The sequence below is a fragment of the Numida meleagris genome, chromosome 3 (genome assembly GCF_002078875.1).
Source record: "Numida meleagris isolate 19003 breed g44 Domestic line chromosome 3, NumMel1.0, whole genome shotgun sequence".
In the NCBI taxonomy this organism is placed as follows: domain Eukaryota; kingdom Metazoa; phylum Chordata; class Aves; order Galliformes; family Numididae; genus Numida; species Numida meleagris.
In genome coordinates this window covers 42206095-42439267 of record NC_034411.1, presented here as the reverse complement: position 1 = coordinate 42439267, position 233173 = coordinate 42206095, and the positions used below count along the sequence as shown (strand labels likewise).

The following is a 233173-nucleotide window of genomic DNA, read 5'->3' as shown; positions in this document are numbered from 1 at the left end:
TCCTGTCACTACTGAAATATTTTGTAGTGATGTGTGGTATCTGGGAACTGACACTGAAATGCCATTGGTGTGCTCCGCCTCTGCTCAGTCTGAGGGATTTGTGTGTATCCAGACCAGAGTCTCGCTATGGTCTAGAAACGCTGACTAGCTGCGGTTAAAATAGAAATAAATAATTCACAGCTGATTACGTACATCACGTGGGCATAGCACAGTGATAAGTTTATTCCTGGTGCTTCTCAGCATTTGAAAACTCAGGCATGCCAGCGCTGCTAATCGTACTACTCCAAGCAGCCAGTTTTCCCAGTGCAACCACCTCTTTTCCCCAGGAAAAACAATTTTACCTGTTGTAGCCAGTAATAGCAAAATGGTGATCTACACACAGCCCATACCCAAAAGTCTCCTTCCTAATCCTGAAGTAATGCACCCACCGTAGCTCATCCTGTGTCACCAGCACCAGGACACAGCCAAGCATCCACATCTACGTACTACTCTGCAAACGTCATCTGCCAAGGGAGCACGCAGCACTCCGCCTGGGCTGCGGACTGTTGCATCACAGATTTTATTCTGTTCCTTAATCTTCATGTGCATTGCCAGAACACTCAAAGTTAACTGGATACGGAGAAAAAAACATTCAGTGCAATTTCTTTCCTTTGTTATAAAGAATCATGGCTTTTTGTTCCTGCTAAAAGAAATAAAGGCTATTTTTAGGATTATGACATTACAAGGAGTTGAACTGCCCTCCCCACCACCCCCAATTCTCCCAGGGCTCCCAGAGGGCCTTTGAACACCTCCCAGAGTTCAGGACCTGAGGAACAGCATCCCCAGCGTCCTCGGAGCTCTGACACGGCACAGTTACGGATGTGGGGCAGAAGTATAACTGACCTTCACCGTAAAACCAGAGCTGTACTGCTGGATAGAAACAATAATGTAATTGCTTAATGGAGACAAGGCCTCTGAGGAATCCCTTCTGCAAATAACCCAGCCTATCGCAACTCCAGCAAAACCCACTCCACTGAATTCTCTCAGCAAAGAGGAGCTTGAAATACCGTGCTGGGAACACCGAAAAGAAACAGCGCATCCCCCTTTTTTTTTTTTTAACCACCTGAAGAAACCACACCAAACAAAGGCGCACACCCGGGAAGCCCAGCCCAGAGCTGTTCAAGGACCACTCCTCACGCCCAGAGGACACCCGGCGCACACCAACCACAGCTGACGATGGACTGGGGCGCATCACTTACGTCGGCAGGGCAGAAAACAAAGCCAAGCCCCCACGGCCACGCTGCCCTCTGGAATCCCGTACAGCAAGCGATGCCCCTGACACCTCTTGCGAGAAACCGCAAGGAAATTATCTACCTACAAAGCACTAAAACCCGTCTGATGCTTTAGCTCCATCCCAGGCTTATCTCACGCTGCGGAGATTTATGTCAGTACATTCTTTCCAGACAGCTCCTTCCCCGCAGCGCCCCGAAGGCCCCGCACGGCCGCGCGGGGCGGCAGCGTGCTCAGGGCAGAGCTCCGCGCCCCGCTCCGGGCCGCGTGGCGAGCCAGGGCCGCCGCTGACCGGGCGGGAGGGCGGCTTCGCCAAAGCAGTGCAAAACAGGAAAATACACCGCGCCCCGGCGGATCTTTGTTCCCGCGGGCCAGCTGGCCGGGGCCCGTCGTTGCCGCCCTGCACAGCTCCTGGGGGCCTCGGCCTGCCCCGCCGCCACCGCACCTGGCCGCGCCCCCGCTCCCACCCCGCGCCCCGGGGACGGCGGCGGAGGGGAGCGAAGGAGAGGGAAGGGGAGGGGACGCGCCGCCATCCGCCGGGCGCGGGGAGGTGACGGCCGCAGGAGCGCGCGTGCACCGCGGGAGGGCGGGCGGGAGTGCGGCCGGGCGGGGGCGCGCACGGGACGGTGTGCGAGGCGGCGAGCGAGGGGAGGGCGATAGTGGGGCGGAGAGAGGCGGCGGCGGCTTCGCTGGGCTCAGGGCAGGCAGAAGGGACAGGCGCCGCCGAGCCAGGAGACATCGCGGCGGCTGCCGGCGCGGGGCATCCTTCCTCCTCCCCGCCCCCCGCCCTTCCCTCTTCTTCTTTCTCTCCTCCGTCGCCGTCCGCCGGGGCCGACCGCGAGCGGAGCGGCGATCCCGGGGCGTTTCCGCGGCGCCCGTGCCGGCCGCCACCGAGAGGAGCGCCGGCCCCTCCCCAGCGGGCTGCCTCCCCGCCGCGCGCCCGCTCTCCGCCCCGCGCCCGGGGCTCGGCGGAGAGGGCCCGGCCGCGGCCCCGGCTCGGCTCCCGGCGGCGGCGGCGGGCTCGGCGAGGATGTCGGGCGGCGGCAGCCGGGAGGAGGAGCGGCGCAAACTCGCCGACATCATCAACCACTGGAACGCGAACCGGCTGGACCTGTTCGAGATCAGCGCCCCCACCGAGGTGAGCGACCCCGGCGCGGCCCCACGGCCCGGGCCGCCCGGAGGTGAGGCACCGCGCCCGGCGCAGGCCGCGGTCCCCGCTCCGCCACCGCGCGGCCGCCGGGCAGGGAGCCGGTGCGCGGCCCGTGCCCGGGGGCAGGTTGCGGCGGTGAGAGGGGGAGAGAGAGAGGGAAAGAGAGAGGGAGGGGGGGCCGGGGCCAGGCGGTGGGCTTCGCTTTGTGTGTGCGCCTGGCAGCGCCCGGCTTTGTGCGGCACAAAGCAACCTGCCGGCTGCGGGCGGGAGCCGGGGCTGCGCTGCCGGGGCGTGACGGGCGGCGCTCGGCCGGGAGTGCGCAGCAGGAGCAGGTTCCTGGTGCCGAGTTCACATGTTGTACCGGAAAAACACAGCGGGCAGTTTCTTCCTAACGAAATGGGTGTTGCTCATGGCTGAGAGGCTGCGTTTACTTTTCAAAAAAAAAGAGGCCACACCCTGCCCCTGCCCCTGCCCCTGGTCGCGCTGCCCGGGGCCGTGCCTACTTCCAGGGCCCTCCCCGCCCGTGGGCCCGGGGGGAGCGGGAGGAAATTCACACTTGCTCTTGGCCTGGCTCTGCTCCTGGTTGATCATTAACTGAGGGCTCGGGGAGCCGCGCTGGCCTGCTCTGGGGCTGACCTGGCTGTACCGCCGGGCGCTGGCTGCTGCCGTGGCCGCCAGAAGTCCTGAGTACCATTCTCAGGTTTTTCCATTGTGCTTTGGGTATTTTCGGTGCTGCTTGTTGCAGGCTGCCGAGCAGGGGGCTCTGTGCTATTTGGTACGCCTTGTGGTATCTATCATAATGCTAGCTCCTTGCGTTGCGTAGGTCTCACCCGTATCCCCACCAGCTGACGGTCACTGGCTTCAAAACTGGGCTGATGATGATCAAGGATCTCTTGTGACCGTGTTTGAGAACACAGCACCCTAGGACTGCAGGGTGACTGCTGTCTCATGAGTGCATCTGTCCATTCCCCATAGGTTCCAACCTCAGCCCTTTTTGTATGCGTTTGGGGGACGTTGGACTCCTGCTGTGTTGCAATAACTGGTTTAACAACTCTTACTGTTTTTTGGGTCCGCCTTACGTGTTTGTCATACTGAGCTAGGCTTTGCACAAAGCTTCCTTACAGCCGCTATAGAAAGAAACATCGATTTCACTTGCATTAGCTCCACGCTTCTGTCGTTCTGTAGTCTTTGAGCCAGTGTCGGAACATGCTCAGCACTGTCAGCAAGGAGATTTATTCCACTTGAACTGCTGATGGTAAAAATGAAGTGTATGGATATCTCTGAACATCTAAGCTTCTTAAAGTACTGGTTCTAATGATGTTTGGTAAGACTGCAGCTGTGTCTGCAGCAAACTGGTGGTAGGTGAAGCGCATTTTCCTTCCAGATAATTGCAAACACAAAAGCTCACATTCTTCCTAGGGCAGTGGGTATGGCCCCAAGCTGCCGGAGTTCAAGAAGTGTTTGGGCAGTGCGCTCAGACTCAGGGTTCGGATATGCGTGGTGCTGTGGGGAGCCAGGGGCTGGTCTCAGTAGTGATCCTTGGGGGTCCCTTCCACCTTGGGATACTCTATGGTTACCCTGAGCTGATCCAAATGTGGCAGTATTTTCAACTCCAGTGGCGATGTGATTGTTGTTTATGCTATTTATCAGCACAAACGAAGGGCCTTTGCCAGACTTTGAGCCCTAGCAGTCCCCCATTGTTTCCACGCCGTTCCTAGGTCAGCGGGAACATCAGGAACACTACACTCACGGTAGATGCTGCAGCGATCGCAGCACCTGTGCAGGTGCAGTAAGGTGGATATGTGGCTTTTGCTAGGGGGTCGGATGGGATTGCTGTAAGCGGTTGAGATGTGGCGGTTGGCTGGCTGCGTTAGTGTTGCAGCAAGCACGTGCCAGCGCTGTGAGCTGTCACCCAAAGCTCCTGTTGTGTGTATCGTGTTTGGGGTTTTGAGAGCTGCTACCTTGCAGTGATTCTCCAGGCATTGCTTCCGTGTAAACAGTCTGCTTAAGTGACTCATCTTCTCATCTTCTGTGTGTCCTATGTAGCAAGAGTAGGCATTTCCAGAGGAACGAAACCCTCGCTTAATAGTAGGGTTTAATTTATGTATTTGAAGAAGGAGGGGAAAAAAAAAAAGAAATTAGTGGAAAATGACAAAAGCTGTGGTAGTATGGTACCTTTCACTGTCAGCACCTAAACCCAAAGCGGCCCACTGATGCACCTCAGCATTAGCTTGGAAAGTCCCATTCCCTGATGAACAGTTGCTCCCAGTCCACTGGATCCTTAACCACTTCAGTGTGAAGTGTCCCATGTGCTTTGGCTTTGAATGTACGGAGTGGAATTTTGAAACAAGTTTAAATGCGTGGTTATTTTTCAGGGAAGTGCTTCATGAAATGAATCAGTTTGAGTTCCTGTTAATATTTCAGTGTCCTCAGGGATTAGGTATCCACTTCTCAGTGTGCCTCTCTTGAGCGCTAGGCGCAAGTTGTTTCTTAAAGCGCATTGCCTGTGAGATGGAGAAAAGCAGCAGCCTTGGGTAGGGCACAGCATTGAATCCTATTCCTAATTTTCTCCTGTTAAGTGATGTGAATAGCTACGTCATTCAGTGCTGCTTTTCCTTAGCAGGACAGGGAGTGGGGCAGTTTCTGTTCTGTGCTCACGATGAAGTATTTCTCTGTGTGTTCCATGTGAGGAAGACTGGGGACTTCTTGGCAGTAAGGATTTCCCATCTTTGCCTGCTGATGCTGTCACCGAAGTCATGTGTGGGGAGCAAGATGATCATTTTAACATTGTGAATTTTTTACCTGTTTTAACACTTGCTGCTGTTTTGAGAAACCTGACAGCAGTTTGCATTCTGTTTGCTCTGAAGAAATTGGTTAAGAGCAGTTCTGTGGCTTCAGGGGCTTGTAATGAGCAAAATCAAAGTTCTGTTTTCCAACTTTTAGCAGCTAATGCTAGTGAACCTCCCGTGCCATCAGGAGCGGTGCTGGGTACAGATCCTTCCTTGAGAGCTCTGTAGTGCTGAGGTGAATCCAAACTTGATTCACATGAGCGTCGCTGTGTCTGCCTTAAGTGATGAGACCGCTACGCGCTTTAGGAAGTCCAAGAAAGATAGAGCAGGTTTTTGGGAAACGTGGGCTGAATCATGGTTTGGTTTGTAGATAAATCAACAAACAAATTGAAAATGAAAGAGAATGTTTATATTTTCTCTTAAATGTTTTTCTCTTTTCTGTTCCACTTTCCGTTTTCCCCCAGTATTACCAAGGTTTCGAATGCTTGTAATATCTGGCTTACTTATCCCCCACCCCTTTTTTCCTCTAATTTTTTTTTTCTTTAGCAGTGAATGGAAACCCAGTAAGAAGCATTCACACCTTTTACAGTAGGAAATAAATTGAGGTTTTGACCTCGTTTAAAGTCTTAGGTGATTATGGTTACCAGTTTTCAAATGGGAGAGACTTTGCTAATAACTTGATAACAAGTGCATTGTCTTGGAGCTTGTAGAGTGGAAAAAACAAACAAACAGAAAAACAGAAATAGAAGTGCATAAGTGCAAATCATCTCTTTTCTTTTTAGCTTTTTTTTTCCCCCTTTATTCTATAAACTAACTGCCTATGGAGCCTTTGGAAAAGAGCAAGAAAATCAAAAGCATTTCGGACTGATGCATTTATCGCTGCCAGAAAAAATAAATATCAATCCTCCTGAAAGCATTTAACGTGTGATTTAAGACACCATAGGTGAACTAGGCGTAATAACTATTGTTCGTCTGGATGGTAACGTACAGTTTCATCTTTAATGTATGCTTTGATAACTGTACGTGGGAGGAATGGAAGAGCTTTGTTGCTCTGAGCAGGATTTATGGATTACGAATGAGAGTAGCATTTAAATTTTACTTTTTTTGAGAAAGGCCCCACCTGTTCTAAAAAGTGGATTTTTTTTGTGAATGTCCAAGGCCTTGGAGGTTGTTAACAGAAATATTGTTCTGTTGTAGTTTTGCTTTTTGATGGAGATAGCTTTACTGAACTAGCAAACAAAAGTAAAAGGTTGATTTTAAGAAGAAGCTCAGAGAAATAAAATGCTTTGTACTGAGAATATCTGCTGAGAGAGTATTTAACTTCTAGATGGCCATGGCTTAAAACAAAACAAGCCTTGAAACCCTGAATGAAGAATGGGGTTGGTTTTTTTGGTCTGAAAGCATCTTGTGTAGGCTTAGCAGCAAGGTGCAGGACTAACTACAGCCCTTCTGCGTGAGCATGTTTCTGAAGTGCTCAGTGAGCTCGTGTGTGTTTGTTTTGCCATTTCTGATACTGACTTCTTTCATATTCTGGTACTCTCTGTATATTTGGCTGAGTCAGTATATTTTAAATCATTTTTGCAGGCTTTAAATACAAATAATCTATTTAGAGGATGTGTTGCACAGTGCGCTAGATAACAGGACGTTTTAAAGTTAATTCAATTCTTGTGTTTATTCTTTGGGTTTGGATCGGATTCTGGTTCATGAAGTGCTGCAAATAATTGTCGCGGGGATGCCTGGTATATGCCATGAGTTTGTGGTCTTTTCAAAATAATTGTACAAGCTGGTTATTTAAATCCAATGAAAACTACAAGATTAGGAATCTTTTAAGTTTTAAAATCACTGCATGGCTGCTCACCCATTTGCTTTGAAAAAATTCCCTCTGTGACTCTGAAAAGACTCGTCTTTTAAGATTGGGACTACCAATGGCCGCCTGTTGCATTATGGGCAATATTGTCCATAATAGTGGAAGTGCAAGTCTGAAGCCAGGCAGTCGTTGTATAAACGGTGAAAGTGCTTGTGCTTTCTCCATGCTTTGGTCTCCACAACTTTTAACGCAACTCTGCAGAGTATATGGATATCTAGAAGCTAATGAATAGATCTGAAAATACTGTTTTTGAAGTGTGTCAAACCCGTGATAAGGAGAATAAATTCATTGTTACAAATTGCTAATACCTAGGCAGTCCCTCAAGGCATATTGGAAACCTTGAGGACTGGTGCCTGCACTTTTCGGTGAGTAGCTATCACTAAACAGGCACGCTTAAAGAGGAGATTAAAACTCGGAAGCATTGGTTATAGGTTAGCAATTTCTAATTGCAGCTTTCTGTGTGCTAACTTCTACTTCTGCCTCGAAACGTCCGGAGAAAAGAAATCATGAGCAGAGGTCTGCTCATTTGCATTAAAAGGGCTATTTGGAGACCAGTTCTGCTTTAACTGAGTAGAAGTGAATAGTCTGCCTTTACAAATGAAATATAATTGCTGCTATCTGGAGAGTGATAACAAGTTTGGATTAAGATCTTGATCACAATCTACGGGCAACATAATAGCACAAAGATATTTCTTTTCTAGGAGGAAGCTTTGTGCTATGCCTTTGGTATTCCTTACCTTGTTTCTTGACTTAGTGGCTAATTAGGTTTGTGCACCTGAGACATACTGGCTTTTAAAATTCCCTCCCAGTGTGTGAATCTGTTGCCTGACTAAAATGCCATTGACAAGCATTATTTTTCAGTTGAAAAAAGCCTAGACCTCTGGAAATGTTACGGATTTACTCTGTTAGCATAAATGTGCCCTTTCTGATTTTTTTTTTTTTTTCAGAAATGTTAGAACAGAGTAAATGGAACACACTTTAATGATGTTCATAGATAAACTTGCTTTATAATTGATAAACTGTCACCTTTGTCCATAAGAAATATTCGCCTAAATAGGATAAGGAGAACTAAAATTAAGCTGGAAGGTGTTATAAGTTGAAACGAGCTGGTGTTTGTGATAAGGTTGTCGATCATGAGAAAGCACTCTGAATTTATCTTTGTGTCAATATTTGAAAAGCTGCTTTGTTACAAATACAGGGAAATAGATGGTGGCTATCCATAATTGAGAGCATTGCATTAAAGAATAACTTCTGGCTTTGGCCAGTGCTTCTGATGAAGGTGGAACTGAAAATCGCAGTGTGAAGCAATACACTGATAAACTTAAGTTATGATAAACTTAAGTGAAGTCAAATACAGCAGATGTTCCAGATAAGTAACTGGAGTACTTGATCTCTCAGAATGTAGGACTTCATGCTAACAGAAGCCTCTTTCTGAGGTATGTTTGAGTAAAGTACTGCTTGCGTAATTTTGGATTTTTGGTGATTTTTGGCTAGGAAAAAATATTTTTGTGTAAAATGCATTTTGAGCGATGCTTATCTCAGTGACTAGAGATTTATGAGATTTTTACTTGACTCTGTTTATTTCTGCTGTAAACATCGTTGCATTGATTTTGGAGATATTTGCCTCTTGCAAAACAGTTCTTAAATCAGTTGCTAGTATCCAAATATCCTAACATTTTAGGAGGATACATTTTTAACTGGCTATAAAATACCAGCATATGAATGATTTCAGTAACTGATAAATACTATATTCTCATAGTATATGTTTTTAAGTAGTCGAGATGAAGACAAGTGGGCAGCGCATCTTGTTAATTATAACTCATAGTCGAGTTAAGAACAGCAAAATAACCAACCAGTGTCTGGTTTCTGCTTTGTAGTTTTGTACACCAAGGCTTGAAATAATGTTGAATGTGCATTTTGCTGGAAATTTCTCGAGGTGTCTGTAAAGTAAAGCACCACATGTTTAACTATTTTTCTTGCTGAATTAAATGAAAGTTCATTAAAAGTGGAAATGCTCAAAGACCGTTGCTTTTTTTTTGAATTGTCAGTTTTCCTTTGTCTCTTATCTCTTTCCATGTTCATTTTCTTTTCTCCTTCAGTGTAAACTTTCCTGATTTGCATCAAGACACTCCTTTTATTATATGCTGAACAAACCAGTGTGCAGTAATTAAAGCTGAAATTTACAATACCAACACTAATTTTTAGTATTTTTATGTAGTTCAGGGGCGTCTGTGAAGGAGGAGTTTGTATCTTATCCAAGTTGTTCCTCATCTGGTTGTTTTTTTTTTTTTTTTGTAGACTGCAGAGATTTTTGTCCCTTAATCTTTAACTGTGGATAAAAAACAGAGCTTTTTTTGTGACTGTACCTGTCCAGAAACTCAGAAATCCAAGATGAAAGCAGAAGGCAATTGAGATGAAACTCTTACTAATGAAAAAATAGTTCAGATTTAGCAGAAGCACTCAAGCTGTCTTTGTGGAACATATTGTGCCTTGTGAAATTCTGCATAATGAACAAATTTATGTGTTCATAACATAATTTTTTGCAGTGGGAGGGTAATTTTTCCTTGTGATTGTTTGCCCTCAGTCATCAGATTGCAACTGCTTTTTGTTGCTGTCTGCTTTGTTTCTCTAGACAAGCTAAAAGATCTTCTTTGACACCAACTACAGTGTCATTTGCTTCTTTCAGTACTCACCTGGACTGCTGACACCTCATGATGTTAGGTGATTTCTACTCTTTCTCTGTTAGGGGTACATAACTTGGTAAAACCATTTCATGTGGTACTTAGGGGATTATGGTCGTCTGTGTCTGTTACAGGTTTTAGCCTCAAGGTTCTCAAATTTGAAATGCTTGATCAGTACGGTCATGTGATATTTCTTTAAATTCTGTAGAGCTCCTTTCTTTCCTTGTGTGCTCACCTGTAAGCTAGGCCATCAGCTCAACTCCTCTTCGGATCATCTTCTAGCCTAGATATTCTTACCGGGGAACCGTACCTCTGAGATTTCCTCCATCCCTATCCCCTTACAAAGATGCCATTCTGTCTAGATCCTGCTTTCTTCTTTTCTCTCCACACTGACAGGGACAGAATTCCTCACTGTTGTGGTCTGTCTGGATCAGCATCTCAAAATGCATTCAGAGTTGGTTCTGAGAGGCCTGGAAAAGAATCCTAGGACCAGAGATGTCATATAGAAAACCAGTCTACTAGTTGTAAATGTACGTGTGACCTTAGGAAATGTAAATAATACTCCAGGACATGTTTTTCTTACTGGGTTTTGAATCTCTACATATAAATGAGTAAAATCCAGTGATAGAGTATATGATTGTCCTGAGGAAGGTTGCATGTAGTCATAGAATCATAGAGCGGCTTGGGTTTGAGTGGACCCCAAGGATCATCAAGCATGAACCCCCCTGCCACAGGCATAACCACCAACCTCCAGATCTGGTACTAGATCAGGCTGCCCAGGGCCCCATCCAACCTGGTCTTGAACACCTCAAGGGATGGGGCATGCACAGCCTCTCTGGGCAGCCTGTGCCAGTGCCTCACCACTCTGTCTTCCCCGTAACATCCAGTCTAAATCTTCCCTCCTTGAGCTTAAAACCATTCCCCTGTGTCCTATCAGTGTCTACCCTTGTAAAAAGTTGATTCCCCTCATTTTTATAATCCCCTTTTAAATACTGGAAGGCTGCAATGAGGTCACCCCGCAGCCTTCTCTTCTCCAGGCTGCACAAGCCCAGCTCCCTCAGCCTGTCTTTGTAGGGGGGATGCTCCAGCCCTCTTGAAACTTTTTTATCTTGTGTTAAGTTTGCTCTCACCTGTTTCAGTCATACATTTGAGAACAGAAATTACAGATCAGCTCTGCAAGTGTTGTTGTTGTTGTTTTTTTTTTTTTTTTTTTTTAAATTGTATGTCTAGAGTAGTCATCAGTGGATTTCTGATTTTACTCTTACTTCAAGGGTAGAAGACACACGAGACTTCAAGAATAGCGAAGAGTTACTGTAGTAATTCTTTTCAGGGATGTTAGAAAACAATTTGTTTTGGAATGTAGTTGGAAATTGAGTGCATGTTTGAATGCGTGATTCTTATTCATGTACTGGGTAAATATTTTATAATAGGTTTTGTGAAATGCAGCTTTGGTTGCTATACAGTGCTGTCAGACTCAAACAAAAATGATGGTGTATGTTAATGGCTTCAAGGTTGGATTGTTTTAATTGTTCATTGTTTTTATTGCTAATTTGGTAGATTACAGCCTTTTGTAACTAGAACTGAGGAATATGGAAGGTCTGGCAATACCTTAGTGCCGAGTACAAAATGTACAGTTTCGTGGTGAGCTCTCCTGAGAGGGCACAGCTGAATTTCTGGGCTACTCTGTTTTGAAAGCGCCTTTATAACAGAGAAAAAGTGAAGGAATAAGTTGTATGTTGGACAAATAAATACTGTTGTCAAAGTATGCTGCCCTTAGCAGTAACTAGAAACTACAGTTTCCATGCCTATGTTTTTCAAGCACCCCAGGAGTTGTTTAGCAATGGCTCTTTCTTTGTCTGACTTGTCTGTCAGTCCACCTTACAGGCAGAGACGCAACTTAATTGGAGTGTCATGCTTTTCCATATATATAGTCATTGTATCCCTCACAAAAGCCGGTGGAAGATTGTATCTCCCGTCTCAATGCATATTAGTGGCTGCTGCATGGCCTATGGTTGGGCAGAAGAGTTCTAACAACAAAGAAACCCTCTCCTCTGCCAGTGCCTGCAGCAACGAAAAGTCGCCTTTTCTTTCTGCCCTCCTAGAAGTTGATCTCCTTTGAACAGTACAGCAGCCTGAAATTTAAAAAAAAAAAAAAAAAAAAAAAGGAGCCTTTGACCATCTTGTTGTGATTCTCGATTTTAGTGAGGACTGTTATTATAGGGTCTTCACTTGAAAAGCATCAACACAATGCCGTCTCTGACGCAACATCCTCATGGACAGGAAGCTGTTTATGTGGAAGGATGCCCAGTCCGACCAGGTTTTGTTCTGGAAAGCTTTGTATTGATAAAATGTTCTTTATAAAACAACTTCTTTTATGTGGAGAGATCTGGAGAAATCTGGCTTACATCTACCTTTCATATATGGATTTTGGTAATATTTACCACATTCGGATTATATCCAGATATTGCGTACTACTCGTAGAATGCTGGGAGTTTTATTAGGAAACATGTGAATTGTTTCCATTTAAAGTGATAGTCTTTCTGAACACGAATACGATTTATTTCCAGTGTGGACAGATGGAAATTTATTTAAGAGTTCTTTAACACCTGCCGTATGTTTTCTGGCAATTCAAAGACCAAGATAGATTTTCACATCTGGAGAAAGAAAAGAATTTTGAATTTTTAATGGAAAGACAACGCTAATAAAAGCATTGCTCAAATTTGCTAGTTAAGTTTGTTGGATTGCGTATTGTATCTAGTGTTTGCTGTCCAATGAGAAAACTCAAATGCAGTTACTTAAGGTCGTTGCATTTTTTTAATGTAATTTTGCTTTGTTGAAGTCTTTAATTTAAAAACAAACACCTGTTTCCTTTTTGACATTTTTTAAAAATGTTATAACAAAGCCTTTCCCTATTTTATAAGAGTTACAGGAATTCTTTTGATAAAGTGTCAAGAAATACTGAAATTTAATCTAATATTAAAGAGTGTTTTTGTTGTTATCGTAGCCCAGCAAGGGCTGTTCCAATAAATTCAGCTACAGCGCCTGTAAGAAGCTGTTTTCAAGCAGATAGGAATTGATGTGTAGGCTATCTTTATTAAAGTTGGCCTGTACAGTAGGATCTGTGATGACTTCAGTGTTCACGTTTTATAGCGTTCAAAACTCTAGTAGAACTTAGTGACTACTTCTTGATTACTTTAGTTTGCATGTTTTGCATTCTCACCTGCGTTAAGGTTAAGTGTCAGCTCAGAAAATCAGTGCAGCAAATGTATGAGGTTAGCCAAACTTGCAAACTTTGGCTGCCTCCTCAAAGGAGTACTCCTTTATCTTGAGTGATGAATGTCAGGTGGGAGTACAAAAGTTGAGCAGCGTTACACCAACATGGAACAGTTGAGTGCAGAAATAAAGTATTGTACAAGCACTCTGATAATGGAGACTGAAAAAACCTTCTGAAACTCAGCACTTAGCTGAGTTAACTTAACTCCTGTGTTCCAGCTTTTGTCTCCAGCTGTTTGAGCATTCCTGTGTGCTTGGCTACTTGTAGCTATCTGTTCATGTTGCTGTCAGTGGACCGATCAGCTCTCAGTGACCAGTCCTCTTAGAACCCCTCTCTTCCACATCAGCCCTCCTTAAAAAATCTACAACCCCAACCCAGACACCACAGTCTTTTGCTTAGGGTGGGAAATACCAATTCCAGCAGCCCTCAGATTTGTGCCTCCTGCAGTGTAGGAGCCTCGCCAGGAGCGTGACCTAGAATTGTGGAGCTCTGGCGGGGTGAGCTGCACCTTCAGCACATGCTGACTGTACTTTGGAATCTGGAATGGCTGGGCTGATGCAACCGGGCCTCGCACAGCCAGCCGGTCCCAGTGCTGCTGGTTACACCGTGACAACACAGTTTTCTTCTAATGGAGTGGGAGAAGGGGTGCTTTTTTCTTGCTTGTGCTTTGATTAAAAAAGCGTAGACATGTTCTAGTGTTTCAAAGGGTTCCTCCTCCTCATTTACTTAGAGACCAGTGTGTGTTCTCTGTCCTAGGTACCTGCTGAGTTGTGACAGAATTAGTTTTTGGGTTAACTTCAGGTTACTGACATGTCTATCTTCAGCAGCTGTAAAAAAAGATGACTAGTTTCTTATGTACATACATATTCTGTCTGCAGTCCCTTTCTCACTCACCTCGTACCTTCTGAGGCACAGGAAGAAGCTGGTAGCATTGGCCTTTTTCTTACCGTTGCTGCTGTCTGGTTGCCATCATGCAGATTGTTTTCTGCAGCTCAGAACTGCCCATCCTTCCAGGTTGTGTTGGTGATTTTGGCATCCAGCAGTGGCTTTGAACTGATTCTTACTGCTTTTACAACAGTCAGAGTTACTGTACAGTAGCAGTTGATATTTGCTGTGGCTTTTGGAAACTTTGGTGAGACCTTTCTCTTTCTCATCTTCTACCTCTGATGTCCTGCTGGTGTTAAACGATGGCATTTTAATTTTTGTTTAGTTTGTTTCAAAAGCTTCTTTTTGTGTTTGCCTATGTGAGATCTGAGTGAAATAAATAAAAAAAAATACAAAAACATTTGACATCTTGCTGAAGCTTACTCTTTTTGTTGGGAAAAGATGCCTGCTTGATATACACAAGTGAAGGTTTTTGTTTTTTTTTTTGCAATTACGAACTTCCCCATTCATGCAGCAAAAAATAGCACATTGATCTGCTTTTTTTCTGTATGTTGACTAATGACTTAAAGTATTGCTGTTTTGCTTAGAATGCTTTTGAAAGATGCTATTAAACAAGATGAGATTGTTTAGATCATCCTTGACTTCTTTTTGTGAGTAGTTGTGGTCTTCTCTTAATCAGTCGTGTGTTCATTTAAAAGTCATCTGGTATTCTCACTTTGTTTTAATGGCTGCATGACAGTGGGATGGGAAAACAGCAATGTATGTACATGATGTAACATGTTGAAAATTGCGTAGTAAATTTGGTTACTGCAGAGACAGAAATAGAAGCCAGATTTTATGCATGTATGCAGTTTGCTGTTCACTAGATTGTGCTAATTTTAGTTTTCACTTTATAAAATATGACCAAAAAAATCAGCATCATCATTTGCCCCACCACATTCCAATTAAACGTTATGTTGGCTTGTATGGTATCGTTGAGAATGTTCCTCTTCTCTGTTTGATTCCTGCGAACAATGCAAAGTGGATTAAGTCTCTTCATAGAAAACATGAATCATCTCAATCTTTGTTTTTATTTCTTTGTTTCGTAAGTACTTAAACAGCAAATTTCCGTGAGACTGTCTTATTTGTTAAGTAGGTGACTGTTAATTTCTGAACTTGACAGGTAACTTATTTTCTTCAGATATGCAACTATTATTCAAATTGGTAGGAAGCCTATGAACTGTTGGTTATGCCTATCATGTTCTTAAAGAGATACCAAATACAGAAGAAATTCAAAATCCCTGAATGCTTTGTAATTGAAAAGCAAACCAAGAAGGCAAAAGAAACCAACCATCACGCACCTTGCTGAACTAGTTACTCAAAGTACCAAATGTAAAGAGAACACGCTTCTCACTGTGAATAATAGTTAAATAAAACATAACAGCTTGTATATTCTTAGTTAACACCATATTATATGAAAAGTCATATGCATTTTTATTATTTTTTGGCTCTGTATTGTGCAGTATTTGTGCGGAATACAATATTCATACAACACAGCCTGAAAAAGTTTACAGTCTACAGAAGCAAGGAAAGAAAAGAGTAGCTGCCACGCACACCATACCGGGAGCGATTATTTATTGCTAATTGAATAAGACAAAAAGAGCTTGGAGATGCCTCCCATTTTAAATACCTTTCCTCTTCTGTATGCTGCAGTCTTTGCTTCTTGGCAGATTCTTTTTTACAGGTCAGCTTTTCATATTTTCATGACACACTCCATCACTAATGAGAGGCAAGACCTGTCTTTTGCACAACTTTACAGCTGTATTAATTCTGATTTGCTGCTAGGATTCTTTGGGTAATATCTTCAGTTAAAGCCTGAATTGTTTCATGGTGAGTCAGAAGATACTTGAAATCTTACAAGGTAGTATCGCCTACAGTAACTGTGTTTTATTATCTGAGTAAGCTGAAGCAAGTTACTAAATGCTTTTGTAATCTGAGCCTGTTTAAACTCGAAGTACTCCTGTTCGCAGTTAATCATCTGCGTTAATGTTTGTATTGTAACTTGTCCTTGGTTCTTGTGCCACTGAAATGACAGCCCTTCGATAAGAACAAAATTAAGGTTATTTAATAGAACTGTACTTTAGAGCAAGAAAATGCTTGAAAGTAAGCAACCAATTTGTTTTCTACTTTTCAGTGCAGGTGGACTTCATTCTTAGATGGAGTTAACTTCTCGAAAGCCTACACTTGTAACGTGTAAATTACATCTAACTGACTGCAAAAATAACTGGGCAGGATTGCAGCGCTTGCTGAGAACAGAAATTCATGCATCGTGACATTCGCAAACGCTTTCTCCTGGTGACTCTTGTTTAACATGGCTGCATAGACTGGTTTTAGCTAACCCTGTGCTACATGGTAAAAAGTCACTTTCGTCTTTGAGAAGAAATCCTTAAGATAGAACTGGTAGTGCTTTTTTAACATGGCTCCTTTGGTAATCAGATGTGCCATATGAAGGGTGAAATGCAAAGTATGAACTCCCAGTAGAAAGTTACTTTCCTAACTGGGAAAGTGTTTTGTGCTTTGTTGCACTTGTTTTTTAATGTAGATGATCTTTTCAGTGTATTTGGGACAGATTATAGCAAACTTAAATAGTGCATGTTACAAAACAAAATTTAATACAATGTGTTGAAAGATACAGATTTTATTTTCAAACTTCTATTTTTCTAAAACTGAAGTGTATTCTAGAGCGTTTGAATTCTTAGTGGTTTTTTTTTTTCAAAAAAATATTTTGCCTTGTTTTAATTTGATTTGATCTGGACTCTGTTATTGTCAAAATCTACTCCTTTGAGATCACTTTGTTCTCAAAGGAACTGTGAAAATGTGCCTTGCTTTGTCATGTAAACCTTACTGATGATGTAGGATGGGCCCTCCAATGGCACAGGTAGGAGTTGTGTGTATAAGCTCACTATTTCTTGATCACAGCTTAAAAAAAGAATAGACATTGGAATTACTATTTCTGACTCTGATGCTGCAAATTAATCTGACTTCTCACTATGGCACAATCCAAATGGTAGAGCTTGCAGAATTGACAACTGTACCCTTACAGGGAAATTGAACTTGATCTTCTGCTTTTCAAGAGAATATCTGGGGGGGAAAAAACATCTGGACCATAACTTTTGGCAGCTGAAACATACGTTGACTCTTTGATATGAATTTGAAAGATATGAATCAAAAAGACAAGCGGAACAACTGCTCTCTTTTCTTGACATCAAAAACAATCCAAGCTAGTCTTCCTAGTTTTTCAGTGCTCTGTTAGCGTAATTACTTCACCTCAAGAAAAACCTTCATTTTTACATTAAAAAACACTTTCAAAGAAACTGACACAAGTTTCTTTATTTCTCTGGTTACCCACCTGCCTTCTATGTTGAGAGTTTCCGTACTTGTGACAATCAAGACTGCATTTTTGTATTACTTGTGTACATTAGCTGTCTTTCAAACATACAGTGATTACACAATGATGACTACTAGGTGTCAGAGTTGCTCTTAAAAGACATCAAGGTGATCCCAATGTGAAAAGTACAGTCAGTGATGTGATTTACCCTTGTCCTCTGTGGGTGAGCTGTCTTGTGGATTGCTCTCGTATCCCCATTACTGTTTGAAAACAATTCATTGGCAGATGGAGAAATACTGTATAGGCTTTACAATGAATTACTGTTGGTCTAGTTCTAAGTGCAGGGATAAGAATTTATTTGAGAGTTTTTAATCATGAAATTGTTTACAATGACTGGAAAAATCTCCATTTTTAGTGCAGTTGTTTTCTAGAACCAGTACTGTGGCAGATTCACATGGTGCAGAACCTAGACCTGGATCTTTTGGATGCTATCCACATTGTCATACAGTTGTAATTTTACAGTGGCGTGTAGAAAGTAAGAGCATGACATTTTTGATTGTTATACACAACTTATTAGCTATGTACTGATGTGCCAGCTAACTTCGTTTTGTAGAAGAGTAATGAATATAATTTAAGGAGAAATTTAAAGCTGAATTGGGTGCCTAGTATTTTCAGATCAGTACGGTCAACCACAACAGTACTGTGTATTTTTCTCCATGAAGTAAAGCTGTTATCTTCTTTCCTAATTATTTTTGCCTTTCTTCAATGTTTTCTTTTTTAAGAGTATGCAGTAGGAAGCTCCTCTAGCCCTTGTGGATTTGGTTTTTTTTTTGTTTCACTTTGTTTTTTCGTTTGTGGGAATCTTGAAATAAATATGCATCTTTCAGTGTCTAAAGTTCAGATACATTTTGGGCCTTTTTCCCTCCTCCCATCCCTAACGTGTACTTGTGTGAATGACTGAGAAGCCTGCAACTGGACTGCTAGCATAAGCAGATTTGTGTTTCTTCTCAGTCTCTTTTGCATTGCTCTTCTCCACTTTTTTGTTTCCTCTTTATTAGTTTTTCTTGTGAAGATCTGTTGCTTTCTGTGATTCCTCCCCAGAAGTTGTATGACTGTGTTTAGCATGTGATTTTTTAAAATTTTTTCATATTTAAAAAAATTTTTATTCTTGCTGTACCACTGGTAGCCCACTTACCCTGTAGTAACTAGAGGAAAAAAACAGACTGGTAGTAGTGGTGGTAAATCACTTTCTCAGATGCACTTGGGCATCTGTCTGGAATTCTCTGGTAAACAACCATCAGAAGTAACATATGCAACATAAGGAAATCTCACCACTTGGAGGATGTGGAGCAAAATACTTCTTCCTTTTTTGTTTGTTTTTGAGCCTCTGATTCTGAGTCTTTGCATTAAATTTCTGGGTGTGTCTTGTTTTTTTTCTAGTCTTTCATTGTTTTTGGCTGTATAATCTTTTTTGAAGAATGAACCAAACTGGCATGTGAAAAGAATCATCCTGACATCTGACAAGCTACTTACAATATGAAGTATGGCTTTGTATTCTTAAAGGAATAATGAATTTAAGGCAAGTCTTAGTAGGTTGCACTGTTGAATAGAGTAAGCAAGCTTATTTTAGTCTCATCATGCAATGGTTCACCCAATGATATTTGAGAAATGTTTTAAGGCATATATATATATATTTCCCTTTATTTATATTAAAACTGAAATTGTTACACAATTCATTAACTATAAATGTGTTCTGCAAAACTTCTCAGATTTTAGTAAACAGTCAACCAGTGAAACAGGCTGCGCAGGGAGGTTGCATAGCTTTTGTCATGGAGGTTTTTGAGACCAGGCTGGATAAAGCTGCAAACAACCTGGTCTGACCTCAGAGGTGACCTTTCTTTCGGCAGGAGATTGAATTGGAAACCTCCTGAGGTCCTTTCCTCCTGGAATTATCCTGTGATCTTAGCCGCATGCCTGCCCACTCCAGTTCACTTCCATCTGGGATGGACTGCATTGCATTAGTTGGATAAATGACTTGAAGTGTGCAGTAGAACCACTTATGTAGGTTTTAGTGTCTCTATCAGTTGGACTCATACCAGAAGAGAAATTGAAAAACATTATGCTGCTTCTTAAACTACTGCATTTAGCTTTTTTCATCTCTTTTTATTTTATAGCCCTTCCTGGGACTTATGCGTTGGCATATCTCAGTATCAGCACTATCCAGTTGGTCTTGTCCTCTATTATTTTGGGCTTTTAGCTCAGCTTGCAAAACAAACTATACCTGCCTCTCTGGTGTAACGATCACTGTTTTCTGTAAAATAGTAGCTTTGGAAAATCAATTAACCTGTCCTCGGTGGATGTTTAAATAAAATCATAAAATAGTTTGGGTTGGAAGAGAACTCAGGAGGTCTATTGTCCAGTCCCCTGAGGCTTCATAGGGCTTTTTTCAGTAAGGACTTGAAAGTCCCTGAAGACCATACACTGTATGACTTCTCTGGGCAACCTTCTCTGCTTCTTAACTGACTTCATCATCAAAAAACTTCCTTGTATTCAGTTTAGAATCTTCTTGTTTCAACTTAATGCCCATTGTGTCTTGTGCTTCCAACATACGCTACTGTGAAGATCCCTGCTGCATCTTTGAGATGGCTTCCCTGTAGACAGTGGCATCTCTTTTGTGGATTTCCCTAAAGCCATCTCTTTACCAGGTGAGACAAACCCTGTTCCATCCATCTCTGCTCATACAATAGTTTTCCAACCTTCTGACCATCTTGTGGCCCTCTGAACTTGCTCCAGTTTCTCTTTTTCCTGTATCAGATGGCCTAAAACTGGATTCATGAGTAGAGGAAGATAATCATTTTACTTGATCTACTGCCTGTACTCCTCTTAATACAGCTCAGAATGTTGTTGGCCAACTTTGCTAGAGGGCACTTGTGACTCATGTTCAGCTTGATGGCCTCTAGGATTGCCAGGTCCTTTTTAGCAGAGCTGTTCTCCAGCCAGTCATTCCTGAGCCTATATTCTTGCAAGGTATTGTTCTTTTGAGTGGCAGGACTTTGCATTTGTCCTTGTTGAATTTCATGGAATTCAAAAACAAACATTCAAAAGCCCAAACCCAAACAAATAAAACAAAACAAACAAAACATATTAAAAACACCCTCCCAGAACATCTTTTTGTGAACCATTTGGGTATGTTGGGGGCAGAGATTGAACAAGATGCTAACGTAGCAGAAAATACATGGTTACAAGTTATCTAAATTCCACTCTGTCCTGTTTCCATTTCCTACTCCTGTACATTTCCTCCTGCTCAGGATTGCAAGCCTACATCAGTTGATGGAATAAATAGTTGTAGTGAATGAGTTACAACCTACTGTAGGGAACCTGCATTTGCGGAGGGCTGGACTTGATGCAAGTCCCTTCCAACCCCTGCAAGTCTGTGATCCTGAGAATTAGGTTAGATTTTTAATTTTTGAAGATGTTGACATATCCTTACTGTAATATTTACTTCTGTTTGCTTCTGGATTTATAATACTGTATTCTGTGCAGTACAGTGTTAACAAATTTTTCATACCGAATCTCCTATTTTGTTGTATTCTGAATTATGCTGTTGTCATATAGATCTCTGCATGATGTCTAGAAGAATCTTTACAAAATGGTGCGTACTGCTTGAGGCAAGCCATAGCTGCTGAACGTATCTTGCGTTTGTGATCTTTAAAACCAGAAAGCTCTATCTATGAAATGTTAATTTTAACCACAGACAGATACTTTTTCATGGTATCAGAACTTCAAAACATCTGGTGTAGTTGGTTAGACAGGGAAATTAGGTTAATTGCATGGAAATAGAGCCATGCTGATAGTGTTACATTTTCTCACTGAAACCAGTACTTTAGCATTTTTTCTAAGTAGACTGTAATATCAACTGGGTACGAATGTTTAATATTGCTATTTTTTTCCTTCAATGGAGTATTTTTTCCATTTAAAATTTAAAATACTACTTTGAAACTTGGATAGTGTGAATCTGTTAATTCTGTAAATGTTCCGAGGCCAGAATTAGTGTATGAGGAACATAAAATAAGCCAAGCATGCAAAATCCTCAACTCAATATTAAATTTTGTATTTTGATATTGAATTTAAATGAAGTTTTAAATTACCTTTTCCTGCATGTTATATTGGAACCCAAGTTAATACAAACTTGCTACCCATTCTGTAAGTAGCTAAGTTACCACTTCAGCTGATACTCCCCTTGTCTGGATGCCTATTTTTAGATTTCTACCCGTAAATGTGGTTAAAAAGTGTTGTGGGTTGTTTTTCTTTGTTTGAGCACTTTAACCACTAAATCTATTGCATATTGATCCTTCAAATCTTCATCAAGACTAACAGTAGAGCCAGACTCTTACCTTACCTGCTATCACAATGAAGTGATGATTCAAGATGCTTTGTGTATTTTTGAAGTAGTATCAGTGTTTATAAGGGGGAAAGGCACTGCCTTGCTGTTGAGAAATTGAAATTTTTCATAAAGAATAATCTTGCACAGAACACTTAATGTAGTTAGAAGCTTCCCCTCCCAAATATGTTGGAGTTAAGATCAACGGTTCTAAAACAGTAACTGAAAAATTTATTTTGAACTTGAACATACATATTTCAGCTATGCTGTTCAAAAAGTTAAAATTGATTTGTGACCAAACTTCTTTTTACAAGATTTCGCTAAAATCAGTCTTTTTCACAGAATCATAGAATCACCAAAGTTGGAAAAGACCTACAAGATCATCCAGTCCAACCATCTGCCTATGACCAATAGTTCTCAATAAACCATGTCCCTCAACACAACATCTAAATGTTTCATGAGCACCTCCAGGGTCGGTGACTCCACCACCTCCCTGGGCAGCCCATTCCAGTGCCTGACCACTCTTTCAGAAAAGCAGTATTTCCTAATGTCCAGCCTGAATCTCCCCTGGTGCAACTTGAGGCCATTCCCCCTCATGCTGTCACTAGTTGCAAGAGAGAAGAGGCTGACCCCCAGCTCACTACAACCTCCCTTCAGGTAGTTATAGAGAGCGATAAGGTCTCCCCTGATCCTCCTCTTCTCCAGACTGAACAATCCCAGCTCCCTCAGCCGCTCCTCATAAGGCCTGTGCTCCAGACCCCTCACGAGCTTCGTTGCCCTCCTCTAAACACGCTCCAGGGCCTCAGTGTCTTTCTTGCAGTGAGGGTCCCAAAACTGAACACAGTACTCGAGGTGCGGCCTCACCAGTGCTGAGTACAGAGGGACCATATGATATCATTTTCTAGGTTATTTATGCTATTATGAAGAGAGCTGCACAGGAAGTGAGGAGCTTCCTATGTAATCAAGTGGTCAACTGTTGTTTCCTCTATCGGGAATAGAGCTGGCTATTACTCACAGTGACCAAACTTTCATTGTTGTCCTGAGCTTGGAGTAGAGACTCTAAAGCAATAGGAGTGAGAGAGGAAAATGCAGTGGCCGTGATTGAATTACTGCAATTCTGGAAGGAACACTTTTTCACTCTTATAGCTATAAGATGCTTTCAAGTGGTTCTTCATTTTAATGTCTTACTTTATGGCACAACTAAGGGTTACTTTCAGCAGCTTTAATTGATTTTGTATTTTTGGGATTTTTAAATATGTTCAGTCTACCGTATCTCTGCACTGTCTTTCTTAATTATGTCAGCTTCCTCAATTCTCGTTTTCTTCTAATAGTTTTGATTACTTTCCAATTCTGGCCTGTTTTGTTGTAAAGATGCTGCCGTCATATTTGCAGGAAGTCAGAGACTTGGGACTGTAAAGTCAGTGTTTGTGTAAGGACAGTATCTGATGCAGTGTTTTGTAGAAGGTCACTTGGTATCACATAATTCCTCCACCACTTGTGATGTTTCTGCATTAACTGAGTTCATATCAGTATTGTCTTTTTATGTCCAGGACTTGAAAAATATTTCCGAAGCTAGTATTAGCAGCCAGTGATTGTAGCTCTAATGAATTCTGCACTTGGAGGTTTGTAAGATTTTTGGGAAAAAGTTATTTCCAGTAGAAAATATCACCTTGATATTTGATAACTTTAGTTGAACTTGGAAATAATAGAAAGCTATGTTTATTTTATACAACATACTCTTAGACATTAGATGCTATGTCTTTCAGTATTACAATAAAAAATGTTTCTATTCTCTTCAGCGAAATGATTTACTAATTGAAGTATAGTCAGATTATACTTCAGTAGCTTTTGTCAGGCCTATTATATTGAGTTTCAAAAACAGTGTTATTTTCATAATGTTGTGTTTGTTGAGGCTTAGACTGATGAAATGGATGTTTCAGTAAGAGGGATGAAATACCTTGAATTCCCATACGTATTCAAGTTATTACCACTAGATACTGCTAGCTAGCTTTTGATATACTTCGCAGTTGATGGGGATCTGAATCTGCAGAGATGTTCCTTGCTTCTGTAAAATACAATTGACTTTATTCTGAATACCAGCTGCTGCACAAGGGAAAAGTACAAGCATGTGATTTCATATTCATTTCTTCAGCTAGTGATACGGCTTTCTAGCAGCCAAAGATTTCTCCACTCACTCCTCGTTCAGTCGGGCGTTTTGTAATCCCTCCTTTATGCTGGCCTTGCATCTTAGATGGCTTCATGAGGGAGGTTCTTGAGGAAGCTGGGGGACAGATGTTGGTTGTTTCAGAGCTAGTCCAGAGAGAAACACCCATCAGAGTGCACAGAAGTGCTTGTGTTGGAAAAAATAGTGATGACAAACATGGAGCTGGAGTCAGGTAGGTGGGGAAGGGGAAGCAAAATCAAAACCAAAAGACCTATTTTTGTTGGATAAGTATGTAGGTTTCTCCAAAAGTAATGCCTCCTATTTATTTCCATGGAAAATACAGCAGATTCAAAGAGCACAATAATGCTGTTTATTGATAGAGGAAATTCACAGCCACCAAACACTATTCTTCAGCATACTCACCACCGTTAGCTATGCATTTTTACCAGTGATGAACAAGAGTCTGCATGCCACACTCATAAAAATCTACACCAGCAGAAGTGATCCACTGACACTGTCACCACTGCTGAAATGCACCACCCATCACTTCACTGTCATAACATCCACTGTTTGGTCTCCGTGAATGTTCAGCAAGCATCAATGAATGTCATTGGGGGCCATTTTTTATACATGGAGGGTATCAGTGACACAGCTTTGCTTCAAATGCATACCCGTGTCAGATGCCATTCTGTCAGACTGCCCCTCTGCTGCCATCTGTCACATGGCAACAAGATGTAGTGGAATGTTGGTGGGAAGGTTCAACCCCTATTGCCGTACCACCACCATACATCTCTAATGCTGTGGGCCTGCATAATAAAATAGGAGGCATTACTTTTGGAACAATCTTCACATGTAAGTATGAAATCTATTTAAATGTTTAGGACTATTTTGAACTAACTAGCTTTTGTGTCAGAATGGAGGAATTTATTTATAGCATGAAAAGTTAAAGAGAAACTTAACAAAAGAGTGAATGCAGGATCAGTATCAGTCTGAAGATATTGTAGATGGCATTACTGCAGAGAAAGCCCCTTTCTAACTTGTCAGCAAGTGGCATTGTTTTTAAATGCAACTGACTGAAACTGAATGTCATTCACTAAGCTCTGTGTTTGGTAAAACTGTTGCCAAAGATTATACAACAGGATTGAGTAGGATTTGCAGCGGAAAAGCTATCAACAGCTAAACTTTACCAAACTGTTACAGCTATAGTAAAGATTTTTCTAAGCAGTCTGTGTCCTTAGGTAGTCTCCTCATTCTGCATTAAGATAACCAATGACAGTAATGAGCTGTTTCCTAAGTTTTCAGAAATGGCATGATTCCTGTAATTAAAAAAAGAAGGAAACCTAATTCAAAATGATGATACCTGCAGGGTTTTCTGAGTAAAAGGATTAAAAAGAAAAGGAAACTTGTCTGGACTCTCTTCTCTTAAGTTTGGAAGTTTCAATACGGACCAAGTATTTCGTTTAGATGTTCAAAAACTGTACAGTTAATGCTTCTCATAATGTCTAAAACTGAGGTGTTTTCGTTTTCATTTGTACCTATTTGTATCTGTAGTGAATGAATATCTGTTATTTTGGATGTGTGGCAAAAGTGACTTCAGAAAACTGTCTTGAGCTACTGTGTGCTCAAACTGAAGCTGCTTGTAAGCACTGTGGTTGTGCATCAGAGTGAGATCCGTAAACGGTGTCATAGGCACTTTAATTCAACACTGTTGATCTTGGATTTTGTTTCCAGTTTCTTTGTGTGTGTGGGTTGCTTGGTTGTGGGTTTTTTTTTTTTTTTCAGAACTAATATTGTCAATGATTATCTAGCGCAAAGTTGCTTTTCTGAGAAAAAGGAGAAGTGGAGAAGTTAAATATTTTGGGTAGAAAGGAAGAACAGTGTGTGTTCAAGGAGATTCCTCCACCGATATCTATCCAGAGCGTTTCTTAGAACAAAGATTGTGTTTTAGGTTACATTTTGAAATGATATCATTCCTTCTGTCCTGCTTGACTGCACTAATATACTTGGAAAACAACTTTTTGAAATCCAGTCAAGTTTTGGATTTGACCCAATGATATCTGGAATGTATGAACTTAATGATTGCAAACCAAATTCCAGGACGGTGCAACAATAATTGTACAACTGGAACAAATTTAAATGTTGCACATTAATGTCTCTTGAGGTAGTTGAACTGGTAATAAGGTTAATGAAGCTGGCAACAGTCCTGTGCAGTTCTGTGCTATCGCATTGCTTTTTGGCAAGATCTTGACCTGCTATAAAACCTTTAGCAATGTCAATTTGGCAGTGAGCTCTTAACAGTGCTGTAAACAAGAGAATACAATTTTAGAGTTCTTTCTGTTTAGAACCCATTTCTGCCCAAATTTATGTACACAGTAGTCCCTTGTAGGTTTAGCACTTTGTCAGGTAGCATCCTCTTACATTTTGTTTGGTTGTTTGTTTCATCATGTTCATACGTGCACTGAGGTCCCTCGGAAAAAAAAAAGTAAATACTTTCCTCTTTTTACACTGCTTTTAAAATGGGCCTGCCCAGTCTTGGTAAGCTAGGAAATTTGGGTCTAGTCAAGTGCATTCTGTATTAAGGGCTTAAGTGCCTTTTTGAGTTGCATGGCATATCTTAGTTTTGTCTGTTTGGAAAGCCTTCCATTTTTTTCAAGTAGGTTCCCTGCTGCCGCTTTTGTCTACTCGGGGAGAATCAGGTGCTTGTTCCCTATTAAGCTTGTTAGCATTCCTACTATAAACTCCTGACCAATTAGCCTGGTTGCTAGAGCACTTGCATGCAGAGTGTCGGGTAGCATCTGCGTTTTTCTAGTTTAGTCAGTGTAGCTGGATGTCTTAACCCTCTGCTGTGCAGGTCCCAGCACATCTGATGGGAGTGAGGAACTAATGAAGCACGACCAAGTCTATCAGCTGGGAAGAAGTTGAGGCAATCAGTCTTCCCTGGCTCTGTCAGCAGAAGAGGAAAATATGATATGGCCCCTGGTTGTGTTATGCAAATGAGACCCAATTTTTATGTTTTCTCTTGATACTCTGTTGAAGTTTGATACTATTATAGTAAAAATGATACTAATCTAGTAAAAATGCACTGCTGATGAAAAGAAATTAATTGAGGTACCCATTTAAGTGATAGTGCATTTTGTGTAATGCAATGTATGTTTTTGCCATATATCCAGTAGCAAGTAAAAATGAATGCTACCACTGTGAGTGATCAGATAGAGACAAGATTTCATTTCCATGATGAAGAGAGAGGCTATAGTGTCTGTACTTCTGGAGAGAGACACTGGGAATAATTTGATTTATGCTGTCTCTAATAGAACAACACAATCAACTTGAGGGAGGATAGCCACAAGAAACAGAGCTGCGTGGCTGTGGTTACTGGTGGAAATGCTTATTTCAGGGATGCAGATTTCTGTTTTAGCTAACAGAAATGCTGATCTGCCTGTAGCTGTCGCTGCTTCTGTTGCTGGAACCTCAAGACCTCAAAACTTCACCTCAAAATTCTGTTTTCAGTTTTAACTAGTTTCACTTAATAACTTGAAAGCTAGCTTTACTGACATTTTGTTATGATTTTAAGATTATTCTTAATGATGTTTCTCTACCAAAATTTATGTAGGAAACAATTTTATTTTTTTAAATTATAGAGAAAATATGACATAACTCCAGTATCCAAGAGCTCCTTTCAGTGTTTCAGTTCTGGAAATACTGTTAATGCTCGACCATGCTAAATTTTAGTTTATGACTTTTTGGAAGTGGTTTATTTTCTTGAATGTTGTGCATTCGGAGAATGAGCCTGTATTGAGAGATTTGCCATTTCAGTAGCAGGCCACAGTTTCCACTCAGCTCATGAGGACTGTCAATCTCTTCTGGTACAGTTCTGCCATATCAGTGTCAGCATGCTCAGGGGAAGATTTTGTGCTGATGCCACTGTATATAAGCTAAGCCTCCTTTCTCTTTGAAAACCTCCATTCAAATTTTCTCTTATTACATACAACAAGTTCAAAAGATTCCTTTTGAAAACCTGTTTGCCTCTGCCTTTAGAAATAGCGCTTTGAAAGCTGAATTGCTACCGTCCACAGAAATACCTTATTGCTGTGTTGTTAGCTTCTTCACTGCTGTGTAAACGTGCATGAGAAAGCAGGAGGACAATGAAGGGTTGCCTGGCTGCTGTCAAGGTGAGCGGATGACTGTGAGGATGCTGCATTGTTGAGCAGGTGTGAAATGCAGAGCAGATCAGGCTGGATGGATCGTCTGCTGGCTGCTCGCTTCTCCTCCCTTCTTTGTTCTGGTGCTTATCTGACCTGCACATAGGCCTTACGGCACACTGAGCCAGTGCAGCCCAAAACAAAGAAGTCCCTATTGGCTTACGGGACCGTAAAGGCTCTGTGCGTGGTCAGGGGTGTGCTAATGCTAGTGGAAAAGTGGAAATGAATGTCTAGCTTGGCTGGGGTTGCTGCTCCATGGCTAGCAGAAGCAAATAGAACAGTCTTTAACAAAATAAATAGGTGAGATCCTTGCTTTATCTTTTTTTTTTTTTTTAACTTTTTTAACGTATAACTGAAAGGTGCTACAGTGGATAGTCTGTAATACTAATTTTTCTTCTCATTAGTGTTGGAGAGTTACTTACAAGTGTTCTGTTCCTAGATCTGCAGCAATGATGGGTTTCAGGCAGGGAGTGGAAAGGTAAGGGATATATCAAGACCTATCGCTATTTGTTGTTGGTTTTTTTTTTTTTTTGCTCCCACTCTTAAATACGTCATGATTAATTCAGCGTAGACTTTGCCCAGGTTTTGGCTTCTTAGCTGTTTTCAAATATGATGAGACTCTGCATGTATCTATGATCTTTGGTGGTGACTGGAGATTGTTTCATAGTATTTCGATAGACCAAACATGTACATCAGTTACTTTTTATTTTTTCACATCACCCTTTTCCAACAATTTTCCAAATAATGAGGGTGTTTTGGTTTGTTGTTTTTCTTTATTTTTTATTTTATTTACTTCATATTTTTGAAGTATTTGTTCACAGTGACTGCCAGATCCTCATTATTATGTTTTCAAGAGAGTCGCAGAATGGCCATCGCACCAGCATTAATATAGTTTATAAAAGTATATATGACTTAATCTGGGAGTGTGATTTAATCTCCTTTAGCTTTATTTGTTGTGGTTTTTTAATTTAAGTGGTCCAATTTAATGAATTATTGAAGTTTAATTACATAACAGCTAGTGCTCCCTGTTAAAAAATATTTTAGTGTTTTTCAGTAAGTTGTCCCAGATTTCATTTTGTAGGAAGAGAGATCTGTGTTTTCTTCTGCTTAATTGTGAAAAGTTAAGTGATGCCATACACGTAACAAAAAATATCCTGCAGGTGGCAGACAGTTGCTGTGTGTTGCATACGCTGGTAAGATTTTCTCAGTTGTTTTTTGTGGGTTTGAAAATTAGAGAACGGCTCCTGTAGTGCTTTTGGGGAGCACTCTTGGCATATTTTTGTTTTATTTCTCATGGTAACTGCTTCTGGAGCTGTAAGTCTTGCTTGAAAACATTTTGTGATGCATACACAACAAAGCGCTTTCAGAATGAAGTGTAGTTGGTTGCTGCCTGCCGTCTGGTGGCCTTGGCACCATTCTGACATTAACTCTTTGTTTTGAAGGAGGTAGGAGTTACCCTGTTTATTTAGTGTAGGTGGGTCAACTACAAAGTTTAATTTTGAAACGCGTGGTGATTATTTTCAGCATGAAAATAATGAAGATTACCACATGTTTTTCTTTTAAGTCCAGTAGTTATTGGATTGATCGTTCTTGTTGGCAGAAAGGCAGTTTGAGAAGGAGGTGTGAGATATGTTAGAATATTTGCATCAGTGGTAATTTAAGGTTCACTTGAACATTCAAGCTGCATTTATGGAAGTAAGTTCTATTTTAGAGTGCTTTTAGTTGTATTTATAGAAATGAGTTTTAATCTGACTTTAAGATTTTATTTCTATAGTGTTTGTCATAGACTGCAGCAATTTTTGCATTGACTTAATTGCATTACATTTATACTATAAAAACATTTGTAGTATCCACGTTTTTCGACTTTGAGTTTTCATTCTATTTTGTAGTGAGGCTGATTCCTAAGGTGTAGTTTCGTTTAGAAAAATAAATTGTTGATTTCTCCTAGTTATCCAACTTGTGCTACGTGTTATTGATAATTCTCTGGTAGAAGACTCTGTTGGCCCTGCTTCTGTGAACATCACAGTGTGCATAAGCGCAGTTGTGGCAGACTGAGTCAATCTGCAGTAGAATATATCTCTGACCCACATGTCAAAGGTTTGGAAGGGGAAATAAAGCTGATGAAATTGTTGTTGTTGTTTTGATGTGGGTTTTTTTTTTTTTTTAATGGGAGCTGTTTATTTGTCTGTGTTGTTGTTCTTCCTCTCCTCTTTTGAAACCATTTAAGGTGTTCTGTCATCAGTCATGAAACTGCACTTGTTGAGGTGTTCGAAAAGCTGTAGGTTAGCAAAAGCTTTGCTTTCTCCACCAGCTGGAAAACATTTTATGACATTTAATAGCAGTTGTGGCAGGTTCTGTTGGTGTTGGTAGAAGAATTTTCTTTTTGACAAATCCTTTTAAAAAGTCTGTTATAGACTTTGTATATGAAAATAACATCTATCCTTCAGTTCCTGTTTGATATAACTGGTAGGAATGCATACTGCAAAGCTTCAGGTAATTTTAATGCTTATTCCCTTAGTGATTCAATGTGGGTTTTTTGTTTGTTTTTAATCTCATAGGAATTCCTTTTTATTTATATATTTACTTAAAATATTTGTTGGTATTCCATAGATATGTTGCATGCTGAGGACATTTGAAGAAGCTAAAGGGGAAGCAATTCCATTTTTTACTCTGTAGATTGACTCAGGTACTAAGGGATTGCATGAATGTTTCAGAATATCGTGCAGTATGTGACCCTTTGGATCTGTATTGTGACCTGAATGCATTTAAAAGCAACCTGTATTTGCTTTAATTCTAATTGTTGCACTCTGCATTGATTTTATTGTGATTTATATTCTGTTAGCAAAACTCTTGAGCAACAAATATGTGCGTCTGAATAATAATTGAAGCTTAGTTAGAAGTTAGTCCTCTGCAGATAGTTGCCTGTAGAATTTGAATGGGGCACAAAGAAAGATGTGATGTTCTCAATGCCAGTTTTTGATACTTTCTAGAACCTGTCACGATGAATGCAGTTTGCAAGATAAAGAGTGGTATTAATGCAGCTAAAAAAAAAAAGAAAGAAAAAGAGCCCACCAAAAAATCCTTACTGAAAGATAGGCTCTTGGAGATGTTAAGGATAAGGATGGAAAAAACTCAGATCCCTCTTCCTACAAAATGAAATCTGAGACAATTTACTGGAAAATACCAGGTGAAGTATGCATATTCTCTACTGCTCAAGAGATTAGATAGTTTATCAAGTGCTTCCCATGTAATATACTCACTTATGCTTAAATATTGAAGTATGTATTGATTTGTGGTTGATTGTGGTGGGACGGTAGTTCAAAAGCCTGCCTGTATTCTTTGCCTGTGGGAATATCGTCCTGACCTTTGTTTGTTGCTGTGTCCCACGTAGTGGAATAATAATCTCTCAGTACCTCCTCTGACACTATAAAGGAGGGGTTTCCTTTCTCATGCAGGAGCATTGCTGCGGATTACTGTGGCTGGCTATTTACTGCTTTGTTTGCAGAAGCCTCGGTTTAATTCTTCAGGAAGTCCAGGTTTCCCTGCTACAAATCCCATTGTATCGCATTGGAGACTTTTCCTGAACTTCACTTACTGTGAATTCTTTTCCACTTTATCCACTTTTTTATTCATATTCCTTCTTACTGTGTTCTCCTTGTGTAAGGAGATTGGAATAGTTGGGGAGAAGAAAAACAGAGTTGGTTTTTATAGAGATTTTTAAAAAACGGAAGTATTTATATTTCAGTCTTCCATAGCTTAATACTCTCAGTGAGTTCTTTAACCAGTCTCAGTAATCGCAGACCAAACCTCTTATTTATTTGCACTTCTGTATAATTTAACATTGAATGAGTGATTGTCTTGATTATTCCTTGATATTGCTAAAAGCAGAAATGCTTATATGATAGTAAGTAACTGGGAGCTAGATCTAATGGGCAGAAGAGCATTTCAAGAAACAGAAGTCATTTTGCTGAAGCTGCCTGGAAAACTTAAATGATAGTGTTTGATTTAAAAACTTATATGCCATGCTTTCAGTTTCAAATTTTACTTAAGTGGTTCGTATAACTGGTATGTTTGTTTCCTGTGTTTTTCATTTGGTGATGGGCTGAGGTCAACGAGGACGTCGGAGGAGAGCCATAGCATTGGGAGTGCAGATGTTCTCAAATAACGATTTGTCAAAGATTTTCACAAGACTTTGAGGAATTCCAAAGTCTTCATATTGTGAAATCATTGTTTCAAGTCGTTTCTGATGCTTTTGTATGTTTAGCTTCTTTATCTGAAGACAGAATTTTGGAACACTTGGCCTCTTGGTTTTGAAGCTGTTCTTGCGTAAAGTCAATGACAGTCATAACAAACTAGTTGAAGCACTGTTAAGCTGTGGTGATGGGCATTTCGATTGGCTGTCATTGTGTAGATCCATCAAACAATTTATTTATTCTCATTTGCTGCATATTGTAGCTACATATCATCTGTTTTGTGACTAAGGTGCAAACTGTCATTTTTTTAAACAAAAAAATGACAGTTAACTGGTAGATTTTTTTTATTATCCAGGTTTTGAGCCTTCTTTTATTCTCTCTATATGATATACATATGGAAATTACTGCAAGTGCTGATAGTGATGGAAAAAATCATAAGTAGCCTCTATATTTAAGGGAAGTGTTCTTTATGATTTGAAAGGCTAAAAAGAAGCTGACTTTTCAGCTATATGCTTCAAAAATACATTTTGCAATCTAGATTATCAGAGTTCAACTCTTGTGAAAATTGACTCTGCTTGCATGGTAGAAGACTGTTCTGTATCCTTACATTCCTATGTAAGGGGAAGTGGACTTGAAGAGCACATACATAAAATATTTAAAACATGATTAGATAAGAAACAGAAATTGCATATGATGCGTGGAAATTCCTGAGAGAAACTTAGAGTTCTTATAGCTACTTTTGAAATCCCGAAAACGGTTTGATTTCTCTTTAGTAATTTATAATTGGCAGCTCCTTATCTGTAGAGAAAGATTAATTTGAGATATGCAAACATTTTGAGGAGATTCATCTACTTATAAGTATATGTTAGGTAGTAGTGCTTGGATATCTGTATATCTATTTAATTTTTGACAAGAGATCTTTATTCATTAGCCTCTCTTCTTGACACAAGTCCACATTATAAATCACAGTGAACCTAGCTTGCAGTCTTGCCAAAGAAATGCAGCAGTGATTGAGTTTGGAGGTGTAATACAGATTTTAGAGTGGAGAGCAGATACTTTGGAACTTTGTTGTCTTCTTTTGGGTGGTGGCACTTCGTGGGTCTTCATGCACGTTTGTTATGCATTACACAAAGCACCTGGCCAGTATGCTAAATGTGGCTTAAACTAGAAATAAATACATAAAGGGTATATAAATATATTAATGAAGACTGTTTTGTAGTCTCCTACCTCCCTAATTTTTCAAAATGTGAAACCAATGACTTCTGTACTACTGAACATTTGTATTTAAATTCTCTAGTACTCCTGTAAAGGAAGTTTGCAACTTACTGCAAATAAAGCGTTGAACTAACTGCAGTTTTATACTGGGAAAATATATTTAAATTGTGAAGTGTTGTAGTGTAGTTGTGCAGCTTATGTTTCTTTTAGAGGAAGACTTTGGAAAAGTGTGCTGAGGTGCACGCGCTGCAGGGGGACAGCACAACAAGCTGAGATGATGGAGGAGTATGGGGGAAGTGGACAGCCAGTGATCAGCGCGTTTGGTTGTTTTCATCCCCAGGTTGTCAAAGCAAGAAACTAAAACTCAGGTGACAGTCGCTCAGAGAAATGCACTGCTTTTCTGAACAGGAAGCAGAATTCCCTTAATGCCAGCATTGTATCTCAGGTGGTCGCAGTGCAGTTCTGTCACTTCTCTGTTAGTGCCTGGAAGTAGGAGCAAGGTTTAGCAACAAAATTTTAAAACATAATAATAGAGAAACTCATGAAAGATTGGAGAGCTTCCTGAACTATGTTCTAGATCCCTTCTGAACAGATCTGTGTTGCACTCTGCTAGTTATTGCTATGTTATTACTGAGAATGAATACAGTCTATGGGATTAAAACAGGACTAATGCACAATGGACATTCTCAGTAAAATAATCTTCTTTCCTTTGCAGGGAAGGGTGAGTCTGTGTACTCTTTATCTGTGTGTAGCAACTCACACAATACTACTTCTGGAAAAAAAAAGAGGCTTATAGTGTGCTTGTTTTCACTTAATCCTTACTGCAGCAGTAGCTTGGAAAGGTACTTGGAAAGGATGGGGAAAACTTTGTGTAAGTGGAAATAAATGTCAAAAATGGCATATGGCTATGTTTCATGATACTTCTGCAGAAAGCTCAGGTGTTATTATCTTTTGCAACCACCAAACAAGTTTCACAAAACATTAAGTTGGTTATAGAATGGTCGTGGCTGTTTTCTGAAGCACTGTGGTTAAGAAGTGTTTACAGGAGAGACAAACATGTAAATTGGTGCAAATGAGCAGGATGTGGCTCAAAATGTTTCTGTCATAATGGTCTATAATCCTTAATTTCAGTTTTCTTGAAGGAGTTGCTCTTTTCTAACTCAGTTGGAAGTACAACATAGCTGCAGTGGAGAAGCTTTTTAAATGTAAAAGAGGCAATGAGTAGTAAAAAATACTTGCCACCTGCAGAGAATTAAGGATGCCATGCTGGAGGTAAGGACCAAATACATGCCAGCTATCGAAAGAAGTGTGAAAGGAACCTGGCTTGGCTGAGCATCAGGCAAAACTAGATACTAGAAAGCTGAAGTAGTATCCACCTGAGGAAAATTTTAAGAATGTAAAGTCTGGGAAGTAAAATATGGAAAGGCTGTGATGCCAAAGGTGTTCTTATGGGTAACTCATCAGAGGAACTCTTCCAAATCAGCACTTGTTAGGAGTTAAGAGAACAAATGGACTACATGAAAGCAAGTTGCTAGAATCAGACAACATTCATCACATAACTATGAAAAATGAGAGATGAAGTAACTTTACTGCTGTGTAATGACTCTTCTCACCAGCCACCCCTAGGCCCTTGGGTATATATGCAGTGTGAAGCCTTAATTAAAAGGATGATTACTGAGAATGTCATCTGTACTGATTAGAATCTGTAGTAACATAAAATTTCATGGATGCATTATAATTTTAATAGCTCCATAATCTGTCTGAAAAGGTGTTTCTCAAACCATTTAGAGCTCATTGAAGGAATTTACAGGAATATTGGACAATGTGAAGAACTTATTTGCAGAGAAGGTAGTCAAGTAAGAAGTGTTGGAGCAGGCTGCTCAGGGAAGTGATGGAGTCCCCATCCGCAGAGGCATTTAAAAGATATGTGGATGTGGTACTAACGGGCATGGTTTAGTGATAGGACGTGGTAGGTCAGGCTGGACTTGATCTTGAAGATGTTATCCAATATAGATGACTCTATATGTAAAGGAGATCCAATTTGTTATGGTATGTTGGATTTCCAGAAGTCTTCTGCATGCGATCAAGGAGATTAAAAAAAAAAAAAAAAAGTGGATAGGATGTTTTTCAGAGGTGAGTGGCAGTAAAACTTCCATTATGAAAACGTGCACGGTAGAAAAGTCGAGACTCAACTTTAACTTATTGCAGAAGGACCTCTGTGTTCAAAGTGGGTGAGAAGAAAGTGGTGGGTAAGTTAGGGAGGCACGCAGAATTTGTAACTTCTTGCAGGAAGGAACAGTGGTTTGGGATTACAGTAGACAGTTCTGTGAGAAAGCCGGTTTAGGATCAGAAGGATTCATTCTATCAATTGTTAGGATAGCACAGAACAAAAGAAAATGGGCAATTGTCTAGGTCTGTAGTGCATTTGCATTCGACTGCCATGTGCAGATCTTCCATCTCTAAGATAGAACTTGGAAAGGTTCAGAAATAGGTTCAGTGGTTCAGATTGTCAAAGGTACAGAATTAATTCCTTGCATGTGGGAATTTTAAGATAGGATGGATCAGCCTGAAGAAAATGTGTTGGAAGATAAGTCCTGTGAAGTCATGAGTGATCTGAAGGAGGGAGGAGTAAGAAATGGTTCTTCATGGTCTTTATCAAAGCAAAAAAGTAGCATCAGTTGTGGGTTGTGGTTTCAATGCAAACAACAAAAAAAATGCTTTTTCACAACGTATAGGAAAGTAGTTGCAGAAATTCTTGTCATGGGACACTGTGGATGGTAAATGTTTGTGGGCTCATAAGAGAGAAAGAAATTAGTTGAAGAAAAATCCATTGAAGGCTGGCTCTGAAAGAGTATTTGAGAATACTTACTCATACATTTTTCTACTGACTTTGTTGTGGTTGTTTATATCTCAGCGTCTTGTCTTCACAAACTCAGAATACAGTACAAATAAAAAAAATAATAAGTGCCCTTTTGTTTCTTTGTTTTTAATTACACGTATTTACATTATGCGTTAGGACTATGCAGCGCCAGTGAGAAGTGAAGCGAGGGCCTTGTCTGATTTCTAGTTGTTTGGATGGGGATTGGTGCAGAGTGGGGAGCACAATGATAAGAACCGTGTTTACAGTTGTAAAATGTGTCTTCTATGAGTATCTAGGTGGGTAAGATGTTTATCTTACTGTGCAGCTTATAATACTTTTTTTCCTGGAGTGATAGAATAGCTTCAATAAATGTTTCTGGTTTTTGCTGCAAAAAGGTAACGTTGTGATATCTTTTCTGTGATCAGGTGCGCTACTGGAAAAGACTGTGCTTAGTATGGAACCTGCCATAGCATCCAACACCAGGGGATATATCTACTAGAAAACTTCTGGAAAATGAAGGCACAAGCAGTGATTATTAGGCAGTAAACTTGGCAACACTGGAGTGGTTAGGGAGCTGTACTGAAGATGAACCTTTCTGAAAATGTAAAATAAAACCCAATTCAGTTGATGTAGCTTCCTGATCAGGCTGTTTCTGGGACAAATGAATGTCAACCTAAGACAGGGGAGCATGTGGTGGGGTAAAGCAGAAAGAAAAGATGATGCGTGGGACTGCTGTGATAGAAAGCTGTTCTCTTTGACACACATTGCAGTTGCTCAATTATATTTAGCTTGTGTTATTACAGATGTAGGATATGAGGGCAAGCTGTGGGCAATGGAATAGGTTGGGTCTGATCTCTAGATATGCTTCTATGTGAGGGAAAAAGTGTGTATTAATTTTTCTTCAGGTAAACATGAAAGTAACTTGAAATTTGAATACTTGAAGATTGAAGTTTTAAATATTTGCAGTCATGTAGGGTACTTGATTTCTTTTTATGGAAAATCTTGTTTTTTCCAAGTTTTCACTGTCCGTGTCAGTAAACTGTAGTGTCCTCAGACTTTGGAAAACCAATTTGAATGTCTTATGACTTCATAAAATGTTTCTAACAAACGGAGTTCTGAACTGCTAACCATTACGCAAACTTGTATTTTTTTTTAATTATTATTATTTTTTATGTCTTTTACAGGATTTGGAATTTCATGGTGTAATGAGATTTTACTTTCAAGACAAAGCAGCTGGAAACTTTGCAACAAAATGTATCCGTGTCTCAAGTACTGCCACAACTCAAGATGTGATAGAGACTCTTGCAGAGAAGTTCCGGCCAGACATGCGCATGTTGTCATCCCCTAAATACTCGCTCTATGAGGTGCATGTCAGTGGAGGTTAGTACTTATTCACCCTTTTTCCTGCATCTCTTCTGCTTTCCTACCCTCCTGTAGCCAAAATATTTTTAAGTTGTGCTCCCAGCATCTGAGCTGTATAACAGACTAGGATTTTTGTTGTTGTTACGTATGTCTCTACTAATTGTTACACCAGGAAGTGGTATTTCGGAATGTAAGTATGTCTATTAGGCCTGCAGTTCGTGTAAGTTTTAATTATTATTAAATGCTTGCTTATTACTGTTAAATTACTTGACATCTTCTACCTTGGTGACATTTGTGAGAGAGTTGCTATTTTTAGGACAGGTCAATTAAGGCTGGATTTATAATGGGAGAATGGAAGTGTTAAATTGGAGCACTTGAGAGTGTGATGTTACGGGCCTTTGATAGGTAGCCTTATGTTGTAAGGTAGCCTTTACTACTAAACTGGAGGAAGTTCAACATCCTATTTATTGTCTGAAGCTGCTGTGTTTCTTGAGCAGAACCTTTAGTGTTATCCAGGAAGAGCATAGATGTCTAAACAGTCTTTTGATGTTGCTAGAATCTGTTTTCTCCCAATAATCCCTCACTTCAATAGAATGCTTCAAGTTGGAAGTTGGTAGGGTGCAGTGGTTCATTTCAAAACTATGAGAAACTAGTGTCTTAAAAACATTCAATTCTTCTTTTGAATGACTGAAACTAATATAATTTGAGATAAAGTACTGACGTTTATTGGAGTGTATGTCACTTTCCGTGGTCTATGAGTGATGACTAGATGCAAGTCATAAGGGATTATAAAAAAAAAAAGTGCACATTTCATCACTAATTAAAGCAATGAATACTATTTTCTCTGCTTTAAGTTGATTGTGTTTGTTTTAAATCCCTTAGCACTGTAGTTGTAGCCAAAATAGAATAGTTTCCTTTGCAGGGAAAGTTCCTGATGTTTGAAGTATGGCTCATAAGAGAAGCGCTTTACTCAGTATGGGTGTTTCACATTAAATAAAATGTAAATGCAAAGATGTCAGTGCCTTGCTGTGTGTATATACTGTCTCCTACTTCTGAGTGGATATAAAATAATAGAAGTTGCTTAATTTTTTTATCCACCCTCTCCATTTTTTTCATGTAAAATGGATAAAACACACTAAATAAAGTTTGTCTAGTACATGTACATAATGGATTTTTTCTTTTATAGCCTGATTTATTTTTTTATGGTCTTTAAAGAACAGTAGTAGTTCTTGGGCCAAAGTCAGACTAGTTAAATTTTAAATGAGGAAGATGCGTATTTCAGAGTCTCATTAAATTATGAAGTTTCAAGGATTTTAGCTGCAGAAACGACTTCTGATTGTTAATCTTAGATTCTTGAGCTTCAGTTCTGAGAAAGAAAGTGCACAAGTCTGCTTGTTGTGGACCTTTATCTTACATAGATAGAGGGAATTCACTTGGATTGGCTGTTGGAAAGGAGCCTTTTATTTCTGCCTCCTGAAACCACCAGGCTCTATGCCTTCAGGAAAACATCGACTGATTACTGAAACAAGCTGCCCAGAGAGGTTGTGAAGTCACCTTCTCTGGAGATATTCAAAACTCACCTGGATTCCTTCCAGTACAGCCTACTCTAGGGAACCTGCTTTGGCAGGGGCGTTGGACTGGGCCATCTCCAGAGGTGCCTTCCAAGCCCTACCATTTTGTGGTTGTGTTACTATGTGCTGTTCAGCGAAAGTGCAGCTTTCTTTCTAAATCTCTTTGCTCTTGAGGTACCAAGTAATTGTTAACACTTTTCATTTTTTTGAAGAAGAAAGAAGATTAGATGTGGATGAGAAGCCTCTTGTTGTACAATTAAACTGGAACAAAGATGATCGAGAGGGACGATTTGTTCTCAAGAATGAAAATGATACAATTCCTCCAAAGGTGAGGCTTTAAACAGTATGCTAGTGGTAACAGCAGTCTTGCAATTTATGGGACTTGGTCATATAACAAAACTTTTTTTCGAATTCTGTTTTTCTAATTCCTAATAACGACTGCTGCTGATGATCTTGGATGTCTACAGCAAGTCTTTTGAAGTACTCTAAATGCATCCTCACCGCCTTCACCATGCAGCATTTTTACAGTCTAATTACTTGTGATACTTTGATCCACATAACTGTCTGGTATTGTAGCATGTAATACCCGGAAAACTTTGTTCTAATAAGATGAAGTAAAAGTATCCTCTAATAGTTTATGATGGCAAACACGTAAGAGGTAATCCCACCTCTTGCGGAGCCTTTAAAGGTGGATGCCAGAGAATTATTTAACTAAAAATTGTTGCCTGCTTCATTAACATTTAATTTCTTAAAGAAACTAGTGGAAGATTATTTCTTTATGGGGAATTATTTTCCTTTCCACAGCAAAATGAAGAACATGAAGTTTTAGTATAGCTGACGTTCTTTTCTTTTTTTCTTCTCATTTCTTTTGTATTAATCATGAAACATTTCATTAGTAACATGAACTTAGATCAGGCTTTGGCTCCCGAAGTCAACTAATTGTATATATTACATCTAACTTCTGTTTTGGTCTTAAGTTTATAGTTATGGAAAATGTGCTGTTTAGAATGGGCTGTCTTCAGACAAACTCATCTTGAGCTGAGCACTAAATTTCATTTACTCTTGGATTTTGAGCTTTTTAGTTTTAAAGATGCTTTGGGTATAAGTACATGAGCTATTTTGGCATTTATGCTATGCTTTTGACTACAGGATGCATCTGTATTAGACAGGAGGAAAGAAAATTAATGATGTCTTGTTCTACTTTTCCCAGTCGTGCTATTCATTTTCATTGAATTAACAGAGAAGAAGGATTGAAGATTACTACTTTGCTTCCTGGTAGAAGCCAAAAACCATGCACAATCTTTCTCTCCTTTTGTTATTTTTTACACAGAAGGCAAATGACCAGAGGATTATAGGTATCTTGAGTATACAAGGAGCAGGAATTGGAGAAGAAGACAATGGAAGGGCATCTCAGAAAAATGCACTATAGGAGAAATGTCCTCTCTAATGTTTGTCCTTTTGCAGTTTGCTCTTATCTGATGTTCCAACAGGGTGGTCTTGAAAAAAGACTAAGTGTAACATTGTTTGGTGAAGTGGATTTTACTGGGAGGTGGAAGTCTGTTTCGGTTATCTTTGAGGCCAAGTAGACAGTAGATAGTATTCAAGTAAAATTCTGTTGTTTCTTATGTTGCTTGAGGATACTTCCTGCATACAGGGTATTTAATCAGTTCATACCTGCTTTGGAATATGAAATTATTATGGCCTTTTGTGTTATCCATTTGAGTATTAGTCCCACCTCTAGGGAATGTACTTGCCTGGAGTGTTTTTTTTTTTCATGTTAGTGATGCTATGTCTTAATCAGACTTACCTGGAAAGTTAAAACTAATAATAACATTTCATTAGACTAAAAATAACAGGAGTTGTTTTAAACTGGTTTATTTCAGAAGGCTCAAAGTAACGGCCCTGAAAAACAAGAAAAAGAAGGAGTAATACAGAATTTCAAACGAACTCTTTCAAAAAAAGAAAAAAAAGAAAAGAAGAGGCGTGAAAAAGAGGCATTGCGACAAGCATCAGATAAAGATGATCGACTTCTTCATGGGGATGATATGTAAGTGTCATAAACTTTGGTCAGTTCATGCAACACACATCATCTTTTAAAGGATTTATTCACTTTACCAAATAAGTCCATTTTATTATTTTAGCAGTAGTTGACATAAGTATTTTACTGTCATAAACCAAAATAAAGGTTGGCAAGTTTGGGTATGTTTCCTTCATTAGAGAAGGGAAAGTTTTGTTTTTTGACAGGAAAATAGTACTTGTAGGTGGCTGCATTTGACTTACCACCTGACTACAAGGTTGTTTGTTTTGTGGGTTGTTTTTTGAGATCAGGATTGGTTTTCATTTGTGTAGTACTGCCCTACTTGGACAGGTTTTGCAACTTCCTTCATGTGTCAGTACTGGGCTTTCCAATTCTGTACAGTTACTTAGCTTGATCTTATTTTAAAAAATTAAAGTAGAATTCTATTTAAGCATGAGCAGAAGAAAAGTCATGAGCTACAAGCACATACTAATTCCGCTTCCACATGACTTGCAATATTTGTAACTCACAACAAAGTTAGGGGTGTTATATAAAGTTCCTGTAATGCCTCATCTGTTTCTTTGTGAGAGGTGTAGAAGACCCCTTTTCTTCCTTGAAAGGTAGCAGTTGTCAGTACTTAAATTGGTTGCTGATTATCTCATGTTCATGAACAGTCCTAATACTAGTATAAGTGCTATTAGTATAGAAATGATCTAACAATAACTTAAATGATCTTCTAAATGTATGGATTCCACTTGACTTTTATGAAGTGATGGGGATATATAGAGAGAGTGAGAGAGATTGCTGTGAAAGTAATGCTTCCTATTTGTTTCCATGGAAACTACAATAGGTACAAAGAGTACAATAACACTATTTGATAGAACACGTTTTCAGCTACAAAACACTATTTTTTTAACATGACCCACCTTCGTTTCATATGCACTTCCATGTCAGATGCCATTTTGTCAGACAGCCCCTCTGCTGCCATATGTCACATAGCAACAAAATGTAACAGAATATTGGTGGGAAGGTTCAACCTCTACTGCCATACCAGCAACCATCTGCCTCTGATGTCATGGGCCAACAGAATGAAATAGGAGGCATTGCTTCATTTTCAGGTATTAATGGCAATTTTTCTCTCTTTATTTCAATTAATTTGGCAGTGAGAATTCTCGCCTTGCAGCTGAAGTTTACAAAGATATGCCTGAGACCAGCTTCACTCGCACAATATCTAATCCTGAGGTGGTTATGAAACGACGGCGGCAGCAAAAACTAGAGAAGAGAATGCAGGAATTTCGTAGTTCTGATGGCAGACCAGACTCAGGTATGTAGATTACTTTGGTTAAGTTGGTGTCAATCTGTTTACTGAATGAGTATTTTAAAGGCCAGCATTCCTGTGAATTTGACTTAAATTAACCTTAAAGTACAAAAAGATACTAGAGAAAGCAATAGTTAAATATGGTGTAATGGAACAGAGGATTCATAGAGGTAAGATTTCCACAGGAGTGTACTGTATGACTAGTGTGAGTTAGGGGCAGGTTGTTGGGAGGGAATATGCTTATTGATCTTACTAACAGAGCTGAGCAAGGACAGAATTAGATTTATGAAAGCAACAAATCAGAGAAGCCTTCTGAAATGAATGTGATTCATTTTATTACGAACAATTTCAGTGATCAGCAGTGCAATCAGTGGCACAAATGCAAGATGACAAGGAATATTTGTTCAGCACTGCCTGAAGGGTTCTCTGGTAGATCTTGTGGATTACAGTGATCAAATATTTCTTGTCGTTAATGTGAATATAAAAAACACTGTGGTTGTATAGGCACTGTCATTAGATGCAAGACAAATGGAGCAATTTTAGTAGTATTCTATCCACAGAAGAGTAGTGAAGAATGAGTAGAGGTATAGAAAACATCGCTCGCAAGTGGAGTCTGACATGGGCTTTTCAAAGAGAGGAGAGAGTCTCAGAGATCAGTACAAGCTGGCTGTTAAGATGGGAAAGATCAGTTCTTCATCCAGCTGTTTTCGCTGTTTCATTTTGACCTCTCTAAGAATGGTGAAGATGGTGAAGTGTAGGGTGAAAAGCTTGCTTAGAGAATACAGCATCACTGGAGGCTTTTACCCATGATCAAAATACATTTTGAGGATTTTATGTAAACTACCTTGTATTAATGGGCTGACTAAATGATTTCTAAAGACATTCTTTCTTAGGTTCTGTTAGAAATACAATCAATTACAGTCTTTTTTCTTTTTTTTATTTTTTTCTTTTTATTTTTCTATTCTGTGGTAGCAATGTTAATTGAATTTTGTTTCCAAGGTGGGACGCTGAGAATTTATGCGGACAGTTTAAAACCAAATATACCATACAAGACAATCCTGTTGTCAACTACGGATACTGCAGACTTTGCAGTTATTGAAGCACTGGAGAAATATGGCCTAGAGAAGGAGAACCCCAAGGATTACTGTATCGCTCGTGTAAGTAAAGTTATTATGTCATAATTCTTCCCATGCTTTGTATTTTACTTTGGTTCTTATCAGTGGTTTAAAAATTGAATGGAAAGACTTTGGTAGTTCAACAGCTGACTTCAAAAAAAAAAAAAAAAATTTAACAGCACTAAGAGTTCTTAGATGATTTTTCAGATAAAATCTCATTTTAAGTTGTTACTTGACACACAGGTAAACATGAATAATGAAAGTAATGTGTTTTTGGATTTCATACTGTGGCTTGATGCCACAAAGCGTACTTTTATTTTATACAACTGTGACATATTAGTTAACCCTGCAGAGACCAACATTTGTGCTCTTTGTGCATAAGCTATTATAGAATGGCTTAGGTTGGAAGGGAACTCAAGGATCATCAAGTTCCAACCCCCCTGCCACAGGCAGGGTTGCCAACCGCTAGATCAAGTGCTAGATCAGATTCCCCAGGGCCCCATCCAGCCTGGCCTTCAACACTTCCAGGGGCATCTACAGCATCTCTGGGCAGCGTGTTTCAGCACCTCACCACTCTCTCAGTAAATAACTTCCCCCAAACATCTAATCTAAATCTCCCCTCCTTTAGGTAAAAACCATTCCCCCTTGTCTTATCACTATCTACCCTTGTAAAAAGTTGATTTCCTTCGTGTTTATAAACTCCCTTTAAATACTGGAAGGCTGCAATGAGGTCTTCCCGCAGCCTTCTGTTTTCCAGGCTGAATAAGCCCTATTCACTTGAACTAAATGAGTCTGCTCAGAGTCAGAACTGCTTAGTCCAAACTCTATTAAAGGTGCTTTATGCCTTTCAGTGGTAGCTTACATTCATTAGACATCAGAAAAGATTAAACATTTAACTAAAATTTGCACTGACTTTCAGAATCTAATTATTTAAGGAGTTCTGAGTGGATTTTATAGAATCACTGTTTCTGATAGGTACAGCTGTGTAAAAAAGGCCCATGGACAGTACAGATTAAAAATGATAAACCTCTGTCCAATTCAACTTCTGAAAGAGAATGGTGAGATATGAAAATGTTCATTAACCTGTAACTGTGGTCTCAACTATTAAAGCTAATTTACATTAAGATTTTAAATACTCGTACTTTTTATTATCATAAGGAAGATTTTTTTTTAAGTAATAGTTACTGCACTCTTTCTTATGACAGATCGCTTTTTAAAAATGATTCTCAGTTTTGGCTGTGAAGATTTTCTATGTGTAGTCTTAAGTATGCTAATTATCTTAATACTGTCTATTCTATAAATAAAACTAATGATTCTCAGACGTCAGTATTGTTAAATATGTTTCTGATTTGATGTTGTAGTCTTTCTGATGTTTTGAGAGAATTGTAGCTTGCAGCAGAAACATTGTGACTTTCTTCAGAATTTGAAAGATATTTTGTATTGATCAACTGTTTTGTTTGGAATTAGAGGGTGTTATGATGTATTCCGAAATATCTATATATCAGGAAATTCGTTGAAGTGATTATGTGCTTATATCCCAGGGAAACAGTTGCAAGTACCTGCTGTAATGACCTTCTCCTCTTATACTTCCACTTGTTCTTCAGGCTAGCTTGTGGGTGTTTAATGTAGAAAATAGTCCAGGGAATGTTGCATTGATGTTGGGATTTGAAGGAAATTGCTTTAACTTCATTTTCAGGGAAGCACATTTGTAGAATACCTTGCTTTTTCTGGGGGATACCTCTTCTTCATACCATAAATTTCTATAATTAAGTTCTCTGTTCACATGTTAAATATGAGTGGTACTCATTGACTAATGGCCAATCTTTTAAAGTACCTTTCAAGTGCAGAAAACCTTGCTGTTTTGTTCATCAAAAGTCATTGGCTAAAACCTGTTTGGCCTTTCTGAGTGCCTCTGTTCATTAAGTCTTTGGGTTTTAAAACAGTTCTTGCTTTTTACTGAAGTTGAGTATTTTTAGATTAACCTGACTTTAAAATCTAATTTTTTTTTCCCACATACTTTATGAATTTGCTTTCTTTGCTGGAAATATTAAAACATCCTAGACTCAGCCTGATAATTCTTTCAACGTTGCTTCTTTTTTTGGAAACCTACAAATACGTCAGTAAATGGGTTTCATTGCAGCTTAGCATAACTTCACTGAAGAACCATAGGCGTTCTTTACCTCTGGCAGGGCTTCTTCCCTTACCTTGTTTTTCAAATACTTTATCGTATTCTGTTAGAAACAGATCTTGTACATATTACTATTTTCAACTTCATAAGTTTAAAGCAGTGCACAGTAGAACTGAATAACTTCATTTTCCTATTAGTCGGGATTTGCAAATGCTTTGTTTTCTTTGGGCGGCAGGTGACAAGTCTTAAAAGAAGACTGAAGCAGTTCACATTTATTTAACTATTAAAACAGATATAAAATTACATTACAAGACCTTTGTAAGGCTGCAAAATTACACGTAATCAAGTGCACTCACTTGCGAAGTTTTAGTTGAAACATGAAAATGGTAAGGTTTTTTCCTCAATGCTTACCATTGATAACTTTTATTATAATTATTTCCTATTAGTTGCTTTCTTTCATATTCCACTTTGTTGTATTTCTTGCTGGATCTCTATGCCCAATTCTGAGGTTTTTCCATGTAATCGAGTAAATGCAAGTCTGTTCCGGTGTATATTGCTGGTTTCAGTACACTTGGTTTGTGTTTCCCTGCATAATATGAGGTTCACCGCACATGTCTCAAGATGTCAAATTAATTAGACAGTCTTCCAAGCTACCTGTGTATATTCACTTAGGGCATAAGACATGAGGCATGCAGCAAGCCGGTTAACTCCTAGAATGGAATCTTGATTAGACCTTAGACTTAGCATGCTGCGATTCTTAATTACTTGAGGATAAGATGTAAACTTGTTGTAATGTCAAACAAAAACATGCAGTTTATGGTAAATAGGACTTTCTTTTGTTTGTTTTTTCTTTTTACAGAAACAGACATCAAATACATGAGTGTTTTGGTTTTGGTTTTTTTAACAAGCTCCAATGTGTTTTTTTCAGGGACGTGGGCGGAACCTGTGTTCCTAACTTGCAAGGAAAATTTAAAATGAATTAAAATTCACGTTAAGTAAACGAACCCCTTGTATCTATCTTTACTTACTATTTATTCATTTAAAACACAGTGAGAGATCTTATAGAAGAGCTGTTCTAGTACTGTTTTGTTGGTTTGTTTTATTTGAAACTTTTGATAAGGCTAGATCTGATAACTTTTTCTGTAGCTAAATTTGACCCTTACTTATCACAGGGTACTTAAGTGTTTAAGTATTACCTTCTGTTATTGGTTGGTCACAGAAAGTGTCTTGCAAGGATAAGTTTTAACTTGCTGCGGGTTTCTTTATTTAGGATTCTTAGCTTGTATTTTCTGCATGGTTCATTGGTTTTTGAATCAATAAATGTAGGTTGGAGTAAATTAATGATATGCATGCCTGTGAATACCACCATAAGGAAGCAGAGTATATTCTTCCTGATCTAGTACAGTTGTTTGTTTTTTTTTTTTTGGTAGGTTGCTAGTTGCTAAGACTTGTGACCGTAAGCTAGTTTTTATCCATCTCAAGTTCCTACTGCATTGCAGAAAGCAGAGGAATGTATATACCTGATTCATTAAAGGATATTTAACACCTTCTGTTTCTCACTATGAAAGCAAAGCTGTGTCTGTGAGGCAATAAATAAATAAATAAATCACAGTATAAACTATGTTTTTCCGTAATTCTAAAATGTGGGAAAATCAGCCTTATGCGAGATGGAGGCAGTATTCAAATAAAGCATGGGTGAGATGTTTTCTAAAATTGCTTTGTGATTAGGAGCTTCCTGGCCCGTTAAGCTCAGTTGTGGTGTTCTGTGTCTTTGCTGTAGGTTAGGTCACACGCCTTTTTTTAAGCAAGGTACGTCTGAGTTTATCAGCTCACGCTTCTTGTGAGATGGAAGTAATAGTAACTGACTGGAAGGTCGAGGAGATTACTGCTGTTGTGACCATTTCTCTTCAACTTCTCCATTTTACTATCACTGCTGCTCTTAGTTAAGCGGAATGCCAGTGTAGATGTTAATCCAAGTTCCAAGGCAGAAATTAACATCAGGGTCATGTTGTAGCCCTTGTGTTTTTATTTCTCATCTTTCCTCTAATTTCAGTGCATTTGTATTTTCTTTGGTTTGCTCTCCAATCTAGTATTGTTCAGCCCTTGAGTAAGCAGAATTCTAGTGTGTGGTTTCTGTGTTTTATGCTTGATCTTGAGGGGTTTGCGATTTTTAAAATAGTTGTTTCTTGCGCAAACCTTGAAATATGGTGTTACTTGAGTACCTAATTCAAATTATCCTGTAAGTATAATCAGTTTTAAAATCTGAGATGTGAAGAGGAAAAGAGTGGTTTGGCAAGATAAGGTTTGAGTTTAGATGTATTTCTGTTTCCCTTTGGTTTATAAATTATAATATTTTCCTGAATTCACAGTATCTTGTCTATTTGAAAATCTAATTAAAGATAATGTAATTAGACCTATGTTTAGCCAGGTTTTGCATAGAAAAAGTTTTAGGGAAAGACCAATGACTCAATTAAATACTTGTGATCTTAAATGTACTTATTTCCTGCTTGGAGGAAGATGAAAGGAAGTTTGAGGTGTGTCTGTGGGAACTTAGTTAACACTGCAGTGGGTGTGGAGGGGAGGTGACAAATAAGAGTTAGAAGCCTCTGGAGGGCTGCAGCATGGTTGTGTGCAGCAGCCGATACCTACCTTAACTTTGGAAGGCGTTACCTGGGTCATAGCTCAGAGATAGGAATAATGTGGAGTAGTTCATTTGAAATAGAGCTTCCTGTGGATTTAAATAGCACTGTTAGGATCACAAATGAGGTAGTAAAAGGTTTGTGGGTTTTAAAATGTTATCTACTTATTTATTATTTAAATTCAGACATGAGAAATTTATCTTTAATTTAGAAGCTAGTCACAAACTGTAATCCTGGCTATCGCTGTTTTTATGCTTTATTACTTTGGGGAGCAGTAATGCTAATGTGTGTGAAATAACAGGTCATGTCTCCTTTTGAGTCAAAACAAATGAATCAAGGTTTTCCCTTTCCTCAGCCTCATAAGAGTGTAGCTATAAAAAGTGTGAACACTTTGAGGTTAGTTCCCAAAGTATGCATATTTTTGGTTCCTCCTCAAAGCTAGACAGCATGAAGCATTTGTCAGATGCTCTAGTTTTTACACTTACTCTCTGTATAGACCAGGTGAAGGTTAAGCACAACAGGGATGCAAGTGGTATCACAGTGTTCTCTTTGCCAGCTTGTCTTGCTGCTTCTAAAGATACTTACAAGTTGCTTTAACAGAATGGCTTTAGCAAAGTGAAAGTGTGTAAGATGGTGAAGGAAACTTCAGTTCTGTTTTTCAGCTATCACTTCCACTGATGTTTCACTTCTGTTTTCTTGATTGTTGAGAAATTGAAATAATTTTGTTTGCTGAAGGTTGACCTTGTCTAGTTTAAGTCTAACTAGCTTTCCTTTGTTTTTAAATTTGCCTGATATTCTGGGAAATGTGGTTAACCACAAGTTAGAAGAAGCCTTGGAAAGCAAAATGTATTTCAAGTTACTTAATTCGTTTTATCTGCTGTTATCTAAAAAAAATATGCATATACATATACATACATATATATGTATCTTAAAAATAAATTAGAAGATATACCCCTGAATACTCTGAGTGTCTAGTAACACCTCTGAAAGCTTGCAATTGTTCTTTTCTAGGTCATTCTGCCTCCTGGTGCTCAGCACTCTGATGATAAAGGTGCTAAAGAAACTATTCTAGATGATGATGAGTGTCCACTTCAGATATTCAGGGAATGGCCCAGTGATAAAGGTATGCTGGAAAAGCTTTAAGTGATTTTTGTGCATTGAGTACTGTAAGCTATGTCTGTGGATGCCTGTAAAGCAGGAAATTGGAACATCTGTTTTTGGAGGCACTTTTAAGTCTAGGTGCCTTTAGTTATTTACCATTTCATTCAGCACCGGTTATAGTAATACATCCTTAGGCAGTGGAAGGGTTATACATTTCATCCTGAAGTTTTTGAATGATCCATCATGGAGAGGTATTAATCTTTCAAACAGTCCTAACTTACAAGTAACTACATAAATGCCAGGAACTTAGTAAGCTGAAAGTAATCCTGTAGAAAACTTATAAAACAATAGATATTGGATGTGTGCTTATTCACTGATAGTGTGACTCAAAGGATATATAATACTGTGTTTTAGGAATACTAGTCTTTCAGTTGAAAAGGCGGCCTCCTGATTATGTCCCAAAGAAATCCAAGAAAATAGCTGACGGAAAGCCATTAAAGGGGAAGGAAAGAGTTGACGGGTCTGGCTACGGCTCTTGCCTTCCTCCTGAGAAACTACCATACCTGGTAGAACTAAGCCCAGGTAAGAATTCTGCTTATCTAGTAAACTAAATTACCGTATTATGTAGCCGTGTCAGTTTTTTTTCTACAAATAAGAGTTCCATTGAAAACAGAAGTCTGATGTTGACGGTATAAGTGAACATCACTTCAGTGCTTGTCTCCTCCTGTCAGATTCTGAATTTGGAATATCTAGATGCAGTTGTTTCATGTTGCTATCATATTGGAATAAATATTGTCATTTTATTGGAATAAAAAATGCAAAAAGGGAGAAATGTTTGACTAAGACTTTATTAGCCTGGTTTCAAATGCGTATGATGTTTTACATGTGTCAAAAAAAAAACAAACCCAAACATTCCTTCAGTTCTCACCTTCCTTTGGATTTGAAGGTTTAAAACTTGGTAATTAGTAGAACAGTTTAATACAACATCCTTTGATTTTAAAATGAGTAGGACTCTTTACCTCATTGCTGTCCTATATCCACTGATTTTTCTGGAGGACTAAGTACACTGAGGCCTCTCTTCTTGAACTAAGTGCGGATATTCTTGGTAGTTTAAAAATATACATATGTATGCCATTTTCAAAACACTTAAAATCTACCTAAATCCTATTTTTGTTGCAAATATGGCTGTTTGGGGGAAGGAGAAAAAAAAAAAAAAAAAACAACCAGAAAAGCATTTCTTAACTCTGTTATCTTATGTTTAGAAGTATACTGCAACATACCTTACAAGTTGCATTTGGCAGTGCCGTGCATTAAAAATAAATTTTTAGAAGGACAAGAACATGAATTTTTAAATCAAACTCATTCACTGAACATTTTTCAGCCTGTGCATAAACTTCAGATCGCTAGCAAGGCTGTGCTTTAGTTTAGACTTCTTTGCAACCCTTTGGACTTCTTCATCATGGACAGTTTTATGATATAGGGACATCTAAGGGAGCTTGTTTGTTTATAACATGCCAAATTTTAAAACACATAAACTTCTCATTTGTGTTGTTTTCATGTTTAGAGATTGGGATGTAGACTTTTAACATCTATATGGTTTAGTTATCTGCTGCTCCTTTTATTAACAGCTCTAACTAGGATGTATTCAGATATCCAAACAAGTGATTTACAAATTGAAGTCTGGTTGCTTACCTTTCACGTAGCAAGGTTGAAATCCGTTCTGTAAAAAGAGTTACTCTAACACTTTGCGTGCAGTTCTGATTATAGTCAAATAGCGTTGGGTTTTTTGTTTGTTATATAGACAGGTGAAATTAACAGTATATAGTGTTAAATATATTTTGTCTTGTGTTCTACAGGTTGAAGTTAGATTAACCAAAGAATATTCTGTGGGTTTTTTTTTAATAGTACTTTCTATTGTTATTGTTCTCTAAACTGTTACTCTTCATAGAGCCTAGTTGCTTTAGTATTAAAATGCTGCCTTGGCAGTGGAGTGAAACATCTGGTTACTGAGAAATGAAAAACAGTCTGAAATGACACAGGTGGCAAGGCTGTGCACTGAGCCTTCACACATTGCCTGTGGGACTGACCTATTGTTCACATTTTTCTTCTAACAGCTTGTTGTTGCTTTCCTAAACAATAATAGGAGTTGTTTTATTCAGTAGCTTTGTAGAACTGATGTCTTTATATACTGTGCAGTTTCTAAAGTTGAATGAGTTAAATGCACTTCATCCTTATAAATTGGGTAAGTGTTGTCTGGCTACAGTTTTCACCCTTTCCTGTCTTTTCTTTTCCTGCCCTCTTCCGCATGTTCTGCATGGTATCTCTCTGCTGCTGCTGCCTTCACCTGGGTCCTCTGCATGTGTTTCTAACCCCAGGGAGAAGGAATCACTTTGCCTACTACAACTATCACGCTTATGAAGGTAACGCTATATTTAATACTGTTCTCTCATTAGCCACTAAAAACATCGCTGGCTGTGAATCTTTTGTTTCTTTTGAGCAAATGAAAGGCTGTCTTGATTATCTTACTGTTTTTTTTCCAAGGGACCGCTCTGTGAAGTAGTTGTCTCGCTTGTCAGCTACAATTTAATTGTTCTTGGTGAATAGATATCAAATAGGTCATGAATGTGCTACTAACCAAAGAGCTCAACCTTCCAGCTAAGATTAACAGTTAAGTTTTGAGGGATGATCTACAAATAGTATTGTGGTAGGAAGAAATCGTTCTTTGATTCATCTACTTGCAGAATTCATAGTTAAGTGAGTTTGGTAAATGGCATGAAACTTAACTGTGTTCCTCAATGTTTGATGCATTGAAGATGTCATCACAAATGATTTTTGTTACAGGAAATAGTGTTTGGACCACTAGAAAATGAGCTCAATTTCTGCTTTGTAGTGTTCCATAACATCCTTTTGTATTTCTAATTGCAATTTTACATTGTTGTCTAACAGTAACAGCATACATCAAAGAGATATGGGTATACTTAGCAGAAGTCTTATCGGTAGTGTTTGAAATTGATAATCTAATCTACACATCATTATGGATCTTTGATTCTCCTTTGATTCTGTCTCCACATTAAGTGTAACGTGCAGATGTATTCTTGTCCATTTGGCGAAAAAGGGACATTATGCCACTTTCTTCTGACATTAGGAGTCAAGATACCGGCATTTCTACCAAAGTGTAATTTCCTTTAATATCATTTTTTAATATCCTTTTCCTCATTTTATATTGTAGACTGCTATAAAAGTAGCATATGGGTTGTGAGTTAGTATTCTAGAATCTCTTCAGAACAACGTATTTCTCAAGATATATACAGTGTACTTGGATATATCACAGAAGCAACTCAATGATGAAGCTAAGATGGAAACGTACTTCCATCAAAGCACTGGCTCTGTTCTTGCAGAAGAATCTGGCAGTCTTGAATAGCACACTCTGTGCAATTACACTAATTCGGTATGTGTGCTACTAGAAGCATATCCTGTTTTTCCACTCCTGCACAGCTGCTTGTGTCGCAGATTGGTTTGTATGACTTTTATAGGCTGAAGATTAAATTCCGCGCCATGTAATAGAGGATGCAACTCAGTAGCTTGTGGCTGTAAATACAGCAGTGAGCAATTGTCTCTGTATTCTGAATCTTGCAAGTGAATCAATAAGATGAGATTAGTCTGATAGTAACAGAAATGAAGTGAGATATGACAGTACTGCAGATAGATGATACTCTGTAGGTTATCATATAATCGTGGAATGATTTTAGTTGGAAAGGCCATTAAGATCACTTGTGATTGTGATGGCTGATGAATTCAAAAGTATTATTAACTTCAGTTGTTCAGTCATAATCTTTGAAGGATGAGAAAAATGACAAAAACACATCTTCATGATGTGAGCCTGTAGCATTTATCCTCCTAGTCTAAAAAATAATAAAGGGTTAAAAATAAAAATAAAAAACCTTTCTTCCTGCCTCACTTCATAAAAGCAACCATGAATTGTAGAATTGTCAGCAATGGGAAAGGCTGAGAACATACAGATATAACAACTAAGAAAGAAGATTTACTAGAAGTTGGCTAAGATTAAAAACCTTGGCCAGAGCGATTTCCCCAGCCAACCTTCTTTCTGAGAACAGAACTGCAGTATCGTGGTAACACTTTTCCGCGTTAGATTGAAAAAGCTTAGTTGTCTGTCACATTCCTCGCTGAATCTTCCTTTACCACAGATGTTTGCTGTTGGCTCTTTCTGTTAGCAGTGCATATCTTGTCTGAAATTCAATAGCAGACTTCATCTTTTGACTTTGATAAGATATTTCAAATCTGTCAATCCCATTTTTTTTTTTTAAACCTCTTAAGCGCTAAGAGTTTAGATGGGAGGAAATTTCCTGCGTGAGTTACTATAGCAATGCAAGCTTAAACTAAGTTTTAAGTAAATAGGCACAATGCCTGTAGAGATGGGAGTCATTTATTTCCTATTTTCTGATTTACATCATTTTGTTTAGTCTGGTTTCAAGTAGATGCTTTTTATTTCACTGAGTAATTTCAAGCACTGGATTCGCAAAATCAATTTGAAACCCTCTCCAGAGTTGTGTAGGGTTCACCTTGTAGTGGTGAATTACTGCAGTAAAAAGCAACATCTGTGAAAGGAGGCCTGTATTGTCTTTTTCTGTTGTATAAAACTGTATGTTTATGTTATGAATCACTGAGTTTATGTACTTAACAGTGATTATTCACTTTTGCTCACAACTCATTTTTATATGCAGTATTTAGTGCAGTATTGAATCTTAACTGCATAAGGCAAACCATGAAAACTGTATTAGAGTGATAGCACAGAGAGCAATAGAACACCACAGTTTTAACAGGTTTTGTATAAACAGTTTCACTAGTGAGTATAGTTGAAGAGTAATTTATGATGCATCTTATTGTACCGTGTGTTTTATAGTGTTTTTTAAAAGCCCTTTTCTGTAAGTCACTGTTTCCTGCATTGTCTTAGGTACTGAGATCTCTTTTTTGATGGAGGATTATTTTCTGAAATAGAAGTTTTCAACCTGTGATAGGCAGTGTACACAGATGCGTATGTTTCTTTGCATGTGTACTTCCATCATGGGGGAGAAAACAACTTGTGAAACTTAACTTCAAATGCCAACTGTACCAAATGTATCTGAAACCTTGTAGCGTTACTGGGGAAAACTTTGTCAGGCAGATAAGTTTATGTATGGTTAACTCAGTTTCTTCATTAATTGTCCTCAGTTCTTCAGCTTGTGTCTGGGAGACTGATGTTCCTATTTAATTTTTTAAACTTAAAACCAAAATAACAAAACCCAACCACCTAACACCACTAGATATTTCCTGCACCTGTTTAGCTCTGCTTATGTTGTTTAGCCATGAATGTCATAAGTAGAATACAGGCCATCCTGGCCAAATATTTACTTATGCATTCATATTAAGTGAACAAGTTTTGAGTAGGATTCATACTTTTTCTTTATACCTTTTTCTTTTTTTCCAGTATTTTTTGTTAATGTCCATCTTTCTGAGTACTTTGACCTTTCAAATTTCTGAATTAAAAGAAAATAATTACTATGTTAGATATAAAATCTCGATGTATGATTTTTTTTACTGCACAACTTCTGGATCTTAAGACATATGACTTAAATCATATACATCTCCTTTCCAAACAAGCAGAAGTGCTGAAGTTCAACCCTTAAAGGCTAAGAACAGCCTTCTTGGACTTTGGTCGTCTGGGCTTTGCCACAGATAGGGCAGAAATGCAGCCTGCTGTAATGCCTTCTGAGGAATGCATTCTAAACAACATTTAGATGAGCATCTAGCTGTCAAAAATCAGGAAATACAGGACTTTGCATGACTATGTAAAGCAATTTTCCTTCCTTCTACACGCCTCCCCTGCTGTAGAGCAAAATGGTCTTTTTTAGAGACATTTGTTCCTTTGTAGAACTTAGGATAATTCTCTCCAAAATTTACTCTCAGTCTCCTAGTGTCAGTTCTGTAAAACTGGAATCTGAGTAAAGGGAGAAAATGTGATGTTTGGATTATGTAATAAATCAATGAAAGAGCCACTCTAGGTTTTGATGTGTGGGTTTTGGGGAGACACGGTGACAAGAATTGGGGTTAAGCAGCCAAATGAATTCAGTTGTGTATTATATGTCTGCATTTGATGATGCTGAAGGGGCAGGTGTGTAATCTCTGAATAGGATTGTTAAGTATTTTAAAAGTGCCCACTGTTTAAATTGCTGAAGATAGTGTTAGTATTACCATGTTTAGTATATAGTCTTATTGGGTGCATGTCTGTATATTCAAATATTGGGTTTAAAAAGAGTTTTATCCCTGTACCTTTAAAAAAAAAAAAAAAAAGTTTGGAGGGCTGACTGCTCTCACTGTTTAATATTATTTTTTTCCTGATGGATTATGACACGCTACTATTTTATGGCAGTGATTCTAAATTTGTTCAGTAATGGGAGGTCACTATTGTGTCAGCATGTAATTTTGATATTTAGAATGCTACTCTGTGAACTGCCTCTGCCTGTTGTCTTGATGTCCCACTAACATCACAGCACCCCCAGAAGAAGCATATTCCTAGGAGCACCTGTTACACTTTTACCCATATCAATACAGTTTAAATCCTATTGATGATTCATCCTTTTCCCATTCACTTCGTGTGTTCTGTTTCTGTTTTGTATTTTCATCTTGTTGCTTCACTTCCTTTGTATCTTCAGCTTTTGATCAATGTTCTTAACTGTTACGTTTTAACTGTGTTGTTGACTGTAGTTCATTTAATACTTTTCATTGAAGGATGATTCAAGTGCTTCATAGATTAAGTGAAATTTTATGGTTAAATTGAATGTGTTCTGTCTTTAATAAACAATGCTGGGAGTTAATAATCAGATTTATGGAGGTTCTGTTTATATTGATTTTCATTTAAAATTTGAAAATGGCTGGAATTCTTCTGAAAACAATATCACTGGGTGGGCCATAGCTTTAATAATATTCTCTAGTATTTTGCAGGGGTTACTTTAAACCATTCTTTATGTCCACAGTTAAGAAAGTCTCTTCTGCAGCTTCCCTCCCTTTTTTTTGCATGCTCCCTTTGGCGGAAAAAAATAGGATTGAAGTCAGAAGTAAAAGTATTGGTTTAGTGTCTTAAGTATTTTCTGAGAAGTGGGAAGGATTTATTTATATGCCAAAACCCATTATGGTAGCCTGTGAAGACAACAACTAAATTTTATGCTGCATCTTGTGTATCTCGCTACATTTTGATTTATTTGGAGAATATGTACTTGGGGGGATGTGAGGAAGAAGATAAAGTTAATCTTTGACCACATTTTCTTGTGAGATGAAAATATGAATCAATGGAACTGTAAAGATAAGGCTCAGGAGTGCTACAGTCCTGTCTATCAAGACTAAAGCCATCATAGATTTAAAAACAAACAAAAAAAATTTAAGATTCTCATTTAATGTCATCCTATTTCAGTATTTTGTGAATAGAAAACAGTTTAGCATGTCAGCCACTCACTTGATTGTAGATGTTGCTGATAATCTGTGCTTTTACTGAAAACTATAAATATTATGATTACAGTAATATACAGATTTTTCCAATTATTTTCAAAATAATTTTAGACCATATTTGCATACATGAAATCTTAAGAGGTTAACAAAAATTGTGTTACTTAAACTCTCAAGGAAATAGACAAAGTTTTCGAAAGTATGTTCAGAACAGTAGTTCCTGATTACTTTGCTCTTTGTACTTTCAGATAACAGCACTCTGTTGCCAGGGCCCTGTTTACTTTCCATGGTTTTAGACTCTGATGAACAACTTAAAAGTATACAACAAGTCTTGAATGATAGTCACTCAAATTTTTGTTGTTGCTTTTTCATTTTTGTTTTAATTTTCTTCATGAATATTGTTGCTCTAAATTAAGTTTCTGGAAGACAATTATTGTACATTTGAGCTTTAATAACTTGTGAATTAATATTTGTCATTTGTTCCACAGATGGTTCTGACTCCAGAGATAAACCAAAGCTTTATCGTCTACAATTAAGTGTCACTGAAGTTGGAACTGAAAAATTTGACGACAATTCCATTCAGGTATGGAGAAAGAGCAGACCCAGATGACAGAACTGAGGGCTGGAGCACCTCTCCTATGAAGGAAAGCTGAGGGTGTTGGGTTTGTTTAGCCTGGAGAAGAGAAGTCTGCAGGGACACCTCCACTGAAGCCTTCCAGTACTTAAATGGACCTTATAAACAGGAGAGAGACTGACTGTTTACATGGACGGATAGAGACAGGACAAGGGGGAACAATTTTAAACTAAAACGGGAAATTTAGATTAGATATGAGAAGGAAATTCTTTACTCAAAGGGTGGTGATTCCCCATCCCTGGAGGCATTCGAGACCAGGTTGGACGAGGCCCTGCGCAGCCTGATCTAGTACATGATTTCATGGTTGGCAACCCTGCCCATGGAAGGGAGTTGCAGCTGGATGGGCTTTTAGATCTCTTCCAACCCAGCCCATTCTATGATTATTTAAAAAGGTATATTCTTTTTTTACTTATTTTTTTTAATTTCCAATAGTATGTATTAGTATTATCCTAATTGCTTCGTGACTTTCAAGTCCTAATGTCTTAACCCCTTTGAGTGACATAGGATTTTTAAGGTGCGTAAACAGTTATATGGGGTTCATGCTGCATGCTGGGAGATCTCTTCTAGCACCCTGCATCTATGTCTGTGTGGCAAGCTGGCCTATAAATACTTTCACTGTGATATTTTATGTTGAAACAACCAATGGAGAAAAACATAGTTCTAAACAGCATGTGGACAAAGAATTTAATACCTTTTCATTAAAGGATTCTTGTTGCATGTTTTAGTTAAATGTGTAGTTTATTACTCCTGGAAGGAAGATTGAAGTGAAGCTCACATGACTTTAGTACCACACATTTGTGTTGAATTCATAAGCAAGCAGAGTTATGCTACTAGTCAGTAAATAGGGTAAGCTGCAGCTCCATCTTACCATTTTAATTTCTGCTGCTGTATAATGTAATTTATTTCATGTTAATAATTTCTTTTTGCAGTTATTTGGTCCAGGAATTCAGCCTCATCATTGTGACCTCACTAATATGGATGGAGTTGTTACTGTAACCCCAAGAAACATTGATGCGGAAACGTATGTAGAAGGTCAGCGTATTTCAGAAACCACTATGCTTCAAAGTGGAATGAAGGTTCAGTTTGGATCATCTCACGTGTTTAAGTTTGTGGATCCCACTCAGGACCATATTATTCCTAAAAGACCTATTGATGCAAGCCTTATGGTCAAAGGCCCAAGGCACAAAGCTGGGTGAGTACAATAAGAAGCCCTGGAAAAACAAAGAATGAGAATGTTATAAATGGCCAATGATTAGAGCATGATTTTAAATGAGTTCCAAGTAACTGCTTTTAAATATTAACCGTGTTATAGCTATTTTAATACTTGAGCTCCACCTTGTGATTTTTTTTAGGATTAGCAAGCATCTGTGTCAATATGAAATACTCAGATTAAGCAGGGAGCTAAATGTTTCAATATGCCAACCATTTTTACAGTGTGATTACTTGTCTCATAGTTTCTGTGTTGCAAGAACTAACAGTACAGAAGAGCATCTTACTGTTTCTCTACATTTATCTTTTTAATAAGTGCATAATGAAAATATTATGATTTTAGTGACTTGCATTCTCTTCAGTGGCTATAGAAATGGTTAGTAGAAACAATCTCAATATCAAACGGTATGGCATGAAATAAATGCATTGTATTCTCCATCCTGTCAGGGTCAAAATGAAACTGCTATGACAGTATGCAGTCGTTTAGGAAAGAAAGATGTGGCTTAGAGAACAATGAGTCTCTTTTGGCCAGTCTGCTGAGTGAACAGATGTCGATTTCAAATATTTTTCTTCACTTTATTGTAATGTGGAAGTATACTTTGTGCTTCTTGTTTGTTTGTTTGTTTGTTTGTTTTAAAAAAAAAGAAAGAAAAGCACTAGAAAATGAGAAAATATTGGAAGTGTCTTTCCTGTTCTTCATTATGAGTGAAACATAAGCCGTTCATCCAGTCTGAAGTCCAAGAAAATTATGGAGAGTTTTTGGAAGTTAATACATCAAACTGGTACTTACATAGAATGTACCAACCATGCAGAGACACTTACCATTTGGAAATAAATTCCATTTTCTTAAATCAAAGAGCCGGGATGTCCAGTGATTTGCTTCCTCCTAGCTAGGAGAAGGCAGCCCTTTGCCTTAGACATACTAAAATTTTACTGATCACAAATGGAAGAAGCCTATCTATATCTTCAGTCATGCCATTCATTAGAACGGATTGGACTGGAAGTGAACCTTAAGCCCACCCAGATCCAACCTCCTTGTGTGGGCAGGGTTACCCCCCGCATCAGCTCAGGCTGCCCAGGGTCCCATCCAACCTGGCCTCAAACACCTCCAGGGATGGTGTATCCACAGCTTCTCTGGGCAGCCTGTGTCAGCAAGTCTACTGCAGTGAATATAACATGCTGAAAATATTTCAGTGGCTTTTTTTTTTCTCAGTTTATCAGGAAGAAATGTAACTAAAAATCTGTTTTGTCAAAGAAAATGATTTGTGTAAATTCTTGTAGTGCTCTTACATGAAGAATTGATACAGTGTTTTTTAAAGTTATGCGAACAGGTATCATGGTATACCTCACTGAATTTTAATGTACTAAATCCCTTGCTAAGTGTTTACTCATATAAAGTTCTAAGTAGTGCTTCAAATGTTGTCTTTTAGAGCTGTTCAGGAAACCACGTTTGATCTGGAGGGAGATGTTCACAGTGGAACAGCATTACCAGCAAGCAAGGTATTGTATTATAAGTCAATAATAGATAATGAAACTTCATGCTAGATCAAAATTATATTATCAGTAGTATTTGTGCTGCCTGTCCTTCTCCCCCAGCCGTTTACTCTTTGGATTGGATTAATTATCATGCACACTTATTTATTTATTTACTTATTCCTCACAAGACCATTTTGTTTCTCAAATGGGCATTTGGCATGCATTCTTTGCCAAGAATAGTAACATTTTTTTCCTCTTAGAAAGGGAACTGCTCAAGCCTGGAATAATCTGATTAATCAGAGAGCACGTGGGTAGAGATAGATCCATGTTAGAAATGTTTTATTAACGTCTCATATATGTAGCCCATGACTGTAGCATCTGTTATAGGGCAAATAAGTGTTTTATATAAAATATGAAAGTGTTCGATGTCAAGTTTAACTGGGCTTTTAAAATTTAATGGATGTGACTGTTGATTTCAATAGAGCTCCTGTATACACTGATCAGAGAAACAGTCTCTGCAATCATAGTTATAAACATTTTATGAGGTGATAATCTCTTTTTGCTTTCTTTTTACATTGTCTTTATGTTAATATATTCTGTGCCAAAGTTGCGTTTTCCAAGAGTAAACAAACTGAGTAAAATGACACAATGGTGAATGCCTGTTCTAATCGCATGCCACAGATGAAAGGAAAGATTATTTCAGCAGTATGAAATATAGCAGTCCTCACAGAAAGGACTTTTTCTTTTCTTTTATTACTGCTATTATCAGATTGAAATACTTATAAAGAAACTTAATGGTATGACAGTGCAGATATTAGTAATACTCTGATAACTTTTAATTAAACTTTTCTTCTTTTTTTTTTTTTCCTCTTGTCATAGATCTCCGATTCAGTTTTTCTCCTCTGTAGCTTTGACTGTGGTAATAGTTTCTTGCATCTCAGATGCATTTTTTAACTGATAGGAATTTGCTCAGTGACATTTTGAAGAGAGAAGGAAAAACAACAACAACAAAAACCAAATGAGATACTAAAATGTCTCAAAATTGCTCTGAATTGGAGTTTCCGACATGCATGATACTATGTAGCGTGTCTCGTGTAGTTTTTAAATTCACTGGAGAAATACTTTAGTGGACCTATGAAGCTTGGGAAAATGTAACAGTTTCGAACTGTCAGGCAGATTCTCAAACTGCACTTGTTTGTGACTTGTTACTTAACTCTTGTTAGATCACTGGTGTTTCACTGGTTTTCTAACAGTTGCTCTTACAACTTTTTATTTGGAATATGATTGATTTCATTATAGTTCCCTAAGACCTAGTGATGAAAAGTGATTTACAGTTTGACATGTCAGTACTGAAAAAAAATAACATTTAAACTCTTGCTTAAATCCTCACGTTTTTTATTTTATTGTGTCGAAGCCAATTATTTAGTTGTGGGAATTTCTTAGAAAATGTGGAAGCCCTTTGTATTTTGTTGATGCTTGTTTCTAATTTTTTATACTGAAAAATAATTGCTGGAATTTTCACTGCTTCAAGCAGTGCTTTTGTTCCTCTTTGTAATAGGATTTGACATGTAATTGGAAAGCATAAATTAAAATCTTCCTCAGCACTGAGTAAAACCAACTTGTTTGTAAAAACTCGCATGATTTGAGTTGCCCCTTGTTATCCTGGAAAATTATATACTTTCTACAAGATCAGACTTTTCCTTAAGGAAAGGATAAACTGTGGCATGGATCAGTAGTGTAAGCACCTGGAGCTGTAGCCAAAACAGAGTTAGGGGAATATAACTAGTTTTAAATCTGTAAATACGTTTAACTTTGTTCATGAGAACTCTCTTTCTTTGTGTTGATATCTATGCTACTTTTAAATAAGATATTCTAAGTTTATGTATATTCTGGCAATATATTAACAAAAAGCTGCTTCTAGCTGGCCATCGGGATCTTTTGATTTGCAGGTGTGCTCGTCTGTGTTTTTGTGATGAAAATACTCACTGAGTTACTGTATCATGTGCTGAATTCTTCTTGTCTGTTTTGCCATCGCTTATCAAAGCCTCAGACTGGCACTTCCTTTTAATAGTGCCAAGCATGAGTACTGACTAATCCTTTGTCTGCATGCTAAACACCTGTCCCACTGTTCTGAATTAGAGCACCAGCAGGCTCGATGGTGACAGGACATCATCAGCATCCAGCACAGCCGAGCGAGGAATGGTGAAGCCCATGATTAGAATAGAACAGCAGCAAGATTATCGCCGACAGGAAAGCAGGTAGGAAATGGATAATCTGTTACTTCTCATAATGGAGAATACTGCATCAGCAGTGTTGAAGTGTAATATTACCTGATACCATGCTTACTGGAGGAAGCAGACCCTAAGTAATATTCTGTGCCATTCCTAGACATACCCTAACTAGACTTTCAGGCTGTTTTAGCTCAGTGAAATTAATTTCGTAGAGTCCATGGAGTTTTCTATAAAAGCAGTAGGTACCTAAAATGTATCTGGCAGCAAAGTAACAAAGCAAGTTGGTTAACATTGTATCATAGAGTTGTTTTAACTTAAATTTCCTTATTGCAAAACTTAGTGTTTCTTTTGTATGTGTCTAGGGAACACAGAAAATGATAGCTTAATTGAAGGAAAGCCTCGTTAGTGTAGCTAAAGTAAATAGCTTGCTGTATCTGTTTCTAGTAGAAAGCTGCTTACTGTGTTATATGTGGTTAAAGTGATGATTACATGCCAAAATTCTTAAGCTTCTGTATTTTTTCCTAAAAATATACTTAACTTCAGAGAACAGCCCAATTAATATTTTTTCTTAAGAGAGGAATGAAACGTGTGCTTAACCTTTGCAGACACCAGAAAGATTTTTTTGTTTTGTTTTGTTTTTGTTTATCCTCAGTGAATTCTTTAATGGATATTGGTTGGAAAGAACACTTCAGTTAGCTTAAGTGAGGAAGTAGTTTTGGGGCTGCTGGAAAGAATTCTGTGTCTTTGTTGCATAGCAACAGTTGTTTGCAGATAGAGGTTAGATTTTTACTTCTGTTTCCTTGCCACAAAAAGAGAACAAATAAGTTGACCGAGTTCACATCCATGTTGGACGATATTAAAAGTAGTGAAGTACATTATTTTTGTAACTGGTTCTTCAGGTGAAGCTTCATTCACTTTCTTTCATGTGTCAATGAATAATCCATTATTTGAATCCTGTCAACAGCAGATGGCAAACTGATCCTATCAGTCTGCCATATTGTGCAAAACAGGACATTCATCAATAATGCAGACTCCACAGTTCAGTTCTGTATTGTGATCTGTTGTGGGCAGAAATAGCTGCAATGATTCTAGAGGACAGGTAAAGAAAAGGAACGTTTTGGGGAAAGATGTTGTGTCAGCATCAGTACCAGTATTGGAGAAATCTATTACAGAGGATTTAATATCTCCCATGTGGATTGTTTGTATCAATTCTTGTCTTCCTTCTATAGACCTCAGGATACCCATGGACCAGAACTGATCCTACCTGCCAGTATTGAATTCAGGGAAAGCTGTGAGTAAACTGCAATATTACAAACACCTAATTATTGATATGTTTTTCTGTAGTGTAATATATCAGACAGTTTGAAAACTTAAATGTCATTTAAGTAAATGTTGAAAAGAAAAACTGTTGAACAGATGATAGTTTATCCACTAATTAAATTGATTTATCTGGGGAGGATGAGGAGGTACTGATATTGAGGTGAGTTCAATACAACATCTACTTTCTAGTTGCATTTGCTATCTTCATATATTCAGATTTCTTTGGGGAGGGTGGGGATAAATTCTACCTCCTAAAGAGTACACTGAGTTCATTCATTAATGTGGAGCCCTCTATGCCTTGGATACTGGATTACATCATGATCAAAATCCATGTTATATAAAATCTGGTGAAAGATCAAATTTTCCTTTAAGTACTTAAACTTTTGTCATCTTAGTCCCCCCCATTTCTGAAGTTCCAGATCTGGTAGAAAAACATCCTCTCAGAGATTGTCCAGACTTCACATATTTGAAACGAAGTAGTTCCGTAAACAAGAAAAGAGAGATTTTTAATAGTCTAAAGAATCAAATAATAAGGGAGCTTTATTGGAGTATGTAAGAGGAACCTTGAGTTTTCCTGCTCCCTTGAAGATACGCATTTTCAACAGAAGTAGGAAATAGTATAAAAATGTTTTCCAGTGATCAGGCTTTCTAGCTTTGTGTCTGTTATAGTGCTTAAGTAATTGTAATATGTAATAGATGGCTAATTTGAATGTCTATATATTGCTGCCCTCTCCCTACTTTCCTTCTCAAAAGCAAGAATCCCCTCCACCCCAGGTTATGAAATTGTTTAATTTTATTCCTGTCTTTTGGCTTTATGGCATATTGTTCTTCTCCTCTTTCTCCACAGCTGAAGATGCCTTCTTATCTGCCATTATAAATTATACAAATAGCTCGACAGTTCATTTTAAACTGTCACCCACATATGTTTTGTATATGACATGTCGGTATGTATTGTCAAGCCAGTACAGACCTGACATCACTCCTACTGAGCGTACTCATAAAGTTATTGCAATAGTCAACAAGATGGTGAATATGATGGAAGGAGTCATACAGGTGAGTTTCTTTGCAAAAATATGTCAAGGAATTTAAATATGCTGTAGATTATCTGGTAACCTTAGTCTTTTTCTTAGGGTTTAACCAATCAGTGCAGTCAGACTGTACTCATTTCCCATGTGAACACTTGTTTTGTGTCAATGACTAATGTGAGTTGTAAGAACCTCCTGGGCAGTGTGGGAGGCTAGGGGAGGGACTGTTGTTCTGAAGATATGTTCTGTGACAAGTTCTTCTGTTCTCTAGAAGATAAAAACTTTGCAAGCATTTCTTGCTGTGAGCTGTTCTGGAACAAGTTGGATATACTTACTACAGAATATCGGGGTGTTTGCAGTGGTTGATGTGTGAAATGAATGTATTAGAAAGAAGTGTGACTACTGAATTTTGATCTTCTTACAACTTCTGTAACCACAGAAATGGTAATAAAGCTGGACTTTTTGAACCAAGCTATCACAATTGCCCTGTAAAGAGAAATATAAGATCTCAAATTGTCCAGTATGTTATTCATGGTGTGCTGTTATTGCTATTCTATGGAAGAGTTCTATAGAGGCACAGAGAGAGTTCTATTTTGTATAGGAATACAGGATAAGATCCACTGGGTTGTAATGAAATTAGACAATACCCTGCATAATTGAAATGTTGATGAAGTGTAGTAGACATTTCCCAAGGCATCAGTGTTATTTCAGGTATCCTTTCTAATTAATTATTCTAACATGTTTGTCTACAGGCTTTCCCCAGAGGAAAAATTGAAATACATTTGTATATTATTAAAACACACATCCTTGTGGCAAAAAAAAAAAATACTGCCATAGTTGCCGATAGAAAACAAGGACTCTACTGTGCTAGCCTCTGTACAAGCATGACAAATGCATTAATTCTGCTGTAAGGAATTCACAAGGCAAATGTTAGACAGGAGGTTGATTTAATAGAGAAAAGGGAAGTAAACATCAAAATAGTGGCATGAAGGTCATAGCAAAGCAAAACTGTTCAGCTTTTGTTCAGATTTTGGAAAGACTTAGTGGAGTTCTCAGGAGGGAGGATGTTGTAATTAGATAGTTCTGTAAACAGTTGCAGCAGGCACTCACGTTTCACAAGTAAGAGTGGGAGAAAACGCCAGTGCTAAAGACAATTTATAGTAAGAAAAAAAAACAGTCTTTCATGTACATGTTGAAGTTGATAAGTGGTTGAAAGATGGTCAGAATATGAAATGAAGAAATAGTTAACTGCTTTGAGTTTTGATGCCATCATAAATTGATATTTTATACAATTGAGATGGTATTAAGAGCTAATATATTCACTTTCTGCTGTACAAATTATCTACACGTGGAAGACTGAATTTGTTATGTCAGAAGGTAGATTGTGGCAGTAGTTGAGAACATGAAATGCAGAGAGTTTGAATGTAAGCAGTTTACTTGGGAGGGTGGAAGGGGAACACTGAAAGGGTAGGCTTCAAATATAATCTGGAAGTTACAGGACTGAATCAAAGAAAATGACTTTTTATGCAACTGGTGTAAAGTAGTAGCAATGGCCCAAAAAACTTGGAGTGAAAGGGATTTGGGGACAGTGGTAAAATAAAGATAAAGCTCTGCATTTCCTTTTGTGTTCAACTAAAATGGATAACTACATAGTTGCTAGAAGATACTAGAGAGGCAAGCTTAAGCATCAGTTTTCACTAAAGAAAATAAAGCTAGAAAATGGAATAACTGTGAGAACAGTAATTTACAGTACTGAGAATGATTTCCCAAATCAAGTTGAGCCTTGTGGTTGTTGCAAGCAAGTGTTCTTTGTGTAATCCTGCTGACAGCATCATGAAATTATTAAATGCAAGTGCCTGTCTGGTCTGTCCATTGTGAAAAGCCATTTCTTCTGCCTTTCATCTCTGTAGCTGCAATCTCATCTCCAATATGAAGTTTAGGGGGGACATCAACAAGGAAGGTGGTAGCTGAATTTGTGTTTTGTGAAAGAGGTTATCCAGTTTCAAGAAATAAACTGAAGAGAGCTCTAGTTTGAAACTGAAGAAAATTGGGATAAGCTTCTTCAAATTCCATACTGAAGAAGCTGGTGACGGCGGGGGGAAATAGGAAATGACAAATGCAATGAAAGAGTAGAACATCAGTGGATATGAAGGCTAATGAACTGGAGACAGTAAAATAAAATAAGTTCTGAAGCTGGTTTAATTGATTCTGATGCTTGACTTGGTGATCTTTAAGATCTTTTCTGACCTAGATTATTTTATTCCATGATAGTAAAGATTGGCCAGGAAGAAGTAAGTATTGTGGACATATCTTGTAGGTTTATAACCAGTACTTGCTAAGTTCTGTCATATTACTTCATCTAGGCTGTATAATAAGTGTTTACATTGACTGGTTGTCACGGTCAAATAACTGTGATAACTTTATGTATCACAAATGATTTTTTTTTTTTTTGTATGTCTTTGCTGTAAAGCATGCCTACACTGAAAGAGATCTGAGGGTGTGAAAGCTGGAGAAGACAGATATTGGGCAAGGGTAGAGACTCCCAAAACAAAGCAGAAATAAAGGGAGAGTGCACAAAACCCTGTACTGTACTGGAAATATAAGTTTTGATCTTAGTTTTGTCTGCCTTAGATCATAAGGAGACTTGACAGCTTTCTGAAGTAACTCAAGAAATCGTCTGCTAACAAACTGATTTTGTGGCTTTCTGTAGACTTTGCATTAGCATATGTAAATAATATAACTACTTCACATAGTATAGGGTCAAAATTGGAGAGAGGTGTGAAAAAGCTCAGTACTTTCAGTAAAAACTATGGGATAGAAAATTCACAGAAGCAATCCAGTACTGTGTATTTTAATTTTCAAATCATTCTGTGGCATTTCTGATCCTCTGCAAGTTTTAACGTCAGTTTTCAGAAAGAGCACATCCTTTTTTTTTGTTCTGAACCAGCCCATCGTCAGTCAGTTGAGAGCTCCTTGGTCCTCTTATTGGAAAGAGGAAAGAAATAGAAAGGCAGTGGCTATTTATTTATCTATTTAACTCTTACTAAACTTGAAACAGTAACAGCAAATGGCACGTCAGATATTTTACATCTAAGTTTGCTGTAATGCAGGTGGAGGAAGAGTGATATAAGAAAGCCAAAAGAATGAAGAGCTTAGTTTTAAATAATCAGATGGACATATCTGATGTAGTTGTGTGGAGGTTTTTTTTTTAAAATTTGTTTTGTTTTGTTTACTCAAATGAATGTAGCTTTCATACAAGTATTTAAGAATAGTGTGGTATTTAGTGTGGTATTTCATTTGATTCTTTCTTTTGTTATTTAAAACACTGTTTTTGTTCTTTAATTGAAAAGCCATGTGTTAATCTGTGTTTAGATGTTTTATGTTAAATGTGTTTTGTGTTTTTGTTTTTTATTTGTTTGTAGGTTTTTTTTGTATTTTCTGTTGCATTTTTTCTTCTAGTGGGGATTTTCTGTCCCCATTTGTGTGTGTACATGGTCTTCATTGCAGCAGTGAGGGCAAGTAGCTCCCTGGCTCAGTTGCTTGTATAGCTAGTTACCCTGCTGCCTGTGGTGCACTGAGTGTGGAATAACCAACCAACTAGTCTGGGATGTCGACTAGTTCGGAATGTCAACAGGGCATTCCTTAAATTAATTATGATGTACAGGCACTTCAGCTCTTAGCTGTTGTGTTACTAGTCCTATGGAAGTAATTCCTTTTTTCAAAAAGGGCTCAGTTGCATCATAGCTACTGATTAATGCATCTGTGTGTAAGTGTGAACATAAGTGTTGTGCCTTCATATTTAGTGTTTGATTTCTAAAGCTATCATGATTGTTCACAAGTTTCTTTCTTCTATTCTGTTTGATTTCCTTCGTCCGTTTTTCTCCAGGAGGTAGACCAGGTTGATCAGGTAGGATATATTGCTGGGAACTGATCCTAGCTATGTTGGCTTAGCTCAGTTTCTCATGCTGCTTCCATATCAAAATACAATACTCAAACAGCTGGACTTGACCGGTTCATAACACTCATTCAGCAACTGGAACATGCAGTACTAAAATCCTTTTTTGACTTTGCAACTTTTACGGCATTCCATAATTTCTGCTTAATGCACTTCAATGTGGATATGAAATGACCAAAGTTCTTTTTCTTCCCTTTATTTTCCTTTTTTGTTGTTTGTGGTTCCTATTCTTTGGATTTCATCTGAGGTTGCCTGGCCTGGCATTTGTGGTCGGGAGATGGTGAGATAGATCAGTACTTGATACTGTACCACCTGGTATCAAAGCCAGTGAGTGCAGCATCAGGGTGGCAGGGGGCCATAGGGAATATGTGCTTCAAAGCACACAGATTACCAGATACTGCATTGACTTAAACTCTCAGAACGATGTAACTAGATGCTTGTGCCACGGCTTCATTGACACTGCTGTTGGCAATTTAACAGAATTCTGTGTGTTCAGAGAACATGCTAAAATTGAACTTACCAGTTACAACAATTGCAGTTCTGTATATAAACATTTTGCAAATATCTGGTATCTGAGGTATGTTTGGTGAAATGGGAAAAGGTACTGGTCTATCTTTTGGAGCCTTCTTAAATTGCAGCATTTCAGCAAAAAGCTATTTCTCTGTATTATTTCATGCTTCTTTCTACTTACAGAAACAGAAGAATATTGCTGGGGCACTTGCCTTTTGGATGGCAAATGCATCTGAATTACTGAACTTTATAAAGCAGGACCGTGATCTTAGCCGAATCACTGTGGATGCTCAAGATGTTTTGGCACACTTGGTTCAAATGGCATTCAAGTAAGGCTGTTGAACTTGTTTCACTTAACATTCTATACGTTAACATGACAGCTTTATTCCTTTATTTTTTTTAGAATAACGTCATGTTTTCCTCAAATTTTAGTTATAGTAATAGTGTATTTTATATATTAAATATCTGAGAATAGAACTTATAAGAGAGACCAGACTTTAGCGTACAGTTATTTTGCTTCATGAATGTAGATCGCTGGGCTATGCCAGGAGTTCCATCTGAATCGCTTTCATACGTTTCTTCATTAAAAGAATAAAGGTCTGTTTGGATTTCCCGTTTTGGCAGGGGAAGTTTGGTAGGTTTTGTTTCTCATGACTGACCAAATAAGGTGTTGGGAGGACATTCGTTTTTAGTACTACATTTCTATAGTTTTCTATAGTACATGCTTTACATTTTTTTTTGTTAACATAGCTTTAACCTCAGGGCATTTAGAGATCTGCTTAATAATTTATAGCTCTTTTTTTTTGTGCTAGTTAAAGAAATGTTGTTTAAATTTGTTCAGTTTCGCATAATCTAAGGTTTTTATAGAGGCATAGGGAAAGATTAGTTATGCTGCTGGTAGATAAAATATATAGGCGTAAATATTTGTGGGCCTGTAATATAATGAACCTTGTGCTCTTCAGGGCTTCTAATTATATTCAAAATCTACTCCTTTCATAATTTTCATAAATACCAATTTACACAATGTTTTTCTTAAAAACAGTGTAAAGAGAGGTGTAGGCTTGGGATAAAATCAACCTAGGCTAGTCAGCTCAAGTAATTACAGTGCTGAAATTAATGTTTGGAGAATCATAGAATCACAGCGTGGCTGAGTTTGACGGGGACCTCTGGAGGTGATCTGATCCAACTCCCTTCTCAAGTAGGGCCAACTGGAGCCGTGTGCCCAGGACCAGATCCAGAAGGCTCAGCATACCTTGAATGGCCCTAATCAGGGGATCCTTCCCCCCCTTGTAGGATGTCTGTTTTAGATGCAGTCTTTTAATGAAAGTGATGCAATCACTGCAAGTTCCAGATTATTGAGCAGTCTGTTTCATTCATGATGATGTGTGCTGTTTCTTAGTGCCTTTTGGAAGAACAAGTAGAAGTTGTCAGTGAGCCCTACAGATGGATTATGTTCTGTTAGTAGCATTAAAATTTCTTGGAAAAACATAATTCTTATTTATTTAGTAGCTTGTTTAATTCCTATTTTTTATTATCATTGTTACTCTTAGAAATGTCTACATAAAGAATACAGTTCTCTACTAAGCACTTCAGATGTTTTAACTGGTCTCTCTATGTCCTTTTATCAAAATATTGCTTGGATCACTATTGTCACATACATAAGATCGATTTTAGAAATCTTGTAATTTTTATGATCTCTCTTCAGAAACATTCATAATAGACATAAAGAAGATTTTAACTTTGTTTTTTCTTTTTTATTTCTGCCTCCCTTGCAGGTATCTAGTTCATTGTCTGCAGTCAGAGCTTAATAACTACATGCCAGCATTCCTTGATGATCCAGAGGAAAATAATCCTCAGAGGCCTAAAATAGGTTAGACCACTTGATCTCTTCTTGTATATTCTAAACCATACAATTATTGAGTAATAAATAGAATGCTTCTTACAGTGATAAGATATATACAAGTTGCCCTAACCCTTGAGAGTTATTTGAATCAATTTGTTATGGATGATAAGAAAGGACAGCTAGGACATATGAATGATCTGTATTGGTTTTTAAAATCAGAGAATAATATAGATTGAAGGGAACTTTCATCTAATCCAACCTCTCTTGCTCGAGGCAGATTCAACTGGATTGTGTTGTTTAGAGTATTGCACAGTTGAGTTTTTAATCTACACTGAAGGATAGAGATTCCACAAGATCTCCAAGTAACCTGTTTTGATATTTGTCCTCCCTTGTAGTGAAAATACTTTGCGTAGTTGGAATTTCCAGTGTTCCAGTTTTTGTTTGTCACCTGTCATTCTATGCTATCACTGTGCACCTTTGACAGGCATCTGTTTCTGAGCCCTCCCATTAGACAAGTGAAGACAGCAGTAAGCTCTGTTCTTTACTTGCTCTTTCCTCAGAATGAACCAAATCTAATTCTTTCTTTCTCCTTTATGCCCATTCCTCCAGCCCCATAATCATCTTGGTGTCTCTCTGCTGAATTTGCTCCATTAAATCAGTGTAGAGAGTCTTAAACTGGATGCTCTGCTCCAGGTGCAGTCTTGTAAATGCTGAATGGATAGAAAGGAAAAGTTCCTTCTGATGGCTACGCTGCTTACTTAACAGCTCAGTATGGAACTGGTCAACTTTCAGGTGGTTTTATGCAAGGCTGATTTCTGTATGGAGAACACCCAGCCTGTATGGTTGCACAGTTATAGTTTTGCAGAAGCAGCAGATGGAGTTGCCCTTGAACTTCATGAAGTTCCTGTCAGCCCATTACTCCAGCCTGGTGACATCCTTCTGAAAAATAACCTTCTGTGTATTAGACTCCCCAAGTCATTAGAAAAGTCATTAAGCAGTATGAGTCCCAGCATCAGTCCATGAAGGAAGTTACTTAATATTTGGCTACAAATTGTACTTTATATCCACAAATCCACCAAGTACAGTAGTATAGCCAGTTCTCTACCTGAGTTATCATCTGCTGTTTATCCAGTCTTATCTCAGTGTTTTTACTACTAGGATGATGTGGAAGAATCCGACAAATGCCTTGCTGAAGTGCAAGAGAATGCACACTGCTGTTACCTTTCTACTAAGCCAGTCATCTTATCGTAGAAGGCAGTTAGGCTGTTTACACACAAACTGCCTTTGGTAAATCAATGCTACCTCTTCCCAAACACCTGATATGTTTTGAAAATGGCTTGTGGAAAGATTTATCATAACCTTCCCAGGGACTGAAGTTAAGCTGGCTAGCTTGTAGGTCACTGAACTTATTCTTGCCCTTCTTGAAAATGGGTCGATGCCTCTTTCTGGTGATCAGAACCCTCTACCCTTGCAATAGTACTTCAAAAATTATAGGTTTGTGATAATATCAGCCAGATTCCCTACCCGTTGAAGGTGCATCTTGTAGACTACTGTAAGTCCAGCTAGGTAAAGAGGTCCCTTGTTCGATCATCCTCTACTGTTCTGCCCACAGCCTCTGCTGCTAAGCACAGGGACCTTACCAATGAAAACTAAACACCAACAGCAAAAAGAAATTGAGTACTCAGCCTTTTTTGTTGTTGTTGTTTTGTAGAATAAAAAAGAAGTCCTCTGTACTAGATACTTGGCTCCACTGAGCAGTGAACTCACATTTTCCTTAACTTTCAATATGCTGCTAGTGAACTAAATAGCATCCTTTGCTGCTAGTTTCAGTATTTGCAGGTATTTGGCTTTTTAAATGCCATACTTGCAGTGCCTCTATATTCCTGTCAGGCAGCCCATCCCCACTTCCACCTTTGTAAACCTTTCAGTTGGGAATTCCTTGTTTTCTGGTGTGTTCGCTTGACTTCACACTAGAACTGACTGTACTCGTGCTTTGGTTCTAAAAGGTCAGCCAGCTATCTTGGGTCCTTTTGCTCTCTAGGGCAGACTCTCATAACTGAACAAGCCACGATGAATAAGTGAATCAAAATGTGCCCTCCTGAAGTCCGGGAGTGTAATTCTACTATTTGTATTATTTCTCTCAAGCGATGTACATCTTAGGGACACTGCAGTCAAAGCTGCCTTCACCTTTCACATCTCCAGCCTCTCCCCAGTTTCTGAGTAATAGGTCCAGCAGAGCACTTGGTAGCTAGTGTGTTGTTCACTTGCCCTTACTTTTGTTCCAGAAGTTAATATATAATAGATACATTTCAACTTTCAATTGAATGTTGCTCAATCTTGAAAAACATTTAAGATACATTTGAAGCAATAAATTTATTTTTGAAACTGAGTATACCTTAAATTCATGCAGATTCTACCTAGCATTCTCTAACCTGAACTGAGTATCCATATGTATTAGTATTTACAGCCTAAACGAGTAGCATGTGCATTGCGGTATGTGAATGTGATTTGCTTTGTTCTATCTCCATAGATGATGTGCTGCACACATTGACTGGAGCTATGTCCCTTTTGCGACGATGTAGAGTGAATGCTGCACTGACTATACAGCTCTTCTCCCAGTTGTTTCATTTTATCAACATGTGGCTTTTTAACAGATTAGTTACGGCTCCAGATTCAGGGTTATGTTCCCATTATTGGGGAGCTATTGTTCGTCAGCAATTGGGTCATATTGAAGCCTGGGCAGAAAAACAGGGTTTAGAATTGGCTGCTGATTGCCACTTAAGCAGAATAGTGCAGGTGGGTGTATTTCTTATTAATACTTCCTACTTAATTCTACGCTTGAAGATCGATGTTTATATTCCTAGAGAACAGCACGTGGATGAACATAGTTTGTAGGAATTTACTCTGAACCATGGAGAAAACGTGTTTTCAATATCATTGATATTAAAATTTTGAGGTGATTTTTATATAAATTTTATTTAACTAAAATTTGTTATTTTAGCCAACATGCTGTTCAGTTTCTGTTTATAATATTGATCTTATAACTATGCTAAAAAGAGATGAGTACCAGAATAATCAATACACATCATTTGTGATGGGTTTAGTGTTCATATGTCTTACAGACACAGGTGCTTCAGGTTTTTTTATTTATTTAGTAGTTGATATGGGGATATTTATGTTGTTTTTGTGGCAAATCTGGCTTCTCACTTTGTCTTCTCTCTTTAAAGCTCACAAGCAAGACTTAAGGTTTCATTCTGATTTAAATTTGACTATTTTTTCCCCTCAGGCAACCACATTACTCACCATGGACAAGTACTCACATGCTGATGTTCCAAATATTAACAGTACTTGCTTTAAGTTGAATTCTCTACAGCTACAAGCTTTGTTGCAGAATTATCACTGTGCTCCAGATGAACCACTTATACCAACAGTAAGTCTCTCTGTCACTTGCTGTGCTGTTTGACGTACCTCAAGAATATAGACCTAAAGTAAAAACAACGTGGCTGAAAACAAGTATCTTGTAGATTGATTTGCAGTAGTTACCAGAAGAGCCAGAGTAGTTTTCTTTTCATACAATAAGCAGTATTGGTGGTAGCAGCTCCTTGTCCACCCCAATGTTGTACATACATCACTTTAACCTAAGCAGGATATTACCAAAATTTCTCATACACGAAATTGGAAAGTAAGGTAACACTGTACATCTTGAGCAAATTCAGAAAGGTGTTGCTGTACCTTACAGAAGGTAAGGTGGTAGAGGAGAGGCACACCGAAGCTGAGGCACTAAGCTCTCAGTTGAATTCATTCTCTGCAAAGGCTGATTTTCTCAAAGGTATGGATACATCTATTTATTAAATCAAAGGTACTAATACAATGTCTATAAAGGTCTTAAGTTTACTTACAGCTTGAATACAGTTGATTTTTTTTTTTTATTTATTGTCTATCAAACAAGAAAGTCTTTAGCTAAAGCGTATATCATATATTTCCTGTTTACAGATAGGTAGAATTCCACATTTTATTATTGTTCTCTAGGGACCTCCAATGAACTATAGTGCTAAACATGATAGATTTTCTTTGTGTCAGAAGGAGGATTTACAGTATGGCTAGTTTTTCCTGTTGTGGTCATGGAATCATAGAATGGCCTGGGTTGAAAAGGACCTCAAAGATCATCGAGCTTCAACCCCCCTGCTGAGTGCAGGGTCGCCAACCACTAGACCAGGCTGCCCAGAGCCACGTCCAGTCTGGCCTTGAATGCCTCCAGGGATGGGGCATCCACAACCTCCTTAGGCAACCTGTTCCAGTGCGTCACCACCCTCTGAGTGAAAAACTTCCTCCTAATATCTAACCTACATCTCCCCTGCCTCAGTTTAAAACCATTCCCCCTTGTCCTATCGTTATCCACTCTCATGAACAATTGTTTCCCCCCTTCTGTTTATATGCTCCTGGTCAAGTGCTGTGTACTCCTTGCTATGAAAGAGGCATGTACACTCTAACTTGCTGCTGTAAATCTGAAAAGTTTCAAGACTTAGAAGTTGTTCAAAGGAATACAAATGCATTTACATTTACATAGTTTAGTTTGATGTAATTCTTTTAGAAATTAGTACCTTTTATGATAAAAAGGCTCTTCTTAAAGAGCACTTCCTAAAGACATACTGGATTTATTTGACTTACTCCTTGAAACTTGCTGAAAATGAAGTTTTGAATGAGAACAATTGCATGAGTTTGTCGTGACTATGTGCCTCGTTGCACCCAAGTCATAAAATTGTTTTACTGGACTTAGAGGTTCAGAGAGGCACTTCAGTGTAACAGGGATGAGGTTAAGACCTCACACCTGAATCTTTGGTACAGTTTGGTAATTTATATGGATTATCTGTAGCAGCTTCAGATAAATGAATTGTATTAGTTACGGCTTGTTGCTAGGAAAATCACACATCCGTGGGAGTTCTGTTCCAGAAGGAATGCTGGTTAGCTAGGGGTAAAGATACTTTTAGGTAATGATTCTTCCTGCTCAGTCAGATACAGGGGTGATTTCTTGGTTCCTAAGGCAGATTGTGTAACTTTGAAGACACTGAGTACTTGAGAGTAATAAGTAAGATCTTTTCAAAAGTTTCCTGTAATTTTTTTTTATTTCAGTAATTCAAACTTAACAACTGAAAATTTTTGCATTAAAACTTTTCTTTACCAGCGCACAGTGGTTAAGGTAGCAGAAAAAATGGAGGAGCTGCTTAGAGAGAGAGATGAAAAGGCTTCTTGCTCTTTCTGTTGTGCACTCTTTTGGATGAATAGAAGAATATAGAAACGCAGCATGTTGCTTGGGCCTCTACTTTTTGGGAACTTGTTAGGAATTTGATTTTTGTTAACCCGTGAATTAATTTTATCCATCCATGCAACCTAGTAATAGATACCTTGTTGAAATCTTATAGATCTTTGAAAAATGTGGAAGGAAGCATACTGTGCACTATATGCTGCCACAGTAGCTACATTTTGAAAAGCATAGCAGTTGCCCAGACCTTTCTGCGATACTAAGCAGAATAGCTGAGCACCAAATGTAAAGCCTGCAGCTCTTTGCTGCACCTTGAGTGATTCTGCTCTTTGTGTCAGTTTAAAAATAGGTAACTATCTTACAGGGTCCTTTACATTGCACTGAGCTCACGGTAAATGTAGAATTAAAGACATTAAAGAACTATATATATATACGCCATTGGTCCCTGGAGCTGTAAATCTTGGTATACATGAGTTGTATATTTCTTTTTTATTTGTTTAGTTTTACAATGTATACTCAAAAAATTCTCAAAATTTTAAGGTTGCCTGTGATTCCATCTTACATCTGCACATGCGTGTTCTATACTGCATGCTTTTCAAATGCGTTTCTCATATCAAGTAAAAACATCTACCACAGGATTTGGAAGAGCTGGAGTAAAAAACAGATGACAAATAATGTAATGCAGCATCCATTGTTTACAAAATAAGCCAAAGAACTTTTATATCTGATAAGTTTCCCAAGATGTCTTCTTTAAATCTCAGTATTTTCTACCTGTTAATTTTTTTTTCCTTAATGAAAATTATCCTTTTATAGTAACAGCGTCTTTCTACCTTCTGTCTAGGAACTGATAGAGAATGTAGTAACTGTTGCAGAAAATACGGCTGATGAACTCGCTCGCAGTGATGGCAGAGAAGTCCAATTGGAAGAGGATCCTGACTTACAACTCCCTTTTCTTTTACCAGAAGATGGCTATTCCTGTGATGTTGTCAGAAATGTTCCAAGTGGTTTGCAAGAATTTTTGGATCCCCTCTGCCAGAGAGGTTAGTTCTGTTGCTTTACAGTAAGTTCTAAGTTCTAGAAATTGTTCAGTAAACAAAACCCTGCTTTTAATGGCAGAATTGCACTGCATATTAAAGGGTCTAGGCAAAGCTTCATCTTTGCCAAATGTATGCTGGCACTAATTAGCTAGACTCCGCAAAGCAGATTGCCATGGTGCTGTCTTATTCCGAGTGCTGGTTGCATATGTTCTGAAAGAGGACTTGATGTTTCACATCTCTTGAGTTTGGTTGGTACAAGTAATATTTTGCAGCTCTTTCTAGGAGCTCGTCGTGTTTTCAGATAAATACATTTTTCTAAGAAGCAGCAGCTGTGGAAGTATAGGATTTTGTAGGTATCGTAAAATTGCAGCAGAGCACATAATTGTATCTAAGAGGAAAGATTCAACATACTTATAAAAAGATAAATAATTCCATTAGTTATTTCGTGGTGGCAGGCTATTTGATTTTAATTAATCTCTTGACCAAATACCATGGCTGTGTTAACGTTACTTTCTCCTTCAGGTTTTTGTAGGTTAATACCTCATACACGGTCACCAGGCACATGGACAATATACTTTGAAGGTGCAGACTATGAAAGTCACCTGTCACATGAGAATGCTGAGCTTGTAAGTATTAATTGAGGGAATAATGGTGAAAACTGAATAGTGATTTCTCGGCAAGCCATTGTGCTATGTGTAAAGTGTTTTTAGGTCTTGTTAGGAGGAACGGGCTTCATTGTTAAACATATAGTTCATGAGTGATCTGGTGAATTTAAGGAACTGTTTGCAGCCATTTGTAGCTCACTGTTTTCCTAATTCTCATGTAAGAATCTGTTTGTTGTATTCCCCCACCCTTGGAGTAAACAATGAAGAAAATCCTTTTAAACAGTGGCAGAAGTGTATATAGACGTGTATCTGTAAATAATTGTTAACATAAATGAACTTGCAGGCTGCTTTATTTTGTGCAGGCAGTTACCAACTAAATACTTCATAGTAAGCTGCGATCTAACACTTTCTCCTCCTAGATTTTGAGTGAAAAAAAACTTTAGTTTTCCTTTTCATTATAGTTGCTAAAAAGGACTTCAAAGCTTCATTTCCTCTGTTCAGAACAGAACGTTTTTTAGATGACTTAATGCAGTATTGAGTTTTATTTGACTTTGAGCTTTCAGAAATGAAAATTTTTGAAACTTTCTTTCAAGTCTTTAACTCTCTACCTTTTAAATTAATTAGCCCCTTACTATATTTGTAAAATTATCTTCCAGATGCAGTATTAAAAACTGAACATCTTTCTCTGCTGAGTCTGAACTTCAGTTTTCATTAAAAGTTACTGTGGTTCTACGGATGTTACATTTTTATGCATTAACATTTAAAATTGTGAATCACTAATAATCTTTTCACTGAATTAGAGAAGGAGATACAATTGGTAGATTTCTTAACTGTGGCAGTATTCAGAACACAGGTCTAATATTTGATAAGAACACAGATGTAATGCTTGAATACTTTATGATGTGAATTCATATTAATCTAACATTAAGAGACTTTACCGTGAAAGTGGAATTCCAGGAATATTGTCTCAGGTGAGATTTAGAGATCTCCTGCTGTTCTAGCAACTTAGTTTTGATGGTAGATTAGCTGTTTTGTAAAATAATTTATTTAGCCTGTCGGGATATGTAAACTCTATTGTTTCATCTTTTCTTGTTCGATAGGCTCAGCCTTTGAGGAAAGAACCTGAGATTATAACTGTAACACTAAAAAAACAAAATGGAATGGGCCTCAGCATTGTTGCTGCCAAGGTACGGAAGTCAGTTTAAGTGTTATGGAAAAAATACTTTTTAATCAACCCACAGTGGAAAATATTAATGGAAAAATCTGTTTTCCTTGAGTTTTTCATGCACATCGTATTGATCATCATTTTATTCTGGCTGGGGAATGTTTCTGTAAGTTACACAGTCATAACGATGGAAGAGAGAACATTATATGGATGTAGTTGTTATGACGTTTCAAGCTCTACTACAGGTTTTATTCAGTGTTTTTCAGAGCCAAAAATTGGCAGAGATATTAAAGGGAACGAATGAGTAAGCTTATCAAGCACTTCTGCTGGAAATAGCAGAAGTAATCTGGGAAAGAAAAACAGTAAATAGAAGAAACTGTGTGCAGTAGTTTTTGTATTAGATGAATGGATAAAAATATTTGTATACATTAAAGTTCATGTACTTTCTGCTCATCTTTTGCACAGTATGCAGCTGCATGTATGACAGGAGTTTTGCTCTTTCATAGTAGAGATTATACTAGTGTCTGCTGCTTCTATTGTTGGTAATATATGGAATGTACATACAACTCCAGCCACCAGGTGGAGGACTCCCCTAGTTGGCTAATTTTTCTTTATTAACTGGGTCACACAGCAAACATAAAGTTTTGAATTTGTTGTGAATTATGTAACTGTGATACCTAAAAGCCCTTGTTGTAATTACGTGATGTATGACAGAACAAGTTATTCTTAACGTCTCTGCAATCTAGTACAAGAAACTTTTCAGAGTGATCTGTTCTTCCTTGTCATAGAGCATACGGGTTGAATACGTAATTGTTTACTGCTTTTAAGTTATTTCACATAGTTATTCACTTCTACGCAGAACGTTTTTTTTTTTTTTTTTTGCAATTTCACTCATTTCATAGTCTGTTCTTGAAACATCTATTCTTGTGTGGTATCAGCTTCTAAAGTTATTTCTGACGTGTAGAGAACTTCCACATGCTATAGCTATATTTGGCAAACTGCTGGCAGTTATTGAGAGAGCTACTCAGGACCTGACAAATGCAACTCACTGGTCTGCTCCTGCTTTTGTGGAGTGGGTTAATAATATGAGAAGAAGATACTGGATCTTAAAGATATACCAGCTTAAACCTCTGTCAGACTTCTGACTTGTATCTGCATTTCTGCTGAATGTTACAAAATATGCAGTGGAAATTATTTTCTTCACTTTAAACTGTGATACGAAGTTTCTGATACAGAGAGAGGCAGGGTGTTAAAAGTGTGGAAAAATTTCCATTTTCACTGGAGCTGTCTGTCTTCTTTGTTCCTAATCCTTCTTCCTTGTTTTAACAACTGACACTTCCATTAGCAGTACACAATGGTGCTACTTGTCAGCGTGTAAGCTGTTTTGAAATGTAGGTGGTGGACTTTTTGCTTGTTTGTTTTCTTTGGTTTTTTACAAGTTATTTAACAAATTTCATGTTAACTCCATGTCCTGATGAGTGATGGAAGCAGTACTTCCCATCTTCACCGCGTACAGCTGCAGAAACATCTGGTGGTTCAGGCAGTGATTGCATGTCATCTTGCTGCAGTATGCGTGCCACGCTATTGGAATTTTGTTTTTAGAAAGGTTGTCTTTAATCTCAATCTGAAATAAGCAAGAGACAGATCGTTAGTGTATGCAGAACAGAAATTCTCATTTAATTTTAAGACAGCGGGACATTGGGTAGAAAACATTGTTTTTGCACTGTGTTGAAATAAGTTGCACTGGTAATTAAATAAGTTTATTTTCAGGAGGGTGTACAGTACTTATAATAATAATAGAATGATTTTTTCTGTAATAGACTTAATAAATACAGCAGGCTAGGGAAGAATAAACAGGCATCGATTCTTTTCAAGCTGACCAGGGCAGGATAGATTAGAGAACTGAGTGAGTGATGCTGAGAAGATGGTAATAATGGGGGGATTTTTCTTCTTTCTATTGTTATCTTGTTGACATTTACTAATAATTATTCTGACACATGTCAGGTGATGTGTTTCTTTCCAGCATAAAAATGAAAATTTTCATTTTCTCCTTTGCTGAGGCAAGAAGCCTGATGTACTGTTTGTTAAAATGTTCTAAACTTTAAAAGTAAAGAGGTTTTTGTAATAGTAAATGGTTGGCTGTCAGGTGTTCATGTGAAGAAATGAAAACTCATACTCAATTTCAGAAATACTCAGTTACTGCTGCCATGCACAGGATCCCTGTTTGACTGTGGACCCAATTATGCTTGTTTAAATCCTGGTTTCCTGAGTGCTTCAGAACTGCTGTAATAAAAGTAAATGCAGTGACTGGTCAATAGGTGGCACTGCCCCAAACAGTGAAGCGCAACTCTGAAACTTGCTTAAGAAAACAGTTGTTTTTCTCCTGGGATGTGACAAAATAGTTGCTGTCAGTAGCATGCTGTGAGAATGCTTTGTGTGTCAGTGCTGACCTGCCTGTCGTGTCAAGTCTTAATGAACTCCCAGTACATGTTTCTGGCTTTGTATAGAGCTGGCTAAAATGTGGGTGGTTGGTATTATAGAAATGGACAAAAAATTCTCAGGCGTCTGTAAAGGAAAATAATTTCTACCAGCTGTTGTCCCTGTGTGGTAGTCTGCTCATCTTTGAGGAAATATCTTATTCATGATTTGATATTTCTTTCTAATTAGTTTGCAGAGGTTAGAAAGTCTGTACCAATTCAGAGATTTTAAAAGAGGAAGTTGCATACTATACTTTACATACCCCTCTCACGCTTGGTTTTTAATTACCAAGTGACCGTCACTCCTTTTCTGCAGCAATCTGAAAAGGCTATTTGCGTTTAAGCAGAGAAGTGACACAAAGTGCGCTGGTATGCTGAGCACCTGCGTATTCTTAGGATAGAAGGCTTCAATTTGTGATACTAGCAGATTGCAAACACATCGATGTTAATGTAAAAACAAGAACAAGGAAGGTGAGTCGAGGAATACAAAGTGTTTGGAACCCTGTTTTTGATCCTCTTTCTGCCTAGTGACAGGTAGAATGGTGAAGTGCTTTACTTCTCTTTCATGGCTACCCGCATTTTATTCAACGAGAAGTTTCACAGGCCTGCCAGGAATGCCAGAAAGAGCATGACTGCTGCACATCAGCTTGTTCTCTGTGCTTTAAGGGTGTTTTCTGAGGCAGGACAGCCCCTTTGAGCAACCACGAGCTAGCATGTATGCTGTATGCATACATACCAGATAAAACAAGTCTAGTTATGAAACAACTGTTAAGTGCCAGAGCACTGTAAACAGTGTTGTGTGTGGTTGCATTTTTGTTTAAGCTGGAAAAAAACCTTACAGCATTTCTTAAACTGGATGCTTTATACACCATTTTTCATTGTGCGTGTTAAATTGTATAACCTCACGTGTTAAGCGACCTGAAATGTTAACTTCTTTTTCTGCCCTTTGGTAGGTGTTGCATGTTTTCCTATAGTAATACTCCTGTAGGACTGTTAGCAGTAGCTTTCGTAATCAGTATATGGAAATCTAGTTGGTAGGAGTGGTCGGGCACGGGGAAAAGTAGTGCTTTCTGAGGTTGTGTGCAGAATTTGGTTGATCTAACCCTGAAAGATGTTTTGATGTTAAAAGCTGCCTGACTCCCGACCACACTGCGGTTAACCTTTTATGAAATCCAGATGATTTGGAAGCAGTGTGTGCATGCAGTTTACTTTAAAAATATATCGCTTTTTGGAGGCTTTTGCATGTGACTTCTTAGCCATCTGTGGGCCAGCACATTACTTCCTGTTTAATTTGGAGATTTTTTTTTGTCTTTTCTACGAAAGGGCTGCCTTTTTGTTTTTCTAGCAGTTTTCATAGTTTAATAAAGCTCCTAAAGTAAATGAAAGTCAGAACAGCATAACTGATTACGTAAGAGTCTGAATATTGTATTGGTTATAGCTGGTGTTGATAAATGCTGTACTGTGTCATAGCATCCAGCGTGGAGTTATCTTGATGGGTGTCTTGGAAAATCCAGCAGAGTAGAGCGGTGTTTGCTGTAGAGGGCTGAAAGAGAAGTGGAGAATTGTTGTTTTTTTTCTTTCAAGGATCTGTAGTCCCCGAGATCAAAATGTGGTTTTCTGTTGTTGGAAGAACAGAATCCGTGGTAAGTCTGTTCAGGTTTCTGTTGGGACTGTCTTTCTCTTAAGTTTTAAATGCTGTCCTTGTACTTCTTCCTGCTCTCTTGCTTGTTTAAACCTGCCAGTAGTTACTTGCTCGTGTAGCAACAATGTAATATAGCATGCAGTGAAATACAGTCAGATGTTAATACCTAACTTTCCAAAATGTAGAGAAAAAGCTTAACTAATCTTTAGCTAGTTCTTGATATGCACTTCTTGAATTTGTGGAAGTGACTATTAATATTTAAAGTTTCAGGTATGATAACTACTGTTTTACTGTGGAAGAGCATGAATAGCATGACCTGTGATATGTTTACTTGTCATATTAGTTGGCTTTAATCCAGATTGCTCTAAAAGCCTATTTTCCACTTAAAAGTCTTACTTGAAAAAACTGAAATTGACATCCCAAACAGTATATGTAGGATTTGAATACTTTGTAGACCCTTCGGAAAAGACCAGAACATGCAAAGACATTCACAGAGTAGAGGCATGTAAATTCTGTTCTGACTGGTACTATTTAAGAAAGAGGATTCCAGTGTTCTGCAAGTGATACAGCAGATTTGGTGATGAATCTTCTCGTGCTGGTTATATTCATTAATAGTTCTTAAAAATATATAGCACATTACTACTTCTTACTCTCTCGTAATTCATTAGTGTAGTAGAGGAAGTTACCTTAAAATACGTGTATGCACATTAAGGTATGTATGCATGTGTATGTCCCTAATAGGATATAGATCAGAGTATATTTTCTAGGTATTTTTGAAAGATAGATATTTTATTAGCGCTTACTGAAATAGGATAAGATAAAGCTTCTTTTTAATTGAAGCATTTTGAACATTGAATGGAGCAGTTCATAAATAAATAGACTGGGGAAGGAGTTTACTTCTTTTCAAAACAGTTGTGTGGCCTTTTAATTGTACATAACTTGTATTATTTGACAGTCTTATTTGTTCTTCGGAGTTAATAAAGTCGCTGTAAGTTGACATTTTTCTAAAGAGTTACACATCATTTTAGATATTATGATCTGAAGTGTTAATTTTAAGGAGAGTTTTAAACTACCAGGAATGTCAATTTCCATATGAAATTGTCCTGAAAGTTTGTTCTACAAATATTTGTGAGGTGATATACGTAAGAGTAACAGAAGTTTAAAATATTTTTTCAGAATTGAATTTTGTTTTATTTACATGTAATGCTGATAATATAACATACAGATTTGATTCCTTCACTCTGAGTTTGCAAGTACAGACAGTTGACTTTTTTTTTTCCAGCTGTTTGTTAGCTCTTTACTAGTGTTCCAGATCTTAAGACAGAATTTCAGATACTTCAGTATTTCCTCGTAACAGCCTTCTCACATCTGCACATTCTACGTACTTCAGGAAAATCTTCAACTTTGTCTTCCAACATAAATTAATTGAAATGCTTGAGTAGGAAGTTTTAGAATATTTTTTTTAATGTTAGATACTAATTCACACCAGCGGTCTGAACGATTGATGTTGCCTTAACAGACTTTTTAAGAGGATCTTAAAGTAAAAATGTATTATTTATTTGGCATTCCCACCACAGATTTCTTGGTCCCGTGGGAATAAGATAGTATATTACCTGCCAATTTAGTCTTTATAATGAATGAATAAGCAGATAGGTATTAGTAAGCTGCATCTTTCTTCTTGATTCATAACTTCCAGAGGGATTTTTGGTTAAATTTTGATGTATTGTAGGAGTCCCATAAAATGTTGCTAATGTTTTCATATGCTGTGTAAAAACCAAAGCTTGTGCCAGTGCTGTATGACTTTTTCTCACTAGTTGAGGCCACAGCTCTGCTCAAGTACTTTCTTCTTGTTTACTTGCGTATATTTAGATTGATATTGCAAACAGATCACCTAGACATTTGCACTTCATGTCTTCTGGAACAAGCTGTTGGTGTTTTTATTTTGTTCTTGTTGTTATCTTGTTCTGTTTTTAATTTAAATGGATGTGCCAGTTTCTCCTTGAACTAATACCTTCTATATGTGGACACTTGATGGCAAAACATGAAAATTACAGTGTACCTAGTCTTTAATCAGAATTGCTCTAGCAGACTTCATTCAATTCTGGCTTTCTAATAACTTACAAAATGTGTTTTAAATACATGTTAATACAGTATTTACCTTTTAATTTTTATATTCCTGTCAGTGAAAAAGACTCTAAGAAGCTAAATTCTATGCTGAGTTTTTCCCATGTGAACGATCCTCTAATTTGGGGTAGAAGTTTAGATTATTAAGCATATTTGACAGCATATCTACTGATAGTGGATTAAGCTGTATCCACATGAAAATGCAGTACAAATTTAAAGGAAAGACTGTACTGTATTTTTCCTGTTGTAAATTCTCCTTAGCTGTAGAGCTAAGAGCTATCACTTGGAAAAAGTGCACATATGCATACGTATCTGTGTGCACGTGAGTGTGTGTGTACATGTATACACCTTTATTTTTTTTCCTTCCCAAAAAATAGATCACTCATTATGTGTTGCCCTAATTTTATCCACAGACCTAATTAAGCTGAGATATTTGTTCAGAGTTGCCTCAACAGGGAAAAGAGGGTCACGGAATGTGCAGTACAACTTCTCAGTTGGCAGAAAACTCTAAATAGCCCTTAGTGTGTCACTGTTCAGTGTATTTAGAGCAAGCATGCTGTAAAAAGTTAACCCTTATTTTGGGCAAAATAAAAATGCCTTCATGAGTTTGTAGAATGCCATATGAATTTCAAGTAGCAGCATTTATTAAAGAACAAAAAGGTTTAGATGGTCTATTTTATAAAACTTTCATAGGCTGTTAGGAATGTAGCATATGAAGCATTTTCTGTTTACCTACTGCTTACTGTCTGTGTTTCATTTAGAGCTAAGAGAAACAAACGGTTAGGAGAAACTGTTGCATTTTCAGTCTCAGAACATGACTTTAGGCCAGTTGTTTTTGCTAGTTCTCTTAGTTGCTTTGGTTTTCATCAAGATATCTTTTGGAAGCCCTCAATTTCCAGAGAAACCATGTGTTAGAAATTCATTATCTTCTGTGCTAGACAGAAGCATATACAGCTATTTCTGCCTGCATGCCTTTATCTGTTTGCCTTATTAGGGATTCTGAATGCTGTAATTTGATTTAAAGAAAAAAAATAGCCTACATCTATACAAGACTACAATCATATATATTCTATTACTGCCATCTCAGGAAGTCCGTTACACAGCATCTGTGGTTCTTTGTTCTTTTGTCTCTCGGAAGAAGTGAGCTTTAGGAAGATAAAAGATGTATTCACTTACTTGCTTTGTACCCGAGTCAAACTTCATGGTAAATGTTCTTTCATTTTAACAGCAAAACAAAACAAAATGAAAAAAGGTGAGCACTTGACTGGAAACTCTTATTCCAGTAAAGAAAACAACAAAATTCTTGAGTCCTTTCTCTTTAATCCTTTTGAAGCTATTTGTAAATAGAGCATGTAGGTACATTGGATGTAAAGCTTCTAGGTTATGTTGGATGCCTCAGAGTCCAGTTTCTGTGACTTGCAATCTAGCTTTTCTCTGAATTCTAAGTCATTTCTTTTGTCTGTTTTCCTTCCTGGTGCTTCTTAAAGCTGCAACAGGCATGTTCTTAAATGTTAAATGCTTGATATTACTTTGCCTGCAAATCATGTTGATTGTCCCTGTCTGAATCTCTGCTGCCTGTTTGTTTAATTTGAAATATTTTCTCTGCTTGTGACTGAACTTTGTCAAATACTGAGAATGTTTGGTATTTTCCCCCCACCACAGTGGAGGATTTAAGAGGAGAAAGAGACATTTACATATGTAGAGCATGGGTCAATTCTAAGATTCTTTTTCTTGTATCAGCTGTGGCCACAACTAGCAGACCAGCTTTACATAGAGCAAGCTGCTTCACCTCATTTCTGTACAGCGCTCTATGGAATATTTTCTCTAATGATGACAGATATCCAAAGTCTCTAAATAGTTTTGGTGTTTCTTTTCCAATCTTTATGTCCAAAGAAGCTTGCCAACGCTGCAGGCAAGCCAGTAGCTACAGAGCTTGATCTCTGGACTGACAGCAAGTATTTCAGTGAATCGTAGGCATGCTGCAGATAAATATGTTTGTTCTCATCCAGATGCAAATTACAAAATGCATACAGCTTTAGGGAACGTGAGTGCTTGGGGTGGGGAGGCGTTCAGAAACTTTTGCTTTTTTCCTCCTAGAGAATACACTTGTGAACTCGCTGCCTAGTTTAGTAAATTGATATTCTTTAAAATGCTTCTAAACTTGGATTATTTCATTGCTTCTGGACTAATTACTTGCCAGGGAGGTTAGACTGAGTCTTGATTCTGTTGCATAAACTTAAATGCAAGTTTACATAGAAGATCTTCCTAAGTTTTTGTAAACATCTTTAGAGTCTGGAATCAGAAAATTAGCCCTGATAAAAATCAGTACAATCTGCTCTGGGTGTAGGCAGATGAAAGATTTTGGGGCTGATAGCAGTCCTGATAGCTAGATTATAGTCACAGAGCAGATCTTTATGGTTTTCTCTACAGATGCACGTTATCTACATTATTAAATAATTAAATTTGATGATCAGAGAGCTGGAGCACCTCTGCTATGGGGACAGGCTGAGAAAGGTGGGGCTCTTCAGCCTGCAGAAGAGAAGGCTCCAGGGAGACCTTATAGCTCCCTTCCAGTACCTGAAGGGGGCCTACAGGAAAGCTGGGGAGGAACTTTTTATAAGGGCAGGTAGTGACAGGACAAGGGGGAATGGCTTTAAACTGGAAGAGGGTAGATTTAGACTAGATATCAGGAATAAATTCTTTACTGTGAGGGTGATGAGTCACTGGATCAGGCTGTCCAGCGAGGTTGTGGATGCCCCCTCCCTGGAAGCATTCAAGGCCAGGCTGGATGGGGCTGTGAGCAACCTGGTCTAGAGAGAGGCATTGCTGCCTATAGCAGAGGGGTCGGAACTAGATGATCTTAAAGGTCCCTTCCAACCCAAACCATTCTGTGATTCTATGAAATAAAATCTTTTAATATCTGCATATTTATGCAAAATTCAACCAGGTCTCAGGAAGTATTATAAAAAAAGAAAAAATTTCCATGAACAGAATGAAATCTGGAGTGTTTTTATAGTCTTGATATTTGAAGCCACTCACTTTGAATATTCCTTTAAAAATGGTCAAACTTTGTTTTATTTTTTAATGGAGTCAGTCAAACTATAATTGGAGAATAAAGATTCCTCCACTTCAGGATTCCTTTTCATGTTACAAGCTATGTGAAGCTTGCAACCATTTAAATATTCAAGTATTTAAGACAAATCAGTATTGAAGGGTCATTAGGAAGGTTTCATTGCAATTCTTGTAAAGAAAAATATATTCTAATACACATAATGTTTAAAAAAAACCACAACACTTGTTACTGAAATGTATTTTTGTCTTTAATCAAGTGTGACTCTGCCAGATTTTATGGGAAAATGTTCATAATATCGAAGTGATAAACAAGGCACGTGAAGCTAAACAGGTTTGGGCAAACGGTAGTTTAGAACAAGTAATGACAAGACCTTACTGTCAACTGTTTGAAGAATTACCGGTTTGGTTAGGCATAGTACCTGCAGGTATGCTTTACAGATGCATAATTTTTCCTTAGTTATATAGTACTACTATTTTCCTGTCCTTCTAACAACTGGATAAGTATTTCTCTCATAGTTTTCATGTTTTAATTCTAACTGTGGGTATTAAAATAACTGAGTTGCCTACAAATCTGCAGCATGAACATTCCTAACCTAGTAGAACGTGCAGCTCATTGCGGTATTCCACAAAGCTTCCTTGTGAAGCACTGTAAGGATGGCAGCAGCTTAACTGTTGAGAGGTTATCACCTGTCAGCAGACAGGCCTTCATTTCCACTCCAATACCTTTAGCCTGGGGTACTAGTGGGACAGCTTAGTGACTATGGGCCCTAGGTACCTGCATGGTGTGGGTGCTTGGCTTTGGGCCTAGCTGCGTGTTGACACTCACTAGAAGGAGCTGTCTGTTGTTTCCACTATCCAATTGCAGCTGCTTATCCTGGCAAATGCAACATGAGGAGGAGGCGGGGGCGGAAAATTTTGTCTGCTTTTAATGCTTCCATGGTGACTGAATAACCAGTTTGAGGACTGGATATGATGTTGCCATTAGGAAGGCCCTATCTGATCTTAATATTCTTTCAGCTCCTACTTCATGTGCTAGTTGTGCTGTTTGGCATGTTCCAGTTGTATGGCTACTCAATGTGGGCCACATCTTCCTGTGACTGCTACTTACAAGGAGGCCTTATAAAACACTATGCTACACTAGCAGTGAAATGTATTCTCCTTAAACATTTTTTTTAATTCTGTATTTTAATTCATTAATCTACTATTATTGCCCATCTTTAATTTTGTACTGGTCTGTTGGTGGCAGGGTAGTAGTGCTTACTCAAATCACTGTGGTTTCTTGTTACTTTCATTACCATTCAGTCTGATTACTCCATAGAAGTGTGTTGTATTTTTTTTAAATTGTTTCTGTTTCTACAGTACTTGTAAGTTTTGGAGCAGGTGCAGTATTCTGAGCACAATCCTGTGAGAAGAAGTTGGATCTTACAAAATAATGCTGCAAAAGTCACTCTGAAAGTAATGCTTCTTATTTATTTCCATGGAAACTACAACAGATACGAAGAGCACAATGACATTTGATAGAGCACATTTTCAGCTAGGTTGCCCAGAGAGGTGGTGGAAGCCTCATCCCTGGAGACATTCAAGGTCAGGCTGGATGGGGCTCTGATCAACCTGATCGAGCTGTAGGTTTCCCTGTTCATTTCAGGGGAGTTGGCCTAGATGACCTTTTAGAGTCCCTTCCAACTCAAATGATGCTATGATTATAGAATAAGCTGATGTGATGAAGTAAAATGACTTGTTTATTGTTTATGCTTTCCTAAAATCTGGCATTAGATTGGTTGTGTTATTCAACTCAGACCTTGGGTTTCTTTAATATGATTTAAAAAAAAAAAAGTATTCAAGCACAGAATCATACCATATTTAGAAGGGACAAATGCCCATTTGGATAACATGTTTGAAATCTTTGCATAACCTTTTCTGCCATAGATTCAGTTAGCTGAGATTTGTATTTCTCTTATGCTGTGCGTAAGGCATGATTTGCCTTTCTCCGTGTCGGCCTGGTTTTCCTTCCATCTTCCTGCTCCCAGTGATTTTTTTTTTTATTGTTGTTTGTTTGCAGTCTGTCTGACTTGAAGAGTAAGAATCCCCTAAATAAACCTATTTGGGGTGTTTGATGTGCTTTCTTCACCTTCCACATTCATTTTTAATGAGGGAATCTAGCACTGGACACATTTTCTCTCCTTCCCACAATCTGTGCAGTGATTTTTAAGTGTATTTTATCAATGTTCTAGAGATTTAAGGTGCTAGAAATGCCAAAATTGCTTTTTAACTAATGAGAATTGCTAAAGTTGCAAGAGTTCTCTGTTCTTTTCTAATCTTTCAGGCTCTTCAGGGGATAGTCCTTCACTCAAATAATTTACTTCTTCATTTATTCAGTAAATTCTTTACTAAATTCCTTTATATCTGGTGATGTGTTCCGGAACACTGGCTTACATTTTCCAGTTGTTTTACTGCTTATTTAGGAGACATTTATAGGTGACAGTTTATAGTTTTTAGTTCCAAATGGAAGTATTTACCAAGGGTTTGCTTCCATACTTCTTGTGGTATCTTAATTAGGGGACTTCCTTATGGTTAGTATCTTAGAGAAGAAAAAATGCAAAGGTATACGAACAAAAGGTTTGAAAAATACTGTTTGCCATTGCAAATCTGTTATAATACAGATTGTCATTTTCTGAAACTAGCTTGAATAATACAGAAAATCATTTGTTTACGCTTTGTTGAATTTGAGTGACCAAGGTATAATACTCTCTGGTAAATTATTTTAATGGGTTTCATAATTACATTGATTTAATGGTAGGAAAAATATTCTGAAGTGGACTTTGGTATCTTCCTCCTTGCAAAATATTTATCTTTGCAGGGCATGTAAGTTTGCTGGATGCAAGTCTGCCCTAATAAAAGTCAGCTTAACGTTTGATATTTTAGCTTAGTAAATTCCTATTTGTTGTAGTTTATTGAGTTTAAACATCACAGAAATTGGTTAGGGATTACTTTTTTTCTGCATTAATAGATAAGAAGAAAGTCAACCACATAAACATACATCTGTCATATGTATCAACATACATATTACATATATATGTAATTAAACAAAAACAGATGTTTCTCAAGTCAGATTTTTATATTGACTGTTGTTTCCTGGTCCCAGAGAGCAGAAAATATCTGAATTCACAGGACTCAAACGCTGGAATGTCTCAATTTATTATTTGCTGAGATAGCTGAAGTTACAACTGGTTAACTCTGCTCTGGTTGTATGTTCAGAAGTTCTGTTTGTACTGTAAATGTTTTTTGGTCTGTTTGTTTTCTGTTCCATCATGATGGAAAAAAGACAAAAAACATCCTCTGAAATGAATGAAAGGATAGCTATTACTACTTTTTCTCTCGTACTAGTAACCAAAATAATCTATAGGTACTGGCTCATCACATTCTTTTCTGATCAAATTTAGTGTTTTGGTGTCGAATTATGGTATTTCTGTTTTTTATAGTGCTCAGGAATTCAATTACAGTATTTAAGTGTCTATTTCATATCTCAATTTGTATGTAGGATCTACCCAGTGATTTAAGAATGTCCTTTGTCAAGTCAACTAAAAGCCACTAGAAAGAAAAGTCTCTCTTGTTAGAATTAACTTTTCCTTATGTGCACTTGACACATCTGAACATGGTTGAGCATTTAGTGAGCATTAACCATGCTTCCAGTAAACTAAGTCTCATTATTACCACTTCCACGATTCAAAATTTTCTTTTGAAATTAAATGAAAAGAGCTAAACTATGCAACCTGTGACCAGTCCTGATGTGAAACTCCCAACAACCTGTTATCCAAATGAGTGCTACTTAAGATTTTATTTCCTTGCTCTTATTGAACTCTGTATCTTCGGGTTGTAATTTCTAACTCCATACTGTAGAATGTTTCCAAATGTGCTTTTGTTCTGTGATATGAACTCCTTGAAACTGGGCTGCTACAGCAAATTAGCCTCTTCCAGAAGCTTGCCTGTCTTTTTCTTCTGTCCCACTTAAGTATTGTTATACTGTATATGTGAGCCATACAGCTGCAATATGAACAGACGTTAGGGAAATAGAACCTTTGGTGACTTTTAATTGCAGTATTTGTTGATAGCATTTCATACCTCAGATTCTTTCTTATTCTCTTGATTTGTATTCCTTGTATTCTTGCTCTGTTTCTTGGAGGAGGATGCATCACTTATTTACTTTTACATTTTAGCCTGGTCACTTAAATATTTTCCCATACATTCTTTTCTTCATTTGTATTTAGGATAAAAACCTCAGTTACCATTCTGAGCAGACTTCTGTATGCAGAAGTATCCTGTGTTTGCCTTTACTTCCCAAGCAGGATTAGAAGATCTATTAAAATGCTTTCTAAATGCAAGAAGATATTCCTTATTGTTGTAGAATTCCCGCAGCAATATTCCTAGTAAATTTAAGCACATGCCAAACTTGCAAGTGCAATAAGTTAACATCTTTCAACTGATGCTGCTTTAAAGCATTAAACTGCTTCTTAAGATAATGTAAGATGATTAAAAAAAAAAAACAACAACACAAAAAGCACCAATATACAGGTGATAACTCTTTTGCAAACATGTGGCTTCTGGTTGCTGCACCTAATTGTTTTTCTGTTTCTTACCTGAGCTGGCTGAGCACACCTGGCTTCTCCACCCCAAGCGTGGAGAAGATTATCTTCAGGAGTCTTCTGATGGTTTTTGTCCAGAGCTAATTAAGCTTCCTGGGATAAATAAAATGGGGACATTTTTATCCGATTGTGTAATTACATCAGTGAATGTGTATTGATTTATTTTTTTAATGTGATATATTTTCTTGCATTCTAAATACTCTAGTCATCTCTATTACTTGCTAAAATTAGGATAGTTTGTTTGGGTTGTTTTTTGTTTGCTTTTAGTTGTTGTTGAGGAAGGGAATCTGTGCTGTAGCAAAGTTGGGAAGTGTCTTTTCTATGTACCTGTCACATGGGCTTTGAGAGCTTAACATTAGGATGAATTTCAAACATTTGTAACATGTTTTTTCTTCTGTTTAGTTTGCCTTCCCTCTGTGGGAATCTGTACATAACTACATGCATATGTGTCTTGGGTTTTTTTGTGGGTGTACCCCCCATTGTTTTGGAAATCCACTTTCACTAGAATATTGCTGTTCTGCAACCACTGCTCAGAGCTGCTTCACGGAGCAGTCAGTTGGGTTCCTTTCTGACACTCTGTATCAGCACACAGCTAACATCATTTTGATGAATTTTAACACAAAATGCTTAAAAATACTGAAACATGTAAGTAGTATTATACTACTGACATTAAATGTTTTCTCAGTACTTCATGCAATTTTTTTATTATTTAACTGTATTGTGAAAGCACAGAGTGGATTTTCTCATTTTGAAGCTTAGGTCTAATTTTCTTGAGGTATCCAAATTTATAAATATTGTGTGATTTCCTTTCTTCTGCCCACAATTTACTGTTCTTCTCATTCTCATAGGATAACACCTTCCATTTAAAACCCTTTTTGGGTTCTCTGCTATAGCTATGCATTGCAGCTACCATTTAGAGGTAAACAAAGGGAGTCTTTCAGAATACAGTATTGTGCTCTTGCAGTTCAGCTAAGGAATATTGTAACCTAGGTGAACTGAAGCCTTTATTGACTGCTCTGGTATAATTATCGTCCTCACTTTCAGTTAAGCCATTCATTTTTTATTAACACTTTATAAGTGGCTCTTTCAGCTGAAAATTGACTAAACAGTGTAGATGGTCATTTAGAAGAGTTAATTTTTTTTTTCAGTTGTTCGTGTTGAAAAATGCCATAAATTATATTTTAAATGGAAGAATTTCCCAATTTTTTCTTAGCTTTTACTTTCTGCAAGGATTGTAAAAACTGATTGGTACCACTAGAGCATTTACTACTATAGATAATGCTGTTTTGTTGCTTCTAGAATTTACTGAATTAGTAAAACCATGAGGAAAAATCTTTTTATGCTTACTACGTTCATACTTTCCGCAATCATTTAACTTCTTTAACATTGTGTTCTGTTGTTCAAGCTTAAAGTTTTATAGATACACATGAATTTGATATTCAGGGTAGGAGAAAATAAAGTGAACTGGAAAGGGTGTTATTGGTATCTGTCGTTGTTTTGTTTGTTGGGGAATAACTTTAATTGTGCTGACCTTCACATTCCTTTAAAAGAAAAACAGATTTATAAGCAGTCTACAAAGAAACCTGTTATGTTGTAATGTCAGTAAGTGATAGGAGAGAAATTCAATTGTGCAGATTAAAATTTCACTGGCTTTGGCCTTAAGGATTCATGTCTAACTACATATTAACATCTTTTTTGTGTCCTTAATAACTGTACGTTTCCTTCTAACAGAGTCTCCTGAAAGGTGGAACTGAAGCATAAATAAGTTTGTTTCAATAGAAATGACAAATGTTTACTTAAGTTACTTGAAAGCATAGGGTAAAAGTCGCAGGAAGATAGGTTAAATTTAATGATGCTCAGTGAGATATCTTTGCAAGTGTAGCAAAGATTACAAGCATTTTGTTAGAAACACGCAAAATTATGTATGAAATACACAGGAAAGAAAGTTGTCCTAATATCTGAGTAGATGTGGTAGTTGATAAAAGATGTTTTATATAATCTGAATTGAGATTTATTTTAAAATCATGTTGTATGCTCTTAAAATTAATTAGCCTTGTGTTAAGAAAAATAACTTGGAGCTAACTCATCTGTGCATAACTTCTCTTAGAAGAACAGGAAAAAGATTGACAAACTGTATAGGCCCCATAAAACTACTTTCAAAAAGAAGGAATATTGAGCAAAATGTCAGCTCCTCTGGATTGTTATGAAGAATCACTGCAAGGTTTAGAGTGCAAGAACAGTTAGAGCAAAACCCATCTGATCTGGTGTGTTCCAGCTGTGGCTAATGGGGATTTAGCCGAAATGCAAACAAACAAAACATGTAAGACAGTTCCTCCTGTTTTCTAGCTTTCTGTAATTTCAGAATTTCTTTAGTATATATTACATCTATATCACTTTTCTGAAAGCTCCTGGAAGACCTTACCCTGAATCCGTGGCGTCTACAGCAGTCTTTTTCTTTGCGGTTTCCTAACTGAATTATGAAATCCTCTGGAAAAAGGTTGATAGCATGAATAAGGAAGCTTTGTATTTTGTCTGATCAGGGAGACGATATCCCAGCTGTGCCATTCATAATTCCATAGACCTTCACTTCCTCCTATGATTGTTCCTTAAGAGGAGGAGACTGTGTCTATTGTTTGGTTCTCTCAAGGAAGTTGCTCCATGTTTCTGATCACCCTTGTTATCCTCTGAGCTTCAGCTTCTGCTGTTGCCTTTTTGTAAGGAATTATACGATCTTCCAAATGTGGGCCCTCTCGTTTTGAAGTGACCATGGTGTTTTCTGGTTTGTTTGTTCTGTCCTAATAGTTCTGTTGGCTCCCAGATGTTTGAACTGATAAATGGAGAATGCTGTGAAAACAATAATTAAGATTGATCTTGAGCAGCAGTTAAAGCCAGTTTAAAAACTACAATATGAGTATTTGTGTAATTGCAAGTATTTTTTATTACTGTTTGCAAACCAGTGTAGATATCATAGGCTTAAACAAGTTTCTACTTCATTTAAGGTGTGCAGTCATAATTAAGGATTAGAAAGTGGCATATACGGATACAGTATGTCTGATATAATTAATGATTAGTGAAGTCACAATCCCAACTTGTCTGGATTAACATGTATGCTGTTTCAAGTAGTAGTGCTCTTCCAAATGCTCACTGTTTTCACTTAATCTTTGACTGCATTATGCAGTTTTTTGTCTGACTCATTAAAGCTAATGGGGTGAGATTCTTGTTAACAGCTTTTGAAGTTAGAGCTGAATAAAGCAGCACCACTCCCAGGTCCCAAGACTTCTGGTTAGTCTTGGTTAGTCTGGCCTCCAAGGAAAGATGTTGCTTCATCTTTGAAATCACATACAATGCATGGGGTTGTAACTGTAAAGGAGAGTGGGTGGGTGACACTTGCTGATGAGTCCTTAACCCCTCTGGATCTAAAGGAGCTTGCCTTTAGACCTATTAGTGGTTGGTGGCAGAGGAAAGGTGCAATCATCTTCATCTGCAGTTCCCAACAAGGAGAAGTGGTAACTCATCTGGGCTGCTTCTGCCAAAAGTCACCAACAAGATCGGAGTATTACTTCACATTTGGACTAGTAAAAATATGTTTTTCCCTATTACTGCTCCAGTTCTCAGTATCACTTCACCCTTCTCCAACCTTTGGTTTTACTCACCTGGTTTCTGTTTCCATATGGCGAGTTTAGTTACATTATTGTTTGCCCTGGTGAGCAGCACATTCATTTAGGGCTTCTCTAATAACTTCATTCCTTGTGAAAAGCAAAAGCTTCCTATCCATTGATAGACTAGTTATTAATATACTGGGACAACCTCTTTCTTATCCCATGAAAATTTAAATTATTTAAGAATTCCTGGTAAGAGATCTAGGCTCCCAAAAGGTATGCAACAAGGTGTCTATTTTGTGGCTGCTGAATAAACGTTTGGAATTCACTCAAGGTTTAATAACAAATTAGATCCTTCGCTTCTCGGAAAACTTTTAACACTTGTTTCTGAAGAATCTGCACCTTCTTGTTCTACTTGATGATAATGATGGAAGTGATCAATCCTTTTGCTAGCAAAAGAAGAAAAGGAGTTGGAAAAGTAGGGGGGCGGGGAAGTTGCACATTCACTATGAAAGCAATTTGGGATGTTATTCCAGAAAACAATGTTATATTAAAAACTGTTCCACTGAAAACTTAATGATAGTTCTAGAGTGTTCTGAGTGATATGCAGATGATATTAATTGGCATGCATTGCTGTAGTATATAATTAAATGATTGTCATACATGGTAAGTGACAGTTTAAGGGTTTGTGATACTAACATAGACTTTTGTGTGGTGTCTCGTAAATTTGAGCACATGGATGATGCAACAGCATGGCTTGAATAGATGCTCGTGTTCTCATGCCTTACATCCGTTGGTCGTATAGCAATATGTTTAGTGTAAACAGTCCTTTAAAATTTAGTGGAATACTTCTAGGCAGCTGTTATATGAACAAAATTGCACTGTTTTGCAGTGGGCTTAAATATTGACTTTGATAGTTCTAAAATTCTTACTAGTTACAATGTCTACTTGTTTATCCTAAAAGCAAAAGCACTGTTTGCTTCTTTTTCCTAGTTCCTTAATAGTCCTAATAAATGTAAAAAAGATTCATGTTCCTTTTTGTCATTTATGCTCAAAGCAGAATAGATAATCTGTACTTTACCTTGTGATTTGGGCATTAGCAAGGGTAGCAGGGCAGTCTTCTGGAACATAATACCCAGGTATATTAAAAATATATATATGCATCAAAAAGAGCAAGTATGTCTCATTAGAAGAGGATTGAAACAAACTCATAAGATACAAGATTTAGTTGATATATTTTCTTTTTTATATTTCAAGCTTGTATTAAGACCAAATACTCTTCACTTCTTGCAGTGTTTGGAGGTTCAAGAGGCCTAATATTAAAACTTGCTTTTGATTTAAATGAGCTTAACTTGCTTTTGTATAATTGGTTTTTGTTTTTTTTCCAGGCTGTGGAAATAAAAAAAAAAGAGAGAATTCAGAGGTTTATCTAGACGTGTAAAATTTTTAATAAAATTCAGGAATGCTCAAGAGATTAAATATAAATGAAATAAATTGATGTTTCTTTCCTCTGTAGGGTGCTGGTCAAGACAAACTTGGAATATATGTCAAGTCTGTTGTGAAAGGAGGTGCTGCAGATGTGGTTAGTAATATTTTTAAACATAAGAGATTCAAAGATGGAGAAGTCCTTTGGAAATACTTTTAAACCCTTTGTTTACTAATTTGCATGAATAATTGTTGCACTGGTGAATAAATACATTTTTTTTCTGAATATGCAATTAGGATGGTCGTCTGGCCGCAGGGGATCAGCTGCTCAGTGTGGATGGTCGAAGCTTGGTGGGACTGTCCCAGGAAAGGTATGGAATGCTCTCTCTTGGTGTCTTTACATGGGGAAAAAAAATGCTAGAGTAATACAAGGGCTGCTCCAAAAGTAATGCTTCCTGTTTTATTATGTTGGCCCACAACATCAGAGGCAGATGTTGGTGGTGTGGCAGTAGAGGCTGAGCCTTCCCACCAGTATTCCATTACATTTTGTTGCTGTGTGACAGCTGGCAGCAGAGGGGCAGTCTGACCAAATGGGTGACATGGAAGTGCATATGAAGCAAAGGGGTGTCATTAAATTCCTCTGTGGAAAAAAAATTCTCCCATTGACGTTCATTGATGCTTGCTGAATGTTTCTGGAGACCAAACAGTGGATGTGACCACCGTGAAACAGCAGCTGTGAAACCATGGGTCATCTCTATTGGTGCAGATCTTTACAAGCACGCCATGCAGGCTCTTCATCGCAGACAAAAGCTCATAGTTAGTGATAGTGTCTATGTTGAGAAATAGCATTTTGTAGTTGGGAATTTGCTCTGTCTAATAGTGATGTTGTGCTCTTTGTATCTGTTGTAGTTTCCATGGAAATAAATAGGAGGCATTACTTTTAGAGCAATCTACTGAAGAAAGTCCTAGGCTCATTTTTTTGCATATTAGGTTTTTACTTTCTCTATAGGAGATATGATGTTGCACATTCAGGCTCCAGTTTCTAGCAAATTTTTCTTACTCTAACTCTTAAATATTTTGGCTTCCAACTTATACCTGCAGAAACCCTTGCATGCATGTGTTGTCTATTCAGTAAATTTATCTTCTAGCTTTTTAAATATTTTTTTCATAATGATTTTAAATGTTAGAAACAGAGTGTTTTGTCATCAAAAGGTTACTAGAAAAGATATAAGAAATCATGTCATACAAAATTACAATAAGGAGAACTAATAATCTGTTTTGATATCTGTTGCAGGGCAGCAGAACTTATGACGAGGACAGGTTCTGTAGTAACACTGGAAGTAGCAAAACAAGGAGCAATATACCATGGTCTGGCAACCCTGCTAAATCAGCCATCTCCAATGATGCAGAGAGGTAAAAAAATAAATAAATAAAAATAAAAAATAAAAAGCTAATATTGCTGTAACAGCTTTGTAAGATTTAGAATACAGAAAATTCAGTAATTCAGAGTAATTTGCCGAATTTTACCAAAACATTAAATCAGAAAATAAATTTAATTGCATAGAAGGGAAGCATTTCTTTTCATGTGAAAAGACAAACTGACTTTTAAATCGTGCATAAAATTCTATTTGTCTAATGTTAAATAAATGTTTTGCATTTGTGCTTTTAAAAAAAAAGTATTAAACTACAGTTGTGGTTTTGAAATAATTTTTATTTAATGAAATATAATGAAGACAAACGCCATTACAACTTTGATAGCATTTCCATCCCTTTCATAAAGGCTTCATGGGATATGACTTTTGTAAGCAGAGACTGTAATGTAGTTACTGAGGGAGAAATATAAAACCAGAAACCCCTGCAACATGTTTTGTGATAGGTTTTTATTTAGCTTTTAAGCTAGAAATAGCAAAACCTTTATCTTGTAAAGTTTCTATGTCAGATCTTAAAAAGTTCTCAGACATTTTTATCACTGAACTTCATAGAGCCAACATACAAGTCTTACACAAAATAATTTATAAAGGAAGACCTCTTCTATACATAGGATATAGAAAAGAATGGGTTAAAAGAATAAATCCCTATTATCACGAATTACAACACCATTCCAGATGCCATATGCCTCTGTGAGTCTCCAAGAGATTTTTTGCTAAGGCACACTTGGCTTTTCCAAACGTCGTATCTTTTCAAAAGCTCTTTTGAAGCAAAGATTCTTTTTTGAATCAAACAAATCCTGTACAGTTGATATGAGAGTGGAAGTGTGTATCTGAAGAAGTAACAGTTTTAAAATTTATCAGTCGCTATGCCAGAAACTCAGTTTTTGTTCTAAGTGCAAGGTAACTCTTGTTTGAAAAAGAATACGCTAGACAGCAGTTAATATAAGTGAAGGGGGAAAATATATATCAACTGTTACAGTTTCTGACCGCCGTGGCTCAGGTAAACCCCGACCAAAGAGTGAAGGCTTTGAGCTGTATAACAACTCCACGCAGAATGGATCACCTGAGAGCCCCCAGCTGCCATGGACGGAGTACAGTGAACCAAAGAAGCTGCCAGGAGATGACAGATTAATGAAGAACAGAGCCGATCATCGCTCCAGTCCCAATGTAGCAAGTAAGTCAGATTATTCTTATAGTAGAGGTAGCTGTCTCTTTCACTAACTTTAAGGGCTGTTCAATTCCAAAGGGGACGGGAGGGGGTTATTTGATTAAAAAGAAAACCTAATTAAAAGAAAAAAAGCAGGATTAAGTTTAAGTTTGAAATAATGATGTAGTTGTAATGTTTGGAGCAAGCCTCTTGTAAGAATTATTCAAAGGAAAAGTCATACTTATGTTGTGAATACTAATATTTTATTAAGTTATGTAAATTAATATTAACATGCATGTAAATGCTTTCTTTAACTTTCCAACAGATCAGCCTCCAAGCCCCGGGGGAAAGAATGCTTATGCATCTGGAACTACCACCAAAATAACCTCAGTCTCGACTGGAAATCTTTGTACAGAGGTCAGAAGTGGCAAGAAAATGCTGGCTATTAAATTTTCCTTAGCTATCAATGGATCAGTGTGCTTGAGTCAAACCAGTATCTCAAGTATTTGTACGTAATGTTGGTGCTAGTGACTGAGTGGTGTTTTTACTTACTGTGGCTTAATGAAAGATTGAGACAACTTTGTGTGATTTTATTACATTTTGTTCACGAAGCTGTCATTGCAGTTTCTTTGGCTTGTGCAATATTGCATACTTGTTTTCAGACCATAAAAATATTAGTCCTAACCACAGTTTAGATTTGAAAACCTCTATTCCAGACAAATAATATTCTCACAAGGCAAAACAAAATATTTAAGAAACACATGATTAGGAAAACATTATGTACAGATCTGTGTGATTAGAAAATTCTATCTTACGTTCATTGTGTCTTTTTCAGGAACAAACTCTGCCTCCACGACCTGAAGCTTACCCCATCCCAACACAGACCTATACCAGAGAATATTTCACATTCCCAGCTTCGAAATCCCAGGATCGAATGGGTCCAGCTCAGAGTCAGTGGCCAAATTATGAAGAGAAACCACAGGTCCAGGCAGAGAGTAATCACTCAATCAATTCTACAATGCAGGTCAGAAGCTTTTTTTTAAATAAGTACAAGAGGGATATGGGGGGAGGGGAAGAAACTGTTTCACTCCCAGTTTGCTGGAGACATTTTTGCAGAACAGTCAACTCTCTATGATCTCTGAACTGCTGAAGACTGGTTAAACCATAGCACGGATAAGGGAGATAACTGTACTTCTGCTGAGATTGGCTTGGGATCAGGAACCCTACCTTTTTTTTTTTTTTCTTTGTAGAATTTTTGTTAGCAAGTTATGCAGACCTGTTATCTGGGATGATTTAAGTCCTTGTTACTCAGAACAATGGGGAATAGATGGTAGTAGGGTTTATCTTGTAAAACGTTTTGTAGTTTTCTGTAAAGTAAACTAAATCCTTCACTCTTCTAAGAAGGTTTATGTGGAAAAAATCTCTTTGCCTGCGGGGTGCATCATTTAAGTGACAGTGAAGTATTAAAAATGAAATAACACAGCATTTTGAAAACTATCCAAGGTCTTTGCAGAAACACATTCCCGTCTCTCATTTAAAAAAAAAATGCCCTTAAAACTGCATTTTTTTCACTTCCACTGATAACTGCTCTGCTATCAAAATGCAAATGCTTCTTGACCTGAAATGAATTTACGTTTATAAAGTCAAAAGATAATGTTGTTCCACTCTTTGTAAATGAGGACCTTACTCAAATCCATATAGGAAATGAAATCGTGGTAGTCTGAATCCAGTCACTGGATCATCTTTTTTTTTTTTTTTTCCCTCTAATCCACCAAAGACAGTTTCATCACTCAAAAACAGAGGAAAAAAAACTTTTTTGTTGTTTGGTTGTTTTTGTTTGGTTGTGTTTTGCTATTCTTAATGTATAATTGAAGCTCAGTATGCTTTACTTTCTGAAAAGCAGTGTCATCCAAGTTACTTTGATATCATGTGATAGGAACTAACTAGGGATTGATACATCGAGTACTCCCACATATATTGGTGATTAGGGAGGAAAGTTGCTTGGATAAAAGCTTTGGTCACTGAAGGCATGTATTTCAGTACTAAAGATATCAGATCATAATTATTCTTCCAGTAAGGAAATTAGATTTTATACCCAAAGTAGGATGGTAATTTTGAAGGAGCGTGCTGCGAGTTAATGAATGTGTCATGTAACTGTGGAAATATTTTGCTGAATTCTTTTGCTTAACTCCTTCATATCTCATGATTTCATCTCACCTAATCTAAGCTGTCTGTGTAGATGCTGTGGCAGGGAGAGGCTAGTATTTCCGTTTCTCGTAATGGGATGAACTGCCATCTGGACATGCACCTCTCCCCTGCTTAAGGCAAGCTTAAGTGAGTAGCTTAGACAAGGCAGTTAAAACTGGTAAGATGAACCCCATCTGTTAAAGTTGTTGACAGATATAGAATTTGAGCTATGGTCTTAAGGATTAAAATGTTGAAGTGTTTTCATAAAATCAAGAACTGGAAGCTTTAGCTCCCTACAGGCATTGAAAGTGTAGACATACTTTCCTGCACCATGTAATGCTTCAGATTGAAAAGGGAAGAAAATAAACTTTAATAAATAAACAAATAAACAAATCTTTACAGCTTTTCACTGACGTGAAATGCCTGTTTTCTGCTTCGAATGTATTAGCAAACTGTTTGGTTAGGTGCATCTTTACAGCAAATCTAACACAAATAACTGTGTGTTCAGATCTGCTGGACTAATAGAGCATAAAAAATGCACTTGTTCATCTCAAAGAAGGCATTCTTTTGAGGTTACAGCTAAGGTCATTGATGGAGAAAGAAGAAAAGGAGTTTGCTTTGTTAATCTTCTCTCAGTTGTTGATAATTGGTACATTATGTGTTCAGTGCTTGGTATTTCCTAACATTCAAAGCATGAATATTTGCTGCAAGAAAATGATTAACAGATCTGATAACCCTAATTTAGGGCCTAGTATTTCTTTCCAGAAGATTGTATAGCACAATGTTACCTCAGCTTTGAATACAAGGAGACTTGGTGTTTGACACATTAAGTCCATGCCCAAAAACCAGGTAGAACTAGATAGGACTTTCCGTATTCCGTACCCATGAATGACTGTCATAACGAGAGCATCCAGCTGAGTCATCTCTCTTATTAATGGGGGAGGATGGGCAGAGGCTCCCTCATCTTTTCCTCAGCAGTCTTTCTGTTTGCCTTCCCAGTAGAAAAACCCTTCATCGAGCCAGCTGAAGCCTGAATGGCAGAGCTGGTGTGCTCGAGCTGCTGGTCCAAGCTGCTGGGGCTCTTGTGCTCCTGTGGTAGGGAGACTCCTGAAGAACTCTGTCAGCTGGGGAGGCTCAACTTAAGCTCTGTTTTGTTTTCCTCCTTTCTCCAAGTCCAGGTTTCCAGGCATTTCAGAGGGTGTAAAATCTTCTATCGCTTGAACGAATTAAAAGGACTGGGAAGAGTATTTTATTGTTGGTTTTAAGAAACTTACTGATCATGGAAATGCTGAACTTCTCTAAAAGTAATTACCTTCAGTAATAAGAATGTGGTTTGTGAGACATTTAGGCTTTTAGTATTTCAAATATGTTCTAATAGAGATGGACTATAAAATAGATGCTTTGTTTAATTTTTTCCAGCGCGTGGCTCGATCCCAGGAAGAACTCCGAGATAAAGTTTTCCAGCCAGAGAGGAATCGTTTGGAAGTTGTTATCCGGAAGGACATAGAGTACATTGATCGGAAGTCAGACAACGATCAGTGGATGAATTCATCTGTGGATTCTAGCACATCTAGCCAAGAGCACCTGAACCATACATCCAAACCAGTTTCACCTGGTTCTTGCTTAACTAAAAGTGGACCTGGCCGTTGGAAAACTCCAGCAGCAAGCCAGCCGACTCCGGTGGCCATTTCCCAGCCCATCAGAACAGATCTTCCTCCTCCACCGCCACCTCCTCCAGTGCATTATGCAGCGGAATTCGATGAACCACAAATGGATTTGCCTCTGCCTCCCCCTCCTCCACCAAACCAGGTAGGAGCGCAAGCGTCTTCTCAGGTGGCTGCTGCTGAGCGTAAAAAACGAGAAGAGCATCAGAGGTGGTATGAAAAGGAAAAGGCACGTTTGGAAGAAGAACGAGAAAGGAAACGCCGCGAGCAGGAGAGAAAACTGGGCCAAATGCGTTCGCAGCCACTAATTCCTCCCCAGCCTGTGGTTCCTCCTGTTCCCCTTCAACAAGTGAAATCGGAAAAAACTTCAACTTTCCAGAGGTCTCAAGAAACAGTCATTCGAGAGTTGCAGCCACAACAGCAGCCTCGGACTATTGAGCGGAGAGATCTGCAGTACATTACTATCAGCAAAGAAGAATTGTCCTCTAGTGACAGTCTCTCTCCAGATCCCTGGAAGCGAGATGCCAAGGAGAAACTGGAGAAGCAGCAACAGATGCACATTGTGGACATGCTGAGTAAAGAGATTCAGGATCTTCAGAACAAGCCTGACCGTACAGCTGAAGAGAACGACCGCCTGCGCAAACTCATGCTAGAGTGGCAGTTCCAAAAGCGACTTCAGGAATCAAAGCAAAAGGATGAAGATGATGATGAAGAAGAGGACGATGATGTGGATACTATGCTTATCATGCAGCGACTGGAGGCAGAAAGAAGAGCAAGGGTAAAACGGGATAATCCTTTCTAGACAAAAGTGTAGTAAATGCGTATCTTGGTGGGTTCTCTGGATTTGTCTGAGCATTTTGATCTCCTAATAGGGTAAAGGAGAACGGAGCTGTCTTGACTGTCTTTAATTTTTAAAATTGCTGTAGGAGCTTTCACTTGCTTACGATGGCTTCACAGTGAATTATGAAAATGTCATAGCTACCTATTACAGAATCTAAGTTGGCAGTCAAACTTACTTTTCTTGTTGCGGCTGCAGAAAATCCCTATATACAAAGGGATTTAGCCATGTAGCTGGAGCAGGAGTAGATAGTTAAACATTGGATAGAATTTGCTTACAGGAATTCAAGCAGAAACATTTGAAATTATTAAAATCTGTAGCAGAATCGGGAACAAAAAACAGCGTTTTTTTTTTTCTTCAAATATTTTTACCTATAAGAGTTTACTTACAGTCTCAGAACTGAAATGGACACTGAATACATGATATCACCAGGGAACCGAGTTTCCATCAAGTTGGTCCACTCCAATCAGAGGCTGAGGTGTGAGGCAGATGTTACCTTTGCATTTACCACCACCTCTGTGGTGACACTAACAGAGCTGGGTGAAAGCATTAAGCTAAGCCATGTCATTTCATGTGTTGTAGCAACTCATGTACCCTGCCTAGGAGTCCAGCTTGCAGATTTTGCATGGTGTACAGTTCAGTCAGCATCAGACAGGGTTTGCTTACCTTAGCTTCAGTACTGTAAAAGATCATCATATATACTAAGATAATGTAGCTGAATAGTATGATAAAGATCTTATCGCTCTGCTGCTAGTTGCTGTCTCTCAGAGTCTTGAATCTGTTGTTACTGGGAAACAACTTGTGTAGGGAATTTTTCTTCCATGAATAGCACTGATACCAAAGTTACATACCAATAACTATGCTTTCACAGGCTTAAAAACTATCCCTGTAATTTGCTGTCTTCTTTTTCTCTTGAAAAGTTGACTTAATTCTGTGATAAGCAGTTTCTACTTGTTGAGAAATGTTTGCACGTGTATTTTGCCATTCAGAAATTGCTATCGGCTTGAGTAGTATTTGAGTTCAGGATTGTTTTGGCAGCTTGATTCCCTAAACTTGCTCTTCTCATGTTTGCTGCAGTCTGCGTTGCTTTCCTTTTTTCTTGTGGCTAACTTTATTACTGTTTAAAACAATGGATACCTCAAGCTTGGAAACTGAAGAAAGGAAAAGATAAATATATCTTCGGTGGCATGGTTGTTTGAAAGCTCAGCATTGCTAACATGTAATTTGTAGCATGAAGGCAGTTACCTCTAGGCATAAAAATCCATATAAAACTGCCATTTTCACCCAAATCTTTAACATTTTACTGTAGCAAAGCTAAAAAAGCCATGTTTCATTAATGAAAAGCCAATTGCATTGCATAGCGTTTTATCAGTCGTCTTTGCGAGTGCTGGATTTCTAATATTATTTGTGCATGAAGTTCTTCCAGCATTTTGGAACATTTTGAAACTAAAAAATAACTGTCGTTTTGAGCAGAATTGATGTTTGCATTTGAGTTACATTTCCCTGTCTGTACTACTAGAGATGCAATAAACAGCATCTGTAGAGGAAAAACTGAGCTTTTGAATGAGTGTAAATAGTACTGATTAAAAAAAAAAAATCTGATTGTTTTCTTGTCTGTATGTCAGGAATTTGTCGAGTTCAGTTTGTCTTTCTAAAACATCTGACTTAACAAATAAAAGAAAATGCTTTTGAAATAGAACAAGTCTAACCTATCTTTGTTTTCACTGTGCATCTTTCTTTTTTTCCCCTTTCTTACTACCTGCAGCAGACTGCTGTGCCAGCAATCTCTGTTCTAGACTTGGTATGTTTGTTTCTTTCTCCTTAATATCTTTCACATTTCAATTTCTGATATTAATAATAATCGTCTTCTGTGCTTTGGATGATGATTTGCCATCTTTGGGTGTTCAAAAATCATTTTGATACAATAAACAGTAAGTTAACTATAAGCATGCATTTGAATGTTTCCAGATGTGGTGACTCCTTCCCCCGTGTTTCTCTCCTTTCAGATGTTGTGTTCTGCTTGCAGGCTTGATTTGTTTGTTGTAGCAGCAGTCTAATAGAAAGCAGTGTACTTGGTGTTTTGTATTTTTGTTTATGACATCTTACTAAGCAGTTTGAGTCTTCAAACTGTGAGGTAGGATTTCTTCCTTTCCCTCCCCTCCTGGTTTTAGAAAAGTTCTAGCACAGCCATTCCCTTCTGATTTGAAGAAAACTGTCCTGAGAGCACAGTAATACAGAATGTTTAAATTCTGTGGATAACAAACATACATAGCTTACTGTGACAGTATTTAGCCACATGCTGAAACCTGCTGTTTGACGTATTGCAGTTTTCCTATTGAAGTAAAAACGGACTGTAAACTCAGAAATAATTCCTGCACTAATATTTCCAAGTAGGTCACGTAAAAGTCTGATTACTAAGTTCTCATATTTTATTTTCCTAAATTTCAGTTTCAGATGGTTAATGCTATTGTCTGTCATCTAAAACATGGCAGGCTTTCAAACTGAGGCATTAACTGCTAAGACTTCAGTGAATTCTGTATTTTATTGCTCTCGTTGGAAATGGGTACATGAGGGGGGGAAAAGATTTTCTCTCTGGATATAGAACTATATCACCTTCACAGTGTATTCTGTATCATTAGTATGCTAGTTTGAAAGAAGGGTAATGCGTGCAGGTCCTGTGAGTATCATTAATTTGTGCTGCTGGAAAAGAACTGTAAGCTTCGCTGTTCAAAATACAGATTTGGATATTTCCACAGTGCTTTATTTAAAAAACAAAACACACGCTTTTAAAATTAATATTCAAGTAATGCATACTTGTAAGTGCATCTGAGATACTCGGTTCTGTGTTTGTATGGTCCATCAGTTCTGAGCAGTTGACAGCAGAGAAAGAAGTGAAGCGTGTAAGCTTGTTGAAGGAATGGACAAGTGGAGTTTTCAGATGCAGTATCTAGCAATATTTTTACTTAACTACTCCTGTTTATTTAGTTGTTTTGCCAGCACCTAGGTCTGTGGAGCTGTGAACAGGCAGATAAGGTTCTTTACCAGGTAGGCTGTAAGCTCCTGGACTTTTCTGCTGCAGAAGGCTGTGAATTCAGATAGTATCAGCAGCCTTAAAAATGGGTTAGGCAAATTCACAGGCCTTGCATCTGTGAGCAGCTAATGTAAGGATTACACAAGAGGGTGCATCCCTAGTGCAGCGCTGAATGCTGGAGAAATGCTGGGGAAAAACTGGAGGAATGGCCCACAGAAATGGCAACGTTCATGTGCAGTGCTCCTTGCCATTGTCAGGCACAGAACGCTGCACCAGATGGGTCGATGGCCTGAACCAGCAGAGGGTTTATTTGTCAGAAATAAATAGGTATAAATGTAAAGTTCATCTGAAACTTTATTTAAAGCATTCTAAGCAGTGCTTGGAGGAACGAGTTTTATCTGGAATCTGAGACTTCCTTCAAGCCTGCTAATCCCATACCTATCTTTGCATTTCTGATACTCCAGAATTCTCTCTACTTTTCTCTCCCTTTCCCCCTCTGACTGTTAGCTGAGGGCCATGTAAGGATCTTGAAAATCTCATAGTTCCATGTGAATTGCATAACGTTGTATGCAACCACAAATACACGTTTTTACCTACTCTGGCGTGCCTTGCCATCCCAGTGCTCCCTGCCATCCTCTCAAAGCTCCAAAGTAGAAACTAGTTTACTAATCATTAAAGAAATGAAGTACCCTCGATCATAGCTACTGTATTCCTGTTTGTGCCCCCTTTATAATTTCTGGCCTTTGTCCTAGGTATTATGTTAGAATAGGCTCTGCCTTCAATGGGTTGTCATCTACAGTTATTATGGTTTGTATGTTGACATAAGCCCCCATATGGAACCTGCCTAGTTTCCCTTCTTAGTTAAGTTCACAAGCAAATATAACAAAACAGTACTAGCACCCCTTTAATGTACTTAGAAATATTTTCTTAAGTAAGTTTAATAGCTGTATTTGCTACTAAGCACAAAGCTATCCATGTAGTAATCAGAGATCAGTAATTACCGTGTTTAGACCTTTACTCTAAATGTGACTGGGACAAAGTCAAAGAATTCTGTATTTTTTTCCTTCTGTGCAGTTTTTGCCTTTTTTTTTCTGAGAGGAAATTACTTCTCTTCCATTAACTCTTCCGAATTAGTAGCTGTCTTTCCTTTTGACAACACTATCCTCTGCTAAAACAGTGTCTTCTTAATAAGCAAGACAGGCAAGGTGTTAATGCAGGTAGGCGATAGATTAATTACTTTCTTCCCTACTCTACATTGTATACTGAGTTTCACCTTTTTGTAACTGTGAGTTAGGAATTACAGAGTTTACAAATAAGGTGAATTTACTCAGAGGTAGTGTTGCCCAGTACACATTTGCCAAACTCCTGTCCAAATGAAATTAATTCTTGTGCTCTTTAGCTTTCGTGCTCAAATATAGGGGTTCTTAACACTTCAGATTGGAGGTGTTTTTTCTGCAGTCATTTCTATAGCTGTTATAAGATGTAGAAGGCAAGTGTTCACAAAATGCTGTTGCATAAGGACATAAGAGAAAAGTGTTACATGAACCAGAGGGGGAAATAAATATTAGAAAATTTGTAAAAATAAAAAAGAACAGAATTTTGTAGAATTGCTCATCAAAAATTGATTAGAAGACCTTGGGCCAGTATCTGATACACAGTTTGTATACATTAAAGCCTATTTCCTCTTAAACAGCAGAGACTGCAGGATGCACATGACACAAATCAACGTGCAAGTTGTTCTTGAAAAACCTTATTAGAACTAAATTTCTCTTACTATCGTCATTGCTCTGTTCCTTAAGAGCTGTTCTATATAAGGGAAGCTGTGTTGAGAAACAAATCCAGAAGTAGAGAAACAGCAGTGTTAAGTACAGCACGTAGTAAAGTATGCCAGTCAGTAATAGGATCTTATGAAAAAGCATCACTTTGAAACATGCCACAGTAAAAAGCAAAGCGGGATGTAGTCTAGTTAGTTTCTGTTTATGAATGTTACAATGTCAATGAATACTTCTATCCAACAAGAGCAGATCCTGTTAGCTTCAGAGAACCAGGCAAAGTTTGGGTTTTTGCTCATTTTTCTTACCTGTGCAGTGTTTATCACAAGCATGTATGAAGCAGTGTTGTCTCTTGGACATTAGTTGTTCTTGTGAGCAAAGATTTCTTTGCCTCGCTCTGCTTTTTCCAAAACACATCTGTTGCAGATACAGTGGGAGATTTTATTTATCTCCTGAGACTATTTGCAGACTTGCTGAATGAGCCTGTTACTTTAAATGGATTGACCCTTTGACTAATGAGTCGTGATTTTCCGGTGCTTAAATACTAATCCCAAATGAAAAACCAACTGGCTGCTGGAGCTGTGGATTGTTGGTTCCAAGTGTTTAATTTCACTTTGCTGTGCCTACAAGACTGGTTGCTGAAGCATTCTGGAGCATGTGTCACCTCAGTCTTCTGCTAGGGGTTTGTTATGACTGCTAAAAATGTCTCTCTGCCTGTTTTTAAGCGTGTAGTTCTGTGCATCTCTCTTCTGTTTTCCCAGCCTTTATTCTTAACAAGAACTGTGGGGAAAACAGTGTCAGAGTGCGCTCTTAACAGCTGAAAACAATATTGTTTATCTGTAGTACAGCATTTTTTCTACTGAATGAATTATTTTTAGATACAAATACTCAGTTTATGGTGTTTTTTTTTTTTGAATCTCTACCTATGTGAGTGATGAAAAATTAAAGGTGTGTCTCTGTTAGTTACAGGATGAAGAACGCAGACGGCAGCAACAGTTGGAAGAAATGCGCAAACGAGAAGCAGAAGACAGGGCCAGGCAGGAAGAGGAACGCCGACAGCAAGAGGAGGAGCGAACCAGGAGAGAGGCAGAAGAAAAGGTTATGGTCTTCTGAGGGCAGCAGGAGTTCTTACAGGCCTCTCTGCTTTAGCCTGGCCAGTAACAGCTCAGTTTTGGGTCATCAAGGGTTAAATGCACAAAATTAGTGATAAGGGTCATGGCCTAAGGCTTAATTTTACCAATATTATTAAAAAAAAAAAAAGAGCAAATTTGCCATTTGTGATGGCTAGAGGTCAGTGGTATTGCAGAAATAACAGAGTAGGCGTTCCAGCTGAAGGTTTTTAGCAGTGACAAGGGCTTGTTTTCAGAGCCTTTTAGAAGGTTAAGAGCCTGCCATGTTTTAGAGTTAAGGCTAAAATCTATTGTGTTTCCTTGTTTTCTCAAAAATAGGCTATCTTGGTTTCTGACAGGGTTGCAGTGCTACCACATGACACCACAAGTGTGTATCACACACTTGAAAGGATTTTCACTGACAGATCTGGACTGAGGTGCTTGTGTGTCTACCAACTAAGAACTCAGTACCATCTGACTGCTCAGATGGCTTTAGAGACAAGTATAAGGAAATGAATTTCTTGTCTTTGCTCTAGATAAACAAGATCAGATTTATTTATTTTCGAGTAACAGGCTCAGGGTGCGGAGCGGCTAAAGTGGATGTTTTTAAACACATAAATGAAGAACAAAAAGGAATGTTCAAGATGCCATATATTCCCAGCAGAAGTTATAGTATGCTTAGACAAAGTATTTTTTGTGTACTGTGTGGTTTCCAAATACACATCTTCATGTGTTACCAAGCTACAGAATAAATTATGAAAAAAATAACTGTGTTAATTTACAATGTGGCTTAGACAAGAGCTGAGCAAAATTAAATGCTATGAAGTTTAAAAACAGTAAAAAAAAAAAATCTTTAAAACTGGAAAATGCAGACATTTCATGGCCTTTTCAATGGTTAATAGTCTTGTGTAGGTATCATTGCACATTTTTTTAGAAATGTGCTTTTTATAAATACTTTTACAAAAAGCATCATTTGATGTTTGTTTTTAAAAGGTTCTTTGTAATTGGATTTTTATGTGAAAGTAGTTTTCCTGCTATTCATACTGGAAGCTACGTTAGGAGTCATGTATTCCAAGGCTCTGTTGTTTAATTTACATTGCATAAGCCTGCAGTAGGATTATAAAGTTCCTTTTTTTAGACGGTAGTTATTTTAGTTATTTTCTCTCCCATAGATTCTTTTCAGCTTTAGTGAATATACCCATTATTAACTGTAGTTACATTTTCAGTAATAAATGCAGGAGTTGCCCTTAGTTCATGTAGGCAGTTGCCTTTAGATTTACGCTGCCTCTGGTAAACTTAGAAATAACAGCAACACTGTGTTACAGGGAGAACGCCTTTCTTCACTGTAGTAAATACTCTTTGTATGAGTTCATGTAGAAGCATTGCTCGTTGCCAAAAAAGGAGACAAAAAAAAGATGTTTGTAGCTCAGATGGAAACTCAAAGCTCCTAGATTGAAATGTCATACTGACCGCTGCGTTTTTGTTTCCTCTGGACTTACAGAGGCGACAGGAAGAGGAATATTACAATCGCTTAGAGGCCGAAAGGCGCAGGCAGCATGATGAAGCAGAACGAAGATTGCTGGAACCAGACGAGCCTGGTCTGTACAGACCTCCACTTCCACGGGAATATGAACTCCCATCCCCAACCCCTTCATCTAACGCTCCTCCTCCCCCACCTCAGCGAAACACCTCTTACCTCAAAACACAGGTCCTCTCCCCTGACACGATTTATACTGCCAAGTTTGTTGCATACAATGATGATGAGGAGGAGGAGGATTCCAATCTAGCAGGTCAGGATAAGTACTCCGGCACAAGAAAATCTTATGGTGACTTTCCTCCTGCCACCCTTAAACCACAGCAGCCCTCCCGCCAGCCTCGCCCAGTTTCAGATGGCCTTTTTCTTTCCAACTCATTCCAGTCATCTCCAGTCAATGCCAACAGTACTGCTGCCAAAAAAAGCCAGCCCCCACCCCCACCAAACAAACCGAGTTTCATCCATGCCAGCAGCTCTAAAGGTAGACACCATGAAATCGATCTTCTCCACGGAACTATCCTCGTGTTTTCAACTCTGATGCTGTAGATCAAATCACCTCCTTTGTGATTTTTTTTTTCACTTAATCACTATTTTCACTATGGTGATCCAACTTAAATCCTAATATTAATGTGAATCTTCCCATTTTTAATTGTTTTGATCTCTCAAATTTCCTTGTTCCTTACCCCGACTCTTCAAAAGTAAAAATTCATCTTTCACACAATGAATTAAAATTTATTTTAACTGTTACTCAACCAATTCAAAGTACTGTTGGTTTTGGCTCTCGCTCTGTATCTTTCAGTGATTTGTTTTGTGTGACCACTGGTTACTCAGGGCATCTGGAAGTGTGTCTTTCTTGAACACAAGAATCTTCTTCTATTGGGTTCGTGAACAGAGCTATCGTCTGCTTTTGGTTTTGGTACCAGGGTTCTCTCTCTTAATAACATGTGCAAATGGCTTTAAAATGACCTTTCTAGGTACAGCTCTTAAATTTAACAGCACCAAGAGATACACAGAATGTGCAGTAAGTCGAATTCATTCAGCACCATTTCTGTACTTCTGCTTTGTATGGTGCAGTTTTCTTGTAAACAGGGACAAAAATCTAAATTTCATCTGTGTGCCCTGTGCCTTGCTCTTCCCCTGCCCCTTTCCACACCCTTAATATTTTTGTGCTTCCTCATCTTGTTTCTCTTATAACTCCAAGTGGACAGCCATAATGGAGTTAAATTTCAAGTAGGGTTCTAGGTGCTAGAAACTTCAGAACCGTATTTTATCTGCAAAGTACCAGTTTAATTACACTCATGAATTTAACAATGGTTCAGTATAAAGTTCCATGCTATTTTTTTTGAACCTGCTTCAAAGGAAAAATCTTACATACTTCACTCTTTGAATATGCAGGTATGCGTGATTCCTACTTCATGTGCAGTTTATGAATATGGGAGTTTCATTTTTAAATAGCAGCATCTGCCAGCATTTGAACTGTTCTGTATCCTTCCGAAGGGAGGGATAGCCGTGACTTTCTCCTAGTTTGATCTTTTTGCTTCTGTTAGAATTCAATAGATGTCTTGACAACCAATTCAGCATGTGAAATCATCCTTCTAGAATGAAAAGTAGTAAGTCACCTGAGAAAGCAAGGGAAGGTGTCTATGCTGGCTTCTACCAGAACAGACAGCTTGTTGACTAGATTGAAGTCTCAGTGACAAGTGGGAAAACCTATATATGGCATATCCCTGTTCCCCTTTTTGGTCACCTAATCGCTATGGAAAAATACTACATTTCTTTAAACAGAGGTCTGATGTTCTCTGGTCATAGCGAGCTAGTAGCCACAGAACAGGTACCATTTATCAGAAACACTTCTAACACAGCTACAGTCATGCAATAATACAATCTAGAGAATGTATGAAACTGTACAAGTTTACAGTACTCAGTGCTTCTTGCCTGTATCTTTTTCAGCAGAGGCTCAAGTTGTTTTCCAGCAAGAAATCCTGTTCTTTGCAGGGCATACTTGCTTCTGATGCAGGCAGCTTCCAGGATCACAGAGAAGTTCTGCACAACATTGTGTAGTTTTGATATTCCTGAAGGGTCAGAGTTTAGCTCCGTTACAATTACTGCCCAACTGATAGTGTTGATGCTTAGCAGCTTCACTGTCGGGCAGGGTCACTACAGCATCCTAGTTGCATAAAGGGCGTCCGCACTATTACTCAAAGAGAGAAAAATAAGAAAAATAATTTAACCTAGTGCCTGTGAGATCTTTTGATGTAGCATCCCCTATGGATTCTACAAACTCATCAGTCACTCTCTTGCTCTATCATTGGTTCCAAATCTTAAAAGAAAGTGAGAAAAGGCTTTCACTTTTCAAAGTCCAGTCATTAGACAGGAGTGTGAATACACACACTTTGTGGTATCTATGTGCTACATTACAAATGCAGATATTTCAGTTACATGCCTATCATGCAAGCAAGTCCACTGATAAACCCTCAGAAAATGATCTCAAATCTTGCTTTTCTACCAGAAATAGTCTGGTTTTCAAACTCCTTATATTGCATAGAATTAAGGAGTGAAAGAATGACAAGAACTACACATAAAAGGTTCTCTTTAAACACTTAGACTACATTGCCATCTGCCCCTTAGAAATATTCTGAAACAGGCTTCTGATCTGGAACTTTTGTGCTGTACATATCTGCTGAATTTTTATTCTTTCAAAGTACTTTCTTTTTCTAGAAACTCTCATTTGACACTGACTCAAGTATAAATATGCCTTCCATCACAGCACATAAAATTCCAAAGGCCCTTTCTTCCTTTCCTTATTTGGCACTTCGAAAGCTGTACATGTAATAAATTAAGTAACTCTAGAACTATTCATCACTAGTTGTCACCACCACTCTTGCTGCCTCCCATCATCCAAAACCCAGAATGCCATTTCATATTTAATTGCATCTCCCAGTCCTCCTGCTTTCTGTTAATTTCTCTGGAAAGATGAATCTCAGGAAAGTTCAGTGATACTTTGTGTGTGTATGTGTTCATTTTCTGGAAAACATTCCGAAGGACAACCTACAAAGACTTGGTTAGGTTTTTGGTAACAGTTAAGGAATTTTGTAGTATGATGCTTCACCTTTAATAACCTAATTCATAAACCATACAACTAATTCTGAATACTCTTATTTCATAATTTTTAAATTAGCCATGAGAACAGGTTAACCTCACCTGATTGCTCAAGCTTCTATGAAGACTGCCTGCGTAACGTACAAAGCCGTTTGCACAAAATGCAGAATTCACTGTGCAGTTTACCATCTCCCATCTCGCTGACTCTTGTTACATTACTGTCCTTTACAATTCTTTTCTCTTCTGAATGCTAACTCTAGTAAACCACGCTTCTGCAAATTGTGCTCTCGTAACCTTCTTCCACTGGGTTGCTTAAGACCATTGGCTCCATCAATTAACCAAGAAAAAAGCCAACACCAATATCAAAACTGCTGCTGGAAAATAGGTGGAACGTGTGGAAACAGTATGTTCCAAGCAGGGAAAGATGGTTCTTAGTGCATGTAAGACTTATGTCTGAAAGGAAAAAAATTCTTCATTCAACTGGCATATCTAGTGTGACTTGATCCACTGCAAATATGGGATGAAAAATATTTAGCCAATAACGTGCTTGCTAAATTTGCCTGTGTGTTCCAGCCTCATACCATCTCTTTTTTTTATTGCCTACTTGTGAGAAGTTATGTATACCAGTGGAAGAAGCAAACATTTCCTTCTGTACAGAATAAGGTTCACAAGACATAACGTGCAATATTTGAGACCAGAACTGTCTGGAGACAAATCTGACACTTATTTTTTTACTCTTCCTGACAGTCATTAAGAAAATACGGTCTTGAATGCAGTATAAATTTAGTAAAGTTTTTGATTGGAAAGAAAAGGTTTTGTCTTGTGGCCTTTAGAAAGAATTAATGTAATGTGTAAAGCCTGTGTGTTGTATCAACTTAAACTAAAGGTGCAGTGCTGCATGATGCTTGCTTGAAATTTAAAACAAAAGCAGGGGAAGGGGAGAAGACGTCTTCTGATTTATACATTTTATGTGATCAGACTGAAATAGAGAAAAAAGCTCTGATTGCTGAATTACAAAGATGTTATATAGTAATCATAGAGTACTTCTAGCTTCCTAAAGAGAGCAGCTGCAGCTAACTTATTTCCTGTACAGTTTGTTACAGGATAGTGAAGCCTGTCGCTCTCTCCATCAGTCTTCTTGAACTTTTCATGTCTGTCTTGCAGTATACCATAATAGGATAAAGACCATGATTTACTGTGTGCTGAATAATCTAAACAAAATGTGTTCCAACTTAAAATTAGGAATAAAAAATTACAGCTGTTTTGAGAGGGGATGGAATTCAGCAGTATTGTTCTTAAATACCATACAAGTTAAATGACCCTCCACATTTAATTTGATTCTGGTTTGAGATGATTTCTTAAAAGAAGCACTGCACCTTTTTGAAGAAATACAATATAAAACTTCTGTGTTGCAACTGCTGTCCTTCAACTTACTTTTTCTTTTGCACAAGGAATAAATTCATACACCGGATCTTCAGGAGCAACAGTTGGGGCCCATGAAGTTTATCGGGATCCAAGAGACAAACGATCTAAAAGGTGACATGCAGGAGTCCATTCAGCGTTAACTTGGAGTCATGTGATGTAGCTAACTTCTGCAGTACTTTCTGCTGTCACATTTTTGGGGGCTATTGAAGAGTTCTGCAGTTGTCAGTGGCGTATCTTGGGTTATGATGAAATGCAAATTTCACACAAGTCTTTAGGTGATCTAAAGTACTACTTTACAGCAGCAAATTTCAGTGCTACAACAAAGCCAAACAGATCATTCTAAATGAAAAGATTCAACTGTTTTAGATGTATTTAAAAATCTGAACAGCACCTCCCAAGTGGGATTCTTTCCAAATTTATAGTAAGCATAAATAATATGGACTGTATCTTGTAAGGGAGTTGCAAGGCTTACTGCGTTGCCTACTGAAGACACAACTGGGCTTTGGATAGGGTTCTGTAAAAGCTGTTAGCCCTCTTTTCCTGCATTTTAAAACACTGTTAATGTTTCAGTGGAGCGTGCAGAGAAGAGAGCTCTTGGAGCTTTCAGATCATGAAACTGAAATACATGTTAGTTTTATTATATGAGAGGTAATCACATAAAGTATTGTTACAGCTATGGCTAAGAGTGATTTGAGATCTTCACTGTGGTGGCCAGGAACACTTAATAGAAAAATTAGTTTGCTTCAAGGGTAAAGAACTGTTCAATACCTTGGGCAACAACTGCCCTTAAATTTAGACAGCATAGAATAAAATACAGGGGTGTTGGGTTGCAGCCCCTACTGCGTACTTCAGTACTAGTATCTTTGTTTACCAAGACATACGTAAAAGCTTTGTATTCAGTGCTTTTTCCTAGGCACTTGCTGCTATAGGATTCCGTAACAGCAGTGCTGTGCTGTTATAGACAGAGCCTTAGTTACACCCGTGCTTCACTTTGAAAATTGACAAGTAATGTAATTTGTATTTACGTGCCAGAGATGGTCCTGAGCTGCTTCTGCTAAGCTAAATGACAGCACAATGTCAGAATTAAAGGTATGTGTGGGGAACAAAACCTTGCAGAAGACCTAACCAAGACTCTTCTGCTGTAGTAAAAACTCTGCCAGTTAATGCACGTCGCTAAGAATTATTATATTTAAGGGTATTGTAGATGAGAATTATAACAAAGACTTTCTTTTCCCTTTCCAGTCAAGATACAGATTTACCTGGAGCACCAGAAAACTTGACGTTCAGGGAACGCCAGCGACTTTTTTCACAGGGTCAAGATGTATCCAATAAAGTCAAAGCCTCTAGGAAGCTAATGGAACTGGAAAATGAGTTGAACACAAAATAAGATAAAAGCACCTTATCAGATGTAACTGAAGATCTCTGAATTGAGGGATTGAGATGAGGGGCACTACTAATGAACAGAAAATGAATATTTTCCAAAATGAGTGACTTTGATTCCTCTATATCTAAGACTGTTAATTAAGATTTAGAGATGTTGCAATAGCAAGAAAACTGATTACTTTGCCAGGAGCTTGTGGTTTATACGATGAAAGCACTGTAAAATTTTAAAGATATGAATCACGTGAAGGTAACTTTTCTTTCTGTTTTGGGGGTTAAGTTCTTGTGCACCAGACCAAGTAGCACTTGTCAAAGATAAGTTCTGTTTCCTGGTGTTTCACAGACACGCTTTTTTTTTTTTTTTTAGCTGCTGAGCAGAGAGAGTGAGAATAGCTTGAACTGCCTAAACTAAACTGTGCACTAGAAAGTAGTATTTTAGGTTGTTAGTTAAGAAGACGAAATCTGGGCCACTATCTTAAGTAAGACTTTATATGCAAGTTTGCCGTACTCTGTGGTGTTCATGCAACGATCAGCCTATCAATACCATGATTTAAAGCTGGAATAACACCCACTCTATAGGTAAAACTTCGGGATAAAACATTTCTATTCCTACATATTTGTTGGGTCTAAAATGGAATTTATCTGTAGTTATGGAAAAGTCTCTGTTGATGCACCACCACTATTTGTGCGTCAGAAATGTGAAGGTGAAAAGCCTAGGGCTATTTGTTTTATTAAAAAGTACATAAGCAATAGATAGGAGGCTACACTAGTTGCCATTCGTCAGCTAGGACCAAAATGTTTGTCATCTATTAAAGAGAAGGAATTCCATTTCCAAAGTTAGTAGAAAGGATGGGTAAGTTTTCCCAGAACAATAGATAAGAAATTACTAGGCAAACGGGCATGGAATGGTATTGATAAGTCTGCTATTAGCAGTTCAGCAATATCTTTGTTTTGGGGTTGTTTTTTTTGTTCTCCTATTTTGTTGTTGTTTTTTTTCCTATGGAGAAGTGAACTGGCATATTAAAGGGAAAATAAACCCTGCAGTGTGAAGTATTGAATACACTACTGCTGGCTGGGAGTGGGAATGTTGGTAAGACCTGGTCTACTGGCAGCGATCCATTTCTACTCATGCTGAAGAAGCAGTGCTAGTAAGCTCTTCTTTGGTCTAGCTAGCTTTACTAACATCCTGTTACTGTTGTACTGAAAATATTTTTGGCAGTTCAAGCTATTTTTTCACACTGTAATAGCCTTATTTAATTTTAAATTGTTAATCTTTTTCCTCCCACAGTTTCCTCAGCTACGCTTATGTGGCTGATGATGCTGGGAATAAGGACCTCATCAGAGTTTTTCTCATTGTGTGATGTTAAGACAATATATATTGTGATTCCAAACAAATTTTCTATTTGACAAAGCCCTTTACTGGCTTTAGATGATTTTTTTTCCTGTATCATATTGTTCTCTTATAAATATATATTTAGGGAATTGTGCACACTTCCAAATACAAAGGGGTAGACTTTCACTGCCTTAGGAAAGAAATCACTTTTAATAAGAGTTGTATGATAAATAAATGCAAGTTGATGAAAATTGGAGTGTAAATATTTTTTACGTACTTCAGGTTTCTTATTTTGAAAGTGTGCTTTTACCGTTTCACCTGTTAAATATGAAGTAGAAGATTAAACTGGTTCAAAGTGTTAATGAAGGATCTGCATGCTTGCTATGTCTGTTAATCAGGAAAAGCAAGCCTCTCCCAACTTATCTTGAGAACACTAGCAGCCTTACAGTGACACATTTTTCTTAAGGAAAAAAAAAATTATGCTGTGGCTGAATTACTGTTGCTGCTAGAATCTGAAAAAGGCTTAGCAAAAAAAAAAAAAAAAAAAAAAACCTATAACCTTCAGTTGAGTGGATTTGGCCGCTATTGGGCATTCGGGTCAAGTGTGAATATGTGTAAAAGTGCTTTTCATATTTGTCTGTGCATTATTATGAAAAACATCAAAACTGCTGTAGTTTCCCATTTCTACTGTATTTCACTTGCAACCTATTTTTAATAAAGTTTGTATTGTATTTAACTTTGCATTAAATGTTTTTTGTACTGTTTGTTATTTGACTCTGCATTCACAGCTGTTACCATAAACCAAAGTGGCTATTTTTAACGTTTCCCCTACCTTTTAAAATACAAGCCAAGTCATTGCATCTCATAATGATGAGAACCTCAACTGAATTTCACGTGGAGAATCAACCAGTGAGTCTCATCTTCACTGATCAGTGGGGAGAATGTAATGCTCAGTACCTGAACAAGTGATTTTTACAGCTTATCCGGCAGCTTACGACACAGTAAGTATTGGTGGGATCAAATATTCAGGCTAGCCCATGGATTCCGGTGGAGGTACTGGATTTGTATCCTCCTCCAGTGCAAAGTGTGTTTCTAAGAATGAAGATGAACCTGGAATGCACCTTCTTTTGGAAAAGGCGATTGTGAGTAACACTGGAACCGGAGGCTCTATTGTGATTGCTGTGGTTAAAAAGGCATTTGATCTCTATTTTGAGCACAGCATAACTCTTCTGTTGAAATCTCTTGGAAAAAAACAGTTTTGTCTGACACTGAAGTTTGCAGGATTGGACCCAAATTCACTCTGTGGTTTTGAATGAAGGTTGAGTTAAAGGACTTAAGAATGATGTTGCTCCTGTTGCTGCATTAATAACACCACATGACTTGCTTCTTGATGGGAGACAACAGTTGAAGTTCTGTTTGAGGAGGGCAGAGGTGGGAAGTTGACCGCAGTGAAGTGCTGCAAATTCCGGCTGCAGATGGGATCGAGAGCCATGTGCACCTCTTTCCAGGTTAGTACCATCATCTCTTGAGTTGTGAGGTCTGTTCTCCAGAATGTTCAAAATCACTAATGGGGATGTTCTGAATTCTAGAAGACTGCCAAGACCCCAAGGTGTGGCTGAATGGGATCTTGATCTTGTGTCAGTGTTTTGGGGTCTGTGGACTGTGACTATAAGAATGAAGCTAAAGGGGGAAAAAAATCTGCATATTGAATGTGTAGTCTAGAAGAAAAAGGAAACAACCCATTGTCAGCATTCCCTTTGCATTAGGAGTATGAACAGTCAGCGGCACTACTCTTGATGCTGCAACTTTGTAAAATGACAGTTGCATATGCAGCCAGGTCTGCTGCCTCCAAAAAGACTCTAATTATCTTGTTTCTGCCAGATTCTCCCCTTTGCACTTACTCATATACACCACTTTTCAACTGCTTTTACGTGCTGCTTGTGCTATAGCCTTGTTGGTAGTTGAGAAAAAAGGAAGGGAATTGAGAAACTGAGAAAGTCCGTAAGATAGATCCTGTTGACTGAAATAATAAACTATTTTCTTGATCATAACAACTGTTTGTAGATCAATCAATGAGTTCATCGGCAGAAGAAACAAATGAGACCTTTCTCCTTTACCTCCCAATTCAAAAAGTTAATCGAGTTACAAGAAATCACAACAAAAATAGCAATAACAATAACCTTCACTAAGAACAGTCCAAAAAAAACCATGCAGTAACCCACGAGAATTTGCTCATGAGAACAGGCAAACGTTTGTCTCTTCCTCCTGTTTTGTCAGATGATAGTTCTGTCACAGTCACCTGGGGGCTGTGTGGCTGAGAAGGCAAATCCTCACAGCTCAGGCAGTCTGTCAATTTCTAGCTGTAATGGCAGATAAACTGGTTAGGGAGAGCAGTGTGCAATCAACCTGCTTGGACAATGCCCGTTTATTCTTAGTAGCAGATGAATATTCAGGACTGCCCTACAGTTATTGAAGCAAATGTCTTGCTTAAATTAAGTAATTAAATATTTACAACTTCACTGAATATTGTGTTTGCATGGATGGATTAATTTCACTAATGTGCTTTGATTGTAAACATATTATTAATGTGTGGGGAACATTAAATCCTATAAAGGTACACTTTTTGCTGTGGCTGTGTGCTCGAGCTTTTTCTTTCAGAACAAAGCAAGCTCGTTCTCTTGCAAAACTCTCTTCTGTAGACAGACAGTATTGGTGGCTGTTCCTCTCATGAGGTCAGGCATCTTAATGCTTACTCCGCACTCCCTCTGTATAGTTGCAGGAGCTTTAAGCTGCATGTTGCATGTAATTATCTTCCAGTAGGCAAGATGATAGCAGGGCTTCCTACAGAAGAGCAAAAGAGGGGAGAAATGATAAAAACTGTAGCCATTTCTGCTTGTACAAAACAAAAACTGCGGGTATCAAAACAGAAATGTTGGGTTCTTTCAGTTAGGCTGTGGGATGAGTCAGATGGCACGCGCATGGCTTGAACAGCTGCTTACTGGTATACTTACTTGCTCTTAGAGACCCAAGGAATGGGTAATATGCAAGTGCTTCATTATTTTCATGTAAGGAAACAAGAAGTTAAAGCTATATAGGTAACAGTGTATATACCTGTAAAATCTCTTGGAAGGCTCTTGTTTCAGTGTGGTTGCTCAGAACCCTGTATCCATATTCTGTGTTTCAATGACTTTGAACAGTGTGTAGAAGTGAATGAGAGTGTGAGGAAAACAGACGTAGCGCAGCTCGCTTGTTCTTCATCTCTATCTCTAATGTTTTAGGGAGCTTGAAAGACCATGTGCAAAACATCAGTCTTAAGTTTCTGTCTGCTTAACATGATGAGTGTGCAGCCACCTGGGCAGCAGAAAATCTGAAGGCAAGCAGCAGTGAGTCCTTTGGTGTTTGGCACAAAAGGATTAGCAGCTTTCTCTCAGTGTTTTTCTAGGGAAATACGTAGCACTTGGAAATGTCATAATAGACAGTTCCTATCAGAATACTGAAGCTGGGACCTCAGTCTTTTGTTTCCACTATGAGGGTTAGCATGAAATGCATCAGGAGTAGCTGACGTAACATTTCCTTAGTAGTACCTCAAGCTTTCATAATTCACCATAGCATTTCACTGATGTTAACAGAGTAAAATGTGCAGTAGATTTAGTCAATGTCATGAAGTTTCCAGCCTTGTTCTCCGCAATTATCTGTTACAAGGCCGGATTCTTCTTTTGCAGGGGACAGACAGGATCAGGTTGGTAGACATTTGGGGGAAAAAAAGGAGATTATTCAAAGCAGAGGATCCCTTTAGAAAAGCGTGCTGGAATACAGCCTTGCAGCATTTCCAGAAGACAGCTAGATTTTTGGTTCCTCAGCCAAATCTCACCGATACTGCATACAAAAATCAGACCTCAGTGTCAAGGACTGTGAGCTACACCCCTGAGTAACTAAAATACTTCCCCAAACTGACTGACGGTGACACAATCCTGACTCAGTCAGTGCCAATATCATTTAAGGTCAGCAGTAGCACAGTGCTTTGGAACCTTTTTTGCATGAATCCATTCATCAGTATTCATTATCATCAATACAGAGCCAGGCACGAGGATGAAGCGGAGAGGCTTACAGTCAGCAGGATTTGCTGTTGTTTCTTTAAAAAATAAAAGCTGTGGCTGCAGGGCGTCGGCGATGGGGGAGGAGGCTGCAGTACCATAGGAGCCAGTGGGCTGATGGGGCTGCACAGAGATGTCTGGTGTGGTCTGAGTGAGACGGGCAGCAGCGCAAGTGGACTCCTCTGTAATTACGCTGGCTTTGTTTCTCAGAAAAAAAAAAAAAAAGAAACTGTAGTACAAACGTAGCGTTGTTTCTCACTTCCGTGAAGCCACCATGTCTGTGGCTCGCACCTCTGGAAGTGTGCTAGGTGCAATGTATTCAGACTGTTCGTGCTCATCTTTCAGTACAGTACAGTTGTGCACTAAGCTGTATTACAAACAGCACGAGCTGTCCAGCCCGAGCCGGAAGGAACAGCTGAGAAGAGGCGGCTGTCTGGGTCAGCCTCTTCACCCTCCCAGCAGCTGTTTCCACACGAGTATACGACCTCCCAGGCCCAGCAGCCGCCCCATGGGTGCCGTTCCCAACCCCTGCGAGCCCCAGCACCACCAGGCGGCAGCTGTGCTGAGGAGGCGGCCTGGTTGCCGCCCAGGCTGTCGGGAGGCGGTGGCGTCAGCCCCGCTGGGGCCGCGCCCTCCTTCCCGGCTGGCCCGTGTCAGTCCCCGGGGATTTAACCCCCGGGGCGGCGCCGGGTGGGGAGACAGGCGCCGCTCCAAGAGGCGCGATGCGGCCGCGGGGAGGGTTCGGCCCGGGCCCGGTGTGGGCACAGCGTGTGCGGCAGCTGGAGCAGAGAGCGCGAGTGAGCCATGCGAGAGGCGAGGCGAGGCGAAGGGGGACGGGCAGAGCGGCGGGCAGGGCTGCCCGGGGAGACCGGGGCTGACGGCAGGGCGGCTGCACCGCCCCGTTCTGCCGCTGTTGGCTACAAGTAGGTTCTAAGGGTTAATGCTGAGAATCCTAAATGCAGCAGATGCTGATGTAGTACGGCTCCTAAATGCAGTTCCTACCTGATGAACCTGATCTCTTTTATGACAAGGTTACCCACCTAGTCGACCATTTGATGAAATCTTTTTGGAGTTCAGCAAAGCTTTTGACGTTGTGTCAAGGCCAGGCTGGATAAGGCTCTGGGCCACCTGATCTAGCTGTGGTGTCCCTGTCCATTGCAGGGGAGTTGGACTAGATAGCCCTCAGAGATCCCTTATAACTGTAAGGATTCTATTTCTCACAGTATCCTTCTGAACAAAATGCCTAGCACAGAGCTAGACAAATGCAGTGCAATGGGTGAACGGTTGGCTGATGGGTCAGGCTCAAAGGGTGACACCAATGGGGTGACGCCAGGCTGGTGCCCAGTCACTGGTGGGGTGCTGCAAGGGCTCTGCTTTAGGGCCGGTTCTGTTCAGTGCTTCTATGGGACACCTTCCCTACCAGCACGGGCTGGGAGCTGGGGCTGTGCAGCCTGGGGCAGAGAAGGCTACAGGGAGATGTGAGAGCGGCCTGGCAGTATGTAAAGGGGGACCGTAAGAAAGAAGAGGACAGACTCTTGAGCAGCATCTGCTGTGACAGAACAAGGGGAAATGGTTTCAAAATGAAAGAGGGGAGGTCTGGATTTCAGGTTGGTAGACTTTTGATTTCAGGAGACTGAGAAACAATGGTGCACAGCAGTGAAAAGTATTACAATGAAGTGATGTCCATCAGAATTCATGTCCTTTTTACTTCTGTGGGTTTGCATGTATTTTATTGTTTTCTTTTTTCTTAGACCCAAGAAGAAAGAATAGTTGCCCTGGAAACTGAAAATGCTGCTCTCCATCTAAAACTTGCAGCGGTAATTATTGTTTGTTTTTCCAGTTAGGACTATTCATAGACTGCAGGAGCTGTATTACAAATACAAAGTAGACAAAGATGCCCTGTTACGTGTCTTAATAGCACGAGCTCTAAGCTTGTCCAGAAAAGGCAGCACTGTGGCAGAAGTTAGCTACAGAATGCACAGCAATGATGGATGCCCTCATTTCCTTACATCCTTTTCCAGAAGAATATATTGCTTCTGGAGCATTATTGAAACAAGCAGCAGCCTGCGATAACATTTGGTGCCTTCAAAAGTAAGGCTTCAAAGATTTAGAGAACTGTGAATATTTGTCTACGTCTCTAGACCAGAGCCAGCTGTAAGAACTAGTTGCAACAGAGTCTGTTGGCCAAGGGTTTCTAATCTGATCTGCAGCATTAAATGGTTGGGTGACCTCAGGAAAGCCACTTGCCCTCCCTGTGGATCTGTTAAACCCACTTTTATCCACAGGTATTAACATTTTCCAAAGCATGATTGGAAGCCAGATGGTGCATCTGAAGTGAGTTTTGCCAGGTATGCAGGAGAATACTGTAATTATTCTGAACAAAATATTTCTGTTGTTTTTTTCTGTTTCATTGTAATTACCAAAGATCTTAAGTATTTCAGTTTTTTTTCTCACTCTCTCAAACAAAAGAAAGATTATTCTAGCCACCACAGTGCATCAGATGTAGGACATAGTTATCTGAGCATTAGATAGTAAAACCTTGTTTTCCATGGTTTTGTGTACTGTGGATAGTTATCTTTTAACTGCGTTACCAGGACACCCTGTTATACACAAGGAAATGTGCACAAAGTACCTACTGTAAGAATGGGGAAAGGTTTTGTGCACGAATTAAAACGCATCTGGGATTTACCCTCTGGCCTACAAACAAGCTTTGAAAATCATTTAATCCACTTTACCCTGAAGAATTTCCTATTGGCTGTGTCCTGTCATAGCATCTGCAGAGTTTGCAGCTCCAGTTTGTGCCTATGCAAAGGACCCTTCAAGAGCTCAACATATGTACAGGAACACCTCTCCCTCTGCATCCTGCACCCCCCAGCCACCATCTGCACTTTCTGAGTTGATCCTGTCTCTCTCAGTAGTTCATATGTTCCCCACCTCAGTTCCATCTCTGTCACCTTCTTCTGTTCTGCCAGGCCAGAAGCAGTGGATGATGCCTCTCCCTAGGTCTGGAGCCACGTGTTTTGCTTGCCTGGTGAACCAGTTCCACTTAGTGGCCAGCTGGTGAAACACATGGCTTTGGGGGGACATGTTTTGTGGGGATGTGTTGCAGAAATGCAGCATTTTGTGACCTCTGTTTCTTCTGATGAATGCAAAAACTATTTTAATGGAGAAAACCTCAAAACTAGGTGCAAAACTGAATGCAATGGAGTCTACGTTGGCAGAAAGCTAAAGCAATGAACACAACTTTGTAGGCTGTGTATAACCACTCCTTCAGCACTTCACCAGTTAACTGGCTTGTCCTCTGGTCCTGCTAAGTCTTTTGAGAGAGCATCCTGATTAAATATAGTCACTAGGAGGCACTGGTCTGATGCCAGCTGTGTAACCGGCTCTTTTCCCTAAGCAAAGGCACAGTTTTAACTTAGATCTACCTTGAGCATAAGTACGGGTCTTTAGGCACCGCAGACACATTTTAGTGTTCTGATGTTGAGATTTGCCACCCTAAGGAAGTAGAATATTGCGATGTTAGTCAACTTAATTGGAAATGATCCTTCACATGACTCGGAAAAATGTAAAAAGCGAAGAAATTATATATTTGCAAGATCATGTATAACCAGATGATTCACTTCTGGATGTTTACAGGGACAGAGGAGATAAAACGCAACAAAAATCAGGAACACTTCAAAGTGAATTTTAGGTGGTCTTTTCTTTTTTCAAATAGTATCAAGGATGGGCTGGAAGAAGCGTTAATGAGATACTGCAGCTCTACTCCGCTCATGGGCAGCAGCAGAAGTTGCAGAGGAGTTCTGTTGTAAGTCACCTACATGAAGCAATAAAGGTAAGGACATTTAGTAGTGATGTTGGCATAATCTATGACATAGGCATATGCGTGCTTATGAAATACAGTAAAACCTAGAAATGGTCAGATTTGAACCTGATCTATAGCTTTTCTTTAATCACAGCAGTACTTGCAGCGAAGTGTAGCCATCTCTGAGTTAGTTTAAAGCCTGTAGTGGTTTTGTTTCAATTGGCTGCAAAGTTACATGGGAAGCTGGGAAAGTGGCTGCTTCTGAGCTCTGGGATCTCTTGTCTAGGCTGCTATCAGTGCCTGGAATAGGTACATTTGTAGACAAAACCTTGAATCCTTGACAGGACCAGGTAGACATCTACGATAGACATCTCCTAAGGCGCTATGTTTGTTACATGCCTTAACTGGATAGCCACATGCTAATAAGATCGCTGGTGAGCTCCATTGACTTCTCTGGGAGCTCTCTGTTCTGGAGGAACTCAGAAGCAGAAGTAGTAATCTGTATGCTCAGTCAGATTGTATTAATTTGTAACAAAGGTACTGGGACTGTTCTCTCGGTAGTAGTACTTCCCTTTTGTTTTCCCTTTGTTGACATACTTAAGTTACTCCACAGAATAATAAGTTCCTTTAAGGGACACCTACAAATGTCAGCTTTTCTCAGAGTAGCACTGAATAGCTCAGGGTAGCAAGAGTATCTCAGAAAATAAATCTTTCTTTCAGTCAAAAAGATGTAGCTTAATTACAATGATTCTTCTGGTAAATCTTGCAGTGCTATCTTACATTTTAGGTTAGCTAGAATGGTAGAACTGCTTATGATGAAATATCAGTGGACTGAGATGTTTTCCTATCGTAGATCAGTGAACGCTAGGAGAGAGTAAAGCTTTCCAAATGAAAGTCTAAATTAATGCTAATCCTATACCTGTAATTAAAAAAAAAAATCCTTCATAGTTACGTTCTGAGAGGGAGAGCTACAGTGATTTTCTCACTTTAGTTTATATTGTTGTATCATTGAAACAAGTTAATTAATTCAAGGTCACTATCACAACTGGAAAAATAAAATGTTGCAGAATAATCAGAGTGACTAATGAAGCATCACGGTGCTTCTGTGAGAAGTTTCATTAAGTTCATCTTGTAGTTGGCTTTACGTGTCCTTCTCAAGGTTTAGATGTCAAGAAGTCTCCTAATCCTAAAGTCAAGTGAATTTATTTTTAATTTATTTGGACTTCTAAGTGAATGTAAGCTGCTCTTGTAAACATTTAAAAGTCACATCATGTATGTTATGCTGTGTTACGTTAGTAATGGAAATATTTTTATGTGCTGTGAAGGTTTCTGACCTTTTCAAAATACATCATTCTCGTAGGAAGGCATAGAACTGGCTTACCTAAGCAATCACCTTAACAAATACCTCCTGATCAGAGTATAAATGGATACATGGATCACAGTTTATATTGCTAATTCTGGATATGTCTTATAAGTGGACAGAACACGCACACTTATTTTTGTTTAATAAAACAACCCAAGGCCATGTTGTGGTCTAAATCCATAGAGTAAGATGGTAAGGATTCTTAAAGTCTTGGTGAAATCTTTAATAAGTGTCATCGGTGAATATCTTGATAATCCTTCTCTAAACATGCTGAAAGATGCACTCCTGAAGTCTTCCTTTCATCAAGTAGAGGGTTCTTCCTGGCTTTGATATCTCACCATAATTATTTGCACTGTGGTTATATTGATTCTCTTCCTTGACTGCCGGTTTTGTGTTTTTATAACATATTTTTTCTTCTTGCTGACAAGAGGCTTAAGCAAGACATGAAGAGCCTCCATTCATTTGCTCTTGAGCTTTCAAAAGACATTCAGCGTCAGTACAAAGTTTGTCTTTACCAAGTTTTGACAGCAGTCCAAGGGATACAGCTGCAAAATGAAGCAATGCAAAGTAAGGCTCTTTACACTTACATTCCAGTCACATAATACCAACAACCTCATTGTTAAATATTAGTAGTGCTGATAGATTGAGTTCAGTTCCAAGATAGAAGCACTTTTTTCGGTTGGATATTAGATGGTCTAGGAGTCCTGAGGTGTCAGGAAGAGTACGAATAACCCTGGATTTTCTCGGGGCTGATAATTTGAGTTTAGCTTTTGTGTTGGTTGCAGCTGATACCAGACTACTGAGCTGGCTCAGCTGTTACATCTTTAATCTGTAGGTCTCAGGCTTGTTGACGTGCCAATTTTAGAACAGCCCAGTAAAGAATGTGTCACTTTAGCTGAAATTTGCCTAATTTGGGGTATATGAGAAGAGGACTTGAGTGATTTCAAAGATTCCTGAAAATACAAGGACTGCTGCTTCAGAATCCAGGTCCTCATTCATGTGTATGTATGAACAGACCCTGCAGTGCAGTGGTGCTCTCTGTTGTCATCACTGAGGACCAAGTGCACTGGTCCTGTACCTGGGTCTCTTGGCACGTACCTTTGCATCACCTTCCACTGTTATTGATTCTGGTGGTGCTCCTCCCAGGTCTGAGAAGAACATGACATGTACCAACCTGATTGCGAATTAGGGCTTAAATTGAAGTTCATGAGGCTGAAGAACTAAAAGCAAGTGTGCACATTTATCATCGGAGTCCTTGTGCGATTCTCTGACACCTTTGTACTGCCATGTAAAAGATAGATTTTACTGCTGCTGTTCTTTTTGTTTGAAATAATTTTGAGACAGGTTTGATTCTGTTGGGGCTACTTCTGTCACTAACGATAAGCAGCATGATCAATGACAGATGTTTGCAGAACTTGCCTCTGTATATTATGTATAAACTTACGATTAAAATGGTAATCTGTTACTGTGTTATCTGTGTAGAGAAAATGCTTTAGAAAGCTGTCTTTAAAATTGGAAAAAATAAAGTAGAAAATTAAATAAGGGTGATTGTTCCAATGCTCCCCTTATCAAAACAGGGGCCTAAAGGAGCAGATAGGAAGTTGGATTTGCCACGTGAGCTGATGTGGTATACAAAATTACTAAATATTCCTTATGAGGCCTTGCAAATTCCTGTTGGCTGGACTGACTTTGTAACTTGTGATGTATTTTTCTATGAATTCAGAACCAGGAGAAGCATCACTGTGTGTAACAAGAGTGTGTGTTGGTACTTAGGTGAGGGATGTTTTTAATTTGGCCGTTCTTCAGTTATTTCTCAGTTGTTTTAGATGAAGATTCTTTTGTTAAGGTTAAATACTATGGTCAGAATTGCCGATCTGAAATTACATATAATAATTTCTAAGCAGAAAGCCCAAAGTGTGTATTCCAGAGACAGCATTTGTTACCAGTTTAATCCTAAAATAGAGATCAAAAGTGAGAGAATTGTGGAAGAAACACTCAAGTAGGCTAATTTTGAAGCTGTAATGGACATACAGCAAAGTGTAAATCTTTTATGTAATAGCTGAGTAGTGCCCTGCTTAGAAATATTTAGTCACATCTGAAAGTAAGGCTATTGCCATCTTTCCCAGTGAAATATGAATAGCAGTAATTTTTTAAAAAGTGTCCTTTATTCTTTTATTATATGTAGCTTTTTTTCATGAGTTGCCGTTGTAAAGCTTATTTTGTAAAGTCACAGTTTTTAGTTAGTTCTTTAAAACTACTTTCTTCTTCCAGTGTTTCAGATGAAGGCTTTTGATCTTGAGCAGTCCCTGCAAGAGGTGACAGAGAGATACGAGAGAGAAAAGCAGAAGAGGAGGGCTCTACATAACAGCTTAGTTGTAAGTATCTTGAAAGACAAAACATTTTCTTATTTTGATTATATCCACAACTTCGTCACCGATGAAACTAATTAATGGACTTCTCCTGGATGTATCACTCCCAACCACCATCTTTCTAAATGTGATGGTGCATTTCTACATGTGGTGCATTACAATAAGCCCTAGTCCATTCTTTTTACACAAGCATCTTCCAAATGCATTCCTGGAGTATTTTGTCCTAAGGAATATCATCCATTTTGAATAGTGAGCAAAATTTGAGTTTCTTCATCCCCTCTCTAAACAGAAAATACCACTTCTCATCTGGCAATTCCTCTACAATATGAAATTCAAGGTAAATCCATTCAGGTTTGATTTAGTAGAAGTGTTCCTCTGAGACCATTTCAGAATTCTTAAAATGATCAGCTTGAAACTGCAGAATTATCTTCATTTTATTTTTCCAAACTTATCTAGCTGTACCACCTGCTCAGGCATTAGTGACAGTTCATCTGGGATTCATTTTTTCCTTTTTGTTCTTTAATTTTATGTCTCCCCATCTCCCCAAAGGACTACTTAGGGGTTCAGGACCTCACTTTTAGAAAGATAGGCAACATTCACACAAAGTTATTCTGAGGTTTTCTGCCTGGGAAGAGGAAACTCTTCATTGTAGAGGATTTACCTCCCAAAATCTTCCTTGTGTTGCAGTTTGCTGAGAGGATATTCCCCAGGGCAGTGTGGGGAGAGTTCACTGCTCATCACAGGCAAGCTGTTTTCAGTAATACAAAATGAGAAGAAATGATCACGAACCAAAAGGAAAGAAAAACACCAGGTTAGATAAGGAGAAGTCTGAAGCAGCCTGGAGAGGAAAATCGGTACTGGCTTTTCAGTCATATATGAAGATAGAGAGGAGGAGAAAAAAGAACAGGATTTTTTATATCCTACATCTCCCTTAGGGCTGCTGGAGGAGACATGCAGTGTTTAATCTTGGCTGCTGTGCTAATGTAAGTGAAGAAGCACAAGTGAAGAGGAAGGAGACTGTAGAGGAGCAAATGGCTCTAACTGAAAGCATCTTTTGTTTTTCATATAGACTGAAGAGGACTACACCATTTCCGAGCTCTGAAGAGATTATATTTTCTCAAATAAAGTTATGGGAAAGCAAACGATACTGAAACTATTTTTCTCTCCCCAGAGTCTAGGGCTGTGATGTTGCAAACAGTTGCCTGCTTTCTTAAGCATATTAATTTCTGCATGTGAGTGTGTTTGTCCTCTCCAGTATTTGATATTAAATCACGTTAATGTTCTAATTCTAGGAGCTGAGAGGGAATATCAGAGTCCATTGTAGGATCCGACCATCACTGCCTTTTGATCATGCTGCTGGACATTCAGTATCACAAGATAGGTAATTTATTAAGGCTGAGTTATATCTTATTTGACTCACAGTTAATGTAAAGAGCCACATATATATGAGAACAATGGTGTTCTATATTTTTTCTTTTCTCATATGTGTGGGGATACTGTGACTGAATCATAAAAAAAATACATATTCTTTCTTCTATTCTTTCTCCTGCTAATTTGGCATTAGCCAACCATATTCCTTCATCTAAAACTATGTCCACCTGAATAGGAAGACATAACGGTTTAACAATCCGAGATTATCTGCGGTTTGGCAGAAGTAACACAGCTGTAGTCAGTGTAGAGTATATTCACTGTGCTGTACAAAGACTGGGACACAGTGATGTAATAGCAACTGTCAGAAATCATAGGTAGAGAAATGCTCTCAGCATTACAGTTTTTTTTTATAATGCTCCAGAATGGATTTACTGTCAACAAGAACACTGGTGATTCTATTTCAGTATAATTTGGCTCTGCATCCCTAATTTATAATACACTTACTGTAACTGAAGTGTCAACACCACTCAAGATCCAAAGGGAAAAGAGGGATTAAGTGCAAGTATGTGTCATAACAAGCTGAATTCTCCATAGATGACTAACACGAAAGAAGGTAGGGACTGAAACATACACAAACAGAGAAAGAAAGGGAAAACTAGGTGGGTGGCTAGAAAACAGAAATACTATCATCTGACCTATCAGAACTTGGCTAATTAGGGAGTTTATTTTACTTTTTACTGACTACTTTTTCTAAAAGAGTACCTACAGTGTTTTAAAGTTTGTTCGTATTTGGCAAATTTGTAGAAAAAATATACAATTGTTTTAATTAAAATAATGTAGAAATACCAGAAAGAAATTTCAAGGACCCTAAAGGAGAAACCTACATTAACCTGTACTTAATATACATGGGGAAGAACCAACGCTCTGTTTTTGTTGATGTATGGAATAGAGGAGTTAGGTGCCAAATCACAGTGTAAAACAGGGACAAACACATGATTGTTAAGACAAACTTTTCTTAATGTTTAAAAAAGAAATTTAAATAACACTTGTTTGTAAAGCTACGGACTGATTCTGAAAACACCTACACACATGAATGCATCTATACACCTCAGCATTCCCAGTCATTTGTTTTTGACTAGTAACGGGTGCAGAATTACTTCTGACTGTACTTGCAGGATCAGAACCAAATAGCTACAAAGGGAGTGTTTTTCAATTTAAAAAAGGGAAAACCTCTTCTTACAATCTCATATTACCATCGCAAAACGATACAGTGGTTTGCATGTGAGTCATTCTTAACTACGTTTGTTCTGCATTTCTTTTATTAAGCAGATTATTTTGCTTGATTGAGCTTTCACGATTCACAAATAACTGTGGTGTCAACGGTTTACGGGCGTTCGGCCCGGTTCCGTGACGAAGGGGACGGGGGATCCATGGGTCCACGCCCCGGGAAAAGGGAAAAGGGGAAAAGGGTAAGGAGATGGCCCTGAGAGCAAAGAACAGCGGCAACAATCTGAGGAGAAACAAACTAATTTACTAAATAAAATATTGGAATGCAAAACAACACGCTATAATACAATATAATTACAATTTAAGCTGATAAATCCAATACAGAGAGAGAATGTCCCAAAATCAAGGTAGGCCTTACTCTACTATCGATGATAAGACGGCTGGAGAGCGAGGTGCTGCCAAGACGAGAGACGGCGGAAAAAGGGACGAGGTCTCGTGATCCGCAAGTTCTTATACTGTGAGCTTTTGTCTTTTCCCTCCGGCTGGAAATGGTAACAGAGGAGCAAAGTACCGTGGGGACTGTGGTAGTCCTTCTCTTCTGAGAACCAGGTATATCCACTACATGATGTTATGATGTGGAATACCAATAACCGAAAATCACAAAACCATGACACTGTGGTGCTAGCATGTTCATTGAGTACATTAGTAATGGAGATATGAAAGGTGCTCTTTGGATAACATGCAGTTCACAGACATTTTGAGCACTGACTTTCCTGAGCTAAATGGAATATTTTGGTTTGCAAGGTACTTTTTTTTTTTTTTTAACCTCTGGCTTTTCTTTTTTCTTTCAGGCAAAGAAACTCTCTAGAAAATGTGGCATACGCCATTGATGATGTGAGTATATTTGATGGTGAAATTCAAGAACACACTTACCGATACTTGTGAAGAGAAACAAAAGGGATATGTGAACCAGACGTATAAACATTAATTGCGTAGGTTTTTTTGTCAGTTGGTGCCCAGCGTAGCTCCTGTGGTGCAGTAGCAGGTGATTTGTGCTGTTTTCATCCTGACTCTTTGTAGTAATAATAGCTTGGAGTTGCTGCTGGAGCAAGAACTGGAGCGTGGGTGTTTGAGCAGTCAAACTGTTGCAGAATCCCCACAATCAGTCCCCTTGAGCCACTTGCATTTACTGTAACTATTTCTAAATTATGTTAGGCCTTTTTCATTTTATTGTTAGAGAACAACTAATGCATTAGCATGGAAGTACGATATCTCAGGAACCACAGCAGTCTACGTGGTACTGCAGTCAGGCATATTAAAGTCTTGGCTCGGATCCATCAGAGGAAGGATAATGAGCATTGAGGTTGCAAATCCAGATGGCATTACAGCATTAATTGTGGCCATTACCAAGATATAAAATCTGAGAAGACACAGTAGCACAAGTTAAGGTCAAAGTATTAAATTAGATTTTAATTTTCTTAGCCACCATAGTTCTTACACTGTTGCTCATACGGTGATTAGCCAAATTCTCTTAGTATAGTGCTTAAAATACTGCTGAGCTGACCTAAGGTATGTTATGCATTTAAATCTCCCAACTTACAGCTTCATTAAGCAGATCTCGGTTGTATAAAGTGAACAATTAGAGAGATATATATGCAATCAGGGACTAATGGAGCATATGAAGAGTCATCTAAGAATGAATAAATATGTCAGGAGATAATCAACGGGGATCTGCAATAGTAGATGTAGTATTTCTGCATGCATGATTCATCTGTTGTGCTATAAAATTACTCGCCCGTTTCCGAGCTGTTAAATTTTATTGTATGAAGATGAAATTAGGTAATATTTAGGTTTTGGATTATTTTATATAGATATATTTATTGTGTCTGTATTTTGACAGGCAAAGCAGTCTGCTTGCCTATGCCAATAGGCATAGAGTTTTAGTTTGTATTTAACAGTGACTGGGTACCCTTCAATATGCTAACCTGTTCTCATGTTTGAAAGATATTTGAGGAAAATAAGTGTATGCATGGACTTAAAAGTCTTAAGGGTGTTGAAAAACACCCTTAAGATTTTCAGGTGCAAAGATACCATCTTCCTGATTTTGGAAAACATAATGCTGACTTGCAGTGCTTTATTGGTCTGCCTTGACATTTATTTTTTTAAGATGCTTTCTAGTTCTGATTGAACACCTTACGTATTTTATTAGTTTCTTGATATAATTTTTTTTAGAAATTTTTTTTTGTAAACTTACATGGGAGAATAAAGTACATCTGAATTTTTACAAAAAAACAGTTGCTTTAGACTAATCTAACAGCAGTAAAGGAAAACAATATTTATTGCCTGTTTCATTTGCTTTTAACTGCCGTAGGTGTTATGCTTGTGACTAAGCTAAAAATGGAATTTTCAGATAAAATAATAGGTTTTCGTTCATTAGGAATCTTCTAGTTGCAATATAGTCAAAGCTCACATTTCTGGAGATGGGTTTGCCATTTTCCAGAAGAGTATTTATGATGTAGAGGATACTTTAGATGGACGTGAAGGAAGACCCTTTGTAAGAAAGGTGCTAAGTTTATTCATTTTTCTATTTAAATTATGGCTGTATTCCCCTGCGCCTTTTCTTGGGATAATTTTGCAATAGATCAGATAGATCTAGCAGTAATAGTTGGTTGCATTATCGCTCCCCAGGTGCTTATCACCATCCTCATCTACAGGTTTCTTCCCCAGTGCTTTCCCTGTAGAGGGAGCCCTTTAGGCTGTCCTTGTCTGCCTTTCAGTGGCTCTGCCGTAGAGTGGTGTCCTTGGGAAAGGGGGCAATAGCCTCCAGCAGACATGCAATAACAAGTGATGGGAAGTGATAATTATCACAGCTGGATTTTGTGATCATATGTCTATATCCACTATTTCAGATGCCTCATTTAAAATTATTTCTTTGCCTTACCGATTTTCACTCACTGAAGAGCTCCCCAGGCTTGGGTGTCAGCACAGCCTATGAATGTTAATGAAATATCCATTTGTCATGTCAGTGATTCATGTTGCCCTTCAAGAGCTCAGGGCAGGAGTATTCTGTGGCTCTGAGGTGGAAAAAAAATGTTCTTCAGTGTTTGTGTGATACAGCTGTGGATTTCATAGGCACTACTGGTAGGGAAACCTGATGAGATTCTGTATGCCAGCAGCTGCAGTGGATCTGTTAGCCCGCAGTGATCTCCCAAGAAAGCAAGAGAATTACAAATGCTTATATGAAACTTCTACCTGTTAACAATGCTTTCATTTCTATATTACACAAATGAAGTGGTTTTTTCCTATCCCATTTCTAACATTATGGAATGCTGGTCTGTAGGTAAATTTGATACTGGAAACAGAAAGGTGTTCCACAACTCTACATTATTTCCTTTTCTCTGTCTCTCTCTCTCTTTTTTTTTTTTTTTTTTTCCTGGAGGCTGTTGGTCGCTGCTGATATTAGAATGTCTGTGTCAGGTCATTTTGTAGCAAAGCCTTGTGCTCATATCTGCACTGCTGCTAAATTTGCCAGTACTGGAATGGGTACAGTAGTTCATGCTATAGCAAGTATTGCCATTGTTAGATTGATAATGATACACTTCTCCAAAGAGAAGGAAACACTTGTAAACTTAAGAGAAGAAAATTGATTTTTGTTAGCCATCTGCATGCAGGACATACTGTTATTCGGTCACTATTTGCTCAGCTCTTTACTACTTCATTCAGTGGCAATCCTATGTAGGTCACTCCAAAAGTAATGCCTCCTATTTATTTCCACGAAGACTACAACAGATACAAAGAGCACAATAACACTAGTCGATAGAGCAAATTCTCAGCTACAAACACTATTGTTCAGCATAGTCACCACTATTAACTGTGCCTTTTTTTTAGCGATGAACAAGAGCCTCCATGTTGTGCTCATAAAAATCTGCACCAGTGGAGATGACCCACTGTTGGCTGTGACCCACTGCTGCTATGATGGCATTATTGCTGAAATGCACCACCCTCCACCTCACTATCATAACATCCGCTGTTTGGTCTCCAGAAACATTCAGCAAGCATCAATGAATGTCAGTGGGTGCCGTTTTTTCTGCATGGAGGAATTTAATGTCACACATTTGCTTCATACGCACTTCCATGTCAGACACCATTCTGTCAGACTGCCCCTCTGCTGCCATCTGTCGCAGAGCAACAACATGTAATGGAATATTGGTGGGAAGGTTCAACCTCTACTGTCATACCACCAACATCTGCCTCTGATGTCATGGACCGACACAATAAAATAGGAGACACTACTTTTGGAGCAGCCATCCTGGTTTGAGAGATGTCAGTTTAGCAGCCTGCTGTGTTGGAAGAACAGTAAAAATTTCAGTACTTCCATTAAATGCTGTAATGTAAGCACGGGTTAGTAAGCTAGGAAACCTCCTTGAACTAGATGCGGTATTTTGTGTGCTGATGAGATTCCAACTGAATTGTTGTAAGCGCTCGCATTTAATTCTTTAGTTTTATCTACATTTAAGCAAGATATGCCACGAGGAGTGGAAGGTCACACAACTTACTACTTAAGGCATTCCAGACTGCTGTGATTTCTCTGGTAATCATTTAAAGAGCTGCTGACACATTTGTCCAGCTTACAAAACTGCTATATAATCCATCTGGAAAGTGGATTCTGCTAAAAAATAGTGGAAATCCAGCAACTGTGCAACTTCAGTTCTTTCTCACGGTTGTGGCGTAACATGATATGCCAAGAAATGTGCATCTTCAGTTCTAGGCACAAATATTTGTGAAAGAAATCTGAAAAGACAGCATGAAAACTGTCCTTATAATGGAAAAAAAAAAAAAGAAAGAAAAAGAAATCTTTTTGCTGTTTATCTACCTGAAGTGCCAATTAGGGAAGGTGGATTTCTAGGTGAGTAGGTTTTCTGGGCACATAAGAAGCTTGGGTGATGGTTTGGATCTTTCTTATGAAATGCGCATATTTTGTGTTGGTTGTTCTTTTTAATAATCTGAATGTGTTCTGAGATCCTTACCTGTGGTCTTGCTAGTTCTCTGCAGTGCAGTAAATGTTTCAGTTTTACACACGTATCTGTGGCATTAACTGTAAGTATTTTGTTCTTCTTGTAGGAAACTGTCCTTGTAAGGTGTAGCCGTCCTGGTCATGCACCAATAAACAAGACTTTTCAGTTTGAAAGGTGAGTAGACCCATGTAGCTGGAACATTTGTGTAGTGAAGGATAATTTTTGTAGTCACTAATTAGAAGGTAATGTTCTTTTTTTTTAAAAAAAAAAAAAAGGATATATAGAGAGACAACTGGACAGAGTAGTGGCCTGTAAAAAAGAGCTCCTCTGAGAAAAAATCTGTAATGTGAGCACTTTCCTTGTAAGATGGCAGAGAACCCACATAAACCTGAGAGCTTTTGAATGCACAAGCTGAGATAAGGGTTTTAGTTGGTCTTTGTGCCTTATTAGACTCTTTCTCTGAGGTGTCCTTCTAAGAAGCTGCCTTTTTCTGCTCACGAAGCCTGGGGACTGCTGTTGTGTAGGCCACCGAATGACTGAACATTCCTGAGATAATGCAAATCTTGGGGAAGCTTTACTCACCTGAAAGGTTACAGGACTCCCTTGATGCAAGGCATTTGCCATCTCTTTTGCATGTTTGCTAAGTAATTCCTTTCATCCTCTAGCTATACCTAGTACCAGTTGAAGTAAATGCAGAGTAATGCTGGAATTCAGTTCCACAGAGCAGCACAGTTAATGGTATTGACACTGGACTCCAGAGCTGCTGTGAGTCTGTACATGTGGTGTAGATCCTGATAATCAGGAAACGGGTTAAAAAAAAAAAAAAACATAAATCCCCTAAAGAATGCTGTTCTTGGGGAATGTTTTTTCAGTGTCCCAGCACAGTTCTTTTTTATAAACAGAAGAGCATATGGTTCTTATGAACTCAAAAATGTTTATTTTTTTAGCAACATTTTATGGAACTAATAAATGTCAAAATATTTGATTTCAGCTCAGGAAGAAAATTCCAACTTTCAGCATGTTATGCTTTTATAATTTTATTGGTGAATCAGTTAGCAAAATAAAAAGAAGCCCAGAATTTTCAAGGTGAAATTAACATTAATCACTACACAGGGACAAATCTGTCATCATTCTGATAAAAATAAATGGGCTTATAGAAATAGATTCTCTGGATTTGCTGCATCTTTCATGGTCTCAGATAGCTAATTGTCTGTCCATGCCTTTAGCCACTGTGATTACAGCATAGCATAAACTAGTTGAAGCCAAACTGAAAATACTTCATTTGGGGACTGGTAGAATTTGAAGCAGGGGAGCTAAGGAGAGGCAGTAAAAAACTCTTTAGGAAGTTGAGTAAATATTTGGAATAGTTATAACATTGAACCCCATGCCTTTCCTCTGAACTGCTACATGTACCTGAACCTGGCATAGTTAGCTGTAGCTATGCTGATTTGTGGTGAAAGCACAGACCACTAAAACTGGCTGATTTTAGCTCTAGCTGTGGTTGGTTGCAGTGTTTCCAAAGAGCCAAAGCCCTCAGTAGCAACTGAAGACAATTTTGTAATGTTCTTATCTCATAAATACCTTTTAAGTTTGGTGGCTTGGTTTGGTTTTTTTTTTGTTTTTTTTTTTTTTAATGTAGTAGCTCTGAGGGAGATGTTTTGCTGTGTTAAGAAAAAAAATATCATTTCAACACAAATTGAATTATAGCCTGAGTTGGTTAGGATGCAGGATTTGGTGCTAATGAATATTTCATTGACTGCAGATGATAAACGAAGCAGAGAAAAGTGTCTGGAAGTGCTTTTGCTCTTGTATTGACCTTCAAGATGTTATGTGCAAAGCTTATAGAAGTATGTTCTTGTATGCATGCGAAGCAAGGATGGATTATTGCTATTTAGAGTCTGTGTCCTCCTAATAAGAACTGTGGCACATCTCTGCATATTTGTTGGTTTCTCAGTTAAGTATGACAGCATATCAGTGGAATGGCAAGACAAGCAGTATTTGTCCTTCAAGCCAGAAAAGTGCTCATATCCTGATTAAAGAGAGTACATTTTCATACAGCTTACAATTAGACTGTGGAACACATTGCCACAGGATGTTACTCCAGGCCAAGAATTCAGAAACATGCAAAAAGAGACTGAATGCTAATGCTAATAGTATTTTTTTTTTTTTGAAGCAAAGATTCAACTCATGTTTCAGCTTTGAGACCAGTTTACAGCTATTATGGATTAAGATTCAGTAGAGATCAATTACTCTTTCTCCAGCCACCATAGTGTTTTTTGCTTCTTCCACTTGCCATTGTCACAAACAAAATGCAGAACTAAGTGGTTTAGGTCTAATTCTGTATCTGTTTATCAGTCATCCCTCTGTACAGTCACACAAACACAAAATCTATGTTTGTGCAGTCTACAGACTGTAGTGTCCATATCCTGGCCAACATACAAAGTGCCTTGAGTAAATTCTGAAGAGCCAACTATGTGCTCCATTCAGTTAAACTTTTAGCATCACGTATTAAAGCTAAGTGTGCTTAGCTTACTATACACACAGGGAAGCAACTATTCTTTGTAATCTTTGCTGCTACCAAAATTCCTGTTAGTTATGTATCTATAAAAAATAGAAGGCACACACCACTGACTGGAAAACAGAGCTTAACAGAAAACAATAACAAAAACATTGCATCAGAAATATAGCGGAAGATATAGCAAAGATCAAGATTCATACCTCGAATTTGGAAGTGTTGGCTATGATATTCATGTTGCAGATTTGGACCAACTTTTATCAGCCGTATTTGTTGCCAACTGTATTCTTGTGGAGGTTACTTTTTTGGTACTCCAGAGAAGCAGTGAATGAATTAGGATGTCTATGTTCTATGATCAGAGTTTCTTCCCTTTAATGATTTCTTATTTTCAGGTATGGGCTTTATATTGTATGAAGTTTATACTTGAAAATCTTGGAAGAAAAATTTCTTTGAAGAGCCCTGTGTTGCCATATTTGTTTCTTGAATTTGAAAAGATGTATGCAGTGGTTTTACACATCATTGTTTTGGCCCACAAATTATACTCACATTGCTCTTTTTCTAATAACTCAACCCATTTAATTGTTTTTCATTCACTTTAAAACTTACTTTGAAACACACATCATGACTCCAAAAAAGCAGGGAAGAACTTTGCAGTTCTAATTTACAGTCCCCTGGACTGTATCACAAAAAAAGATACAACCAAAAAACTTCTTTGGTGGATCCTGGCCCCTCTCCTGCTTCAGCATTCTCTTCTGTAATGTGCCAGAGGTACCTCGCATATTCCTACACAACCCGTGGAACATGTTGATGCATCACTTTCTTCCCTCTAGCCAACTGAACAAAGTGTTGACTCCCAAGGAAGCTCAGCTCTTCCTCATTACCTTTTAATTTCCTGGCATAGGAAGTCAGGTTTAGAGCAGCAGTAAGCAGTTTTGGTCTGCCAGCTTCATCTTGCCAAGCTAAATAGTTTTTTTTAAAACCCAACCTGTAAGTGCTGTTGTCATAGAAATGTCAGCAGGTCACAAGCTTTATACCATAGGCCTACATTTTCCCTTTTCTGTGTTCCTCAGTTATGATGACATACCTATGTTTTTTCTTCATTGCACTTTACTCCTCAGAGTTTACAGTGCTACTGAGTCTCAGGACACAGTGTTTGCAGATGTGGCGCCTTTGCTAACATCTCTCCTGGATGGGTAAGTTAAAAGGTGGGAGTAAAAAAGTTAAATGGCAATTCTCTACTGAAATGCGTCCCTTAAAAAGAATTACTTGTTAGGGGCTGTCCTGTCATGCCCTAAAGCATTTCGGCTCAGTTTTCCCGTCTTCTTTCTGACAAACACTGAGTGAATGTTGTTTCCCCATATAAACAGAGAAAACACTGTTTACAGAATTTAGCAAGACAGGCAAATTTGGAAAAAAAAAAAAAAGTAGTTATTTTTCCTCTGCTTTCTGGCAAATTTAAGCCTTTCTTCTGATGGAGGATACCATCTTTTTTCTTTGCAGTGATTTGGTAGAACATTGAAGTTTCCGAGTCACTTTTTCTTCCTGGTAGTTAAAAGCAGCCTAGAAGAGGCATGTTGGGATGCTTTAAATATTGGGAAAACCCAGGCAACCATTCACACATGCCACAGAAGGGCCTATAAGTGCTGTCTGGGGCAAGATGACTCCTACATGACCACTAAGCACTATTCTGTTTTATCAAGGGTGAATGACCACTGTTGAGCAACCTTAGGATCACTAGGTTGGAGAAGTTTGGAAAAGTCCTTATAACCACTGTTTTATCTCTCTAACTTTTCCTTTCGCAATGAATGTAAGTTTGCTTTGGCTCAGTATGTTGCCTACATGTATTTGGACATATCTAAAAAGTACCTTCATCTTTCATTTGTGCAATGAAAGAATCCCATCCTAAAGTTAGGGTTTTTATATTCATTTAGGAAATGTTCTGTTATTGAAAACAAAAGGCTGTCTTGTTCTTCTAAAAGTGGCATTTAAACAGAAGCAGATTTTCAGGGGAGGAGAGACTGTGCATATTAGTCATGTTTCTGAGTACCCACTGTAAATGTGAAACAGGCTTACTTGGTCTGAACCTTGAACCTTTTTGCTGTTCCTCATTGTTTTGGTCAGGTCTCCAAAGTGGACTGAAACAACTTTAAGCTTAAGTAGAAAGGAGCACTCCAGTCCTTTTCTTTATTTTTCTTTTCTTTTTTTTTAATTTTTTTTAATGACTTGTGTCATTTTTCAGTATAAATGTCCAGGGAGAAGAGATTATTCTATGCAAAACAGATAAAGTACAACAAGTTTCAAAGTTTTGAGTTAGCAATACAGGGCCAGCAAGGGACTAAGATAACAATTCCCCTTTCTTTATAACACTGAAGATTCAACCTTATTTATTTTAATGGAAAATAAATTTCTCCTTCTTTAATTTCCATTAATAGTGATAACTTTCCTCCTAGGGATAACTTTCCTATTGTGAACAGCCCCACTCTTTTTAGGAGAGCAATATTGTGAAAGTATTGGTAATCTAATTTGACAAGAAGATCTTTTCTAAACAATAATATAACTAATGAAGTAGTGTGGAAAAAGACAAACGTTGGGGGTACATAGGAGAAGCATAAACAGAAAATCTCAAATTAGAAGCCTGAAGTTAGAAGTGGCTTCATGCTCTGAGACAGTTATGTTGGAAACAGAACATCAACAGAGTGAACTAGATAAACTAGATAAAAGTCTTCTTTTCCTGTCTGTTCTCTTGTTGAATCACCCAACGATTCATTCTCTCTTGTGTTTTCTTCAGATACAATTCTACTCTGGATAGTTTTAGCTCCTTTGGACTTATTGAAATACCATTTTGTCTTTGGCAGTGAGATTGTCACTGGCTTTATTCATGATTGGTATCTTCAAGGTTACTAGCACCTGGCTACTTAGCTTTTGATCATATCACCTGTATCTTGTCAGAACTATTTTGGTCATCTAACAGAAGCTATGAAGAGGAACTTAAGTAACTGGACTATATGAAAGTTAAAAGACTTCTGAGAAGACTTCCATTCTCTTTTTCCTATGGACAGCAGCCACTTGAAAACTTCCAGCTTCCTTTTTGGTTTCGGAGATCTCTCTTTGATTTTGAAAAGGCACTGGAAGCCTCAGGGAACCATGACTTGGCCCGGCAGTGTGCATTAGGGAGTTGAACTTTGAAAATCTCTCATTCTTAGCCTAACTAACTGAAGACTACCAAAATTACTGTAAGCATTTCCACTGTCATAAATGCAGGCAGAATTATGTCAACAGTGAGTACTTAGGGATATCCCTTGTTTCAGATTTACAGCTCTAATTTATAACACATTTTGCTCTTTGTTTTCAGTTACAGTTCTCTCCTTTACTTCATCATATCTATGTCTAGACTTCCAGTTTATACTCTTTGCTTCCTAAAGATTAAGGGAAACCTAATCATAGGTTCACTGACTGCAACTTTGACTCCACATTCCCAGAAGGGATATAAAGGTATTTGTTGTGTTGCCTACGTTGCTTTCTAACAAAATAAAGCTTTATTAGTAATCCTCTAAAAAGAATTGCTTCTAGGCATGTTTAATATGCAAAAAACAAACAAACAAACAAAAAAACCTGCAAATATATTTCTCTCCAGTGGTAATGTAAGGATTTGATGACCAAAAACTATCCTTCTAAAACAATTAGATGAAGGGTGTTCATTGAAATTTGCTGGCATGTACTTGAAACAATATTTTTGATATGAGGAAAAGCATCAGATAACCAAAAGCAGCTGTTCAGGTCTGCCACAGAGAAGCTAGAGCTTAAGCAGTAAAATTTTGCTCCCTGCCAAGGAAGGAGCAAGCCTATTTTTGCAGCTCTGGTAGAGCAGAAAATCCAGCGTACTGCAGAGCACTCCCAGTGAGTGTAAGGAGTCTGCTAAAGTTGTGTCTCTGAACAAATAAGAGATAGGTAGACTAGTGCAGGAGCACAGCTGCATGTCTTCCAAGGTGCAGTTCTGTGATTAGTACCAAGGTGCAGGTAGCTACTGCAGAGTAGACACGTCCAAGCAGGGAGTAATCATCAGCTGCAGAGTGCAGCCCGGTCCTCAGGACAAAGCAGTACTGTGGCTGGATACATCTTCATCTACCCTCTTATTTTGCTTATGATGTTTGATCCAACTACTCCAGGAACACGCTTTGTGGATTCATAAATCTAAATTCAGATGCCAGTGGCACAGCCCTCTACACCAGAACTAACAGCTCTGGTCTTCTTTTTTCTTTGCAGTGTAGGAAAACAGATGTTTTCAGAGTTCACATGTCTACTTCAGAAGATGTAAGCAAGTTGTGTTTCACAGGTGCCTGTACCTCTGTAGTGACACCGTACATTTTCACCTTCTACACGTCCATATTGGAGCAGTTTCTCCCACCTTTACTCCAGAGTAGTCTCCATATTCATGCTTGTACAGAACCTTATCTAATGCTTTTGGTTTAAGATTTGTGCCTTTTCTTGCTAGGGCTGCCTAATCTTTTCCAGTGGCTGAGGGCTCTGACTGAGGAGTTCGTCTGAAAAGGCTGTGAGAGCTGAAGTTTACTGCTCCCAGCTGTTAAGATGTTTGTGCTGTGGTTTGCAGCATAGCACTGTCAGACGAATCAAATGCAGTGATGGTTTACTTTAAAATGCTGTACTGTAAACGGCAGTGGTTCAGGAGCTGATTAACAAGCAGCTCAGCAGTGCATGAACTGGAAGTTGGGCAGACAGAAGGTTTAACCTCATCAATCGCTCCCAGCTAAGCATCCCTGTTTTTGTCAGTTACTTGCCCTTCAAATTTGCTTAAAAAATAAAACCTGTTTAGGAGATGTTATGAGCAGTATTTTAATTTGTCAGATTTTGAGATCTTCAGAAAGGAAGCTGCAGGAGTAGTATATATTTTTCCTTTCAGTTAGTGTTCCCAAATTGTTTGTTAGAGTCTTAACTTGGTACCTTACACGCATTTGATAATGGTAAAATAAATGAAGGCCCTTTTGAATTTCAGGTACAATGTGTGTATTATGGCTTATGGACAGACTGGAAGTGGGAAAACATACACAATGTTGGGACCACAGTTAGAAGAGAACTTTGCACTTGTCGATGAAGATGAATCAGAGCTTGGAATTATTCCTCGTGCTACCCAGGAACTGTTCAGGTAACACTGATCTGATAGCATCAACCTAAGCAATGGATGCTTACAGACTTTTCATCTTAAACGTTACAGAAAGGATGAAATGATCTTTGTAATGCATTTATTGTTAACAGTTTTTAGTTTCACAGTCATTGTTTATAGCATCTCTGGGTGCCATTCCGTATTTGAGATCTGATACAGATTTCTAGTCTCTAGCTTAGTCTGTTTTTCTAAGGAAATAAGACTATGCAATTTTACTGTGTACATCTGTCTGTCTTTCAGATTCCTATAACTTTTCAATATATTTCAACTGCAGTAGCGCAAATTAATAAGACAATTAAGTCCTTACTAGTGTTGTGAAATTGACAATTGGAATAGGTGAAAAGGATCTGGGTTAGAGCTCAGTCCCAAACAAATGATGGTTACATTTTTAACGATGATCTGTTTTCACTTTGAGAATTCTTCTCAACTAGATTTTTTAGTTGAACCTCAGGTGTGATTTGAACTGATGTTATAATAGAATAGCCCTTATGTTTTTTTCAGCTAAGCCAATTTCTTTTGGAGAAAGGTGTAAGCTAAATTGAAAGAGACAATTTTGTACCAGAATAACAGTGTCTAAACTAAGTATGTTCGTGAATCAGCAAGTCCTTACTTCATTTATGAATCTCCTGAGCTTCTGGATTGATAACTCCTTTCAGATCTAGCCAATAGCATGGAATCTCTTATCTGCTCATTGCTTGCATTCTGGCAGTTTATCGTATCTTGAGCTCTGAACACAGTCACCTCCAGCAGAGAAATGGTATAAAAAGTTCTTGAGGAGGGAGTGGGGTTAGAGGAGAAGAAAAGTTGAAGCTGGCAAAGCTGTTTGGAAAAAGAATGTTTTGATTCTTCAGCTTAACATTAGCATGTGGGCGAGGCAAAGTTCTGACTGTGGATATTTAATAAACAGTTTTATCAGAATGTTAATTAGATTACAACTAAAGAATAGTTCTATATTGACAGATTTTTCTCTTGAGGTTTCATTTCAGCGTTTTCTGGTTTTATTCATTTGCTTTATTCTACTTTTATTCTCCAGACTTATTTCAGAAAAGCCACCAGGAAGTTACTGGGTTGAGGTTTCTGTTGTAGAAGTGTATAATAATGAAGTTTTTGATCTTCTGGCCAAAGACAGTTGTGGAAAAGTATTTGGCATCAAACGTGACGTCATCACAACCAGAGAAGGAAAAAGTGATGTTCCATTGCTTACGTATGAGTGAGTACACAATTTGATCCTTATCATCTGATCATGATTGAATGTTAACATGATGCCTAACTGTCCGTTATTCCACTATAGATGTCCGAATTTGCTTCTAAACGAGTCCTTAGCATATGCAAAGAAAATATTGGATGGTTCCCTTTGCTTCCATTACCTCAGTCAATTAGACTGCAAATATCAAAATACTTTCAGCGTCAGCAGTACAATTATTTTTCGTTAAACTTCTGTGTTAAGCAACTTTGATTCTTACGTATGCATCGTGAAGACAAAGGGAGACCTAAAGAAATGAAGGCTAAAGCTGTACTTACTGTATATTTTTCATGTACGTATGTCCTAAGTATTAGAAAAGTTTGTTCTAGTGCACGTGGAAATAATTCTGGATGTTACACACATGTAATGTTCTAAGAAAATTCTTCTTAAATATAAAACCCCTTGACTAATTAGATGACTGAAATATCATGCTCATAACAATTTGTGCATTAACAAGAGTGACTCTGTTTCAGATATTTTAGTAACAGATGTCTTGCTTATTCTGGTAGTAAGTCAGCATTAATAAAAACAAAAGTTGACAAGCAGCACTTGTGGCACTTGAGAGGAGATGTGGCCCAGTGGAATTAAGCTATTGGCCACCTCTCTGTGAGTGCCTAGAATGTGAGCAGATTCCAAAAGGGCACATTTCTCCTTGTGCACAACAGGGAGACATAGAAACTTAGAAAAAATATTCTATTCTTTGGCCAAATAAATTTGTGAAAAGAAAAATCTCACCCTAAAGAAATGTTTAGTGCAGTATTATAGTGTTTTATGTTTCTGAGGAAGCATGATGTTTTTTTCATTTCTCTGTCATGATGCTTGTCACAGTCTAACCTATACTTTTCTAGAAGGGATTGGAAGTCAGTTATGAAAAGCATTTTCCTTGTCCCTGTGTTTAAAACAAAATGCATCTTCAGTAGGAAGGCAGTATTTTTATCTTGTGGGACGTAATCACATAAGCAGACTAGTTCTTTGTTCATGTGAGTTCATGCTGTTCTCTAAAAGCCTTGATAAAAATACAACAGTGTTCTGGTGGGTTACACACACATACTTCTATTCTACCTAGTGCTATGCGTTGCATTTTCTAGCCGTGGAGCTGCTCACAGAAAATGGAATGCCAGAGAAGTCATAAAGTGCCTTTCTTCACCATGGGAACTATACAAATCTCCTTTCTTTCTATGAAATAATAATCACTGTAATACTGTTGGAGGGTTTAACATTTTTCTCTGGGGTATGTCTGCTCTTCTTGAGGTTAAATATGATTTCCAGACAAATTCTGCACCCTTGATTGCACTCTGTACGCTTCGTAAGAGCATGGTATGAATTAAAAATGAATAGAGCTTGAAGTGATGAATCCTTTTGCCATCTCTGTCTGTGTTACGCTGCATGGTGAGTTTTTCTTGGTTTGTGTTCTTGGATTTCCCCAGCTGTGGCTCTACTCCAACTTTTAGCATCTGGTTAAGTCTCTGTCAGTAAAAAGAAAAACTCCTTCAGAAGTGAGTAGTATGGAGCCTAGCCTGTTTGTGCTGAATCTTTCTTGAAGAAGCTGGTCTTTTGCTTTTGTCTAGAGAAGAAAGGAAGAGTGTGAATCAAAAAAGAAAAATGAGTGAACATAGTATGGGTATGAGATAAATTAATTTTTTAATATTCCTAATTATGGTATTTCAGTAATTAAGATGAAGTCCTGGATTCATTCCTGAAGAAAGCCTGCCTGCCTTCCCCATGGAGCTTTGTACAGTGTGCAAGTGACCCTTCTCTTTTCCTGGGTTTTGGGGAAGGGAGAGGTGAGATGTAGCTGGACTTGTGCCACAGAGAAAGGAATTACAGTCTGCAGTAAGATTTCATTTGTATTTCTAGTTCATAAAATTGATGCAGTGTTTATTTCTCTCAATTTTAATTTATGGTAAAGGAACCTGGTGCCTTGAGCTAACCACCTCTTAAAAACATAATCAATCGATAAATACTCTGTTAGAATGCAAATATAAATAAGAGTACGGGCTTGCTTCTCAATTACAATGCAAGCAGCAAAAGAGTCCAATTCATAAACAAGCTATATTAATAATTACACAGAAAGGCTAATAAGAAAGAGCAAATCCAAACAAAGTAAGAGAACCACTGAATGAAGCCACCCAGCTGCCTGAAATCTAAAGTAAACAGCTGATGCTTTGAATAAAAACACATTCTCATTTGTGATAATATTTCATCTAGAATATAGTGGCCTGCTGGGCCTCACTGGCTTCCCTGTATGTCCATTAAAAAACAGTAGTCTCTTTCCTGCTAATATGTACATCCTCCCGAATCACAAAAACCTCAGTCTCTTTCTTCTTTTATGACTTAGTTGACTTTGGAGAACCCTCAGTATCAAATTTTTAACCTAACCACAACAGGGTTTCTCTTTGTAGAACGTGGTCCTGGAACACATGGTACATACAGCCCAATAAGGTAGTAGAGGCTATTACCATCAGTCCTGCTGAGAAGCTGCCACCATGGCAAGTTTGCAGCACTGTGCTGGGGATGCTCTTCACCTCCAAAGTCAGCTGCAGCTGCCTAGTAGGTGACCAGCACTGACTGCCTGCCCTGAGGCTTATCTTCTGCAAACTCCATTTAGAGCACAGCTATAGGCTGAAGCTCCTGCAGCCATGAACTGCTTTTAAGTGTCTGCTTCTCTTTAAGTGTGAATAGGTACGATGAAGCCAAGTGTTTTTCTCTTCTTCAGATCCCTTTGGTATAGCTCTTTTTCTTTCTCTGTACTCTTCAAGTATGGCTCTTCATGGCATGAATTGTATTTGTGCCTAGTATGTTTTTTTGCTGAAATCAGGCAAATCTAAGGCAAGAAGGGCTTGTCTTTTATCACATGCTTGCTTTTGCTGGCTGCAGTGATGTGGAAACAAGGCTGTAGTGGGCAGTCTGTCAGGAGGGGATTTAGGGATTCTGCCATATTACAAGGCATTCAGTAACCAGGCTGTGATATGCAGCCATAATAATTTATATTCCCACTGAGAAACTAATGGTTTGGTGATGTAACTTGAGTGATTGTTAAAGAAGGCAGTGGTGCAAAAGGATAATAGAGGCAATCTTGTGTCGTTTGTTTTCCTTCTTCCGAAGCGCTTCTACTACATCAGCTTTTGTCTTGTATTTTCATCCCAGACTATGTAACTCCTTATACAACAGCTGTTCGCTCAGCTCAAAACTGTGATTAGTTTTCAGAGGTAGAGTTAAGAATAGTAGAGGGAATTAGAAGAGCAAGGAAGTTTAAAAGCTGAAATTCACATCTGAGCTGCCAGCTTTCTCATGTAATGTTTACTGTGAATCAGTTATACCTTCTGCTTGTTTGTTTACTTCCCAGGACTGTTGCAAACACATCTGAATTTTTGCACCTAGTTATCAAAGGCCTACAGCTAAGAGTCAGGCACCCAACACTGGTGCATGCTCATTCCTCTCGTTCCCATCTGGTGGTTACATTGACCATAAACACAGTTGTCTCTGGAGATAACGTCGGTAAGTAGGATAGTACTAAAATACACTAAGAACCAGTAGTTTCTGAAAAAGAGTCTGTGGCCTGCGAGGCTTTCATATTGCTCGTTCTTCCTTTTTTTCCCTTTTAATGCATTCCCTCAGTTATTTTTCTTTACCTTCTAAATGCTGTCTTAAAAAACTGACCGGTTTGACTTCTCACTGCTAAGGGTTTTCTTAGAGGCTTTCATAGAAACTTCTCACTTCACATCTCTTGATTTACAGCATCCTTGATGTTTTATAGCATGAAACAGCTAATGAAGTAAATTTTATCAGTAAGATAGATACTCAAATAGAGTAGTTAAATCAGTTTGCATGATGTATTATTTAATTACTCATTATAAGTTTGAGGTAAAGCTAACCGTGTCTTTTAGAGGTCAGCGTAAGCTGTCAGTGAGATAATTATTTTTTTTACCTGCTGCCTTGCAAAAAAGTCCCTTCCATTCAGAATGTCTTGAACTGTTAATAATAGGCCACTGTAGGAATAGACAACACAGTCATCCTAGTATGGCTAAACCTGTATTTCTACTTTTCATTACCACACCAAGACTTACCAGTTTATTGCTTTAGGAGTAACTTTGGCTTTTGAGGGTTAACTTTGTTTTCTTTTGCTTATGTTGTAATTAGACTCTCTGTTTCCAGTGCTGCGGTCTGTCTCCTTCAAACTCTGAAACAACAATACGGTTTAAGAAAGTGGAAAATATTTAACATTTTTCCCCTAGATTGCTATCGGAAATTAAACCGACAATATTAGCAAAACAGAACAAACAGTGCCCTCACTTACCTGCAGCCCTTGCCAAAAGACACAGTTGTTTCACGTGTTGCAGTTTTAACATTCCAGATGTTAGTTCTACCCAGTTCCAGATTCTTGTCAATCAGGCAGATGTTACTTTTCAAAGCACAGTGTTTGCACTGTAGCACAACAGCCATCTTGTCCAGTCCAGGCTTCCCTTTCCCACTTCTACGTTCAACGCTATGACACCATGTCATCATCATGACCACCACGATGACACCATGTCATCACCACAGATATAGATGAGAAATATAGGTAAGAAAGCAGCACTGCAAATGGGATCTCACTGTAGCAGTGTGACAGTGCATTCTGTCTATCTATTTACAGGGAGCAATTCTTGATCTAGGTGTAATTGTCAGATATCTCAAAACTAGAGATCTAAATCACTGAAGTTTTAAAGCCTGTGATGAGTTCTGCACTGAAAGCTAGAGCTGACAAACAGTTTTGCTGCAAATCTTCTAGCATTATGGTTCAGAAATGTTTATTGTTTGAGGAGAGCTGTTACTTTGCTTCTTCATCTCAAACTAAAGAGGATAAAGAACATCTATTTTTTATTACACTGTCTGTCCTAAAGCCATTTAGCTAACTTGTGTATTAACAACAGCCTAGCTGGAGAAGTAAGGAACTAGGCTCTTAAGTCCTCTGAATAGAGTCTCCGGTCTCTATTACCTGTAACAGAGCATATGCCAGAAAGCCCTAAGCCCTGTCCTTACATCCTGCTAAGGACAGAACTGAAGAGGCACGATGAACCTTTTCCCTTTTTCTTCTTTTACTTCAGAACACCATCAGAGAACCTATCAAATGCTTAGAAACAGTTTTCAGAGCTTACTGCTCCCAAACATCCAAAATCGCACTTTGTTTGTTGAAAAAGTACCTCTCAGAGTCTTTAGTGGACTCCTGTATCTTGTCTCCCACACTGAAGTATGAGTGATGGGGATGTTGCATACAGTACAACCTATATGAAGTCCTGTTACCAAATGGCATGATGGTTTTGATGAGGAAAACCTTAAACGACTGAAAAAGCCATGCAGCCTGCTTGTGCAATTGATTCTGGTTCATATAACATTTCAGTTAGAACAGCCTGAAATAGCAGATATTGTATTCCCCATTGATAACCTGTTTCCAGTGTCAGTGAGAGGTTATTATTTGGTTGGTTTTTTTTATTGTTTTTTTTTTTTCCCTTCAATTAAACAGGTACTTCATGTGACGATGAACAAATCAATCTGAGACTGAATAAAGAGGTTTCCTGCACCTATGCACAAAAAACAAGAGACAGTAAATCTACCTCTTCTTCTAGAGCTTCTTCACCAGCACAACTTGAAGCAGCAGAGAAACTGAAGCAAGTTAAAACTAGACTGCAGCTGGTAGATCTGGCTGGCAGTGAGTGTGTAGGTAAGCAAACGTGTCTGTTTATGACAAAGCTGTTAGAAATGGTGGGCATGGATCCTCCATGATCTCAATTAAAACATTTCTCTTTAGCACTTTATGTAGGGATACGTGCTACCCTGCTTTCACGCAAGGGGTGTTTTAAACACAGATCCTGACATAAATGAAACATTGAGGCCTGATTGTTCCAGTTTGGGGCTGATATGACTTTAACTGAAATCTGACACAATAAGCCTGAAAGAAACCCAGGGCATTTACCCCCTATCACGGATATATTATTGGTTCATACTGCTTTTATTAGGCTTACTTTTCTATACTGAAAATTACCACTTCTTTGTATAGAAATATTTAAAGTGCGTAAATTATTTAAAAATTACATATCTGTAATAATTGATATCACTATTTTTCTGCCTTATTGGGGAGAAAGTCTTGAAGGAAGTTAGTATTGAAAAGAAAATACTGTTTTTGTTGTTTCTTCAAAGCATTTTCTTCCTCCTCCCCTCCTCTACGCACACAATAATTTCAGAAACTCGATTATTTCCTAAAGGGTAAGATTGCTTACCAAGAAAAGCCATGCAGCCAAATGTACCATTCCAGAAATAATGTTTTGATAACTGAACCAGTATTATGAAAGAGTCCTTTACGTTACTGCCAAGAATTCTTGCTGTTCTTCTCTGTTAAACTTTTGTTCTACAGAAAAGCCTAATATAATACATTATTTTTGTCATCTGCTCTGAGCACTGGAAATTGTTTGGTAAACATGTAATTGAGCAATAGTGTGTGGGTTTGCTCACTCAGTTCAACCAGGACAAACATTTACTTGGTTTAGGGCTCTGCAGGTTCACTTACATATCAGTATTAGATGTGGCCCAGCACATGTGGTAGACTAATCTCTGCCATTTGGCTGTACTGGTGGAGATTTGAAAATGCCTGACTTACTCTGACGAAAGAGAGGGACAGCTATTAACTCATGTTTGTTTTAAAACATAGACAAATGAGTGAGCAGAAGTATAGCAGGTATCACACGCACTTAAGATGTACGTCAGCACCTTGCCTTGTTAGCTCCATAGCCATCCTGGATTTACCTGAGTTACAAGACCAGTGATACTTTCTTTTTTTTTTTTTTAAGCAAACTCAGGTTCATTTTGAGAACAGACAAATACTCTATGGATGTTCATCTGACCAAATACAGATCTTAGTAGTTTAAACCCTAGCCTCTTAGCATTTTCCTGTTTCAGAGTGATATCTACTGATTTAAGAGTCCCTCTTTTGCTTAGGAATGGCTGTAGAAACAGACCCAGTTAGGATGTCTCAGACCTACTTTATCTCACATTATTCTGTACCCTGTGGCAGGGTTTTCCAAGCTGTTTTGCTCTGTTGAGGTTGCAGCACTTTCTAAAATGAATCCAACTGAATGTGTAGACAATGTCTTCGCTTGAGGTCCGCGTGGTTAGTTGCATAGCAACATGGAAAAAGAGCATCAACCAACTATGACCAGTCATACCATAAAGAACAGCATGTTACAGACCTACAGGCTTTGGTGAACATAAACCCCTCATGCCTAAGGCTGCTACCCAATTCTGTTTCTGCAGCTTACGCTATCAGTGCCACTCTTGCTCTTCCCAAGTGACACAGATGGGCTGCTAACTGTTACAAAAAAGTGGAACACAATAGTCCTCTCTCCCAAGACACTGCAGACTGGTGTTTTCAAAGCCAGTGTTGTCTTGTCCGATCTTTTGTTGTTCCTACTTCTCAGTTCCCTATTCATGATACATGCGGAGCCACAGTGCATTGTACAACTGAAGAGACCAACTTTAACAGGAGATGCTACAAGGTTCAGGCATTGAACCTTCTTTCACCTTCCTTCAAAAGAATACAAATATTGAACAATGTGCTGGCAGTCTGGGGTAAACAACCGCTGCATCTTGCTTTTGGCATGGGTGGACTGGAGGTCATGGTTCAGAATTAGTGTTTCAAGAGCATTGTGTCAGAACCAGATGATGTAACAACAGAATTTCTCACACATTACATTTGAAGTATGTTTACTTACTTTTACCATTGCCTTTTCCTGCACTAGGAATGTCTGGAGTGACAGGCGCAGCACTGAGGGAAACATCGTTTATCAACCGCAGCTTGTCTGCCCTAGCAGATGTCCTTGGAGCAATAGCAGAACAGCGATCTCATGTACCGTATCGAAACAGCAAACTTACACATCTGCTCCAGGACTCTGTAGGTGAGGGCTTATTCTGACTTTTGTTTAATAATAGAGATTTCATCTCCCAGTATTTTCCCCTTCATTGTTGTGCAGAACTGGAGGATGGTCCCATGCTGATGCTCCTCCTATCTGGACCCCTGTTCACAGGCTCTGGCTTCAGAGCAGTGTGAGTGCACACCTGGGAGTACACTGAGAGTTCTGAACTTCTCCCAGATTTGGCAAAGTTCTGCTGTTTTCCAAGATTAAGAAGTATACTTGGAATAATCACATCTCTAATAGGATAGTAAAGAGTAATGATTGTATCTCATTGGCATTTCATGCCACATGCACTCTCAAGATAAGTAGTCTTCTACAGTGTTATCATGAAATTGCACATTCCTTAATATTCCACACTGTAGCGGAAGGACAAAAGAGGGAGACTCCGGAACATACACCTGGTACTATACTACAACTTCTTTTGTACTTAAGTCACCTCTTCTTCTCTAGCTACTCATCTGCAAAGAAATAGTTTTAAGGCAAACATAATTCCTGCAGCACTGTCAGAATAGTAGCAATCCACGCAGTAGTCCATTTTTCTTCAGCCAGAAAGTGTCAGCCCTTAGCTTTTAGTCTCCAGCTTACACAGTGGCTGAAGTAATAGTTCTTTGGAGTGCTGAAAGACTATTCACTTTTGTGTGAACCTCTGTTTTCCCCTAGTGCTGGGGTCCATGCTGTGAAAGGGGAAAGCCATCCTGGTTTTAACTATGTCTTGCATATGACCTGGTGACACTGTATAAATGAAGTGCTGAAAGTGGCGCTTTCCTTGTTTGTTTATTCAGTCTCTGAACTTCTAATAAGCGTGTTTTGCATTACTGTCTTGAATGTGACAAGCAAATGTCACACAGAGGAGACCCTGAATTTTCTGGAATTTCACAAATCTTAATGAAGTGTCCAAATCCATAACTACATGCAGACTAACTGATGTTGTTATATATAAGGGGGAAAAATCTGCATTACAAATTAGGAAATGTTTATTCTACTGGAACAAACATCGTATAGTTAGATACAGGCTTCCTTTTAAGGACTTGCCTGTTTTCAACAGCCCTTTTCATGTCCTCTGCCTTATGCGAGGGCAGCATATGCCAGTTGCTATATAGACCAGTACATTACCAGTGCTTAATTTACTGAAAATAATGAGATAAATGACCATGCTTTGTCTTTTTCCTGCTTCTAGGAGGTGATGCTAAACTGCTGGTAATGCTGTGCATCTCTCCCAGTCAGAAGTACTTAACAGAATCAGTGCAGTCTTTGGGATTTGGAACTCGTGCTCGGCAAGTTCAGAGAGGACAAATCAAGAAAAGAAATCTCCCAGTGCTGACTAAAACAAAATAAAATGTAAGACCCCTGTGGATTAAAGCATTATTAATGAGTTCCTCAGACTGAAATGTATATTGTTATCCTAAAGCCGTTCTTTTAGATAGCAACTGCCAGATAAAATAAGCAATCCTCAACATAGCATTAGTAAGCCATAAACCTGCTGATAATGTTCTTGCTCCAAAGATAATAACAAGTATTGACAACATCTACCAGCCGCGGTGGAATCACATAGAAATAAATCAGGCTTTTTAAGAAAAGCTACTTCAAGATGTGGTTTTGGTGATGCATTTCCTTTAGACAAGTAGAACTACGTCAACAGACCCCCCCCATTTAAGATGGCTCCCTTCTGAAAGGCCAATGCTGCCTTCTGTTTTCTCAGCAGAAGACAGGAATCTGAATAGCATCCCAGTGCTTCAAAGCAGCAAATGACATACTTCCTCACAGCTTAGATTAAAACAAGACACATCATCATGGCCTGCTGTAATGTCTAACATGAATGGGGCATCCCTGTCAATGTGTAGGAACGTAAAGGAATCCATCAGCTGTATTGAGGGGAGTGCTGCTGTCAGATTTTAGGTAATGAAATAATGGCACTAGTGAGATGGAGAAAAAGGAGTAAGGCTCTAGCTGTTACCCCTCTGGAATGTAGCTTAGGAAGCAAATGAGGGGCTATACAGCTCTTTGAAAACACACTCATGTTAAATGGTTGGAAATACCAGCTCTGTTGAGTTCATTGATGGGTACAAAAATAGAAGCAAAATAATAATAAAAAAACACAACTGTGTCTGCTGAAGGACCCTGAACTACAGATCTTAATGGCCCATGAGACTTAACTTGTACAATAATTATAGTAGCAGTCTTGCTTGTTGTTTCATTTGCATTTCTGAAGTTAACCACATCACAACACTGAAGTTGTTTGCACATTGTAAATGCTTCCCATCCATCAAATGAATAAAACACCAAGAACCCAGTGCATGATAACATGACTGTCATCCTCAAGAGGCTTTTAAATTCATTCACCAATGCTGAAACAACAGGGTTTGTGAATGAAGTTACACTGACAGAAATTTCAAGGAAACTTAAGCAGGATGAGAAGCGGTTCTGAGGTGGGAAGCTGGGTTCACATAACATCTGATGTGTTCTAAGTGCTGCTTTGTTGCTCAGTAGAGGTCTCAAGATTCACTCTGAATTTTTACCTCCAGCAAGCACTCTGTCTCTAGAGTGACAGAGGTCAGTGGTAGGTCACCACCAGAAGGCTTGAATTGCAGTGGCCTGCCCAAAAGGCTGAAGTTTATAGTACTCCTAGTCACTTAACCTTCATAAGCACAAATATTTACCCAGAGATTATATAGCATACTATTATTGGAATTTCACCCTTGAATATATAACAGCTGCTGCTGTGTTGCAAGCAGTGCTCTAGTGCTCAGAGCATTGACATTGCAACTTGGAGAGCTGTAATACTCATTTTCCTGAAAAACATAGAACCATAGAATGGTTTGGGTTGGTAGAGACCTTTAAGATCACCTAGTTCCAACCCCCTGCTACGGGCAGGGACACCTCCCCTAAGCCAGGTTGCTCACAGCCCCATCCAGCCTGGCCTTGAATGCTTCCAGGGAGGGGGCATCCACAACCTCTCAGGGCAACCTGTTCCAGTGTCTCACCACCCTCACAGTAAAGAATTTCTTCCTGATATATAGTTTAAATCTACCCTCTAACATTACGATGGTAGACATCTCAGCTTTACCCAATTCCAACAGTACAGAAGGACGCAGGACCTTATAAAACTCAACAGTCAATAATGGAATCTTACATAAGAAAACGTCAGTCTGAGGAACGTTGACCTGTTAAACAAAATGCAGGAGCAGACAGCATCAAGCTTGCCTTAGGCTCATGACAGCGACTACTAAATCAGCCAGGATTAGAGAGGTTAAGTGACAAGAGGGGGCTAGCTGAATCCATCCGCATCCTGAAGTTCCTCAAATATTTCTGAGGATTTGGCACTAAGTGTTACTTGTAATGAGCTGTGCTTTGTTTGCTGGAGCTGCTCTTCAAAACTTGGCATTTATTTACCATCTGGGTGATGGGGGGAAAGAAAAAAAAAAAACATCAATCCTTATTGCTAAAGCTGAGAACTAAAACCTTCAAATATCAGCAAATACCAAAAGTTTAAGTTTCTACACTAACACAAACTCTGCCATGCGGCACATATGCAGCATTCCCTATTCCTGCTTTCCTTGTCAGTGTAGCATAGTAGTACTCTGAGCTACACAATGAAGTGTACAGGATATGCAGGGCAGCAGTGCTAACATTTTGATCTAACAACTTGCAGTTTGGGAATTTGATAGGTTACAAAGACTTGATCTCTCAATCCCAGTATCAGCTTCAATGCACTGAAGGAAAGAAGGGTAGAAGGTGCAAGGCTTTATCCTGGCATCTAGAGTTTTGCTCTATCACACCTCAGGCTGTCCCGTTGCTCACTGCAGCACACAGCGAGTCAAGGCATTGCACAGCCCAGCTACCTGTCCAGCTGGGCTTCAGTTGCTCCTCTAGAATTCCTTCTGCCAGACCAAGCTCCAAGTCCTAGTATCAACAAGTGTTTGTCTAGGGTAGAGCACACAGCACGCGCACAGACCTATACAAAGTCAGCAAAAGTCTAGGCACAGAATCAAACAATAGCCTTCATTGTACAAGTCCAAAATAGGGCCCCAGAGTACATTTCTCAGTAAGTTTATCATCACAGATGGGACTGACTTCCTCCAGTTTTCACCCCTCTTGCAATCAGAGAAAAAGGGAGTGTTAGGACAGAGCCACTTCTGGTTGTCTCCCCAGTGCAGCCAGGGAGTCCAGGCAATGTGTTCCAAGCCCCGACTCCCAGCTCACCACAGCTGGAGAAGCTGGCTACTCAAGGACCTGATTTCAAAGGGTATGCAACCACTGTGGACATCTCATTTATGCCAGCCTCAGTTCCTACCTCCATGTCCAGCTCTGACATTACACTCTGCAGCTCTGGCCCAACGTGCCTCCCCTCACCCTTTGCTGTCCCCAGCCACCTGCAGGGCCCAGCTCCCTACACAGGGATGGCAGCTGCAAGGAGCCCCAGCACAGCATGTAGCAAAGCAGCTGCTCCCCATTCATCCCACGCAAGGACATTATGTGGTGCCCACAGGGAATGCAGGGCAGCTCACAGCACACTGCGTCTGCGGACAAGCCACTGAACTTCCTCATGGCCTAGGAGTGCATTTGGCCAAAACTGAAACAAAACCTCGACCTATGCTGAAGTTGGAATATGATTAATTTATTTCATTTCCATGTGTGGCTTCATGCCTTGCCAGAAGCAAAGAGAGGCTGCTCTTGGTTATAGCCAGGCTAGAGAAGCCACGATTAGCATTGGAAAGTTCACAAAATGTTCAGTTTGTTATTAGTCATCGTTGCCGAGTCCATTTGATGAAGCAGTTTTCCAAACCTCTGCAGAAGGCACAGGCAGGACAAAGCAGTTATCGGAAAAGGCTCCCAGCTCCTGCTGAGGACATCCAGGGGCTTGTAGCCCCTTTCCCCCCTGTGGGCGGAGCAGCAATGTCTGCTGACAAAGAGCAGACAGGCCCAAGCACTGAATGCATCACAGTCTCTCCCAAACCCAGCTTGGCTTTTGGGCAGTACATAAAGATGGCCCCGGCCAGCCAGAAATGCAAGCCATGTACCACAGACAGGAGGGCAGAGGGTGAGCTAATTGAAGGGCACGACTGACGGGAATTGTTGCACAGAAGCTTATTATTTTCTTTCTTTTTATAAAGTAAGGTTTCATCTTGCAATATATTTACCTTTTTATTTAGTTTATACAAGAGAGAAAAGTTATGATAAAATTTGAGCTGATAACTCATCTCCGTGCTCCACTGCAAATCCCTCTTCGAGCTCTTGGATGGGGAGTTTCTGACAGGTTGTTGGAACGGCCTTCCTTGCTTCGTGGTACAACTCCTTTCTGCCCGAGTTTTACCAAGATTCCAGGAAAAGGGATGATCCCTTTTCCCCCACAACCAAGAGTTTAAAATGGATCAGACACAGCATTTGGAAGAGTAATCCCAAACTCGACACTTGACTAACTTGATGCGATGCTCCAAACCCACACTGCGGGTTCAGTAGGACATTTCTGAAATGCTTATGTGGTGAAATGACCAAAGGCATTCAAACATCAGCATTAACATCTCAAACACCAGGACCTACATTTGGCAAGAAAAAGAGAACTGCACAACTATAAGGGCAAGTATTTAGCATCAGCCTCAATAGAATCAGTAGAAGAAAGCCCAGGCCACTGTTAGGTACCCAACCTCAGACACAGGAGTTCTGCCCATCCCATCCACAGATGCAGGCTTAAGACATCCTCCTGTCATTTCCCTGGGGAGCCACAACCTCCTGCTTACAGGCACCTCCTCCAACACGTGTCCCCTCTCGCCCTTTTTCTGTAACACAGAATTACCTCTTTCCCAAGCAGATCACACCAAAACTTACTGGTAACACCTCTCCCTACAAATCTACAAAAACCTCTCCAAAGAAGAACTGATTTCCTCTGCTTTAATTGCACTCATCTGCAGCACCCCCACCTGGCCTTGCTACCAACTGCATCACAGCACCCACCTGGGCCTCAGGCTGCTAGGATCCTGGCGTGTGAGTGGAGGAGAGCTGCTCAGGAACAACAGCAGAAAACCTAATGCTCCTACAGGCCTGGGATCATAGAATGCCTTGGCTTAGATGGGACCTCAAGGATCATAGTTCCAACCCCCTTGCCTCAGGCAGGGCTGGATGCCACCTGGCCACAGGGTCTTTCTTAAAGCTTCTTAGCCTTAAGGGCATTGAGTTGTCCAAATGCTCAGACAGTGCCTTAGCAATGCCCTTGGGAATTCACCTACTTGAGCTCCATCCCTGCTCTGTTGGGCTGCAGGAAAAGGGGATGGGACAAAACCAGTAAAACGGCTCTAGTGCTCTCCTTTCACATCCTAGCCCTCACCCTGTATTTTTCAGCAGTAATTCAGCTTTGGCTCTCAAAGTGGTTTGTGTTGAAGCAAACTGAAAAGGAAAGTTTTGTGCTCTCTCTATTATTTGCAAGCATTAACTAAAATTGCATCCAGCTGTTCCCAAGCAAATCCTGCTGCTCATCTGCTGCTGCAGGACATGGCCAGCTGAATGCACGTGCTTGTAGCCAGCCAGGCTGAGACTGCAGCTCTGGAGAGGTCTGGCTGCTCTTGAGGAAGCCCAAGCACATGCACACTTGTCTTTGAGGTACTCATTTCCTAAGTGTGAGTTTGGTTCTAGATGTTCAGATACTGGAAGAGGCTGTTCAGGGAGGTGGTGGAGTGACAGTCCCTGTAAGTTCAAGAAAAGGGTAGATGTGGCACTGAGTGACATAGCTTAGAGTCGTCATGGGCATCGGTTACTGGTTGGACCAGATGATCTCGGTGGCCTTTCCAACCCTAATTATTCTATGATCCTGTGAAAAAAACATGCCCATATTTGGGGTTCTGCCTACCTGGGAAGTTTTACTCTACTTTTTCTTTTAGCCAGGTAGGCTGGGATTTTTGTTTTCCTGAGTGCAAGCAGAGAGTCTTATACAAGAATATGACTCGGGGACATGGAGCTTTTAAGAGAAAACATCGTATCCTGCAACACCTATGGTATATGTGGTCAAAGCTGGCAAAGCTAATATTGTCTATACAGCCCCAGATGCTTCAGCTGCCTTAATATATGGAGTTCCTCTGTTCATGTCTGGCTAGAAGGGCCACAAGCAGAAAGTTTGTTTTCTGAAAGGACGAGGATGGAGGCTGTGGGAGGCCATCACCGTTGCCACGATCATCCAAGAATTCAGGCTGTCCGTGAGCTGGTCATAGCAGTGGGGCTGAGTGCTTCCTGTGGCTCACACCATGTTTCTCCTTCACCGAATGCTTTGCTGTCTCTGAAGCGGTATTTCCCATGCGGTGGGTTGAGACTCAAGATGTCTAGCACACGCCATGTCCAATTATCTCACGGCATATCGGGTGCGGCAGTGGTTGAAGGAAGAAAAATAAGGGTTGTTATAAATGTATTCCTGAGACTTAAAATAAAAATGTGGGGCAGATATTTCCAGGAATAAAAATAAAGCAGAATTTTAAAATACCGCAGCTATGCTCTTCCATAGCCCGTATTCAGCCGCCCCTGCAGTCTACCAGGAAGGATAAATATCGTTATTTGGTCATTACGCCTCTGTGACAGAACGAGAAACTTCCAGTAAAAGGTTTCTATTGGGATCTCACTCCGAGCCGCCGGGCGGAGCGGAGGGGCCTGGCTCGGAGGGCAGCGGCCACCGCGCTCCTCGGGCGCCGCCCCGCGGCTCGGCCCGGCACTGCCGCCACCCGCCCCACCTGGCACCGCGCTGGCCGGGAGGGGGCGGCCCGGCCCCGGGCTCCGGTCGCCGCGGATGGAGTCGCGAAGCGGGCTGCTCGCCCTCCTTCCTCACGGCTGCGGACCCGGCCCAGCACATCCGTCGGCACGAGGGGGCCCGCAGAGCGCGAACAGTCGGGGGCACAGGAGACACAGGCGTAGGGACAAAAAAGAAGAGCTGCCAGGAAGAACGTGGATAAAGGGAGCAGGAGACATCACGCCTGCCCCAGGGGAACCCTGCTGCTGGCAGGCAAGGAGCTGCAGCAGATCTTGTGCACCCCTGTGAGACTTTATGGCTAATTCTTGTTTTAAAGTGTTCACGCTCCTGAAACACCTGAGGTTTCTCAGACCTCACTGCTCTCAGTCCACCCAGCAATACCCAGACTTTTCTAATCTGCCCTCTCAGCCAGCTTTAGCAAAACACGCTTTGCTTAAGCGTCATCAGACCGCAGAGCTCCACGGAGCTCCTGCACTCACCACTCCTCTGCACCAAGCAAGTGACACAACACTCCCCCCATCCCAGCCTCCATCATTTTGTTGAACCTGCACAGGACTCACTGCCACCACAAGAAGGCATCTTCAGAAGCAGGCCCATCCTGTACAACCATGCAAGCAGGCAAGAAAGTGCTGTGACTTGTCAAGCAAAGCAATAGAGAGATGTCAAAGACAGCCTGAGTTAGATTACTGAATATTTGCGTTATTTAATTATTATTTGACAGCTCCATCTGTAACCAAACCTCCTTAGAACAGAATCACAGAATCACCAAGGTTGGAAAAGACCTCTAAGGTCATGCAGTCCAACCATCCACGTATTGCCAATATTTCCCATTAAACCATATCCCTCAGTACAACATCTAAACATTTCTTGAACAGCTCCAGGACAGTGACTCCACCACCTCCCCGGGCAGCCTGTGCCAGCGCCTGACCACTCTCCTTCCTGCATCCCCCACCCAAAGCTGTATGAGCCTCTGCTCCTTGAGAATGTAACAAGGTGCTGGACCAAAGTGTGAAGTACAAGGAGGAAATACTGTAAGCCTAGCGGTACCTCTATACTATTAAAATACATTAAAAAATAAGTTTGAGTTTGTTGTTTGGCTTTTCTTTCTTTTTTGGGGATTTCTTTGAACACTAGCTTTAGTAGCCCTTAACATAGCCAGAGAAAAGGAGGATAAAAAGAATTTACAGAGGAACTGCAGCTAGCAAGCTCCTTTGAAAAGAAATGCGAATAGTTAAGCTATTACATTCCTTCAGAGATTTTTATGTCCCAAGAAAAGCACAAGTTTCCTCTCTCTGTGCCAGACACCAGGCCAGCAGGTTCGGTGACTTAGGGCAGAGAGCTCTTCAGCAGCACATCCCCTCACAGGGCTGGTGTGCTGTCCTCAGAAGCAGCCCCAGGGCTTGCTGACAGGATCTCTCTACACCCCTGGGAGTTGTCTACACACACTGTTTTCACGACTAAGCACCATGAGCAGCTTAATGTGTCTTTTGTCTGGTTACTTACATTCGGCTCCCATTACTGCTCCTGCTGACTCCAGCTGGCTGGGCTGGGTCCCCAGCATGTGAGCAGCCCCTTTGGCAACCTGCTGCTGGGACTGGCAGGGAAGAAAAGGAATTATTCTAGCGCCCGCAGTGTTTATGGTTGTCCAGATGAAGCTGAGCTCACGTGGGTTAAAATTCAGCAGCAAATTCACTTCCACAACCTATCTAGCTCAAATGGAAGATGTCATCTATAAGGGGAAAAGAAATTATACAGTGACCTTGTTTTCTGTCCATACTTTATTGCAGGTATACATATAATTATTTATATTTTATTTTGAATGAGGAATTCCTTTCATGGAAAGGAGAAACTTTTACCATTAAAATAGAGTGATTATACCATGAGTATATTACAAATATATACAAATATTGGCAGCTAGTTTCTAACATCCATTGATAAATGCTTACATGTTACCCTCTACCAAAGTAATCAAACCAAAATAATAAAAGACATTCTAAATACAAAGACAAAAAAAGATCTATTACTACCAGGAACTTTTTTGTTTCCATATGAATACAAAAACTTGCATAACAGATATTCACAGTGCTTGTAAAGTATTAATTATTTCATTCTCAGTGTACACATAAAATGTCCAGTCTCCCCTTCACATGTATATTTAACTTACAGTACTGGAGTGGTTTGTGTAGACCACTGAGCAACAATGGCCAGACTTGGAGAGCTTGCCTTCCCCACCAGCTGTGAATAAATACAAGGAACATGTACATACAAGGCAAAAAATACTCATTAAAGAGCCAACTGCACTGCTGTCAGGCACTGGTACATTTTGTGAATCAGCAACACTGGACTGTAGCATGTCACTAGTACTGAAAAATATCAAGAAAATACCAAGCTGCTTAATGGTAGTACATGCTTCAGTAAGCTTGTTAGGTTGAGGCAGATACCACTGTGATCATCTTTGAGACGTGTTCATGGATGTGAGCATGTGGTGCACACGCATGTTTTAAGACACCAGACAATGATATCTTTTGAACTTTTTCCCAGTTAACCATTGCCAGGACCATGAGCAGTTGTATGTCAGTATGTGTGGGAGAGCCACAGTTCAGCAGAGCCATCATTCTAGACCTCCCCAACCTTTCTCACTGGAGAGTGTGCACCACTGTGGTAAGAGCTGTCCCTCCAGATCTGTGGTGGGTGCAGGAGCAAGGCTGCCACCAGCCTCCTGGATCTCGGGGGTGCCCATCTCCCACGGCTTAAGGCCAGACAGGCCCCAGGTATCAGGGGACGCAGCCCTAAATGGTGAAAGGACATTTTGGATATAACAAATATACCTCAAGTACTCAAAAGGCATTTTGGCTTTGCTTGCAAGGATGGAAGAAAAGGCTATGGTGAACGTACAGGCTAGAATTGTTCATTACAGGAAGAAAGTGCAATGTGATCAAAGAGGGCACAGTCAATTAAGTTGTGGTTACAGAGAGCTTGTGTCCATCACTCATTCATCAAACACAGTTAGGGTTTGTGCTGGATTCATCTACAAGAATGTGTACAGCTACTGGTGTCACTTCAGTACACACAGATCCAAATGATGGCCTGACGTTACATCTCTACACCTCATTCACCTGCACAGAAACAGACATTAAAGACTTCATGGATTTGCTATTTTAACAGTTTGCAGGAATGCAGTTTACCAGCTAGGCCAGCAAGTTCACTGTGAAAGCAGCTTGAACTCTCCTCATGTTCTGACTTCCTTCCTTTCCCAACTGCAGTCATCTTCCTCTTTTGACTGATTAACACTGTGCAACACTCACTTCCTATATCAGCACAATAGCATCATTCTAGTTCTGAATTTTGCCATAAAACAATGATTATTTTTCACCTGCAAGGCTGTAAAAAGCTGGGCACAGGTTACACATGGCCTGCCTCTAAGTACAAGCTTCCCAAACACTGGCAATCAATGGAGAAGAGGTACTAGACAGTGGGGAAAGACAGAGAAGGAAATCAAACAAATATACATATATTTGGATGCAAAAAGGTAGCGAGGTGTTTCCCACACCAGACAATGCCTTAGTCAAACAGCATAACTGTAACTACTTTTCTGGTGAATGCCAGCACGGCCAGCTCCACGGGACTGAAATCACTAAACACATACCCTTGGTTCCACCCCACCACGCCTTCATTATCACAGGCCCTACAGCATCACTCACTCACATGACCTATCCAGGACTAAGTTAAGCACAGTCATTAGGCACTTCATCCATTCAAAGCAACTTTCTTCAGTCTATACTTGCCTCCAAAGCAGAGTAAAAATTTCTAAGGAACAAATGTATTAAAAATAAAGAAAACAACAACATAAAGTATGATTCTATACAGGGGGACATCATTCCTTGTCAAATTCTCCAGTCACGCTGCTGTCTTCAAAAGCCAGTTATTTACTGCTCGTAAATTGTTCTCTGTATGCTCAGAAGCGGCCAGATTATTTGTTCCATCTTTTCCCCCTAATCTCCCTCAAGGACATAAGGATTCATTTACCAGTCACATTTACCATACACAGAACTCCAAATATGCTCAGAGTATATCCCGGCCTGACAGCTGTTGGCAGTGTTGCAGCAGCACAATCTCTAAACAACCCCACTATTTGCATACTAGCATCAACATATAGACCAGAAAAGAAAGGCAGTAAGCTAAACTGACAAGGACCTTTTATATCTATTTTTGATAAATTCATTTAGACACAATGTTTGTTTCGCCAGCTCAGTATCAGTTTTGGTTTACTGTTTTGTGGGGTTTTTTTGGTCACTGCTAATGGTGCAGGCCACTTCCATTTTCTGCTCACAAGACACTTCAATGCCAACATTAAGTGCTACACTCCAGTTGATTCGCCCTGTAGACAGGTCTGCAGAAGCGATGCCACTTAATGATTAGGGAGCCGAGTAACAAAGCTGCTCAATCTCCTGCAAGGACCAGTGACATCACATGTGTTAATGAGGTATATATTTCCATGACGAGCTGTTTCCCTGGGTATGGAAGAGCTCCAAACTCCTTACACCACAAACTCCTCCGGCAGCTGGTCCTCTCCCAGAAGATCCAAGGAGAGGCAGTTCATGGATCGCTTCCCATAAAGGGCAGACTTGGTTTTGCAGTCCGCTGTGGAATAAACACAGCCATAGATAGCCAGTTTATCTTCCAGGCTGCAGCCAAACGTGTAGCTGTGGGACGTGTCCGACGACAGCGTGGCACTTAGTGGTGGATGCCGGTGTTTGTAGAGCCGAATGTCATCCAAACTCTGGCTGTGCTGGTCTGTGCAGCTCCTGCCCTTGGGCGACCTGACCTGCCAGTTCAGTAAGATGGACATGAATAAAAACCATTAGCTCAGACTGCTTAAGGACGCTAGCTATGCATGCTTCAAATTTTCCAAATTGTTCTTCCATTCCTTCAAACAGCCCCACCAGCCTTCTGATGAAGCTGTGAAGCTCTGAGAAATTACAAGAACGTTCAGCTGCCCTGGCACATTGCACCAGATCCTGATCTCTCTGCACTGTGTCCTCAGCATCCAGTACAACGGAAAAAAAACCGGCCAGGTATTAGCATCTGAACGGTCTGACACTTCTTAGCACAACTGTGCAGTCAGCCTGACCAATACATACATTAAAAAATTATCCACAACTGTTCAAATGCACCAAGATGAAGTTTATGAAAGTCTCATGAGCTGAAAGGACATTCAGAAAGTAACCATGCAAACTAAGGGGTTATGGCGTCCAAAATTCACAAAGTGCAATGCATACTTTCTTCTACATAACATTTTTCAGAAATGAAAACAGAAGCAACAAAACAGCAGTAACTTCCAGAGACAGCCGTCAAACTATAGGAGCAGTAGCAACAGAGCCTCTATGGAGGAATTACTGATCATCTAAGACATTCCCAACTTTCCCCACGTGATTTTTCTCGCTCTATCTGGATAACCAGCTTGTAAATGCTGATTTTAATAATTTTAAACCAAGACACTTCTGTTACCAACACGTAAAAGTGCCTCCCAGTAGCACTTCTCTCGCCTACTGGACGGAAATCAGAAAACCACCCTGAGGAAACTATGTTGGCTCAGCTGTGCTCTCAGAAATAGCCACACACTAAAGAAACCCAGAATTTGATACGTACAAGTGGCAGCCAGGAGGAAGAGACACATCTTCAATTGCTTAAACAGTCCTTATAAACTCTTACAAAACAGATGCCTCCCAATCAATTAACACCACAAGTGCGTGTTTGTAAAAGCATTAATGTAAAAATGGTACTTTAAATAAGATACTTGCTCCTCACACCCTGCTCTTAAGTCATTTAATGCAAATATAGAAGTAAGCTCATTATGATTTGAACTGTAGTGTTCAGCTTTGGAAAAATAACTAAGATTTTATCTTAATCTCCTATAGCACTTAACAGAGTACTTTGCTGATAAGGGAAAACTCCTTATCACTTTTTACTGGGTTTAGTTAGAAGCATGAAATGGAAAATAAATCTTAAGTGATTGGACTCATCGTTCAGAAAAAAGCTGTGAGTAAAAGGGAAAAGGATGAACAGATTTTTAAAATTCTTTTAGCAGATAAAAGTAAGGCCAATTTGGATCCAGAAAGAAAAGGCAGAAGCTTTTCTTTAAAGTAACACGCAGCTATGCTTCAAAAAGAGATATTGTTTGGCCTTAAAAAGACATCTTAAGTTTTTTGCTTTTTCCACAGTGCAACTTATGATACAACATATTTTACCATATATAGTTACCTTTTCTCAAGGGTTTGATGAAAAGAAAATGTTGACAACAAAGACTTTAGCACACGCATACTATAATCACACAAATGATAATCACACAAATTAGAGCTTGAACATCTGGTTTTGCTCTGATGTGAGCTCCTCCTGGCTTCAGGGGGAGGAAGATGATCAAGTTTGCAACCCACATCCAATCTGCATGGATGGCCTTGGCTCTAACACTGCAGTGAAAATTTGCAAGTGGTTTATTTTCCGCTTCCTGTCCGGAAGGCTAAGGCAGATGATGGCTGATTTGCAAGATTCCCATGTTGGTTGCTCCAAACCCCTCTATACTTTTCTAGACTCCAACATTGCTCTCATCCTATTCCTGACAGCAGCTGCTGGCCAACAGCTGCTCTTGGTTACACCATTAAATCAGTCAAACACAGACTTATCAATTTCACCTGATTTACAGCTGTATTCATTACCCTAGACTTTGGTTCAAGGCCCACACACACCTTTTCCTGCCACACACCTACCTGCTGAAGGGACTCCACGCTTTGACCTCTCATTTTTATTAGTGTGACTTGCACCACAGGCAGCGATTCTTGATTTATAGCTGCAAAGGAAAAGGAGGAAATAAGAAGCATTACAGGTTTGATTTTTTACTGGCTGAAGAAAGTGGAAATTGTTCTCGCAGGCCACATTTAAACAGTGCTATCTAATAAATATAAGCACACATCAGTAAGCACCCTCAATGCTCTGGGACTTTTGCTCACATGAACACCTTTTTTGCACCTAATGTTTAAAAACCTCACAAGAAAATACCTTTTCATCATGTCCCATGTTCACCAATCTTGCTTTGCTATGAAGACTACATGTCGTAAAGCTCCTGCATGAACCTATTGCCTAGCCTTCTCCAGTAGCAGTTAAAGTTTTGTGGCTTACATTAATTCCTGTGACTAGCCCATTAATCTATGATTGAACCCCTTGGTTGTCCTGTGTTACACAATCTTTTAAAATAAATTCTTTCACTACAAAAGGTTTACATCAGTTATCGTTTTGTTTTTAACTGAGTAAAAACATAGTAACTTGTTAAATTTGGAAAGGGGAGACCTTAAAGAGCACAGAGGAGAGCACCACTGCACTGCTGGCCTTCCATCTCTAGAGGAGCTGACTTCAAATACAATTGCAGTAGGACAGTGCTGGTACTTTGTACGGAGGAAGACACAGCTTCGTTAGATCTATCAGATTATATCTGGCTTCCCAAACACCTTCCTGATGCTACAGCCTAAAGAAAAGCACTGTGCAGCAGCAGAAAGCCATCTCACCTTGGCAGCTAGCAGCATCTAGAGGAAGAGATTCAACAGATTCTCCCACAGTGGCCTCCTCTAACTGGTCTCCCTCTAAAGGCTCATCTACAGGCACCTCCTCTGGCTCATCTACTGCCAGCTCAAGATCTAGGAGGAAAAGAGTAGCAGGAGAAGTGTTAGCATTACACTTCTGCTCCAAGCTGCTTCACATTTTCACATTTTCTCCCTATTCTGCTGCAGAACACAGAAGCAGGCTTAGAAGTTGTTCCACATCTCCACATTCTTTACCATCATCCTGAGAGTCATCTTCAGCCCTTCCTTTGCTGCCACTGTCAATGCCAGAGCTGCCGTAGCTGATGGTTGAGCTGCAGGATTTCTCTTTCCTGTGCACTCGGTCAATACCAAAGGGCTCATCCACCGACATTTCCACTGACACACGGTGCCTCGAGTCAGCCTCGATGCCTGATGTGTGTGAGCTGCCATGACTCCCTGTGGACTGGCGCGAGAGACGATTATCTCTCCGGCTGCCTCCACTGCTACCACTGCCATGTGAGTTCTTATCACACGGGTCCAGGTCCATGTCCAGTGTGTCACTGATATAGGACTCCCGGTAGCGCTTCTTCTCTAGGGAAGACAGAAGGAAAGGTAGCAAAAATGATCAGTAAGTTCTGGGATTGGCACAACCTGATGGTGAGAAAATAATTACTGCAGCTGCTGAAAAAATAAAGACACAAACAGCTTTGTATTCTGCTTGCTCAACAGACAGTGGGATGCCCAGCCGGTTGTAAAAGAATTACAGTCATACTTACAGTAAAACCAGTATCTCCTGAATTAGAGCAGGCAGCTAAGGGCAGTTATGATACAGAAAACACCGGCTTCCAGAATGAAGGAAATGTGAAAAAACAGGAATCACTTACCTAACCTATGTGCTCAGTCTTTAAAACAGAGCACATGGGTGACTGTTTCGAGAAACAATCAATGTGTGAAAACAGCTAAGAATGAGATCGCAGAATCAGAGAATGGTTTGGGTTGAAAGGAACCTTAAAGACTATCTACTTCCAATTCTCTGCCATGGGCAGTGACACCTTCCACTACATGAAGTTGCCCAAAGTGACATCCAGTCTGGCCTTGAATGCTTCCAGAGAGCAAGGACTTCTTTCTTAAAAGGAAGACACTCTTTCTTTGCTGCTCTCACACACATGCTTTCTGATCAGAGTCTAGCAAGACAGAGACCATAAACACTTTCCAGTAACAGACTTGAAACAAATCCAACATGTCTACTTCCTCACTGTCTACCCAATAAAACAGAAACACCATTAATTAGATAGGGAGCAGCCACTGTGAGGCAACAGCAGAGTCTAACACACTGTACTCTTCCCCTTACCAAAGCCACCTGCTCTTCTCTCACGTACCTTCAGCCTCCTCCAGTTTTTGGATTTGCTTCAACACTGGCTGGATGTTTAGAAAGAGCCGGTGGCTGTTGCTGAGGAGCTGCAGCAGGTGCCGTGACCTGAAGGGGCAGCCTGTGTAGTAAACCAGTTTCCGTGCGGAGGGCAAACCATCTGGCTGGATCTCGAATTTTTTCCCCTGCATAAAGAGATGTCAGTGAAGTAAGCATGTTTTCAGCTACATGGCTGAGGTAGTTACAGCCTTATGTGTATGAGTAAGGAGATATGGCAATTCGGGCAGACTAACGGCTTTGCCAGGTCCCAGGTTGACAGCCCACTGCCAGGTGGATGCTGTTCCATCATACTCACCAGAAATGCCAGCTTCCCGATGTGTGACCAGGGAAAGTCATAGAGGAGCTGACGAACATGGTTCACCTCCTGCAACACATCAAACTCCCAGTCACACAGGGACTGGCAGGTACTGGGTGGAGTCAGTGATGTGCAAAGAATTTGCAAACAACCAAGAACGCGAGATATGCGGAGCCTGGCGCTCACAGGGGAGGCAGAGGAGCTGTGGTGGGGGGAGGACAGGGGAGCTGGACAGAGTTAATGCTACACCAGAAGGCTTTCATGGCAGTCTGTTACCTGATAGATGTGCATTCCTCTAAGGGTCAGGCCCAGGATAACTGTCGGGCGATCCTCCTTCTTATCCTGAAAGAACAGAAGAGCCTGGAGTCAAAGGTTAATCTATAAAGACGATGCTCTTGTTCTGGCACCTACTGCAAGAGAGGTAGCAGGACTGCTCATCAGGCAGATGCCATCTGCTCATTTGCTTTTTCTTGTTTCTAAAAAGCACCTTGTCTTGTTGATCCCTGAAAAATTCTGAGATCAGAAACACCTACAAATCCCCTTGTGCTGAGGCTTCCAGCTTTTCAACAGCAGCAGATACCCTAAACTGCTCCGGAGAGGGAATCCTACAGCTTAAGTGATTTGAGAGCATGGACAATTACTGTTCTCAGAAGCAATTTGTAAAAGGCTCTCTTACTACCACATTCTCTGTCTGCTGTATGCATGAACATTTCGGATTGGATATTAGGAAGTATTTCTTCTCAGAAAGAATAATTAGGTATTGGGAACAGGCTACCCAGGGGAGTGGTGGAGTCTCCACCTCTGGAGGTGTTTAAGGAAAGGGCAGATGCAGTACTTAGGGACATGGTTTAGCGGGCAATATTGGTGGAAGGTGGACAGTTGGACTAGATGATTTTAGAGGTCTTTTCCAACCTTAATGACTATGATTCTATGCACAGCTCTCACTCTCCAGGTGACAGAGAGCCCAAACCAAAAGTGACCTCTGTCCCCTCTCTTTGCCACTACACAGCTGATCCCACCCTGGGACTTACTGGACTTCAGGCATACATTTGCCAGGAGGGAACTAATCAATGCCCAAAGTTACAGGGACTTTCTCTCCTAACTTTTTTTTTTTTTTTTTAATCTCAGCAGCAGATGCTTTTAGGTGTTTAAGGCTGAGCTGGAAAACTACCTTGTATTTGTATGAAAGTACAGCGTGAGGAAAAACTTGCTTGGTAATTCAGAGATTCCTTTGCTTCTTTGCTTAAGCACCAAAAACAAAATATTATCCAGAACTAGTTAACTCAGTCTCCTGGCATGGCAGATCTAGAGAGGAACACATTTTCCTTACTAGGAGGAATGGGAGGAAGAAAACTGTTGGGTAAAATTTTCTGGTGTCACAGAGCTCAAACTTTACACTAAGACTTCCTCATCTGGCTTGTCAAGATACAAGCCTCACACCAACACATTTACCTCGCCCTCTAGCCCTCTGTTATTACCCATGTCCAGCAGAATCAGAACTCCAGTTTAAAGTCAGTAAGAAATACTTTCTGTCTCCTAAAGACAAAGAGCTTTAATAAATCATTGCTGGTCTAGAGTTGGGACATGGGGCTCAGCACTGTCTTTGCTTTCTTTCAGAATCCCCATCCTCAGCAGCAGGCACAAGAAGAGGGTAAGACAGAAGTGACTGCTTTTGAAATCCCAGGGTAGCCAGTGCACCAACACCTTCACCTGACGCCCCTGTGCTAAGTCAGGAGCTTCATGGCCTCTGGATTAGAGACCAAACTGGAATTTATCTCCTACAGAAAATACAAAGCTCTCTGTGTTTCTGCACTTTCCAGACAGGATTCTGACTGAGCACAAACAGCCAAGAAGTTTAATTACGAGTCTGACAAAGTAGAGCAACTCCATTTGGAAAAGAAGTCCCCGCAATTCCTAATTGCATGACCAGGTTTCACTCACCGAGAAGGAATACAAAACTGCTCAGCAGTCCTGTTTCTAGACCTACATTCTTAGCACATCACAATGAAGCAAATCCTGTTCAAGCAGGCTTGGTTAGAAATGCAAAGACTTAGGAACAAGCAACGATCAAAGAATCCAAAAGTTACACAGAGCTGAAAAAATATCAAGCACTCCAACAGGGTTGGAGTAAGGTAAGAAAGTTTGGATGATTCAGTGTCACCTCCAATTATTACATGGCATTTGCATGAAAGCTGACTCACCCTTTCAATGGACTGCAACAAAATACATTTCTCAGTGACTTCTCTGGCTCTGCCTTTGTCCACAGACAGGAAGGGACTAAGCAAAAAGTTAAGCTTTGCCATTCCTGTGGCCAGTTTCTTGGATGAGGAACAAAATAAGATTTCAACTACATGGGTAAACTGGCAGTTGGTTTGTTTGTGGGGATGGCCTCAGAGCCTGGAAATTTGTTTGGCCTCCCCAAATCAGAGGCAGGAGTCCCTCAATTAGACAGAAAGTAAAAAATGAAACAGTGCACCCAATTAAAGAGGGGAGAGATGTTTGAAATAAACTCTTTGTTTAACCTTCTGCAGCCTGTAGAAGTGGACAGGCACATCTTCCAACAAGCAGGACTCCTTAATGAACTTCAGCACAGCTTCCTTTGCACTCAGGCCTTGCTGTTCTCGGTGCATCTCTGGGGCATGTTTCAAGATGTAATCACTCCCCCTCTTCGCAATTATCTGAAGGAAAACAAACAAGTCAGCAACTCTTCAGTGAAGCCCACGAGAGGCAGCTGTGATCAACAGGAAAGCCAAGACTGGAGGAGGAGGAGGTTCATACTTCTCAAGAAGTTTGTTCATGTTCACCTCTATCCTCCTGGAGGATAAGCATTTAAAGCAGCCCAGATGATACTGATGTCTCCAAACAGGTCCGAGATGGAAAAATCATAACAGACTGAGACTACAGAGCTTGTGTCAGCCCTTTTCATTCTTAAGTGTTGGAATTAGTTTTCCTAACTCTTGGCATCCCTAAACGCTTATGGGCAGATAACAAATACAGCTCTGCATGCCAACATAATCAGCAGCAACATCTCCAAACACTGCAGAAATTCTTTATGGTCAGGGTGGGGTTTGCTTTTTTTTTTGGTTGTTCCTTTTTTTTTTTTTCCAAAAAGACCAGAAACTACACATTAGGCTAATTTAGCATTTCCATCCTCAAAGGGGAGGATAACGCTATCTCAAGCGATTTTGTGTCTGGAGTGGTTTTCAGGCACACAGCTTTGCTAAGCAGTAGAGAAACATGCACTGGACCTTTTATTCTTGCCCTGTGAGCAACCAGTTCTTGCGCTTTGACACATGCTCTCTCCATGGAAAGCAGGGCACAAAACCCCCCGCTACTCAGGGCATTTAAAACCTGATCCCACCAGTTACCTGTGAACATCCTGCCAGAAGCCAGCTGTCAACAACCAGATCCCATCACTCAATTCCCATTTCCATTTTAAATTAAGCTCCTGGTTTACTAACACCCCTTCTTTCTTCTTGCATGCCATGTCAGATCAGTCATCCTACCATAAGGAAGACTGGGCTCCATGAAGAACAACACTGATGCCATCAGCTGTGCAGTGTCAGCAGAAAGAAGTACCAGCTCCACAGTTCAAAGGGGGCTGCTCACCCTAGGGGCACCTGTGTTTTCTCAACAGTAGGAGACCTAAGGCAGCTATCGACCAAATGATCTTCCACAGTGATCTCCAGCACGTGTTGGAAGAGAACACACTGGAGGAGTACCTCCCCATAGCAGCCCAGGGGCAGGGAGAGAGGCGTCCCCATGACTGCCAGATTTTGCTCTTTGTAATGATAAATCACCCACATACTTGCTTGGGGCTGTAGCTCAGCATAGGTGAGCCAGGCTTTGCCTTGTCCTTTGCAGTGTTTGCCAAATGAAAAAATAGTCTCTGATAAGACTTAAATGCCCTATAAACTGAGTGCACCAGACTCAATTTTTCCAGCCTTTTATCAGCTGCCCTGTGCCAGGTGCCCTGCAGCAGGATGAAGGCCTCCTGTCAAGGAGAAAAGAGCACTTCTGGACAGCAAGGCAGGCTGGGACTCATGCATAAAGGAGATTCTACTAGCCTTGCCTCCCTGCCACAGCTCCTGCTCCAAACCTTCTCCCTGAAGCAGGGGACAGATCTAAATCAGGTTGCAGAGGTGGGTATGTCCAAGTGCTGGGAAATATCCTGCTCGTGCAGGTATCAGCAACAGAGGTGTCCATAACAAAGCTAGCTTCTTTTTCTATTTTTCTATTTTGACAACAGCTTTCATGACCATTTCACCACAAGAGCAGAACTCCCTGCAGGAAATCAACACTGACAAACCTTTTTTCCCCCCCCCCCCCCAAACCTTTAGTCCTCAACTTATTTGCTCAACAATTAAGCCAAATCGGGGTCTTCTAAGCTGTTAGTAGATCTTGGAGGGCACAAGCCAAGGCACACATGCTTACCAGTCAACATGTAAAACCATTTCCAGGCCCTTCCCTTTTCTCTTACTTCAATTCAGACCCAAATGAATAATGAAGTAGGCACCAGAGGTACTTCACAGCAATACTACCCCTAGGGTCTGGGTCTGTACATCCCAGAGGTAAGCATTACAGAGCCAGGACCAAAGGGCACACTATACATGGCATTGTGGCCCTGTAGTTTTCTGTAGAGCTTCAGTTGAACAGATTTTTCTGACATAATACTGCAAACACAATAGCCTTTAAGCCATAGAAAACTTTTAAAAAGCCACACTGCTGGAGTCATTCATTTGACACCAACACATTCCCTCACTAAGAAAGAGTACAACCACCCACCTCACATAGCCCAAGAAGAACTGTCACCTACAGCCAGCAGAGACAGAGGGCAGTTAACTCCTGAGGGAAATTCAGGGTGACACTGTCACTCTGCCTGATCATCACAGTGGGAACTGGGGAAGCTGTATGGCTGCAATTAGGTACCAGCTTAACATAGCTCCTGCTGCATGCACAGTATTAACAAAAAGATTCTCTCAGACTTACCCATTGTGGGAAATACGCCTGAGGTTCAAAATATTTCCCAGTATGGACCTCCTCCCTGTAGTTTCCCAAGTCTGCCTGTAAACTGTAGGCAGCCAGCAGGAAGTAGATTTCTTCTTTGTGGTTGCACCGAGACATAAGTACTTGCTCTTTGAGATGGCAGTAGTAGAGCTGCCTTGCCACCTTATCACTGCAAGACACAAAGGCAGGTTTGTGTGAGGAAGAGAAGAAATGTCAGGCTCATATAAGGCCACTCAAATGCATCTTCCTTGTGAGAGAAGGGATCCCTGATGCGTGTGATGCCACCAAGGTACAGTTAAGTGCATGTGGGAAACCCCAAGCCAAGCTGAAGGTCTTCTCACATGAAGCATTGTATAAACATGGGAAAGATTAGCCTCTATCTTAAGGAGCATGAGATCTAAGAAGGTAGGGCAGAGGGTAGATGAAAGAAAAATCATATCACACCTGTTTGGAGACTGACTACATCAAGCACTTTTGTTACTCTGGAAAGCCTATAGCAGTCAAGAGAATCAACTCCCTTGAATTCCAGTTCTGTTTCTTGCACACCTGTCCTCCTTTCCCCTCTAAACCTGGCACTACTTTTTCATTTCACCTTGCCTTAGGCTCAAGGTGCTTTTCAACAGCTAATTCCCTGCAAGGTAGATCAAAAGATGCAGAAGCCCTGGGCTTGTTTTAGTCTTCTTCCTCAGACTGCTAAACAGGGATAGTCTGATAAGGCATGTGGACCACTGATAATGTACACACACTTTGTAAGACCTCAAGGGAAGCATGCTGCTGACATGTATGCATAGATAAAGAGCTGGACATTACAGTCTGCATGTAAAAGCATGTGTGTATAAGTACCTCTGCACTGCTCCACAAACTCCTCCAATTAAATGACTAGTGCAAGAGAAATTAGCTTGTGATGCTAAAGGATACATAGATGGGGTGGGAGAACGCTATTGAATCCCTTTAGTTTAGTAAGACTAAACAAAGAACACCTAACAGCCAAACAGACTCCAGAAGAAAGACTCTCCTGCATCCAAATAAAAAAAAGAACAGGGGGGTGGCGGGCACAGAGGAAAAAAAAAGTCTTTGTTCAAGATGAGAACAAATGCCAAAAATTAAGTAAAGATTTTAATCTACTGGAATGATCCCAGCTCTTGGCTTGCCCTGGGGTCACAGCCACGCCAGCAGTGCTGATGCAAATCAACTCTGTCAGTTGTTCATTTCCAACTACCTCATCCTTTGTTCTGTACCATGCAGTGAGGGTGGCTGTGTTTTGAGGGCAGCCCATATTCCACGTGAATGGATCGCTCTCAAATGCAAAACTCTCTAACTTATGAAGTCATTTCTTTTGTCTATTTATGAAAGTCCATTTCCAGGAGTACACTGCACAGATACAAAAACCTGAACTAAAATTATTAGCACATGCTCTGGAGTATAAATAGCTGTTTTTGGTATATTCATCTGACACCTTTCGTACAACCAAAAGATGCAAACGGAAAGACTGTTAAACATACTTCAGTACTGTTGTAATTCAACCTACTTTCTAAACACAGATGGGAAAGCAGTCACCATCTTCTTAGGGACCTAGGGATAAGAAGCGTTAGATGGGGAAAATACTCATGGTTGGGAGAAGAAATCTGCTAAGTTCTTTTTAAAAAAAATAACTGAAAAACCAAGAAAAAAAACCCTCCACAAGACGATTTTTTACAGGAATGTTAATAAAGAAACACAAAACACAATTACTACCACAGAAAAGAACTTACCTTATTACCCTTCCATTTTCTACATAGTATTGTACTCTAAAGAATGCAACAAAAGGAGGGCTGAATTTCTCTGTTCCCTAGAGCAGAGACAGAAGAGAAGACATGTTAAAAAACACTAAGCGTGCAAAATTTCTCTTACCATTGGTAACATTCCCTTCTCCTCAAGCTTGCTCCCCATACTGCTTTTCATTTGCCAAATTTAGCCCTTCAGCAATTTTGGGGAGAATTTGACTATCACCGAGGCTCACGTAGATGAGGCATAATAAAACATTTAGGCAGGCAGAATGGCAAAATACCCTAGGAAGAGTAGAACAGTTTGGATGAGAGAGGATGAGCTGGGAAAAAGAGCCACAGTATAGTCTGGAGACGTCCGGCCTGGCTCAAAATTACCTAGCTCAGCACCTGGCAGCGCCTTGTACACATTAGTGCTGAACACAGCAAGTTTAACAAAACCTTCCCCAACGCATCAGGCACGCAGCAGGCAGCGTGCCATGCTTGCACCGCTGCAGTCTTTCCAGCACACACCTAGAATTAACCACTTATCTCTGCTCCACGCCACATCATACAGCAGGGACACGCGCTGCTGCAGGAGCTGCTCAGCCAGGCTGTACTGCCTGAGGCTGAGGTGCACCAGCCCAATATTAACTCCTTGCCTCTTGTTTGGCAGGGCTAATGGTTAGTTATTCACCTCTCCCTACAGCCACAGACCAAAAGGAGACATCAACGTCTGCTTCACATTTGAGACGTCTGTTAGAAGAAAGCCAGCAAGATATCTCTTGTTTTTACTACAGCCTTCCTTTCAGACTTACAGTCTCGTTTAAACAGGAGGAGGGGAAAAAAGGAACATCTTATCTTAGCTCATTCTCTCATCTTTCCTCCTTTGGCACTCACTTCTAATGTTTATACAGGTAGTTTTTTTTTCCACAAGGGGAGCTCCAAATTTTTGTTGGTCACATTCATCTCACTGTGCACAGCATGCCATGCACATCTGATGCTGACAGCAACTTCTTGATCATCAAATGTTTATTTATTTATTTACTTTTTACAGGAACTCGTCCATAGTCACCCTATTTTAATCAACAGGACCAGGCTTTCCAAAACAGTAGTCTCCAAAATTAAACACCTGTCTTACTTTGCTGGTTTCTTTCTTCCATTCCTTTGAGAAGTATTTGCTAAGCTTCTGCTCCAGGTCTATGAAAACATATTCATTATCTGAAAGGCAAGAGAGAAAAATATTTAATGTGAAAGAAGGAGAAATTCTTATTCATTACGTACTAAAATTACTTTACTGGATGTTTCCAACCAATACACTTGAAAACAAAAGCTGACTGGGGAATAGACAGAGGCAGGGAAAAGAAAGGGCAGTGGGACTCAGCGCACGTACTGCTCCTGACAGTATGACGGAAGCTTGGCTATGCCTCAGATGTTGAGCTGGAATTTCCTAAACTGCCACAAATGCTGAATCCTTCCTTTATGAGTCAAGGTCACTTACAGAAATAAAATATCATATTACCAAGATGACCATGCTATCAGTGTAGTGGGATAATTTTTTATTAAACAAGCAAGCCCTATCCAAATTTCCACTTTACCATCGTGTAGCACCATGGTCCAGAATGACATAAACAAGTAGACAGGGTCAGGTATTTGACAGGTTTAATCTTCTACGTATTAATGGGATCCTGTGAAATGGTGAGGAGGATCAAATCCAAATGTTCTCTTCAGATAGTTTGGTGTCTCCTGCTCACACCTAACTTCTTTCACAGAGCAAAAAGATGGATGAAAGGAAGGAAAATCTGACCTACCTCAAAGAACTGAGGCTTGTTCTCCACCTGGGTGAGTGGGAGCAAGAAAAAGAGCCAGTCTGAGCAGTGCATCATCTTGAAAGAGCTTTGTGCTGCTTTCAAAGCCAGTGTTCTGTGGGGTTACTTACCAATTATCAAATACAAACAACTCAGCCAATGACTTTTTTCTTAAGCCTTCTCAAGTCTCATAAAAAGAGATGCAATGGGTCCTTCAGTGGCAACGCCAGCTGAGCATGTTCACCTGACTAGTCAATCTATTCTTCATTCTTGCCCAGAAAAGTGTTATTACAAGTGACATAAGTCTAAATTGAAGACTTTGTTCGTAAGAAACATGAAAGGTGCAAAAGAAAAAAAAATGGAAGAAAGAACAGCACAAACACTCTTCTGACCCACCCAGACTTCCAGGCTTTGGCTCTTTCTTTCTGATGTCATAAAAAAAGGAGGAAGAAAAGAGGTGAATTGTTTCCAATAGAAGTTTACAGCCAAATGAAAACCAGCACTAGCACCAATACCGCCGATGGAGAAGTGGCACAGGCTGGCATTGTAGCAGGTATTTAAGGAGCAGTGAGCTCCTTGCCAGCCATCTGTGGAGTGCCCATGACAGGGCAGCTGGGAGAGGTACGTTGGCCCAAACCACCCATGCTTCTAAGTCCATAAAGATCAAGTAACACTACCTTGAAAAGGCTGCCAGAAGTCCTAGCCAGTTCCACCATAGTACAGCTATTTGTTACCCATACCCCACGGTCCCTGCATATCTGTCTTATTAATTAGGTTAGAGACATAATTCCAGACACTAGGCATGAGAACTTCAGGTCACTAGCGGGGTTTGCACACAAAATGCAAGAATAGACCAGGCTGAAGGAGGAGGACACCCCACACTCTCCCTGGTGGTCCTGCTCCTCCTCAACCCAGCATCCTCCCGCTCCTCCCTCCCTGCAAGAATGCTGCTCTGCATTCCTGCTTTAATGAAGTTAATATTGCTGGAATGTCAACCTGCGGTGTAAGCCTCCCTCTACAAAAACAAAGAGGCATTTCCCTCCCAAGCACTACATGGGTTGTGGGTTTTTTCCTTAAACTGGATTAGTGATGAAACTTAAGAGATCTCTGTTTGATGCTGAAACTGTTTCTGGCTTGAAAACAAGCTTCTCTCTAACAGAAATGAGGACATGGGATTGCAGTGCCTCACAGCAGCGCTGTGAGGTGTCATACAGAAATGCACAGATGGTCACCTTTCCAGGGAAGAGCTTGTCTGACCCATGGGTCCAACCAGGGCTGGATAATCAGCATGTACGAAGTGTCCTTGCTTTGCTGGCCTCACATGAATGGCAACAACCAAAGGAGCTGGCTTGGAAGCATGCATGCATGCCAACACGTAAACGTCCACTAGCAGTCACTGACACTGCATTCATCACTCTCTCAGCACTGGTGGTGAGCTTAAAGATACATCCCACTGACTTCTCTTAAAAGCTTCCTGTTCAGTCAGTGAGTTTGCAGCAGCGCAACATATGTATTTCCCTCAACTACAGCTTTCAAGCACCCTCAAATTAAATGGAAAATCTGTAACAATTTCACTTCAAATTAATAGTCACCAGAAATGCAATCATTCAAGCGCTCCTACTCTGCAAAATTAGCTTAGCACATTTAACATACTTACGCAAATATAGGACATGAACTGTTGCAAGCAAAAAAATGGGCCAGATCTCCAACCAGAATAAAATGACAGTTCTAATGAGTTATGTGGAAATATAATATGCATTATTCATATTACAGGAAAAATAGGAATGGACAATTCTGACTGTAATATATGGTCAAATGAACTGCAATTCACTGTTACTCTAAAAGCCTTTACTTCACATTGACTAGCGCCTCCTCATTCTGATTTTTGTTTTTAAAGGAAGGCAGTATAACTAAGTAATGGTGAATGCCAATAACCTGTTCTCCTCGTGTGCCCATTTTGGTTTGAAAGCACTGAGAAATGCCAGAGGCAGATCATATACTCATCATATGAAGAGGGAGAGCTGAGACCCACTTGGCAGACAAGAATGTTCTGCTAAGACCCTTGGTTGAGTCAAGTATATTTTAGTATTATAACTACCTAGACAGTCCAGGAGATTAGGATTCAAATAAAATATGAATTAGTGCAAAGCCAAATTTCCCCATAGCAGGCATTTCCTGCTGTAAAAGAAGGGAAAACACAACTGTCCTTGGCTACAGCACTTAATTTCACCCAGATGCTGCAAGAAGCCTCACTGCAATATCACTGCTCTCTCTGTCAACAGAAAAGAGACCAGAAGCAGAACAGAGGAATGGTGGGGAGAGCAAGTATTAGGAGAGATGGTCAGGAAAGTTGAAAGATAGACAGAGAGAAAGACAGATGGAGAGAAAGAAAGACAGAGAAAGAAAGAAAAAGCAAAGCAAAAAGACCTCACAACAAACGTGCTACAAAACTCATATAACTTGTTAAACCTCCGCAAACACCAGCATTTGTTTGTTTTTTTGAAGAAAAGAGGGCCACACTCTCCTTCTGTGAGTAGAGTTCACCAAGCTTCCAAGTGGCGGTGACCTGGGAACATCAATGTCCACGTGGCATCTGCTGCAACGACCCCCACAGAGCATCTGGATGCTCTTGGTGCTACCTTTCAAGCCAACAGGAAGAAACCTCGTCCACTTCTCAATCCCTAGTTGATTAGTAGAAGAACTTGGTTCAGGATAACTTTGTGTTTTTAGCTTTAGCTGTTAAGTACATTCATCCCAAGAGCAGAAAGGAAAAGTTTTAACAGGGGCTGGGAATACAGCAAGGGGATGGCTGCAGTCCCTTACCTGAGACAAACAGAAAAATAAAAGGAGGCAATGTTAAGAAGCACAAAATAGTTTGGCTGTCAGGAACTGCTGAGATAATGGCCTAGTCATACCTGACAATGAGCACATACTGCAGGTATTTTGTGTTAACATCTTAAAGCTAGCAACATGGCATGCCCAGGCAAAACTCTTTGGACTTTTGGCAGAGGATTCTTCTGCACAAGAAGAGCTGCAGAACCATTCCCAGCATTCCTCATCCAGGGGAAAACCTACTGTTTGTAGTCCCCATACAGGGGAGCACCTTAATGGATGAAGCACTGATGGTGAAAGGGAAAAACTGACAAAAGGTGAAGGCCAAAGAATGCTGTCCTAGGTAAAGATCATGCAAGTACTTCCAGAGGGGATTATATACATTTCTGAAGACCTGACCACCTGCAAGTTTGCCCAGATGGCATGTTTCTGCACATATTTTCCCTGCATTTTAAGCAACTCTTGACTGAGGTACTAAAGTCATTACAGTGAATTGTATCTTCTTTGTTTAGGACAGGGGAGCAACTCACAAATGAAATACAACTATCCCTGCCGATATCTGAGGGAAAAGCAGTAGAAGCAGGGGTAGCAGGGAAGGACTGGGGTGTACAAATCACCTGAGGGTATTTTGGAAAATTTCTCTGTTATCACCTGCCTTCTTAAGAGACAGTTTGATATAACAGATACCCACGTAACACAATGTACAATGCTGTAGACTATTCTGCCTACAAACTTCAGTACTGAAGGATGCACTGGTGCAGAAGAGTTACCTGTAGACAGAGAGGTCCTGACAGAGTTAACCACCAAGCTCCCTGCTAAGCACACAAGTAAGGAGGACTGGGAGCTATTCTTCCCTGGGTCTGGCAGTGTGAGCAGCCAGAGCTGTAATAACTGAAGGATGATCCTTGAGGCAAGGGAGCTGAAGCAGAGGGATTTGGTTTTGTAAGAAAGCCAACCTGACAAACTGGTATGAGCACACCAATAGACACAGTGGCAGGGTCCAAGAGTTGAACACTTGCTTCTTCCCAGTCAAAAGCTTCTATCTGCTTGGACTGAGAAAGGTTTGATCCTAGGAGAAGCCCAAGATTTAGGACTGCAGGGATTTGGGTTACAACAACAAAGGAGACCTGGCTGCTCTTTGTCTGCTGACAAACAGTTTTGCTTTAGAAGACTGAACTCTGTTGCTGCATACATGTTCTGATAACAGTAGGGAAAACTCTTGCAGGGCATCAGATAAGATTAACCCTGCATGAGGAGCTGCAATGTAAGACCCAGCTGCTGAAACCTATGGAGTCAGCATGAACCTGGAAGGACTGCAGGGTCTTTCACAGAACAAATTACAAGAAAAAAATGCACTTAAGGAGCAGCAGAACACAAGGTATAGCCTGCTTGATGACCTGTGACAAAACTTGAAGAGCAACATATCCCAAGCTCCATGCTGGTGTTGCTTTACATTAACATACTCTCCTGAATATAATTTTCAAAGGGATAAAATTCTTCCTACAAACGCAAAGATCTTTCTTCCCCTTTACAGTTGTCTGAACTGCTTTCAGTCTTGAAGGGGGAAAAAAAAAAAAAGGCAAAAGAGCAACAGAAGTGAAAAATCCTGTCCTCTTGCCATTACTATTGCCTTAAATCCTAAAGTTTGTCCTCAGGATTTGTAAAAGTTGGAAATTAAGGAGAGCCGCAAATTCTCTTATCCTTTAAGCAAGGAACACTGGAAGATATGCTCCAAGACCTAGAGCTTAGATCTCACAGCAGTTATTGTTTACAGCTTGCACAGTGCTTAGTAGTGCTATTTTCGTTTTTGCCACACATGGGGATTAAACTTCTGTTTATGATTAAGGAGCCCAACTTCTCCCCCTCACACACATACTTACTATGAGACCAACTGAGCATTAGCGTATCTGTACAATGTCTGCAGGTCAAATGGGCTCCTAATCCAGATAATCCACCCAGTGTGATTGGTTACAGTTCTGCAGAAATGGCATAATTTTCATTTTCTTGTCCCCACTGACAATCAGGGTTTTGATGACAAATTAACAGCAAGGTAATGGATGCAGGTGGATTAGAATACTTTGTTCTGCATGTGGCAGTATCAGACTGTCAAAAATAAATACACATTAGATCTGTGAAATACGTCCTTATTGGAACGGGGCAGTTGTTTCTTAAAGATGGCATTGTAGAGCTGCAGCACCAGGAGGTGAAAATTTGATATAGAGGAGGAATATTCTCTGCTACAAAATGCAGAAGCTTCCTCTCTAGTTTTTAGATACCCAGCCCACCTAGACCTGCAGCAAACCTTCCATTCACTAACTGCAGTAAGCACACTGAATCCCTGCCTGGCAAAGGCATTTGACTTTACCCACAAGATAACCCTGGGCAATGCAAAACTTACCCAGGCCTCCCCACAACCCAGACAGGCTACTACCCAAAGCCCAAAGATGGACAGCACTACATCTGCAACAGAAGCAAGCCCTCAGTTACCACTGGCAGCAAGAGATTTGTTTGTTGTCTAGGATAGGAAAGGGGGTGGAAATCAAGTTTGGGAACAGAAAACAAAAGACTTCTTTTGCTACAGCTCCAAGTAAGGACTGAAAGCAGGTAACAGAAGAGAGCAGCAGCACACAGGCCAGGTTTGCCCCCTGTCTAAAGAGTGAGCTGCAGCCTTCTTGGTTTCTGTGGCCATTCACTTCTGATACTTCCCTCCCTCCTGTTGTCTGGCACCCAAAATCCAGACAATTTCTTAAGCAAAGTAACAAACAAAAAAATTCCCTTCCTCATCCAAAATCTTGACACTTGCCTGGGTGGAGGAGGTGTCAAGGTGAGCACACAGACGGCCTTCAGCCAAGCAGCTTTAGAAAGTGAGCTACAGCAAGCAAGAGTGAAGAACACCAAGGAAAACAGAACAAAAGGAGAGGTCCCATTCAGTCTACTGGGCTTCTGCAACCCTCTTCCCTCTCATTTTTCTAAGAGCACTGCAAAGAATTAGCTTATCTAAAAAGTAAGAGCATTTTTGTGAAGCAAGCAAAGATTGTTTATGTTTAAAGCTACAGGCAACATACTTCTGAGCTGTAAGTAGCACTACTTTATTAAGCTAGTTGAATTGGGGCATTTATACTGTATTTGCAACAGAGAGGCATCTGCCAAAAAAGGGTATTTTAGGGACAGAGCCCTTACACTTCAGAGAGAGAAGGAAACCACAGAAAATGGGCAGGAAAGGAAAAAGCAGAGTTCAGAAAATACAAAACAAGAAATATACAATGAGAAGGGGAAAGTGAAAGTGGGAGAAAAGCATCTAATTTAAAGAAAATGGGAATGGAGTTATCCCGTCTTGCAGGGAAGGACAAGAACATGAATTTCACGAGGCTCCCAACAAGCAGAACAGGCAAAAACTGGCATTACAAAATGCCGCAGGGAGGGTGAGGTGATTCACAGGAACACAGTCAATCTGTTGAAAAGGCTAAGGGCATTCAGGTCTTTCTCACTGGAAGGGGAATAAAGAACTGCACAGGTTTAAATCCACAGATATGTGTGTCAGCTACTGGTTTAGTTATGTTGATGGAACCTCCTGGAGACTCTCCACAGATTAAGGAGATAAACAGCTTCTTCCCATCTTAACTTCAATGTAATGCTCAGAAAAATGAAAAAGTTTTCAGAGAAAGGACAGAAAGGAAAATGAGTTGAGAAAACTCAAGAAACAATTTTCTCCCACATACTCATACGCAGGCAAAATAAACCTCACTTAGGATTCATAAAGTTATTCTCATTTCACTGATAACATCCAGAGATCCTGCAGTAAATAGTGAAATACTTGAGAAAAAATTTAGAGAGAGAAGTCTATTCACATTTTGGAAATAGGGGAATGCAGAATAATGGAACAACAGATTAATTACTATTTTCTAAGAGGTTGGAAGGTGTTGATGCACACTGTCCTAGAAATGTAATATCTCCTATCGGTTTGCTCCTTTAAGTTTAAGGCATCATCTTACACTGTCACCTGGTCAATACCAAGACACAGGACCAGCAGACTGGACTTCAATTCATGTACTAAGAGATTTTATATTTCTCAGATGATATTTCAAAACACAATTTTCCTACTCCTCATGTATTCAGTCCCCATAAACCATTTAAGTTTCCTCTCCCCATTTTTCAGCATTCTTTGCACATGACTTCAGAACATAAATAACATTTCCAGCCCCAGATTACTTTTAAAATTCACCTCCTGACCAACAACTGACAGTTTTGAACTCAAACAGTGACAAATATGTTGGCTAGCAAGTTAGCTATAGGGGAGAAAGAAAATTCCACAAAGAGGTAGAACATAAGAACAAAGGAAGAGAACAAAAGGGCCCCCCTTCTCCCAATTTGTCTACCCACATACCAAAGATCAAAAGAGCTCTCAGAAGCCTGTGTATAATCTACATACTTTGTGACCTTATTACTATCAAATTCCCCACAGCCATGGCCAGTGTGTATATATGCACACACTGTAAATACACACAAGCAGGTCTGTGGAAGTTTGCCAAGTCATTTGTTCTGTGCATTGAGTTTGCTTACTTTTAACAATGCTGAGGCCAAAGAAATGAGGCTCTTTAATCTTCACTAAATCACAAACTTGCTGGAAGAGCTCCTGTCCGGTGGCTTTGACCTGAAAGAAACAACCAATCCAATGTTACAGATCGCTCACAGACCCAAATGGACCAATTCTCCTTCCTTACATTGGTCAATACATTTCTGGATACCAGCGCAGAAGAGCTCACAAAGAACAAGATTTGTTTTCAGTATTATCATCACAGAAAAATTATCAATGTGTTGCTTTTGTTCCTTCCCACTGCAAAGTGGCTCTGCTCAGTAAGACACGAATTCAAATCTCCTATTTATTGGCACTGTTGTTTAAGACTGGAGTGCTAGTTTTGTGCAGTGCTACTCACAGGTGCTCTCAGGAGAAGAGTTTGTAAACATAGAAATCAAAACACTGCTCTCTTGTATAAATATTTTTCAGATATTAAGAGAAACAACAAAACATTCATTCAGGAGAACTAAAAACCAAAGTACACAAAGGAATTCGAGACGGTATTCCTACATTTACCTGAAATGCCTTGTGGGTTACAGATGAAGTTGCTCTCTACCTCACACAGAACAGCTTATTCTGTCTTCACTGACTTCTGGCTACACAACAATTAACATCTGCATTTTCAGAAGCTGTCGCCAATTGTCTGTGGGCTTTTTCCTACTTCCTTGCCACATGGAGGCTGGTCCAGCACAAGCCACCTCTAGCAAGGTGGTGATACGGGCTACTTGCATGTGGCAAGGATGTGTACAGTGATTGGAAAACTCCCCCATTAGGAGTCTTTTCAGTTATAGCCTTATTTCCCTCACCCCATCACACCACCTCAGGAGCACAACTCAACAGACTAGCAAAATCCCACAAAATCCCCAACCCTCAGGAGACGTGGGAGGAGTTCTGAGCCAGAGCAGCTGCTGAGAGCAAAACAGTCCTGAGACAGACAACCTAAGTGCTGCCTGGGTTGCAGCCAGCTGCTGTGAAACCAGCCACAATCTCTCAGCTGTTCTGTGCCACTGCTGGGCAGTGCCAAGCAGCAGCAGCAGCTGCCATCCTGAGGTAGGAAGCAAAGAAAACAGGGTAGAATTCTATCTCTGAACTTGCCTGCAATGTAATCACCACCAAATTAATTGCCACCACATTTCCTCAAGCCCTTTTAGGGCTGGCATGCCATGCTGCCCAGAAGCAGGTTGTACTCTCCTCCCTGCCCCAGGATGTACCATGTCACTAGATATGGACAATGGGAAATGAGGTCACTGACGTTTTTTGTTTGCTTGCTTTGTCTTTTCTTCTTGACAATGTGCCATCAACCAGCCACTCACTATTGCTTCACCCAAAGCTTTGAAACCTGCACTACACCAACACATGTGCCCAACATGAACTTTAGGAGGAGAGGTGATAACGTACAATTCTGTAAGACCCCAAATGGTAAGGGTACGTTCTCACACCTAAAAGTGGCATTTCCTCAGCTGCCAACAACATGCAGTTGTAACTAGCATTGAAATCTGCCTTGTTTCTCAAGAAAACAAGCTCTGTGCATGTCTCCTTTCTGGGAAGTACTGGATGACCTACCTGTAGCCAGAATGATTATGCACATACAACAATCACTAGGAGCACAGGACTATGTAAAAGCTACATAAATAGGTATATTTTGTGTCGTGCTTTCACACCTAAGGGAAGAAAAACCTGCTGGAAGTTGCTTACTTCTATGAACTGAACACTTTGACGTTTTGTGACACTCACCTCAAAAGCAGCAGTTTAATGAGGTTTCTTGCACAGCAGGTATGTGAACTACCAACTTGTCCATTCTCCTTTTGGCATTTTCCTACTGTATCCAGTTTTACTCCCAAACTTCATAGCTATGCAATACTGATAACACTTGCAATCTCTGTTTCCTCCTCCTACGTTCCCCTGATAGAACAATCAACATTTCCTTGTGAATTTTCCATTTTTTGTGGTTCTGTTTGGCCTTTCCTCCCTTTGCACATGGTTCACTCATTCCGTTCCAAACACACTATGCATCATTCCTTCCTCTGACAGGGCCTGATACTCAGCTTTGTTCCACATCAGACTGGACTAAATTTCATAGCGTGAAGAAACTCGAAAATAAAATCACGTGCAAGGTTACATGTGCTACTCCAGAGTCATTCTGCATGCAAGTATTCATACATGTTGGTCATTCATCTCTATTCTAGTGGTCCATATGCTTTAAAGCTCTGCTGCTCACAGAATAACTGGAAGACTTCACACCTTCACCTGCTGCCCCTCAACAGACAGGACTATGCCAGACTTTCTCTCTTCCCAAGTTTCTGCTCACATTCCCACCTCTGCTCTGCCAGCTAGGCAACAAGCAACAACTGGGGGCACTTCTGAGACACCAGAGCACTGGTGGGATGGCTGGCTGTCCTGCTCCTTTCAGGAAGCAGTCTGACCCTCGCTAGTCTAGGTCTCTGTCCTTTATTCAGCTGCTATCACTGAAGAAACTTCTCAAAAATATTACTGAGACAGTCACAAAATCTAGTTGATATTGACCAGTGGGTTCAAAATGAGGTAAGCCAGCACAATGGGAGGTAAAGAAAACTGGACAAACTGGATGCTGCTACAGTTCTTTGATGTAACTGATAGACAATACTTAGAGAACAGTGTTCTTTCTCACCATTCCCTCAAATCAGCCAACATAACTCTCATGGTGGGCACCTAAATTAATACAGATCTGATGAGGGGCAAAGAAACTTTAAAATGGCTCCCACTTTTCTCCCTTCAACATCAGTATCTAAGAAGGGCACAAAATGAATCCATCTTAAAGAACAGGCTTCCATCTACAAGCGACCACACAAAACACATATAGGAAAAGTCTCATCCGGAAGGATGGAATTTATATGATAGGAGGAGAAAGAAATTATGTGCATAAACTCTTTTCTTATCAGGGAAGGGATCTGTAATTTATTCTGCTGGAAGGATAACGATTCCTACCTACCTCTCTGAGCTCCAAGCTTGTTTAGTATTTGCATTCCACACTGAGGAGGTTAAAAGGCTTTGGAAACATTAAGTAGCGGCATTATTATTCTAATAAATGCACAGGCTATCATCTGTGGTTGTCCTAATTAAATTTGTGTTCTACTAATATTACTGGAAAATTGCCTTGATGTTCCTTTTAGAAGATCTCTCCAGCTGCAAAATCCTGATTTTTGTTGTTGTTTTGAAGGGGTGTTGTGGTAAAGAATGAAGCCAAGTGAAAAACTGAGTTTGGTGACTTGCCCAGTTGTAAGAGATCATGTTTCACTCTCTATGCAATTAGGACACAACTGTGTTTTGAGAACTTGTGTTTTGACCCAAGCAGATATTCTCTTTCACACTCAGGTATCTCCGCATATGTATTTTTAGAACTTTATGGCCACTGAAGCATGAAACAGCAGAAGTGAGGAGGGAAAATGTCTTAAAAGGTCTACAGATGGATGTGGTGCCACAGATCTCTCCGGGGAAAGGGAAAGCAATACTCAAGGACCCTTAGCTCTTTCCAGGAGCTGCAGGAAGGCAGGTGGGAACTGGGAGATGCTGCCTTCACTCCATCCCCACAGCACTCAGTGTGAAAGGACATTCCTTATGATTTATTAAGCTGCCGCAGCCCAGGGCACTTCACAGTCATATTTTAAATATAGACTATAGTTATTGCTGCCTGCCTGAGACTGGGCTTGGGAACTCCTGCTGCACTGGGACACTGCCCAAAGACCCAGGAGCTTGGGCAGCCCCATAGCTGTCATATGCTCTTGGGACAACATTCAGCTAGATGTGTGATATCACAGTTAAAATGCCAGCCAGAGACCAGAAGAGGAGCAATGAGACCAGAAAGGGCTTTGGGTATCCCTGGTTGATCCTCTGCTCATTTCATGCTGAGCCAAACCAAATGGCAATGCCATCAGCCCGACCTGTGCATTGTACTTCTGCACACGAGTCTGCACCTCAAGAGAGGCAGGGCAGGCCCTGCTATCTCACATCTTTAGCCTTGCTGATAAAAGCTATAAAAAGGTGAGATTTAGGGTCAGTCTCAACAGACCATTACCATCGGCCTTTGCACCTGCTTCTAGGAGCTTAATTAAATTCTCCTGTTGTGGCTTGCACAAAGCCAATAGACTGCAGAAGTCTTTCAGGAAGTGGCTGGGCTGAATTTGAACAGATGACCTGCAAGCAGAGAGCCCCAGGTATTACTACTGAAGTCTTGTTCTGACCAGCCCTTGTGGAACTTTCTGTTAATGATGCTACATTTAGGCATAACAGGTAGGAAAATTCCTACGTGGATTTTGAACATTAGCATGTGTGCCATGTTTTCAGCTGAGTGCTTAGAACAGCTCACCTCACCTGTCTTCCTTCTTTCCTCCTTCCAGGGGAAAGCAAATAAAACTAAAGGAAAAATCTTACCAGTGCACATCTGAACACCTGCACACAGTCACAGGGGAGTGCTCAGATCTGTCACCTAAGCTGAAGTGCCACGGCCAGTTTGGTTTCTCGCAGGCTGAGGAGCAAGCAGCATCATGCAAGGAGGCCATGGGCGCTGTGGTGGGCATGGGGCTGCGCCAAGCAGGCAGCCAGCAGGGTTCTGCCAGCGCTCCCGCACATGCACTCACATATTTGAAGAGCTGATCAAAGAAATGAAGCGACTTAGCTGTGGTCAGGGTGTGTGTACAAGTACTTGAAGGAGGGGGGAAAAAGCCTCAGAGGCTGTTTACTCTGCCTTGGAGTCTTTCAAAGACATTGACAGGCTCTCAAAGCAGAAATAGCTGACACACCAGTGTAAATGGCTGTTATTAGGTGTGCTTGCTAAATCATCAGGGCATTTCAGGTTCAATTTGAAAAATCTCTGGTTTATTAGTGGAAAAAACACTGTGGGCGCTTAAAAAAAAAAAGCCCCAACAAAACAATAGCAGAAAAAGAACAGAGGTTACCTCCATCCCAGAAGTTCTGAGTAACTCTACTAATGTTTTGAAACCACCCAATAAGAAAATGGAGTGCCGATTACACTAAGATGGATAATAGCCTTTGGGCCAGCAGACCAGGATTTGAGAGAACAACAGGAGCTAACAAAGCCAACCCCGGCCTGGAGCGAGGCCTCCCAGCATCCCTTGAGAGCCACTCACCCCCACAGTCAGGCTGAGCTGCTCCCGGTCTGGCAGGAAGACGCAGACGCTGCGGCCCTCGGGCTGCATCCTGCCAGACAGCAGTGCCCGGCTCATGGCGGGCAGCTCCACGTGGCCCCGCCAGCAGCACCCGGCGTCTCCTCTCTGCTGTGGATGAGCGTCAGGCTCCCTTCATCCCATGCACCTGCCGGGAAGGGGAGAGTGTCAGTGAGGCTGTGGTGAGGCCCTGCCCATTGCAGCTCTGCCTAACTGCTGGCTGAGGTTGGCTGCACTGTGCCAAGAGGGCAAGTCCTAGTGGCATCCGACTCACCCATTTTATGAGGCCACTGCCAATGTTTCTGACAGCATCGTGGCACAAACTGCATAGAGACGACCTTCGCATAGCCTGAGAGGCACAGCAGAGTGCCATAAAGCAATCAGATTTCCTTAGAATAATGAACCCAAAACAAGATCGGGATGTACGTAAGCAATGAGACAGATGACACCACAGGCCACTGCCCGAAAAAGCCCATGAGGGAGAGGGAGTGCCACCTTCTTCAGCCAGTGCCACCTGAAGCGGAGGATTTTGACAAGCTGTCTGCACACAGGACTTCATCCGAACCATGATCTCTTCTGCCCATCCCTGCTCCCTGCGAAACCACTGCCCTCATACCCAAGTGAACTCATCAGCTCCCAAGGCTGAGCCACCACTCCACATTTTTTGCCTCCTCCCAAGGGCCGAACCCAGGCAGCACAGTTTGGTGGTCTTCAGTTTTGGGAAAAAGCTTCTGAAACAGCATTGAAAACGCAGCAGCCTGGGAGCTGCACAAGCACCTTAGAGCCAAAGCTACAATAACCACAGAAATAGGAGAGGGAAACTGAACTCGTGCGCAGAAGCACAACAGCACGTATCTCCTTCCCGTTACAAGGGGAGGTTACCCAGCACTCCGCACAGCTACCTGTTACCACCTTCCTACTGTTGGTCACAGCACAGCCAGCTCCGATGTTACATGTTTTCTGTTTTGTCTTTAAATCAAGTACAAGATCTGTAAGCATCCTTCGACAACTGCAAAAGCTGCTCCATGCATTTCCTCCCTTGCTTGAGCAATATAAAATATTGCTTTATTAAGAAGCATTGTATACAAGTTCTTTCTATTGAAACTCTCCTATGAGAGCGAAGCACACAAAACTTACATTTACTGTATTAATAAAGGAGGGAGTTGCCATTAAAGGACCAAGTTATTATTAGTTCAGACTTTTCTTCAAAGTAATAAGCAGGAACTGGGATCTTTAAAAAAGAGGTTGCTCTAAATTATAAGCACACAGAAAAGACACATTTGACTTCCTGGATGAGGAGAGGTGAAAGCTTCCAGGCAACAAAATATTTGGAGAAAACCTCTCATTTATCCTCTCATCAATATAGTTATACCAATGAGCTTTCCTGGGTTCCAGGCTACACACTATGAACAGCTATACATAAATACCAGATGTCTACAGAATGACTTGACGGTGATAGGTCACTTTTTATTGTCATCTGATGTCATATGCTCCATAAACTTTATGGATAGTATAAGGACCTCAGAGTTAAGAGCTCAGGCTTTCCATCGTAAGTAGGTTTGCTTTGATTGTCAAACCACTGCACTATGGCACATGTCCTCACTCACAAGGGGAGATCGGATCCACAGACGTCCATTCACACAGCCTGTATCACAAGTTAGAAAAGGCAAAGAAGTAACCATAAGAACAAACTGACTTTTTTCCCCCGTGGAAAACTCAAGAAACTGAACCCTATTTCCTCACACGATCTGGTAATCAAAGCTTACGGAAGGCTCATCCTATAGTCTCACACTTGCTTTGTTGTATTAAAATTTCAAATGGACAACTGTAGAATGTGGGAGATGGGAAGTAAGAAAGGGAACTCATGGTAGCAGGGTGTTGGGCTAGCTGGTCTCCAGAGGTCTCTTCCAACCCCCACAATTCTGTGATCCTGTGAAAGGACAGGGTGACGCTTTTTTCCAGTGTTTTAAAACAAATGAGTTCTTCAACCCTGCAGCAGGTAAGAGGTTAAAGAAGCGATGTCCTTAATCTGAAGGGGGAGGTCAAACACAAGCCTAGATCAGCTTTCTCTTCTTCAGAGGTATGCCAGAATGTGATAAAACTTAATGAATCATTAACTTGCTAGCACTGCATGCTTACACTGAAAAAAAAAAAAGCCAAGAATAACTGCCCAACCAAAACAAGTGGCCAGAAGGAATGCTCTTACTTAAACATACACAATTTCAGACTGCCCATATGCCATTCTTTTGTTTACCACAGATTCCAACCTCTTAACCTCAATTAAACCCTAAAAGCTCCAGCAAATGCACTGCAGATGAATTAATAAAAGCTGAAGTCAATCACTGGTCTCTGGGACACTCTACGGTTTGTTTGTTTTTTTGGGGTTGTTTTTTTCTGTTTTGGTTTGTTTTTTTAAATAACATCACTCCATGATTTTGCTCCCAGAGGAGTCCATTTTGAGATGTAATTGCTTAGTCAAGGGCCTCTCAGTCTGTAAGTGAAACAGACAAAGATGCTTTTTTTTATTCCTACTCTTCTGGTATCAGTCAGGAGTCTTTTTAGTGCCTAGAGTTTATTTAGCACTGTTTATTTTATTTTACCTAAACACACGTGCACCAGAGCTTTGGACAATAAGCCTGCCATTAATTTCAACACTACTCTGATTAAACAGCTCAAACATGGCTGTAAAAACTAATTAGCAAGAACCCTAATCTTCTGCTCCTCTATCCACAGCCCCATAAGCTTCCTCCCAGCAGCAGAGCAGGGCTACAGCATTCATTTGGTGAAAACGGGAATTGGTGGAGTTAGCAACAGCAATAAGAGCAAGAGAGTCCTCCGGATCCTTCTAGAGATGCGACAGGTTGTTCTATTTCCATAGGTTAAGTTTGAAATCCACTTTTCTTTCTGTTCAAAGGTGGCGAGGGGAAAAAAGTTACAAGAAGTAGTGCTTGCCTCTTCCGGCACTTTGTGACTTCAGGTCCCAAAACTGCACCTATACAGACCAGTCTGCACACTTGAACTGGGCTTCTATGTGAACTGCACAGCTCTATTTTATATCAGACCACAGCCCACTTGGAATTAGGTCCTAATCCTGATTTCAGCCTCCTGGGACTGTCACAGGCACACCTCAAGGGGATAAAAACAAACAGGTGAAAGAACCGTCCACCAACTCCAAGCAGCAAAGCAGAACAAAATCCTATCATCAAGAAAAAGGGACACACGTAATTACATACTTCTCTGAAAAACATCCAGGAACATAATTTGGAAGCACACTTCTAAAAGTTTATTATAGTACAGTATTTTGGGAAAGCTGGTTTTGCTACTCCTGACAAAAAGGAACACCAAGCATGTTCCCGAATAAACCACAGCAGACTGGCCCTACCGAGTTGTCAAGAACTACTCAGAAATGCAAAGACTCTTCTTAACGTTTTCCAGGGATGTCTTAGGCTCCTAAGACAACCGGACTCTACTATCCCACAATCAGCTTAGGTAGCTCTAATCAAGCCAGCTGTGCAGCAAGGAAGACAGGCTGGAAAGAAGCCTACCTTTGGGCAGCAACCCACACCCATGCTGCGCTAACCTGATGATAAAATACAGCCTTAAAACCGAGAACCTCCCTCACCTATGTATTTTGCCCCTTCAAAAATACCTTGTAGGATGGTAGTAATATCTAGTGAACAAAGTAATAAAAAGCCTAAACAAGTAAAGGATGTAACAATGGCATGTATTAGCCTTTCTCGACAACCTGGAGTCCCCATACAACTCTCTTGACTATCTTATGAGATGCCAAAATTTTCCCTGGGTGCTCCAAAGGACAGGATCCCAGAATAGGTGCAGTTTGGCCACAGGACAGATGCAACACTGGCAGCAGAAATGATTGGCAGTCAGTTCATAGACTGGGGAGATGCAACTGCAGCAGGCCTTTTGCATCTGCTATAATCTGAGCACAGTTTTCTTGCACGGATAGGATGTGGGCCCAGCTCTCACCTTTGGGATTTTCAAAAGGAGCAATGGGAGATGCCTCCAACAACTCCAGGGTTGTGGAGCCCTCGCAGAGTTCATTCTCACCACGTATCTTCAGGGTCAGATGGGGAAGTTGGTGAATATTGGTCTTAGATGCCAACTACATCCTTTTTCTTTTCCTTTTGTACAAATAGCACTCTCCAATGACATTGAGCTTTAACAATAGAGAGGAAAACGCTTTTTTTGTAGTCCTATTGCAGGATTAGACACAGCTCTCAGTCAGGCATGACTGCCCACACTCCACCTGCGTGCTGTAAAGTTTTCCTGCCTCAAGTCAAGCATCACAATTAAGTGATGGAGGTTTGCTTAGGTTTGTAACTCTTCTGCTTTGCTCTGCCTCTTCCGCAACACGGCCAGCGTGCTCAGGAAGAAGGGTTCCCCCAGAATTCCCCATGACAATTATTCCTCACCTGTGGTCATGGTGGTATGCCACTTTGTGGGCTGCCCTAGTCCTGCTCAGAGGCAGGGGACAGCTCTCCTACTCAATGGTGATGCAGTGCTCTTTGGAAGCCAAGTGACAAATGTTTTTTTGCACACATTGAGACCTGCAAACCAGCCTTCAAGGAGAGGAAAAAAGCTCAGCTGAAAGCAAAGCACCAAAGGACATGCATGCTCCCGTAACGTGGAGGTGAGGAAGCTGCAAGGGCAGTACCATGTAGATGGCTGCCATGTTTCTATCTGGCTGCCCCTGGGATGAGAAAAGTACTTCAGCACTTTACTTCCCATGAAGAGAGCTCAGCATGAATCACCTGGGCTTAATCCCTCCCCAAAACCAGAACTGAATTCAGAAGCCTTTGAGAGAAACAATGAGCATTACAGCCTCCAGGCAAAAGGGACAAATTAAGATCTCATGAGGGACTAAGTTTTTGCATCATTTCCAAGTCTGTGTGCATCTTTGAGTTTCTGTGCACAAAGGTATGCAGCCTTTTAAAGTGCATTAACAGAAACATGTGCAAAACTTCGCAATACACATGCTTTAAACATTAATGTCTGCAGCGAGAGCATGCATCTCCTTTTCAGCATGCCCTGTTCCTGGGAAGACTTTCTGCTGTCAACGTCAGAAAGAGCACCAGGAAAAAAAAAAAAAAAAAACAACACAGAATGGTTTGGCTGACCCTGCCTGCTCATTGATTGGTAATGCAAATACAGCATTTACTCATCATATCTGACTACCAGTGCGAAGTTTCTTACTACAGTGAATTTGTTTATTTCTGCACAATCTACAACTGGAGTCCTTTTACTGATTAATAGTCACAGGACTTCCTCAGGCTTCATAAATCATACATGTGAATTAGTGTTTATGATTAAGTACTATGTGAAGGAATCAACTGGCTTAGGCAAATGCAGAAGCATAAGAACAAACCAGTGAAATATGGCACAGCATGTGAAACAGCTTCAGTGTCCAGAACACAACACATGAAGCTGCTGCAAAGAAAGCTCACATGGAAGTGCAGAGCTCTGTTCTTTCAGCTGAGTGACCAAGGCAGAGTCACGTGAATCCTTCCAAGATTAAGCAAAGCAAATTGCTTGAGCAACCGTTCAGTCTCACCAAAATCTTGCCCACACCCAAACATTAGGACGCATCCCTTTGGAGAAAGATCTGTACAGAAAGGTAACTCACAGGCATGCATACACAGGCAGTCCGGAGTGCAGTACAGACAGTACCAAGCAGAGTCTGCAGCCTCAGAGTGAAGGGGAGCAACAGAAGGTACTTCGCTTTGGTGCTCTCCCTGTGCACCTCTGCCAAGCTGTGCAACCTTTATTCATGAAAGACTGTTCGCCTTTTGTATTTAGGTGAAACAGGAGAGCCAAAGCACAGGGGGAGAGCTGCAGCAAGGTCTTTATAATATGGGAGAGCGAGGCGTGTTCCCTCCTCCTGCAGCTGTTCGGATGTTCGGGAAGCACAGTGAGAGCACGGAGCAGCAAGACCTGATCTCTCTACCGCAGACTCAAGAGAGAAGCGTGTTTTTCTACCATGCTAATTGAAAACAGGTGAGGTTTCATGACCCAAAAGCCTATCAGCTAATTCTCTAACTGGGAACATATATCTCCTTCAAATCTATCAAGGGTAATAAACAGTGATTCTCGCAAGTCAGTTTATTAAATACTTGTTTAATCTATTGTTTGAACTCTCATTTAATCTATTAAACTCAAACAGCTGAGAACACTCCTCTGCAAGACTGCTTTTGCAGAAATCATTCCACTATGGTGGTATTTCTATATTTCAGCTGAGCTGGGCTGAACTTGAACCAAGCCACCTGAAATATTCCCCAGAGCTGCCAAAAACAAACCAACCAACCAAGATCTTATACCAGTTCTAGAAGTAAACACACTATGAGCTATTTAAGAGAAATAAAGGCATCGTTATAACTTCAGAAGTAATACCCAGAACAGCAAGATGGATAAGGACAGACATGCTTTTACCAATATACTACATAAGTAACCCTTTGAGCCAGTAAGAACTGGGTAAAAAAAAAAAAATGGCTTACTTTTCCAGAGGAAGGAGAAAGTCCACTGCTCATCTCATGGCACTCGAATCCAAATCTGAACATCCACATCAACCAGTCACCTTCTGCATCAACCTGCTTCTAACTTTTTCCCTCCCTGAAAAGTGCAACTTGTCTTAAACCAACACTCTTCTCTGCTCTGAATATGTGGAACAGAGGAGCTTCCAGAACAGAGAGATACAGCTCTGTCTGGAACACAGCCTGCTTCTATTACAAGCGTGAAATCACCAATCTGCCCATACTTTGACAGAATTAACGCCACCATCACAAACAAGGTCTGTAGGAGCAAATGCAGCTTCAGATACCGCACATGCTGCTGCCAGCAGCTACCTTCAGCAAAGGGATGGGGAAACGGGAGAGCACAGCCCAAAAAAGAAACAGAATGAGGACAAACAGCCTTACAGAGAATGGTCCCTTTTTGTGGCGATGCTGAGTTTTGCAAAAAGAGGAAAGAGAGCAAGAAAAAAAAAAGAAAAAAGAAAACAAAAGCAAGTGTAAGGAGTTCCTTAAAGAAAAGATCCCCCTCCTGACATTCTCCAAAGGAGCAGCTCCTTAAAAGCTTGAGGACTTCTGGGTCTGACCCACAGCTTCTCCATGCTCAGTTGCTAAGAATTAAGGTGCCGCTGCCAAACACCCCCAAGAGCATTGAGGAACAGCACAAGAACTCCTGCTGGAAAAGAAGCAGCGTAACCCCGGAGCAGAACAGGCACGCAAGTCACTCACATTGTCTTGAACTGGACTAGCAGTAGGGCAACCACGTAACTACAATGCACAGTGTCTGACTACAACGCACAGTCTGATGGAGACCTGTTTTGTTTATGCTCATCTTCACCTTTAAAAGGAAAAGGAAGGGGCTATGAGTGAAACACCTTTTCCCCCGGTGGGTCCCACTTCCCCCTGATCTGAGGTCGTTGGGCCCAGGCAGAGCTCCAGCATCACGGGTGCTGGAGGCAGCGCGCCTGACTGAGAACCTATCGCAATTACAGCGAGGAATTACCAGCGCAGTGAGGCCACGGCATTCTACGGTTGCTCCAAGCTTTCCAGGAACTAGATAGAAAAAATTTTCAAACACTTGAACAAACGAATGGGGACACCAGCGTCTGAAAGCCTTGTTTTGGACATCACAGCAAAGGCGACCGCTGCCAGAGATACACCCGTGTTACTTTCTCTGATAGCAACCCCTGCGATTTTTAGGTCCTTATCGTCAGGGCCGGCACCTCTGCAGCTCAGCACGGGACACCCGAACCCGAGCAGCTCCAGCCCCGCCGGCTGCGACCCGAGCTCCCGCGGCGCAGCCACCGGGACGGGCTCACACCGGCAGCGCCGGCCCCGCGCTCGGGGCACCCCTCGGGGCTCCCTGCCCGCCCACAGCACGCACCGAGGCCGCCTCGCTCTCGGGCTCCGTCCTTTGTCCCCTGTGCCACAAGAGGAACCGCAGGCGGTGAGGGCGCGGGACCCCCGCACTCACCGCGGGACGCCCCCGGGGCTCCGCTGTTCCGTCTGGGGCTGCATCCAACGCGTGCCGAGCTGACCGCAGCGGCACCCCGACCGGCAGCGCTCAGCGCCGAGCTCCCCCCGGTACCCCGCCGGGGGAGCAGAGGTAGGGGCAGGGCCACACGGAGGGGCGGGGCCATGGGTCCCGCCCCGTCCTTCACCGGCGGGGGCGCCCACGTGGAGTGGCGGCACGCGGACACCTCGCGCGGCGCTCCCCCATCCTCACTCACGTCCACGGCTCCGCCGCGTGAGCGGATTGGCGGAGCCGGGCAAGAGGCGGGCGGGACTTGTTGGCGGCGCGGTCTCTGGTTGGTTAGCGACGCCGTCGATCCGCACCCAGCCACTGAAGGAGGTGTTGGGGGCCGGCCCGACCGGTAACGCCCGGTTACGCCCGCTGGTGTGCGGCGGGCTGAGAGAAGCACGGCTCCGCCCGCCTGCAGCCGGGGCTGCCCTGGGGCTGTGTCTGTGGCCTTTGGTCGTCCCGGGCTGTCCGGTGGTTGCCGGGGGGCGTTTTGTTTGCGCGCGGCCGTGGTTTTATCCTCGAGTGTTTTGGCGGTGCAGTCAGCGGGCGTTACCGGCTGTAATAGAGCACGTGGAGATGGGATTTGAAGGGAGAGTGATCCCAGCAGGACATGAGAAGCAGATGCGGGCCGCTCTCCCATGGCCAGGGCAGCAGTGCGGTGCTGGCTACGGGGTTAAAATAAAATGTTTTTTAAAATGCAGTGGAAAAGTCAGTGTCAGATCTGGAAATGCTTCACGTTGTGCACAGCCCCTGCACCTGACACAACATACTTAGGAGGAAGGTGCTCTGCTGCGTTCATGCTAAAAACCCATCCTTCTTGTGTGTTTGCTTTTTAACGCAGTACATTTCTGAAAGAAGGCCAGCGTCATCTCCGGTTCTTTCATATTGATTCGCACAGCTGTCCTTCCAGCTGTCCTTCCCTGCTGCCCATAGAAAGATGCCTGGCTGTCCTTTCCTTTTACTCCTTCCCGTCTTCAGTCCTCTGTCCCCCTTGCTCATGGCTGCAGCATAGCTCTGAAGCATTTTAGAGTACTAAGCTGATGCAGCTCACCCAAAGGACAGTAAGCTCAAGCTTTTTTTGCTGGAAGAGCAGTCTGTTTTGTTGCTGATTGGATGGTCTCACGGAGCGGTCCAGTGTTGGAGTCAGCATCTTGTAATACCATCACCTAGGTCTCCTCCCTTCTTTCCAGCATGGACAGAGAATCCGGTGCCTGCATTTAAACTCTGTTGTTAAACTTGTTCTTACTTAACTTGCCAAATACCATACATGCAGGCCGCAGCAAAGCTAGCAAGGCGCTCACAGTAGGGCTTTCTGTCATGCCCTGACAGCTAGCATAGAACTGGAAATGGCAGTAAACAGCTCTGAGCAGTTGTTGCATGCTTCTGGGTTTTGATCAGTTGAAAAAGAAAACATTGCACTAGCTTACAAAATCATAGCATGGCTTTCTGTGACAGGATCCTTCAGCTATGGCATGAGCAAAGAGCTGTGTGGGCTGTTGAGGCAGTCCTTTATGTCACAGCACATCACCTGTGTCCTCCTTGTTCCCATCAGCGACCTTAACGTTCTCACATCTGAGTTTCGTTCCTGTGCAATCTGAGTGGAACAGCTTGCAGTGTGGGTCAACTGCGGCTCCTAGGCTAGCTATGGTCATAATGGAAGATAGCACAGTATGTCAGGTATGGTACTGGAATTACAAATCTAGTAATTATCCCACATAGCTGGTCTCCTACGATTGGCAGCCCACATTTGTCACCCTGGAGAAAACAAACTGCATTTTGAGAAACAGCAGAACTGCAGGAAAATGCAGATAGCCTTAGATTGTTTGTTTTTGAAGGGGACATCAAAGCATTGGAATCTGAAGATATCTGTGGTCCAAGGGAACACTGCTTTGCCTTTTGAACATGTCAACTCCAGCTCTCCTACCTGCGGTGCAGATAAGCAAGTTTGTCCAGCTTTCTCTGTAAAGGAGAAGCTGAGGGGGGGCAGGATTTCTGGAAGAGTTCTTATAAAGCAGTGTCTTGATTGAGAAAATAGAGCTCTTTTTGTAAGCATGTGTCTCATGCAGAGTCTTGCTGAAGTCAGATGGACTTCAAGCAAAAGTTTGCATAAACAGATGTCTTTGCTCATGGTCTTGTCTGCACTGCATGTAGATGAAAGGATTTCACAGTGTGAAAAGGAAAGCTGGGGTTTGCCTTCACGATCATGGAAAAGAATCCGTTTCCTTTTCTTATGATAATCTAAAAAATGCATGTAGGAAATAGTTTTATAGTACGACTTATTTTCTAGTTCACGAGCAGCACTGAAGCTCAGGGAGAAGCATGTTTGTAGTGTCTAGAAACAAAAGGAGTTTTCACTAATGATCTCGGGGATCTGAAGCTGGCTTCAAGCTGTTCAAGTCATGAGAGAATGACTCAGAAGTCAGAAATTTGAGGCATTCTTATGTCTAGCATTTAATCAACAGGCAAAGCATTGGCAAGTAAGGAGAAGAAATCAATGGCAAATCAGAGAATAATAGGTCAGCTATTCATTAGAGAAAGGGTTGATTACCAGGATATTAACAGAAAAGAGGGCATGAAATTAATCTTAAAATTTGAGCTAGCAGTGGCTGCAATGAGCTGATGGTCAGAGAGCTTTTAAAAAATTACATGACTTTCTTGTGTGAAAGGCTATTCTCAGTACTCTGCATTCCCCATTTACATCAGTCAGATCCCTGCTGTACATATTATTCAGACTTTCCAAACACAATGCAACTCTTGCGGGGTAATAATTGTTTGTTTGTAATATTTGTCATTGTATATACAGCCATCTTGGGTATTACACACGAGGTGATAATAATCTGCTCTCTGTTAGCATTCACTCTGAAGCAAAATCTTATTTTGTTGTGTTTTCAGTGCATGTTGGAGCTTGATTTTGCTGGCGTTCCCTATTCCTAGAAAATTATCAATGGCTTCATTGTGACTATTCATCATACCAGGGCTTTCATGATTAACGTTGCAAAATCAGGATTAATTTTGAGCTCTGGGACAGAGAATGTGCTTTTCCAACTTTAAAATCTCTCATTTATCTATAATAGCAGCAAACAATAAACAACACCAATAAAATTGTATGCAGGGTAGCTTGTACGCTAATAACAGTATTTGTTATATTATTAATTGTAATCCGTTGTTATTATACCAAAAGTTGTGTATAATCTGTAGTTATAATTGGTGAGTTTTGAGACATCAGTTTACATTAAATAAAAAATAATGCTCTGCGCAGTGAGCACCAACCACATGATGCTGCAGGCAAGGCCAAGGGACAGCACTGGAGCAAAAAACTGGTTGCAGGCAGTTCAGATATGGCTCCTGTGCCAAGGATATGCTGTGTGATTGCAAGGAAATACGAAACATTGAGTTATACCCTATTCTGTCTGGTGTCTTACAAGCAATGTGCGCCATATCTTTAATCCCAAGGGGTCTTGGTGTCCTTCCTCATAGAGCATTTCTTTTGTTTGCCGTTGAAACAGAGACACTTTCATGTCTTTGAGAACAGCTGCTTAATGGTGCTCCACAGTGCTGCAAAGCTTTGGAAACCATATAAGCAATCTGGGTAGGAGGATGGGCTCATAAGTCAAATTTGGCCTAGCTTGTAGCCTTGACAGAGTCTCTGTGGGACTGCATTTACTAAAATAATCATAAGCTTCATATTAGTTCTAAAACAGAATGGAGAAGTTGAGTCTTTCAGTACCCCTAAGTCATTAATATCATCGTAGGCTCATGATTTTATGTGAACTTTGACCACGTTCCCAGAGCCCTTTCTCACTGCGTTTTGTGCTTCAAGATTTCCTAACCCCAGCTCTGTGCACGCCCAAACCTGTATTCATTATGCAGTCTTCTGAGATCACAGCTGGTGGTGACATGGCTGCTGGCCACGGAGAGTTTAAATCGCCTACTCTCTGATGGGACCCGTTCAATAGATATTTGTCTGTACAGGTGCTCTGGCAAGATGTTATCTGTAGTTAAATACATACAAAGTGCATAAGCTGTTGATATGAGTTCGCTTGAGGGGTCACAGTAGTGCCACTTCAATGACTATTACATAAAATGTAATAGTCTCTAACAGTTCTTCCCCAGTGGTGGTAGTTAATTTTTGCTACAGTAATGACAGAGAAAGAGTTGACTTATCTAACCATGCACTACGGTTTGAACTTTGAAGTTTTGGTTATGTTAACTCTGAAACCCTGTCAGTGCTGTTAATTCTCTGCCTGGGGTTTCTTAGTGCACACTGTGTTTGTGCGACAGTCACAGCATGAGTAACCTGCATGGCAAACATATACTTCACATTGTCCATTCACTGCTTAAGGAAAAAATCTTTCCTGCTGTCTGTTCCATGCAAGTTTCCTCTCTTGCTCCCTAGGGGCAACAATCCTGCCGAAGCACTACTTCCCAATGGAGTCATGGCCTTTGCTGTATCTGATGATGAGCTTTCACACAGATGGTGCATTTACACAGGCTTTGCTCTTCATTCTGTATTCTTCTATCTGCATACTTATTTTTGCTGGTTTTGGAATTACTTTCTCTAGTATTCTTTTCCTATTTTTTTTCCTCTTTTTTCTCTTTAGCTTAAGTATTTCTAATGGAAAGGTAAAAAGTAACACCACTGTCTAATAGGAACAACTAGGTTTGGGTTACAAAAACTAAATGATTTTTGAAATACTTTGGAAATATATTCCCTAGTTACGCTTTTTTTAAAAAAATACTAATTACAGGTTTTATTTTTCATCTGAGTTGCTTTTTTACGTTTTTGTATTTTTCATTTGCATTTCTGTGTTCTTTCCTACATCAAATGATAGAGCTGCCTGAAGTTACAGAGTGTTAGAGTAATGTTAAAGAGGCAGCAGAACCAGGAGATTCTTCTACAAAATCACCGGGGCTTTTCATGCCAAATGCATTGTCCTTTCCTGGTCTTTTTTTTTTTTTGAAAATGTGTTTACGTGTTCCCTTGGATTCACCCCTCAGCAAACTGGGATGTGAAAGAAGTGCAGTCTTGGCTGATGCAATCTTGCCTGCGGAGTGCCTTGTGCCTTCATGCAAAGGAGAGTTGGTGTTTCTGGTGGGGGAATGAGGGGGGAGCCCGCAGTACATCAGGAGGTAAACGTGCCTGGGAGCAGCTCCACAAGCTCCAAAATCCTACGTGCAGGAAACAATTGTCTGAACAGAGGCCACCACTTGCAAATGCCCTGGCCTTTCTCTACCTCATGCCACCAGGCAGCATTTCAGATTCCCCCAGCTTGGGAAATCTTGAGCCTGGGTGAGAAAACTCTGGGAAAAGCACAGAGAAAGCCAAAAATTAGAATACACTGCTGTAAGCTTAAGGGAAGAGAATAAATAGCCTTACATGCTGTGTCATCCTGCTTCTTACATAAAAAATCATCTATGAAAGGGGAAAAAAAATGCTACATTTAGGTTGAATATTTCCATGAAGTAGTGGCGCAAAGATAATTTGAATTGCCCACAGGATGAATTTAGCCTGACGTGTAAAATCTATTTCTGCCATTACCGCTGCTAACCTAAGCCTATTCAGAGATAATTATAGTCAAGTGCTTACCCTGTTCTTGCTCATCTGTTTTTCCCTCCTGCCCATTTAGTAAATGCATGAGTTATGCATTAGCACTGGTATGCTGTGTCAAAGCAGTAAGAGCTTTGAAATTAGACAGCAAGAGTGGAATATAATAAGGCAGGAAATAACCAGTGAAATTTGTAAACAAAGGGTTGTAAAAATAACAATTAGGAGTCAGCTATGTTCTAGAAAATGAAGATTTTGGAGTGTAATAATTTGAATTTACAACAGTGTCAGTGCAAATGTAGGTCAAATTTCGTAACTTTGACTAAAACATGTTTCTAATTTTTTCATTACTCGAGGCAAAACAGTTCCAAACATGAAGAAAAGGCATTGCTTCTACCTGACTTAAAACCCTATTGGATTTCACAAGAAACTGTCTTCTGCTGTACAGATACATTCCTTAAATATTCTTGTTCTCTCCAGCATGCTCAGGATAAAATTACCAAGGTGTATGTGTCCCACTGCCTTCCTCATCACATTACCTATGCGGTGAACGAGGGATTCGGGTGAAATCCCAGCTCCTGTGCAAAGCCAGGAAGGACCACAGGGAAGATTGGTGACAGAGGAGGTGACATTAGGAAAAAATACCCTAGGTTTGGGGCTTATTCCACCCAGAGATCATATTTTGAAGTAAATGAACGAAAGAGGCAGCTATCCGTCCCCTCATCACATTTCATCATGTTATAAAAACAACTGAGGTATCTTATGAAAGGTCTTGAGCACTGAAAACTCCTTGTAAATAAAGAATGTGGCTGTGAAACACAATCCTTGGTGGGGTTCATTTCTGTCCTTTAGAAAAGACAGCACTTCAAGACAAGGTAGAAGCTGGAGATGAAGGGAGGGGAGTGAAGAAAAGCCCAAGGTAATAAAAAATATGCACATAGGAGTTCCTAATCTGCAATGATTGCAAACATGCCTCGCTCTCTTCAGCTTTGAATAAATCATACTATCTATACCGAGGTTATCTCCTTTTGTCATCATACATCAAGTAAAGATGAGAAACAGAAGTCAGCCTGGTTCACTTATAGTTGATTCCAAAATGTATTTAGAAACTTGAAAAGGCGTTGTCTAATTCTATGTGTGTATCGGTTACGTCTCATAAAAACTGTTACTAGTATTTATTAATTTCAATCTTGTGGTTCAAAGTTGAGGGTTGAGTTTTTAGGGTTTTTTGTTTGTTTTTCTCCACAAAAAATACATCCACAGCCACTTGGAAATGACCCCATAAAGAACGGAGTCCTACTTTTTAAAATTGTTATTTCTGTTCCTTCCAGTGAAATGGCAAAAGAAAATGCTCATCACATAGCAATGAAAGCAGTTTTTTTTAGTTATCCCTTGCCATCTCCAGGGATAAAGCTGGGCTCTAGTGGGGGTAGATTGCTCCTAGGGGTGTCATTCTCAGGTAATGCATCGGTCTCCGGACGGTGTCTCGGACACAGCGCTGGGTCAAAGCAGACATGAGCAGGTAAGCAAACTGCTGGAAGAAGTTGGTTGAGCAATTACCAAAGCATGTTCAGACAGGTGTCTTAGTCTGTGGGCTCCCCTTTTTCAAGACATTGAGAAATGCCATTGTAAGGTACTTCCCATATTATAATGCCCGCCCCATGGTTTGTTGTTGATGTTGTAGAGAATTACAAGAAAAGTAGAAATATGCGAGAGGACTAATCTTGTAGGAAAATTATCCAGTTTTCTTACTATGAGCCAGCTGAATTCAAGCGCCTTGCTTGAAGGTGACCTACCCAGCAGGATACAGGAAGCAGTGCCAGGGACTCTAGAGATGGAGATATTGGTGGAGGCAGGCAACCTTTCAGCAGAAACCACTGTTAATTAGGTTTAGTAACATATCAAGTGATGCCTAACCCACAGAAATAAAAGGCTGAAATCTCTGGGTGATGGCATGTTTACTAGATCTGGTGTGAAGCAGGAGACAGGAGTAGATAACCAGGGTAACTGCAAATAGAGATCTTTCTGTCCAAGCTCCTAATACAGCCAACAGATGCTGCTTAGGAGGGAAAATACCAAACCTTATGTGCCACATCTTTTCTCTTCTAGAACGGTTTTGGGGCTCCATCTCCACCTTTCTTTCTCCAGCTTGCATTCTCTTTCCCTTCCCCTGGATGGGACACAGCAGCCAGTTTTACTAGGAAACTGAAAATACCACCTCTAACTGGCCTTTCTCCCTTCTGTGACCTTTCAGGTTGCCTCACCTAAAATTAGGCATCATAAATAGTTCTCAATAACCCAGGTATGCATTACTGTGTAGGCACCTGACCTCAATGATTTAAAATAATTTAGACATGTAAATAAGACTTCACTGTCTGTGGATCTGGACCTTAGCTATTTGATCTGCATTACTAGCAATGAAACTTTGGGGTTACTTGGCTAATTGTAGGTCAGATGAGAGAGAAGCTTGGATTTGAAACCCTGGACATGATGCCTTCAAGTTCCTAACTGGAATCTAGGGGCCAGGAAGAAGCTTGCCCAAATGCAAGAAGATATGGTAAGACTCGAGTACATTTGGCTAAGACTTGGGGCTGAAGATAACACTTGTCATCTGAATACGTTTGGTTTACGGAGTTCCCTCAGCACAGGACACAAGTCTTCATGAGGACAGGCAAATCCCTTAGTAAAATTGTCAGTATCTGTGTGTTGATGCTAATTTACCAAAGGTAAATATTGCACAGTCACTGTAGGTGCTCAAGCAAATTGTAATCCTTTCTTTGTTGGGACATAAGCTAAATGACGTCATCCATCCTGTATTAACTTACCCTCAGTTTACGTGAGGATAAACTGATGAATGAAGTCAAATGCGGTGAGATACTGAACAAAAACACGATGTCAAGATTTATTTGCATTTACTCTGTAGCCCAGGAACAAGAGCTGTGATGGCTGCAGTGATGAGCCTGAGGAATGCTGCTGGCATTGAGAGCTCTCCGCTGTGTCACACATTCCTGTGTTTTGCAGTCACATTAGGATCTGAAGGAATTAGCCCCAGGAAAGCTCGGAGTTTATTTCAGGTGGGTAAACTTTGTTTTCTAGTCTTTTGGTCAGTGGTGGGAAACATTCATAGCGATTTAAGAAAAGATCAACAGGCTAGATAAGAATTTGTTATCTTCCAGATGGCAGGTTCCAAAAGCAGAGAAGAGCGGGGCTCCTGTCAGGTGTGGGCCAGGAATGACAAAGAAATTTAACTCCATTCCAAAAATGTTAACCATATTGTTCACGCTCAGCAGCGAGGGGGCCTGTAGCTGCGGCGAGATTAACCTTGTGACCCCGACAAGAGTTTAGACCAGCCTGTCAAAAGCATTATGCTTGAAGGCAGTAATCATTCTTTATTAGAAGAACAGTGGCTTTGCCTTGGTTTCTGCTACCTACATATGGATTGCATTTCGGCTGCAGGTCCACCTTTAGGAAGTGGTGTGTAGTTTAATTATTAAGAACTGTGGATTCCTAAAGGCTGTGCACAGACACTGGGTGCTCCAGGCTGGTCTAATTCACTCTTAAAAAGCAGCCCAATGTGAAAATGTACTGATCTGGTCTAACAGTGATTTTCCCTAGGGCTGCTAAGGAGATGATAGTAACCTGTGAATTATTTCAGAGCACATAAATGTTTTCAATAAAGGAATTGAGGAAAGTTTTGATTTATATTTTCAAGCAAACTTACAAGCTGAGGCTTTCGAATGGCTGCACATCTCTACAAGGCCATTGCTTTTGGATCAGGCTGTTGATACATCCTGTGAAAGTTGCTGCTCTTAAGAAAGCAGCACTGAAATTGTTGCAGCCTTGGTGGTCCAGAGAAGTGCTTTAAGAGAGCAGTAACAGCCCCTAGGGCTGTAAAAAGTCAGCAAGCATTTGGGCCTAGAGGCACTTCAATAGGATTGCACAAAGCCATCGGCTGATCGCAGTGCTCAGCTTCCACAGCTTGGTTGATCCCTGGCTGCACTGTCATATCTCCCAATACAAGTTATGGTCATAACCGCTTTCCAGAGTTGTGGGGCTGTTTTTTTTAGTATCTTTGTTGGCAAATTCTCTGTAAGACAAAGTGTGAAGCAATTTAGTGTCTCGTTCAGTAGGCTGATTTGGTACAGTAGGCTCTGTAGTGGTTCAGATATTCCCTCATGACTGTATCACAGCGTGTATTTGTCATAAACATGGGAACTTGGGAACAAGAAAATAATAAAGGTAGGCAATAAAGCTGTAGTCGTAAAAATTGGTATCAAAATAGATGAAAACCATTTTTAAAACAAAATCGTGTCTTTTAATAATATCACTTTATTGGCAACCCCCTGCAGAAACTTTATAGCCATAGCAGACTACTTACACAGCTTCTAGAAACCTCTGGAGCCTTCCTGTATCCACTTGCCCAGCTTTTAGTTTTTCTGTTCCCACATGATGTCTGGATGCTCAGAGTTACATTTGGGAATGCTGTGGTTGAACAGATCTCACATTTCTTTTTTTTTCACTTTTACAACATGATGGAGGAAGATGAGGGATGACATTTCTACTTCTCAGGAGCTCTGTGGCTGTCCATAATAGTAAAGCGATCTGGAAAGAGTTTGCTGACTACTTACAACTTAGGAGAAGCTAAGCCAGAGGTATTCCTCTACATTCCCCTTATCCTTGTGTTTATTTTGGTGAGGATGCTATCACTTGCTTTCTGCAATCAATAGGCGCTGCCAGCATGGTCATAATAGGCCACGTTCAGCTGCAGCCTCCCTTGGGGCTGGTGAGTATCTCTGTCCTGGGCTTTCAGGACAAAAAGCTGTAGTGAAGCCATTCATCTCAGGGCACAGGCATTACACCACAGGGGGAGGTGCTGAGTTTTTAATGCATGAAGTCACTGCCATTCACAGTGAACTAATGAAAACACTGTCTTTAGCTATGTTTAAAATCCCTTGGATGCCTGTGTGTGTGTGTGTGTGCGCTCAGTGAGGGACAGATGAATGATACTGTGAGGTCTTTGATACCTTTTTCAATGAGGCTAATTGTCTCTGCATAATTTTTGGACAAGCCTGCAATAATGATGTTTGGTTGCTGCACAGGATTAGCATGTTTAGCAATAGGAGAAGAAGAAAAAGGGAGAGATGGCATCCAGTACCTAGGTGATGAGCCTGGCTTGGTGACACGCATCTGAATGAGACATGCCTATTTAGCCCTAGCGTCATTTTTCTAGCTAATCATGGAATGTGCATGACATTTGTTATTACTGTCATTATAACTCATCCATTCACACTACTAGATTTGCTAAGCTCTTCCCACAGAAAGTGTTGGGAGCTTTGTGTAACCTCAAGGGAAGCAGGACTGAGTGTCACTAAAGCAGGTTAGGAAATATCTCGACGTCTTCATTTCTGGGAGCCAGATAACTGAAGCAGAAGTCTTCCTGTTTCCATTTTGATAGGGACACATGGGCAGACAAGGTTATATGCTTTATATTCACTTTCTATTTCCACATTATAAGGTTGTGTTAAAAACATCTTTGAATTTCTTGGCTTTCTAGCTTGTATTTGTTGTTTCATTTGATTCCTTGTTACAAAGAACACTATATAATTCCATTTTCATTCCCCTTGGAAGAACTGTGTGATCATGAAATCACCTTCCTTAAGGCAGGTGAACTAGGAGACTGAGGGGTGGCCCTTGACCCTGAAATTAAAATGAGTTCTTCCTGTCTGCATGCACTGGATTATTGTCCCAGTTCTGTCACTGACAGTGATGTATGACCAAAATATTTGTCCCTTTTATGTATTTATTTTGCACTGGTTAAAAACATCATAATTATACTTGACTTGCATGCCTCACAGATGTGCTACAGGAAATGTCCAAGATCATTTGACAAAGTCCTGGTACCAAAAGCGGTGTATACTAAGAAAACACCAAAACATTAGACACTTAACTCAGTGATGTCTATGTACATTTTCCATCACCTTATATATCTGTGAACAACAGGGCCAAAATGTACTAGGACAGGATGTCAGTATTGAAGTACTGCACAGTCTGCAAATAGATATGAAATTAGCATGCTTTTGGTTCTCAGTCAGAACTTTTCTCCATCCTATTTGGAGTTATGTATTGGTTTGCTATTGCACAACAAAAGTGCATTGTAAATAATGTTTTGAACACTACAAACTTTTCCTTTTTTTTTTTTTTCGTATCCTTCAACATGCTTCTACCAATTTCTCATTCAGAACAGAAAGTAGGCTTGCAGACCAGGCACATCTCCATTGTTTCTCGATCAATCTGGAATGTTGTTGTGAGCTGTCTCGTGCTGAGATCTTCAATAAACCCAAGGTGTTGGTAAGGAATTGGTTAGTCCCTGAAGTCCCTGATATGCTGTGATGTTTTATGTAACTGAATTTAGACAGCCATGTAATAAATGGATTTTAGTTGTAACAGCAGCATTGCTCTCTTTTTGAAGCTAATGTCAAACCTCCAGTTCCCCTCCCAGTATTCAATGCCTGCAGAACTCATCAAAGCTTCAGGGATGGGAAAGATGTATTTTTAATATTTACACAGTGTTAGGTCTACTTCAAGTCATGGTTCTTGGGAGCCGAAGCCCCTAATCAATAGAAAAGCCAAATCTCTTGAGGGCACAGTGCTGTAGAATTAGTTGAATTACTGAAGATGGGTCAGAAATCTGCTGTGTCCATAGCTGGAATGTGGGTCTGAGAGGACAATTCCTCTTTACTGTGCAGCAGTCTCTTCAGTCTCATATATTGGGAAAGAAAAAAATTCAGAAAAAAAGCCTCCTGAACCCTGACTGCATCCCAGAGGCCCAGGTGGGGACATATGGGTGAACAAGGCAGGTAGAGCTTCTGCCAGGGGCATTGCAGGGCCGTAACGGCAGGTGGGACAGCACTGGCAATATGGCCAGGATGGTGCGGGCTGGAGGCAGCCATAGCGGGAGTCACGCAGCCCATCCTTTGAAGTCAGGGAACAGTTTCCAAGTGCCATTTGTGCCCCTGGCTTAGTTTGCATACATGGCATTACATCACCCAACAAAGCGGCCTTCAGTCAGGCCCCGCACAATGGCGAGGGGTTGGCGGTGCTCCATGGGGGGTTAATAGTTGCCCTGGGAACGCCACATTCCAGCATCAGCTGCTAATGTGCAAAGCATGCTGTTCAGGGCTGGCCAGGAGCAGAGCATGGGAAAATTCTTGCATACTTTATGAGACAGAAACAAACCCACTTTCAACAGAACAACAGCACGGCGTAATCCCCCCCACTTCGCCCACCTCTCTGCCACCAAAACGCTGTGGACCTTTGTGTGAGGGCTAGGAGGTTCGTGCTTCAGGGTATTTTGCCAATAAAAACAAAACCAAAAAAAACAAAAACAAAAAAAAAACCCAAACAAAAACAGGTTCCAATCCAAGACTGAAATTTCTACATCTTGAGAGAGGTATTGGCTTAGTGTTGCGCGTCTTAAGTGCGATTTCACAGTTATTCATACAGCCTTGGCCAGGCCCACCTATGCGAGGTTAACACCTGAGCAAGGGGAGCACCAGCTGACCTGGCATTTCAAGGCAGCTGTCTGTCTCCTTCAGTCCTTCTTTGTCTCCTCTTCAGCACCATCAGCTTACCTCTCTGAAAAGCAGCACTGCAACATCGCATAGTTGCCCCCAGAGCCCCCGTTCACGCTGGAGAGGCCTTGCTTATTCATGGCAAGGTGTTACTTCTGGATGCAACCACAAGTCTTTTGTGGGAAAAAAGCAAGACCAAAGGAGGCAAAATGGCATTGAGGACAACTTCAGACTGCAAAGTTTAGTAAGTGTGCGTGCATCTGTATGTGCATGCATGGGATTCTCACTCTGCCCCCATGTATGGGCAGAGCTGGCTGGCACAGGAAAATCTGGAGCACTGATGTACTACAACCCTCACTTTTTTGTCTCAGATAGCATCTTTAGGAAAAGATAATGGACAGAGTTTGTGCAGCTGGTTTGCACTTGGGGTTGCAAGTGGAGCCTGATGCTGGCAGTGCTGCGTCTTGGTCCTCCTTGGGTGTGACTGCTGGAAATGAAGTTGGTGACAGGCCTTTGCCTGCTGGTAATCCAGTGGATACTGTTTGTTCCTACAATGGGAGCACATGGCAAACTCTTAAAAGGAACACTGGTTTCAAATCTCTCAATCCCATCTGTGCGATGCTGGTGCTACAGCTGCATGCTATAAAAGCTGCATGCTGCAGAAAAAGACTCTTTTAACTAAAGACTTGAGAGAGGATTTGCTTTTCTCTCCCCAGCTTGTTTACTCTGTAAACGTGATGTTATGCATTGTCAGTTCAGCTATTTTCCCCCCTGCAGTCTTGCTCTGGAGATGCTTTATATCTTGCTTTCACACAGCATCTGAGGAGAGAAACTGCTGTGCCATATGCCTGTGAAACTCTTACAGTAAATTAGCAGGCTGGTTAGTAGATAGAGCACTCAGTGCTACTTTAAACTTACTCTTTTAATTCCTGTAGCATGAGGATGTAATATTTTTGATCTAACAGGAGCTCTGAAGCTGGATTTTCAACATCACCAAACTACGGCCTGGATTCTTCCTGGGTCCCTGGATAACCTGAGACACAGCTCTAGTAAGTCCCTTTCACCTGTAGTTTGGTGCCCTTAAACCACGTTGGCCATGACTCAATACTACTGCTGTTCCTCTCCTCCTGATACTTCTCTTCATCCAGTTGCTCCTCGGTTCAGTGGTTGCACATCTTTGAAAGGCTGCCTTCCCCAGGAAGGAAGCATTCCTGAGCTGCAAGAGACCAAGCCTGGCCATGTGCAGCAGTACACAGATGTTCTACATGTCTGGAAGCAGTTCAGCAATGTTTGCACTGCACTAGATTTAACAGTTTCAGATGTCTCCGCATCATGTTTGAATTTGTTCCCATGGGAAGGCAGACAACCCTGAGGAAAAGGCCAGGCAGGATGGAAGGAGAGCCTGTCCCCCAGGACCTTCCTCCCCCAAGCACCTGCAGTTCCCAAGAAAACAGCCTGAAGGACTAATCCTGTTCAAGCACAGGCAGAGAGCTGTCTTCAGTTGCCAGTCCTGCTCTCCATCTCCTTCTGATGTCTCTATACCACCAGCTAAGCCACAATCAGCAAAAGCATGGTGTCTGTCAAATAATCAACATACGTTTGCATGAAGTAAATGGATTGTCTGAGGATATCTGTGTGAATGTTACTAAATCTGCTCCAAAACTGAAAAAGAGGGAAACATAGTGAAGAACATGTTTTCTCCATAAAACAGCTTTCTGATGAGCACTGTTCCCCAGTGACTGTGATAGCACACAAGAACTTTCAGCTGGAGATCCTTCAGGTCACCATGGGCTTTTTTTCTGTTGATGGCTGCAAGAACAGTTCCTACTATTTGGAACTGACCAACTTGTGCATCCCACCTCAGGGCTGAGCTGCTGGCTGCAGCAGAGGATGGGTTTGTGCTGCAGGGAGCAGTGCTCAGAGGAAGCCCACTTGCTGCAAGGTTTCCAAGTTGCTCAGCCACTTGAGCGTGCTGCTTCATTCCCAACACTTCTCTGTATGGAGAGACTGGGCTGGGCATTGCAGAGATGTTCTCTTCATGAGAAGGACTCTGCTGAGAAACTCTGCAGCTGGTGGAGGGGCTGAGTAAAGATGGCAATGCTGCTAGTTCTGGGAGACGTATTCCTTCACTCTGTCAGTGAGCCTAAATCCACCATTGCTATGAACATTGCACAAGCACATCCCTTCTCAGAAAATAAAACTCTGTCTTTATCGCAGTCTCAGGAATTTTGTAGTATTTAAATCTCCAGTTCATGTACCAGGCTCTCCGATACTCCTGCGCCACTCACTAAAGTAAATCCAAAGCAGATTTTGTTTGGTTTTCCCATGCCTCAGTAGTCCCCAAAAAGTGTTTTTTATTATTTTAAGTATTAGGCATGTGCATGGGAAAGAATTTTGTTAGTTCAGCTCGACCACTCCCTAGGAGTTTTCTTGGCTCTCCCAGAGTCTCCTCACCCTCCGGCTGCTCACATCTTTCAGCAGGTCACACTGCTGGACTCAGCAGCAATCTGCTGCCAGCATGTGCCCCGAAATGGCTGGGAGCACCTGCAAAGTCTGCAGAAGTAAGCAGAGGCCTGGAAACCCCTGGCTGAATGTAAGGTTTGTACCTTATACCACAAGCATTGTACACTGCGTAGGTCCCCAGCAGACCTCAAACTACGTTTAGCTAGTAGGTAGTTAACAGATAGGACTTGGAGTGGCCTTCTGAATATGAGCAAAATCCATCACTTGCCCTTTTTTCAAATGCACTATGCTTGCTGGTTCCAACTCATGTGTGAATAGCAGCAGCACAGAGTAATGTATCTCTCTGGCTGAATAGCTAGAAGACCACAGTGCATTTTGCACCATATTGTTTTTTCCGATTTCTGAATACTCAGTGGTAGGTGAAGGGGCAAACAGATACATTCAAATGGGAAATAAAGAGCAGGTTTGAAAAAAATACATTCAGGGTAAAGCAACCAATTTTGGAGCAGAAGGACCAAGAGGTTGTTCAGTAGTTTCTTAAGGTCTGCATGAGTCTAATCTACTGTACTTGGTTATACTTAATGCAAGGAAAGATACTGTAAGTGAATAGAATATTGCCAACCTCTTCCTTCCTATTTGTACTTAGAACTGTTCTCCCTTCTTCATTAATGTGCCGCAGTTCAGCAAGAAGCATCATGTGGAGAGTTCTCCTGGAGTCCATTAGCTCATTCACCACAGACCATGAAGCCGCAGCCTGCCCTCAGTCATGCTGCTCTTTGTCCCAGCCAACCAGGTTCACAATCCGGGTGCAAAGATCCTTTGCTCACCTGTCATCATGACTGCTTTTCCTCGCTCCTTGGTGCTTCTTCCTGGTTTGTATGATGGCCATAGTCCCTCAGGGTAATCCCTGCCCCAGTGTTGGTCACCCACAGCCCCACAGAAGTGTCCCTGAGCAGTGTGGGTCACCCCAGGCCGCAAGGTGTCCCATTCAGCATGAAGGTCCTCCTTCCAAGAGTGCTTCTCCAGCTCCAGATCTCCACAACTACGTCTCTCTCCATATGTCTCCTTTAGAGTATCATCCATGCAGGAATGGCTGCTGCTGCCTTTGAGATACATCTGTGCTGGGGTGCAGTGGGATCCATTGCCTGGCCGCAGCTCTGGTGTGTGATGATCACCCACATTGGTTTCAGAGGTGGTGAGGCCTGGCTGCAATCGGCATGGGACAGCTTGTGGCCTTTTTCCACACAGTTCCCCACAATAGCCCCCGCTGCTGAGCCCCCACCACATATGCCCTACACTTGGGGCAAGTATTTCAAGCGAGACTGAGAGATAAGGAAGGGATAATTTCAGGGAGTAGGCATACAGTCAAAATGATGCAGCATGCAAGGAAGGGACGCAAGCGAATGAAAGATAGAGCTGAAATTCATCTGTACGTGTAAAGATAAACATTTCCTTGCGTAATACAGGAATATTCAGTGAGATGGAATAGTAGCAACTTGAAAAAGCATGGAAAGGTAGTACTCCAAAACTTTGCTGTAAAGTAAAAGGTTTATGTGGTATTAGGGAACAGTAAAAACCAGTGATAGTCCCTCTTCTCCCACCAATTTTTATTTCCTTGCAATTACTATAACAATTTCAGCACCAATGAACCTACTTCAAATGAGCCACAGCTACTGCCACATCCTGGTTATGTTTGCCTCCTGAAATGGAAGAAAAGTTAACAAGCATTCCAGCCCTGTTGCAGGAATCCCAAGCATCTCTGCCCTGGCCTATACCTTTTATTATGGAGACATCTCCAAGGATGCTCTTTGCCCCCAGGAAAAGTCCCAGACTTCATCAGGACTTTTTCTTCATCATCTGAGTGAATAGGCATGACCTGTCCTCATAGTAAATGTCTTAAATGAGTGGTAGAAAAGACCAAGGTCCGTGGTAGAGTTCTAATTTGCTGAGTTTGCCTGGATATCTCCTACAGTCAAGTAAAGGGTCAGGCACATGTGAGGAACTGCAAAAAAGCAAACTGAAATGCTTGAAGTTCTGTCACATAGAAGGATATATGACTTTGGGTGTAAAAGGGGGGAGTGGTGATGGTGAGTTTTCTTCCTGTGGCCAAAATCCTGATTTTTCACGGCAGAATCTATGGGAAGAGTTGGCATAGGATCAGTATGATCCTTGAGTGGTAACATTTAACCACACTCCTCAGAATAGGTGTAAAAAGTGGTTTTGTTCTTTCACACCGTTATCCATGCATGAAAGGTCCTCATCATCAACAGAGTATTGACCATGACTGCAGCAATCCCAACAGATGTGGTAGACTTTTGTTGGAATAAGACTTCAGTAATCTCTACCCAGCTCCCACCATTTCACCACCACCAAGTCAACTTGTAATAAATAGTCCACACCAACATAAAAGCCTTTCCTACATCACAGAATTGCTTTTTCATTTTTTTAAATGACTAATATAAGAAGATGTGTGTGTATGTTATAAAAATAATGGATTGAGAGAAAGAAGTTACCATGACTGTAAATCATTCTGGGATCCCGCTGTAATCACATATCTCTCAAACTCCCCTTCCATGTCCTGTGATACAGTCAGAGAGCCCTGACTTGCTCAATCCCCTCCTGGCACAACCTCAGTATGTCTGGTGGTGGTTTGATTGGTGTTACACCAGCCCAGCATGGTGCGAAGCTGCAAATCATAGACCCAAGCTATCTGGAAGCAAAGAATGAAGAACAGCAGAGAGCCTGGCAGAGATCTGGGGATAAGTTTTCAGCCAGCTCTGCTCTCTTTAGGCCTCTCTGGTGTAAAGATCAGAACTCTCCCAGGAGGCTGGGTGCTTAACTTGGTCTGGAAATTACACTGCAAGCTGAGCCTTTAGCAAATGCACCCACAAAAGCCTAGGCTGCTCTTTCTTCATTCTGAGCTCAGAAAGGACAGCATCTCAAAAATCTTTTTTTTGTAGCTGTCTCTCTTCATAGGGTTCTTCTCAGCTTTTTCCCTCAGGTAAACAAATACATGCTCAGGAGCTTCAGGCTATGGTAGCACTTTAAACCAAGTATGTAATCTAATATAAAACATTTCCTTCATGTTTTATGTGTAGTATTCATCCAAACTATTTCAGCTTATGAAGTTTAAAAAGCCAGTGTTACTCAGTTCCTTTTTAAAGACTTTTGTCTAAAAGTTTAAATTTTGCAAAGCTGGAAGAAAATGTTTATTTTTGTAGTCTCAGACCTCAAAGACAGCCAAGGAGGTTCCTCTTGCTGCTTCACTGTGAGTCATCCTTTATCAGTGTTGCTGAGGAGACACCCAGCTGCGTGAACCCTGAAGTATGAACTGTATATTGTTTATACGTTCACAGACTTCAGTAGAGTTGTAGCTAAACTCTAATGAATTAAAGAAATACCTATGGTGTGAGTACTGCGAACACAGCGAATGTCCACACACAACGCTTATCACCCTTCCTCTCTTTACATTCAACTTAAAAGTTAGTCAACCTCTTCTTGTCTCACACCCAGAGATAAGTATTAAGCTACGGATCCTGCTTAATTGAGAAATTTCAAGGCTTCTTTTTTTTCTTGCCTTTTGTTCTTCAAAGCCTGAGATGAAAGCCTCCAGCACCAGCTGCCTGCTGCGCTCGGTCCCGGTACCTGCGTGGTGATGACAGGGCTACATGAGGCCCAGAGCTACAGTGCTCATGTTGACATCCTACCAGCAGAAATGCCGAAGTGAGCTGAGGGCTAGCACCTTCAGCACAGCTGTGGAGTTACTTTTGCGTGAAATCCCAGTTTTTTTGGTCTGGGAAACGTCTCTGGTGTCAGAGAGGCCTCTGTGATGTGAAGGCCAGTGAAGATGTGAGGGCCATAGCTGTGTGAGCAAGTTACAGATCAGGACTACCTTCTGCACCCACAGTGCTCAGCTCCTTTCCCCCAGAACACTGGTGTTGATGGAGCCTGGATGAGGAGCTGGGCTTTTAAGATGATAACAAAGCAGTGAAAACAGCATGCAGTGAAAGCACTCCAGGATCCTTCAAGTTTTCTGGGGGGATGGACAAACAACAGACTGATAGACTAATCTGGGATTCCAAAACATTGCCCAGAACTGAGTTCTGTTGTTACCTGTGATGCTTCAAAATAGAATATGCAGTTTGTTAATTCCTCTGATTTCAAGCCTGTGAGTATTTAAATGCTAAATCCTTGAAACATTCCTGACTGTATGCATTTGTTAAAATGAAGGTTATTTGGGTGAGGGTTGCCCATGCTGCTTGTTACCTGGGATGTATGAAAACTTGACCTCCTGTTATCCACAGTGGAGTAGTTTTTCAGATACCAAGAAGCATCAAAAGAGAGACTGGGATCTGAACAGTTGCTACAGTTGGCTTACATTTACTCAGTGTTGCTGCATATTACCAAAGCATGTGGGAAAAAAGGCAGAAACTCTTATATTCATTTTGGGTCACCCGTCATTTGCAGCGGGCCTGCAGCCCAGTCTGTTGTTTGCTTTCTGACAACACACGAGACCCAGGAGCCTCTCACTCCTCAGCCCATTTGTCAGGTAAGCTCAGCTGTTTCTTCTGTTTGAGGTAGATACAGCACTCAGGTTACCCAACCTGACTTTCCAGAAGATAGCAAGCATGTCTGTCTGATACATAGTTTGCAGCAGTTTTTTAACCCTTTCCATATATATATATATATATATATATATATATATAAAAACTTGAAACAGCTCACTAATATAACTGGCACTCTCATTTCCCTAGAAACAAATTTCTGAGCAAATTATGTTCACAGGGTTGTGCATCATGTGCTGTGAATCCAGTTTGGAGATGGTTTAGGTGTTCAGTCAGAAGCTGGAGGATGAGAGCCCAGTCTCAGTTTGCTTTCTGGAGGAGCCAAACAGGATGCTCAGGTCAGCTCTGAGTTTTGACTGTCTTGTTACAAAGTTTAGAGATTAAGATGGTTTATTTCCTTGGGAGAACCTGCCAGGGTGCTGCAGGGACTGGGGACTCCCCATTGGCAGCCAGGGCCAGTCCCACCAGGAGCGGGGCAGCAGGGCACGAAAGAATCTCCCTGAGTGTTCAGACCATGCCTACTGCACGTCCAGTTTTGTCGAGAGCTCTGAGATTAAAGTTAGAGGGATAAAATGAGGTTTTGGTGGTATAGCTATGCCAGCGTGGGGGTGTTTGGCTAGTATGGATGTGTCTGCCAGGGAACAGCGTTCTTCACACCCTTAGCAGATATCGCCTTGCCAGGAGAAGTCTGTTCTGTAGACCTGGCCTTGCTCCTTCCTTCATGTTTGAAATGTACTTTGAGAACCACAGGTATTTTTCACACAAGATAAGAAAGCAGAGGAGGAGGCTGCTACAATGGCCAGTTGTTTTTGGCTCTGGATGGTATTGTTCAGCTGGTTTATCTTATTTGTATTTTTATCACATCACCTCTCAAATGTATCTGTACCACTTGCAATATCTCAGGAAAAAAGAGAACAGGAGTCAGTTACTTAACCCATTCAAGTATGGGTCCAGACAGACCAGTTCCTGAGCTAGCAGCCCTGTTCTCACCAAGAAACTTCTGATCTTTTGAAACATTTTTTTGAGGAGCGAGCAGACAAGCCTTGCTGCAGTGCTGGGGTAGGCAGAGAGCATCATGCAGCTCTCTTCTGGCTTTTGCAGTGGGCAGTGCACAAGTGGTGTTTGCTAGGATGAGTGTTGAAACACACATGCCTCTCATTGGCACACTGAATGCTGTTCCATGTTTAAATAGCTGGCAAACCTGCAAGAGGAGATAGAAATCCCAACCACTGTGTGCTGCCTTTTCTCTCAGTAATACATCCCTGACATCCATTTCAGCTATTGGGAGTGGAGGAAAGAAAGAAGATGATAGTAAAGAAGAAAGAAGTGTAGTAGAACTCCAAGCAGGCTCATTACTGGAAGAGAACAGGTAAAGCATAGCCATCTTGGGTACAAGACATCTTATCTTTAAATACTTTGAGCAACTTTCTCACAGTTACTGGAGCCCTTGGAGAGACAAACTAGAATAGCTAGTTAGGGAGCTAAAGTCCTCATTTGAAATCAGCTCTCATAAACAAATCTAAATATCTCAAGTTCTGTCTATATTAAAATTCAAACAGAACCTGGCTAAGCAATAACGTGCATCTCCAGGGTGACCTTGTGGCCATCTATTCCTAACAGTACTATAAAGAGCAGAAGGTTTGGAGGGAAGGGCCCCTGACAGTGTTAACATGCTGACACAGATGGAATTATAGGCAGTCAGGGGCCAACATCTGACAGCCTTTGAGAATAAAACATACGTATTTACTTTAAAGGACAAAAAAAAAAGGGAGGGGGTAAACGTTTAATAAACACAGCCCCATACCTACCTGATTTGAATTCTGATATGGAATATTTTCCCTAACTTGTATATACACCAAGCAATGCTGAAGTCATATATGCATTTGATTAGAAGTCGTGACCTTTCCTGTTCCAGTTGCAAACATAAAGAAGAACAATGGAGAAAGTTAGACAATATAGCCAGCACATCTCCATGCCAGGAGGAGTACTTCTCTGCTGCAGTCACATACAGCCAATAGTTCCCTTTGTGGGGTTTGGGCTGAGTCTGACCTTTTGAGCCTGAATTCTTGACTCCCATCAATACAGGAATGGCACTTTTGACGAAGATATTCCTAGCTCCAACTGTCTGCCCCTACTCTTGCCAGGGAGCATCCCTCCCTCCAGGGCAGTGGCAGGATAGATGCTGTGATTCCTCCTCATCTGGCATGGCCCAGTCTATTTTATTAATGATTGATTGAATTAATATGTTAAATTAATGTTTTGAGTGATGATCTAGGGCAGTTCAGCAGAGCACAGGCTTCCTGTTCTACCATCTATTCTTCTGTGGGATCATTAATATCTACAAGACTAGGACGAGAATCTAAGCACAAAAATCTTGTATCTTCATACCTGACAGGGATTCTCTGAATCAGAGCACTGAGATCAAGCTGCTAGGGACAGCATCAGTGTTTACATGTGAACATGGCAGAGTACAGGTAAACAGCTACAGGTGGTTACATCCTGAATGATAGCACGTGACCTGACAGAGACGGCAGATAGCTGCAACTTCTGCTACAGCCAATGCATAAACCCTAAGCTTCAAATGAGAGATGGAGAAGACTCAAGAGATACAGCTTTTAAATGTTTCAAAAGACTTTTAAAAACTATCTTAAAAAAAAAATAAGGAAAATTATTCTGCTTAATAGCTGTTTCTTCCAGGAATGACATAAAGCTCTCTGTGCTGCTTCAGGTGTCACTAGCACTTGCTTGCATGGGGCCTTTAGTTGATTTTCAGGTCCAAGACAAATAGAACTTTTTTTACAACTAATGTAAGTCTGTGAAATTTCTGTCTGGGACTCAGGATGAACTATTACCACAGTATGGGATTTCATGAAAACATGATACTGGTTACTTTTTTACCTCTCTTCCCCTCACACCTTCCTAAGCATTGCCAGTACAACTGTTCTATGCCCAGGATATGCAAGGAAATTTCTCTCATCGAATTCAGTGGGTTCATAATTTAATAAACTGCAGCAGCATATGACCTGAGGCAGAGAACACTTGCTTAAATGATATTTGTGCTCTTCTGTCTAATTCAAGAATCTGGTAATTATGATCATTGCAGGACAACTGGCTTATTCAAGACACAAATAGGCATCTTTACTAATTTTTGTGCATCCTGTCTATGTGGCACATACATTTCCAGTTGCTGAGTAAGCACATTATGTAAACGACATGTCTGGCTTGGTGAAACAAACATAGAACCTCTTTTCTGTATTTTAGTATAGTTATATTTTACTAACACTTTGTATGGCTTAACAAAGATGTCTCTGATTATGGCATAAGTGGACAGGAACCTTAAAACATAACCTTCCAGCCCCACAACACAAGCTGCTGAATAAATGACTAAAATTAGGTGTGCTAAAAGTTTTGTAGAAGGCAGAGAGAGTTGATACTAACCTCAAGAAATCAAAAGCAAGCACTCTGCATTTTGTTGCAAACACGACGTCTGTATGGTAGTGCTACCTGGCTACCACTCAGAGGTCTGTGCCCATGGTTCTAGCTGCTTGGTGTGAAAGTAGTTCAGTCAGATTTAAAAGCAGCAGATTTGAGATTTGTCCTAAGATTGCGTATTTGCACACAGAGTGGTGTGAAGCTTTTTTTTCCCAAGGAGAGGTGGAACTCAAAGGGTTGGAGGAATAACATGCAAGGGCGGCAAGGTTCAAGTGTGTTTGATCTGTTTTTTGCCCTTCCTTAGGCAAGATGAGTTATTTCAATAACAAACTTCATTATCATCACAAGTTGGCAGCCAAATGTGCTAGAGGTGTACTTATTTGTTAAATAAATACAGGGAGTATGCTTCACTGATTTACCACACCCACACCAAGCTCCGAATAATTACAGGCTTGTTGCCAGGTAAGTAAGCATATTTTTTTATTTTGGCAAACAGAGGTCTTATTCATAAATCATAAATAACTGACTTTGGTGAATGTGATAAGTTCTCACACAGATGCTAAATCATTGTTCTGAGTGGACTTTTGCAACCAGAAGGTGGGTTTGTATAGAATTGTTGCCAAGAGTAATTCACCGCTAAACCTGAAAAGTTTTCAACCAGATATGAACAAAACTGAGAAAGCAGAACATTCTTTAGTGTGTGGGTGCTCTCTCCAACCACCACCACATGTTTAGAAAATTTGGCTTTGATCGTTTTAAAATGCCTCCTGTAGATAAGGTCCCTTCCAACCTGAGCCATTCTATGATACCAAATATTTCAGTGCATCTCATGAAACACTCAGAATTATGTTGTGGGAAGAACATCTTGGCATCTGGCAATGTGTCAGTCCAAAATGGCGGTATCCTGGCTCTGATCCTCTTCGTGTTCTGGGGGCTCTCAATAGGCAGTGATACTGCAGTGTGAATGCAACACTTCCCCACTGACTGCATCCATTCCTTAGAAAAATCTAAGTGGATAAGCGCAAGTCACTGCTTTTTAGACCTGGCCACTTCCTGGCATGGGGAGACAACAGTATGAGGAGTCAAGTCTCACAGCTTTCTAGCTGACATCTTGCACCAACTTTACACAAAGATAAGGAAGAATTGCTTGCTCTAAGTGGCTTTTGCAGGTGAATATTTTCCGTAATGTTTTCAGTCACATCTTAAACTGTTCATATTGGCTAGTCACCAGAAAGAGCCTGAACTGCCAAGAGAATGCCAAACATCACATGGCCACGCTCTTATCAACATTCCAGCATGACTAGTGGCCAACAAAGTGATTAAAGGATGTTGCATACACCCAGGCTGTACCTTAGTAGCCGTCTTTAGCTTGCTTACCTCTTGTTTCTAATCTGCAGGACTGAGGCTGTTGTGGCCTATGACAGGAGAAAGAACATTTTACACTGCTTGGGAGGACGCACAGTGGGAACCCATGGCTGATCACATACCTTCTAAGCTGTAGGATGGCAATTTGGAGCCATAGCAATTTCTACTCAGTTTTCCTGTCTCTTTTACCATTTTTTACCCCTTCATTATTCTTGTTTAGAAGACTCCAGCCTAATGACAGAGTTCTCTGTCATTATCATATCATCTGTGCAGCTCTGCTAAGGCTAACAGGCCCTGATTCTAACAGCAGCTAACAGAGTGGTGCAGAATATTTCCCTCTCAGCTTTTCTCCTTGTGGTAAATGACCCCCTTTTCGAATCAAAGGGGATCATTTACTATTTCTTAGTCCTTTTTCTCCTTCCATACCATTTTACTTATTTTCCTATTCATTTTTTTCCTTTTTAATAAAAAAGGTACATGAAATACATCATATTTCAACATATTAATACTTTTTTGACACAAATTGTCGCATTTTCCTACTATGAAAAAATGTCCATTCCTCTGCCAAGGATGGAAGCACAATGCAATGAGTTGGAATCTTTTACACATTATCTTTTGCTCCTGTGTCTGGATTCCCTTGTGTTAGAAGCTTTCTGGGCTTCTAACTTCCCATCAGTTGGGATTCATTCTTCCTGAAGTTTCATTATTCTCGGTCTATTCTCACTGACATTTCATTATTCTAAGAAAAGGCTATAACTAATGTACAACAACTATTGTTTCATGCACCCTTTATCTCTAACTGATTTATATTTCTAAAACTCAAGACAAGGAAGAATGATTGCAACAATGGGTGGGGAACAATGGCATCCTCTGTATTACAGTGAGGCTAGATCACAGTCAAGAGACTTGGAGGTAAGCCACTCACTAGATTAGAGTTGCAAAGTCTACAGTAAGTTGAATGGGAGAGGTGGAGGGGGAGCTGTGAAGAAATCTTTTTCAAAACTTTTAATGCATGACATTTCTGTGGCTTTCCCTCTCCAGGAGCCGATATTGCTAATCCCTTTCTAAATGGTGCTTGAACACCACTGTCCTCAGGGGTCCACTCATCTCCCAGTTCCACCTCCTTATTCCCTGCTCCTTTGTTTATGCATCCCAGTCTAAATCCTTATGGGAATGATAAGAAAAATAACTGGCTTGGCATTGCACACTGTGGCACCAGAATGGCTGCCAAAGTTGATTAACTCTGGTCAAAGAATATTTTATACTGCCTAATTACTTATCAAGATCTGGAAGTTATGGAGAGGAAGCTTGCAAGAGAAAAGTAGGTGAAACTTGAATGAAACTGATCCCAAGAAGATTTTCAGCAGGAGACACTGGAAAAGACTAGAAAGTATGGTGCTTTTCAGAGCAATGTTGTTAACTATTCCCAGGATGGTAAGGTCCCTACTTTTCAAAGGAATGGTCAAGGAAGGCTGTTCATAACTCATGGTGATATCCATCTGCTGAAGATAAGAGGTTTGCATACTGTTATATATTATTCTGTTTCTGGAAGTGACCTTTTTCCCAAGGGGACGGGGGTTCCTCACTGCATGTTGAGCTAACACAGCTTTGCCCACGTAAATGGAGCTGACTCCAGCTGAAGATGTGGCTTAAAGGCTATGATCTCAAAATCTCCCCTGACTTTGTCCTGTTGCTTTTCATTTTCTAGTAAAAATTCAATCCTCTATTGGTAGAGATCCCCCTAAAATTTCAATAGGATGTGATGTTCTCCTTCACTTTCTTGTAAAATGTTCTATTGTGCACCCTAGTTTATCATAGTTTTGTTTGGTAGCATCTTGTGGGGGTGCTAATATGTTTTAAGTGCAGACAGTTTATTTCAGGATCCTTCTTTAACAGATTTGAGAGACATTAACCAAATAGGCACTGTCCACCTTCAGTAGAGAATAATCACGAAAGAAATAAATGGATTACCAATTATTTGCTTAATAATCAGCACTTTATTGCTCTTAACAAGTTTTGCTTACTAAACGGAAACATGCAAAGCATGTGAAGATACTGCTATGTTATGGAAATTAGTCAAGTCAGATGATAAAAAATATGTTTGCTTTGTGATAACTAGTGGAAGCACATTGTGTAGGTGAGAAGAGTGCTCTTCAAGACAGGAAATGGGCATCTGGGAGATTCCCTGAAGCGGTGGGCAGATGCTTAACCACTCATAACTGTAAAGATGGTTAAGACCTGCATTCCTCATAGTTTCCTTTTGTTTTTATAACCTCACTCAACCAAGTGATAAGGCAGCAAACAGGGCAGTGTGCATTCATCTCACTGGCAAACAATGTGGGTAAGGTCAGTCAATAAAGCTAATTGTACTGAGACAGTCGTGTCAGGACTATCCAGTTGTCAGGACTACTCCTACTTCAGTCAGCATGCACAACCACTAGATATACCCCACTTAGATGTTTCCAAATTTGGGATGAGATCTGGACCTTCAAACCAAAACTGCGTCCCTCTTTCAAACATACAAAGCAGGTAAGCTTACTGCTGGTTGTGCAGGTGTGCGCTAAAAGGACAGGCACCCTTGTCCAAGCTAATTACAGTAACAACACTAATTATATTACTAGTAATAACTTATTGAAATCTGAAATAACAGACTTAATAAGCAGTTATTCTAAGCAGGTAAGTTTTTACTGGACAAGGGTTTGTTTCCAATGGGTAGCGAGGTGCAGCCACTGCTAGCCACTTTTGAAATAGTCCCCACTGAAGGCAAGCTGCCATCTTTTCCCCATTAAGGCCTGTGTGAAAATGGAAGGGCTGATCATGGGTAAGAAGGCTAATGAAGATTGTATTGGTAAGGAGCGTTTTGGAAGAGACGTGGCCTGGTGCCTGAGGAGATGCCAGTTGTTAAGGCAGAAGTCAGATGAGGAGGGGAGCACGTCAGCCTTCTCTGAGGTCTTGCACAGACTCCTCTGGGGGGCTCTCTGAAGCGAGGTGCAGCATCTGCACCCAGGATGGCCTGACTTGCTCAGCAGCCCCTACCTGCCTCTGCTTTATGTGTAATGCACTGCTGAACATGTTCCCTTCAGGTTTGGCTTTGACCCCATAACCTAAAGAACTGAAGAAGAGAGAGAACGCAGACAAAAAGAGGAGCGCTAATCTAGAGATGCCCTCAAGAGCATCAGAAAATATCTCCTTCTGCAGTGGGAAGAGGGAGAACGGCACAGTTTCAGCAGGGGAGTGTTTGTGAACTCAGGCTGGTCCAGGGAATGGCAATTGTCTCCTTTCCCTCATGAAGAAGTCCTGTCCTGTTTTCCTTCTGAGTTCTGCTGAAATGCACCAGAAAGGTGCTGCTGAGCCAGTGTGCGGCCAGGGCTGTGCTCCTTGCTGTCACCTCCTGGGGCTGGGGACACAGCAGCAAGATGCTGTGGGCTGGCATTTGACCATGCAGCCGGGGCTGTGTTGGGGCATGGGGCTGCCAGTGGATTTGCCTTGGAGGCTGGAGGAAATTTTGAATAAATACTGTGCTCAAGAGGACGAACGCTGATTCTGTGATTTAAAGGAAATATTGTTCCCAAGAGGGCAAGCATGTCATGCAGGGCTCACAGAATGAGATGCACACTCCGGAAGATGTTTCTTAACAGCATTATTTATGTTTATTTTTCAGTGCTGTGGGAACTCCCAGGAGCTATGAGCCAAGTGCCTCTTAAGCCAGGGACTCCATAAAGACAGGCTGGGAGGGGGATCCTGCTCCGGAAAGCTTTCTGTCTTTGACAAGCTGACATTTGAGCTGATCTGTTTTATTTAAATCAAGCTAGTAAAATATACAGCTTGTGCCTGTTTTTCTGGCTGTGTTTTTGCCCATCTCTGCTTGTACTTCACCTGGCCACATTTCTTTCACCTTTATGCACTGCAACATTCCCTGTGCAACTTCATCATTTCCATTTTCAAGCATGTTCTCTGTTTCAGTCATGCCTGAGTCACTTGGGATAACATAAGTTATTTCTCATTCTGGCTGGACACATCTTGCTTTACGTGGTGGGCATCTGGAAGGTTCTGGTCTGTTTTCTACATTGCTTAGCACTCATTTTCCCTGCTACACACAGTAAAATATGTGAAGACTGTTAAGAGGCAACTTCTGCTCTGGTCAAAATTACAGCCAAGTGTAATTCAGTATTCCTTTGGGATATAAACAGACACACTGTTTTGATGAAATTAGGTTCCTTGTCTATATAATTTATGTCCAAACTACTTTTCAGAGTAGCTAGAAACACCATTGTCACTAATAGAGACAGCTTGTGGCACAAAGCTATTTGCTGTCTTCCAAAGCTTGTTCTGTGCACAGTTGCCATAGTCTTGAGTTCGGCTGGCTGAAGTTAACCCGGAATTAGTGCCTTATGTGCTGGGCTCTAAATCTGTGGCTTGGCAGCTGCTCCATGAATGCCTGAGCAGTGCTTGTGGCCAGGCTGATGCTTGTGGAAGCACGGCTGCGGCCGGGTGCTGAAGACAGGCACTGTTCCAGCAGCCCCCAGCGAACAGCTCTGCAGGGAGTAATGTGGTCCTGCCGTGCCATGGTGGAACTCAGATGTCTGGAGTCTCAGGGAGGTGCTTCATGAACTATTGTGCACTGTTCAAGCCTGGAGGACACTCACTAGGAGAATTATGAAATGCTTTGTTAAATAAGTGATTTATTACATGTGTTGAAGAAAACATATGCCCTAGGGCAAAATCTGTAGGAAAACTTATATAGATCTTAGCATACTTTAGCTTGGAGAGGGTTTTTGAGGTCATCCTCAAAGCAGGGTCAGCTGTGATGCTAGAGTAGGTTCTTATATGATCGAGTAATTTTGGTATTCAAGTGGTACAGACAAGGAGGCTGGAATAGGTGTGCACGGAATGCTTCAGTTCTTGCTCTTCCCAGCTTTTCAGTGCTTGACTTGTTGCGTACTTGACTCGTTAAGTGCTTAACTTGTGAACGTTATTCCAGTGCACTAGTGGAGTATTTCCCGGTGCTAGCCTTGTAGAGACAGTTTAGTAGTTTGATGTGTAAGAGTTGCAACTTGTCCTAGCAATTATAAACCCCACCTGCAATTATTTTTAGGCATAAGAGAGCAATCTAGCTTTGAAAAGCATGTCTTAAGAGCTGTGCAAATCTAGCAAACTTGCAACTTTACCATAGAGAAATGTGCTGAGGCATGTGTAGCTTGGGCAGACTTAGTCTGCTGACAGGCTGATTCTTCAATGGCACCATCTTAATGAACCAATTAAATAACAGGTGCTAGTTTCCTATGGCTATGACCCAAAGAAATATTGCATTGTTCAGCTGAATGTTGGAATTAGTGAGTCAAAGTCTTCCCTGAATTACACTAGTTAAATGGTGACATCAGCCTTGTTACCCCAGATTTCCATTCAATAAACACAAGGCCATGTTCTGCAGACCTGGTGTACAAGGTGCTCACTTTCCATCCATTTTTGAGATGAAGTCTTTCTCATTTTCTCTGCAATGGTGGGTGACACCTTCAGGGATGTATGGCAGGTAGCCCACATTCAGCTGGAAGCTCTGTGAGCTCCAGAGCTGTTCTGCGTTGACTGCCTATATGGACAGCGGGACCTGAGATTTTCATAGGGAAAGAATACATTAGGGAATGAGCACAGCCTCGTGATGCAGAACACATAAAAGCCATCA

General features: G+C 40.2%; 3 protein-coding genes and 2 long non-coding RNA genes across 26 annotated transcripts; 3 read left to right on the top strand and 2 right to left on the bottom strand.

The window, feature by feature from the left end:
- AFDN (afadin, adherens junction formation factor) lies at positions 2233-120976 on the top strand. Of its 16 annotated transcripts, none has more exons than XM_021390302.1 (34): positions 2233-2407; positions 37479-37674; positions 39440-39555; positions 41111-41274; positions 42408-42568; positions 43562-43719; positions 49456-49567; positions 49960-50127; positions 51921-51965; positions 57531-57625; positions 58606-58868; positions 60316-60385; positions 62501-62619; positions 63822-63883; positions 64760-64965; positions 68824-68844; positions 69586-69731; positions 71178-71272; positions 73776-74041; positions 74532-74675; positions 77347-77545; positions 78065-78168; positions 79248-79334; positions 98383-98448; positions 98589-98662; positions 99586-99704; positions 100701-100895; positions 101194-101285; positions 101704-101892; positions 104475-105497; positions 111330-111458; positions 112971-113484; positions 117554-117638; positions 118770-120976. In XM_021390302.1, exons 1-34 carry the CDS (start codon positions 2300-2302, stop codon positions 118912-118914), a joined length of 5736 nt encoding a protein of 1911 aa, XP_021245977.1. In that variant the 5' UTR covers positions 2233-2299; the 3' UTR covers positions 118915-120976. The 16 variants fall into 16 exon arrangements, 15 of the variants coding, with proteins under 15 accessions (XP_021245977.1, XP_021245981.1, XP_021245988.1 ...); XR_002436551.1 differs by lacking the exon at positions 118770-120976 and having other exon boundaries at positions 2234-2407; positions 111324-111458; positions 112971-113067; positions 113178-113259; XM_021390301.1 differs by having other exon boundaries at positions 2235-2407; positions 39443-39555; positions 111324-111458.
- Positions 14339-16402, bottom strand: LOC110395665. The gene is made up of 2 exons (XR_002436569.1): positions 15585-16402; positions 14339-14919 (listed from the first exon to the last, which is right to left on the bottom strand). It is a non-coding gene; the product is annotated as an uncharacterized LOC110395665 (long non-coding RNA).
- Positions 123574-157739, top strand: KIF25 (kinesin family member 25). 3 transcript variants are annotated; one of them, XM_021390330.1, is made up of 15 exons: positions 123574-125131; positions 126086-126151; positions 128053-128169; positions 129931-130069; positions 131774-131877; positions 133164-133252; positions 135321-135363; positions 139591-139658; positions 143118-143192; positions 147011-147160; positions 148212-148388; positions 151768-151919; positions 153922-154119; positions 156191-156346; positions 157542-157739. In XM_021390330.1, the coding sequence occupies exons 1-15, from the start codon at positions 125057-125059 to the stop codon at positions 157697-157699; spliced, it is 1767 nt and encodes a 588-aa protein (XP_021246005.1). In that variant the 5' UTR covers positions 123574-125056; the 3' UTR covers positions 157700-157739. The 3 variants fall into 3 exon arrangements, with proteins under 3 accessions (XP_021246005.1, XP_021246007.1, XP_021246006.1); XM_021390332.1 differs by lacking the exon at positions 123574-125131 and adding an exon at positions 125233-125257; XM_021390331.1 differs by lacking the exon at positions 123574-125131 and adding an exon at positions 126620-126682 and having other exon boundaries at positions 126094-126151.
- On the bottom strand, positions 165848-202652 carry FRMD1 (FERM domain containing 1). Of its 5 annotated transcripts, none has more exons than XM_021390818.1 (14): positions 202505-202651; positions 194471-194654; positions 189332-189422; positions 181264-181352; positions 180141-180217; positions 178372-178558; positions 175905-176060; positions 173659-173724; positions 173383-173451; positions 173038-173212; positions 171914-172249; positions 171644-171772; positions 170852-170931; positions 165848-168912 (listed from the first exon to the last, which is right to left on the bottom strand). In XM_021390818.1, the coding sequence occupies exons 2-14, from the start codon at positions 194564-194566 to the stop codon at positions 168625-168627; spliced, it is 1839 nt and encodes a 612-aa protein (XP_021246493.1). In that variant the 5' UTR covers positions 194567-194654; positions 202505-202651; the 3' UTR covers positions 165848-168624. The 5 variants fall into 5 exon arrangements, with proteins under 5 accessions (XP_021246493.1, XP_021246496.1, XP_021246494.1 ...); XM_021390821.1 differs by having other exon boundaries at positions 181273-181352; positions 202505-202650; XM_021390819.1 differs by having other exon boundaries at positions 202415-202556.
- LOC110395865 lies at positions 202826-217873 on the top strand. Its single transcript, XR_002436659.1, has 5 exons — positions 202826-211171; positions 212640-212749; positions 214337-214445; positions 216634-216717; positions 216817-217873. It is a non-coding gene; the product is annotated as an uncharacterized LOC110395865 (long non-coding RNA).

Excerpts from the sequence above, each read along its gene's own strand:
- KIF25 (XM_021390330.1), top strand. The coding sequence starts at position 125,057 with ATGCGGCCGCGGGGAGGGTTCGGCCCGGGCCCGGTGTGGGCACAGCGT. Across the intron at positions 133,253-135,320 it reads CATTCAGTATCACAAGATAG|GCAAAGAAACTCTCTAGAAA; the intron begins GTAATTTATTAA and ends TTTTTCTTTCAG. Across the intron at positions 139,659-143,117 it reads AAGACTTTTCAGTTTGAAAG|AGTTTACAGTGCTACTGAGT; the intron begins GTGAGTAGACCC and ends TTTACTCCTCAG.
- AFDN (XM_021390300.1), top strand. The coding sequence starts at position 2,300 with ATGTCGGGCGGCGGCAGCCGGGAGGAGGAGCGGCGCAAACTCGCCGAC. Across the intron at positions 74,042-74,531 it reads ACTTAAGCAGAATAGTGCAG|GCAACCACATTACTCACCAT; the intron begins GTGGGTGTATTT and ends TTTTCCCCTCAG. Across the intron at positions 111,459-112,970 it reads GGAGAGAGGCAGAAGAAAAG|AGGCGACAGGAAGAGGAATA; the intron begins GTTATGGTCTTC and ends CTGGACTTACAG.
- FRMD1 (XM_021390818.1), bottom strand. The coding sequence starts at position 194,566 with ATGAGCCGGGCACTGCTGTCTGGCAGGATGCAGCCCGAGGGCCGCAGC. Across the intron at positions 181,353-189,331 it reads TGGCCTCAGCATTGTTAAAA|ATAATGAATATGTTTTCATA; the intron begins GTAAGCAAACTC and ends CTTGCCTTTCAG. Across the intron at positions 180,218-181,263 it reads AAACCAGCAAAGTAAGACAG|GGAACAGAGAAATTCAGCCC; the intron begins GTGTTTAATTTT and ends TCTCTGCTCTAG.